The sequence below is a fragment of the Centroberyx gerrardi genome, chromosome 23 (assembly GCF_048128805.1).
Source record: "Centroberyx gerrardi isolate f3 chromosome 23, fCenGer3.hap1.cur.20231027, whole genome shotgun sequence".
NCBI lineage: Eukaryota > Metazoa > Chordata > Actinopteri > Beryciformes > Berycidae > Centroberyx > Centroberyx gerrardi.
This window is the reverse complement of record NC_136019.1, coordinates 17,546,564-17,822,953: the sequence shown is the minus strand read 5'-3', so window position 1 is coordinate 17,822,953 and position 276,390 is coordinate 17,546,564. Positions and strand designations below refer to the sequence as shown.

General features: G+C 41.5%; 34 protein-coding genes and 2 pseudogenes across 43 annotated transcripts in view; 5 read left to right on the top strand and 31 right to left on the bottom strand.

Moving 5' to 3' along the window:
* The window catches only part of dock11 (dedicator of cytokinesis 11), a 71,122-nt gene extending 60,108 nt beyond the window's left edge, over nt 1-11,014 (bottom strand). Inside the window, exons 1-5 of the mRNA XM_071899125.2 lie at nt 10,913-11,014; nt 4,861-4,977; nt 2,475-2,564; nt 1,322-1,404; nt 513-579 (exon numbers count right to left, since the gene is read on the bottom strand). Of these exons, the coding sequence (XP_071755226.2) occupies nt 513-579; nt 1,322-1,404; nt 2,475-2,564; nt 4,861-4,977; nt 10,913-11,014 (459 nt within the window). The remainder of the gene's footprint in view (nt 1-512; nt 580-1,321; nt 1,405-2,474; nt 2,565-4,860; nt 4,978-10,912) is intronic.
* An 11,481-nt stretch (nt 11,015-22,495) lies between these two features.
* haus4 (HAUS augmin-like complex, subunit 4) lies at nt 22,496-26,565 on the bottom strand. Of its 2 annotated transcripts, XR_013508008.1 has the most exons (10): nt 26,369-26,565; nt 25,809-25,948; nt 25,575-25,706; nt 25,329-25,469; nt 24,567-24,663; nt 24,302-24,447; nt 23,877-24,007; nt 23,144-23,216; nt 22,776-23,020; nt 22,496-22,722 (listed from the first exon to the last, which is right to left on the bottom strand). XR_013508008.1 is itself a non-coding variant. In XM_071899115.2 (9 exons), the coding sequence occupies exons 1-9, from the start codon at nt 26,433-26,435 to the stop codon at nt 22,838-22,840; spliced, it is 1,110 nt and encodes a 369-aa protein (XP_071755216.2). In that variant the 5' UTR covers nt 26,436-26,565; the 3' UTR covers nt 22,496-22,837. The 2 variants fall into 2 exon arrangements, 1 of the variants encoding a protein (XP_071755216.2); XM_071899115.2 differs by having other exon boundaries at nt 22,496-23,020.
* Nucleotides 26,566-27,081: 516 nt separating this feature from the next.
* On the bottom strand, nt 27,082-36,114 carry LOC139911573 (protein NLRC3-like). 3 transcript variants are annotated; one of them, XM_071899113.2, is made up of 10 exons: nt 36,001-36,108; nt 35,215-35,317; nt 34,997-35,116; nt 34,589-34,667; nt 34,174-34,393; nt 32,019-33,822; nt 31,739-31,912; nt 30,121-30,294; nt 29,911-29,957; nt 27,082-29,494 (listed from the first exon to the last, which is right to left on the bottom strand). In XM_071899113.2, exons 2-10 carry the CDS (start codon nt 35,301-35,303, stop codon nt 28,878-28,880), a joined length of 3,324 nt encoding a protein of 1,107 aa, XP_071755214.2. In that variant the 5' UTR covers nt 35,304-35,317; nt 36,001-36,108; the 3' UTR covers nt 27,082-28,877. The 3 variants fall into 3 exon arrangements, with proteins under 3 accessions (XP_071755214.2, XP_078137831.1, XP_078137832.1); XM_078281706.1 differs by lacking the exon at nt 29,911-29,957 and having other exon boundaries at nt 29,354-29,494; XM_078281705.1 differs by lacking the exons at nt 34,997-35,116; nt 35,215-35,317 and having other exon boundaries at nt 36,001-36,114.
* Nucleotides 36,115-38,090: 1,976 nt separating this feature from the next.
* fxr2 (FMR1 autosomal homolog 2) lies at nt 38,091-53,979 on the top strand. The gene is made up of 17 exons (XM_071899114.2): nt 38,091-38,752; nt 41,831-41,883; nt 42,909-43,002; nt 44,014-44,085; nt 45,302-45,450; nt 45,745-45,838; nt 46,638-46,754; nt 46,882-47,052; nt 47,191-47,269; nt 47,502-47,659; nt 48,137-48,223; nt 49,314-49,533; nt 49,657-49,836; nt 50,168-50,365; nt 50,837-50,944; nt 51,571-51,659; nt 51,760-53,979. The coding sequence occupies exons 1-17, from the start codon at nt 38,702-38,704 to the stop codon at nt 51,868-51,870; spliced, it is 2,031 nt and encodes a 676-aa protein (XP_071755215.1). The 5' UTR covers nt 38,091-38,701; the 3' UTR covers nt 51,871-53,979.
* Nucleotides 53,980-56,463: 2,484 nt separating this feature from the next.
* On the top strand, nt 56,464-61,761 carry LOC139911584 (cornifelin homolog A-like). The gene is made up of 4 exons (XM_071899126.2): nt 56,464-56,557; nt 58,048-58,176; nt 58,309-58,469; nt 59,638-61,761. The coding sequence occupies exons 2-4, from the start codon at nt 58,050-58,052 to the stop codon at nt 59,857-59,859; spliced, it is 510 nt and encodes a 169-aa protein (XP_071755227.1). The 5' UTR covers nt 56,464-56,557; nt 58,048-58,049; the 3' UTR covers nt 59,860-61,761.
* A 198-nt stretch (nt 61,762-61,959) lies between these two features.
* On the top strand, nt 61,960-66,349 carry LOC139911582 (RNA-binding protein 4.1-like). 6 transcript variants are annotated; one of them, XM_078291752.1, is made up of 6 exons: nt 61,960-62,018; nt 62,588-63,017; nt 63,150-63,785; nt 65,269-65,373; nt 65,512-65,641; nt 65,738-66,349. In XM_078291752.1, the coding sequence occupies exons 2-3, from the start codon at nt 62,609-62,611 to the stop codon at nt 63,761-63,763; spliced, it is 1,023 nt and encodes a 340-aa protein (XP_078147878.1). In that variant the 5' UTR covers nt 61,960-62,018; nt 62,588-62,608; the 3' UTR covers nt 63,764-63,785; nt 65,269-65,373; nt 65,512-65,641; nt 65,738-66,349. The 6 variants fall into 6 exon arrangements, with proteins under 6 accessions (XP_078147878.1, XP_078147876.1, XP_078147879.1 ...); XM_078291750.1 differs by having other exon boundaries at nt 64,120-65,373; XM_078291753.1 differs by lacking the exon at nt 65,269-65,373.
* A 5,496-nt stretch (nt 66,350-71,845) lies between these two features.
* Nucleotides 71,846-73,143, bottom strand: tifa (TRAF interacting protein with forkhead associated domain). Its single transcript, XM_071899127.2, has 2 exons — nt 72,980-73,143; nt 71,846-72,810 (listed from the first exon to the last, which is right to left on the bottom strand). Exon 2 carries the CDS (start codon nt 72,777-72,779, stop codon nt 72,186-72,188), a length of 594 nt encoding a protein of 197 aa, XP_071755228.1. The 5' UTR covers nt 72,780-72,810; nt 72,980-73,143; the 3' UTR covers nt 71,846-72,185.
* Nucleotides 73,144-74,810: 1,667 nt separating this feature from the next.
* Nucleotides 74,811-79,107, top strand: LOC139911576 (RNA-binding protein 4.1-like). The gene is made up of 4 exons (XM_071899116.2): nt 74,811-74,829; nt 75,438-75,856; nt 75,981-76,644; nt 77,058-79,107. The coding sequence occupies exons 2-3, from the start codon at nt 75,448-75,450 to the stop codon at nt 76,607-76,609; spliced, it is 1,038 nt and encodes a 345-aa protein (XP_071755217.1). The 5' UTR covers nt 74,811-74,829; nt 75,438-75,447; the 3' UTR covers nt 76,610-76,644; nt 77,058-79,107.
* Nucleotides 79,108-80,945: 1,838 nt separating this feature from the next.
* On the bottom strand, nt 80,946-82,561 carry LOC144543568 (uncharacterized). Its single transcript, XM_078291870.1, has 6 exons — nt 82,516-82,561; nt 82,023-82,367; nt 81,756-81,797; nt 81,475-81,594; nt 81,226-81,308; nt 80,946-81,111 (listed from the first exon to the last, which is right to left on the bottom strand). Exons 1-6 carry the CDS (start codon nt 82,559-82,561, stop codon nt 80,989-80,991), a joined length of 759 nt encoding a protein of 252 aa, XP_078147996.1. The 3' UTR covers nt 80,946-80,988.
* A 3,672-nt stretch (nt 82,562-86,233) lies between these two features.
* Nucleotides 86,234-87,914, bottom strand: LOC139911577 (uncharacterized). The gene is made up of 5 exons (XM_078291741.1): nt 87,869-87,914; nt 87,342-87,686; nt 86,767-86,877; nt 86,580-86,614; nt 86,234-86,438 (listed from the first exon to the last, which is right to left on the bottom strand). The coding sequence occupies exons 1-5, from the start codon at nt 87,912-87,914 to the stop codon at nt 86,316-86,318; spliced, it is 660 nt and encodes a 219-aa protein (XP_078147867.1). The 3' UTR covers nt 86,234-86,315.
* A 3,309-nt stretch (nt 87,915-91,223) lies between these two features.
* LOC139911579 (uncharacterized) lies at nt 91,224-92,813 on the bottom strand. The gene is made up of 5 exons (XM_071899118.2): nt 92,768-92,813; nt 92,275-92,619; nt 91,764-91,874; nt 91,559-91,593; nt 91,224-91,384 (listed from the first exon to the last, which is right to left on the bottom strand). The coding sequence occupies exons 1-5, from the start codon at nt 92,811-92,813 to the stop codon at nt 91,262-91,264; spliced, it is 660 nt and encodes a 219-aa protein (XP_071755219.2). The 3' UTR covers nt 91,224-91,261.
* A 5,168-nt stretch (nt 92,814-97,981) lies between these two features.
* Nucleotides 97,982-99,487, bottom strand: LOC139914323 (uncharacterized). The gene is made up of 5 exons (XM_071902611.2): nt 99,442-99,487; nt 98,954-99,298; nt 98,437-98,547; nt 98,236-98,270; nt 97,982-98,104 (listed from the first exon to the last, which is right to left on the bottom strand). The coding sequence occupies exons 1-5, from the start codon at nt 99,485-99,487 to the stop codon at nt 97,982-97,984; spliced, it is 660 nt and encodes a 219-aa protein (XP_071758712.2).
* A 1,568-nt stretch (nt 99,488-101,055) lies between these two features.
* On the bottom strand, nt 101,056-104,978 carry LOC144543545 (uncharacterized). The gene is made up of 6 exons (XM_078291726.1): nt 104,933-104,978; nt 104,578-104,784; nt 103,814-104,260; nt 102,733-102,843; nt 102,496-102,561; nt 101,056-101,682 (listed from the first exon to the last, which is right to left on the bottom strand). The coding sequence occupies exons 1-6, from the start codon at nt 104,976-104,978 to the stop codon at nt 101,573-101,575; spliced, it is 987 nt and encodes a 328-aa protein (XP_078147852.1). The 3' UTR covers nt 101,056-101,572.
* Nucleotides 104,979-108,224: 3,246 nt separating this feature from the next.
* LOC139914318 (uncharacterized) lies at nt 108,225-110,279 on the bottom strand. The gene is made up of 5 exons (XM_078291738.1): nt 110,234-110,279; nt 109,746-110,090; nt 109,239-109,349; nt 109,033-109,067; nt 108,225-108,901 (listed from the first exon to the last, which is right to left on the bottom strand). Exons 1-5 carry the CDS (start codon nt 110,277-110,279, stop codon nt 108,779-108,781), a joined length of 660 nt encoding a protein of 219 aa, XP_078147864.1. The 3' UTR covers nt 108,225-108,778.
* A 4,192-nt stretch (nt 110,280-114,471) lies between these two features.
* LOC139914319 (uncharacterized) lies at nt 114,472-116,287 on the bottom strand. Its single transcript, XM_071902604.2, has 5 exons — nt 116,242-116,287; nt 115,754-116,098; nt 115,237-115,347; nt 115,035-115,069; nt 114,472-114,687 (listed from the first exon to the last, which is right to left on the bottom strand). Exons 1-5 carry the CDS (start codon nt 116,285-116,287, stop codon nt 114,565-114,567), a joined length of 660 nt encoding a protein of 219 aa, XP_071758705.2. The 3' UTR covers nt 114,472-114,564.
* Nucleotides 116,288-122,900: 6,613 nt separating this feature from the next.
* LOC139914322 (uncharacterized) lies at nt 122,901-124,455 on the bottom strand. Its single transcript, XM_071902606.2, has 5 exons — nt 124,410-124,455; nt 123,926-124,261; nt 123,391-123,501; nt 123,179-123,213; nt 122,901-123,047 (listed from the first exon to the last, which is right to left on the bottom strand). The coding sequence occupies exons 1-5, from the start codon at nt 124,453-124,455 to the stop codon at nt 122,925-122,927; spliced, it is 651 nt and encodes a 216-aa protein (XP_071758707.2). The 3' UTR covers nt 122,901-122,924.
* A 1,270-nt stretch (nt 124,456-125,725) lies between these two features.
* LOC139914320 (uncharacterized) lies at nt 125,726-127,568 on the bottom strand. Its single transcript, XM_071902605.2, has 5 exons — nt 127,523-127,568; nt 127,040-127,384; nt 126,491-126,601; nt 126,002-126,036; nt 125,726-125,848 (listed from the first exon to the last, which is right to left on the bottom strand). The coding sequence occupies exons 1-5, from the start codon at nt 127,566-127,568 to the stop codon at nt 125,726-125,728; spliced, it is 660 nt and encodes a 219-aa protein (XP_071758706.2).
* Nucleotides 127,569-131,131: 3,563 nt separating this feature from the next.
* Nucleotides 131,132-133,016, bottom strand: LOC139928678 (uncharacterized). The gene is made up of 5 exons (XM_078291740.1): nt 132,971-133,016; nt 132,451-132,789; nt 131,899-132,009; nt 131,697-131,731; nt 131,132-131,350 (listed from the first exon to the last, which is right to left on the bottom strand). Exons 1-5 carry the CDS (start codon nt 133,014-133,016, stop codon nt 131,228-131,230), a joined length of 654 nt encoding a protein of 217 aa, XP_078147866.1. The 3' UTR covers nt 131,132-131,227.
* A 3,675-nt stretch (nt 133,017-136,691) lies between these two features.
* LOC139928680 (uncharacterized) lies at nt 136,692-138,196 on the bottom strand. Its single transcript, XM_078291725.1, has 6 exons — nt 138,151-138,196; nt 137,702-138,043; nt 137,433-137,474; nt 137,168-137,287; nt 136,968-137,002; nt 136,692-136,814 (listed from the first exon to the last, which is right to left on the bottom strand). Exons 1-6 carry the CDS (start codon nt 138,194-138,196, stop codon nt 136,692-136,694), a joined length of 708 nt encoding a protein of 235 aa, XP_078147851.1.
* A 5,761-nt stretch (nt 138,197-143,957) lies between these two features.
* Nucleotides 143,958-146,037, bottom strand: LOC139928676 (uncharacterized). Its single transcript, XM_078291856.1, has 6 exons — nt 145,992-146,037; nt 145,499-145,843; nt 145,252-145,293; nt 144,967-145,086; nt 144,767-144,801; nt 143,958-144,619 (listed from the first exon to the last, which is right to left on the bottom strand). Exons 1-6 carry the CDS (start codon nt 146,035-146,037, stop codon nt 144,497-144,499), a joined length of 711 nt encoding a protein of 236 aa, XP_078147982.1. The 3' UTR covers nt 143,958-144,496.
* A 3,133-nt stretch (nt 146,038-149,170) lies between these two features.
* On the bottom strand, nt 149,171-151,156 carry LOC139923186 (uncharacterized). The gene is made up of 6 exons (XM_078291866.1): nt 151,111-151,156; nt 150,618-150,962; nt 150,360-150,401; nt 150,070-150,189; nt 149,839-149,903; nt 149,171-149,721 (listed from the first exon to the last, which is right to left on the bottom strand). Exons 1-6 carry the CDS (start codon nt 151,154-151,156, stop codon nt 149,599-149,601), a joined length of 741 nt encoding a protein of 246 aa, XP_078147992.1. The 3' UTR covers nt 149,171-149,598.
* A 3,348-nt stretch (nt 151,157-154,504) lies between these two features.
* Nucleotides 154,505-156,522, bottom strand: LOC139928685 (uncharacterized; annotated as a pseudogene).
* A 2,950-nt stretch (nt 156,523-159,472) lies between these two features.
* Nucleotides 159,473-161,053, bottom strand: LOC139928677 (uncharacterized). Its single transcript, XM_071921300.2, has 5 exons — nt 161,008-161,053; nt 160,545-160,889; nt 160,000-160,110; nt 159,773-159,846; nt 159,473-159,658 (listed from the first exon to the last, which is right to left on the bottom strand). The coding sequence occupies exons 1-5, from the start codon at nt 161,051-161,053 to the stop codon at nt 159,536-159,538; spliced, it is 699 nt and encodes a 232-aa protein (XP_071777401.2). The 3' UTR covers nt 159,473-159,535.
* A 3,753-nt stretch (nt 161,054-164,806) lies between these two features.
* On the bottom strand, nt 164,807-166,513 carry LOC139928679 (uncharacterized; annotated as a pseudogene).
* A 13,352-nt stretch (nt 166,514-179,865) lies between these two features.
* Nucleotides 179,866-186,950, bottom strand: LOC139928675 (uncharacterized). The gene is made up of 7 exons (XM_078291739.1): nt 186,905-186,950; nt 180,926-181,267; nt 180,673-180,714; nt 180,393-180,512; nt 180,189-180,232; nt 180,075-180,093; nt 179,866-180,031 (listed from the first exon to the last, which is right to left on the bottom strand). Exons 1-7 carry the CDS (start codon nt 186,948-186,950, stop codon nt 179,922-179,924), a joined length of 723 nt encoding a protein of 240 aa, XP_078147865.1. The 3' UTR covers nt 179,866-179,921.
* Nucleotides 185,479-186,772, bottom strand: LOC144537882 (uncharacterized; the record flags this gene model as incomplete). The annotated part of the gene is made up of 5 exons (XM_078281766.1): nt 185,479-185,704; nt 185,854-185,888; nt 186,056-186,166; nt 186,338-186,376; nt 186,553-186,772. Coding segments are annotated over 5 exons (528 nt in total), but the record flags the coding sequence as incomplete, so codon positions are not given.
* A 7,389-nt stretch (nt 186,951-194,339) lies between the features above and the next one.
* On the top strand, nt 194,340-196,780 carry LOC139928686 (immunoglobulin kappa light chain-like). The gene is made up of 4 exons (XM_071921306.1): nt 194,340-194,343; nt 194,455-194,818; nt 195,464-195,833; nt 196,775-196,780. Exons 1-4 carry the CDS (start codon nt 194,340-194,342, stop codon nt 196,778-196,780), a joined length of 744 nt encoding a protein of 247 aa, XP_071777407.1.
* Nucleotides 196,781-196,785: 5 nt separating this feature from the next.
* LOC139928684 (signal-regulatory protein beta-2-like) lies at nt 196,786-198,872 on the bottom strand. The gene is made up of 6 exons (XM_071921304.2): nt 198,796-198,872; nt 198,412-198,699; nt 197,958-198,305; nt 197,297-197,431; nt 197,130-197,161; nt 196,786-196,914 (listed from the first exon to the last, which is right to left on the bottom strand). The coding sequence occupies exons 1-6, from the start codon at nt 198,860-198,862 to the stop codon at nt 196,786-196,788; spliced, it is 999 nt and encodes a 332-aa protein (XP_071777405.2). The 5' UTR covers nt 198,863-198,872.
* Nucleotides 198,873-205,011: 6,139 nt separating this feature from the next.
* Nucleotides 205,012-207,624, bottom strand: LOC139928681 (signal-regulatory protein beta-2-like). Its single transcript, XM_071921302.2, has 6 exons — nt 207,548-207,624; nt 207,104-207,457; nt 206,651-206,998; nt 205,985-206,119; nt 205,818-205,849; nt 205,012-205,602 (listed from the first exon to the last, which is right to left on the bottom strand). The coding sequence occupies exons 1-6, from the start codon at nt 207,612-207,614 to the stop codon at nt 205,474-205,476; spliced, it is 1,065 nt and encodes a 354-aa protein (XP_071777403.2). The 5' UTR covers nt 207,615-207,624; the 3' UTR covers nt 205,012-205,473.
* Nucleotides 207,625-215,525: 7,901 nt separating this feature from the next.
* LOC139928683 (signal-regulatory protein beta-2-like) lies at nt 215,526-217,621 on the bottom strand. Its single transcript, XM_071921303.2, has 6 exons — nt 217,559-217,621; nt 217,115-217,459; nt 216,663-217,010; nt 216,120-216,242; nt 215,992-216,023; nt 215,526-215,738 (listed from the first exon to the last, which is right to left on the bottom strand). The coding sequence occupies exons 1-6, from the start codon at nt 217,599-217,601 to the stop codon at nt 215,610-215,612; spliced, it is 1,020 nt and encodes a 339-aa protein (XP_071777404.2). The 5' UTR covers nt 217,602-217,621; the 3' UTR covers nt 215,526-215,609.
* A 5,042-nt stretch (nt 217,622-222,663) lies between these two features.
* Nucleotides 222,664-224,545, bottom strand: LOC139925014 (uncharacterized). The gene is made up of 5 exons (XM_071916249.2): nt 224,436-224,545; nt 223,559-224,266; nt 223,312-223,425; nt 223,181-223,221; nt 222,664-223,026 (listed from the first exon to the last, which is right to left on the bottom strand). Exons 1-5 carry the CDS (start codon nt 224,488-224,490, stop codon nt 222,910-222,912), a joined length of 1,035 nt encoding a protein of 344 aa, XP_071772350.2. The 5' UTR covers nt 224,491-224,545; the 3' UTR covers nt 222,664-222,909.
* Nucleotides 224,546-230,506: 5,961 nt separating this feature from the next.
* LOC144537860 (immunoglobulin lambda-1 light chain-like) lies at nt 230,507-232,490 on the bottom strand. The gene is made up of 6 exons (XM_078281716.1): nt 232,448-232,490; nt 232,031-232,348; nt 231,559-231,926; nt 230,950-231,055; nt 230,807-230,838; nt 230,507-230,635 (listed from the first exon to the last, which is right to left on the bottom strand). The coding sequence occupies exons 1-6, from the start codon at nt 232,488-232,490 to the stop codon at nt 230,507-230,509; spliced, it is 996 nt and encodes a 331-aa protein (XP_078137842.1).
* Nucleotides 232,491-238,221: 5,731 nt separating this feature from the next.
* Nucleotides 238,222-239,897, bottom strand: LOC139933127 (signal-regulatory protein beta-2-like). The gene is made up of 4 exons (XM_071927165.2): nt 239,817-239,897; nt 239,401-239,718; nt 238,948-239,295; nt 238,222-238,441 (listed from the first exon to the last, which is right to left on the bottom strand). Exons 1-4 carry the CDS (start codon nt 239,881-239,883, stop codon nt 238,293-238,295), a joined length of 882 nt encoding a protein of 293 aa, XP_071783266.2. The 5' UTR covers nt 239,884-239,897; the 3' UTR covers nt 238,222-238,292.
* On the bottom strand, nt 239,881-261,681 carry LOC139927805 (uncharacterized). Of its 2 annotated transcripts, XM_078281707.1 has the most exons (6): nt 261,590-261,681; nt 260,729-261,436; nt 260,475-260,600; nt 260,331-260,374; nt 260,086-260,176; nt 239,881-239,997 (listed from the first exon to the last, which is right to left on the bottom strand). In XM_078281707.1, exons 1-6 carry the CDS (start codon nt 261,645-261,647, stop codon nt 239,942-239,944), a joined length of 1,083 nt encoding a protein of 360 aa, XP_078137833.1. In that variant the 5' UTR covers nt 261,648-261,681; the 3' UTR covers nt 239,881-239,941. The 2 variants fall into 2 exon arrangements, with proteins under 2 accessions (XP_078137833.1, XP_071776188.1); XM_071920087.2 differs by lacking the exon at nt 239,881-239,997 and having other exon boundaries at nt 260,025-260,176.
* Nucleotides 261,682-265,586: 3,905 nt separating this feature from the next.
* Nucleotides 265,587-268,529, bottom strand: LOC139927808 (signal-regulatory protein beta-2-like). Its single transcript, XM_078281709.1, has 7 exons — nt 268,437-268,529; nt 267,977-268,315; nt 267,514-267,861; nt 267,027-267,161; nt 266,878-266,909; nt 265,905-266,689; nt 265,587-265,815 (listed from the first exon to the last, which is right to left on the bottom strand). The coding sequence occupies exons 1-6, from the start codon at nt 268,501-268,503 to the stop codon at nt 266,561-266,563; spliced, it is 1,050 nt and encodes a 349-aa protein (XP_078137835.1). The 5' UTR covers nt 268,504-268,529; the 3' UTR covers nt 265,587-265,815; nt 265,905-266,560.
* Nucleotides 268,530-272,495: 3,966 nt separating this feature from the next.
* On the bottom strand, nt 272,496-274,243 carry LOC139927802 (uncharacterized). The gene is made up of 5 exons (XM_071920084.2): nt 274,159-274,243; nt 273,279-273,986; nt 273,018-273,143; nt 272,880-272,923; nt 272,496-272,728 (listed from the first exon to the last, which is right to left on the bottom strand). Exons 1-5 carry the CDS (start codon nt 274,211-274,213, stop codon nt 272,612-272,614), a joined length of 1,050 nt encoding a protein of 349 aa, XP_071776185.2. The 5' UTR covers nt 274,214-274,243; the 3' UTR covers nt 272,496-272,611.
* Between the last annotated feature and the right edge of the window lie 2,147 nt (nt 274,244-276,390).

The following is a 276,390-nucleotide window of genomic DNA, read 5'->3' as shown; positions in this document are numbered from 1 at the left end:
CTGTGGGGCCACACTAGCGGATGCACTGAAGGACCCGTGGCATAGGAGTCGTAGTGACTCTTTAAACCACATTTCCCAGTTCAACAAGAAGCCAGCCAAGAAGCGGGCTCTAGCACTGAAACGCATGCAAACGATTGTTTTTTTTCAAAGGCATTTCCTCTTGCTTTCTTCAATAGTGAACAGTCTCTTGAGAGATGTGAGAGAGAAAGCGGGGGTGAAATGCGACATGATTTGCATCAAAAGGTTTCTCCTGATGCTCAATAGCACCCAAATTCCACGCTGATTGATTTGATGCGGTCTTCCTAATAAATCCAAATAGCGTCTTATCTCCATGATTCAAAAGATTAAAAGGATCATTTATTTCCAAGCATGCTTGACAGCACCTCACTTAGAGCCGTATATGCATGGTACAAACCGTCCATAAAGGACGCGGCGAGTCAATAGCAGACCACTCATCCTCCGTGCAATAATCAATGTCTCTGATCTAACAGCCTTAAGGCCCCTCCACTCACCTCGTCTTTGGCGTCTTCATCGATCTCGAACACGTGAGCCGGCAGCTTGTCTGTCTTCAGGCCCTTGCTGTGAAAATACAGTGGGAGAGGGTCGTTGTGTGTCAGCAGGTCTTCAATAAATCAGACCCCCCCCTACTGTACTTCCCCTCTGGCCAGTCCTGCTTTCTCTCTGTGATGTCTGGGATGTACAGTGTCTTTTCTTTTGGTAGAGCATGAGACAAATTACTCCCTGATCTATGTAATGCAAGTCTTGTACTGTCTCCTCTGCGCTATGTGAGAGAGTAACTGTATGAACTTGTATTGTGGGGCTCGTTAGTGCTGTGCCACCTTGTCAGTTGTTGCATTTTAAGTTTTTCCTCTGTAATTTTATGCTGGAGTGGTGCTTGGGGCCTATTTTTGTTCCACATCTGCCTCTGTTTCGGTCCCAGCTATGGTTCAAGTGCAGGTTGCAGTGCTAAAAACAATTTCCTTAGGATACTTTATCATCATCGAGATACGAGTTCGAAACATCTGGACTGCACCTGTTAGAGGGAAATTTGTCTATACTGATGTTTTAATTTGTATGTACTATTTCTTCTGCTGTGATGGAGCACCAGTGCTGAATGAATACAGAGAAAACTGATTTGTTACATGCTGTCACGCAACAGGCCCATGTGTCTAGAGCAAATCCCTTGTACATGTTACATAGTTGACAATAAAGTGATTCCGATGTTATTTTGCACACAGTTCAAATCCTAAACTCTAAATCTTCCACATATCCATTCTGCATTTCCATTTTATTTCCATCAAAGTCTTTCCGTCTTCCTTACCTTGGCAGCATGCGGAAATCGCTCGAGTAAGCCTCATATTTGTAGTTGATTACGTGCCAGTCGGTGTTGTACATCTTGATGCACTGCCAAACAGGTCAACACAGAGAGCTGGATTAGGAGCTACACACTCAGCAGACACACTCAAATATAACATGCACGCCATGCCAGGAAAGTGACCTAACCGTGCGAGCACACAGTTCTTTCCTTTTGCTGTGACTCATGGAGAAGGATGGTGTGCTTGGTTCCCTATTTTGGGTTGTGCTGTGAGAGCGGAGACACAAACGTCCAGATCCTCTTTGCCTATGCCATGACTTTTAGTTACTGTTATTTATGACGGTTTACTTTTTATTCAGTGTAAAACTGTGAGCAGAAATTCTCAATAAAGTCAAGTCGTGAATTGAATGCATCTTTGTTCAATAGATGCTGAGTAAGCCTGGATGTGTGTTTGTTTTATGAAAGCCCTATGACAGTTGTTTCCATGCCATATCATGGTCATGAGAGCTGGCTAAGGAACACAGGTTTAGAGCCTGGCTGTATGTGAGTACATTCACACCCTGCCAGAAAAGTCATTTCACAACTGTGATTTTCATTGCTATTTCAACATATCATCAGCACACAGTGTTTACTACCGGCTTGCATGCCCGTTGTTTCTTTATGAGCTTCAAGTGGATACTTTTAGGTGAATGTCATGATGCCTGACAAAAAATCATCTTTCCTGTCAGTGAGCACTTTCATTTGTGATTTTTATTCATCTTGTTCAAATAGAAGTGAATGAAATAAAAGTATTTGCTACATAAATGATGTGATTTCTTTGATGTTATCTACATTTTTACTATATGAGTATATAGGGTAACACGATATTTCAATACCTGTGCACTAACTATCATGGTTTACAGCACTTTTACTACAAAATCATGTCTGTTCTTTGTTGATCTTTGTTCTTTATTGATCAGTAACTAAATAATAAAACCAAGTAAGTGTTGCATTATTGTGAAAATGTAACTTTACCTGTGAATCTTCACACCTCCACACCCACAATTTCCTTTTTATATTCAGAAGAAAGAACTAAACGTCACTGCCACACATGTGCTGTGGGACGCCACGTCAAGAACCTGAGCCAAGCCATACAGATGTGACCGTTGGGTTATAGTACCTCTTTGGCAAACAGACTCCTGGCCTCCCGCTCAGCGTTCTGGGGCACAGAGGGAACCACGGTCCTCCTCTGCCGGGAGATCTGGGACTCCTGCGTGTATATATGCACACACACAGTAAGACACACACACACAGAAACAAATACAAACACACACTCATAAAGTGTGTCATCATACTGTGGCATTGCAACTAACCGCAAGCAATAAATGGGAGAAAGCTGAGAGTCAGGAGACAGGGAGAGAGAGTGAGAGAGAAAGCCTGGGAGAAAATTGGAGGCACAGATACAAAGAAACCGATGAATGGCAACAGATTCTCTCAGGATGGGAAAAAACTAGACATGGAGCGAGCCATGCCTCTAAACCAAACCACATGTGTTTGAAGCAGCACCAATAAATACAGAGCTGAGGTACGAGGCTGCTTTGTATCTGACTGGTTAGGCCACTCGGATTGACCCATAAATAATTTGGCCCGTGTAAATTGGTGTGCTGAAGCTGAATGGTGATTTATGATGGGAAACTTCCTATAGAAAGTGAAATCTTACAGCTCTTAGTACCCCTTCACCTCAGACAGTTTTACAAGAGAGAACCTGCTGATTTGGCTGTTTACTGCAAAGCACTGAGCACAGCTCTTCCTGATCTCTTAGGAATAAACTCTTGTATTGCACCTACACATCGCAGGCTGTGGCTGCATCCAATGATGCAAGAGAAACATGCCATTTCTTGCATAGTATAAGTAGAGGAGTGGGCATCCAATATTGACTCATAAGCTGAATAAACAGTGCTTCTGTTTTGCAAGGAACAGGAGTAGCCTTTATAATACCCGCAGGGGAATTTAGGGTTTGAAGGAGGTTTTAAAATTCCACATACAGTCAGATACTGCTGTAAATAAGGCCATGTTCATGTTTGGCCTTAAATATATTAGGTCAAGTGTTTCCTTTCTGTGCGTTTAGCTGGGGACGCCCTACAGAGCTGGAAAATTGTCCCCACAGGTAGAAAAATGCAAATACAGCGAAAATTCTGTCAAAAATCATCTGCCCTTATTGCTCAGCCAGCCAGAGAGGATAACAATTACAACTGCAAATATAGCCGCAGGCAGCAATGACGGGGTCCTAGCACCTGGTGACCTCTGGGTTAAATGTGAGATATAGACACCAAATATTGCACATTTCCTCAGAGTAGATATGTGCACAAGTGTACCAGATTCAGTGAAGATAGCACAAAGCAATCATGGGTTATGGCTCATTTTGTCAAATATGTGCTATGGCATGAAATTGATTGGCATATTGCGGCCAAACGATATGGAGTACCAAATATCTTTTAATATTTTTTAATCATGGGAGTCCAGAGATGATGCATACCAAATTTGGAGTAGATTGGTTCAACGGTGTAGGAGGAGTTCGCAAAAATAGGTTTTTGAGAACATTCAAAATGGTGGAAAGTCTAATATGGCGGCAATGAATATGAATATGATGTGGCTTCACCTAAGGAATACAGGAAAAAAAGAATTTTGTTTCTATGATTTATAGTTACTGAATTATGAGCATTTAAAATGTAAAATGTTGCTGTAGCGCCCCCTATGGGCAAAATGACAGGAAATTCTGGTTTGTATCTCAGAGTAGACATCTGCACAAGTGTACAAAATTTTCGTGAAGGTAGCACAATGCACTCTAACCCCGCCCACAACCTCTGACTAAACTTTGGAAGCTAATTATATCAGAACGGTATGGAATATCAAATATCTTTTAATGTTTTTTAATCATGGGAGTCCAGAGATGATGCATGGCAAATTTGGAGATGATTGCCTCAACGGTCTAGGAGGAGTTTGCAAAAATAGGTTTTTGAGAAAATTCAAAATGGCGGAAAATCTAGTAGACGGAAATGGGCGTGGCCTATATGGAAAGATGCGAATTTTGATTCTATGACTCACGGTTCAGAAGTTATGGACCAAAACGTGAAGTAGGCTGTTATAGCGCCACCATCAGGTAGATTGGTGTAATTTTTGTTTCCTGAGTAGTGGGTGAGATTTCCAACCTATGTGGAAAGTTTGGCTGCTGTGGGGCGTATGGTTTCTGAGATCCAGATACTTTTAGGGCACGGGAAGAATAATAATAATAATCTGAACAAAAACAATAGGGTTCCCAGCACTACATGCTAGGACCCCTAATTAAAGTTCAATACCTACTGGAACAAACCTGAGTCTCAGAACCAAAATTACCCCCATAGGAAATCAAGCAAGCTCTGGTTATGTCAGACTGCTGTGTACAGTGCATGACTCCCTGGCTTAAGGCTTTATGTTCAGGAGGGAAGCATCTTGGTTGAGAGCCGGTCCCAGAGGACTAAGCAGTGAGGGGGTGGGATGGGGGGGGTAAGGGGGTAGGGGGGGCTCACCGAGACATCGTCGACGGGGCAGAGCAGCAGGTCTCGGTGGGGGTCACTGTGGATCTGGGCCTTTCTCTGAAACACCACCGCCTCATAGTCCAACGGCTCAATGATCTTCGGCTGCTCCTGGAGGGGAAATGGAGAAAATATACAGTGATGAGCAGGGCAATTTAAACACAGAGCATTTTTCATCTGGGTCAGCCTGGGTCACGCTAAAAAAAAAGGCAGACAAGTGGGAAGTGTGTGAAAGCTGCATAGGCTAAACATATTTTGGCATTCATTGCTTCCCCTCATTATATTGTCAATAGATTGTCTCCATTTATTCTCTCACTCTCTCTCTGTCTGTCTCAGTTTAAGGATGTTGTACAAAGGCACAGTGTGTTGTGACTTTGCTCTAACCATCGGAGCGTTGGATCATTTCAGACACTGAGACTGAAAAACATAACCTTCTTCACTTAATCTGCTGTGCTTCAATAGAGCTTTGTAATGGTGGTAGGCCTGTTAAGCCTGAATAGGTTTCCAGTACACAGGCAAGCAGGGCTAGCCAGGCCTTAAGCACTAGCTAAGTCACTCAATTTCCCCCAAATATGGTTTCGTTGATTCTTATTCCATCTTATTGCTGACAGTGATGACGCATCAGCTGCCCAACGGTTTCAAACAAACAGTGCTGCTTTTTGATCCCATGTTATAATAATTCTGACTTTGCCCTGGCGAGCCCTGCTTGGCCGCTCAGGAGTAGTTTATAAGCGCTCACCCTCCACTAGGTTTCACCGCCCATGCCAAACAAAAGAGCCACAAGAGATCAGAGAGACAGCCGCAAAGTTCAGAGGACTGTCACAGCGCAGGGAAACAGTGGCTCAGAGGACGGTGGGAGGAAGGGAAAAAAAAAGCCAAGAGATGACTGAGGGGAAACAGCTGAGAACAGATCCAGAGACAGAAAGAGAGAGAGAGGGGAAGATGTGACAAAGCAGCAGCGAAATGGGTAAAACATGACGGTGGCTGATAGAAATATCAGTGTGGCTGAACAGCTGGGGGAAAACTCTGCAGCGAAGAGCACAACATAAACTCAGCGGTCTCCAGGGAGGCTCAGGGAGGTGGTTATATGTTGTATAGCCCAAGAAGAACATAAATGACTGGATATTGCAGGTTTTGAAAGTTCAAGTATTTCATCCACCTTTCACCTTCAGCTCGTTGGTCCTCATAGCTAGGTGCAGTCAAAGAAAGCACATCTGTTTGAATGAGGCACATGTAGATCATGGAACAAAACAAAAGATAGAAAAGATAACTGCTCCATGACGACTCTAGCTCAACATCACACTAACTTCCTGTTTTGAGTTTCATAGAGAAGTGGATGATTTGACATCTTATTATCTCTGAAACGGGCCCACAGGCTAACCTAGCCCTCCACAACTAGGTCAAGACGTGATCACAAGTATAAAGCTAAACCACTTGGAAAGGTTCAGAATTAATTCCCAGAAAGTGCAACTTTAAGCTCACGCTAAGCGGTGAAGATGGTGATGAATAGCTTAGCCAAATAAGCCTTGGCTAAGCTACACGAAGCTACTGGGCCTCAAGCTGAAGGAAATCAGACTGTATGGGAATTTGATCAGCTTCCGTGCCACAATACTGAGCCGCTGCCAATGTGTCTGTAGGCAACAGTTGTGGACCAGACTAACTACTAACTGCTGCTTAGTGAACAAGGACAGTGGGGAGAAGGACTCAAGGGAGAGAGAAAACCCTGATGAGGCCTCCAGCCCCCCGGCAGAGGTTCAACACACAGCTGTGAGTGTGTATGTGTGAGCAATGTTCCACCTGGTACTCATTCATAATTCCATTAAAAGAGTGCAGTGCGCAGCTGAGATGCAGGACTTTGTTCTCCTGCTGTACCAGTGACTGAGGGGGCAGAGGTGATAAGCACACAAATTCATTACTCAAGTAAAAGTGCAAATACTCATCTAAAAATATACTTTAGCAAAAGTTGAAGTACCATTTCAAATCCTTTACTCAAGTCAATGTATAAAAGTACATGGTCTTACATTTACTTAAAGTATAAAAGTAAATGTAGTCCTCTAAAAAAGGCATTTCTAATGTTGTAAACTGGTTCTCTGTTGAGTGTTCCTCTGAATCACAGATGAGAAAGAGTCTGCACCTCAAATCACTAACGTTAATTCTAGCACAGCTGAATTCACCAACGTTAATTCTCTGCTCTCATATTGGTTCTCTCTTCTTCATGTTGCTTCTCTCTCTGTCCCTTTCCCTCCTTTGTGGTGGCGTCACTTTGGTGTACAAGCAGCCAATCACATTTGGCACTTGATCAGCTGCTTCCGGGATGGAAGCCGTCTGATGCGAAAAAAAAGTCAGTTGATCATTTCCTGAGAGTCTGTTTTGACAATGTAGTGAGTAAAAAGTATAGTTTTTTTTTTTAAATGTAGTGAGTAAAAGTGACAGAAAAACTATGTAGAGATACTTGAAAATCGTATTCAAGTACAGTAATAAAGTATTCTTAATTTGTTACTTTCCATCTCTGCTGAGGGGGCAGAGAGAGAGAGAGAGAGAGAGAGAGACAGAGACAGAGAGAGAGAGGAGGTACTAAAAGTTGTAGTTCAGCTGTTGCCTGTTTCCTGCTGCTCGCTGCTCTCCCCTCCCATCTTCTGCCTTCCCTCCAAAACTATCACTGACTACGTCTACATGCGCACACACAGTATTCTGGATACTGGCTCATATCCCTCTTCAGGTCTTTTTCGGGATGAGCTGTTAAATGTGCACCTTTAATAACCCTCTCTCAAATATCCCTGTATCCAAGCACAAACAAATAAAGGGAATTTCTCTTTATGTGTTCTCCAGCCAATGACTTGGCTTGTGAAGTAAGCTAGTTACAAAAGGAACTTCAGAACTAACCACTAACCTAAATAACACCCTAATGATATTCTGACTGAGGTGATTGAAAGTGACACTGACTGTTTCACAGAGTCATGCAGCATCACTGTAAAGACCTAACTCGTATTGTATTACTTTCTTATTACTAACAATAGACGTACTGCTTTATGGACAACCAGCAGCAGCAGCAGTAGCACCAACACCCACACAACACAACAACAGGGTGAGGCTACAGGTCTGCTTAACGCATTACCCTTGGCTGAGGGTGGGCGCTGCACCCGGAGTAGCGGCTCTGCTTCCTGTCATGTGCAACAAGCTGAACCGCAGCGCCACAAGTCAGAGGCGACCGTTCCGTTCAGCAGCGCACAGAGGCTCCACTGCAAGCGCTGATCATGTTACAGAGAGAGAGAGGGGAGGGGGGAGAAAGTAAAAAGAGAGGGGAAGAGAGTTCTGCTTTTGAAACAGAAGCTGCAGAATCACAAGCAAGGCGGGCACACTGATTGAGAAAGAGAGAGAGAGAGAGAGAGAGAGAGAGAGAGATGCTTAAAAACTAAAAGGACATGGCCAAACTCTGGGGCGTAGCCATCTATTGCAAGCAAGGCTCCACTTTCTCATCTCGTTTATGTTATAATCTCCCATTGCGTTGCACGCTTTCTCCTCTCAGCTATCAACCTGGCTGGAGAACACTCAAACACCAATCGCTGAACATAAACTCCCAGCATGCCTTGAGGGAGGGGACTAGGACCATGATGATGTGCATTTCCAGATGTCTGTGTCCCATTACAGTTCAGCAGAGGTAAAGGACTCCAGACTCCAGCATAACCATATGGGCTTTATCATGCTGGCTAGGCGGCTTACACATTACGCACAATGGATGAATGAACACACACAACACACACACTGAAATATACATGCAAGTCACACATGCATGGCACACACACATGCACACACGCCAGCAGCTCCACTGTCCCAACCCTGAACCCACTAAGTGTTCCAGTCTGTGTATACTGGCAGAACAGACACTTACCGTCTCACTACCCGAAGTCTCTGCTCACTCCTATTAGCCTCCTATTATTCCCCATATATTCCCAAACTCATAATAACATATTAGCAGAGCTTCTTGTGTTGCATTTCCAAAGTTTTTCATACGGCTAACTAAGAGTATCTTTACTTATACCAGCCTGCAGCCACCACAGATAACCTGAGAACCGGTGGGAAACACATCTTGACTAAACTAAATCCTTTAGTATATTTATGAAAGCTATAACGCTAAAAGTGGTGCTACAATTAAAGGTCAAAACTTTTAACACAAATGTGATATCTCATATTTTGATGAAACTTGGGAGGGATGATGCATTTTCAGTCACTGATTGGCCTGATGGGGATGCTACAATTAAAAGTCAAAATTTCAAACTTTGAAAGGCCATAACTTCTACACCATCAGCACAATTTTGATGAAACTTGGAGGGGTGATGTATCTTGTTTCTGATTGGCCGAAGGGGGATTGGTGCACCAATGCACGTGAACTGAACCTAGAGAAAACGTCTGTGTTCTGCAATGCCAGCTGTTGCACTTCCGCAAAATTTGACTCAACTTTGTGCCTGGGAACACAGCGGCTCAAGGCAGGCAGACTACAGCAGAGCTTGCCTGTATCTCCATTGAACAGACTAACAAAGGACAAGCAGTGGGGAAGCAGAGAGAGAGCAGAGAGAGCAGGGGGGATGGAAAGACAGGACAACTGGACACACTGATATAGAAACCAGAAGACAAGACTGAACACACACATACACACACACAGGAAGCACGGTCACAGCATGCCTGAGGGAATCCCCATGTGAGAGGAACGCGGGCCATGCGACCTCCACAAAACAGCGCTTGTTCTCAGTTAGCAAGTCAACCATTACTCCAAGGATTAGTGGGCAAAAACCACTACTCAAAAACATACACCCAGGCACACACACACACTCCAACCTGTGTGTTGCATGAATCAGGACCTTATCACAAGATTGTTACGGTGGAGTCCTCTTTGCGTCACACTCTTGAAGATGATCATCATAAGACTATAAGGCCAGTACAGTCCATTGGGAACAAGAGTTTATCTCCAAACAAGTCAACCAGCTCCTCTGGAATTTGCTTTGGGTTTAAACTATGTCATTATCACATTATGAGGAAGTGGATGAGCGACCAGATGATCTTAGTTATAACAAAGAGAACTGCCAGTAGCAGATATCAGTAGGCAAGAGTCAATCTGCACTGACATCACTGGAAGTCAAGGATAGAGGCATGCCTTTCACACACATCAAAATGATTTCACACACACGCACACACACACACACAGAAATGCTTTATCAGCATGATCCTAAATGCTATTCATCTCAAGCCACTGAGCCTAATCCCCCATTATTACAGGCTGTTCCAGCCAATATCAGCCAAAAGCATGCCTATTCCTAACAAAAGAGAAAAAAAAGACTGAGACACAAAAATCTTCTGGTTTGCACACTCTTCATTATCAATACTCATCAATTTTGAAGACGCGCGTGAACTGACATCCATTGCACGTTATGGCCATTTCCAGCAAAAAAAAAAAAGAAAAAGAAAAAAGAAAAAGAGGCACACTGCTCCAACAAGGCAAGGACAGGGAAGCCATGCTGCAGCTGTCCAACTGGCACAGCTCCTCATTCTCCAGCACACAAAAGGAGCCGCAGAAGACTGGAAAACCATGTGTTCCTGTGGACAATGTCACACTATTTGTAATGCTGGCAATTTTGAAAACGAGGCCACCATAGGGAGTCGGTTTAGCGGCTTATAATCACTTCAGAATAAGCTGTCTTCTCGCAATACGCTGTATGAATTTGCCAAGGTAAAATTGATTCAGTGCAGTCAGCTGGAGACGTAGGAAGCTTGACAGTATAGTGGGACAAGCGCCCTCAATGAAAACTGGACACAATTTTGTTGTAGTAAACAGGCAGGTTTTGAAGAGCGCGGGGACATAAATCAAAGTGAACGTTAGCTATTTAGAAAATGGGGATACGGAAAAGCTCTCCACAAAGAGGGGGCGGGGTGCGGGGGTCTCCCCAATAAGCTCCCGTAGGTTAGCGGTAGTTAGCAGGCTAACCAGTTAGTGACACCATCAGGCTTCCGTTAGCTGGTACGACCGTTAGTCCACAATCAAAGCTCTGCTCACCACAACCACCGAGGTCCTCACAGCCTCCGAGACGCTTTGCCTGACCTCCGCGGCCGTCCCGGGTTTGCTCAGCCTCTTGGTGAATTTTCGCACCTCGGACATAATTCCCTTCTCGTTAAAATCCACTTCGTGCGTGCCGGTGTGAGTGTGGGCATGCCGCGGTACCGGAGCAGCAGTGCTAGTGACAGCCAGATGCGGGTTGGTTGTCGGAAGACCAGCCAGCGGTTTGCGTAGCGAGGCGGGGCAGAGCTGCTGCTGATGAGAGGCGAGCTGAGAGGATCCAGCAGGCGAGGCGAGACGTCTCACTCCTGCCTACTTCCGTCTTCGGCCTTTTAAAGAGACTACAGACTACACCGAAGATCGTCTAAATTGAGACGATAACCCAGTCATTAGAGAAAAAAAAAAACCTGGCCCACTTATAGGTGTGCCAACATTTGTGTCCCAGTTTAACACATTTGTTTCCCCTGTCAGTGTGTCTTCACCTCTATTTAATGCCAGGGAAGAACATAACAAAATCTTGGTGATTGTTTTGCTATCACTGGCTTTTCAGTAACACTGGGATATTGTTTTAGATGTTATACATGTTTTATATGTTAAAGGAATGCCAGAAAACAGCCACATAAGGAGTTTCAAGAAAAGAAATGCAGCTTCCACCTCTTTCCGGTCACGTGACATTGTCAACCATACATGCTGACCATACCATTTATGAAGAGGAGGCAAATCTTCCTCATAAAAGGTAATTTTCATATAACCATGATGTATACTTTAATCCTCCAGAATCACCCAAATAAAACAAATCTGACCTCATGTTAGTTTAGTTTTGTGTGCTTTATGAACTTTGTTGGTACACAAGGCAAAAACACTTGAATGTATGACTGTGCTTGTTAAGCATTTTGTTCCATCATTTTAAAACAAATATGTCTGTTTAAGACTACTTAAAAGCACATTAATTGTGTGTTGTTTTTTTTAAGAGTTTTTATATTGAACAGAATAAGGCAGGTCTTTTGGTGTCAGTGGATATCCTTGCCCTTTTTTCACACAATGATCTTGTTTCTGAATAAAAGCTATATTAATGAAAACTCCATTTGAATGAGACTACTGCTACAACTTACTTACTGTTAACTATAGTTGCAACAAATTCAGATAAGGGTTTCTAGTACACAGACAAAAACCTGGACAAAATAAATGCAGAACTTTTTTTATATGGGACATTTTTAACATGATATATGCAAGACTTTGAAAAATGTGGCCACATAATCACAGTTTCCTTTGCTTCCGTCCTCTTTAGGTCGTCTGCTGTCTCCCCCTTCTGGTGATGGATGGTAGCAGCATCAACAAAGAATAACTCACCAACCTCGGACACAAACTGTGTGTGTGTGTGTGTGTGTGTGTACGCATATACATGGGTTTCTGTGTGTGAACGTCAGGCTATCATTTAATCATTTAATACCTGGAATGATAGGTGGATGGATGGATGAATGGAGGAATTAATGGAATAAAGATACACACTGTCAGGATAAATGGTGATAACTAAATCAATAACTAAATCCATTTACATTCTTTTCTGGCAGCAAAGGTATTAAGATAGGTCTGGTAATTTCAATAACATTCCATAATGAGTTTTAATTTAATGTCATTCTGTTCAGAGCCAAACAGTTTGGTCAATAACAAAATGCTAACTCACTTGCAGCAAAATATGTATTAACCTGTTGCAATTTCAGACAGGAGGGACATTGACAAAGAAAACCAAAATCTTGGGAATGCAGATCGTATGTCCCAAGTAAACTGATCTATTGATTTGATCCTCTTGGACCATTTGTTGTTATTAATATCATATTGGCATGGTTGCTAAATGCTATATTTTTTGGTTTTGTTTACTTTGGCAATAAGCACTTTTGTGTTTCATGCCAATAAACTATCTTTCAATTGTTTTGAATGTTGGGGATATTATAGAGGATACAGATACTACTATAGTTACCTCATCAAAATTGGATTCAGTAACGTAATCCAAGGGATTACCCAGCCTCAGTAACATATTTATATTAAATTGCTTTCAGATTACAATTAAACTGTAAGACTTAAAGACTGACTTGATCACTGCATGATCAAGTCAGTCTTTGAAAAAAATTACAAAAATATTTCCACTACTTCCACCTCAAATTCATAATGTAATTGAAACTGTTAGGCACAGGCCTATATTTAATTGATGGAATTGAAGTCAGTTGACCCCATCCCTGATGTACAACTATAACAATGAGTCAATGGAGAGGTTCTTCAATCAATCAAACTTTATTTATATAGCGCATTTCATCCAACAAGTGAAGTTCAATGTGCTTTAGATAATAGAGGAACAAAGTGCAAGTGGGAAAAGTTAGAAAAAATAAGATAATAAAATATATAATAAAAGGCAAGACTAAAAAGGTGTGCTGTCTGAAAGTGACCGCTTGTGTCCACTTGCACTTGGCAGGCATTTTAGTGTCGACAGACTTTTCACCTCTTCAACTGAAAAACAAAAACAGAATTATGAGTACATGTTCAAGACAGTAAACTATCTGAATACACTGAAAACTGTCAGGCTATGATCGTTGTGAAGCACAGATAGAGGGGGTGCACATTGTCACTGAGTCAAGCTGTGTTGGTACAAATAGCAGCAAGACATTTTAGCAAACTGGCAAGCAGGCGTCACTAGCCGGTGTCTCTTTTATGGAGAGAGCATCACTCCAAATTCCAGTCAAAAAATTTACCATGTTAATGTTGCTCTTTTCATCAGAAAAAGTGCATACCTGGCAAAATATATTTTAAGACATTTTATGAATCATTAGTCTTCTGATAAATTCAGCAATATATATCATCTACAAAACAGCACTACATCAACACAATCACAACATTTATTTAGTTGAATTGTATTTAATGAAGTGCTGCTTAGTGTACTGAATATACATCGAATAGAAGAGTGGCTCCTCATAATTTCGAAAAGGTCTTCTACCAGGCCGGCTCTAAACTGCTAAGTTTAAAAATTTTGAGTTTAAAGCATTGTATTTTTGTTACCTGCAATACCAATTCTATGCTCTATGAAACTTATGATAGGACTGAATTAAGTTTCATTGACCGACCTGAGGACATGGAAACAAGAAACAGGAACATGAAGAGCAGCCTGTCCTCTTGGCTCAAGAACTGTGGACAGTTCCCTTGGCCAATACTGGAACTTTTTTTGTCATTGCATTTGATACCTCCCTTATTGTTGGCTACTGGCTACTTCCCAGTACTACCACATTCTTTTACCGTTTGCCCCTGAGAAGAACCCAGTACAACCACAGACATCAACTGTTGGCCACTGGGTGCATGCCAGTACAACCACAGTCTTATACTGGTGGATACTGGGTAATTAGAAAAAGTAGAATGGTGTGCACATCCAACCCAACTTGGGTACAGGTGCAGGACAAAAACAGCAACTTACAGAAAGACAAGGAAGGATGTCTGCCCTGAATATAAGCACCAGCATGGTCTTCACCGTGCTGGTCGAAAACGTCGCAAAAAAAATATTTAGGAGCTTATATTCAGTGTGCGGACATCCTTCCTTGTCTCTCTGTAGGATACTGGGTGATTCCCAGTAAAACCACTTGTCCTTTTCCTTCGTCTTCTTCTCATCCTCATCCTTGTCCTTGGTCTTCTTCTCCTCCTCTTCCTTGTGCTTGTCTGTCGTCTTCGCCTCGCCCTTGTTCTCGTCCTTCGTCTTCTTCTCCTCCTCGTCCTTGTCATTCGTCTTCTTCTCCTCCTCGTCCTTGTTCGTCTTCTCCTCCTCGTCCTTGTTCGTCTTCTTCTCCTCCCCGTCCTTGTTCGTCTTCTTCTCATCCTTGTCCTTCGTCTTCTTCTCCTCCTCTTCCTTGTGCTTGTCTGTCATCTTCGCCTCGCCCTTGTTCTCGTCCTTCGTCTTCTTCTCCTCCTCGTCCTTGTTATTTGTCTTCTTCTCCTCCTTGTCCTTGTTCGTCTTCTTCTCCTCCTCGTCCTTGTTCGTCTTCTTCTCCTCCCCGTCCTTGTTCGTCTTCTTCTCCTCCTTGTCCTTCGTCTTCTTCTCCTCCTCATCCTTCGTCTTCTTCTCCTCCTCGTCCTTGTGCTTGTCTGTCGTCTTCGCCTCGCCCTTGTTCTCGTCCTTCATCTTCTTCTCCTCCTCGTCCTTGTCACTCGTCTTCTTCTCCTCCTCGTCCTTGTTTGTCTTCTCCTCCTCGTCCTTGTTCGTCTTCTCCTCCTCCTCGTCCTTCGTCTTCTTCTCCTCCTTGTCCTTCGTCTTCTTCTCCTCCTCGTCCTTCTTCTTCTTCTCCTCCTCCTCTTCCTTGTGCTTGTCTGTCGTCTTCGCCTCGCCCTTGTTCTCGTCCTTCGTCTTCTTCTCCTCCTCGTCCTTGTTCGTCTTCTTCTCCTCCTTGTCCTTCGTCTTCTTCTCCTCCTCATCCTTCGTCTTCTTCTCCTCCTCGTCCTTGTGCTTGTCTGTCGTCTTCGCCTCGCCCTTGTTCTCGTCCTTCGTCTTCTTCTCCTCCTCGTCCTTGTGATTCGTCTTCTTCTCCTCCTCGTCCTTCGTCTTCTTCTCCTCCTCGTCCTTGTTCGTCTTCTTCTCCTCCTTGTCCTTCGTCTTCTTCTCCTCCTCATCCTTCGTCTTCTTCTCCTCCTCGTCCTTGTGCTTGTCTGTCGTCTTCGCCTCGCCCTTGTTCTCGTCCTTCATCTTCACCTCGCCCTTGTTCTCGTCCTTGGTCTTCTTCTCATCCTCGTCCTTGGTCTTCTTCTCCTCCTCTTCCTTGTGCTTGTCTGTCGTCTTCGCCTCGCCCTTGTTCTCGTCCTTCGTCTTCTCCTCCTCGTCCTTGTCATTCGTCTTCTTCTCCTCCTCGTCCTTGTCATTCGTCTTCTTCTCCTTCTCGTCCTTGTTCGTCTTCTTCTCCTCCTCGTCCTTGTTCATCTTCTTCTCCTCCTCGTCCTTCGTCTTCTTCTCCTCCTCGTCCTTCGTCTTCTTCTCCTCCTCTTCCTTGTGCTTGTCTGTCGTATTCGCCTCGCCCTTGTTCTTGTCCTTCGTCTTCTTCTCCTCCTCGTCCTTGTCATTCGTCTTCTTCTCCTCCTCGTCCTTCGTCTTCTTCTCCTCCCCGTCCTTGTTCGTCTTCTTCTCGTCCTTGTCATTCGTCTTCTTCTCCTCGTCCTTGTTCGTCTTCTCCTCGTCCTTGTTCGTCTTCTTCTCCTCCCCGTCCTTGTTCGTCTTCTTCTCCTCCCCGTCCTTGTTCGTCTTCTTCTCCTCCTTGTCCTTTGTCTTCTTCTCCTCCTCATCCTTCGTCTTCTTCTCCTCCTTGTCCTTGTCATTCGTCTTCTTCTCCTCCTCGTCCTTGTCATTCGTCTTCTTCTCCTTCTCGTCCTTGTTCGTCTTCTTCTCCTCCTTGTCCTTGTTCATCTTCTTCTCCTCCTTGTCCTTCGTCTTCTTCTCCTCCTTGTCCTTCGTCTTCTTCTCCTCCTCGTCCTTTGTCTTCTTCTCCTCCTCTTCCTTGTGCTTGTCTGTCGTATTCGCCTCGCCCTTGTTCTCGTCCTTCGTCTTCTTCTCCTCCTCGTCCTTGTCATTCGTCTTCTTCTCCTCCTCGTCCTTCGTCTTCTTCTCCTCCTCGTCCTTCGTCTTCTTCTCCTCCCCGTCCTTGTTTGTCTTCTTCTCGTCCTTGTCATTCGTCTTCTTCTCCTCGTCCTTGTTCATCTTCTCCTCCTCGTCATTCGTCTTCTTCTCCTCCTCGTCCTTGTCATTCGTCTTCTTCTCCTTCTCGTCCTTGTTCGTCTTCTTCTCCTCCTCGTCCTTGTTCATCTTCTTCTCCTCCTCGTCCTTCGTCTTCTTCTCCTCCTCTTCCTTGTGCTTGTCTGTCGTATTCGCCTCGCCCTTGTTCTCGTCCTTCGTCTTCTTCTCCTCCTCGTCCTTGTCATTCGTCTTCTTCTACTCCTCGTCCTTCGTCTTCTTCTCCTCCCCGTCCTTGTTCGTCTTCTTCTCGTCCTTGTCATTCGTCTTCTTCTCCTCGTCCTTGTTCGTCTTCTCCTCCTCGTCCTTGTTCGTCTTCTTCTCCTCCCCGTCCTTGTTCGTCTTCTTCTCCTCCTTGTCATTCGTCTTCTTCTCCTTCTCGTCCTTGTTCGTCTTCTTCTCCTCCTTGTCCTTGTTCATCTTCTTCTCCTCCTCGTCCTTCGTCTTCTTCTCCTCCTCGTCCTTCGTCTTCTTCTCCTCCTCTTCCTTGTGCTTGTCTGTCGTATTCGCCTCGCCCTTGTTCTCGTCCTTCGTCTTCTTCTCCTCCTCGTCCTTCGTCTTCTTCTCCTCCTTGTCCTTCGTCTTCTTCTCCTCCCCGTCCTTGTTCGTCTTCTTCTTGTCCTTGTCATTCGTCTTCTTCTCCTCGTCCTTGTTCGTCTTCTCCTCCTCGTCCTTGTTCGTCTTCTTCTCCTCCCCGTCCTTGTTCGTCTTCTTCTCCTCCTTGTCCTTTGTCTTCTTCTCCTCCTTGTCCTTTGTCTTCTTCTCCTCCTCATCCTTCGTCTTCTTCTCCTCCTCGTCCTTGTCATTCGTCTTCTTCTCCTCCTCGTCCTTGTTCATCTTCTTCTCCTCCTTGTCCTTCGTCTTCTTCTTCTCCTTGTCCTTCGTCTTCTTCTTCTCCTTGTCCTTCGTCTTCTTCTCCTCCTTTGTCTTCTTCTCCTCCTCTTCCTTGTGCTTGTCTGTCGTATTCGCCTCGCCCTTGTTCTCGTCCTTCGTCTTCTTCTCCTCCTCGTCCTTCGTCTTCTTCTCCTCCCCGTCCTTGTTCGTCTTCTTCTCGTCCTTGTCATTCGTCTTCTTCTCCTCGTCCTTGTTCATCTTCTCCTCCTCGTCCTAGTTCGTCTTCTTCTCCTCCCCGTCCTTGTTCGTCTTCTTCTCCTCCTTGTCCTTTGTCTTCTTCTCCTCCTCGTCCTTTGTCTTCTTCTCCTCCTCGTCCTTTGTCTTCTTCTCCTCCTCGTCCTTTGTCTTCTTCTCCTCCTCGTCCTTTGTCTTCTTCTCCTCCTCGTCCTTCGTCTTCTTCTCCTCCTCGTCCTTGTCATTCGTCTTCTTCTCTTCCTCGTCCTTCGTCTTCTTCTCCTCCTCGTCCTTCGTCTTCTTCTCCTCCTCATCCTTCGTCTTCTTCTCCTCGTCCTTGTGCTTGTCTGTCTTCGCCTCGCCCTTGTTCTCGTTCTTCGTCTTCTTCTCCTCCTCGTCCTTGTCATTTGTCTTCTTCTCTTCCTCGTCCTTCATCTTCTTCTCCTTGTCCTTCATCTTCTTCTCCTCCTCATCCTTCGTCTTCTTCTCCTCCTCGTCCTTGGTCTTCTTCTCCTCCTCTTCCTTGTGCTTGTCTGTCATCTTCGCCTCGCCCTTGTCCTCGTCCTTCGTCTTCTTCTCCTCCTCGTCCTTGTTCTTTGTCCAGAACTGCACCAGACATCTACCGGTTGCCATTGGGAATCCCCCAGTACATCCACAGTCTTCCACGATTTGCTACTGAGAAACAACCAGTACAACCAGTGTGTTCAACTGTTGGCTACTGGGAATCACAGAGTATAACCACAGTCCTCTACTGATGGTCACTGGGTGTTACCCAGTACAACCACAGTGTTCTACCACTGGCCACTGGGTGCATCCCAGTACATCCATAGTCTTATACTGTGGGCTACTGGGTGCTTCCCAGTACAACCACAGCTTTATATTGTTTGCTACTGCAAATTATCCAGTACAACAACAGTCATCTACTGTTAGCAATTGGGTCACTCCCAGTACAACCAAAGTCTTCCCTGTATGCTACTGGGATAACTAGCTGTCTAAGAATTCATATTCATCAAGAGTAAAATATAGTACAATGTGTATATACTAAAACTGCAAATGTACTTACCTCTATCAGATGACGTTCAGAAAATGTCACCGCCCACTATTTCAGATGCTTGTAAACTAGGTTCAAATTGAAAAATTGTTGTGAAAAACATCAACAGGCAGAATTAGTCATGCATCAGTATCACTGGATGAACACATTATTCCCATGTGTACAAACACTGGTCATACACAGAAATCTTCGTTGATCAAGGCATGATGTGTTTGATTTTGAGTAAGGTAAATGACAAATTGTAGTAAAATACTGGTGAAATGGTAAAGGTCCTTGTCATTTTACCTTCACTGACATGAATTTTAGCAAAGTTTCAAAAGGTTTTATAATCAATTACTCTCTCTGAAAACACAAAAGAATGTGAGGCCACAATACCTACTTCAGATTTAAGAGTAGTGGAAAATGTCTTCCAACTGAAAACTTATCATCTCTCACACCTTAGCTGCCTTCTAACCTCCTGCAGTTTGCTGCCTTCATGGTCTGTTGGCAGCTCATCTAGCAAAAGGCAGCACTGTTGGTCACACTGACAACGTTCCACCACATGATGTCACAAAAGCCTCCATGAAGACTCTTCTTGTCATGTTCACCCTTTCACACCTGAGAGCTGCCCAGCACAACCAGTCTTCTCCTAATGACTACTGGGTAGCTCCCAGTACAACCACAGTATTCCCATTTGGTTACAGGATAGCTACCAGTAAACTACAGTCTTCTACTGTATTCTACTGGGAGCAACAGAGCACAGCACCACACATCTACTGTTGGCTACTGGGAGCTGCCCAGTACAACCACAGTCAATTTTGCCACTTCTTTGAAACTTCTATGAAATGGCATGTAGGCCTATTTGGCACGTATGAAATCAAACTTTTAGTACTGAAAGTTTTGTATGTAGCCTATTTTCAAGTAAAATGATTGTTAATTTGTGGTTGATAACACTAACATAAAAAAAAACTGTTGTCTGCTAGAAATGTTAAGTTTGAGTTTGAGTGCACATGCATGCCATATCAGTGTGACATAAGAACAGTGAGGCACTGCAACCCCGTCAGAAAATGTCTAATGTTGATTTTCAATATTCTTATTTTGTTTGCATAAATTTGCATAAATTATTAGAGATGATTCCCACTGTAAATGAAAGAAAAGCAGGGAACCGCACTGTAATTTGTGGTCTTGTGTGCATATAAAAATATGAAAATTCAATTAATAAATCGATTTAGCCGTATTGCTGTTGGTAATACTTACTACATACTTGGTAATACAGGGATCAATAAAGTATCACACATTCATGACATTTGTGTAAAAAAAAAAATCTGTTCATAACATCATTTGCACAGACTGAATTTCTGCTATGAATTTATGCCACAGTGCAACAGGAAAATAAATGTGTTATTTACGATACGATACGATAGAACTTTATTGTCTTTTCTCTGAAATTTGTCATGCATCATCATCATGCATTATTTCTGGTCTTGCATAACACCTATCTTATCTGAAAGGATGGAGCTTGCATACATGTCTGGGCCTGTCTTGTATGCTACATTATTCCAAACACAGGACCACAGTGAGAGCAGATGTCAGCTCAGAGAAGTATTTTATATCAACATAGAGGGGCATTAGTGCTAATGACTTTCATTCTGACAGTAAAATGCACCATTCTATTCTTTCCCAGGTTTTACATGGCAATAAGCAAGGTGAGATAAGCAGGTTAGGTGAGATTAAAATATACTTTCATGAAACTTTCTTTCTTCTGACTGTGCTTCACTGCAGCTTCTGTCAATGTTAGAACAGAAGTAGTTCAGGTAGCATCACATCTCTAGATTTAAGATTTTACACTTAAACAACTTTACAAAAGCTGTATGGAGAAAAAACATCTGACTTTTTCTGTAACAATAGCTAGAAATCTTATTTTGTGAAGATAATATGAGTACTTGCTCAGTTTAAACAGCAGTACTGCATTGCTAGAATGACTGTAATAATTCTCAATGCTTAGTGTGTTCTACTGTTGGCCACTGAGTGCCTCCCAGTACAACCACAGTCTTCTACTGTATGCAACTGGGAGCAACCCAGCACTGCACCAGACATCTCCTGGTTGCCACTGGGAATCCCCCAGTACAACCACAGTCTGCTACTGTTGTACTGGGTGCTCTCCAGTACAACAACAATCTTATATTGTTGGCTACTGGGAATCACTCAGTATAACCACAATCTTCTACTGATGGTTACTGGGTGTTGCCCAGTACAACCAGTGTTATACTTTTGGCCACTGGGTGTCTCCCAGTAGAATCACTGTGGGCTACTGGATGCTTCCCAGTACAACCAGAGTCTTCTACTGTTGGCTACTGGGAATTATCCAGTACAACAAACGTGATCTACTATTAGCAATTGGGTCACTCCCAGTACAAAGTCTTCCCTGTATGCTACTGGGATAACTAGCTGTCTAAGAATTCATATTCATCAAGAGTAAAATATAGTACAGTGTGTTCTATACTAAAACTGAAAATTTACTTACTTTTATCAGATGACGTTCAGAAAATGTCACCGCCCACTATTTCAGATGCTTGTAAACTAGGTTCAAATTGAAAAATTGTTGTGAAAAACATCAACAGGCAGAATTAGTCATGCATCAGTATCACTGGATGAACACATTATTCCCATGTGTACAAACACTGGTCATACACAGAAATCTTCGTTGATCAAGGCGTGATGTGTTTGATTTGGAGTAGTAAATGACAAATTGTAGTAAGATACTGGTGAAATGGTAAAGGTCCTTGTCATTTTACCTTAACTGACATGAATTTTAGCAAAGTTTCAAAAGGTTTTACAATCAATTACTCTCTCTGAAAACACAAAAGAATGTGAGGCCACAATACCTACTTCAGATTTAAGCGTAGTGGAAAATGTCTTCCAACTGAAAACTTATCATCTCTCACACCTTAGCTGCCTTCTAACCTCCTGCAGTTTGCTGCCTTCATGGTCTGTTGGCAGCTCATCTAGCAAAAGGCAGCACTGTTGGTCACACTGACAACGTTCCACCACATGATGTCACAAAAGCCTCCATGAAGACTCTTCTTGTCATGTTCACCCTTTCACACCTGAGAGCTGCCCAGCACAACCAGTCTTCTCCTAATGACTACTGGGTAGCTCCCAGTACAACCACAGTATTCCCATTTGGTTACAGGATAGCTACCAGTAAACTATAGTCTTCTACTGTATCCTACTGGGAGCAACAGAGCACAGCACCACACATCTACTGTTGGCTACTGGGAGCTGCCCAGTACAACCACAGTCAATTTTGTCAATTTTACTTCTATTCATGAAACTTTCATTTCAGCTGAAGCTAGTCCAAGTCTTTGAACACAGATAAAGTTCAGCATCTGTCTAAACCTGGCTTGCTTCTGACTGTGCTTCACTGGAGCTTCTGTCAATGTTAGGACATAAGTTGTTAATGTAGCATCACATGTCTAGATTTAAGATTTTACACTTAACTTTACAAAATGTGTATGGAGAGAAAATGTCTGACTTTCCTGTAACAACAGCTAGAAATCTTATTTTGTAAGATATATGTTTATATCTATATGTATATATATATTTGCAATATGAGTGTAGTGTACTGCATTGTCAGAATGACTATTGTAATTCTCAATCCTTAGGTTAAAAAAGCTATCACAAGTGTGACTATATTGTTGCATGCAAGACGGGTAAGAAAGAAACTATATATTATCCAAAGAGCAATGGGTACTACACAGGACTTGAACTCTAAATGGGTTTCAAACTACTATTCTACATTGGGTTACTGGGGGGAACTGGTGGAAGGAGCAATGTCCATTACCATAGTGATGCACTAAACGGTTGTGACTTGTCCCCAAAAGCAAAATTTATTGAGAAGTGAATTAAATAACAGAACTAATGGGAGCTTTCAGCTATCCCTCTAAGTAGCTACATTGGAAAGTTACTGCAGGTCAAAAATCCACACAGTTCTCTAAGCAGCCAGTGTCCAAGATACATCATGTGTTTGTGTGAAAGAGAGCGGTTGGCTCTCTTGTCCCCGCATCAGCTTTGGCTGTCACTCGTCGGTGTGTTGGGTGAACTCCTTCAGAGCCCACTTCTTCATGTCAATCTCCCTCCGTAGCCTGCAGTATTCCTCGGCCAGGGCCTCAAACTCCTTGCCCAGGATCTCAAAGGAGGCCAGTTTGAACTCCACACACTGCTTCTCCGACCGACACGCCTTCAGCTCCGACTCCAGCTTCTCCCTGTGATGGAGGGGGCGACACAAGAGTGAAGCTACAGATAACGTTGAGAAGATACAAATATGTTTGCATGCAATTACTTGGCAACAATGAGTCAGAAAAGGACAACGTTCAGAGGCCACTTGCCTTATTTTTCTATGAGCAGATATTGTGTCGGCTGTATATGTGTCCAGCTGAATCTCCACCATCTCAGTCCTTCGAGAGAGAAAGAAGAAGAAGAGATGTGAGAACTAGAAATGTCTATATGGAAAGCATATTGCTTTACATTCAAACCTGCATAGCATTTGTTTTATCACTCAAAGGTTGGCAGCAGGGTTCCTATACAGTTTCAATTATAATAATCCATACTTTGTCCAGGCTTTAATTTCTTTTGATTTGATGTAACAAGTTTGGTTGGTGTTCACTATGATTTATACCAACTTCCATCTTCCCCCTACTATCTCTGCCATATCAACCTATAAATGATGATTCTTCACAGTAACCAATATGAGAATATATACGTTGACAGTGGTCTAAAACCACATAAAATGTGTTTCCTTATGGATATCTGGACATTACAACAATATTTTTCCCATACCCAAACAAACTTTTCGTGCAATTTCCAAACTTATCAAGACCTTGGAAATTACCAAATTGTTTTTCCATACATTTCCAAACCTGTGCATTAACCGTGTGGAAGGGAGCGCTCATTTACTGTGGTGTTATGTCATCTCTTGTAATTTTCCTGATGTAGGAATTTGAGTCTATTCCACTGTTGCACTCCTTGCAAGTCTCTCTGGATAAGAGTGTCAGCTAAATGCCTAAAATGTCAAATGTATTTACAAACATACGGGCGAACCATTGAGAAGTCCCTACCTGATCTTCTGCAAGACTAATTCGCATTTGCCTTCGAAGTAGTCTAACTTCTTCCTGTCCAAATCCGTCTGGATCCTCAGCCTGTGGTCCAAGACGAGAGACTGGAGAAGCTGGATGCACTTAGTCAGCTCCTGGACAGGGAACAGCAACCCGGTTGGAAAGAATAGCATAAAAAAGAACAGAATGTAAAATATTTTGAGAAACTAAACAGAACGCACTTATGCCTTGTACACACATTTTTAAGGCTTTAGGTTTGGAAACATTTTTGTGCAGTGGTTTTTGGACAGCCTTCCAGTAACTGAGCTCATTCACAAGGTACAAAAACCACAGAACGCTCATCATTGCATACATTATTGTGGTACAACACCAAAAACAGTTGTTGGGTTACCCTCAGATAACTACATACGACCATAAAGACCACTTACAGAGAGGTAGAGCTGGGTCTGTCTTTGCAGGAGAACGCTGTTTTCCCGGCAAATCTCCTTCAGACTCTCCGCTTTTTTCTTCTCTGTGTCCAGCTGGCCAGACAGATGAGACAGCTTGATGTTCTTCAGACCCTCGCTCTCACTCTCTAGCAGGGATTTTAAAGACATACTGGTCATGTCCATGCAGTATTATGTTCTGAAAGTAAACACCACAAAATATGGTAGGCTTTATCAGTGGCCACAGGTAAATCAAGTGTTTACCTACCCCAATCAGGTTGATAGTAGGACAGAAGGCTGAAACACTTTTTCTTGAGATGTTTCTCCAGCTCTCTTGGTAAACTCTGTTTCATTCTTTGCACATTCTGGTACAGATAAATACAGCATTAAAGTAATAACCCACAACACTTTTAATATAAATAAATATCTGTTTTGCTACTCTTTCTCCATCACTGATTGATATAAACCAGTAGTGATTCATTTACATTTCATTTGGTTGTCTAAACACCCAGTGATGTGCCAAATTTCTTTCCCCTAAAAAAATGTGTTTCCATTGGCACTGTGTCTTCACCTTGTTTTCATGCCAGGGAAGAAAATAACATAATTTCAAATTCTGTGGGCTGTTTTCCTCTCACTTGCTTTTCAAATGGTAAAACAATGTTTAAAATCATTTCAAGAGATTACAAATAATGTCAGTAGCCTACCTAGTTGCCTCATTATGAATGGCAATCACACTTGAGATGATTTTATTATCTCAAGCACCCATTAATTCTACAAGGACGTTGTCAGGCTATACATTAGCCTTCTTGTCATTTATTAAGCACATAATCATTTCCCACAATAATTTCCTTGTGCAGTGGCAAAAAAACATCACATACCAAGGACACACAGCCAGGGAAACACATTTTTTAGGGTGTACACATTTTGGCACATCTTATCACTTATCTTATGCCACAATAAAAATAAAAACAAGAATTCCCTGGTATTACTACTTAAAGTATGCAGGTGAATGTATTGTTCTATGACCCACCTTCTCTGAGGGCATGAGCTCTGTCACCTGTTGGGGGTTCAGGCCCAGTACAGAGGGCTGGTCTTGGCTGGTGTTGGCACTGGGATCCAGCTGTCTGACACACTGAGCCACCAGCAGGCACTGCTCCATCGTATCATAAAACTACACAGACACAACCACAAGCCAGTGATACGCTGTCAAATTATTCTTGTCATCTCTTTTGACGGTGTCAATACGGGTAAGGCTGAGGATGTATGTGAAGCGTACCATGTTCTGGTCGGGGGGGACGGTGGCTTGGTGCTTCCTGACGCAGTGATCCTGGATCATCTCCTGCAGCAGACTGTGGAGGCTCTCTGAGCGCAGCCAGCGAAGCCTCTGGTTCTGCAGCTGCTGCTCAGCCTGGGGAAAGCAGCCATACTGTTACCTTCGCTTATTCAAAGCTAATTGCATAGTTACACGTATGTGTGCCAGAGACATATGTAGGAAGAGAGGAGTTCTGACCTTCTCCAGCTGTGTTTTCAGAGGGACAGTGAGTCCGCTGTGGTCCACATGCTGCGACAGGGTAGCCAGCAGCTTACAGAATTGCGGGTTCTGGGTCAGGTCTTCCTCTGTCAGGTCACACAGGGGGAAGGAGGCCAGAACTGGGTGGGAGGACGGCAGAAAATGGCAAACTTGTTTTCAACGGCACAGAGAATACATTTTTAGGAGACTCAAAACAGCACTACTCCGACTTTAGCTCAGTAAATTCAGTTAGTTTCACTATTAACCTACGAAAAATTACGACAACAGACAAAAAATAGAGTTATAACTAGCTAGCTAGCTAGCCAAGCTAGCACGTTACAGCATCGAATTATAATGGCTTTGTATTGCGAGTATGCATAAGCAATTTTGAACAATGACAGATGCAACGTTAATTTCTGTTTACACGTTATATTGTAGACAGTCTGATAGTTGTATGAATCTTAACGTTAAGCCACCACGCCTACATTTTACAATAGTAAACAGCCAGCCAGCTAACTTAGTGTTAGTAAACTAAACTTTGTTCTGTCAACCTAACTTACCCTGTTGATGCAAGTTGTCTCCTTTCCCAAGCGATGATGCACTCCCACATTCAGGACCGACAGACATTTTCAGCTAAATTACGTTACTTTCTCACTCAGAAGATGTGGATTACTGCCGAACTTCTAAAAGTTGAAAGGGATAAAACAACCTTTTTCACGAGTACAGTCTGCAATCGTTTTCTGTACATTACTTCCTGAATCAAGTCGCGCGCCTGTGCAGCGAGAGTTCTTATTGGCTAACTGATTCATGTGACCAAAATGACAACAACGCTCTATGGAAAACTAACAAGATATTGCCAAGTGTTGGTTGGTTTATTTATTATAAAACATCCCAAATGCATTGTTGACACCCAGGCTCAGGTCTGTACCAGATATGTTGCTATTGTCAGGTCATGGTCTCTCTCTCTCTCTCTGTCTCTCTCTCTCTCTCTCTCTCTCTCTCTCTCTCTCTCTCACACACACACACACACACACACACGCACACACACACACACACACACACACACACACACACACACACACACACACACACAGTTTGTGTCTGAGGTTGGTGAGATATTCCTTGTTGATACTGCTACCATCGATCACCAGCAGGGGGAGTCAGCAGATGACTTTAAGAGAATGGAAGCAAATCAAACTGGCTTCATGCATATATCATAATGTTAAAAATGTATCATATGAACATATCATATGAAAAAATAGTATCATTCAAATGGAGGTTTCTTTAACATAGCTTTTATTCAGAAACAAGGTCACTGTATGAAAAAAATGGCAAGGATATCCACTGACACCAAAAGAGATGTCTCTGCCTTATTCTGTTCAATATAAAAACTCTTTAAAACCACTTATATTTGAATTCATGTGCTTTTTTAAGCAGTCCTGAACAGGCAATTTGTTTTAAAAATGTTGTTTAACAAGCACATTCATACATTCAAACAAGTTTTTTTTGCCTTTTACCATAATACAAAGTTCATCAAGAACTCGAAAAACAACTTATCTGAGGTCAGATTTGTTTTGTTTGGGTTATTCTAGAGACCTTAAGGATATTTCTCATTAAAGCATAAATCATGGTTATATGAACATTACCTTTTATGAGGAGGATTTGCCTCCTCTTCATAAATGGTATGGTCAACATGTATGGTTAACAGCGTCATGTGACCAGAAAGAGGTGGAAGCTGCATTTCTGTTCATGAAACTCTTTATGTGGCTGTTTTCTGGCATTCCTTAGCATATAAAACATGTATATATGTAAATATTTGCAGAATGAAAATGACAAATACTTTGGCACCTATTAACTGGTGGGCTTAAAGGAAAATGAAAATAATAATTATCTACTAATCCCCATATCGTTCAAAACTCCATTGAAAGATGACCACCAAACACACACACACACACACACACACACACACTGCACAGCTTTCTACTGCTGCCCACAGGAGCTTAATTTCTGAAACGGAATATAATACACATCTTTATATCATGTAAAAAAATATGACACACAGGATACATTAGCTTAAGATGGATTCATGAATTAATATAGTACAATGAGTGTTACATCACTATTAAAAAACATGATCAAATTCCTGTGCATGGACATGTGTGTGTGTGTGTGTGTGTGTGTGTGTGTGTGTGTGTGTGTTTGTGTGTGTGTGATGTACACACACACAAACACACACACACATTCAGAACATTCAACAACAGTCCTAACAGTCCATGTTTAGCAGCCTGTATTGGTTATGTTATGCATGAAAACGGAATCATCTACACAAAATGGACGAATTTTGAATTGACCGAAACATGGATTCTGCTTCTCACAAAGTGTGAATATTTCAATCAAAAAGGTAAGGTTAGGAATTTAATCAACTAGTTATGTTCATAAGATGTGTTAGAAGTAAAATAATCAGTTTTCAATCATTTAGTGTCAGTTGATTGAATTTCCATGTGACGCATGCCATGTGTCACATTGGGCCTTTATGTCATTGTTATGTCAACAGGTTATAACTGTTATATAAATGAAAAGTAACCATTTAATATGTTGTAGATGTGAATAAATGATCTATTTTCATTCAATAGTCTTTGATATACATTAATTTAGTATTGTATTTACGTATTATGCCTGCAAAGCCTTTATATAAAGGCGGTTTCTATTCTGCTGTGCCAATGCTAATAGCAATGTCAAGTTTAGTCAACTTCAAGTTCAACAGAAAACATATTTTTCTACATTCTACATGTAATTTGTATGAATTTGTTATCTTCAATGCAGTTATGAAATGTAGTTATTAAGCATTGTTACCTTTCAAATAAAATCTGGACAGAATTTATTCTTGTTGAGTTTTTAATACAAAAATCCATCATTGTAGCACATATTTCATAATGAGTGTTTTTATGTCATTAAGGCCCAATGTGATACATGCATCATGTTTGCGTATATCTTTAGGTTGGGGGGTAAAAAACAAAAATTCAAAAAATTTGTTATTTAGGCTGCCTTTGGTCAGTTAGGCTACTCCACTTAATTTCCCTGGAAGGAAAAGGAGTTGTGGCTTCTTAGGGGGTAAGTGTTCTTCCAGGACCAGGGAGGCGACTCTAACCCCTCCATCTGACACAATGATGCCGAGGAGCCAACCTGTTCCAACCCAAACCCAGGGTAGAGGGGTTTAGTGAATGTGGAGTGGAAGGTGTGGAGGTGGATCAGCGTGTCAGAGGAGACGCTGTAGAAGGACAGCGTGCCAGCAGGCCAGTCCAGATACACTCCAACTCTGCCAAAGTCAGAGAAATGGCGCATACCTATGATTGTTTGTACATTATCGTGCCAGGCACAGTAAATATTTTCAGAGCAGTCCAGGCTCCAGGACTCTGTATTCCCTCCGAGTCTGGAGTCAACACCCCTTCCGCTCCTTCTGATTCCTCTGTACGTCACTCCAATATGGACCCTTCCTTTCCTCTGTACCTCCCAGTAACAGCGGCCAGACAGTCCCTCTCTACACAACACCTGGAACCAGGAGTCAAACCTATCTGGGTGATCAGGACACAACTTCTCCTCTCTCACCATTGCTGCCTTTCTGCTGCCTTCAGACAGAGAGAGGTTTCTGTTTGCTGTGTTCGGGTCCAGAGTGAGTTCACAGGCATCTGATGAGGAGAGCAAGACACAATGCAGCAGGAGTTTTGTGAACATGTGACATGTCCTGTTTATTTTTTGTTGATTTATTAACAGCTTGACAGTTTTTATTTTAGTGCGTGCTGTGTACCATGGATTTTTGTAATTAGAAAAACGAAAGAATGTGTGAGAAACACTGAACTAATTACAAAAGTTACTGTACTGCTCACATATTACAGACTGAACATCAGAGTTTAAAAGATGAGGAGCTTCCCAAGTTTAAGTTCAAGTCCTCAGTGCACAAATCCAAGTCTAAGTCCGAGTCATCAATATTCAAGTCTGAGTTGAGTCATGAGTCATCAAAACTGGGACTCTGAGTACTACCACACCGCTACTGTGTATATAAGAGTCCCATTTAAATAGCTGATTGTGTGCAGTACACACTTACATTTCCTGCGGCCTGATTTCAACCTTCGCTTTCCACCATGGTCCACACTGGGAGTGGAATATACACAAAGTCAGGGCATCATATTCTCTTTCATAATGGAAACATGGGCTTTTAATAATGATGATTTTTCCATACAACATCAGTCATACCCACTGTTAAACATTAAACAATGTTACACAGCTTCTCACTATGATGAAAGTGTTCCCATACCTGAGAGTATCCAGTCTCCAGTGTGGATCCTGCAGTCCAGCAGAGAGCAGCTTCACTCCTGAGTCTCCTGGATGATTGTAGCTCAGATCCAGCTCTCTCAGATGGGACGGGTTGGAGCTCAGAGCTGAGGCCAAAGATGCACAGCCTTCTTCTGTGACCAGACAGCCTGACAGCCTGCACACAGACACACACACTATCATCTACTGCTTTGATGTTAGCTGTGATAATACCATCTAATGCTAGCAAAAACTGCACCTTGGGCATTCCAAAGTTTAGGAGCCCTGATGCCAAATGCCTGGTCACATTTAGATGCTAGCTGGGATGTAGGAACGGTCAGAAAGGCGCAGACTGAGGACCTCAGTCATACGTGATTAAAAGGGCAGTGAATTTCCCCAAGGGGATCAATAAATCTTATCTTATCTTATCTTATGTAGCTAGGAGCCAGACCATGAGGTGTCTTGAAAAGTATGAGCAAAATATTAAAATCAATTTTAAATCTAATAGGTAGCCAGTGAAGAGAAGCTAACATGGATGACCTTCTCAAGGTCAGCAAAGGACAAAAAGGACCTTATCTTAGATATGTTATTCAACTGTAGGAAGCAGAACTCTTTTTACTTCAATTCAAATATTACACCCAAGCTTCTGGAGAAAGGTTTAATGTTGACTGACCAGCTTTGAATCAGGTTGATTGAGTTTTGTGGGTCAAACAGAACAATTTCTGATTTGCTGTCATTGAGTTGGAGGAAATTTTGGGATATCCAGCATTTAATATCAGAAAGGCAATTATTAAGGTTATTGAGCCTGCTGGAATCGCAAGGTTTTAGGGGAATATATATCTGTGCATCATCTGGATAACAGTGAAAATGAATATTATATCTGCGCATGATATCGCCGAGAGGAAGCATATAGGTGGAGAAAAGTAACGGGCCTAGGATTGATCCTTATGGAACATCATATTTAAGACCAACTGAAGAAGACAAACGTTCTATTTGCAAGATAAGATTTGAAATTTTGCAGGCGTTTAAGTAAAGTAACGTCATCATCCGCATCAAAAGCTGCGCTAAGATCAAGGAGTATTAGGTTTGAGCAGAGACCTTTATCAGCAGCCAGCAGGAGATCATAAGTCACCCTTAGGAGAGCCGTCTCTGTGCTGTGGAGGGTTCTAAAGCCTGAATGACATTTTTTTTTAATGTTGTTGCTATTCATGAATGAAATCATCTGTGAGGATACAACTCAAGAACTTTGGCTAAAAACGCAATTTGGAGATAGGTCTGTAGTTGTTACTACAACTACCACCACTACTACTGCTGCTGCTGCTGCTGCTGCTGCTGCTGCTGCTGCTATTACCACCACTACTACTACTACTAATTACTGCTACCACAAATACTACTAGTACTACTACTGATACTTTCATTTGGTCCAACAGCAGAGATAGCAAGGAGGGAAAATAATGAAACTCATGGAAAGCAGTTCACGGAGGTGAAAACAGTGCCAAAGGTTGTTACCACAACCGGTTTGAAAATGATATTAGCAGAGAAAATCCTGCACAGGCTAGTAATCCAGTAACCTGCATGTAAACCAGGATTTATCCTGTTGGAACAGGTTCAAGTACACTGACCCGAGAGTCTCCAGTCTGCAGTGTGGACTCCCCAGTCCAGCTGAGAGCAGCTTCACCCCTGAATCCTGCAGGTCATTGTTACTCAGGTCCAGCTCTCTTAGATTAGAAGAGTTGGAGCTGAGAACTGAGGCCAGTGCTTCACAGCTTCTCTCTGACAGGTTACAGCCACTCAGCCTGAAGAGGCATTTGTGATAAAGACAAACAACAATGTTTCTATTTTCTCACATGTAAAAAGAGCATGTTTAATATATTGAATGTATTCGGTTATCTATGTACCTACAGAGCTACACTGGAGGCCTTGACCACTGACAGCAGCCTCAGAAGACCCTCGTCTGAAGCAGAGTATTTCTTCAGGTCAAACACGTCCAGCTCTTTTTCTGATGACAGTAGCATGAAGACCAGAGCCGACCACTGAGCAGGGGAGAGTTCGTCTGTGGAGAGACTTCCTGATCTCAGGTAGTGTTGGATCTCCTCCACTAGAGAATGGTCATTCAGCTCATTCAGACAGTGGAACAGATTGATGCTTCTCTCTGGAGAGACATTCTCCCTGATCTTTTCCTTGAGGTACCCAACGGTTTTCTGATTGGTCTGTGAGCTTCTTCTTGTCTGTTTCAGCAGGCCTCGTAGGAAAGTCTGATTGGTCTCCAGTGAGAGACCCAGGAGGAAGCGAAGGAACAAGTCCAGGTGTCCATTTGGACTCTGTAAGGCCTTGTTCACAGCACTCTGGTGGAGGTGTTTGATGTTAGATTTCATTCTTAATAGAATGGACGATGGGGAGGTTAACTGTTTCTCTATCAGTAGATTGACACCAGTGTTGATGAATGAGAGAAAGACATAAACAGCAGCCAGAAACTCCTGAATGCTCAGATGCACAAAGCAGAACACCTTGTCTTGGTACAGCCCACGCTCCTCTTTAAAGATCTGTGTGAACACTCCTGAGTACACTGAGGCTGCTCTGATATCAATGCCACACTGTGCCAGATCTGCTTCATAGAAGATCAGGTTGCCTTTCTCCAGTTGGTCGAAAGCCAGTTTTCCTAGAGATGTAATGATCTCCTTACTCTCTGTATTCCAGAATGGATCTGTCTCAGCTCTTCCATGATACTTGACATTCCTCTGTATGGACTGAAGCACCAGGAAGTGGATGTACATCTCAGTCAGGGTCTTGGGCAGGTCTCCTCTCTCATCTGTTCTCAACACATGCTCCAGAACTGTAGCAGTGATCCAACAGAAGACTGGGATGTGACACATGATGTGGAGGCTTCGTGACGTCTTGACGTGGGAGATGATTCTACTGGCCAGCTTCTCATCCATGAATCTCTTCCTGAAGTACTCCTCCTTTTGTGGGTCAGTGAAGCCTCTCACCTCTGTCACCATGTCAACGCACCCAGGAGGGATCTGATTGGCTGCGGCAGGGCGTGTGGTTATCCAGAGGAGAGCAGAGGGAAGCAGTTTCCCCTTGATGAGGTTTGTCAGCAGCACGTCCACTGAGGTTGGCTCCCTGATATCAGTCCAGATCTCGTTGTTCTGGAAGTCTAGAGGAAGTTGATACTCGTCAAGACCGTCAAAGATGAAGACAACCTGGAACTTGTCATAGCTGCAGATTCCTGCTTCTTTGGTTTCAATAAAGAAGTGTTGTAGAAGTTCCACCAAGCTGTACTTTTTTCCTTTCAGCAAATTCAGCTCTCGGAAAGTGAATGGAAATGTGAACTGTATATCGTGATTGGCTTTGTCTTCAGCCCAGTCCAGAGTGAACTTCTGTGTTAAGACTGTTTTCCCAATGCCAGCCACTCCCTTTGTCATCACTGTTCTGATTGGTTTATCTCTTCCAGGTAAGGCTTTAAAGATGTCTTGACATTTGATTGGGGTTTCTGATCTCGTCGGTCTCCTGGATGCTGTTTCAATCTGTCTAACCTCATGTTCATTATTGACCTCTCCGCTCCCTCCCTCTGTGATGTAGAGCTCTGTGTAGATCTGATTCAGAAGTGTTGGGTTTCCTGGTTTAGCAATCCCCTCAAACAAACACTGAAACTTCTCCTTCAGGTTAGATTTGAGTTCCCGCTGGCACATGGCAGCAAGAGTTTCTGAATTAACATACAACAGATAGCATCAATGAGTGGATGTCACAGTAAATATAGTAAATGTAAACATTTCCTTATAAATGTGTACATTTCACAACACCATGGTCATTGATGGGTGGAGGGCTTTGCAGTCCAATGTATAAGGCCACTATTGCACTATTGTTTTCAGCATTTCACATTAACCAATCAATAGTTTTACCAAATTTTCCGTGGCAGTTGTGCACATTTACCATCCAACTGGGAAATGCATAGCTCTCCTTTGAGAAATGACTGTTTACAGCAGAGTTTAGAAATGTATACGTCTCCTATTTTCCCACCATTCACTCTTGTTAAACCTGTTAAAAAACCTCTTACTGCTCAGCAGAGAGTCAGCCAGCTTGTCCTGCTTCATGCTCCTCAGGAAGTGCAGTGTGATCTTCAGAATTGCCTCTCTGCTGTTCCTCCTCTGCTCTTCCTCCTCACCATCCACCATCTCCTCATCCACTGTCTGCCTATCTGAGCAATCTGGACTCAGAACCCTCTGGAACCTTTTCAGCTCATTCTTCACAAAAGTCACAACGTTCTCCTCAAGCAACTGGAACAGAATAATACATGAAGTTAACTTTCATGCTAAACATCGAAACCATCTCTCATTGAAAGAAAGATTGAAAGCCCATTGACCTAAACATTGTTGCATGTGTAGACTATTATGACCAGATTTAATTTGTTTTCATCATTTTCATTTCATTTGTAGCTGAAGTAAAAAATCAATTGTTGTACATTTGCACACCATAAATATGGAGTCCAGGTCTGTTTGATGCTCCTGGGCAGAGTGACCACTGGGAACCTCTGACTTCTCCTGGTTGTCTCTGTGGTGAAAACATGACATATTAGATCTCCAGATATCAACACACACACACACACACACACACACACACACACACACACACACACACACACACACACACTCACATGTAGATAAAGCTGACTGTGCCTTGTCATAATGGATCAAGGTAGTCACATAGGGTGAACACCACTGTGCATACTGTTATCAGATGCGATGTTTGGAGAGAAGAAACTAACTCAACAGAGTAAGAAGAGCCAGACCAATTCTATACCTTGCAATGTCTTTCCTCTGCTCAGAAGAGTCTGATAGAAACCAATTGACCTGTTTTTACTATCCGTTATAAATTCTTACATTTGCTCAGTAGAGTGGTGTTCATCTTTGAAATCAGTGAGATGAAACATAGATCCTTCACTCTTCATGGACACACAGCTGGGTACAACAGAGTCTGGTCTCTGTGGCTGGACAGGGCTTCTACACAACAAAGACAGACCTTTTAATTTGGCTAATGGTGGACTAATGTGTCACTGTTGAGCTCTTGAGACAGAGTCAGTTATAGATCCTCATCTTACCTCTCAGCTTTGGTCTGGCTGCCACGTTCCCCAGACAGGGTGGTTTTAGAGGTCGGGACCCCCTCCTCTCTCTCCGCAGACAGATTCATAGCAGATCATAGACCTTCATAGAAAGACACCCCCCAACATGCTGTGATTCATTACAATAAGGGTTCCATCAGAGGATATCTTGATTCTAGGGTTGGACAGTTACATGTCATATACATTGAGAGTACAAAATACTAGGCCCACTTGCTCTTTCCATCAAACAGACTGACAAGAAAGAAGGATTTTTAAGCCCTAGAGACAAGTGAGACATGGACTGTGTGAAAGGGGGTTGTGTGAAATTGAGTGTATCTTAGTATTGGGGAAGTGGTGGTGTTTTTTGCACGCTCAGTGGATAAAATGTGTTAAAATGTATTTCAGTCAAACTTATCCAAGCTGTCAGACCAGTTCTGAGACTTTCCGCATATCTCACCAACGGAATGAGGTGACATAAGAATCAACCACCTTACCCGGTGTACCTGGAGTTTACTAGACTCCATCTAGCAACACTAAAACTGTGCATGTAAAACGTTTTACAGAATGTTCATTTTTACCCCTAAGCCCACACAAATGTTATGGCACAAAGAACTTTAATGAATATTTACATCTTCAAGCAACCAACAGATACTTTGAAAGACTTCGTCGCCATCATCACATGCAGTACAAGTATACTACAGTCCTACCATGCTGTTATAAAATACAATGCAATTCTACATAGTCTATTCATCAAACATTTATAATATTCCCTGGTAGGATCCTTACCTGGTAAACTCCCAACCAAATCAACTCAGAGAGACATTCTATACCTTCATCTGTATAGGAAACATTGACAGGCGCTGTTTATTCTCCTTCTTCAGTCCTGGGTGTCTGGGAACATTTGATCTGAGGGTGTTGTCACATCCTCATAACTTCAGTATCAAAGTCTAGAGCCATCAGAATGACATCAAACCTGTCTAACCTGTAGCCAAAAACCAAGTTTGTGGCAGAGAATTCATAGATCAAGTGGTGTTGTTTTTCAGGTGTCACCTAGATGGGATACAGCATCATCTACAGTAAACTAAAGAGTAGCCCTATACAGACAGATAATGCATGGAGTTGGGGTAATTTGATAACATGTCAATGTCACTAACAAAAACAAGTTAAGTATTGCTCATAATCCCTATATCCTCTTTATCTGTCTCTTTCTCTTCCTACTTCATCAGTAGCTGTTCTATCTTTAAGCCATATAAAAAAAATAGTGTTTGGCCAGCACTGGAGGTCTATGCTTCTGGTGTGAATGGTATCTGATGGTGGGAACTCACACTGGTTCTCTCATGCCACCCTGTGGTGATGGCGGTTACTGACACTGTCTCTCCCAGTTTGAAATAGGAGTCTTATATCAACCCCCTGTGGCTTTAGGTTGAAGTCTAGAGAAAGTTTTTTTTTTTAAACTTGTTCCACCTGGGACCCAAATTGAGTCAATTGAGTCTACGCTGGAATCCATCAAAAAATGTTCTTTCATCATGTCAGGACCCAGACAGGCCCAAGGCCCATTCTGGATCCTGATGTGTACTTTAAGAAGAGCTGTAGAACATTTACACCTACAACAACAACAAAAACACCAGCTGTATTGACCATCAGTGTTTCAACAGGAGCTGTACACTAGTGCAGAGAAATATCTGCTACCAACATATGGGCAAATCATAGACCATAAAATAGAACCAAATATTCAAAACAACTCTAATCAGCTCGCTTCACGTAGCAGATGTTTGAGAAAATCAATAATATCCATTATAAGTGTTTTTGTTTGAACAAAATGTTTGCCGACATCAAATTTCAGCAGTTGTGTCAGGATTGTTTATAAGACTGTTCACTGAGCATTACAGACAAAACAGTCCAGACCAGAGTAGAGCCTGATAAAATCTAAAATAATTAATTTATCAGGCTCTGTATCAGTCACATTGCTGTTTCCTGTCTATACTGAATCTGGGGTTCCTGTGGAAGATTCAGGTCTGAACATTATACAATCTGTAGTATATCTGTGCTGTGTGGTGGTCTCTCATGACCTCTGACCTATCATGTGTGCTCCTCACAGCTGTTTCCTCACAATGGTCCTTGCCCATATCTGGGCTTCTTGGTGCTTCATTACTGTTGCTTTTGTAAGCACTTGCTTACCAAACTTTGCCCATGCAGATCCTGATGTAACAGCTCACTCATTTATTCATTATTCCTCTGCTATATCCCGCAGCCAGCCAGGAATTGTGGGCAAAGACAAGATCACAAGATGTGACACTAAGCAAGAAAGAAAGCCCTATCCCAGACTGTTTTTTAGCCAATCTCTAGCTCGGTGCCCCAGCTCTCCCCACCCATGAATTCCAAACACATCAATATGACCGATCCAATGAAACAGGCGCCTGTCTAGTTTTATATTTTTTACACAACTACCAATATGTGATGTAACTTTTCTTTGGGCCTTAATGGAGTAACTTTCTCTGGACATGCCCATACTAGCCATAACAGCGTTGCTGAAGTGCAGTTTACACAATGGCTGGTGGTGTCATATTGGTCCTCACTCATCAATGAGTGGGCAAAATTGGACATGGGAGCCAGTTAATTTGAGTAACAATATAACTGACAGAGAATAAAACCAATGGATTGTGTTAGGATGCGATTCCTGTTATCCCATTGGGCACAGTTATGGACCATCCCTTATTTGCTAAACCAATCAAGAAGCGCTAGAGTTGATTGTCGAGGTCATAAACCAATAACAGGCCAGAATTCCCCATTGGGCGGGTCTTTTCCCGTTGAGGGGTGGGGTCTTCGAGATCATTCAGTCCCTCTCTGATTCACTCTATCGGCGTGCGTTTGAGGGGACGGGTGGATGGAGTAAGGAGTTGCCGGGCAGTAGTACACCACAAACGCTTTTTTGGAAAGAAGCTTCGCCGCAAATTGCACCACAGATAAAAGAAACGACCCCCGGTGACGACTTTCTTGAAATTAATCAACGCAGCGACTGCGCCCTCACGCACAGCCAACAAACGCAGCCAAGCTAGCCAGCTAGCATCCCTGCAAACTGACGGGATCAAGGTGTTGATAGCTAGCCTAGCTAATTATCCATCAGCTAGCATCCTCCTGCCGTAGCATCATTAGCTTGCTTTACCTCCTCGCGCACATCGAATCTTGACCGTTGACCGTTGTGGTGCCGTTCAGCTCTTGAGCACCACATCCTACATTCTAACAAAAAAACAGACACCGGAGCGTCCTAACTGGCTGCTGGAGACAGCGTCTGCGTCGCATTCGTTGATACCATCACACCCATCTCCCCAACCCCTTCACCTCTGCCCCTCTCCCTCCACCCGAAACACTGGAAATCCACAAGCGACCGGAGAGCGGCGACGGGCCAGCGAAGCTGGGGGTGGTACCGGATTCGCTGGGAGTCGTAGCGGCTTCAGACAAGCTCAGCCGTGGGGATCTACCGACAAGTATGGACGGGCTGGCCGTGGAAGTTCGCGGCTCGAATGGGGCCTTCTACAAGGTAACCTGGTTAAAGAAAACTGTGTTTTGCAGAAACATCGTAGTTTGCGACCCAGTTAAAAGTTTCGATTCAGACAAAACTGTCTGGTTTTGTTCCTCTAAGAGCCCAACGCTAGCTAGCCATCAACTTGGCTAATGTTAGCTTGGGGCCGGTCCTGACAAATAAGGATGGATTGCGTTCCAGTGTGGTTGGCCATTGTGGGGTGGGTTGCTAGCTCCAGCTAGCTATAAAGCTAGGTACACTTGTCATCACTATGCATGGCCTATATTTGGTCGTTTTTGGCAAATGTCAGTGTAATTATGGGCTATCCAATGGGTAACGGGTTTCCTTAGTATTGAAATGGTACACAATATTTAGCATACTTCTTGCTTTGTTTTTGGAGTGTGGGATGCAAGCTTTTAAAACAAAAGCTAGCCAGCTAATCAGACAGCTGTTGTCCAGTTCCTGTGTCCAAGTATGATAGGATGCCACATCTAAAGCTAACATACTTGAGTTTTGTCTTATCAGACCAACCCACCTTTTTGCTATACTTCACAGTATCTTGATTTGGCCCAGTTGAGTCTCAAATCTCATTTTCAGTGCTCCGAGAGGGAAGCACTAGCTTATTTGTTTCTCTTTCAGTTCTGTCTCATCTTCAAGGGAAAGTGGCTGATGTAGTTTCATATCGGGTCACATGACATCCAGCCATCATTGCTCCTGTGTCATAGCTTGTTTTCAAACATCACACAAAGATGGCAACTCTCTACACCCTCACATGAAATGATACACATTTATTGTCTTAAAAGGAAGATTGACATCATATGCTTTTTCATTAGCCTATCAAACCTACTGATTTTCAAACACTTCATCTTTGCAGTTGGGTATATAGCCTAAATGTCGATCTGTAGATTAATGGAAATAGTGATGTACCCAGCCTTTAGCAGAGACAGCAGTTCTGCTAAGGACAGATAAGTTATACTCCTCATCCTCTCCTTGCTTTATTTAGTCTTAACTTTTGTGCCATCTCTTCTTTTTACTTCAAACACATGCTCTCTATCTCTTCTCTGTCTTTGGGCTTGCATTAGGTCAACTGACTCCCCACTCTGGCCACATGGCGGTTTAGAGATGAGCCTATATTTACTCTCCTCATGCTGCCTCACCTGTCGTTCTGTTTTACTGGGTGACAGTTTGGCTCTGGCATGAACGAACACTTTCCACTCATCCCTATTACGTCCATTATCTCACGACTCCCTGTTTATGGATGAGATAGATACTTGACTGTGTTAATGACATTCTAAATGTCATGTTCCACAGGATCTGTTGTTCTTGATGGGAGGGGCGAGCTTTTTCCTGTTATGATTGCGTTATGGAGTAAAAGGACTTCACTTTGTTTTTAATGCAGCTCAGACATCTTTGCATCACAGAGTCACGTTTTTTCCATTTAACTATGAATCAAGTTGGTATTTATGAACCTGCCTGGGCAATACAACACCTGTCAGGAAAATGGCCCCTAGTCCTGTTTATAGGCTACCCCTTTTTGATGGAGCAAGCACCTACCAGGCAAGCTTATAAGAGGCCAAATGAGGATTCAAACAGTTTTGGTATCGCGCTAATTGTAAGTGATTGGCCACGTTTGCTTCGAATCCTTTTGCAGGATATCCCACATGGACAAAGACCTTCAGTTCCTGCCAGTTGCTTTAGAATTAGGCTATTTGAATACATTTAAACGTATTGTCTGCTTGTGTGATCAGGAGAACCGACACAGCTATCCTGCATAGTCCGTGTTTGTGAGCCAGGTAGGCTCATGAACCTGGCTGTGCTCGTCCCAGCGGTCCTGGTGATGATCTCCACATGGACCTGCATGTGGCTGCCGGCCCGAGGATTGAGTGACGTCATTACAAGGCTGTCAATGACCCCTCTCTGCCCCTGCCCCCCCACACCAGTCATGCCACGCCAAAAGGAGGGCTTGCCTGCCCTTTGACCCGATAGTACTTTGTGTAAGCGATACTTTCCCTGACATAACATGCACATGCAGCTGTCTCCTCATGTGAGCTCTAGAAACTGGAGGATGGGCCCATTTTCAGTCAAGCCTGCATACGCTGCAGGCTTCTTTTCCACTGTGGGAGGCTGGCCGGCTGGCTCATAGTGCCACTGGGATACTCCAGTGTGAGTGACAAAGACGGTGCCAATTTGCACCGGTACAGAGGCATGTTTTGACCATCCATTTGGGCCTCCACAGAATGACAGTTGTCGCTGATTGATAGTCAAAGTTGGAGTGAGACTGGACTGTAATACATAGAAATCCCAATGCAGTGATGTGTGAATGGAGCGTGCCCACACAGTGTCCCCGCTGCTGGCTGAAACTCTAGACAGCTCTTCCAGTGAAAAGGCAGCGCCTTTCCAGCAGGTGAAATACTCTCCCATAACACACTTGCTCTTGGGCCTGACTGCCTGACCTCTCCGTCCCATATAAGGCAGTGTCACACTGAGCGCCGCGCCACACCCCCCCACCTTCTTCTTTCCTCCTTCTCCATCCCCCATCGCTCATTGCCGGGGGTGTCGGTGGAAGTTTATGACACGCCGTGATAGATTTGTGGAGGGTCATGATGGACGAGGAACACATTTAGGCAATCTCTCTCTCGTAATAGTTGTCTCTGGGCTATCGCATGATCTGTCCATATAGGCCGGGCTGAGTGAGCTCTCACTTTCACACGTCCCAAGTGTAAAACTGTCCCAAGTAGTCTCCCAACTTGAGCAAGCTCATACATTTTTATTCTTTGTGTGTGTGTGAGTGAGAGAGAGAGGTTTCCAGACTGTCTGTGCTGTCAGGAGGAGTCAGAGCCTTCCTCGTCACTTTCTCCAGCACAGAATTCGCAGCCAGAGAAATGTGTCAGCGACGTGATGTCTTGGCTTCCAAAATGGCCTAGATGCTCTTTTTCAGCAACAGTCACAGTATTGGTCTAGCACGGCTTACGAGCCAGCTGTCTGCGTTGTTTAGATACACAATCAAAAGGCGTCCAACCCCGCCCCTCATCACTCTCACTCTTACTCGTGCATTCACGGGAATAACGCTGTTCCTTTTCTGTTTTTTTCTTTCAGGGTTACATCAAGGATGTCCACGAAGACTCACTCACAATAGTATTCGAAAACAAGTAAGTTTGTTGTCTGTTTCTCTCTCCAGTATGCGTACTATAAATAGTGTTTACTAGGGCACATGAAGATTAAGCCGTAGATATTGAGAGTTACGGTGAGTCCTCCAGCCCATTGGCCCGGTCCTGTCCCTACCATTCAACCCCCCCCCCCTCTTTCAGCACCTGTGCTTGGCGTGCAGCTGTCCATACAAGTCTTTAACAGTTTTTTTTACCTCCCTGTTCTGTCCCCCCCTGTCCTGTCCTACTAGCATGCTTTCCTATACTCCTACCCTCTCCCAGCTACCCCCTATCCCTCTTTATCTACTTGGCTCAGACTGTGGAGCAGGGTGTCCCTAAAAATAGTCCCCCGAGGTATGCAGGCTGGGGTGGGTGGGTGGGTGTGTGGGGGGGGGAGGAGGTGGCAGGACGGTGGCCCCTGTCATTCTTGGGATGGTTCCTACCTCTGTTTCATCTCCTCCCCTCTGCTCCTCCTACTTCCTCCGTGCCTGAGCACATGGAGGTGTGGGAGTAGCTGGTTGTGTAAGATACTGCGTGAATGGAACACCTTTTTTTGGTCTATGTTTATAATTCGTAGGCTCTTGAATAATATTTGTGTGACGTGTTCAAGTTTCAAACTGAGCTTGAGATGTTTCACAATAGATATCCACATTGAATCAACATAGCAATGAGCCAAATTTTATTTTATTTTACGGTGAACTGTTTTTAGATGAGTTCTCATTTTATGTAAAAGGACATTTGACCACAGCGATATAATCGCTCAGTGCTCAGACTCAGTCCTTTGAACTTCCTCATTAAACCTAATGAACCATTTTAATTTAATGAACGACTTTTCATGCCATGTGTTGATGTGCTGCGCATCATTGGGTGGGCAACACACCCACATCATTGCAACCCAAAATATGACACGAGCGAAAAAGAGCTTGATACAGACTGCACTGCATGTTGCAGGATTCAGTTTTGTTAGGCTTTGTTTGTTGATCAGCTGACAGTAGCTTGTGTTTCCTCTCTGTGCCGTCTCGTTAAAGCTGGCAGCCAGAGAGACAGCTGCCCTTCAGTGATGTGCGGCTGCCTCCTCCAGCCGACTACCACAAGGACATTGGTGAGGGAGAGGAGGTGGAGGTAAGGCCTACTGCTGTGAACTGCACTCAGCCACCTTAACTTAACATCCACTTCAGTTTCCACTGACCTCATGTCCCCAGGCCCTGAAGTCTGGACCCTTCCTTCTAAGATCAGATGGTTGTAACACACACAGGTTCACTCTTGCCCAGTGTTGACTTTTGACCTTTTTAAAAGATAAAGGATATTAAAATGTTTTTATCTTCATTTTGGTTTTCATATTTAAAAAATCCAGGTAGCATTAAAAGGGTCTTAAATTCTGGCTTTCTGAACCCTGCAGATACCCTGATTTTAGAAATTATGAGACCACCGTAGTATGATGATTCTAAATTCACCCGCATCCTCTCTCATACCCACTAGTCAGTCATACAGACACACCTCATAATCCCAACTGTTTCCAGAGGGACCTGCTACTCCATTCATAGCTGGAGATTACCCACGACCGCTGGCCGAGCCAGCCAGAGATTACCCAGAGTCCCATTCAGACTGCAGTGGACGGGGAGATTAACCGAGGTCCAGTTTAGGCCCGTGGTTAGATAGGATTCCATTCACGGCACGGCAGAGGTCTGCCACATGCTAGCTGAACATCCAACCTATGCCCAATTTCACTGTCACCCTATCTCACAGTTACCACTTTGCCCTGGACATTGTTTCTAACACCTGCAAGCGCTGGCTACAGACATGCTAGATACCCGGTTATTGGGAGCGATGGTTGCATTTTGTTTTTGCCTCAGCTGTAGTTGTCACAGTTTACTTTGACTAATAACCGTATGGTGAAAACATAATTTCATTTGATGAATAACAAACTTGGTTTTGGGCTGTTGCTGCAACTGAAAGCTAGCAAATAGTCCTGTTGTCTTATTGTAAGAAGAAAATTCCTAACCTAAAGCAGGCAATAAGTTCTATTCTCCTCGGACCCACAGCAGGTGTTAGGCTAATTCTTCCTGTGTAGCTGGAACAGCTGTAATGCTAGTCAACGCTGACCCCTCTTCCTTCCCTCTGTACTCCATGCAGGTCTACTCCAGGGCCAACGAGCAGGAGCCATGTGGCTGGTGGCTGGCCCGGGTCAGAATGATGAAGGGAGAGGTAAGTTGAGAGGCCAAGGGGCCACAGTGGGGCCGGCAGTTGAGGGTATGGGGCTCACATCCAGGGTAATGAAGTGTTAAGAAGATGATAAATGGTCTCACAATGCATCTCCCAGCTAGACCAAGTTATGTATGTCTCAATCTTTAATGATCAGTCATGGTGATTAAGAATTTGTCTTTCATGTTGCATCGTGTTATTGTCATATTCCAGTCAACACGTACACAGCGCTCATCCATCCAGTTTATCCCCAGTCCCAACCAGACAGCCAATAATGATGGTTAATTAAGCTTTTAGGACTTAAGTATGCTGTGTCGTGTCATGGCAGGCCCATAGCAAGATAACTCCTTCTGTGTAATGAGAGTGCCAGAACTACCGTTTAATGGTCTGACATTTTACCTGGTTCAAATTGTATTTGAAATACATTCTGTGCTTGTAGTTCTGCTCACTTGCTGTGTGAAATTGGATTTGCACCAAAATCTAACAAGCACAGTTGGAGTATTTTGAGGTGTTTTTCAGATTTCCTGAGTATTTGAACCAGGACTGCCTCTCTGTCAGGCTCCAGTGTGAGCCGCAGGTTGAATAGTGGGTCAATGGGATATGGGGAGGAAGCACAGCCTTGCAGTGCCACTATACCACAGGAGCTACTGCTGGTGTAGTGCTGTTATTTGGAGCAGTGTGATAAGGGCCTGCAGGAATGTCTAGCGTTGACTGATGGCTTTAATTCTGTCCTTTGAGCATGGAGTGTGCCGTGTTCATCTCACTGCCTCGCTCTCTCAGTCCCCCCTCTTGCTTTTTCTACATGTTTTTTCCATCTTTCTCTGCCTCTCTCTTCTTCCTCTTTCTCCTTACATTTTCTCGGAATCAGAGGAAACCGGGGAAATGAGTTTGCTTCATTAATCAAATGAATGAAGCTGTAGAATAAATGAATTTTTAAAGCAAAATATAATTTTGATCAACTTGAGGGAGGACACCGATGAATCTTTCATTTGACAGCTGAATAAGTGTTTTTTTTTTGGGGGGGGGGGGTATGGAATTAATGCAGCAGTTTATTCTGCTCTGTCGCCATCCTAACACAATAGCATTCCCTCAGTTAATTTCACATCAATTCTCTAAGCTGTCGAACTTTCACATTGCAGCTTTTGCATTGTTTTAACTTTTACATTGTCATTTCTGGCTACATCGGTGAGAACCTTTTTATCTCGTTAAACTTTTTCAGTTCTACGTGATCGAATACGCAGCCTGCGACGCCACATACAACGAGATCGTCACATCGGAGCGCATCCGGCCCCTCAACCCCAACAGCCCTTCCTCTCGAAACTCCTTCCACAAGGTCCCCATCGCCGTCCCAGAAGACCTGAGGGACATGTGAGTGTCATCGCACCGTTGCAGCTCTTGAATTTACCTGTAACACCAGCACTGCACTATGCTGACTACGTCGGCATTGGGCCGTGCCAGAGGATTTGCAAACAAAAAAAGGAAAAGGCATTATCAATTGAGGTGTTTTTTTAATGGATGATTCTACACATCTACACCGGTTCCCTTCAGTGTTTAGTTCTCACCTCACAAGTTGTCACAGTGAGCGGTGTTGTTATAAATGACCCGTAGCCGGCAAATGAATAACGAGACGGACTCTCCTGTGGGTTGTTTTTCTATCGACAGCTGCGCAAACGACAACATTCACAAAGACTTCAGGAAAGCCATCGGAGCCAACTGCATCTTCTACAGTGCCCAGTCACACGAACTCATCGTGCTGGTTAGTACTCTGAAAACTGTCACTTCATCTGAAAATCCACCCCAAAGTAAATTCATATCCATCATTCATATGAACTTAAGTTTAATCTAGGTTTCTCTGCACGAACACGTGAACAGTCTGATTCCAAAATGCTATATGTCCATAGTAGAGGAAATTTGTTCCCCAGTTCTTATTTATCAGTATTATAAAAGTACAAAGGAGTATACCCTCTAAAACATTAGTATTTGGTTGGCACATGTTTTAAATAAGATAGTAACATGAAGAATATCTTGTTTTAGATTGAAACTGTCTTTCCCAAGCTGACAACACTTTGTGGCTTCATAGGTAATTTGAAAACAACTTTATGGACACTAATTGTCAGGGTTTTGTTTTTTTTGTTTCATTTTGTGATTCAGAGCTGCAATTGTGTAAAGGTTGAAACGAATTGTGAGTCAGGGTTGTCCGTCTGTCCCAGTAGCCCAAGATACATACCACATATTGGTGATATAGTAGGTTTGAATCCAGCTCATGTTTCATATCACACTTCCCCTTCCTGTCTTTCTCCACTGTGTACTTTTTAGCAAAACAGAAATGCCATAACAAAGTCCACAATGTCAGCCTCTTCTCTGTCAATGTTGGTTGAAGAGTCTTGTTTCTCTGGATCAATGCTTTTGGGAAATAATTGCTCATATTCACAAACATTGATTGAACGCTCCATGGTTACAGGAACAACAATAATTCTATTTTGGGGTGAATTTATCTTTTTGAGAGTGTAACTTCAACTTGGTCTCCTGTTTATTTTCCTTTCTCATCCTTGCAGTCTACGAATGAAACCACAGTAAAGCGCGCCGCTCTTCTGAGCGACATGCACTTCCGCAGCATCCGTACCAAGCTCATGCTAATGTCCCGCAACGAAGAAGCCACCAAACATCTGGAGGTAAACACATTCTCTCGCACACCCTGTTAAACACGCATAACTTGCGTTCTCTCGGCTGGCAACCAATCAACCATTATGGACTAGTTTACATATTTCGCACACTTACTGACCACGTGTTTCCTCCCAGACAAGTAAGCAGTTGGCGTCGGCATACCAGGAGGAGGTGAGGGTGCGGGAGGACCTGATGGGCCTCGCCATCGGCTCCCACGGCGCCAACATCCAGCAGGCCAGGAAGGTGCCCGGCGTCACCGCCATCGAGCTGGAGGAGGAGAGCTGCACCTTCAGGATCTACGGAGAGGTACGCTGCCTGTAGCAGAGTATTGGTCTTATTTCACGTTTCTTTAGGTGGGGGAAACTTCATGGGAAAAGGATTTAGTTTATACGTCATTTGGGTAGTTCTAATGGAGTCCGAGTTGATGTTTGTGTTGCGTTACAGACCCCAGAGGCGGTGAAGCAGGCCAGAGTGTACCTCGAGTTCAAAGAAGACTACTTCCAGGTACCCAGGAACCTCGTAGGTGAGTAGGCAACATAACGCACCCGAGGGAACTAATTGTGTTAGTTACGACATCACACTTTATAACCGCCACATATATTCCTTTGTATCACTACACGTCTCATGGTTACATTAGTTATAACCGTGGCAGTTGTGTTTTTACTAGTATGGTTTTTGAATGTTTTTGACGTTCACCCACACTCCTCTCTCTCTTTTTATTTATTTATTTATTTATTTTTTAATCTGTCACACAGGCAAAGTCATCGGCAAGAACGGCAAAGTCATTCAGGAGATCGTGGACAAATCGGGCGTGGTCCGTGTCAGGATCGAGGGAGACAACGACAAAAAGCTTCCCCGGGAGGAGGTAGGCAGGCAGGGGGCTGGCAGGGACGACACTGCCGGCAGCAAAGAGGTGAATGGACCACTCAGCTGGTCTCCCAATCCCCCACAAACCCCCCTCCTTCCTAAAACCTACCTACCTACCTACTGCACAGGGTGTAGACTTCCTATGTTCTGTCTTTGTTCCATTCTGCTGCCTTGTCTGTCTCTCGTTTTGTCAGTAGAAGCTACCGATGTTTCCATTGCTTTCAATGCAGACACAACGTACAGTATATGTCAGTTATGTTGGGTTGGGGGGGGGGCACTGTGCTGTCCATTGTCTCTGAAGGGTTGATATGTTTTTGTTCCCGTAAGCATACCAGTCATTCTAGAAATGTCTGTATTTCACCACTTCAAATGTTCCTTTTGACTGTTTCCAAACCAATGATATCTCAGTCAGTGCCTCGATGATGTCCCCAACAAAGGGGCTTGGTATTTAAAGTGACCACCCTGTTTGCCTAAAACACACACTCACTCACTCATCTCTCTCTCTCTCTCGTTGTTTTATCAGGGCATGGTCCCCTTCGTGTTCGTGGGGACTAAAGAGAACATCAGCAACGCTCAGGCTCTGCTGGAGTACCATGTGGCCTATCTGCAGGTCAGTCTATCCTCCGCTGCTGCCAGTAGAGGGCAGCACCGCCCTTGCCTCTGCTCCTGCCACTCAGACAAGTCTCAGTTATAGCAGCACTTGCAGCTTCACAGCATTTTCTACGCAGCTATTTTCAATTTGAAGTACTTGGAATTGAATATTTGTTGTTGTAGAATATATTTGGACACTTAGTAGAGGAACACTTTTGCAGTTCTTTTGGGTGATAAGGCTAGCGACAGAGCCAGCCGTCTCCTAAGGGTGTTTTGGGTAGTGTGGGTGTATGTGCCAGATAATTTCAGATTGGTCACCTGTCTCCCTCCTTCTGCCCAGCGCCACGTGTGAAAAGGTGCTGAGAGCGCCTCATTTTGCCCTTACCCCATGTGCTTTTATAAATAGCTCCCCCCCTCTCTTTGGGTTGGCCGGGGGTGAAGGGGATGCTGGAGTTTAGATTACCAGCTATCTGGACCCTCAGCATCCAAAAATAACATCAGACCCCCACCCCCGCCTCTCCTCCTCCTCCTTCACACCCCTCTCTACCACCTCCCTCGAGGTTCAGCTGTTGTTGGTTGAGGCAGCTGTCACACTCTGAAGTGAGACCTTCCCCCCCTCCCTTCACCCCGGTCCCCACCTACCTCACCCACCACTGAACCAGCATAGGAACTGCTGTCGGTGCACTTTAGCCCGGCCCTTAGACGCCACTGCCGACCCCCCCCCCCCCCCCCCCCGTCCCACCTGACAAGCCATGTGGCTCCGCTGAAAAATAAGAGATCGTGGCATTCCTTAAAAGATCATTTTAGCTCGCAAACAAGCTCATCAAACATGACAAGTCGACGTCCTGTGACAGCAAAATGATGAATACTTTAATTTCATTATAATTCAATTCAGGGGAAATGATTCCAGATGGAGAATTATAAAAATGACTGCTTTAATCGTAGGTTTCACTCTCACCACTATTATCTCCCCATGACAACAACAAAAATCTGTGTCCATTTGGGGATCCGTGACATGACAAGGTTGAGAAGAAGACTCATCACATACCAGCTCATATGGTTTGCAGACTGTGAAGCAACTCATATTGTCTCCACTCCCCGTCCTGTAGGAAGTGGAGCAGCTCCGCCTCGAGCGTCTCCAGATTGACGAGCAGCTTCGTCAGATCGGGGTGGGGTACCGTGCCCCCCCTAGTCGGACTGGGGGCCCCGGCCCCGACCGGGAGAAAGGCTACCTGACGGATGAAAGCAGCAACTCGCTCCACACCTCTCGCACCTACGGGGGCCGCGGCAGAGGGCGCAGGGCCTCCAACAGCCAGTACTCCGGATATGGTGAGAAAGGGGGCAGCTGTGACTCCCATGACTCTTCGCTGTCGAAAATGGAAGATAGAGAAGTCATTTTGTGTCAATGAATGCTCAAGTTTCTTAGCGTTTTATGTCTATTGCCTGCTCCAGGCACAAACTCCGAGCTGTCCAATGCCTCAGAGTCTGATGATGTTACTGAGCGAGACCAGCGGCCCCGTGGTGTCGGCGGAGAGGAGAGGGGCTCCCGGCGGGGCGGCAGGGGCCGTGGCACCAATACGGGACGAGGCCGTGGAGGGCCAGGCTCCAGGCCCTCCAACTCCATTAGCTCAGGTAGTCAAAGCCCATGTTCAAGAAGATCCTGTTTCCACTCTTAGATTATTGTCCCTGTTCTCTGTTTGTATTGTTTTGGTCTTTTGGTCTGGTTTTTATCAGAGGTTCTCTAAAGTAATCTTGTGTCAGTGTAATATCTCCATAATGTTTGCAGGGGGTGGATATTTAAAATATCCCTAAAAGGTCAATTACTCAGCTATATGGCCACCCTGTTTTTTAATTTTCTATACAGGAAAAATCCATTAGCAATTACAGCCATTATTATGAGGTCTGGAAAAAACTATATGATGAGGTGTAGTCACTATACTAATATTTTTCGTGTCATCTCTAGTGCTGAGGGACCCAGACAGTAACCCATACTCCCTGCTGGAGGGCGAGGGCGAGCTGGCCGACACGGACTTGAGCGAGGGCATGGGAGGAGGAGACCGCCGGAGACGCTCCCGCCGCCGCCGCAACGACCAGGAGCCCAGCGTGATGGACGCCGCCGCGGAGTCTGATGGCCAGGCCGGCCCCAACGAGAACGGACTAGGTGAGGACAGCCACACAGAAGCCATTTTGTGTTCGAGTCTCATCTCTGACTTGTTAAAAAATATACATTGCAGCCATGGTTGATAGTTGGGATGCACCAAGACCGCTTTCTCCAGTGCTGACATTGATTCAGCGCAGTCTTCATAATGAAATTAACGACAGAAATGCTTGATAAACTTTTTTAATATTATCCAAGTTCATATTATCCGATTATGGGCATGTGTTTCCACTTAGAACAAATGAAAATGTTTGCTTATTGTTGGAAAAGTGTTGAGAACAAAATTGATATTCAATACTATTTTTGGAATAAGTGCATCCCTGGTTTATAGGTTAGATCTGAAGTGTATGACACTGTTGCCTTATAACTTCAAGGCTTCAAATAATGCAAAGCCAGAGGTGTTTTTGTGGAAATTAAACATGGTCATCTTATGGTCCCTTTCCTAACACCCATATTCTTTTATCTGACTGTCAGATGAGGAAGGCCGACCTCAGCGCCGCAACCGAAGCCGCCGCCGCCGTAACCGTGGCAACCGCCCAGAGGGAGGCTCGACCAGCCGTGACAGACAGCCTGCCGAGAGCGGTATGTCTCCATGTTTGACTAGTCAACCCTCTTCCCTGTCAAAATTATCATACACTGTATGAAGATAACCTTTCCTTTTAAAGCTATTATGTAGCAGGCAGCATGATTGTCTTTGGTTTTTTACTGCAAACGATTTGCTACAGTAGTGGAGGAAGGCTTCCATAAAGGGATACTGTGACATTTTGAATCAGTTATTCCTCACCAGATACCCGTCACATTGACAAATGGAGCTAACTGTGCCCCCTAGTTTCAATGAAGAATGCTATCATGCGGTTTTATGTGAACTGCACGATCAAAGTGGAAGCTTTATCACAAAATGATTTCGCCCATACAACACACACACAGCCGATGGTATACAACCCAAAACGTCCCCGACATCAGGCAAACAGAGGGTTTTAGGCATGGAACAAGTCAAAAAAAGTTGCGTATTGCAGCTTTAAAATGAGAGCAAAATGAGTTCTTCACCCCTATTGTTTAATTTGGTGTAATTGTCACTGCCAAAAATGTGTTTATTTTTGATATACTCCTCTAATTTTGTCTACAGAGTGTGTACACTGTAGCCCCCTAACAGTTTTCCTAGGTAACTGGTTCCCTAGCTAACAGTTTTCAATGGTGTATGTTTCCAGTGACCGTTGCCGACTACATATCCCGTGCCGAGTCCCAGAGCAGACAGAACCTGCCCCAGAAGGAAAACCACGCTGGCCCTGAGCCCAAGGTACACTCCAGGCCATACAAATAGACCTCAGCTTCGGTTTCAGTAACGTAAATCAAATTACTGGAACGGTTCTCACCTTTTCCCACCTTCTTCCCCCCAGGAGAACGGGACCAGCGCCAAGAAGGATGAGCGAACGCCTTCCAAGCGTTCCCCCAGCAACGGCATGGCCTCGGCCAGCGAGACGCTGACCCTGGTCAACGGGGTCTCGTAAAGAACCGGCCCCGCCCTTCGCGACCCCACGTCTAGAGCAAGACTTCATGGCAAACTCTGTCCCTGCTTGCATTAACTTAAAACCTTAAACAGATGAGTGAAAAATACCTGACAAAATACCTGAATTCATACTACGAGAGTGAAAAAGTACAAAAAAACGACAAACGCATCTACTTAAAAACACACGTTAACGGTGTATGCTATCCTATCTATCAGTACTTAGTGCTTATTTAAAAAAAAACAAAAAAAACAACTAGCTTGCCAAAAAAGAGCTGGTGGATATGACTTGATTTTTAAAGAAATACTGAAACACGAGAAACAGGACGAGACTTTTTTTTTTGTGTTTTTGTTTTTGAAACTGTTGTCTTTTATTTTTGTCTTTTATTTTTTTTTTCCGTTTTGTTGTGTTTAATTTTGTTCGTTGTTTATCACTGGTTTGGACTTGGCGGTCGCTCTCTCAACCGAAACAGACGCGTCTCTTAACAGTGTTAAAGTACAGACAAGGAGAGATGGTGACGTTAGCTGTAGGGAGGGACGCACGAGCGGGACAGTCCAATAGCTTCTGTGACGCGACGTTCGCGCCCTGAACCTGGGAGTGAAGGTAGACAGACAGACAGACAGACGGATTGGAATATTGATAGACATTGTGCCTTGAATTTGAAAAAATAAAAAAAAAACTTGAGTTTTTCCATTCAGTTTGTTTTTGTTTCACACAAGGAAGAAAAGAGGGAGAGGTCTTGTTTTTCCTTTTTTTTTTTTTGTTCCAAGGAGAGAACAGACCTGTGAGGGAGTGATGAGTAAACGAGTGTAGAGGGGGGGGATACAGGAACAGAGGGAGAGACTGGCCAGAAGACGCGAGGAAAATAGAAGTATGGTGCCAAACGAGAAATTCAAGGCGCTTGTCCTCAGTAAAAGGTAGAGTGGACAGCGTTGGGGGTCAGTGCGTGTGTATGTGTGTGTGCGCGCGAGTGCACGTATGTGTGTGTTTGTGTGTGCACAGTTGAGATATTTGGCAACCACAAAACTAAACTTGGGGAGGGTGAGGTAACAAAAAAAAAATGTAACGTAGCCCTGGGCGGGTCACGAGGCGAGGCGTCTCTATCGGTCGGACAGGCCCGAGAGGTGACGGGGTCATTCGTCACTTCCCGTTTCGGGTCTGTAGAGGGAGGTCCGGGGCCGGCAGACGGGACAGACAGACCGAGACCAGACAGATAGCGGACTTGAAACATGGATTTCGGACTTACACAGAGAACTATACCGTGCCTCTTTCCTCCGTGTCGGAGGAGGCGGCAGTGCTAGCTTCCAGCCACACTAGTGTCTTGATAACCGCTGCAGCGCGCGCGGCTTTCCGGAAACGCGCACGAGGGCGACCACCTTCCAGACGGGTGCGGGCGGCCGGGTGGGTGCGTGGGCAGGCGGTGCCAGGAGACTGCAGACTGTGGGGAAATCGGGCACACAGCTTCAGAATGAGATGAGAGCCATACACGCACACGACACACCCACACTTACAGGTACACACACACGCAAAGACGTAGACGGCGTGCGGAAAAAGGGCTGCAGGGGGCGGGGAGCGTGGTCGCCCGCGCGGCGCGAAGCGGCAAAACGAGAATTTAAAGCAAAGCAAGGTGGCTGTCTTGTACCTGGCAGTTTGGGTCGGCAAACAGGAGTTAAGAGAGGGACTCAAAAAAAACCTCAGTGGCTCTCGGCTCATGTTGTTACTGTTGTCTTGGTTACCGCTCTCAACTCTTTTTTTTTTTTTTTTTGTTGTTATTTCCACATCATAGAAAATATTAAATAAAAAATGGAAGTGAAATCAACCTCTCCTCTGGAAATGAACTTTTGATTTCTCTTGTCTTGTGGCGTTTGCAGTCTATTTTTCTAACCTGCATGGTATTCGTTAACGAGTAGTAGGTGGTGCCTGTCCCGTGCATGAGGAAGGGTGTTTATTAATCTGACTTACAAAGCCATTGTTTCATTCACTAGAACTGCTGCTAATGTACACATTGAATGTCCAACTTAGAAAAACTCTACTTTTGAGGAGAGGAAACTTTTATTTGTGACTTGACTCGGAAACATTTCCCCGCTCATGTGCCCCGGTTTTTTTTTTTACCAGTGGGTAAATATGAGTAACGAAGGGGGGGGGGGAGGGGGGTTCCATTCTTTTGCTCATCAGTATAGGAGTCACAAGTGTTAAATACAAGGGGGGCGGGGGGGCAACATTGGTGCATGACAAGCAAGTGTCCACATGACCAAAGGTTTTGCGAGACAGATGAGTGGGAGTGCGGTTGAATCGAGATGACCCAGATGCTGCTGTTCTCCATTTCTGCTCACGTGTCCGTTGTGTTTTTAGTCGGAAGAGTGTGAGCGAGCACTTGAGTATTTGTACCTCGGTTCAAGTTGTTGCATGTGCGTGAGAGGAAGACGGAGCCCTATCTCGTATGTTTGTGTTTACCTTTATACCTCACTGTGTATGTGTGAGTACTGTATTCCCTTATGTATCTGTATCCCTCACGTCCTGTTGAAAGACTGCTGGCCACTGTGTGTGTGTGTGTGTGTGCGTGTGTCTGTGTGTGTGTGTGTGTGTGTGTGTGTGTGTGTGCTAGTTGTACAGTCAACTCCTCACTCTGTCAGATTTTGTCTCTGGTTTTCTCACTCATGTTCTGATGGCAATAAAGGACTTTTCATTGTTTGGTATACACTTTTCTCTATAAAGTTTGTCCTTTTTGATAATGAGGATGCCCAAACTGTTGGGCCCACCGGCCTGAGAACCCAAAGTAGACAAAAAAATTTAAATGGAGAGATTATTTAAAATATCAAGTAAAAATAGCTTCTTTATATAATCACGGTGCTTATTAATATGTTTTAGTGAGGCAGATTTCTCCAAATAACTTCTTAGATGTTTAAGAAGATCAGATTTGAAACAAGCTTCAACATTTTCCACACACTCCTATTGTCATAATTCTAGATATGGACAAAATGCGTTCCTGTTTTGACTGAGAAAACTGACCAATAACAAACCAGCTTCCCTGATATTTGGGCCACCACTGCCCTAAATATTTTCTAATGTAACTTTATACTATACATATAAAACAAAAGGTTCTTTGACCCACACTTATCTATCTGTCTATCTATGAAACATGGGTTTCTGGTAACACTCCCTGTAGAGTGACTCAGCAGGGTATTTACAGGCCGCATTGTGCCCTGTCTCGAGCCTGGCCCACGGTTGCTGTGTGACTGTCTCTGAACTCGCACGCCCAGGAGATGCTGCGTCTCTCCCGGCCGTCTTCAGTGGAGACGGCAACCTACAAACGATGTTGATCCACCAGCATGTGCAAATACACACACAACAGGGCTTTCTGATTTCAGCTGTCTACACCAAGCACAGCACAAAATCACTGTCTCAGCCTGTCTGCAGGTCCTGAAGAAGTTTGAAAAAGTCTAAACTCAAGGCCCTGAAAGGTCTTGAATACAGTTAAATAAATCAATTTAAGTGTGGAATTCACATTTACAAGTCTTAGTGTGCTGTTTGTCTCATAAGAAATCATATTTCATTCTAATAGGTCTTAAATTTAACTTGATAAAACTTGCACACACCTTGCTTTCTTGTTTAATGGGTTATTCAAACATTAGAAACACGTGGCCCACTGCTCAAACATTAAGTCAAAATTATGATTCTGTACTTTGCAAAGATCATTCATAGATGATAGATGATCCTTATCTAAATGTGACAAGTGGACTGCTGATCGTGTTTGAACATCAAAGTCAAGGCCTTTCTGATAGGCTATAGAACTTCATGGCTGGGACACTTGTTCATATTCACTCTGATCCTGCAGTGAGTAGTGTGTGTGTGTGTGGCCATGGCCATAGTTTGTCTAATTTTTCTGGCAATCTCTTGGCACTAGAAGCTCAAAAATGTCAGTGTGTTGAATTACATAGAACTTAAGAAGGCACAGTTATAACCATAGAACTCGAAGGGCTTACAGAAAAGGTGCAGTAATTAAAATCTCTCATCCGCTCTGTCTAGTAGCCTTCATAGATCTCTACTGGAGTATAGCTTCTGTCATCCTGTGTCTCCCTCTGCTGGACTTTTACTGTTATAAGTCAAATCCACCTGACTTGTAGATGAAGTGCAAACAAGTATTTCCAATTTTATAAAAATGCCTTTAAAGTGTGTTTATTTCAGGACTTGTGCACATAGCACCACATCCACCATTTCCTTCACTTAACACTGAGGTAAATGGACACACTGTCTCCCTGCTTTCTTTTATGTCAACACACAACAAAAGAGCACAATTGGGTTTTTTTCCACTCGATTATTACTCGTCTCCTGCTCCTGACCTAGATCTGCAGTTATCACGTTTCAGTACAGTCAGCTTTATTTGTTTAGCCATACTCCCAAAAGCCAAACAGAAAACCTGTCACTCGTGCTTTTGGTTCAGCTTCAGCAACTTGTGTGAAAGTGTTACACGTAGTCAGTAGGAGTGACACCTCCAGCCCCCGGTTCCTCCCAGCATCCCGCCAGTCCCAGGTTGATTTCCAGACAACAAGAAGAGGTGGAGGTGGATGCACGTCTCTTTTTACTACTCAGATTATATCCATGTCAATCTGGTTTGCTGATTTCTTTCACATCTCTTGGCCCTAACCGCTCAGAAATCCAGAAATCACCTGATTATTCCTCCAACAAACAGGTATGTTGTTATTACTTATAGCAGAACTGTAAATTTTAGTCACTTAATAGAAGGCTGTGCTATTAATATAGCACAACCATGTCTTTTTTTAAAACTTGGCAATTGATATGGAAGAGAAAAGTTTGATAAGAGGTTTATGTTTTACTATAACAATATACTAATGTGCTGTTTATCTGCTGGGGTATTGTATTTTTGGTTTGGGCCAGCTTAGGTAACACCGCAAAAACTCACTTCATATGAGTCCGTTCTTAGAATATGATCTAATTTGAGCTATATTGACTGACAGTTCACAAAATTATTATACCAATAACACTGAAATGCCTTCCTTTGAAATTAAATCAATAACATTTTTTGGAGAGGCCAGCCCTAATGAGAAAACACTGTAATATTCCTATAACATTCCCATAAGGACCCATTAGTTCACAGTGAGTTTACTGTCTTAAATCTGCAGGGTATCACTATAATATTGCTATAATATTCATATAGGGACTTACAGTGTGTCTGTGCTGCTCAATAGTAAGTTAATAGTGACCTTATGGTATTATTATTTTTTAAATTCCCTATGGTATCACTATAATATCCTTAGCAATAACTAATATTCTTACAATATAGGAACTTGATATTTGTATAGCATCCTTCTAAAACCTATTATGGCATTAATACAGGTCATTTTGCAAGGGAGGATATATACAAAACATATCGCATGAGAAAACTCATACTAGAAACTCGAGTTTAATAGTTCATTATACAACACGGCTCAATTTCAAGAACATTGTGTATTGGTGCAGCTAACAGTGTTGTTCAGCTGGTTCAGTTTTCACCCCTATGGGAGTTAATCCCTTAGACAGGGGAGGAGCGTCTCTCTCAAAATCCCTGTTTCCCTCGAAAAGACAGCCGGGTCCCTGGGGCCGAACACAGGTTCCCCCCTGACAACCGGCCTGCTAGACTTGCACCGTGAACCTGCGACACCAGCAGCATTTAGTGTTCCAGTAACCCGCCACAATACATCCTGGAAAATGATATTTCGTCCTGTCCTATAGCTTCTGGCAGTCAGGAAAGGAGATACTGTCTGTCTCAAACTTCTTAACCGCAAGCAAGCATATTATGTAGAACATGTCATCTTTGCTGTTATTTTTAATTCTATAGAGAACACAGCTGAAAAGACCTGACATCTGGAGCATTACTAACAGTTGCATAATCTTTGTGTTTGCTTTCCAGTGTGAGTAATGTTAAATGAGTGGCTTAGGTGTTGCTATATCATTACTTTCCATTGTGTGGAACAGGGATAGGCAATCATATGCCATGGAGTGCCAAGCGGATGCAGGTTTTCATTCCTACGAAGGACTACAGCAGGTGATTTCACTGATGAGTGAAAACCTGCAGACTCGTGGCCCTCCATGGCACTTGCTCATCCCTCTACAAAACACCTCTGTATCACTCAGTTCATTGTATCACACGTTATCTCTCTCTTTCTCTCTCTGGGTCCACAGACATGGCGGTCCACCCTATGCCACCGGCCATAGTGACGGTTCAGCCCGGCATGTTCCGATCGCCGGCGGACCTGAAGACCGAGATGTGGACCAGCAGCCTCTTCAACTGCTGTGACGACATGGGCGTCTGTGAGCATCTGACCCATATCCGTCATCATCATCATCTGAGCGTGTAGGCGTTGGTGATACTCCTGGTTTGTGGTCTCACACGTATCATGTTTCTTCTGTGTGTGTGCGTGTGTGTGTGTGCGTGCCTGACAGGTTGCCTTGGTTTCTGGTGCCCGTGCTGCCTGGCCTGCCAGGTCAGTTCAGACTTCGGGGAGTGCCTGTGTTTGCCTCTGGTGGACGTGATATCTGGAGGCACCGTTCCTGCTGCGACTATGGCCATAAGGAGCACTATGAGGGAGAGATACCACATACAGGTACATATGAGACACTTACCTTGGATAGGTAAAGGACAGCACTGACTTTTTGGGAGTTTGGCCCATTGGTCATCTTACCCAATATGCGACAAGAGGATTGGCACCAAAATCATCTCTGTGTCTCAGGTAGATAGTTCTGTCCGGTGCGCATGCTAACGCTTTAGCATACAGCATGTTAAGTAATCGTAGGCGACTAGCATTATGCTAAAAGTGAGAAAATGAGAACTTGTAGCAGCTCTAAGGCCAGATGATTTTAATGACACACGTCTAAACCTGCCAGGCTTACTGTATGTGGGGCATTGGTAAAATAGACATAAAATTAACAAAAACAATACACTTTTTCTGCGAGACTTCGAATGTAACTTGTTTTGTTTACACTGGAAGTAAGTGAAGTGCAGAAGAGTTCATTCAAGATCCATGAAAATAGGCGTACGTGTCCATTCATGCCCATGTGGCTTACCATAAGATCATATCAACAACAGTCCCAACAAGACTGAACTATGTCATCGTCATCAGCTTATCAACATCATCATCACCATCATCACAGGAGTAGTAAACTCAGAGACATCATCAGACAACATTACTGTTGCCAGTATAACATACAGTACATCAACATTAACCATACAAGAGTATGGTTAGCATTTAGGGCTCGAGTGGCAACAGGAGACCTAATGTAAGGGACGAGCACTATCTGAAAGAACAGCATTAGCTTTCTTAAGCCTGCTTGTTGAATAAGTCATTTGAGACTTGCTTTCAAAAGTTATGAATCGACAGGTCATAGAATGAAAACCAATACCAACTTTGACCACTAAAAGATCTATCTTCATACTTTGGATGATGCTAGTTGCCTACGATTACTTAATATAGCATATTCTTGTATGCTAAAGTGTTAGCATGCGCACCAGAGATACGCAGGGATGATTTTGACACCAATTCTCGTCACATTAAGATGAGCAGTGGGCCAAACTCCCAAAAAGTCAGTGTAGCCCCATAAGGAAAAAGGTCAAGTTTAACCCACCTTTTTATTTACCACATTACTGGATTGCAATCATTCATATGTGACTGTATGTGACAGTCAACAACCACACATAGCGTCTCGCCTCAAACTGAAACCAATAATGATGCATGATGTATGATCTGTCTCCCGATCTCTCCTTCCAACCGATAGGGCTCCATGTTTGATGACTGCTGCATCGTCACTTTCTGCTCCGCTTGTGCCTGGTGTCAGATGGCCCGGGAGGTGAAGATCCGTAAACGCCCGCTCCTCCTCAACACCACCCACAGCAACGCCGCCGTGGAAGTCACCGTCAACCCACTGCCACACGCGCCCACTTACGTCCCCCAACCCCTGCACCCCCTGCATGCCAGACTCTATCCGCCTATGCCATAATAGCCACAGGGATCACAACTGTCACATAGCATGTGACAGTTGTGATCCCTGTGTGCTTCAACTCAGAGGGGTTCAGTAAAATGGGAGAGAACAACATACATAGGCTGTTGGCAGAAATATATATATAGCCATTAATAGGAGGTGGCCAATGAAACGAGACAGAGAGCGAGTCTGTGTGTGTGTGCATGTTTGTTTGCCTGATATACAGGTTTTGAGCAATATAATGAAATTATCTACATCAACATTCCTTTCCACAGTGGGTGCTCTATGGAGTAATGCCATGGGTTTGGTCCACTTGTCTCCAAAGGGACGAAGTCAAAGCCATTAAAGCTGCACTAGGCAAGATTCTTTATGTAGAAATACACCCGTCTTATCAGCCTAAATCACAAAGTGGGGCTTCACTAGAGAAGAGTGTCCCATCCCTACTAATTGAAACAGCATAGATTCGCCCTATTTGCACAAATGAAATGCTGGTGTCACGTATGGACACTTCTCCACCCACAGGAATTGATGAATCAAAACTTCAGAGTGAAATCCAGACAGTGAGCAGAGAAAGCCGGACTCACCAACGTTAGATCTTTCCCTCTCTCATCTCTTTGGTATCCTTTGGGTATAAAGCATCACAGACCGTCTGGGGTGGTAAACATGAGTGTGCTGTTTGCAGTTTACTGATGTCACCTTACAGGATTTTGGGGTTTTTAAGTCAAAATTCAAAAGTTACATCTCGTTGCCATTTGGCAGCATGCAAACTTGCCTAGTGCAGATTTAGGATCGGCCCTATGATCATCTGAACCCTCTATTTATTGTGGTAACAAAAGGCTTCCTTCCATTATTTCCCAGTAATGCTGAATTGAGATTTCACTGACAAGGCTTTATCTCACTAACATCATTGTTATGCTGTTTATTATTGAGCGGCCACGACCTGCGCTTTGAGAATAGGGCATGGAAAACACAGCCCCCAAGGGGAAGTGCAGAATGGGACAGTCCCTTCATTATGAAGGTGTTACAAAGCTTTTCACTGCTGCTCCTTCCCTCCCTTGCCTAAGGGGGACAAGGGAGGGAACACAGGAGCGTAGGGGAAATTGGGACAAGATGCCATATGATCATGACCTCAAGCCAAAAAAAAAAAAATCACCTTTAAAAGGAGCTTTTTAGTCATCATGTAAGATGTAAGTTGACATCAACTTTCAGCTGACTGAATCTGGAATCTTTTATATATTTTTTTATCAATGTATTTCATTGTAAAAGTTGTGTTTTTCTCCTAATTGATGGTCCAATCATGTCACATCTCAGATACATTGCAATTGACTGGGTTATGCTGGAAACATGTCAAACAACCATGCAATTTAATGCCTGGAGAGAACAGATCTGTGTATGATCCGTCGAGGGAGATTTCAGGAACCTTATTGTGCCTCTCTTTTTTGTCATATTCTACAGGGAGGTGTAACAGTAACCATATACTTCATAATATAAGCTATTTGGATTGGGATAATGTGAATTCAGATGTAACCTATCCACTTTGTGAGAAAATTCTTGCCTACATGAAGACAACGAATAACACATAAAGGATACAAGCCTGTAAGATGAGTGGATAAAAAGAGGAGGGATTTGAAACTGGATGGAGAAATTCTTGACCTAGCATTTTTTGTGTGTGTTTGTAGTAAACAATCTCAACAACAGGTCTAAAACAAGTTAACAAAAGCTACTAGATTTGAGTGGTGTTAAACTACAGCAAATTGTGATTGAACTACATGTAGGCTACTACACTTGTATGAATGTGTGTGTATGTGTTTATGTATGTGGTACACCTGTATTGAGGCGCATGCATGTATAGTTTATAAGTCTTTTTACTAAATCATAGCCTAAACATATTGTAAATAGCCAAATGATTTAATATTTCTGCTGAGGAATGTAAACTTTTATTAAAATCATCATACTACTCATGCAAGAGCAGATCTGTTTAATCAATGAATAGCCTTTTCCGGGTAAAAACTTTTGTCCATACTTTATCCAATCATAGGCCACAATTTTGGAGAGACAGCTCCATTGACCAATCAGGTTCATACGTCTGCGCTCTGGTACGTAAACGTCAGCCCGTATCCGATGTGTTTTATCTTTCGAGTTTCGACTTCGTAGTGGCGCGGCGGTGAGCTAGAGGGGTGAGTATTTTTGAGGTTTTCGGTATTACTTTCTTAGGTATTTGTTCCCATTTCCATTTTAACCGTCTTTTAACGCAACTGAATAAGAATTAATTATCTACATCGAGTTTTATTTCGTTCAACCACAGGAGACAAAATGGCTAACATCAGGCAGCTAACGTTAGCTTGCTAACACACCCATTCAAATGAAATGAGCCTGCTTGGCTAGCAAGTGGCCAGGAAGTGGAAACGCAGAAAGTACATTGATGTTAGCGTTATATTTGGCCATACGGCGGCTATTGCCAGAGTTCTCTACTTTACCGACTGTAGTCACGTAAGTGTGAGCTGTTGTGAGCCGAAGCGGCACATAACTGGCGACAGGTTTAATCGTCATTTTGCTCTGGTCTCCCATGAGCCCTCAGCCGCCTAGTTTACAAGCTTTCTATTTCCTGATGATGACGCTATACTAGATCCACCATTTGCTCGCTCACTGGTATGTTTGGATTATACGGCTAGTTACAGTCTCTACAGTTACTTGCTGTCACTCCACGGAGGCCTATGCTGACCCGTCCTGTTTTTTCTCTTTTTAGAATAGTAACACTGGAGCAACAATGGTGAAAATTTTCATTGGGAACCTCTCTCAGGAGGCTGAAAAGGATGAAATTGAAGCTCTCTTCACGCAGTATGGCACAGTGACCGAATGTGCCAAGTACAAAAACTACGCCTTCGTCCACATGGATGACCGCAAGTCAGCCACCAAAGCCATCCGGGAGCTTCATCTCTACAAGCTGCATGGCAGGCCCATCAACGTAGAGCCCAGCAGAGGGAAGAACCAGGGGCCTGTCAAGCTGCACATAGCCAACGTGGAAAAGGGCTTCGATGATGAGCTCCGCGCTCTGTTTGAAGAGTATGGCACAGTCTCAGAGTGTGCCATTGTCAAGAACTTTGCCTTTGTACACATGCCTAACTCTGACGAGGCCATGGATGCCATCAAGGGGCTGGACAACACTGAGTTCCATGGTAAATCAGTTTAATCTGAGCTGTGAATGGAGGAATTTAAAAGTTTCGGGCTTTCTGTATATGGCTGCTCTATAGTGCAAGCATTCAGCCTTTTTTAAAAAAAAATTCAGTAACAATTTTTCACTCTTTCAGGTAAGCGCATACACGTCCAGATATCAAAAAGCCGACCCAGAGGGGGACCCGAGGAGGAGGAGTATCCACCTCCACCCGGGAGAGGAGGCTATTACCCTCCCCGCTACCCAGGGCCAGGTGAGAGGCCCGAGCCCCCCTACAGAGGCCGCATGCCCGCTTACCCCGCCCCCCCTCCGCCGCCGCCTCCGCCGAGACGACCGGCGTACCCTGAGCGCGCCTACGCCGAGCAAGACAGCTACGGCGTGGTGGATTACTACGAGAAGTACAGAGCCCGTCCGTACAGCGCCCCGGGCTACGACGACAGACGGCCCGCCGCCATCCCGCCTCCTCCGCCTCCCCCCTCGGCGCTGTTAAGAGAGCGCCTTCCCGTGACGTCCCTCGACCCGTACGAGCGCCGGCCGCTCCCCCCTCCTCCGGCCTCCTACTACGCCCGGGACAGAAGCCCCATCAGACGAGTCCCTCCCCCGCCCGCTCCCGCAGCCGGCAATGGCTACTCCTACGAGCGTTCCCGGCTGTCTCCGCTGTCCAGGGCTCCGATGTACGGAGTTCCCCGCCCCAGGGACCCCTTTGCAGAACGAGTGCCTCCACCGCCACCCCGCTACGCTGGCTATTAAACACACTGGAGTGTGATCCAAGGTGAGAGAGAACGGAGAGTGTGGTTCATGGCTTCATAACTCATACGTTGATAAGAATCAGGCAGGTTTGAGAAAGCAGTAAAATAAAGGTTTGCCGAAATTTACATGAAAGCTGAATCCGTTAATTTGAGACAGAATCTCGCTTTAAACCATCATCACAAGCTAGAGCTCTTAATTCTTGCAGATCTTCTCCAGCCGAGAGATCAATGTAGAATCATTAGTTTGCTGGTAGAACGCTAAACATTGCTGCTTTAACTTAACTTAAAGATCAGTCTTGCGCGAATCTTGATGAGTAAAACGCGCTTCTTGACTTGTGTGGTTTGCTCTCTTTCCAGGTTTAGAATATGACAAGATCGTCGTTGTCTGCTGATGCACGTGGCGCTATACACCCCCCTCGTCTACGGCGGATTGCGTTGCGTTCGCCTGAGACTTACTGGAAGATACTGTATTGCGGACAGCCCCGTACTTAAAAACAAGCGATTCCATGTCTTCGGTTCACGTATTCTTCTGAGCTGTTTTTGCCTTTTCTGTTCTTCTGCTTGTTTTACTGTTTAAATCCTTAAACTGTTTTTGCAGAATAGGATGCTGGCTTAGGTGCTTAGTCTATTTCAGTTTGACGCAGTACTGTTAATGGCCAAAAACTACATACTCTGCTTTTCGACCTTGATATAAATGAATATGGCCTCTGGAAATCTGTGACATACTTTCATAAACAAGGGAATAGTCAGTTAAATGAGAATATATATGTAATCTTTGTAAACAAAATTATTCTAGAGACACTGAGGTTGTTGGTCTGGTCACGAGAAATGCTCCACAAAAAGACTTGTTAAATAAATTTCAGTGTAGTGGTGCTTTAATTTCATATCCTGTGTGGCAGGTTGTACAGTAATCACTTAAGCTTTGCGACGCATGTTAGCATGACAAATCAAATTTCCAGTGTGTTTAATTTTTTTGTTTCTTTTTAGACTTTGTGTTTAACTTTTCTTGCGAGTATAGGATCTCTATAGCAGCGTTATGTATGATTTTATTTTCTTTACAGATTGCTTTTTATTTCAAGGCTTTTTAAATAAACAAATGAAACCAAAAACGACGTTTTAACTGTCAAATTATTCCTCGTTGGGTAGGCTTTTCAGTCAAATGACTTGGCAGACAGGGAGAACCACTATGCACAGGATCACAACTATCTAGTGATATCCAGGCGTTTAACCTTGAACACGCTTCCAGTGTTACTTTTCACACCCTGGAGAGAGAGAGTAGTTGGCCATTAAGTAGAGCAGTCATTTATTATTGTCTGAACTTTGCGATGGCCCATGTGTCTTGCGACAACTGATCTGAGATCCTTATTTGCATTCTTCATCTCTGCCATTGATTTCACTCTACATATTAGTCAAACTTTCCATTATTGTTTGAACTCAACATACCCTTTCACTCGTACCACAGATTGCATGCAATATTGGTATTCTTAGTATTTGTGCTCTTTGTAGGTTGTTAGACCCATGTTTCTGCATAGGTGTTGTGGACACTATGCAGGAGGCACCACCTCATGGTAAGTGATCCTCGGCAGATGTGCAGCGTCCTGTAGATAATGGGTAGGTATTGTTTAAACTGTATTGGGAAACTTAATTACTCTTACTGATGCACTGATAAATTTTTTTTTCTATGATTTTTCTCCATCTCCTGTCTGCCTCTTGTATTCTTCTATTAACGCCTGGTTTCTTTGTCCATAGACTTCTGCTCTGGCAGCTGTTGTGGACCATGGTGGATCTGAGTGCCGTGAAGTGAATTCACAAGTGCGCTTGGTCTCTGAGCCTTACAAGCTGACAAGATGGGGCCAGATGGGGCTCCTGGAGTCGACAGGTAACGAAGTGTGATTTAACTTCATTTACCAAGATGAGAGGAGATTTATTTATATGTGAATGAATAATGATTTGAACTGTCCTGTTGCTTTTATAGGAAGTGGATTTGGTCCTTTGGCCCAGTCAGAGATGCTCGGCCCAGTGCTTGGAGAGCTGAAGTGACAGTCCAGTCGTCAGAAAAAAACACCTGGATACTACTTTATTGCTGTGCAGCTGATAACACCAAAATAGTAGAGTGATTACCTCAAATTAATCCTACGGGTCAAATTTTGGACAAAAATGAACCGAATCAAGCCTCATCATCCATAGACACCATGGGCAAAGTTGACCACACCTGTCCCACCCATCACTGTCCCTCAACCCCCCACCCACATAATTGGTAACTGTGGGGTGCTGGTGATGAGGCTGAGGTGGGACTAATCCATATAGTCTGTGTTAGTTGTAGTTGGACTAATACGCTCCATATGCCCAGGAACAACCTTATTGTGTAAGCCTGTGTATGGCCTGTTGTACACCACTGTTAAACCATGTTTTTACTCTTAATGCTTGGTACTTTATCTATGAACTACCTCTTTATGAATCTAAAAAAATACTGCATAAGTACCACACAAATGTCGGTAGCACTGTGGTTACTTGATCAGCTCCACTGAGCATTTGCATACAAGCTTTTGTATTCTATCTGTTAATAAATGATTAACCGATTTGTAAATGAAGAGTTGTCTTGAATTTGAATAAGCATACTGACTTTGACTTGATGGTATGAAAAGCTTTGTTGACCTGCTAATCCTTAGTTAAGCAGTTATGTATCTGTGTGATAGTTTGATATCTCAGCAGTAGAAACCAGTATTCAAACATTCAAACGAGTATTCAAACACAGCAATGAGGAATGGGCTTTTTAGGCTAAGTGGGTAGCAGATAACAGAAAGTTGATGCTAACCAACCTGTTCATATAATGCTACTGGTTGATTGTGAATTTAGTTAGGTCTGTGCTGCAGTCCTCAGCCTCAACTCTGCCACTGATCTGTCCTGGATCACACTCCAAACCCTCCAAGGCAACAATTTTATTTGTTATGTTTATTTGTTATGCTAGAATAATACGTGATTCAAAAGTCATATTTGACCTCCAGAGGATAACACAAAAAAGTGTTATTTAAAACATTTCCATTGTGGTCTTCAATGCAAGATGAAGCCAACTTGAAACAAAACGCAAAGCCAGACGTGGCAGTCGGGAGTAGTGTGAACCCTGTAAAACCCACAGCTTTTCACTCTGTGTTAAGGATGGAGCGCAGGTCAGCATAGCGCCAAGGGATGTACAGGGTATGCTGGTCCAGCCTTAGCTAGTCCTTAGTCAGACTCAACCACTAAGACTTCTACTTCTTGCCATCTGACTGAGGAACTAAATTCAGCTGCCATCTGTCTCACACTACATGCCCTCAAAGTCCCAGAAAACCTCTTCCACCATCAGCAGCTGGCCACACAGTTGACCTGCAGTCTCCTCTCTGAGACGGTGATGTAGCTCTAGTCCGCCATCAGGTGGATGTGCAGGATGCGGGCAGGGTGCCGATGTGTCACACACCACCTATGGGTCCTGTGGGAGCGAGAATGGGTGGGGAGATGAGGGTGTTGTAATCGCTCCGATGTCAATTTACCACTCCCTCATATAAATCCCTATCCATTTTTGGTGATAAAGAGGAGCAATGACTAACAATGCTATTTAAGTCAGTGTGATACATTGTTAGATTTAGATCACCAAACTATCAGCTTAGAGTGAATTTTGGTCCTGAATGCAGATCTGATATGAGTTTTTAGATATGGATTCCAAATACATTTTTGCTTGAACTTTGCTCTAAATCATAATAATAAAAACTTTCAGATCAAATTTGGATTCAGCTTAATGCCTGCGGGCGTACCTGGAGGGAGAAAGAAAACTGAGGTTATATAAAGCATTATCAGTAATGAAGTTGCAGCATACCGTAAAATGCTCAAAGCAACACTTTCATTTATATTTTCCGTATTTGGCAAAGACTGAGAAGTGCCACTTTCTCTCTTCCCCATTTTGAGGGTTTGCTTTGCTCATTGGGGTTATTTCAGCTCAAAGGAGGTTTCCTTTAAGCACACTCCTTCCTCGGGTGGTGGTTACACTCCCCAAGATGTCTGGATCAGTGGTTATGAAGGAAATATGTTGGCTGGACTGATCCAGTTCCCGCCTACACAAGGGCGGATATTTCATTTCACTGTTGGGGGGGACAATAAACAGAAAAATTTCTCAAGAGCAATTCCTGAAGGGGACACCAAAGGTGCCGCCAAAAGTACTGTTGTATTAAATGTATATAGAGGTCCATTATGAAACATTTCCATAAGCACTTCATTCCTTTCTTATGAAGATTTTATCAAATTGCCTTTGATATTACTGGGGTCTTTCTACTTGGCGTTTCGGTGCACTGAAAAATGATCGGATGTCTGTTTTTCTTTTCTCTGCCATTTTAACTGACTGGCTGACAAATAGACACACACACACACACACACACACACACACACACACACACACACACACACAGCATGCAGGTTATTTACAGTAGTAGGTGAGATGCAACACCCATTAACTGAACTAAAGCTAATATATGCCTAATTAGATTTAGTTTTCCCGAAAAAGCAGATCTCTAATGTTTTGCTGTCAGTGTGTAAAAGTCCAGAACGCTATGAAGCCTGCCAGAAACTTACTTATATTTTAACATAATGTTTGTTGTAATTATGTCTTTTTTATTAAGTCTCACAAATGAACAAAATTATGAACAAAATAACATAGTAGCAGCCATTTTACATGCAGTAAGAAAAAAATAATATACTTAGAACCTAATTACATAGGGTAAGTTAATCTTAAATATTATATTATAGAAATATTACTGTTACCATCTACAAAAGATAAAGTATTTTGGTATGAAATCCCGCATTTTAATTTAACCAACTATCCTGTATCATAAATACATGTCTGGCATTTGTAACAAACCAAACCGCTTGAAAATCGGTCGAAAATTCAGTGAGTTATGATGATTTTAATTGTGGACAGACCTCCTGCCTCCATACACACACATGCATTAGGAGACGCGGCTCCGTACCAACACGCTGACGCACGAGATTCAACCGCGAGGTAACGGAGCAAAATGTAGTCTGATTACAATTGTGAATGTGTTTTATTCTATTGAGTGGTAGAAGTAAAGAAAAATGTCTGACACATCCTTTGTTTTAAGTTAACCTTTGCAAAGTAGCTTCTTACTGGAGGTCTGCCACCACTGACACACTTCCAGAGATCCTCCACAGACACTCGTACCGAGGTCTAATGTGTGTGTGGGGGGGTTCGGGGAGGCAGGTAGGCAGTGGACCGAACCACTGTGAGGCATATGAGGGGGGGACTCAATCTTTCGAAACTTAAAAACGCATTGTTTTGCGTCTATAATTAAGTGCTTTCAATGCATATTATTATATTATTTAAAATTATATAGTTATGTTTACAATGATATATTGAGGGGGACAACTCTCTGTTAGTCCCAGGAAGGGGGGGTCCGGACCCCCCTGTCCCCCCCGTGATTTCCGCCCCTGGTTAGTCAGGCCCTCTATCACCATGATGTCATTCAGCCACTTTCCCAATAAGCCACAGAACAACAGCATCAGCCTAAACTTGTGTTTGAGTGCAATGTTTCTTTTTCAGTGTATTGAATTTACAGTTGGTACTGGCAATTCCCTCTAAAAATGACATTTATAGATATGTAACCGGTGAAATTCTGCGTTGTGTGGAAGGATTTAAGGTTTAAAATAAAACACAGTAAACATACCTGACATGAAATAAGAAAAACAAAACAAATCCTCCAATTTAATACAGCATTCCAGCTCCTGCACAAATGAAATTAAGGAAAAAGGGGGAATGTTAGCTTAACTCATATAGTTGTTAGCTAGCAGATTTCGTTGTTAAATATAACTTTATATAAGGGCCAATACATGACAATCTATAAACTAACAGGTGCATCCAGACTTTATGACGGAAGGGATAACAAAAATAGAAATATGAATGATAAGAAACAATAAGATGGATTGTGATATAATACGGGAGGGAAAATGACACCCACCTCTCCCATAGGGGAACACAGCAAAAGGGGAGAGGTGAAGGGGGACAGGAAGTTTATGGGGGCAAGGAGAAGGAGGGGTGCAGGAGGGGGTGGGGCTCTTACTGTACATACTGTAGCCTATATGACAGCAGAATTGTCAATGAAGGTAGAAGAAAACCGTCAGGTATACAAACTAAAATAACAGGTTTAGTGTAATTATACACGGTAACAACTCTGTTACAGATACATCCCAGCTTCATCCTTGGGTATCTGCATCTCCTCACATGAAGAAGAGCACATAGTGTCAATGGAGTTGTTGACAAGAAGTGCAGCAGTTGTAAAATGTTGGGAATGTGGTCGTCATCATCTACTGTAGGCGCAGGGGCGGAAATCACGGGGGGGACAGGGGGGTCCGGACCCCCCCTTCCTGGGACTAACAGAGAGTTGTCCCCCTCAATATATCATTGTAAACATAACTATATAATTTTAAATAATATAATAATATGCATTGAAAGCACTTGTGCTAATTATAGACGCAAAACAATGCGTTTTTAAGTTTCGAAAGATTGAGTCCCCCCCTCATATGCCTCACAGTGGTTCGGTCCACTGCCTACCTGCCTCCCCGAACCCCCACACACACACATTAGCCCTCGGTACGAGTGTGTGTGGAGGATCTCTGGAAGTGTGTCAGTGGTGGCAGACCTCCAGTAAGAAGCTACTTTGCAAAGGTTAACTTAAAACAAAGGATGTGTCAGACATTTTTCTTTACTTCTACCACTCAATAGAATAAAACACATTCACAATTGTAACCAGACTACATTTTGTTCCGTTACCTCGCGGTTGAATCTTGTGCGTCAGCGTGTTGGTACGGAGCCGCGTCTCCTAATGCATGTGTGTGTATGGAGGCAGGAGGTCTGTCCACAATTAAAATCATCATAACTCACTGAATTTTCGACCGATTTTCAAGCGGTTTGGTTTGTTACAAATGCCAGACATGTATTTATGATACAGGATAGTTGGTTAAATTAAAATGCGGGATTTCATACCAAAATACTTTATCTTTTGTAGATGGTAACAGTAATATTTCTATAATATAATATTTAAGATTAACTTACCCTATGTAATTAGGTTCTAAGTATATTATTTTTTTCTTACTGCATGTAAAATGGCTGCCACTATGTTATTTTGTTCATAATTTTGTTCATTTGTGAGACTTAATAAAAAAGACATAATTACAACAAACATTATGTTAAAATATAAGTAAGTTTCTGGCAGGCTTCATAGCGTTCTGGACTTTTACACATTGACAGCAAAACATTAGAGATCTGCTTTTTCGGGAAAACTAAATCTAATTAGGCATATATTAGCTTTAGTTCAGTTAATGGGTGTTGCATCTCACCTACTACTGTAAATAACCTGCATGCTGTGTGTGTGTGTGTGTGTGTGTGTGTGTGTCTATTTGTCAGCCAGTCAGTTAAAATGGCAGAGAAAAGAAAAACAGACATCCGATCATTTTTCAGTGCACCGAAACGCCAAGTAGAAAGACCCCAGTAATATCAAAGGCAATTTGATAAAATCTTCATAAGAAAGGAATGACGTGCTTATGGAAATGTTTCATAATGGACCTCTATATACATTTAATACAACAGTACTTTTGGCGGCACCTTTGGTGTCCCCTTCAGGAATTGCTCTTGAGAAATTTTTCTGTTTATTGTCCCCCCCAACAGTGAAATGAAATATCCGCCCTTGTGACTAACATTTCCTCGCAGCAGGTCCTTTAATAAGAAATGTAGTAACGCTGTGCGAAAGAGCTTCGGTTTCAATAAATTTGATGCCGAGAAAAGAGGCGTGTGTTTTGTGTCTGGGTTGGCAGTGTAACAGTAACCCGAGCCCAAGAAAAAATGCGGCCTATGTTGCCTCATCTCAAGGAATTCTGGAAAAACCTGCTCCCTATAAGGTTAGGAGCTGAGGCACTGTGCTGTTTGTTGAGAGGGTCAACAATATCCATGTGTTTAACAGATAGAGACACATAAACTACTACTGAATGGGAAATGAAGGCCTCAAAATAGCTTGTCAACTCTATAAATAAGATTTTTTTTTACTTGAGACAACATTCAGAAAAAATGACAAGATTACTAAATAGATGATTTAATGGGATTTGTGTATAAATGAATAGCCTTAGCACTTCACAATAGGCATACTAATACTAAGATCACAGCTTTCCAGTGTATAGAAATAGTCTATAAAAATATATATGCTTAGTGCAAAGTAAAAATACAGATTTCACATTGCAAAAAAGATTTATATACAAGCATGCTTAAACTATGATGTAACGACTACACAGCACTCATTTGTATTGCCTTCAAACGCAAGTCAGTCTTAAGACAGCTTGACATCTTTCACAGTAAGAGGGTTTACAGTGTCAGGCAGTGAGAGGTGATTCCATCAGGAGTGATACATGAGAGTCTCATCAGTCTCCAGAGGGCCGCGCACCCTCAGTTCAGCCGGGAAGCTGTTGGTCACGCAGTGGCACGAGCCCGTGTCCATGATGGCCGTCATGCTCGGCACGCCCGCGCCCGTCTCCCTGGACGGAGGCACTGGCAGCACCTCGAACTCCACCTCAAAGTTGCCCTTGGCCTCGCCCGACTCGCGGATCACCAGCATCTCGTACTCCCCGAACCGGATCAGGGCCTTGTCCGGGAGGTCGGCCCTCTCCAAGAAGCCCAGCGCCAAGCCGTTCACCGACATCCGCCCCCTCTGGCTCAGGTTCTGCACGGCGAAGAGCGTATCCGGGCTCATGGGCGTGCGGTAGGCGTGCAGGGCCAGCTGTTTGCGGGACACCCGGGGGTCGTCCAGGACGAAGGTGCAGGTCTGGCGGTCGCGGCCCAGCCTCAGGGGTTCGTCCACCGGGCGTTTGTTTCTGTTCCCCACGGGCAGCTGGTGGTAAAAGCCTCGGGAACTCTGCTGGGGGTGGTAGAGCTTGATGTGGAGGCAGGTCAGCAGGTCCTCTTCGGTCTCCATTGTCTGGGACGCATCCATCGTGGATGATGCAATCAACTGACCTCTTGATCTGTGTCAGTGATGAAAGGCTGTGGTGAGGGAGGGAATGCAAAGAGACACATGAACATTTGCATAGAGATGAGTGGGGGCTCACCGGTCAAACAGAAAGAAAGTAAAGTCATTCAACAAATAGATAACAAATACATTAATTCCTGTTGTCAGATGTGTCTGTGCCTTACCTGTATGTTGAATTTCTTTATGTGCTTTTCCTGAATACGCAGGCAAGGAGGGCCAAATGTTCACTGAGCGCTGGGCTTGACAGAGAACTAACGGTGTCAGATTATACTGTCCACATGAGAGTGAAAGCAGGAAGAGAACAGACTCCTCCTGCTCTTTGCAAGCTCTATCTCCCTACAGTGTCACAAGACCAAGTGGTAATGATGCTGCCTTCATGTGCAAAGTTGGAAATAGCATTGTTCTGAATTGGACGCACATGAACAACCCAACAGAGTGGTAAAGATGACAGGGAAACATTTTAATGAGGGGATATATTAATGGGATGGCATATGATAATGAATAAACAAATAAGACTGGGAATTTGGGGATTTTCTATGATAGCCGAGTTGCCAAGATGAAACATGTAGGAGCGGCAGAGTATGGAAGTTGTTTCAGCAACTGATTTCTAAAATAAAACAACAGCCATGTGAAAGCTACTTTTGTTACATAGTCCATGTATTGTGTTTTCTGATCAAAAGTTACTGGAATGCACCAATAAGTCGTAGGCTATTTACAACAGCCCAGACGTACGAGCTTAAGAGGAGCACCTGAATGCAGCATCACAGCTCTTGTAATTTCTCAGATGTCGCAACGTGAAACAGAAAGGACTTCAGCGCCGGTAGTTTGACGTGTTGTTGAGCACGGCAATACTTACAACCATGGCGGGAAACAATAAATCAGACAAGCGTCATTGTTACATGAAACAGTTTAAACATTAATCGGGAAACAGCTTATGGCGAGAAGTCCTATAATCAGCCTCTCCATTCCTTTATCTCCCTTTCTTTATAAATGCAATGCGAGTATGAATCAAGCAGTGAAAAACAAACTATGATGGGGAAAGAACTCTGTCACCCTTCCACACACTAAAAGGCCTATTTTTGATTCAGCACAATATTGGATGAAGTCATGGAGCCAAACCCCATGATGATGATGAATCATTTTACTGTCACCGGAATCACTTTATTTTATTTTTTTTACATTTCCTATAGGATTTACTGTGGTATAATTTTTTGTCCATTTTCAAGTTCTGGTGTTCTGCTTGTTTGTGTATCATTATGACTAATAGGATGACTATTTATTTTGTGTAAGGGCGATAAATACAATAAAAATACAGGGATTTGAATTGTCAGTTAACAAATAGTGCACTACTACATTCCAGTCTATCTTATAGCTCCATTCAGTTCAATATAATGGTATAATCGTACCATACAGCACTTGCATCATCATATCAGACACATCTTACATTGTGGTAAGTAGGATTTCATCATTGATGTAGTACAGCCATGTAAACAACCAATGAGACTCCCAGACGACGCGTCAGTGGGCGGGACTTTTGCCTCAGTGAAACTGAAAGAAAGCCGTTCGTTCGACCAAAGAGTTAATACTCTCAAGATGGTTTACATATCTATGACAGCCTGGTAACTTTAACTAGAGCCAAGAGTTTGCAAATCCAACTAAGATTTTCCCTAAAAGTGTACCATTCGGTGAAATCTGGTGTAATGAAAACCTGTTTACTCTTATTACTAACGTTATACATAAATGGCCAAAATACTTTTGTAAACTTGGTGATTTTATTATTTATTTTCGCTCATTTAAATATCTAGGTATCACAACGCTATACGTAGCTAAGACTTTAAACATTACACAGTTTTCCTAAATCAAATCGCAAAAAAAAGATACTGGACCGAATGAGAAACACTGTCATTTAAAAAGCGGTTCAGTCTGCCCGGCGTGAATTAAGCGAAGACGGAAGTAGGAAGCAGTGACATCTCTCGCTTCGCCTGTATTCTTTCCTGCGGCGACCGGTGGGAAGGTAACCAAAATTCTACTCACTGCTACTGGGCCGATTAACTACACGCTATTTTACAGATATCTGAAAAATACATCATTGTGCATCGATGTAATATCTAGTAAAAAAAGTAGAGGATTTGTTTATCAGCTAACCACTCAGCAGTGCTGACTGTGTGCAGTGAGGATTGGGGTGCTTTGTTGACTGCATGGCTCGACTAGCTAGCTTACCTTAGCTAACATTAGCTACGTTGCTAAACCAGGATTTGGTATTCCCTCGTCTTCTGTATTGGCTGGTTATATTTATATAATAATTCAGAATGTAGTATAACAAAAAGGGATTGGTATGTTTTGTAATTGTTCATTTAACTGGATAATGTGTTGAGAAACGCATGTAACAAATATGCCAGCTAAGCTAACGTAGTTTGCAAGGACAAAGGCCCTGTCCTTGCTGAATGCGTTGCTGTTTCCTGTCTGAGCAAAGGGTTTTAGGCGCACTGTTAGTTTTAATATGAAACTGGATAGCAAAGCAGTATGAATCAGGAAGACAATCAAAGGTGAAGATACTTGTTTTCCCTCCACATCCCTACACATCCTTACTAACGTTTTTCTCCAAAATGCTCCAAAAAACAGATTTATTACAATGGTGAAGATTTTTGTGGGGAATCTTCCTCGAGAGGCAGACCAGGAAGAAATCCAGGCACTCTTCACGCAGTATGGCACGGTCACAGAATGCGCCATCATCAAGAACTTCGCCTTCGTCCACATGGATGACCGCAAGGCTGCCACCAAAGCCATCAAGAGCCTGCACCTCTACAAGCTTCACGGCACACCAATCAACGTTGAGGCCAGCCACGGGAAGAACCAGGGCTCGGTCAAACTGCATGTGGCTAATGTAGAAAAAGGCTCTGATGACGAGCTCCGCGCTCTGTTTGAAGAGTATGGCACAGTCTCAGAGTGTGCCGTTGTCAAGAACTTTGCCTTTGTACACATGTCCAACTCTGACGAGGCCATGGATGCCATCAAGGGACTGGACAATGCCGAATTCCAAGGTAGGAAATGTCCAGTATGTTAAACCAGCCAATGTATAATGTGAAAAATTAGGATTATGCATACGTGTCGCATAATTCTAACACTGATTTTTCAACCTTTTATTTCTTTGTCTGCTTCTCATAGGCAAACGCATCCATGTCCAGATATCAAAGAGCCGCCCCAGACATGAGGAGCGGGAGGACTACCCGCCTCTTCCCCCAGACCGGGGTGGCTACTGGCCCCCGCGCTACCCAGGGGAGCGACACGAGCCTCCCCCGCCTAGCTACCTGAGAGGCCGCCTCAGCCACATACCCCCAGGTTACCCCGCCCCTCCCCTCCCACCCCCTCCCCCTAGACGAGCCGTTTACCCGGACCGCCCCTATGAGGGCGAGCGGGACGGCTACGGAGTGGTAGATTACTACGAGAAGTACCGAGCCCGTCCGTACGGCCTCGCCTCCTATGAGGACCGACGTGCCGGCGCCCCGCCTCCCCCTCCCCCCTCGGCCGTTGTCCGAGAACGTCTCATGACCTCGTCGCTCGACCCCTACGAGCGTCGGCCCCTCCCCCCTCCTCCGTCCTCGTACTACGCCCGAGACCGTAGCCCCCTCAGGAGAGCGCCGCCTCCGCCGATGGCCCCCGCCAGTAACGGCTACTCCTACGAGCGCTCCCGTCTCTCCCCGGTTTCCAGGGTCCCGGCATACGGAGTTCCTCGCGCCAGGGACCCCTACACGGAACGGTTGCCTCCGCCACCGCCTGCACGCTACGCTTATTAAGCAAGGCCCCCCCCCCTCCGCCGTGTGAACTCAAGGTGAGACTAGGTCTGAGAGAGACTGGTGTTCGTGTCTGTCTCTAAAGTTGCCCTGCGCCGCCGCAAAGGCAGAAGCAGCTTGTGCCCTGTCCCGCACGCTGTAGATCTTGTGGGGAAAGCGAGATCTGAAGAAGCATGCGTAAAATTAGCTATTCGACAAGTCCTAATTTCGTTGGCAGGCACATGCGTGCACTAACTTGAATTTCAAATAAACATCAGTTTGAAATAGATGTGGGATAAGCAGACCAGGACAAACTGGCAGGTTGTTCAGTCCGATCTCTCTGTGACTGAAGAACTAATCACAAGCTACAGAACTCGAGATAATAGTCGAAATGTAGACCGTTAAGATGGAACAACGTGCCTTGTATCTACAGTTGCAGACAGTTGACTTGTGTGATTTGCTCTTTTTTCAGGTTTTAACTATCCGACAGGATCGTCGTCCGACTGCGTCGCCGCACGCCGTCTCCTGATGTACGTGACACTATCCCCTCCCTGTCTGGCGGAGCGCGTTACGTTCCCCTGCAACGCTCACAGGAGGAACTGTATTGCCGACGTCCTCGTCTTTTTTTATTATTTTGGGACAGTTTTTACACTCGTATTGGTTTGCCCTAATTGTTTTACTTTGTCATTGTGCTGTAGTTATTTTAACACTCAACTCAAAGTCTGAGTTAGGCGTGTTTTTTGTTCCTTTTTAACTTTACGTTCTAATAATTAGTGTTCTGATATTGTGTGTGACATAGGAAGCTGAATCCTTACAGCACCAGTTTTAGGCGATATTTGTGACTGTAGATTTAATTCAACTGAATCATGTAATGTTTGGTATGAAATCAAACCTGCACGTTAGTTCCATCATCTTAAGCCTTCCCAATTATGGCCATGAAAACCTGCGTTTGGCGGTATTGTGAACATCTAAACTGCTACAACTTAGAAGCTTAACGTAATAAACTTGGAAAATAACTGTTAATAGGATAGTTACCGCAGTGCGTTCATATGTACCTGTTCATTGTCGGACCTATGTTTTCAATAAAGACCTGACTTGTGCAGTGATGCTAATGTTATTGATAGATGTGCTCAAAATCATGCCCACCGTTACCATTATGACTTCCTCTTGAAATCAGCCGAATACTCTGACACGATCCTTAGTCAAGCAACTTGCCTCTAGATTGAATGATAATTCGTTTATTCATCTTGAAATGGAGAATAATGCACTTGTTGCAATCGTTACGTTGATTCAAGAAACATCTCCTTTCCAATCTTGTCTGAAATGCCCCAACCTTTATCACTCACCAGCCCACATTTTAGCTGGTCCCCTTCACTGCCAAATTAAATATTCCCCATGCCACAGCTGAGGCGGGATGGGGTTAATATTTATTTAATTCCCTCCATACTCCACCAGGTGGGATTTCATAGAGTTGAGACTAGTTTACACTGAAAGCGCCTGTGGAGAGATGACACCAAAGGCTGCTGGAGGCCTTCGCAATCAACAGGTAAGTCCAGGGCATCAAGGACTGTTAAAGTAGCAACTGATGGTGACAGATGCATGTTCTCATTGTCATTTTTAATTTGTTGGCTGAAGATTACAAGATACAGGGTTCCTACACAGGTCGGGAAAGTATAAAAAATGATTTTTTATCATTTATTTTATAAGATGATCCATTTTATACAGTTCTAAACCTGCTGTCATTTATCATTTTGTATGAATTAATGAAAATTTAATATGTATAGGGGAATAACTATCCTCACCTACAGATGTGCCCTCGACAAGTCGACAGCCATACTGTCCAGCTAGTCAGTATACGTTATATTGAAAACCAACCATAATCCTCAAATCCAGTCAAGAAATTAAGGTTTGGGAAAAGGACAAGTGACAATGTGTAGGAACCCTGAAAATTGCAAATTTTGGTTGAGCTGGACACGAGGTAAGATCTCAGCAATCGTGGGCCAAAGGAACGGACTTGAGAAAAGCATCAGAAAATACACTGTCTTGATCCAGCAGAAGGCATTTTATTAAATCCTTGTACAGAGCATGACATGTAGATTTGCATTCTAAAATGGATATGTTATGTGTTTTTCTGAGAATTAATTTTAGTGTTGATGGCATGTGAGGAATAGATATATATATATACATTAGCTTGCTTATGATCACTCTTTGTATCCCGTAGATATTAATTCTGACCTGCATAAATAAAACATTTGAAACAATTATGGCCTCCCCATTGACTAAAGCAATATAATATCATATCTAGGCCTGTTTGTTTTCCAATAACATGGTTGAACTATACCAGCATTAACTGTAATTTCCTATTAGAATAAGTTTCCTCTCAGTCTTGAACCCACGAGTCCCACTTATTTGGATGTAGAGTGATATTTCTACCAGAGCAGCGAGTTGAACTGATTTCTCCAATTGTTTAAAAGGCAATATATCGTTTTACAATGCTGAATGTGACAATTGTTTGTCTTTCAATGTGCATATTGTTGGTTGTAATAAATATTTATGATTACAGTGCTGGCTGAAGTTTGGTGTGGTCAAATATTAACACATTTGCAGCTTCCCCAATAAGTCTCAAAATGTAGGCCAAACAGCCATGGAAGCAAACTTTCCTCTCGTAGTGGAGTGATGCAAATGCAGCTCGAAGATACTTGAATTTCAAGAAAGCAAATGTGAAAAGACCAGTTAACATTGGGTAAAACTTCATATAAAGGGATATTTATGTGGAATTGCAATTTTTTTCCACCTAGTGCTGCAGCATAATATTGGATAATCTTGATAACCATTTTCTCACCCTAAAATAGACAACATCTACCATGTAGATGCATATGGGGGCAGCAGCAGTCTGCAGACTGGCTGGAAAAAGATGGGACTTAAGCTCCATCATCTCATATAAAAAGTTGGACATTTTAATTAGATATAAGAACATCTACTTGTTATTCTACTAATATATCATTTTTGAGTGTTGCCCATTAAGTCTTAAAGGTGCCCTATTATAGGAATTAATTCTATGTCTTTAAGATGTACAGCCTGGAGCTGAACAGGAAACAACATTTTTCTTTTGTTTGGTGAAATCATAGTAGTGGAATTACATCTCAACCAGAAAATATACCCAAATCCCATGAAAATTGTGAAGTCATGAAGTCATTTTCTGTTGTGTATGACATCTCATTTTCACAAGGTAAACCTCTAATATCTTATATCTTATAGAAGTGTTGGGTTGCGTCAGACATCTTTTCTGCAAATTTGAAAGCGGAAGATGAGAGTGAAGTGAACCTGTGTGAAGTGTTTGGTTTGGTCTGAGATGAATGGAACAACATTGTTTGAAAAGAGATGGATACATAGTTGCCATGATTCTAACTGATTGCATCTCTACAAATACAACACAGAAATTATCTGCATGTCTTATTAGTAAAGAAATGAATTATATTTGTATCAAGTATCAAGTAATTGAATGAATTATATTTGTATCAAGTAATGTCATTGTTCTTCTGTGGAAACAGCGAGGCCTTTGTTGTGTGTGGTTGCCATGCAGAGAGCTGAAGGCCAGTCTTCCTGTGGTTGACACCTTGTTGGCTCAGTGCTGTTTGTCCTTGCAGTGGAAAATGACAGGGGGCATAAAGACTTGTTGCATGTCCACATGTGCATCCAAACACACCCAGGGTAGAAAACTGAAACGTTGCTGTATTGTTGGATTTTTCATTCACGCATTTGACTTACCAGTATAGACCAAGGACACATAAGGATATATCAGAAGTTAAAATATCCAATAAAATATAGAAATGCTAAAGAATACCATTTACACACAAACGTCTACACAAATGTAGAGGCCAATTATATTTTCTTTACATAACAGAAGCAAGTACGTCAGTATTCACTGCTTCCTTTGACCCGTTACAAAGCTTTGACATGACAGGCCTCATGGTTTTCACCTCAGTTGATCTCTTGCCACACTGTGCTGTCTCTTCCTGTCAAAGAAGTGATGTCTACCTAACTTGCTCCTCCCCTGCTGCAGACGCCCATCTAACTCTCTCTATAAGGGAATTTGGACAGCGATACTGGCCCCTCCTCTGTCACACATCAATCATATTCTTTTGCTATCTGATTGAGGTCTAACGTAGGCAATATAAGAGGAAGATTTGGTTTTGGCAAAGTGAGAGATAGAAAGATGAAGAAACGAAATGAAATGAAGAAAATCACTAGCAAGAGGATGTAAATCTTGCATGAACATTTGATCTTTATGACAAAATTTGACTGTTTATTCCAATGATAAAGAGAACACACAAGCAAAAATGTGACAACAATACAATAGCATCAGTTCCACACTGAGTTGCATTTCCAGTGTCTTCATGGTCCTATCTGGTGGCAGCATACACAACATTAGGTTCCACCTCTTTCTCTGATGCGGGCCTCCTGCTTCTCTTTGGTTTTGGATGGAAACTCAGCGCTGCGTACTTCAGCTCATCTGAGTCCAGATTCTGTAAATAAGAGTACACACAATCACACACATCTCACATAGCTGAGTTTGTCAGAGAAACAAACATCTTTAGCCGCATAATCATGACTTGAAATGATTCCAGCACCTTTTAAACCATAGAACATTTAAAAATAAATCTTAAAATTGGATTGACCTCACTTCTTTGCACTTTTTCTGGCTGTAGTTCATCTTTAGCAGCTAAATAACAGAGAGAATCAGTCCAGTCAGTTAATTATCATTGTCCATGAACATTGCTGTTGTCAATGCATTTGGTGCAGCAGGAACTTTTTGAATTGTCCATCATATTGGCAAAATTTACAAAAGAATATGCAACAAAATATAACAGATAGATTTTAGAAAGTACCTGTCTGAAGTTGCCTGATTTTGAGAACCAGACCGATGATGATCATAATGAGGAGAACAGTCACACCACCCAGGAAAACACAAGCCAGGCTTGTTATTCCATCAGGCTTTTCTACAAGAACTAAGGATTATTAAATTAGACACACTCAACTCTCCTCTAGTACTTTTAGACCTGAAAATGGACAAAATTAACTTTAGATAAGCTGTTTTAACTTCAAACAATTGACAAATATCAACCTGCACAATGAAATAAATCTTTATGACAGGGAGTGAGAATCTTACTTTTAGACTTGTCATCCCCTTCGTCATCAAATTCGCCATTATCTTTAAAAAAAGATGACGATAAAACTTCATCTTGATTTTATTTTGACTGTATTTCAGCATCATCCTATTTTGACAATGATTCAATATTCCACATTTAAGTTTCTTTTTTGTATATGTTGTTTTGAGGCTACTGTGAGAATAAATTTGAGATGTAAGTATTATGAGAAAGACATAACAGTCATGAAAGGGAGCTAAAAGACAGACAAGACTTAATGATGATCTTACCTTGAACCTTTAAATAAGTTGCATTGACAATGACTGTGTCTCCTTTTATGAAAAACCCACAGAAATAAAGTCCAGAGTCAGATAAATCCACTTGCTTGATTTTGAGAAAGACAGTGGAGACACTGGATCTCATTTCAAATTTGCCATTTTGAAAACCATCACAGTACGAAGCAGTTTCATCAGAGCCGTACAGAGAGGAGATGCAGCAGGGCTTGGATCTGGTGACCAGTCTGAACCAGACTGAGTAAATGGAATAATTTGAAATTTTGGTGCACATCAACGTGACTTCTTCACCAGGCTGGACCTCCACAGTCTGAGATTCAGAAACCGAGACAGGGATCCAGCCTGAAACAAACACCAGAGAGAACAAGTGATTTAATCCTAGGTTGATAAGTTATTAATTAGTTCTAAGCTTAAATTCTGGTGTGTTACTGTATTGATGAGAAGTTAGTGATGTAGTTAGTGTTGAGAATAATTGAATATCAGTACTTACTCACGTTGCAGAGAAGTAAAGCTGTTATCAATGCACAGCTCATCATTTTGCATATGACTGTATCGCTTCAATTGTACTTAATATAACTGAGCTCCAGTGAGGGGGCTTCAATGGAAAGAGGCGGGGCGTTTTATGTTGTTTATTTGTTTGCTCACAGTGGCCACATAAATGGCTTTGGAAAAAGAAGTGAGACTGCGAGATCATATCATATAGTACGAGACAAAGTCATTCTTAAGCCCATTTGAGAATCCTAGCTCATGTTTCAACAAATGTCTGGAAATGTACAGAAAATACATCAAAGCTGCTAAAAAGCCAACAGGAAAGACAGCCCTAACTTTTGTTGATCTGTTTTAAAAATGACCTCATTGGACAGTTCAGAACTGCTCATAACATTTATATCTGAGTCTGGTCTCTCTATGACTGAAGAACTAGACACAGGCTACAGAACTCAAGATAATTGTCAACATGTAGACGGTTAAGATGGAACAACATGCCTTGTATCTACAGTTGCAGACAGTTGACTTTTTTGATTTGCCTTTTCAGGTTTTAACTATCCGACGCATCGTCCGATTGCTCGCCTATAGGCTTTAGGAGGTGGTCTTTGGCACCCTAGGTTGCTTCCACAAGGGAGGACTGAGGGGAACCAATGGCAGAAAGGTGCCTGCAAAGGCCTGAAAACTGCTGTCTAGTGTGGTTTGCCTGAACGGTATGCTTGAGCACCGCCTGCTCAGTGGCCAGGCGGAACAACTTGACAGGGTCCACTGTGAGTCTGAACAAGAGCAGACATCACCTGTTCAAGCTCTCTTGACATGAGGCAAAAGCCTGCAATGAAGCATTGCTGACATCAGACTAGTGCAGGGAGGCTGAGGGAGCAAGCATGAGGTGAGAGAGGAAGTTGCTGATATGGCCCATGCCTGCCACTATGTCATAACCTTAGAAATGAGGTCATTAGTAACTCAACTTTGGGGTCGAGACCACCTGGCTTCCAACCTCAGGGCCTGGGGCCAGATTCACCAATGTGTTCTTAAGATAGATCTTAAGAAATGACATAAGAGGAAAATTTAGGAAGTTCTTAAGAAGGCTCTTAAGTGCAATTCCTCAATATTTTCTTAGTAACAGTCTCATTTCTTATGAATATCTTTAATTTTCCTACTTTAGAAATTCTCAAAATAGGTCCTGAATTAATTATGGTTAATACACTTTAGGCTTTCTACCATTGAGGCTAGGAGATGAGGCTAGAAGGCAACCCAAAGTGCTTCCATCGACAAAACAATTGGGTAAAAACCTATTTAGGGCAACTACAACTGATGAAGTATATGAAAAGATTTAAACATTGATTGCTGTTGGTAACTGTAAAATTTGCTAGCTTATTTTCAACAGACATGAGACAGAGGCCTACTTGAACCTACACCAAATAAAGCTTTACAATACATGTTAATCTTAATGTTAGGTGTAGGGGAACCTATGAAGACTTTGAACTATAACCTACTTGTCTAAAATTTGTTTAAATATATGACATTAGAGGCTTACCTTTTCACTGTAGGAATTTTAAGACAGGTGAAGGGCTGTCTTGGGGGGGGGGTATCACAGCATGACGCTTGCAAGGGGTAGGCTGAGATTAAGGACAAGGGGATGTCACCTCTGAGCAGGAGTTCCACTTTGGCTAGCCTAGTGGCCTTTAATGCTCGAGGCATGAGGCTGCAATTCATGCAAAGGTCCCTTCAAAGGCCTTCCCTCAGATGCTCAAGGCCAAAACAAGAGGGGCAAAGACCATAAAGCACTTAAAATGAACTTGAACTTTAACATGTGAGAAGATGAAAAGGAGCTATTTTTCCGGATGATGGTGGCAGTTATGCTCTCTGTCAGCATACGTCATCCTGGGTCACAAGTGACTTTGTTGGTATAAAGTCTCGACCTGCGTGTGCGGGAGACGGAAGATATTCAGTGTTGTGCACTGCCTCAGGAAGGATGAAATACCAGACTTGTTACAATCGTTACGTTGATTCAAGAAATATCTCCTTTCTAATCTGGTCTGAAATGCCCCAGCCTTTATCACTCACCAGCCTACATTTTAGCTTGTCCCCTAAAGAATCTCCATGTCACAGCTGAGGTGGAGAAGGGGGTTAATATTTAATGCATTGCCTCCATACTCCACCAGGTGGCATTTGAGTTGAGACTAGTTTACTCTGAGAGCATCTATGGAGAGATGACACCAAAGGCTGCTGGAGGCCTTTGAAATCAAAAGGCAAAAGTATGGAAACATTTTCAAACAAGCTCCAGTAAACGCATCACAACTGGACTTGGTTCTGATTGGCTCCCCTCAATAAAGAATTACTCCTTCCAATCAGGCCAGTTTGCACTGGAACGCCTCCACTCAGCAGGTTTACCTCATTTGAATTAGAGGAGCTGCTGCTATTGACCAATCATAATGATAATAATAATAATAATCAGGGTCCAGTATTGTGGTTTTGTGTGCCTGCGAGGACAAATTCATTCAGTAATACCTTTTGAACTAGACTATTTCTATTTTCAAATCATCATGAAGAACATACACAGTCATGGTAAGTGAATAATATTGGACCTTTACCGTTTTATTCTGCTGAATTGACAGTTCCCTGTGAAAGCCAACAGGGGGAACATGCTCAGCACAAGCTTGTTTCAAACTACCATGGATCTGCTGGCTTGACAAGAACAACACTGTGATCTGATGTTATGTCTTATACACCACAGGAGAGATGATTCAGCACTATACATGTTGTGGTACATGGTGCGTATACAGTACTGGTGTAGTGTTGTGTGGTTTACTGAAGATGTTATGTGGTTGAGAAACATGTCGTATGTAGATAAAGTAGCCAGGTTTCAGAAACAATAATTATTTTCAGGAGATAGAAACACATACACATCCTTCCTTCTCTCTTTAATTAATAACATGTGAGTTAGAAACATGCTGAGTAATAGTACTGAAAATAATTTCAAAGCTCAAGCGAATTGATATTGTAATTGTATCCAACATAAAAACAAGAATATTTAATTATTTTCTATCACTGAAATTGAAAGCTAATAATGACTTTGTGCCATCCAAGTAGCCATCAGACTGCTACTGCAAGACTGCCAGAAGAAAGACCATTGAGTGCTGGCATGTACAGCTTTAAGGGAATACCACTGAGTTTTTCATTCTCCCTGTGGTTGAGACCTTGCTGGCTCAGATAGTCAGATAGTGCTGTTTGTCACTTCACTGCAGTGGGAAATGACAGGGGGCATAAAGACTTGTTGCATGTCCACATGTGCATCCAAACACACCCAGGATAGAAAACTGAAATGCTGCTGTATCTTTGCATTTTTTATTCACACATTTGACTTACCAGTATAGACCAAGGACACATAGGCTATATCAGAAGTTAAAATATCCAATAAAATATAGAAATGCTATACAATAACATTTCTACATTGATGTCAGAACTTCTATCAGTTTTCACTGCTTCCTTTGACCGGTTACAAAGCTTTGACATGACAGGCCTCATGGTTTTCACCTCAGTTGTTCTCTTGCCACACTGTGCTGTCTCTTCCTGTCAAAGAAGTGATGTCTACCTAACTTGCTCCTCCCCTGCTGCAGACGCCCATCTAACTCTCTATAAGGGAATTTGGACAGTGATACTGGCCCCTCCTACTTCAAACATCAGTCATATTCTTTTGCATGAACATTGGATCTTTATTATATTTTTTCTTCCAGTGACAAAACAAGAATAGTACAACAAAGCATCAGTTCCACACTGAGTTGCATTTCCAGTGTCTTCATGGTCCTATCTGGTGGCAGCATACACAACATTAGGTTCCACCTCTTTCTCTGATGCGGGCCTCCTGCTTCTCTTTGGTTTTGGATGGAAACTCAGCGCTGCGTACTTCAGCTCATCTGAGTCCAGATTCTGTAAATAAGAGTACACACAATCACACACATCTCACATAGCTGGGTTTTGTCAGAGAAACAAACATATTTAGTCTTGAAATGATTCCAGCACCTTTTAAACCATAGAACATTTAAAAATAAATCTTAAAATTGGATTCACCTCGCTTCTTTGTGGCTGCAGTTCGTCTTTAGCAGCTAAATAACAGAAAGAATCAGTCTAGTCAGTTAATTATTGTCCAAAAACGTTACTGTTTTCAATGCATTTTGGTTTTGGATTTGTCCATCCGATTGACACAACTTAAAAGAGAATGTGCAACAAAATATGACATATAGCTCTCAGAAAGTACCTGTCTGAAGTTGCCTGATTTTGAGAACCAGACCGACGATGACCATAACGAGGAAAACAGTCACACCGCCCAGGATCACAGAAGCCAGACTTGTTATTCCATCAAGTTCTTCTGCAAGAACTAAGGGTTATTAAATTAGACTGATTAAAACTCTCCCTTTTGTCATTTTAGACCTGGCTAATGCTAAAATGGACAAAATGGACAAAACTGAGTGTAGATAAGCTGTTTTACCTTCGAACAATGAAACAATGTGCAATGAAAGAAATCTGTATGAGAAGGAGGGAGAATCTTACTTTTAGACTTGTCATCCCCTTTGTCATCAAAGTCACCATTGCCTTTAAAAAAGATGATGACATAATTTCATCTTGATTTATTTTGACTAACACATAATCCTATTTTGACAATGATGAAATAGACCACATATTACATATTACCACATGTTACACAGTTACATTTTGTCTATATATTGTTTTGCGGCTACTTTGAGGATACATTTGAGATATAAGTATCATGAGAAAGCCACAACAGTCATGAATGGGAGCCAAAAGACAGACAAGACTTAATGATGATCTTACCTTGAACTGTTAAATAAGTTGCATTGACAATGACTGTGGATCCAGCTATGCACAACCCACAGAAATAAAGTCCAGAGTCAGATAAATCCACTTGCTTGATTTTGAGAAAGAGAGTGGAGACATTGGATCTCATTTCAAATTTGCCATTTCGAAAACCATCACAGAACCAAGCGTTGACATCAGAGTCGTACATAGAGGAGATGCAGCAGGGCTCAGATCTGTTGACCACTCTGAACCACACTGAGTAAGTGGAATAGCTGGAAACGTTGATGCACAGCAACGTGACTTCTTCACCAGGCTGGACCTCCACAGTCTGAGACTCAGAAACCGAGACAGGGATCCAGCCTGAAAAAAAACACACCAGAGAGAACAAGTGATTTAATCCTAGATTGATAATGCAACAGGAACCTAAACAATGCCTTTAAATTTACATATTAATAAGTCAATAAATTTCAATTCTGCTGGGTTACTTTATTGATGAGAAGTGATGCAGTTAGTGTTGAGAATAATATAATATCAGTACTTACTCAGGTTCCAGAGAAGTAAAGCTGTTACCAAGGTATAGCTCATCATTGTGCATATGACTGTATCACTGCAATGGCTCTTAATATAACTGAGCTCCAGTGAAGGGGTTTCAATGGAAAGAGGCGGAGTGTTTTATGCTGTTTATTTGTTCGCTCACACTGGCCTCACAAATGTATTATTCTTCAGCCCATGTTATTTGATCATTCTTGCTCATCTTCCAACATATGCCCAAAAATATACACAAAATATATCAAAGCTTGTTTAAAAAAGTAAAATCGATTGTCAACACAACAGGGAAGAGCCCTAAGTTTTGCTAACCTCAGTTTTGAAAATGACGTCACTGAGCAGGTCAGAGCTGTTGTAGGAAATTCAACATTTAAATCTGAGTCTGGTCTCTCTATGACTGAAGAACTAAACACAAGCTGCAGAACTTGAGATAATAGTAAAGATGTAGACTGTTAAGATGGAACAACGTGCCTTGTATCTACAGTTGCAGACAGTTGACTTGTGTGATTTGCTCTTTTTTCAGGTTTTAACTATCCGACAGGATCGTCGTCCGACTGCGTCGCCGCACGCCGTCTCCTGATGTACGTGACACTATCCCCTCCCTGTCTGGCGGAGCACGTTACGTTCCCCTGCAACGCTCACAGGAGGAACTGTATTGCCTCGTTTTTTAAATTATTTTGGGACAGTTTTTACACTCGTATTGATTTTCCCCCGAATTGTTTTACTTTGTCATTATTGTTGTCACTATTATTATTATTATTACCTGTAGTTATTTTAACACAACTTTTTTTCAACTAATAATAATTAACTCTAATAATTCTAAGAGTTCTGATATTGTGTGTGACACAGGAAGCTGAATCCTATCAGCAACAGTTTTAGGCAATATTTTTCTTTCTTTTTTTCAAGGCAAAACAAAGAAACTCTTTGTAGTGAGGTGCAATAGGAACATGAAAATAGGCCTCCTTCAAGTCGATAGATGTGACCCAATCTTCTCGGGCAACTTCCTGAAAAATGTCTGCTGTGCTTAACATGTAGAACGACATAGTTTTTAAGAACACACTGAGCCCCTTTAAATTCAGGACTGGGTGAAAACCACCGTCTTTCTTTTTGACGAGAAAATAAGTGGAATAGATCACCCCAGGCTGTATCAGGGGGTCCACAGGTTCAATAGCTACTTTTACCAAGAGGATGGATAACTCCTGGTTTAGGGCCCGAGCTTTTTCCAGGTTGTTCACCATGGTCATTTTGATTCAAGTGAAGGCTTGAGGCTGGCATCAGAATTGCAGCTTGTAACCCAGGGTCTGAGGTGTGAGCTGCCCAGTAACTGAGCTGCTGCTGGGAAAAGTGACCAACGGCCGGACCTAGACCTTCAGTTCCTGGCATCACAGCCTTTATAGGCTTTAGGGGGCGGCGGTTAGTCTTTGGGACCCTAGGTTGCTTGAAGGACAAGTGAGTCTGAGTGCAATGGCAATGGTCCTGCCTCTCAGCATAGTGCTGATACTTGGGGTGGCCGATGGAGTGAAGAGGCAGTTGGAAGCGGAGAGGGGGACTGAGGGGAACCGATGGCAGCAAGGTCCCTGCGAAGGCCTGAAAAGTGCTGTCTAGTGTGGTTTGCCTGAACAGTATGCTTGAGCACCGCCTGCTCAGTGGCCAGGCGGAACAACTCGACTGTTTCCACAGTGAGGCCCTGAAGTGTTCTCCTATCATGGTTCCTGGCAAGGGCGACTCGCCAGCCAAACTTATCGGTGAGTCTGAACAAGAGAAGACATCAACTGTCCAAGCTCTCTTGACATGAGGCAAAAGCCTGCAATGAAGCATTGCTGACATCAGACTAGTGTAGGGAGGCTGAGAGAGCAAGCATGAGGTGAGAGAGGAAGTTGCTGATATGGCCCATGCCTGCCACTATGGCATAACCTTAGAGATGAGGTCATTAGTAACTCAACTTTGGGGTCGAGACCACCTGGCTTCCAACCTCAGGGCCTTTTTAGGAGAGACTGAGGGAGGCATTAGTAGGTTAGACAGTGGGCATGTGGTCAAGGCCGAAACTTTGCTGCATCTTGCACCACTGCCAGTGTGCGGCCAATACTCATATGATGGGATAGGGCTGTAGTGGCTCCAGTATGCATGCACTCAGGTACTCATTGAAGGGAAGGACAGTAAAGGTAGAGTGAGCTGGAGCACGTCCCTTACAGGGCCTGGATCTGGCTGCTTTGAGTCCAGTTGAAGGTGAGCCGGAGCCATGTGAATGATGGAATAGTGGAATCACATCTCAACCAGAAAATAGACCCATATCCCATGAAAATCTTGACTATTTTCATAGTCATTTTCTGTAGAGTTGTACATGTGTATGACAACTCCTTTTCATAAGGTAAACCTTTCATATCTGGCTATATTAGTGTTGGGTTGCATCAGGCATCTTTGCTGGAGAGAGTGAAATGAGGTTGTGTGATGTGTTTAGTGTGATGACACGATGCTAAGTGATTGCATGTGTTGTAAAAGCAAAGACATTGTTTTTGATCAAGTAATGTTTTTTTTGTTCTGTGGAAACAGCGAGGCCTTTGTTGTGTGTGGTTACGATGCAGAGAGCTGAGGGCCAGTCTTCCTCTGGTTGACACCTTGTTGGCTCAGTGCTGTTCATCACTGCAGTGGAAAATAACAGAGCATAAAGACTTGTTGCATGTCCACATGTGCATCCAAACACACACAGGAGAGAAAACTGAAATGCTGCTGTATCTTTGTATTTTTAATTCATGCATTTGACTTACCAGTATAGACCAAAGACGTTACCAGACGATACCAGAAGTTAAAATATCCAATAAAAAAATTAGAAATGCTATAGAATACCATTTCTACATTGATGTCAGAACTTCTATACAAGCTTAGAGGCAGATGATATTTTGTTAACATGACAGAAGCAAGTATGTCAGTATTCAGTGCTTCCTTTGACCCGTTACAAAGCTTTGACATGACAGGCCTCATGATTTTCACCTCAGTTGTTCTCTTGCCACACTGTGCTGTCTCTTCCTGTCAAAGAAGTGATGTCTACCTAACTTGCTCCTCCCCTGCTGCAGACGCCCATCTAACCCTTTCTATAAGGGAATTTGGACAGTGATACTGGCCCCTCCTCTGTCACACATCAATTATATTCTTTTGCTTTCAGATTGAGGTCTAAGGTAGGCAAAATTAGAGGAGGATTTGGTTTTGGCAAAGTGAGAGAGAGAAACATGAAGAAACAGGTGAGGATCAAACCTCAGCACTAGCAAGAGGATGTACATTTTGCATGAACATTGGATCTTTATTACGCTTTTTCTTCCAGTGACAATAAAACAAGAATAGTACAACAAAGCATCAGTTCCACCCTGAGTTGCATTTCCAGTGTCTTCATGGTCCTATCTGGTGGCAGCATACACAACATTAGGTTCCACCTCTTTCTCTGATGCGGGCCTCCTGCTTCTCTTTTGTTTTGGATGGAAACTCAGTGCTGCATACTTCAGCTCATCTGAATCCAGATTCTGTAAATAAGAGTACACACAATCACACACATCTCACATAGCTGAGTTTGTCAGAGAAACAAACATCTTTAGTAGTATAATCATGACTTGAAGTTATTCCAGCACCTTTTAAAAATAATTAATTAATAATAATTAAAATGTAAAATTAAAAATAAATCTTAAAATTGGATTCACCTCGCTTCTTTGCGGCTGCATTTCTTCTTTAGCAGCTAAATAAGAGAGAGAATCAGTCCAGTCAGTTAATTGATTGTCATTATCCAAAAACATCACTTTTGTCAATGCATGTTGGTGCAGCAGGAAGTTTTGGATTTGTCCATCATATTGACACAACTTAAAGAGAATGTGCAACAAAATATAACATATAGCTCTCAGAAAGTACCTGTCTGAAGTTGCCTGATTTTGAGAACCAGACCGACGATGACCATAACGAGGAAAACAGTCACACCACCCAGGATCACAGAAGCCAGGCATGTTATTCCATCAGACTCTTCTACAAGAACTAAGGATTATTAAATTAGACTCTCTGAACTCTCCTTTAGTGGTTTTAGACCCGACTAATGCTAAAATGGACAAAACTGAGTACAGATGAGCTGTTTTACACTCAAACAATTATCAAAGGGAGGAGAATCTTACTTTTACACAAGCCATCCACTTCATCAAAGTTGCCATTGCCTTTAAAAAAGATGACGAAAGAAACATCTTGATTTTATTTTGACTGTATAACACATAATCCTATTTTGTCAATGATTAAATAGGCCACATATCAGTTACATTTTGTCTATATATCATTTTGCGGCTACTGTGAGGATTTTAGATATAAGTATCATGAGAAAGACATAATAGTCATGAATGGGAATCAAAAGCAAGACAAGACTTAATGATGATCTTACCTTGAATCTTTAAATGAGTTGCATTGACAATGACTGTGTCTCCTTCTATGTAAAACCCACAGAAATAAAGTCCAGAGTCAGATAAATCCACTTGCTTGATTTTGAGAAAGAGAGTGGAGACATTGGATCTCATTTCAAATTTGCCATTTTGAAAACCATCACAGTACGAAGCAGTTTCATCAGAGTCGTACATAGAGGAGATGCAGCAGGGCTTGGATCTGTTGACCAGTCTGTACCAGACTGAGTAAATGGAATAACTGGAAATGTTGGTGCACATCAACGTGACTTCTTCACCAGGCTGGACCTCCACAGTCTGAGACTCAGAAACCGAGACAGGGATCCAGCCTGAAACAAACACCAGAGAGAACAACTGATTTATTCCTAGGTTGATAAGTTATTAATTAGTTATACGCTTCAATTCTGGTGTGTTACTGTATTGATGAGAAGTTAGTGATGCAGTTAGTGTTGGGAATAATTGAATATCAGTACTTACTCAGGTTGCAGAGAAGTAAAGCTGTTACCAAGGTATAGCTCATCATTGTGCACATGACCGTATCACTGCAATGGCTCTCAATGTAACTGAGCTCCAGTGAGGGGGTTTCAATGGAAAGAGGCGGGGAGTTTTATGCTGTTTATTTGTTCGCTTACACCAGCCACATCAATGCTTTTGGATAATTGGGTTGAATTATAAAGTTTATAGTACGAGGGAAAGATATTTTTCAGCCCATATTAATTGATAATTCTTGCTCATGTTTCAACATATGTCCAAAAATGGACATAAAATACATCAAAGCCTGTTTAAAAAAGTCAGATCGATTCTCAGCACAACAGGGAAGACAACCTAAACTTTTGTTGATCTCTGCTTTAAAAATGATCTCACAGGACAGTTCAGAGCTGCTAGGAAATATAACTTTAAATCTGAGTCTGGTCTTTCTATGACTGAAGAACTAGACAAGCTACAGAACTCAAGATAACTGTCAACATGTAGCTGGTTAAGATGGAACAATGTGACTTGTATCTGCAGTTGCAGACAATTGACTTGTGTGATATGCGTTGAGTTTCCCTCCAATGCTGACAGGAGAAACTCTATTGCTGACATCCTCGTCTTCTTTTTTATTTTGTTACAGTTGTTACACTTGTATTGTTTTACTTTGGCATTACTATAGTTATTCTATCAGTCAACTTTTGTCTTTTAATCATGTTATGTTGGTATGAAATAAATCACTGTCATGCTCACACATGTAAGAATAAAAAAGATATGTTTGGGAACACAAACGCAGTGTGCAGGTTTTCTCTTCTTTTTTCCCACGGTGCAGTCGAGGGCATCATGAGGCAATTTCAGCTCTGGCAGTCAGTCAGTCAGTGAGCACGTTTACATGGACTGCAATATTCCGATATTAACCTAATTAAGACAATACTCTGAAAAAGAAACTGCCATGTAAACAGCATTTTCTGATTACCTTAGCCCGAATAAGGTCATAGTCGGAGTAAGCAATAGTCGAATTAAGAATTAAGTGGAGTATTCCGATTTTAGTCGCATTATTGAAGTGCATAGTAGACATGTATACACCTTAATCGTACTATGACGTCCTATTGGAGTTTTCGCAGCATTTTGCGACACGTACGGCAATCCAACTGCTTGACGCATGCTTTAGCTTCCAGCGAGTGTTGCAAACTTGTTTACAGAAGAAAAGATGACTGCCACCGGTAAAAAGAAGTCCCTACCACAGTAGCAACATGACAGAAAGGGTTTCAGGTTAAATTCCGGAGGGGAACTCAGACGTAGGACGTAGGGACGTAATGTGGGCGTGCGTCTTCAGTCATTAATTGGACTATGCTCTGTATTATGTAAACGGGAATATGAATGGAATATTCTATAAGCAACTCATGTAAACACCTTAATCGAAATATTGTCTTATTTAGAATAAGGTCAATAGTCGGATTATTGCAGTCCATGTAAACGTCAGTCAGTGAGTCACTCAGTCACTCAGTTAGTCAGTCAGTCAGTCAGTCAGTCAGTCAGTCACTCACTCACTCACTCAGTTAGTCAGTCAGTCAGTCATTCAGTCACTCACTCACTCAGTTAGTCAGTCAGTCAGTCATTCAGTCACTCACTCACTCAGTTAGTCAGTCAGTCAGTCAGTCAGTCACTCACTCACTCAGTTAGTCAGTCAGTCAGTCAGTCAGTCAGTCAGTCAGTCAGTCAGTCACTCACTCACTCAGTTAGTCAGTCAGTCAGTCATTCAGTCACTCAGTCACTCAGTCAGTCAGTCAGTCAGTCACTCACTCACTCAGTTAGTCAGTCAGTCAGTCAGTCAGTCAGTCAGTCAGTCAGTCACTCACTCACTCACTCAGTTAGTCAGTCAGTCAGTCATTCAGTCACTCACTCACTCAGTTAGTCAGTCAGTCAGTCAGTCAGTCAGTCACTCACTCACTCAGTTAGTCAGTCAGTCAGTCAGTCAGTCAGTCAGTCACTCACTCACTCAGTTAGTCAGTCAGTCAGTCATTCAGTCACTCACTCACTCACTCAGTTAGTCAGTCAGTCAGTCAGTCACTCACTCACTCAGTTAGTCAGTCAGTCAGTCAGTCACTCACTCACTCACTCACTCAGTTAGTCAGTCAGTCAGTCATTCAGTCACTCACTCACTCACTCAGTTAGTCAGTCAGTCAGTCAGTCAGTCAGTCATTCAGTCACTCACTCACTCAGTTAGTCAGTCAGTCAGTCAGTCAGTCAGTCAGTCAGTCAGTCACTCACTCACTCAGTTAGTCAGTCAGTCATTCAGTCACTCACTCAGTTAGTCAGTCAGTCAGTCAGTCAGTCAGTCAGTCAGTCACTCACTCACTCACTCAGTTAGTCAGTCAGTCAGTCAGTCAGTCAGTCAGTCACTCACTCACTCACTCAGTTAGTCAGTCAGTCATTCAGTCACTCACTCAGTCAGTCAGTCAGTCAGTCAGTCAGTCAGTCACTCACTCACTCACTCACTCAGTTAGTCAGTCAGTCAGTCATTCAGTCACTCACTCACTCACTCACTCACTCACTCACTCACTCACTCACTCACTCACTCACTCACTCACTCAGTCACTCAGTCAGTCAGGTAATGCTTAGTGAGATGATATGCTTCATCAGATGGCCTCTAGAGGGTGTTTTTGACTGTGAGATGCAGTGTTTCCCATACAGAAGCACAAAATCAAAAGTTGGTCACTGTATAGAAATGGATGTAAATCGATCTCTAATGCGTCTGATGTGCGCATCACGTCATGTCTCTCTCTTGGAGATGTACAGACAGCAGACCAGCAGCACTGAACTCAATCCAAAGAGTCTCCTGCTGTGAAAACAAAAGTGAAATTTAGCATTCCACAGTCAGTAACGGGGATTTGCAGACCGTACCTCATCTTCGCTGCTTTACAAACTTTAACAGTAGGTGACTTTAACATTACCTTGTGGTATTTAAGTAATGTTAGTGGAATTAGGTAATTTAACCGTGTTGTAGTGCTTCAGTGGATAGAATTGAACATGCGCCATAGGTCTGTACAGGATCTGTGCTTGTTCTTCTTTCTTTTTTCCTTTAACTGAAAATGTCAGACTTAGAAGGCAAAATTAGGAAACTGTCTGTAGTGACATGCAATGGGAACATGAAAATAGGCATTCTTCAAACTGATAGACGTGAACTAATCTTCTCAACCAACCGGCAGAATGTCTGCTGCACTGAAAATGTGGATCAGAGAAAGAACACACTGAGCCCCTTTAAATTCAGAACTGGATGAAAACCACCGTCTTTCTATATGATGAGAAAATAAGTGGAAGACAACACCCCAGGCTGTATCAGGGGGTCCACAGGTTCAAAAGCCCCTTTTACCAAGAGGATGGATAACTCCTGGTTTAGGGCCTGAGCTTTTTCCAGGTCGTTCACCATAGTCACTTTTAAAATAATTTTGCCTACACACAATGTTGTTTTATTTTTCAAGAGCTCACTGTGAGCTTGTAGGCATTATGCTACTTAATGCCCATTTAGGCACTTTATTTTATTTACTTATTTATTTTTTGTTAACATTTGCTGCTAATCACAAGTTCTTAATTAGGAGTGAAGAGGTTGTTTTATCTCTTTAAATAAAGAGTTAAAAGACATTATTTTGTGCCTGTGTCCGATTTTCAGTACCCTACCACCGGTTGGACTTATCAGCATAATTGCCTTGAGTGAAAGTACTGAAGTAATATAACTAGTAATATAACTAGTTACCATATACAGAAAGTAATAAAGTAACTCATTCACACTACTTTTAATAAGGAGTAATAAGTAATAAATAATATATTACATTTTGAAAGTAACTTCCCCAACACTTCCAGTAACTGAGCTGCTGCTGGGAAAAGTGACCAACAGCTGACCTAGACCTTCAGTTCCTGGCATCACGACCTTTATAGGCTTCAGGGGGCAGCAGTTAGTCTTTGGGGCCCTAGGCTGCTTGAAGGACAAGTGAGTCTGAGTGCGATGGCAGTGGTCCTGCCTCTCAGCAGGGTGCTGATACTTGGCGTGGCCGATAGAGTGAGGTGACAGTTGGTGTCATGAAGTCATTTTCTGTTGAGTTGTACATGTGTATGACATCTCATTTTCACAATGTAACCCTTTCATATCTGCCTATAGAAGTGTTGGGTTGCATCAGGCATCTTTTTATTCAAATTTGAAAGCGACAGCTGATGCACCATGTTTAGACAAGAGAGTCAAGTGATAAAAGGAATAACATTTCCCCCGTTTGAATCTCTACAAATACAACACAAAAATAATCTGCACATCTTATAAGCAAAGAAATTGTCTTTGATAAAGTATCATTGTTGTTGTGTGGAAACAGTGAGGCCTTTGTTGTTGCGTGTGGTTACAATTCATAGAGCTGAAGGCCAGTCTTCCTGTGGTTGAGACCTTGCTGGCTCAGATAGACAGTGCTGTTCGTCTTTGTTGTGGAAAATGACAGAGGGCCATAAAGACTTGTTGCATGAACAAGTTCAACAATCAATCGTAGAACAGAATGATAAAAGACAAACATCAGGAAAAGCACAAGACACACAGAAGCAGGACCAAGGATAGAAAACTGAAATGCTGCTGTATCTTTGTATTTTTCATTCACACATTTGACTTACCAGTATAGACCAAAGACATATAAGGCTATATCAGAAGTTAAAATAACCAATAAAATATAGAAATGCTAAAGAATACCATTTCTACATTGATGTGAGAACTTCTATACAAGCTTAGAGGCAGATATTTTGTTTACATGACAGACAGCAAGTATATCAGTATTTGCTGCTTTCCTCTCATGCCACACTGTGCTGTCTCTTCCTGTCAAAGAAGTGATGTCTACCTAACTTGCTCCTCCCCTGCTGCAGACGCCCATCTAACTCTCTCTATAAGGGAATTTGGACAGCGATACTGGCCCCTCCTCTGTCACACATCAATCATATTCTTTTGCTTTCAGATTGAGGTAGGCAAAATAAGAGGAAGACTTTGTTTTGACAGAGTGAGAGAGAAAGATGAAGAAACAGGTGAAAATCAAACCTCAGCTCTAGCAAGAGAAAGTAAATCTTGAACATTGAGCCCTTATAACAAAATTCTATTGCTTTTTCCAGTGATAAAGAGAACACACACAAGCAAAAATGAGAATAGTATGACAAAGCATCAGTTCCACCCTGAGTTGCATTTCCAGTGTCTTCATGGTCCTATCTGGTGGCAGCATACACAACATTAGTTTCCACCTCTTTCTCTGATGCGGGCCTCCTTCTTCTCTTCATTTTTGGATGGAAACTCAGCGCTGCGTACTTCAGCTCATCTGAGTCCAGATTCTGTAAATAAGAGTACACACAATCACACACATCTCACATAGCTGAGTTTGTCAGAGACAAATGACTTGAAGTAATTCCAGCACCTTTTAAACCATAGAACATTTAAGAGTCAATCTTAAAATTGGATTCACCTCGCTTCTTTGTGGCTGCAGTTCTTCTTCAGCAGCTAAATAACAGGGAAAATCAGTCTAGTCAGTTAATTATCATCGTCCACAAACATTGCTGTTTTCAATGCATTTTGGTGCAGCAGGAAGTTTGGATTTGTCCATCATATTGACACAAATTAAAAGAGAATGTGCAATAAAATATAACATATAGCTCTCAGAAAGTACCTGTCTGAAGTTGCCTGATTTTGAGAACCAGACCGACGATGACCATAACGAGGAAAACAGTCACACCACCCAGGATCACAGAAGCCAGGCTTGTTATTCCATCAGGCTTTTCTACAAGAACTAAGGATGATTATATTAGACTCTCTGAACTCTCCTTTAGTGGTTTTAGACCTGGTTAATGCTAAAATGGACAAAACTGAGTACAGAGGAGCTGTTTTACATTCAAACAATTGACAAAGGGAGGAGAATCTTACTTTTACACAAGGTATCCACTTCGTCATCAAATTCACCACTGCCTTTAAAAAAGATGATGAAAAAAACTTCATCTTTATTTTATTTTGACTGTATAACACATAATCCTATTTTGACAATGATTAAATAGGCCACATATGAGTTACTTTTTGTCTATATATCATTTTGTGGCTACTGTGAGGATTTGAGATATAAGTATCATGAGAAAGACATAATAGTCATGAATGGGAACCAAAACACAGACAAGACTTAATGATGATCTTACCTTGAACCTTTAAATAAGTTGCATTGACAATGACTGTGTCTCCGTCTCGGTAAAACCCACAGAAATAAAGTCCAGAGTCAGATAAATCCACTTGCTTGATTTTGAGAAAGAGAGTGGAGATGTTGGATCTCATTTCAAATTTGCCATTTTGAAAACCATCACAGAACCAAGGGTTGTCATCTGACTTGTACATAGAGGAGATACAGCAGGGCTCAGATCTGTTGCCCACTCTGAACCACTCTGAGTAAATGGGAGAACTGGAAATGTTGGTGCACGTCAACGTGACTTCTTCACCAGGCTGGACCTCCACAGTCTGAGACTCAGAAACCGAGACAGGAATCCAGCCTGAAACAAACACCAGAGAGAAAAAGTGATTTAATCCTAGGTTGATAAGTTATTAATTAGTTATAAGTTTCAATTCTGGTGAGTTACTATATTGATGAGAAGTTAGCGGTGCAGTTAGTGAATAATTTAATATTAGTACTTACTCAGGTTGCAGAGAAGTAAAGCTGTTACCAAGGTATAGCTCATCATTGTGCGTATGACCGTATCACTGCAATGGCTCTTAATATAACTGAGCTCCAGTGAGGCGGTTTCAATGGAAAGAGGCGGGGCGTTTTATGCTGTTTATTTGTTCGTCTCACACTGATCACATGAATGTGTTTGGATAATTGGGTTAGAACAGAGGGCATTACAATAATCTAGCCTACTTGTTATAAAGGCATGTACGTTTTTCAGAGTCTGTGATGAAAAGCATCTTACTTTGGAAATGTTCTGTAAGTGGTAAAAAGTGGTTCTAGTGATGTTGTTTATGACACTGGAGGTTCAGATCTGCATTCATAATGACACCAAGATTTCTGACATGGTCACTGCACTTTAATAAGACAGAATCTAGATAAACAGATATGTCATGTCTCTGTGCTTTTGCACCAAACACAAGTATCTCTGTCTTGTCTTTGTTTAATTGAAGAACATCTTGGGACATCCAGTGTTTGATGTCCTCTATGCATTTGGTTAGTGAGGTGACAGGATCCAGATTACCGAGGCCAAAGAGATGTAATGTTGTGTATCATCTGTGTAATTGTGATAACATACAGTATATTATGATGTCGAATGACAGATTTGTTATGACCCCTGGTCATATGTGTGGTTTCCCTGTACTATTGTGTTGTGTTCCTCTGCTCTGTGTTGTGTTTCTCTCTCTCCCTCATCTGTGGGTGTGTCTGATGAGCAACAGGTGGTGTGCTGTGATTGGTTGCTGTGTGTGATTGTGTAGGTGTGTCCTGACTGGTGATTGGTTCCTGCTGAGTACTCCGGAGTATAAAACTGCTCCCACCTGTCCAGAGATGTCTCCCCATTCTTTGCCAGCTTCCAACCTGCCAGCACATTAGTTCTGTACCTTTGTTGTGTTTTCTTCTCTTTTTTCCTTGGTTAGGAGTTTTGGTAAGTCTCCTGTAATTTTGGTTGTAATTTTCAAACTGTAATAATAGGATACTTGTGTTAACTTTCTTTTATTTATTACTTTGGCCATGTACCCACCCTGAAGTCTTCCCCCATGAAAACTATGAACAGTTTGTGGCTGAAACCTTTTGTTTGCTGGTTGTGCTTGGGAGCAGGGAAGGAGGGAATCACTCTTTCGTGTTGCGCCAGGGTTTCCTCTAGGCCGGGGCGTAACAAGATTCAAGAGGGAGCATGTCCAGATTAGCCCATTTCACACATGAAACCTGGAAAATTGCCAGATTCTTTTTTCCAGTAAAGGTAGCAGTCTATGTTGTTCACACAAGACATGCTTTTCCGCATTTTTTACGTAGTGCTACCATTCACACAACACTGGCAATACCATTAAATTCAGGGATTAAAGTTCTCTGTCGCTACGACGGATTTCCATCAATTGGATTCCAGACAGACCATGTATGAGATCAGTGTAGATCCGAAGGGGGAAAAAAAGCGAGGGGAGGGGGGTGTTACGGGACTTAGGAATCGCGCTACCAAGTGATAAGTTAAGTAAGTTAAGTTAAAATATTCAATAACATATTCAAATGCTATAGAATACCTTTTACACACTGATGTCAGAACTTCAGCACAAATGTAGAGGCCAATCATGTTTTCTTTACATAACAGAAGCAAGTACGTCAGTATTCACTGCTTCCTTTGACCCGTTACAAAGCTTTGACATGACAGGCCTCATGGTTTTCACCTCAGTTGTTCTCTTGCCACACTGTGCTGTCTCTTCCTGTCAAAGAAGTGATGTCTACCTAACTTGCTCCTCCCCTGCTGCAGACGCCCATCTAACTCTCTCTATAAGGGAATTTGGACAGCGATACTGGCCCCTCCTCTGTCACACATCAATCATATTCTTCTGCTTTCAGATTGAGATCTAAGGTAGGCAATATAAGAGGAAGATGTTGCTTTGGCAGAGTGAGAGAGAAAGATGAAGAAACAGGTGAAAATCAAACCTCAGCTCTAGCAAGAGAAGGTAAATCTTGAACATTGAGCCCTTATAACAAAATTCTATTGCTTTTTCCAGTGATAAAGAGAACACACACAAGCAAAAATATGAGAATAGTACAACAAAGCATCAGTTCCACCCTGAGTTGCATTTCCAGTGTCTTCATGGTCCTATCTGGTGGCAGCATACACAACATTAGGTTCCACCTCTTTCTCTGATGCGGGCCTCCTGCTTCTCTTTGGTTTTGGATGGAAACTCAGCGCTGCGTACTTCAGCTCATCTGAGTCCAGATTCTGTAAATAAGAGTACACACAATCACACACATCTCACATAGCTGAGTTTGTCAGAGAAACAAACATCTTTAGTAGCATAATATGACCTGAAATGATTCCAGCACCTTTAAACCATTAGAACAATAACACTTTGCATTATGGTTCACTAGTTTATCTTTAATTATGTAGTCAATTATTGGTTAATCACTAATTGATATGTTAGTTAGCTACATACTACCTCTTAGTCACTACTACATAATATGCTAAGTGATTAAGCACTCATTAATGAATCAAGAACGACGTCATTAACTGACAGCTTAATTTATCATTATGTCACAGTTTATGTATTCATTACCTCTCTGGTAGCCACTGGTAATTATAATGCTAATAAGTTATGTAGTATGTATGCTCATATAAAGAAGGAGCAAATGCAGCCACACATGATTAGTGTAACTAGTGTAACTAACATATACTGTACCTGTATCATCTACCATTGGATTTTGTCTGCTCATGTTGTTTAACTGTATTGTATATGCTTTTTATCACAATGATGTTTTTTACTATTGTATGTTTTATTTTATTATTCTAGGATGCCTAACAACATCAGGCAAAAGGACTGCCGATGAAAACTAGCCTTTTGGCTAACTCGGGCACATTTACATTTGTTTGAATGTTGATTAATGTACATTGTCCCTTTTCAAATAAAAATAAATTGAAATTGAAATATAACTACTGGTATGTTCCCATGTTAATTTTGTCTATAAGCATACATACTACATAATTAATTCGCTTTTTAATCACTTATCAGCATATTACTTAACATATAAAAGTAAATCTTATAATTGGATTCACCTCGCTTCTTTGTGGCTGCAGTTCTTCTTCAGCAGCTAAATAAGAGAAAGAATCAGTATAGTCAGTTAATTGATTATCATTGACCAAAAACATTGCTGTTGTCAATGCATTTTGGTGCAGCAGGAAGTTTTGGATTTGTCCATCATATTGACACAACTCACAAGAGAATGTGCAATAAAATATAATATATATCTCTCAGAAAGTACCTGTCTGAAGTTGCCTGATTTTGAGAACCAGACTGACGATGACCGTAAGGAGGAAAACAGTCACACCACCCAGGATCACAGAAGCCAGACTTGTTATTCCATCAGGCTTTTCTACAAGAACTAAGGATTATTAAATTAGACTCTCTGAACTCTCCTTTAGTGGTTTTAGACCTGGCTAATGTTGAAATGGACAACACTGACTTTAGATAAGCTGTTTTACTTTCAAACAACTGACAAATATCAACCTGCGTATCATGAGAAAGACATAACAGTCATGAACTAGAACCAAAAGACAGACTTAATGATGATCTTACCTTGAACCTTTAAATAAGTTGCACTGACAATAGCCCATGGGCCAGACCAGATATCGGTACCATCTGAGTGGGCAAAACCTTGCCTATACTAAATTGTTTATAGGGTCAATATAAGTAAATTAATATATGATAACCTTTCCACAGGAGCAGCTTTTCATATTTATTGGACATTATTATTTTCCCCTATTAGCGCTTGTAGGAGATTTTGTTGTTTTCTTTCCCCCCAATATAAATTATTTCTAAATAAATTATGTAATTGAAAATATACAGTATATTTAATAGAAGCCGACTCCACTTTTGAAATAATTAACACATAAACACAACACTTTTTGAAGGTTTTGTTTATGTCCAGCGTGCGCAAACATAACCAGACTGTGTTTACCGCCTCAAGTGAATTAACTTATCCCCAGCCAGATCCATATTTAGAGGTAATGTTAGCTAGCTAGCTCATTTTCTTTACCAATTTTCTTTCCCGCCACTTTACGCTACAGTGGCTACACTCAGGTCCTCAACTATAGAATACACAGCGTCAGGACCTGAGCTCTGCTCCCAAAATTTCTTCAGCGATCAAGCAGTCAAGAAGAAGAAGAAGAAGATGAAGAAGTCGTCTCACCGCGCCAGAGGAGCTGTCCGCTTGTGTACCACCTGCTGGACCGGCTATATCCTGCCGTCGGACCTCCACCCCCGCTGCGAGGCTTGCCTGGGCGCCGTTCACGCCGGGTTAGCGTTGACTCCGCAGGCCTCCTGCCAATTCTGTGCTCGACTGCCTGTGGAGGAACTGCAGCGGTGGGCAGACGCCTTCATGGCGCTCCAGGTGGAGGGAAGCGGTGACGGTAGCTGGGCTGACCGCGGCGCCGTCTCTCCGGACGACGAGCTGGACAAAATCCTCTGCGGCAACAACTTCCCGAATATTCTGGAGGAAATCCTCGATGGCGGGCACGAGTCAGCCGGCTCGGCTCCCTCCATCTCGGGCTCTCCTCCCAATTCTCCCATCTCCCCGTCGGGAGACCTGGAGCCTGATCTTGAGGGCGGGGCCCCGCAATTGCGGCTTTCCCCTTCCCCACCGCGGCAAGGAGCTCCGCTGCTGCGGTCCTCTCCTTCTCCACTCCAATCTGCCAGCCACATGCCGGCCGCCAAAGGACTTCTCCTGGACTTGCCGGACATCATTAAGCAGGCGGCAGATTTGAGGGGCATAGCGATGCCGGCAGAGCAACCTGCACCTGCTCACAGCCTCTTAGGCGGGGATGTGTACGTGCCTTTTCATCCGTTTCTATCTGTGCGATGTGTCTGAGTCCTCCCTGACTCATTCAGTCTTAAACGTGCTAGACCGCAGATGACGCGTTGTCAGATCTGGCGTTTTTACGCACATGCCAAACGGTGCGCCCCCAATCTAATCATCATGGATTAGTGGGCTGCATGAGGGATCATTACAATACGTAATCAACGTCTCACATTCTGCAATGGCAGTGTTGTGTGGAGCGAGTGTTCTATCACTCGCCTTTTTTCCACACAAGGTTGACATGAGGTCAACCATTGCCATTTTGAAAACCATCACAGAACCGAGCGTTGTCATCTGACTTGTACATAGAGGAGATGCAGCAGGGCTTGGATCTTTTGCCCACTCTGAACCACTCTGAGTAAATGGAATAACTGGAAATGTTGGTGCACATCAACGTGACTTCTCCACCAGGCTGGACCTCCACAGTCTGAGACTCAGAAACTGAAACAGGGATCCAGCCTGAAACAAACACCAGAGAGAACAAGTGATTTAATCCTAGGTTGATAAGTTATTAATTACTTATAAGTTTCAGTTCTGGTGGGTTACTGTATTGATGAGAAGTTAGTGATGCAGTTAGTGTTGAGAATAATATAATATCAGTACTTACTCAGGTTGCAGAGAAGTAAAGCTGTTACCAAGGTATAGCTCATCATTGTGCATATGACCGTATCACTGCAATGGCTCTTAATATAACTGAGCTCCAGTGAGGCGGTTTCAATGGAAAGAGGCGGAGTGTTTTATGCTGTTTATTTGTTCGCTCACACTGGCCACATAAATGCGTTTGGATAATTGGGTTAATGCAAGTAAGTAAGTAAGTAAATAACATTGAACATTTAAACTTTTTTAGGAAGACAGGAGAAGAGGGCATTACAATAATCTAGCCTACGTGTTATAAAGGCATGTACGTATTTCGGAGTCTGACTGTGATGAAAAGCCTCTTAATTTGGAAATGTTCTGTAAGTGGTAAAAAGCGGTTCTAGTGATGTTGCTTATGACATAAGAAGTTCACATCTGCATCCATAATGACACCAAGATTTCTGACATGGTCACTGTACTTTAATGTGACGGAATCTAGTGACGGACCGAATCTGACAGATTCAAGAGGGAGCATGTCCAGATCAGCCCATTTCACACATGAAACCTGGAAAATTGCCAAATATGTTTTTCCAGTAAAGGTAGTTTATGTTGTTCACACAAGACATGTCTTTCTGCATTTTTTACGTAGTGCTACCATTCACACAACACTGACAATACCATTAAATTCCTCTGTTGTCATTTCCCAGAAACTATGGTTAAAGGGCAACTTGGCCGATTTTCAACCAACATTGTATCATTACAATATGGGTAGTATATGCAAATGAACAATGTTTAACTTCCCTCCATGTTGCCTGCACCCAGAGCTCCCTGCTCATTTATGGGCAAAAGTCCGCCGGGTGATGCAAAACGCGTCATCCGGCGGACTTTGGAGAACGGCCTTAGACTACAAACTACGTTTCCGCATTTTCTGTAGTGGTGCCTTCAAGGACGGTAAAATGTGGGTCTCCCAAAAAACTCGCGATAGGGAAAAGCAGACACTAAAATATCATACTACTAAATACTTTAAAATATCAGTATATTTGGAAGAAAACTAGTTTCATGATACGAGGCCGAATATCGCGCTGTTGAATCAGACACTGGAAGAGGAAGCGACCACTGAACCGGAGCGTCGTTTCAGCCGCAGCTAAGCTAAGCTGCTAAGTTTCTCCGTGATTCATCCAGAAGAGCTGAATCTAACACAAAAAAACAACTAGCTTTACAATATAATGTCGGAGCAGAGATGTGGCGCAACTATTACAACTTATGAGGCTGAATATAGTGCTGTGGAATCAGACAAAACAGAGTGTGGAGGAGAGGGCGACCACGGGAGCTGTAACAGCGTCAGCCGAGAGAGACGCGCCTGAGAGAGCCGGGGGAGGCTGAACACCTGTGAACGCCCGGTGATGATCGTCAGAGGGACAGACAGAAAACTCTGCACTGCAACAAACTTCACGGTGCTTTGGTGAACCTGACTTTGTTTTCTGACAGAATATTATATCAGTCTTTGCCAACTCTGAATACAGAACAACAGCGAACAGCGACTGTGTTAACTTTACCTGTAACTTGCGGCTACATCCAGCGGCACCGTTCAGCACTCGGTCAGTTGATCCACATAACGTAACTGACTCCAGCGCGCTGGTTTGTTTTATGATCCTTTGAAAACGGGTGCGATTTATCCAGACTCGATGAGGAAAAACGTTTTGTAAATGAAAATAAGCCTCAGTAAAGAGATATAATGCTACTTTGTCTCTGCTAACTTTGTCTTTGGTGCTACATTGGTCGTGAACACACCGTCAGAGTCAGTGACGCGCGCAATGCATTCTGGTTGTTGTAGGATTCCCCCTTAAGAGCGATATGGGGAATCTACAGCCGTTTACTCAGTTTTCTCTGGTCATAGGGCTCCAATTTCTAAAATAATTGCACATTTCTACTACATGGGTGACCTAGTTTTAATAAATCATCATATTCACAGCAGTAAAGTAGGCCTTTAACCTTTGTGCTGTAGTCACTGCAGTTTGAAAACATGGCAGGTGAAGCTGCAGGCTAATCTCTTCGTCCGCCCGGACGCTGAAGATCTTTCTTATTTCCAAGTCTGTCCAATTCAACATTTTTGCCAATACTTTGTCAAAAAAGCTACAGCCCATTGTATAGTGATTTGTATTTCCCTCCTACATGTCTTCACATGACACAGTCGGCACAGAATAAACTCATCACCTCCTTGAGAACTTGGTGATCGGCTCACACAGTTCAACAACAGAGCGTCCTACATCAGAGCGTCCTAACGTTGTGCGTGCTTGAGCTGGTAATGTTATGGCATTGTTCACACATGCGGTCAATATGGAACTTTACCAGAAATGTTACGTCTTAAGTAGTGAAATTGGCGGAACTGATAATCTGGCATTTGGACATCGGCTCCTATTCACACATGACCCCAGCGCCATTAAATTTACGGAACAGGCTGCATGTGTGAAAGGAGCTATTGAATAACAATAGTCCAAGAACTGACCCTTGTGGGACGCCACACACTATGTCTACACACTGTTTTCAGACTTAAAGTTTCAGAAGGAGACAGAGAAATTATGACCGCTCAGATAAGAGGCAAACCAATTTAGAACTGGGCCAGATAGGCCGACCCAGCTTTCCAGTCTTTGGATTAATATGTTGTGATCCACTGTATCAAAAGCTGCACTCAGGTCCAACAGTGTATGACATCTCTTTTTCACAAGGTAAGCCTTTCGTATCTGGTTGTAGAAGTGTTGGGGTGCGTCAGGGATGTTTGCTGCAAATCTGAAAGCAGAAGCTGATGCATAATGTTTAGACAAGAGAGTGAAGTGAGCCTGTGTGAAGTGTTTGGTTTGGTCTGAGATGAGATGAATGGAACAACGTTGTTTGAAAAGAGATGGATACATAGTTGACATGATGCTAACTGATTGCATCTCGACAAATACAACTAAAACATGATATGCACATTTTAAAAGCAAAGAAATTGTCTTTGATCAAGTAGTATCATTGTTGTTCTGTGGAAACAGAGAGGCCAATTGTGTGTGTTGACCAGTCTTCCTGTGGTTGAGACCTTGCTGGCTCAGATAGTCAGTGCTGTTTGTCACTGCAGTGGAAATGAGAGAGGGACATAAAGACTTGTTGCATGTCCACATGTGCATCCAAACACACTCAGATTACAAAACTGAAATGCTGCTGTATCTTTGTATTTTTTATTCACACATTTGACTTACCAATATAGACCAAAGACACATAAGGATATATCAGAAGTTAAAATATTCAGTAACATATTCAAATGCTATAGAATACCTTTCACACACTGATGTCAGAACTTCAACACAAATGTAGAGGCTGACCATATTTTGTTTACATTACAGAAGCAAGTACGTCAGTTTTCACTGCTTCCTTTGACCTGTTACAAAGCTTTGACATGACAGGCCTCATGGTTTTCACCTCAGTTGTTCTCTTGCCACACTGTGCTGTCTCTTCCTGTCAAAGAAGTGATGTCTACCTAACTTGCTCCTCCCCTGCTGCAGACGCCCATCTAACTCTCTCTATAAGGGAATTTGGACAGAGATACTGGCCCCTCCTCTGTCACACATCAATCATATTATTTTTCTGTCAGATTGAGATCTAAGGTAGGCAAAATAAGAGGAAGATTTGGTTTCGGCAGTGAGAGAGAGAAAAATGAAGAAACAGGTGAGGATCAAACCTCATCACTAACAAGAGGATGTAAATCTTGCATGAACATTGGATCTTTATAACAAAATTTGACTGTTTATTCCAATGATGAAGAGAACACACACAAGCAAAAATATGAGAACGATACAATAACATCAGTTCCACCCTGAGTTGCATTTCCAGTGTCTTCATGGTCCTATCTGGTGGCAGCATACACAACATTAGGTTCCACCTCTTTCTCTGATGCGGGCCTCCTGCTTCTCTTTGGTTTTGGATGGAAACTCAGCGCTGTGTACTTCAGCTCATCTGAGTCCAGATTCTGTAAATAAGAGTACACACAATCACACACATCTCACATAGCTGAGTTTGTCAGAGACAAATGACTTGAAGTAATTCCAGCACCTTTTAAAGCATAGAACATTTAAAAGTCAATCTTAAAATTGGATTCACCTCGCTTCTTTGCGGCTGCAGTTCTTCTTTAGCAGCTAAATAACAGACAGAATCAATATAGTCAGTTAATTGATTGTTATTGTCCAAAAACATCACTTTTGTCAATGCATTTTGGTGCAGCAGGAAGTTTTGGATTTGTCCATCACATTGACACAACTTATAAGAGAATGTGCAATAAAATATAACAGATAGCTCTCAGAAAGTACCTGTCTGAAGTTGGCTGATTTTGAGAACCAGACCGACGATGACCATAACGAGGAAAACAGTCACACCACCCAGGATCACAGAAGCCAGGCTTGTTATTCCATCGGGCTTTTCTACAAGAACTAAGGATGATTATATTAGACTCTCTGAACTCTCCTTTAGTGGTTTTAGACCTGGTTAATGCTAAAATGGACAAAACTGAGTACAGAGGAGCTGTTTTACATTCAAACAATTGACAAAGGGAGGAGAATCTTACTTTTACACAAGGTATCCACTTCGTCATCAAATTCACCACTGCCTTTAAAAAAGATGATGAAAAAAACTTCATCTTTATTTTATTTTGACTGTATAACACATAATCCTATTTTGACAATGATTAAATAGGCCACATATGAGTTACTTTACTAATCCTTACTTACTGTGAGGATTTGAGATATAAGTATCATGAGAAAGACATAATAGTCATGAATGGGAACCAAAACACAGACAAGACTTAATGATGATCTTACCTTGAACCTTTAAATAAGTTGCATTGACAATGACTGTGTCTCCGTCTCGGTAAAACCCACAGAAATAAAGTCCAGAGTCAGATAAATCCACTTGCTTGATTTTGAGAAAGAGAGTGGAGATGTTGGATCTCATTTCAAATTTGCCATTTTGAAAACCATCACAGAACCAAGGGTTGTCATCTGACTTGTACATAGAGGAGATACAGCAGGGCTCAGATCTGTTGACCACTCTGAACCACTCTGAGTAAATGGGAGAACTGGAAATGTTGGTGCACGTCAACGTGACTTCTTCACCAGGCTGGACCTCCACAGTCTGAGACTCAGAAACCGAGACAGGGATCCAGCCTGAAACAAACACCAAAAAGAAAAAGTGATTTAATCCTAGGTTGATAAGTTATTAATTAGTTATAAGTTTCAATTCTGGTGAGTTACTATATTGATGAGAAGTTAGCGGTGCAGTTAGTGAATAATTTAATATTAGTACTTACTCAGGTTGCAGAGAAGTAAAGCTGTTACCAAGGTATAGCTCATCATTGTGCATATGACCGTATCACTGCAATGGCACTTAATATAACTGAACTCCAGTGAGGGGGTTTCAATGGAAAGAGGCGGGGCGTTTTATGCTGTTTATTTGTTCGCTCACACTGGCCTCACACATTTATTATTCTTCAGCCCATGTTATTTGATCCTTCTTGCTCATCTTCCAACATATGCCCAAAAATATACACAAAATATATCAAAGCTTGTTTAAAAAACTTAAATCGATTGTCAACACAACAGGGAAGTTTTGGTAACCTCAGTTTTGAAAATGATGTCACTGAGCAGGTCAGAGCTGTTGTAGGAAATTCAACATTTAAATCTGAGTCTGGTCTCTCTATGACTGAAGAACTAAACACAAGCTGCAGAACTCGAGATAATAGTAAAGATGTAGACTGTTAAGATGGAACAACGTGCCTTGTATCTACAGTTGCAGACAGTTGACTTGTGTGATTTGCTCTTTTTTCAGGTTTTAACTATCCGACAGGATCGTCGTCCGACTGCGTCGCCGCACACTGTCTCCTGATGTACGTGACACTATCCCCTCCCTGTCTGGCGGAGCACGTTACGTTCCCCAGCAACGCTCACAGGAGGAACTGTATTGCCTCATTTTTTTTATTATTTTGGGACAGTTTTTACACTTGTATTGATTTTCCCCCGAATTGTTTTACTTGTCATTATTGTTGTCACTATTATTATTATTACCTGTAGTTATTTTAACACAACTTTTTTTCAACTAATCATAATTAACTAATAATTAGAGTTCTGATATTGTGTGTGACACAGGAAGCTGAATCCTATTGTAACCCACTCCTGGGTAAGTACACCTCGCTCTAGGTTTGGAACGAGCTAAGTTTGGAGTGCAATAACCATAGACACAACACAAGTAATTCAGTTAACTGCAACTTTAGTTTGCCTATGAACAGCAAAACAATGCAACTTGCATCACATTTACATGAATATGAAAAATAAAAAACTGGACCCTTTAAACCAAAGAAAATTGACCTTAGTTGTATCAATTGTCCTTATGTGGGATTTCTCCACAGTTTCAAGTAACTTCCAAGTCAGTGTCTGATGACCATAGAGGAAAATTGGTCAAAGTCAACTTTGTTTGAGTTCAGATCAGATGGAGGTCTGATCTGTCAGAGTCTGATGAGTCAGAGTGCACTCTTTAAGTATAACGTGCGTTCGAGTTGGTACCAATCCAGGTGACTGGCACGATCCTACCACAAGGCAGATACAGTGGCAATGTAAATCCGGGTTCCTGGAAATCAAGCTGGGAGGCTCGCCATCTACTGGAATTGTTGGATCTTCTTCACTGGATCTTCTCACTCAATAAAAGACCTGACCTGCATTTACAAACAGGCTTATAGTCTCTGTTCTGCTTTCCTTTATATCTCATCTTATGTTTCTCTTATGATGTGCAACATCATACCAGATCATAACAACATCAAAGTAAGCGCTGACTGAATGCAAATACTTTACATATTGAAAATTATTTGTTACTCTCTAGTTCAACTTTCAAATTCTCAAATGATATTAGAATTATTTTGTTCTAACAAAATGCTTAGCATATATTAACACAATACAAATATCAGACATGAAATTAGAATTAAACTGTTTCAACTTAGCCAATATTTGAGTAAGCAATAAACGCATATATCTTACACATTAAACATTGAACCTACAAACCTTACCCTTTCAGTGAAAGCAAAATTGTATTTTTCTGTAGAAACACAGTACCTATTTCACCAATTGAGTAAGCACAATCATTTTGACAAATTTTACTGTTATTTTACTGTTACTTAGCAGTAACAGTAAAACTAAATTTCGTAGTTCACTATTTCTTATCAAAAATACTGCTTGACAAATCACTTAATCATCTCTAGCAACATGAGGAGTAAATGATTAAGAACGCCACATTAGAAGAAATTCCCGTTTTTTCTCTTTTAGTAACATGGCGAATATTACTATGAAACTTACACTTTAAGCATCAAATACGTTTCCCTTTAGACACTTGATATTCACAAACCACAGTAAAATGCTAGAATGGGCTTTACATGGAAATAACTTCCTTGCTAACACACAACAAAACTAGCACAATGGAACTGAGAAGCTAGCTTACTGAGGCATGTGAAATGCAACTAATTAAGATGAAACTGGCACTTCTGGCGGTCTCGTGGCTTCTGCAGGGAAACCGTTTCACTATCATCTGATAACTGCTCTTCAATAACCGTTTTGCCTTAGTTCTTACTGTTTCTCAAGTTTTGTGAAGCTCAACATTGTTACACGGAGCAACTACTTTTAGCTCAACATGGCGACTTGAAGGAACTGTATCACGCGCTTTTTTCTGCTCGTAAAACTGCACTGCGCAACTTCCGGTTGATTTTAGTAAGGATTGGGAATGGGTGAAACAAAAGATTTGACTAAGTTATCACAACTGTAGTATCCAATAATGGAAATAAAAGCATTAACTTAAAACTTAAGTCAATAGTTCAATTGTTTATAACTTAATTCATTTCTATTTTAACCCGTTTGTTCAGCTGGGTTACACTATCAGCAACAGTTTTAGGCAATATTTTTCTTTCTTTTTTTCAAGGCAAAACAAAGAAACTCTTTGTAGTGAGGTGCAATAGGAACATGAAAATAGGCCTCCTTCAAGTCGATAGATGTGACCCAATCTTCTCGGGCAACTTCCTGAAAAATGTCTGCTGTGCTTAACATATAGAACGACATAGTTTTTAAGAACACACTGAGCCCCTTTAATTTCAGGACTGGGTGAAAACCACCATCTTTCTTTTTGACGAGAAAATAAGTGGAATAGATCACCCCAGGCTGTATCAGGGGGTCCACAGGTTCAATAGCTACTTTTACCAAGAGGATGGATAACTCCCGGTTTAGGGCCCGAGCTTTTTCCAGGTCGTTCACCATGGTCATTTTGATTCATGTGAAGGCTTGAGGCTGGCATCAGAATGGCATCACAGCCTTTATAGTCTTTAGGGGGCGGCGGTTAGTCTTTGGGACCCTAGGTTGCTTGAAGGACAAGTGAGTCTGAGTGCAATGGCAGTGGTCCTGCCTCTCAGCAGGGTGCTGATACTTGGGGTGGCCGATGGAGTGAGGTGACAGTTGGTGGCAGAAGATGTGGAGTCATGAAGTCATTTTCTGTTGAGTTGAACATGTGTATGACATCTCATTTTCACAATGTAACCCTTTCATATCTGCCTATAGAAGTGTTGGGTTGCATCAGGCATCTTTTTATTCAAATTTGAAAGCGACAGCTGATGCACCATGTTTAGACAAGAGAGTCAAGTGATAAAAGGAATAACATTTCCCCCGTTTGAATCTCTACAAATACAACACAAAAATAATCTGCACATCTTATAAGCAAAGAAATTGTCTTTGATCAAGTATCATTGTTGTTGTGTGGAAACAGTGAGGCCTTTGTTGTTGCGTGTGGTTACAATTCATAGAGCTGAAGGCCAGTCTTCCTGTGGTTGAGACCTTGCTGGCTCAGATAGACAGTGCTGTTCGTCTCTGTTGTGGAAAATGACAGAGGGCCATAAAGACTTGTTGCATGAACAAGTTCAACAATCAATCGTAGAACAGAATGATAAAAGACAAACATCAGGAAAAGCACAAGACACACAGAAGCAGGACCAAGGATAGAAAACTGAAATGCTGCTGTATCTTTGTATTTTTCATTCACACATTTGACTTACCAGTATAGACCAAAGACATATAAGGCTATATCAGAAGTTAAAATAACCAATAAAATATAGAAATGCTAAAGAATACCATTTCTACATTGATGTGAGAACTTCTATACAAGCTTAGAGGCAGGTATTTGTTTACATGACAGACAGCAAGTATGTCAGTATTTGCTGCTTTCCTCTCAGGCCACACTGTGCTGTCTCTTCCTGTCAAAGAAGTGATGTCTACCTAACTTGCTCCTCCCCTGCTGCAGACGCCCATCTAACTCTCTCTATAAGGGAATTTGGACAGTGATACTGGCCCCTCCTCTGTCACACATCAATCATATTCTACTGCTTTCAGATTGAGATCTAAGGTAGGCAAAATTAGAGGAAGATTTAGTTTTGACAAAGTGAGAGAGAGAAAGATGACAAAACAGGTGAAAATCAAACCTCAGCACTAGCAAGAGGATGTACATTTTGCATTAACATTGGATCTTTATTAAAAAAAATTCCCCAGTGACAATAAAACAAGAATAGTACAACAAAGCATCAGTTCCACCCTGAGTTGCATTTCCAGTGTCTTCATGGTCCTATCTGGTGGCAGCATACACAACATTAGTTTCCACCTCTTTCTCTGATGCGGGCCTCCTGCTTTTCTTTGGTTTTGGATGGAAACTCAGCGCTGCGTACTTCAGCTCATCTGAGTCCAGATTCTGTAAATAAGAGTACACACAATCACACACATCTCACATAGCTGAGTTTGTCAGAGAAACAAACATCTTTAGTAGCATAATCATGACTTATAATGATTCCAGCACCTTTTAAACCATAGAACATTTAATACAGAATTAAACCGCACACCCAAAAATGAAGGTGCTGGAAGATAAGGCATAACACTAGAAAGAGGAAAATGCTTCATCAAAGTAAGGCCCATTGACCGAAAATATACCTGAATAAATAGTACTTTTGCATCTGACAGAAGTGTGCGGATAGCATTTTTTTTCTTTTTCTAGTGTTAAACCATAGAACATATAAAAGTAAATCTTAAAATTGGATTCACCTCGCTTCTTTGTGGCTGCAGTTCTTCTTTAGCAGCTAAATAACAGGGAAAATCAGTCTAGTCAGTTAATTATCATCGTCCACAAACATTGCTGTTTTCAATGCATTTTGATGCAGCAGGAAGTTTTGGATTTGTCCATCATATTGACACAAATTAAAAGAGAATGTGCAATAAAATATGACACATATCTCTCAGAAAGTACCTGTCTGAAGTTGCCTGATTTTGAGAACCAGACCGACGATGACCATAACGAGGAAAACAGTCACACCACCCAGGATCACAGAAGCCAGACTTGTTATTCCATCAGACTCTTCTACAGGAACTAAGGATTATTATATTAGACTCTCTGAATTCTCCTTTAGTGGTTTTAGACCTGACTAATGCTAAAATGGACAAAACTGACCACAGAGGAGCTGTTTTACATTCAAACAATTGACAAAGGGAGGAGAATCTTACTTTTACACAAGGTATCCACTTTGTCATCAAATTCACCACTGCCTTTAAAAAAGATGATGAAGGAAACTTCATCTTTATTTTATTTTGACTGTATAACACATAATCCTATTTTGACAATGATTAAATAGGCCACATATCAGTTACTTTTTGTCTATATGTTGTTTTGCGGCTACTGTGAGGATTTGAGATATAAGTCTCCTGAGAAAGACATAATAGTCATGAATGGGAACCAAAAGACAGACAAGACTTAATGATGATCTTACCTTGAACCTTTAAATAAGTTGCATTGACAATGACTGTGTCTCCGTCTCGGTAAAACCCACAGAAATAAAGTCCAGAGTCAGATAAATCCACTTGCTTGATTTTGAGAAAGAGAGTGGAGATGTTGGATCTCATTTCAAATTTGCCATTTTGAAAACCATCACAGAACCAAGCGTTGACATCTGACTTGTACATAGAGGAGATACAGCAGGGCTCGGATCTGTTGCCCAGTCTGAACCACTCTGAGTAAATGGGAGAACTGGAAATGTTGGTGCACATCAACGTGACTTCTTCACCAGGCTGGACCTCCACAGTCTGAGACTCAGAAACCGAGACAGGGATCCAGCCTGAAACAAACACCAAAAAGAAAAAGTGATTTAATCCTAGGTTGATAAGTTATTAATTACTTATAAGTTTCAATTCTGGTGAATTACTATATTGATGAGAAGTTAGCGATGCAGTTAGTGAATAATTTAATATCAGTACTTACTCAGGTTGCAGAGAAGTAAAGCTGTTACCAAGGTATAGCTCATCATTGTGCGTATGACCGTATCACTGCAATGGCTCTTAATATAACTGAGCTCCAGTGAGGCGGTTTCAATGGAAAGAGGCGGGGCGTTTTATGCTGTTTATTTGTTCATCTCACACTGATCACATGAATGCGTTTGGATAATTGGGTTACAACAGAGGGCATTACAATAATCTAGCCTCCTTGTTATAAAGGCATGTACGTTTTTCAGAGTCTGTGATGAAAAGCATCTTACTTTGGAAATGTTCTGTAAGTGGTAAAAAGTGGTTCTAGTGATGTTGTTTATGACACTGGAGGTTCAGATCTGCATCCATAATGACACCAAGATTTCTGACATGGTCACTGCACTTTAATAAGACAGAATCTAGATAAACAGATATGTCATGTCTCTGTGCTTTTGCACCAAACACAAGTATCTCTGTCTTGTCTTTGTTTAATTGAAGAACATCTTGGGACATCCAGTGTTTGATGTCCTCTATGCATTTGGTTAGTGAGGTGACAGGATCCAGATTACCGAGGCCAAAGAGATGTAATGTTGTGTATCATCTGTGTAATTGTGATAACATACAGTATATTATGATGTCGAATGACAGATTTGTTATGACCCCTGGTCATATGTGTGGTTTCCCTGTACTATTGTGTTGTGTTCCTCTGCTCTGTGTTGTGTTTCTCTCTCTCCCTCATCTGTGGGTGTGTCTGATGAGCAACAGGTGGTGTGCTGTGATTGGTTGCTGTGTGTGATTGTGTAGGTGTGTCCTGACTGGTGATTGGTTCCTGCTGAGTACTCCGGAGTATAAAACTGCTCCCACCTGTCCAGAGATGTCTCCCCATTCTTTGCCAGCTTCCAACCTGCCAGCACATTAGTTCTGTACCTTTGTTGTGTTTTCTTCTGTTTTTTCCTTGGCTAGGAGTTTTGGTAAGTCTCCTGTAATTTTGGTTGTAATTTTCAAACGGTAATAATAGGATACTTGTGTTAACTTTCTTTTTTTTATTACTTTGGCCATGTACCCACCCCGAAGTCTTCCCCCATGAAAACTATGAACTGTTTGTGGCTGAAACCTTTTGTTTGCTGGTTGTGCTTGGGAGCAGGGAAGGAGGGAATCACTCTTTCGTGTTGCGCCAGGGTTTCCTCTAGGCCGGGGCGTAACAAGATTTAAGAGGGAGCATGTCCAGATTAGCCCATTTCACACATGAAACCTGGAAAATTGCCAGATTCTTTTTTCCAGTAAAGGTAGCAGTCTATGTTGTTCACACAAGACATGCTTTTCCGCATTTTTTACGTAGTGCTACCATTCACACAACACTGGCAATACCATTAAATTCAGGGATTAAAGTTCTCCGTCGCTACGACGGATTTCCGTCAATTGGATTCCAGACAGACCATGTATGAGATCAGTGTAGATCCGAAGGGGGAAAAAAAGCGAGGGGAGGGGGGTGTTACGGGACTTAGGAATCGCGCTACCAAGTGATAGGTAGCTGATTTGTATAGGCATACAATCTACTTGGATGTCGGTAATTATATGTATATAGCCTATAGCCTATATTTCTCGTTAGGCCATAATATTCTCAAATGCCTAATCCGTCTTTTGACTAGAATGCTGATAATGTAGGCTTGGCTCCCCATGTCTTTTTCAGATAGGCTATGGCTGTAGGCTATAATGTTATAATGTTATTTTATTTACATTAGCCTACTTGTGAATTTTGCCATATGATTGTCTACTATCAGTTCCTTATGTTGTAATGGAGACGGATCGGGTAATGGAGCCCTATAGGCTAGCCTACTGATGCTGCTGGAGGGCCTTCTTTTAGGCTACTAATTAAAGCCACAAACTGAAAATCATTCACTTCCTTTCTTGACAATATAACAATAATATGTATAATAACAAAACAATCGGAGACGATAATATAGCCCCACAGTGTATTGAAGTAGGCTAATCAATTAATCACATCTCGGCGGACGCGCGCACATTCAATTTTAGTCTACACACAAGCCGACGTTAGATTAACACCAAAATATACATTTATAAACGTGACAAAATACCCCAAAACCCCCAAATTACGAGAGTCTTAATGTCCAGCAAGCAATAGAAATAGTTCAAATACGAATAAAGTTAATCAAGATTGCAATCAAAGTCAAAGTTTGTGACGAAGAAGGAGCGAGAAGTCGCGGTTCAAAAAGGAGCAACCTGCAATCTCACCACTCCGACGAACGAGAAGAAAGCAATCCTTTTGCAACCACCCACATCTTCCGACCGAGAATAATCCACAAGGAAAGTTTATTCCAGCAGCTAAGAATCGTGACAGTTTGCAATTAGATGAGCCCGAACGCCGTGTTCACCTGCATGCGCGCACTAATTTCCCCTCATCCCTATAGTACTTGGCCTGTGAGGACGTCCTATCCGTCTTCATTATACAATATAATCAACTGATAGCACACACAATGCATAGCATAATTCAAGAGTAATGGAAAGAGAATAACACATTATTATTAAAAGAAAATAACATGCAGATAGACTTTTAATGGGTGGCCATTATAGTGGGACATAGGGGTTTTGAAGGGTTTTGTCACGTTGTTGTATGTAGGCTACATACAAACAATGGAGCCAGAGCCACTGCACCTGTACCTAGTCCCACAGAAATAACCCTGAAACGGGTATCAGGTGTAGCCAAGCTTCAGGCACATGGTTTCACTGCCAAAAAGCAGAAAAAGTGAAAAGCACTCTAGAGACTTTTGCACAAGAATTGCACTTATTGTTCTTTAATGCTGGTGCTGTTAGTTTTGTTTTTTTGTCTTTTTCTGTTAAGTGATAAGAGACTCACTTAACAGAAAACATTGTTTTGTTTGGTGTTATAATAAGATAAATAAAAACATATGCACTGAAAAGTTATGTAGATGGTTGATTATTTGTATGACTAAAAACTGAGTCAAGCCTTGCAAAAAGTATCAGTTTTATTTCATAGATTGAAAACAGCATTGAAATTACGTAAAAGCAAACTGGCAATAGAAAAGCTGTTCAAAAGCATCTTCTTCCCTTAAAACACTATTGGTCTCAAGTATTTAAATAAAGTGTAGGTTAAGGCCTTTTTACAACTTGATGGCTGCATTAGAGAACAGCAGCAATGGTTATGCGTGGGGTGGTGCTGAAATCTCATAATTTTACTTGTTTAGCAGGCGTCGAGGGCTAAGGGCGTGTACACACTATCTGCCTTTTTCTCAGCTGCCTCCGCCTTTTTTACATGAAAACCTATGGGAAGCGACCGCACGGTGGAAAAAAAGCGGCCACTCTAAAAAGGCGGTGCGGCACCCGCCTTTTCTAAAAAAAAAAAAAGCCGGACAGTGTGTACACGCCCTAATGTGGGGGCCTCCTCTGTAACTTGTTTTACAAATTGTAGATGGGGAATATGAAAAAAAAAAAAATTTCAGTCAGAAGATTTTTTTTTGCTTTAATCCCTGTAAATTCCTCTGTTGTCATTTCCCAGAAACTATGTTTAACCTTTGTGCTGGAGTCACTGCAGTTTGAAAACATGGCAGGTGAAGCTGCAGGCTAATCTCTTCGTCCACCCGGACGCTGAAGAGCTTTCTTATTTGCATATCTGTCCAAGTCGACATTTTTGCCAATACCATGTCAAAAAGCTACAGCTCATTGTATGGTGGTTTGTATTTCCCTCCTACACGTCTTAGCCAGCGCGGAATAAACTCTTCACCTCCTTGAGAACTTTGTGATCGGCTCACACAGTTCAACAACAGAGCGTCCTACATCAGAGCGTCCTAACGTTGTGTGTGCTTGAGCCAGTAATGTTATGGCATTGTTCACACATGCGGTCAATACGGAACTTTACCAGAAATGTTACAACGTCTTTAACAGTGAAATTGGTGGAACTGATTTGCTGGCATTTGGACATCGGCTCCTATTCACACATGGCCCCAGTGCCGTTAAATTTAACAGGCTGCATGTGTGAAAGGAGCTATTGAATAACAATGGTCCAAGAACTGACCCTTGTGGGACTCCACACACTATGTCTACACACTGTTTTCAGACTTAAAGTTTCAGAAGGAGACAGAGAAATTATTAGAACTGGGCCAGATAGGCCGACCCAGCTTTCCAGTCTTTGGATTAATATGTTGTGATCCACTGTATCAAAGGCTGCACTCAGGTCAAGGGCGTAGGTTTGATTTTGACATTGGTAGGGACACAAATGGGGGAGGTCCGGAGGGGATGTAACCCCCACTGGAAGCTGAGGCGTTTTGCATTTATGATAGACTTCTGACCGCCATTTCATGTCATCTAGATCAGTGATTCTCAACCTTTTTCATATCGAGGACCCCTAGTTTAGTCCACATTAGAGCCATGGACCCCCATTTGATGAGATTTTGTCTCTCAGCCCCAAATCTGAGAATACTTTTATTGTTAGATATGATTTTGATCCAGAATCCCATGACTGTCTGTATTGTAGGTAGAGAGATAACAGTGAAACTAAGATCAAAACAGTCATTCTTCTACATTCTGTAATTGTGTTAACTATTTGTAAATTAAATAATGCTGAAGTTTAACAATTCATCAATTTGCTGGGGACCCCCTGGAACCCCCTCAAGGACCGCTGGTGGTCCCCGGACCCCACGTTGAGAACCACTGATCTAGATAGTTATGGTAGCCAATACACTCATTAACAGACACACAGACACAGGGGTGTAGCACATTAATGAATCCTTTACTCAAATTTGCCAGCTGAATGGGACTTTGAAGAGCACATTTTGTTTTAAGGCAGGTACTGTAGTACTGTTGCCTATTCAAACCAACAATCTGTATTTACATTTAAAATAATAATAATAATAATAATAATAAGATATTGTAAACTATATCCAAACCTTACATACAAACAGCTGAGTGTCCACTGCCTTGCTCTTATTTGAAGGAGCCAAACACATGCCTACGCCTGTCATTAACAGAAATGAACTGTTGGCATATTTGTTTTACATCAGTGTTGTCCAGTGTGGCACACAGCAGCATTGTTCAATCTCACTTGTGACATGTAGGCTACTTACGGTCGTCACTCGACACAGACGCACGCGACACGGTACTTAAATAAACTAACTTTAATGGCTAAACACAACTGTTACTAATATAAAATAGGATGGAGTCTTCACTCGCATGCTCGCCGGTAGGCGGAGCTTTGGCTCTTCTTGCCCACAACATTTCATACGTTAGCAAGAAATGGCAAAGCCAATCAGCGATTTTTTTGGGGGGTTAGGGAGGCGGTGTCACGCCAATTTTTATCCGGGTGACGCAATAACATTCTAAAACAGCTGTTATACTAAAGTTCCGTTACAGCGTCCGTTGCTATGCCGACACGGGACACCAATGCACTACACCAATGCAGCGGGACTCGTAGTAGAGAACGCGATCTGTTAACATTGACTAGACACTGACGGACAAAACAACGTTTATTGTCAATCAAAATAATTGCTAGGGACATTTCAGAGTCGCTTGATATTGGTAGGGACACGTCCCTAACGTCCCTACCCAATTCTACGCCCTTGACTCAGGTCCAACAGTGTATGACATCTCTTTTTCACAAGGTAAGCCTTTCGTATCTGGTTGTAGAAGTGTTGGGGTGCGTCAGGGATGTTTGCTGCAAATCTGAAAGCAGAAGCTGATGCATAATGTTTAGACAAGAGAGTGAAGTGAGCCTGTGTGAAGTGTTTGGTTTGGTCTGAGATGAGATGAATGGAACAACGTTGTTTGAAAAGAGATGGATACATAGTTGACATGATGCTAACTGATTGCATCTCGACAAATACAACTAAAACATGATATGCACATTTTAAAGGCAAAGAAAATGTCTTTGATCAAGTAGTATCATTGTTGTTCTGTGGAAACAGAGAGGCCAATTGTGTGTGTTGACCAGTCTTCCTGTGGTTGAGACCTTGCTGGCTCAGATAGTCAGTGCTGTTTGTCACTGCAGTGGAAATGACAGAGGGCGTAAAGACTAGTTGCATGTCCACATGTGCATCCAAACACACCCAGGATAGAAAACTGAAATGCTGCTGTATCTTTGTATTTTTTATTCACACATTTGACTTACCAGTATAGACCAAGGACACATAAGGCTATATTAGAAGTGAAAATATCCAATAAAATATAGAAATGCCAAAGAATACCATTTCTACATTGATGTGAGAACTTCTATACAAGCTTAGAGGCAGATGATATTTTGTTTACATGACAGAAACAAGTATATCAGCATTTGCTGCTTTCCTCTCAGGCCACACTGTGCTGTCTCTTCCTGTCAAAGAAGTGATGTCTACCTAACTTGCTCCTCCCCTGCTGCAGACGCCCATCTAACTCTCTCTATAAGGGAATTTGGACAGAGATACTGGCCCCTCCTCTGTCACACATCAATCATATTCTTTTGCTTTCAGTTTGAGATCGAAGGTAGGCAAAATTAAAGGAAGATTTGCTTTTGACAGAGTGAGAGAAAAAGATAAAGGAACAAGTGAGAATCAAACCTCAACGCTAGCAAGAGGAAGTAGAAACTTGCATAGACATTGGATCTCTATTAAATTTTTTTCCAGTGACAAAACAAGAATAGTACAACAAAGCATCAGTTCCACACTGAGTTGCATTTCCAGTGTCTTCATGGTCCTATCTGGTGGCAGCATACACAACATTAGGTTCCACCTCTTTCTCTGATGCGGGCCTCCTGCTTCTCTTTGGTTTTGGATGGAAACTCAGCGCTGCGTACTTCAGCTCATCTGAATCCAGATTCTGTAAATAAGAGTACACACAATCACACACATCTCACATAGCTGAGTTTGTCAGAGACAAATGACTTGAAGTAATTCCAGCACATTTTAAAGCATAGAACATTTAAAATTCAATCTTAAAATTGGATTCACCTCGCTTCTTTGTGGCTGCAGTTCTTCTTCAGCAGCTAAATAACAGACAGAATCAATATAGTCAGTTAATTGATCAAATCATTGACCAAAAACATCACTGTTGTCATTGCATTTTGATGCAGCAGAAGTTTTGGATCTGTCCATCATATTGACACAAATTAAAAGAGAAATATATGTGTAATAAAATATGACATATAGCTCTCAGAAAGTACCTGTCTGAAGTTGCCTGATTTTGAGAACCAGACCGACGATGACCATAACGAGGAAAACAGTCACACCACCCAGGATCACAGAAGCCAGGCTTGTTATTCCATCAAGCTTTTCTACAAGAATTAAGGATTATTAAAATAGACTCTCTGAACTCTGCTTTAGTGGTTTTAGACCTGGCTAATGCTAAAATGGACAAAACTGACTTGAGATAAGCTGTTTTACATTCAAACAATTGACAAAATATCAACCTGCACAATGAAATAAATCTTTATGAGAGAGAGGGAGAATATTACTTTTAGACTTGTCATCCACTTTGTCCTCAAATTCGCTATTGCCTTTAAAAAACATGACGATAAAACTTCATCTTGATTTTAGTTTGACTGTATAACATATAATCCTATTTTGACAATGATTAAATAATGATGTTGTGGTGTGTTTGAGGTTACTGTGAGGATTTTGAGATAGAAGTATCATGACAAAGACATACCAGTCATGAATGGGAACCAAAGGACAGACAAGACTTTAGGATGATCTTACCTTTAATGTTTAAATAAGTTTCATTGACAATGACTGTGTGTCCGTCTATGTAAAACCCACAGAAATAAAATCCAGAGTCAGATAAATCCACTTGCTTGATTTTGAGAAAGAGAGTGGAGACGTTGGATCTCATTTCAAATTTGCCATTTTGGAAACCATCACAGAACCAAGCAGTTTCATCAGAGTCGTACATAGAGGAGATGCAGCAGGGTTTGGATCTGCTGACCAGTCTGAACCAAACTGAATAACTGGAAATGTTGGTGCACATCAACGTGACTTCTTCACCAGGCTGGACCTCCACAGTCTGAGACTCAGAAACCGAGACAGGGATCCAGCCTGAAACAAACACCAGAGAGAACAAGTGATTTAATCCTAGGTTGATAAGTTATTAATTATTTATAAGTTTCAGTTCCGGTGGTTTACTGTATTGATGAGAAGTTAGTGATGCAGTTAGTGTTGAGAGTAATTTAATATTAGTACTTACTCAGGTTGCAGAGAAGTAAAGCTGTTACCAAGGTATAGCTCATCATTGTGCATATGACCGTATCACTGCAATGGCTCTTAATATAACTGAGCTCCAGTGAGGCGGTTTCAATGGAAAGAGGCGGGGCGTTTTATGCTGTTTATTTGTTCGCTTACACTGGTCACATGAATGTGTTTGTATACTTGTGTTCATCATAGCCTGAAGGACTGAAGTATAAAGTTCATAGTACAAGACAAAGTTATTGTTGAGCCCATGTTATTTGATGTTTTGTTGATCTCTGCTTTAAAAATGAACTCACAGGACAGTTCAGAGCTGCTAGGAAATATAACTTTAAATCTGAGTCTGGTCTTTCTATGACTGAAGAACTAGACAAGCTACAGAACTCAAGATAACCGTCAACATCTGGGTGGTTAAGATGGAACAATGTGACTTGTATCTGCAGTAGCAGACAGCTGACTTGTGTGATTTGCTTTTTTTCCAGGTTTTAACTATCTGACAGGATCATTGTTGCCGCACGCTGTCTGTGGCTGAATGCGTTGAGTTTCCCTCCAATGCTTACAGGAGAAACTGTATTGCCGACGTCCTCATCTGTTTTTTTTTTAAATTTTGTTGCAGTTGTTACACTTGTATTGTTTTGCCCTAATTGTTTTACTTTGTCATTATTATTATTGTTATTACCTGTAGTTATTTTATCAGTCAACTTTTTTTTTTAATCATGTTATGTTGGTATGAAATCAATCACTGTCATGCTCACAGTATGTAAGAATACAAAAGAAATCATGTTTGGAACATAAATGCAGTGTGCGGATTTTCTTTTCTTTTTTTCTTTCTTTTTTCTTAAACTGAAAATGTCAGACTTGGAAGGCAAAACAAAGAAACTGTCTGTAGTGAGGTGCAATGGGAACATGAAAATAGGCATTCTTCAAGCTGATAGACGTGAACTAATGTTCTTGAGCAACCGCCTGAGGAACGTCTGCTGTGCTGAACATGTAGAACGTTACAGCTTTTAAGAACACAGTGAGCCCCTTTAAATTCAGAACTTAACATTTGATGTTTATTGCAACTTTTTTCCCAGTGACAATAGGCAAGGCAAGGCAAATTTATTTATATAGCACATTTCATACCCAAAGGCAACCCAAAGTGCTTTACAGAGTACACAGGCAAAAGCACAAGAAACAAATGATAAAAACAATAAAAGCAAGCAGGCAAAAGCACACAGAATAAAAAATAAAAAATAAAAAAAATAAAATAAAACAAGAATAGTACAACAAAGCATCAGTTCCACCCTGAGTTGCATTTCTAGTGTCTTCATGGTCCTATCTGGTGGCAGCACACACAACATTAGGTTCCACCTCTTTCTCTGATGCGGGCCTCCTGCTTCTCTTTGGTTTTGGATGGAAACTCAGCGCTGCGTACTTCAGCTCATCTGAATCCAGATTCTGTAAATAAGAGTACACACAATCACACACATCTCACATAGCTGAGTTTGTCAGAGAAACAAACATTTTTAGTAGCATAATCATGACTTGAAGTGATTCCAGCACCTTTTAAACCACAGAACATTTAAAAACAAATCTCAATATTGGATTCACCTCGCTTCTTTGTGGCTGCAGTTCTTCTTCAGCAGCTAAATAACAGGGAAAATCAGTCCAGTCAGTTAATTATCATTGTCCACAAACATTGCTGTTTTCAATGCATTTGGTGCAGCAGGAAGTTTTGGATTTGTCCATCATATTGACACAACTTAAAGAGAATGTGCAACAAAATATAAAAGATAGCTCTCAGAAGCCAGCATGGGGGAGGGGAAGGAATGGAAAGGTGGGACAGAGTAGTAGGTTAGGGTGGGGAGGGCAGGAGAGGGGAAAGATGGGGAATGTGGGTGGTAACGGTAAAATAATTTATCTTTTTGTTTTCTCTTGAACAGCACTGTCAGCAACAATGTGTTATGGAGATGTAATCTATGGACACATATGTATGTGATACATGTGGGTATGTGTATATGATTTATTATCGTTACACCCAGTAAAGAAATGAAATAAAAACTTGATCACAAAAAAAACAAGATATCTCTCAGAAAGTACCTGTCTGAAGTTGCCTGATTTTGAGAACCAGACCGACGATGACCATAATGAGGAAAACAGTCACACCACCCAGGATCACAGAAGCCAGACTTGTTATTCCATCAGGCTTTTCTACAAGAATTAAAGATTATTAAATTAGACTCTCTGAACTCTCCTCTAGTGGTTTTAGACCTGGCTAATGCTAAAATGGACAAAACTGAGTACAGATAAGCTGTTTTACATTCAAACAATTGACAAAATATCAATCTGCACAATGAAAGAAATCTTTATGAGAGAGAGGGAGAATCTTACTTTCAGACATGCCATCCACTTTGTCATCAAATTCGCCATTGCCTTTAAAAAACATGACGATACGACTTCATCTTGATTTTATTTAAACAGTATAACATATAATCCTATTTTGACAATATTTAAATAGACCACATATGTTTGTCTTTATGTTGTTTTGAGGTTACTGTGAGGATACATTTCAGATATAAGTATCATGAGAAAGACATTATAGTCACAAATGGGAACCAAAATACAGACAAGACTTTAAAATAATCTTACCTTGAACCTTTAAAAATGTTGCATTGACAATGACTGTGTGGCCATCTATGTAAAACCCACAGAAATAAAGTCCAAAGTCAGATAAACCCACTTGCTTGATTTTGAGAAAGAGAGTGGAGATGTTGGATCTCATTTCAAATTTGCCATTTTGAAAACCATCACAGAACCAAGGGTTGCCATCAGAGCCATACAGAGAGGAGATGCAGCAGGGCTTGGATCTGTTGACCAGTCTGAACCAGGCTGAGAAAGTGCGATAACTGGAAATGTTGGTGCACATCAACGTGACTTCTCCACCAGGCTGGACCTCCACAGTCTGAGACTCAGAAACCGAGACAGGGATCCAGCCTGAAACAAACACCAGAGAAAACAAGTGATTTAATCCTAGATTGATAAGTTATTAAGTTTCAGTTCTGGTGGGTTACTGTATTGATGAGAAGTTAGTGATGCAGTTAGTGTTGAGAATAATATAATACCAGTACTTACTCAGGTTGCAGAGAAGTAAAGCTGTTACCAAGGTATAGCTCATCATTGTGCATATGACTGTATCACTGCAATGGCTCTTAATATAACTGAGCTCCAGTGAGGCGGTTTCAATGGAAAGAGGCGGGGCGTTTTATTCTGTTTATTTGTTCGCTTACACCGGCCACATGAATGCTTTTGAATAATTGGGTTCATCATAGTCTCAAAGAGTGAATTATAAAGTTTATAGTACAAGACAAAGTTATGCATCAGCCCATGTTAATTGATAATTCTTGCTCATGTTCCAACATGTGACCAAAAATGGAACATCGAAGCCTGTCAAATCGATTCTCAGCACAACAGGGAAGACAACCTAAACTTTTGTTGATCTCTGCTTTAAAAATGAACTCACAGGACAGTTCAGAGCTGCTAGGAAATATAACTTTAAATCTGAGTCTGGTCTTTCTATGACTGAAGAACTAGACAAGCTACAGAACTCAAGATGACTTGTATCTGCAGTTGCAGACAGTTGACTTGTGTGATTTGCTTTTTTCAGGTTTTTACTTTCTGACAGGATCATCGTCCGATTGTGTCGCCGCACGCTGCCTGAGGCTGAATGCGTTGAGTTTCCCTCCAATGCTTACAGGAGAAACTGTATTGCCGACGTCCTCATCTTTTTGTTTGTTACAGTTGTATTGTTTTGTCCTAATTGATTTACGTTGTCATTATTATTATTGTTATTACCTGTAGTTATTTTATCAGTCAACTTCTTTTTTTTAATCATGTTATGTTGGTATGAAATCAATCACTATCACAGCATGTAAGAATAAAAAAAATATCTTGCTTGGGAACACAAACGCGGTGTGTGGGTCTTTTTTTTTTTTTTTTTTTTTTTTCTTAAACTGAAAATGTCAGACTTGGAAGGCAAAATGAAGAAACTGTGTGTAGTGATGTGCAATGGGAACATGAAAATAGGCATTCTTCAAGCTGATAGACATGAACTAATGTTCTTGGGCAACCGGCAGAAGAACGTCTGCTGTGCTGAAAATGTGCAACAGTGTAACTTTTAAGAACCCCTTTAAATTCAGAACTGGGTGAAAACAACCGTCTTTCGTTTTGATGAGAAAATAAGTGGAATACAACACCCCAGGTTGTATCAGGGGGTCCACAGGTTCAATAGCCACTTTTACCAAGAGGGTGGATAACTCCTGGTTTAGGGCCTGAGCTTTTTCCAGGTTGTTCACCATGGTCATTTTGACCCATGTGAAGACTGGGGGCTGGCATCAGAATTGAAACTTGTAACCCAGGGTCAGAGGTGTGAGTTGCCCAGTAACTGAGCTGCTGCTGGGAAAAGTGACCAACAGCCTAGAGCCCTGCATTCCGACAAACCGTTTCGGACCGGGCTTCGGGCCGATTTTCACATCACTAGCTCGGGCTCAGGTCGGGCCGGGCCTGTTTTTTTTTTTTTTCTTTGGCTTGGGACTTGAAATAAATAGGCAAATATCAATCAAAGAAAATATTAATTTAAGAAAATAAATAAAAATTAATTCTAAAACAAAAAACGTTTTAGCCTATCACATACACACACAGTCTGCCTGGTGCACACACACATGCCCTGTCGTCGCTTCCAAGCAAGCACATTACTGTTCTTGGAATGTTCTTGAGAAAATGGACTTTAGCCATGTTCTTTGGTGAAGCTTTTGATCATCGTACACAGCATGCGTTCCGTTTGCGTATCCAAGCTGCTACACCAGCTCCGTTACGGTCAGCCCGTTCTGTTGCGCTTATCTAGGTTTTTACCTAGGCTATGGGTAAGAGAACACAGTTATCTAGTTTTTCTTATTGTTCTATAAACAACTCACGTTGTACTGTGAGGAACATTAATGTACCATAGAGGAGTACTTACGTCACTTTTTTTGAGTGTAGGTGTACTGTTGCCAAATAGAAGCTTCTCAGCAGCTATCCGTGGATAACCTCATGTCCAACATTTATTTAAGTGACATTGGTTCATCTATCCTCTATTTTGTTAACTGACATGGTGATAAATGACTACAATAAGCAAACTATTGGCATTTATATACATTTATATGGCTAAAATACAGAACAGATGGATGTGTAGTAGTCCGTCAAAAATAGAAGTGTTGTGTATCTCCAGAGTTGCGGCTCTGATCCGGCTTTATGGTAGCCTACTTTGCGCTTGGCCAGAACTGACACATTTAATACTGGCAATGCTTTGGAAGTGTTTTGTATGGTGTTGATTTAATAGGCTATTCGAAATTGATCAAACATATTAGGTTTATATGTAAAAAACAAAACAAAAAATACATCGGGCTCGGGCCTATATTTGAGGCCCGTGCAGGGCTCTACAACAGCCGACCTAGACCTTCAGTTCCTGGCATCACGACCTTTATAGGCTTCAGGGGGCGGCAGTTAGTCTTTGGGGCCCTAGTCTGCTTGAAGGACAAGTGAGTCTGAGTGCGATAGCAGTGGTCCTGCCTCTCAGCAGGGTGCTGATACTTGGGGTGGCTGATAGAGTGAGGTGACAGTTGGTGGCAGAAAATTGTGGAGTCATGAAGTCATTTTCTGTTGAGTTGAACATGTGTATGACATCTCATTTTAACAGTGTAACCCTTTCATATCTGCCTATAGAAATGTTGGGTTGCATCAGGCATCTTTGCTGCAAATTTGAAAGCGGCAGCTGATGCACCATGTTTAGACAAGAGAGCGAAGTGAGGTGTGAAATGTTTGGTTTGGCCTGTGATAAAGGGAACAACATTTCCATCATTTGAATCTCAACAAATACAACACAAACATGATCTGCACATCTTATAAGCAAAGAAATTCTCTTTGATAAAGTAGTATCATTGTTGTTCTGTGGAAACAGTGAGGCTTTTGTTGTTGTGTGTGTGGTTACAATTCAGAGAGCTGAAAGCCAGTCTTCCTGTGGTTGAGACCTTGCTGGCTCAGATAGACAGTGCTGTTTGTCACTGCAGTGGAAAATGGCAGAGGGCCATAAAGACTTGTTGCATGTCCACATGTGCATCCAAACACACTCAGGATAGAAAACTGAAATGCTGCTGTATCTTTGTATTTTTCATTCACACATTTGACTTACCAGTATAGACCAAAGACATATAGGCTGTATCAGAAGTGAAAATATCCAATAACAGATACAAACGCTACAGAATACTATTTACACACTGATGTCAGAACTTCAACACAAATGTAGAGGCCGACCATATTTTCTTTACATGACAGAAGCAAGTACGTCAGTATTCAGTGCTTCCTTTGACCCGTTACAAAGCTTTGACATGACAGGCCTCATGGTTTTCACCTCAGTTGATCTCTTGCCACACTGTGCTGTCTCTTCCTGTCAAAGAAGTGATGTCTACCTAACTTGCTCCTCCCCTGCTGCAGACGCCCATCTAACTCTCTCAGTAAGGGAATTTGGACAGTGATACTGGCCCCTCCTCTGTCACACATCAATCACATTATTTTGCAGATTGAGATCTAAGGTAGGCAAAATAAGAGGAAGATTGGTTTCGGCAAAGTGATAGAGAGAAAAATTAAGAAACAGGTGAGGATCAAACCTCAGCACTAGCAAGAGGATGTAAATTTTGCATTAACATTGGATCTTTATTAAAAAAAATTCCCCAGTGACAATAAACAAGAATAGTGCAACAAAGCATCAGTTCCACACTGAGTTGCATTTCCAGTGTCTTCATGGTCCTATCTGGTGGCAGCATACACAACATTAGGTTCCACCTCTTTCTCTGATGCGGGCCTCCTGCTTCTCTTTGGCTTTGGATGGAAACTCAGCGCTGCGTACTTCAGCTCATCTGAGTCCAGATTCTGTAAATAAGAGTACACACAATCACACACATCTCACGTAGCTGAGTTTGTCAGAGTAACAAACATCTTTAGTAGCATAATCATGACTTGAATTTATTCCAGCACCTTTTAAACCATAGAACATTTAATACAGAATCAACTGCACACCCAAAAATGAAGGTGAGGGAAGATAAGGCATAACACTAGAAAGAGGAAAATGCTTCATCAAAGTAAGGCCCATTGACCGAAAACATACCTGAATAAATAGTACTTTTGCATCTGACAGAAGTGTGCGGATAGCATTTTTTTTCTTTTTCTAGTGTTAAACCAGAGAACATATAAAAGTAAATCTTAAAATTGGATTCACCTCGCTTCTTTGTGGCTGCAGTTCTTCTTTAGCAGCTAAATAACAGGGAAAATCAGTCTAGTCAGTTAATTATCATCGTCCACAAACATTGCTGTTTTCAATGCATTTTGGTGCAGCAGGAAGTTTTGGATTTGTCCATCATATTGACACAAATTAAAAGAGAATGTGCAACAAAATATAACACATATCTCTCAGAAGGTACCTGTCTGAAGTTGCCTGATTTTGAGAACCAGACCGACGATGACCATAACGAGGAAAACAGTCACACCACCCAGGATCACAGAAGCCAGACTTGTTATTCCATCAGACTCTTCTACAGGAACTAAGGATTATTATATTAGACTCTCTGAACTCTCCTTTAGTGGTTTTAGACCTGGCTCATGCTAAAATGGACAAAACTGACTGCAGATAATCTGTTTTACCTTCAAACAATTGACAAATATCAATCTGCACAATGTAAGAAATCTTTATGAGAGAGAGGGAGAATCTTACTTTTAGACTTGTCATCCACTTCGTCATCAAAGTCGCCATTGCCTTTAAAAAATATGACAATAAAACTTCATCTTGATTTTATTTTGACTGTGTAGCACATAATCCTATTTTGACACTAATTACATAGGCCACATATCTGTTACTTTTTGTCTATATGTTGTTTTGAGGCTACTGTGAGGATTTGAGACATAAGTATCACGAGAAAGACATAATAGTCATGAATGGGAACCAAAAGACAGACAAGAATTTATGATGATCTTACCTTGAACCTTTAAAAATGTTGCATTGACAATGACGGTCTGTGTGTCTCGATAAAACCCACAGAAATAAAGTCCAGAGTCAGATAAATCCACTTGCTTGATTTTGAGAAAGAGAGTGGAGACATTGGATCTCATTTCAAATTTGCCATTTTGAAAACCATCACAGAACGAAGCAGTTTCATCAGAGTCGTACATAGAGGAGATGCAGCAGGGCTTGGATCTGTTGACCAGTCTGAACCACTCTGAGTGAGTGGGAGAACTGGAAATGTTGGTGCACGTCAACGTGACTTCTTCACCAGGCTGGACCACCACAGTCTGAGACTCAGAAAATGAGATCCAGCCTGAAACAAACACCAGAGAGAACAAGTGATTTATTCCTAGGTTGATAACGCAATCGAAACCTAAACAATGCCTCTACATTAAGTTATTAATAAGTAACTATTAAGTTTCAATTCTGGAGGGTTACTGTATTGATGATTAGCTAGCAATGCAATTAGTGAATAATTGAATATCAGTACTTACTCAGGTTGCAGAGAAGTAAAGCTGTTACCAAGGTATAGCTCATCATTGTGCATGACTGTATCACTGCAATGGCTCTTAATATAACTGAACTCCAGTGAGGGAGTTTCAATGGAAAGAGGCGGGGCGTTTTATGCTGTTCATTTGTTCGCTGACACTGGCCACATAAATATGTTTGGATAATTGGGTGAGTTATCAAGTTTATAGTACAAGACAAAGTCATTCTTCAGCCCATATTATTAGATAATTCTTGCTCATGTTCCAACATGTGACCAAAAAAAAGTCAAATCGATTCTCAACACTACAAGGAAGAGTCCCAAGTTTTGCTATCCTCAGTTTTGAAAATTACCTCATTGGACAGAGGTGGTTTATGATTTTTTTTTTTTTAACATTATTTTTTGGGCATTTTCACCTTTATTCGAAAACAGAGACAGACACGAAAGATTGGGAGAGTGGGACATAACATACGACAAAGGGTTGGATTCTAACCCAGGATGTCGTGTTTACATGGTACATGCCTTAGACCAAATTGAACGTTTAAATCTGAGTCTGGTCTTTCTATGACTGAAGACCTAGACACAGGCTACAGAACTTGAGATAATAGTCAACATGTAGACAGTTAAGATGGAACAATGTGCCTTGTATCTACAGTTACAGACACTTGACTTATGTGAGTTGCTCTCAGCCACACGCTGTCTGTGGCTGAATGCATTGCATTCCCCTCCAATGCTGACAGGAGGAACTGTACTGCCAACGCCAAAAAGAAATCACGCTTTGGAACACAAAGACGGTGTGCGGGCATTTCTTTCTTTTTCTCTTTCTTTTTCCCACAGCGCAGCCGAGGGCATCACAAAGCAAAATCAGGTCAGGCAGTCAGTCAGCAGTCGCTTAGTGAGATGTCGCTTCGTCAGATGGCCTCTAGAGGGCGTCTTTGACTAAGAGATGCAGTGTTTCCCATACAGAGGCACAAAATAACAAGACTAGGTTGACCTAGTGCAATGTAACGCCTCCTCTTGGCTTTCGCACCCTAGTGTAATACGTGTTCTGTACTGCCCTCTGCATTGTAGTGATATACTATAAGTGGCACTTTGTACAATTTTAAGGGTTCCTGCCTGGGAAGTGGGTGTAAACAAACATTTTGATATTCAATTCAATTCAACTTTTTTGTCATTGTAAAGTGCACAGGTACACATACAATGAAAGGTAGTTGTGCACTCCCAGGTGCAGGTGTTATTACGTATACCCAGAGTTACTTGTACATGATTCATTCATGCTGTATTTTAGCAGAGGTGCATATGTATATTTAGCAGAGGTGCATATGTATATTTTGACTGGTAAAAATGTAGTGATAAAAGGAGAAATACAATCAGTCAATCCATTGTTAACATCAACGTTGTTTCAACGTTATTTCAATGCGTTGATTCAAAGTAAAATCGATGAGCACCTGGACGCTGAATCAATATCAGAGATCAACACTGAATCAGTACTTCATCTGATGTTAATTCAACATTGATTCAATGTTGTCTTGCTATCTGGGATGCGACTGTGCAGCCAAGACAAATCACTTCTCGTTTGTTCATAGATTTATCTGCAAACCACGATAGTGTGTGAAAGCAACAAAGAGAAAAAAGTTGAGTCAATATTTTTTTGTGTCGGGTTTGTATTTTTGAAGTTATTTTTTTCGTAGGAGACAATGAAGGCACGTCATAATATGAGCAAACACTAACAGTGCAAACAACGCAATATCACGTATATCACCATAACTGTGTCTTGACGCCACTTCTCTTTTCAACAATGGGTAGTCAGTCAGTCAGTTAGCTACTTTCACTGTTCTAGGCCGGTCCCATGGGCCCGGCAAAAAGTTGGTCAATGTAGAGAAATAATCTAAATCGATCTCTAATCCGCCTGATATCACATCTTGTCATGTTTGTCATTTGGAGATGCACAGACCAGCAGCATTGTACTCCAGTCTCCAGCTGTGAAAACAGAAGTGAAACTTAACGTTCTACAATTTGCTCCAAACTCGATTGTGTTAGTAACAGGATTTGTAAACCGTAACCTGATTACTTCTTCTGCTGCCCTACAAACTTTAACGGTAGGTAACGTTATTACCTTGTGGTATTTAAGTAATGTTAGAGGAATTATTTAACCGACAACCGTGTCGCAATGCTTCAGTGCATTTAATTGAACTGAACACATGCGCCGTGGGTCTGTACAGCATCTGTGCATGTTTTTCTTAACTGTTAAAACCCCACGATTCCACCAGCTGGACCATCATTACAAACGCATATTGTGCACCCAAGCTTTGTTCAAACCCACAGAACTTTATTTTAAATTCAAGCCAAGATCCCAAAGATACCAAATATGTCATGCTGAATTACAGGGAAACGTGTATAAAATGATGCACAAACATCTAGATTTTTTCCATTTGATGTAATGATGCAGCCATAAAAACATTGTATTTGAATATTTCACTCAATATAAGCAGCTTATATTGAGTGCAATACAAACAGTTAAACTGAAGATGTCAGACTTAGAAGGCAAAACGAAGAAATTAACTCTTTGTAGTAAGGTGCAATGAAAATAGGCTTTTGAGATATCCTGCTAACAAACTAACAGACAAAAAGATGGAATGGGGCGAAAACATAGCCCCATGAGCAACTTATACATTTACTACATTTTCAAAAGAGCAGCAGTTCTAGACATGCAGTTTCAGATAGTGCATGCACAAGGCAGCAGTTGTTGGCCAACCTTTCCACAAAGTGTCATGGTGTTGAGTGAATCCTTTTGGAAGTTACATGCCTTTTTATGAGACGCCACGCCCACTGCCACACCTCCCCTTTGGCCAATTGATGTGAAAAGTTAGGTTCTTACTTACCCCATGACCAAACTTTCCACAAAGTTTCATGCAAATCCGTTCATAACTTTTGGAGTTATCCTGCTAACAGACAAACAAACGAACGTAATGGGACGAAAACAACCGCTATCCAACTCCGTTGGCGGAGATAATGACAGGGGGCCATAAAGACTTGTTGCATACCCACATGTGCATCCAAACACACCCAGATTACAAAACTGAAATGCTGCTGTATCTTTGTAATTTTCATTCACACATTTGACTTAACAGTATAGACCAAAGACATATAGGCTATATCAGAAGTGAAAATATTCAAAACATATACAAATGCTATAGAATACCTTTTACATACTGATGTCAGAACGTCTACACAAATGTAGAGGCCGGCCATATTTTCTTTACATGACAGAAGCAAGTATGCCAGTTTTCACTGCTTCCTTTGACCCGTTACAAAGCTTTGACATGACAGGCCTCATGGTTTTCACCTCAGTTGTTCTCATGCCACACTGTGCTGTCTCTTCCTGTCAAAGAAGTGATGTCTACCTAACTTGCTCCTCCCCTGCTGCAGACGCCCATCTAACTCTCTCTATAGGGGAATTAAGACAGTGATCGATGTCGTTACTGGCCCCTCCTACTTCAGACATCATATTATTTTGCTTTCAGATTGAGATCTAAGTTAGGCAAAATTAGAGAAAGACTGATTTGACAAAGTGAGAATTTTGACAAGGTGAGAATCAAAACTGCATGTAAATTTTGCATGAACATTGGATCTTTATTACAGTTTTTTCTTCCAGTGACAATAAAACCAGAATAGTGCAACAAAGCATCAGTTCCACCCTGAGTTGCATTTCCAGTGTCTTCATGGTCCTATCTGGTGGCAGCATACACAACATTAGGTTCCACCTCTTTCTCTGATGCGGGCCTCCTGCTTCTCTTTGGCTTTGGATGGAAACTCAGCGCTGCGTACTTCAGCTCATCTGAGTCCAGATTCTGTAAATAAGAGTACACACAATCACACACATCTCACATAGCTGAGTTTGTCAGAGTAACAAACATCATTAGTATCATAATCATGACTTGAAATGATTCCAGCACCTTTTAAACCATAGAACATTTAAAAATAAATCTTAAAATTGGATTCACCTCAGTTCTTTGAGGCTGCATTTCTTCTTTAGCAGCTAAATAACAGGGAAAATCAGTCCAGTCAGTTAATTATCATTGTCCAAAAACATTGCTGTTGTCAATGCATTTTTGTGCAGCAGTGACTTGGATTTGTCCATTATATTTACACAAATTAAAAGAGAATGTGCAATAAAATATGACATATAGCTCTCAGAAAGTACCTGTCTGAAGTTGCCTGATTTTGAGAACCAGACCGACGATGACCATAACAAGGAAAACAGTCACACCACCCAGGATCACAGAAGCCAGACTTGTTATTCCATCAGACTCTTCTACAAGAACTAAGGATTATTAAATTAGACTCTGAACTCTCTTCTAGTGGTTTTAGACCTATATACCGATATAATCTGTTTTACCTTCAAACAACTGACAAATAGCAACCTGCAGAATGAAAGAAATCTTTATGAGAGGGAGTGAGAATCTTACTTTTAGACTTGTCATCCACTTCGTCAACAAATTCACCATTGCCTTCAAAAAAGATAACAATAAAACTTCATCTTGATTTTATTTAGACTGTATAACATATAATTCTATTTTGACAATGATGAAATAGGCCACATATTAGTTACCTTTTATCTATATATTGATGTTTGAGGCTAATGCGAGGATTTGAGATATACAGTAAGCATTATGAGAAAGGTATAATAGTCATGAATGGGAACCAAAAGACAGACAAGACTTAATGATGATCTTACCTTGAACCTTTAAATAAGTTGCATTGACAATGACTGTGTGTCCGCTTAGATAAAACCCACAGAAATAAAGTCCAGAGTCAGATAAATCCACTTGCTTGATTTTCAGAAAGAGAGTGGAGACATTGGATGTCATTTCAAATTTGCCATTTTGAAAACCATCACAGTACAAAGCATCATTTGAGCCGTAGATAGAGGAGATGCAGCAGGGTTTGGATCTGTTGACCAATCTGAACCACTCTGAGTGAGTGGAAGAACTGGAAATGTTGGTGCACATCAATGTGACTTCTTCACCAGGCTGGACCTCCACACTCTGAGACTCAGAAACCGAGACAGGGATCCAGCCTGAAACAAACACCAGAGAGAACAACTGATTTATTCATAGGCATACTTTATTGATGAGAAGTTAGCAATGCAGTTAGTGTTGGGAATAATTGAATATCAGTACTTACTCAGGTTGCAGAGAAGTAAAGCTGTTACCAAGGTATAGCTCATCATTGTGCATATGACCGTATCACTGCAATGGCTCTTAATGTAACTGAGCTCCAGTGAGGGGGTTTCAATGGAAAGAGGCGGGGCGTTTTATGCTGTTTATTTGTTCGCTTACACTGGTCACATGAATGCTTTTGGATAATTGGGTTCATCGTAGCCTCAAACAGTGAATTATAAAGTTTATAGTACGAGGGAAAGTTATTCTTCAGCCCATGTTATTTGATAATTCTTGCTCATGTTTCAACATATGTCCAAAAATGGATATAAAATACATCAAAGCCTGTTTAAAAAAGTCAAATCGATTCTCAGCACAACAGGGAAGACAACCGAAACTTTTGTTGATCTCTGCTTTAAAAATGAACTCACAGGACAGTTCAGAGCTGCTAGGAAATATAACTTTAAATCTGAGTCTGGTCTTTCTATAACTGTCAACATCTGGGTGGTTAAGATGGAACAACTTGTATGTGACTTGTATATTTGCAGTTGCAGACAGTTGACTTGTGTGATTCGCTTTTTATCAGGTTTTAACCAGTGCTTGAAGTGGAAAAAAATAAGCGCCGGTACTCCCCTTATTCGCATGTTGGCATGTGTATCGGCCGGTATCAGCAAATCATTAAATATTACATTTTGAATTTCTACAGTGAATTAAAGATACTAGGAGATATTGCTGATGTTCAAAACATAAATTTATTTCATCAAGGGGACAACCATTTCAATTATTAGAGTCAAAAACCAGTACTTGAGCACTGATTTTAACTTTCTGACAGGATCATCGTCCGATTGTGTCGCCACACGATGTCTGTGGCTGAATGCGTTGAGTTCCCCTCTAATGCTTACAGGAGAAACTGTATTGCCAAAGTCGTCGTCTTTTTTTATTTATTTTTTACACTTGTATTGTTTTGCCCTAATTGTTTTACTTTGTCATTTTTATTATTATTGTTATTACCTGTAGTTATTTTACACTTATCCGCTGGAAAACAGACAGAATTATTGAGGGATAGATTTCTGTCCATTGGGCTGTTTTGGAATGTCAACATGGTGGGAGAGGCAGAAATACAAGAAACAGACTATACAGTATAAATTAAATAAGAAACTGACCTGGAAAACCTCCAGTCATCCCAACGTCATAACAAGCTTTCTCCGTGTTATCTTTGTTTTGGCTGTACCATTGTGTCTGTGAGCGCCACAATTTTTTCCAAAACAAACGTAGGAATGCCTCTGATTTGATAACAGATGGTGACAAATCCATCCGTCCTTCAAAATGGATGGAAATCTGACAGAGAGGGACGCATCATCAGTGCTGTCTGTCTGTCTATTGAAAATGATGGAGACGGACAGACACAACGGATCAGTGTCGCTGCGGCTAACGTTACTTAAATACCACAGGTAATAACGTTACCTGCCGTTAAAGTACGTAGGGCAGCAGAAAACTTGAAAATGCTCAGATAGTGCGACACGTTCATCAGTTAAATTACCTATTCCACCAATGTCACTTAAATACCCAGACATCCCACCCTAGAAAAACTGATTTCAGGGAGGTGTGTGACTGACCTGACAATATGCGGCGAATGCAGGGTTAGTGGTTAGCGGCAGGCTTTTTTCTCTAGTCTGTGTAGTTCTTGCTCTTATCTCTATGCTCTGTACAGTCTGCTGCTCTTGTTATCACTGATAAATACTTTAGGTGCTTCAATTCTTCATTTTATTTAATTGCAATCAATAATAAATGTTTCATTAGGTTCATTTCTTTCTGCTTTTCTCATAAAGTAGCCTATGCCCTGTTCTTCCTATCTGTAAATGGTACAGGATTGTACTTCATTTTAATAATGAACCACTTAAACTTGATAGTCAACAAAGCTGAATAAGCTAGGATCATATAACTTGACACAATAATTTATTATTTTCTTTATCTCTTCAGGTATGTTAGGCCTTCTTTCATGTTAAAGCAATTTAATCTAACCTGGTTCCTTGTATCAAATGAGAGAAAATAGTTTTCAATTCAAACTCTCATTGTTTTTAACAGACTTCAGGCAGAGGTACGCCTTCATCTAATCAGATGAGAAGTCCAGCGCGTTTCATGGGTTAGTAAGCCCTTGTTAGGTCAGCTAACAAGACTGACATGAACAGGGACCAACCAGGGTGGGTGAAGCATATTGGGGAGAAAGATTGGGATTTTTTTTTTTGTCATCTGTGCGTTGGTTCGGGCATTTGAGGGAGATCTGTCATCACTAGCGGGTGTCAGGGAGCTAATGGTCATATACGGGAGACTCCCGGAGCTTCCGGGAGAGGTTGGATGTCTGAAATAACCACAGGTAATAACATTACCTACCATTAAGGTTTGCAGGACAGCAGAAGATGTGGATGTCTGTAAACTGACAGCGGAGAGTGTAAGTCAATGTGTGAGATCCAATATGGCATCAGTGTATGGGAATCAATGTGGCATTTAGCCCATAGGCGAGATGCCATCTCTTAGTCAAAGACGCCCTCTAGAGGCCATCTCACGAAGCGACATCTCACTAAGCGTTACCTGACTGACTGAATGATTGACTGACTGCCTGACCTGAACTTGCCTTGTGATGCCCTCGGCTGCGCCGTGGGAAAAATAAATCATGTTTGGGAACACAAAAGCGGTGTGCGGATTTTCTCTTCTTTTTTTCTTAAACTGAAAATGGCAGACTTGGAAGGAAAAACGAGTAAACTGTCTGTAGTGAGGTGCAATGGGAACATGAAAATAGGCATTCTTCAAGCTGATAATCTTCTCGGGCAACCGCCAGAAGAATGTCTGCTGTGCTTCACATGTAGAACGTTACAGCTTTTAAGAACACATTGAGCCACTTTTAATTCAGAACTGGGTGAAAACCACAGTCTTTCTCTTCGATGAGAAAATTAGTCAAATAGAACACCCCAGGGCGGATAACTCTAGGTTTAGGGCCTGAGCTTTTTCCAGGTTATTTACCATGGTCATTTTGACCCATGTGAAGACTGGGGGCTGGCATCAGAATTGCCGCTTGTAACCCAGGGTCAGAGGTGTGAGCTGCCCAGTAACTGAGCTGCTGCTGGGAAAAGTGACCAATGCAGTGATGTAAATAGGTGCGCGTCCTGTGTCTCTGACGCGTTAAAATCCGAAAGGACGCAGTAAACTCACTATCGACGCGTCCAGGGGACGCACCCTATTTTTTCCTAGAAAATAGTCTCAATCATCGCGGGAGAGACTTAATGCCCTTGCTGGGCCTGCATCCAATGCTACTTTCGCTGCACAGATTTCATTTCAACAAGGCTACAAACTTGGTAATTGGTAAATAAACTCACGTGGATGCTGTATTCACTCATGTCGATGATGACCCGATGATGCTTTACCGTCCAGGGGACGCGCCGTGTTGAAAAAAAAAAAAATCCACCGGCCGCGATTTTCTCACCGTCTGCGCATATATCTCGCGCATATCTCCCGTTTTGTTCAGTCTCAATGAGTGAAAGGAAAACGTTTTAAAATGCCACCAAAGAAAAAGATCAAACATATTGCTGGCCAACAAACTATTGCAGGTAGGGATGTACCCGAATCCGAATCCATTATTCGGGAAAGCACAGATAGGCTAATGCGATGGAAACAGATATTTCTTCTACCCGAAGTTGCTTGTTATTATTCGGGGAAAAAAAGCCATGATTGACATGTCTGTGCATCAGCCACTATGTTTCTTCAAATCGATTCATATCATTGTGGATGGCCACAAGATAAAAATGCCCATTCTGTTTGCAACATAGGACTTTGATTTCACTAACTAGTCGTTTCATTTACTACACATTAGAGGTCTGCAACCCGACACGAGCCCGACGGGACCCGAGACTGTAACGCGCTTGGTTGTGTCTTAGCTTACATTAGCTTTGTGCTTGTTAGCTTTAGGGAAGTAGGCTAACGTTACTCCTGGATAGCATGACAGAGCGAGACGACGTCAGTATTGGGTAGACTGGGAGTAGTTGGTAGTAGCCTACTCAACCTGTTGCTGTAACTCAGTCTCAGTAAAAAAGTGCAACCCAGTGACTTAATCTGTTACTGCAACCAAACAATGTTCCAAAAGCATAGTAGGCATATTTGCGACTGTTACAACTGTATGTCGAGCTCAGGTCGGGTCGGGCTTGGTTGTTTTTTTTTCATGCGTGGAAAAAAGCACAATGTTTTATGCTCCTCGCTTTCTCCTGAAGCTCTGTGTCACACAGGCTGCTGGGCACACACAGCCCCCCTGCGTCTCTCTCTCTCTCTCTCTCTCTCAATTCAAAGGGGCTTTATTGGCATGGGAAACATACGTTTACATTGCCAAAGCAAGTGTGAAATAAAAACAAAAAATGTATGTACAATTAAAGATATACTAGAGTAACATTGCAATCAAATATATAAGTAGGAGTAGGTAAAATTAAGTCAGCATACATGAATATAACCATAATTATAACCATATAACATCAAACACGAGTTTAACACTACAATTTGTCAAAAAACACAAATTTTATTGGGGACCCACTCAATTTCCCCGGGACCCACTCAAATTACCACCTGTGGGTCCCGGGGACTCACTACATTGAAAACCTATTTACATCACTGCCAATGGCCGACCTAGACCTTCAGTTCCTGGCATCACGACCTTTATAGGCTTCAGGGGGCAGCAGTTAGTCTTTGGGGCCCTAGTCTGCTTGAAGGACAAGTGAGTCTCAGTGCGATAGCAGTGGTCCTGCCTCTCAGCAGGTGCTGGCCGAGTGAGGTGGCAGTTGGTGTCATGAAGTCATTTTCTGTTGAGTTGTACATGTGTATGACATCTCATTTTCACAATGTAAATCTTTCATATCTGCCTATAGAAGTGTTGGGTTGCATCAGGCATCTTTGCTGCAAATTTGAAAGCAGCAGCTGATGCAGCATGTTTAGACAAGAGAGTGAAGTGAAGTGTTTGGTTTGGCCTGTGATAAAGGGAACAACGTTTCCATCGTATGAATCTCTACAAATACAACACAAAAATTAACTGCACATCTTATAAATAAAGAAATTGTCTTTGATCAAGTAGTATCATTGTTGTTCTGTGGAAACAGCGAGGCCTCTGCATTCAGGTCCAACAGTGTATGACATCTCTTTTTCACAAGGTAAGCCTTTCGTATCTGGTTGTAGAAGTGTTGGGGTGCGTCAGGGATGTTTGCTGCAAATTTGAAAGCAGAACCTGATGCATAATGTTTAGACAAGAGAGTGAAGTGAGCCTGTGTGAAGTGTTTGGTTTGGTCTGGGATGAATGGAACAACGTTGTTTGAAAAGAGAAGGATACATAGTTGCCATGATGCTAACTGATTGCACCTCTACAAATACAACTAAAACATGATCTGCACATTTTTACCAGTCTTCCTGTGGTTGACACCTTGCTGGCTGAGATAGACGATGCAGTTTGTCACTTCAGTGGAAAATGAGAGGGCCATAAAGACTTGTTGCATGTCCAAGTTCAAGTTTGTTTCTTTATATAGCCCTTTATCACATGCATGTTTCAAAGGACTTGACAGAGAATGAGCCTAACTAGATCTAACTGATCAACAATTAATCGTAGAACAGAATGATATAAGACAAACATCAGGAAAAGCACAAGACACACAGAAGCAGGACCAAGGATAGAAAACTGAAATGCTGCTGTATCTTTGTATTTTTCATTCACACATTTGACATACAAGTATAGACCACAGACACATAGGCTATATCAGCAGTAAAAATATCCAATACAAAATACAAATTCTACAGAATACCATTTCTACATTGATGTCAAAACTCTATCATATTTTGTTTACATAACAGAAGCAAGTATGTCAGTATTCACTGCTTCCTTTGACCCGTTACAAAGCTTTGACATGACAGGCCTCATGGTTTTCACCTCAGTTGTTCTCTTGCCACACTGTGCTGTCTCTTCCTGTCAAAGAAGTGATGTCTACCTAACTTGCTCCTCCCCTGCTGCAGACGCCCATCTAACTCTCTCAGTAAGGGAATTTGGACAGAGATACTGGCCCCTCCTCTGTCACACATCAATCATATTATTTTGCTGTCAGATTGAGGTCTAAGGTAGGCAAAATAAGAGGAAGATGTTGCTTTGGTAAAGTGAGAGAAAGAAAGATGAAGAAACAGGTGAGAATCAAACCTCAGCTCTAGCAAGAGGATATAAATCTTGCATGAACATTGGATCTTTATAACAAAATTTGACTGTTTATTCCAATGATGAAGAGAACACACAAGCAAAAATGTGACAATACAATAGCATCAGTTTCACACTGAGTTGCATTTCCAGTGTCTTCATGGTCCTATCTGGTGGCAGCATACACAACATTAGGTTCCACCTCTTTCTCTGATGCGGGCCTCCTGCTTCTCTTTGGTTTTGGATGGAAACTCAGCGCTGCGTACTTCAGCTCATCTGAGTCCAGATTCTGTAAATAAGAGTACACACAATCACACACATCTCACATAGCTGCGTTTGTTAGAGAAGGTTAGCGTTAGCATAATCATGACTTGAGATGATTCCAGCACCTTTTAAACCATAGAACATATAAAATAAATCTTAAACTTGGATTCACCTTGTTCCTTTGTGGCTGCAGTTCTTCTTTAGTAACTCAATAACAGAGAGAATCAGTCCAATAAGTTAATTATCATTGACCAAAAACATCACTTTTGTCAATGCATTTGGTGCAGCAGGAAGTTTTGGATTTGTCCATCATATTGACACAACTTAAAGAGAATGTGCAATAAAATATAACAGATAGCTCTCAGAAAGTACCTGTCTGAAGTTGCCTGATTTTGAGAACCAGACTGATGATGATCATAACGAGGAAAACAGTCACACCACCCAGGATCACAGAAGCCAGGCTTGTTATTCCATCAGGCTTTTCTACAAGAACTAAGGATTATTAAATTAGACTCTCTGAACTCTCCTGTAGTGGTTTTAGACCTGGCTAATGTTGGAAAAAACTGACTTTAGATAAACTGTTTTACTTTCAAACAACTGAGAAATATCAACCTGCGCAATGAATGAAATCTTTATGAGAGGGAGGGAGAATCTTACTTTTAGACTTGTCATCCCCTTCGTCATCAAAGTCCCCATTGCCTTTAAAAAAGATGACGATATAATTTCATCTTGATTTTCATTTTGACTATATAAGACACAATCCTATTTTGACAATATTTAAATTTTCTCTTTATGTTGTTTTGAGGTTACTATGAGGACACATTTCAGATATAAGTATCATGAGAAAGACATAACAGTCATGAAAGGGAGCTAAAAGATAGACAAGACTTAATGATGATCTTACCTTGAACCTTTAAATAAGTTGCATTGACAATGACTGTGTGTCCGTCTATGTACAACCCACAGAAATAAAGTCCAGAGTCAGATAAATCCACATGTTCGATTTTGAGAAAGACAGTGGAGACATTGGATATCATTTCAAATTTGCCATTTTGAAAACCATCACAGAACCAAGCCTTGTCATCTGACTTGTACATAGTGGAGATGCAGCAGGGCTTGGATCTGTTGCCCAGTCTGAACCACTCTGAGTAAGTGGGATAACTGGAAATGTTGGTGCACATCAACGTGACTTCTTCACCAGGCTGGACCTCCACAGTCTGGGATTCAGAAACCAAGACAGGGATCCAGCCTGAAACAAACACCAGAGAGAACAAGTGATTTAATCCTAGGTTGATAAGTTATTAATTATTTATAAGTATCAATTCTGGTGGGTTACTGTATTGATGAGAAGTTAGTGATGCAGTTAGTGTTGAGAATAATATAATATCAGTACTTACTCAGGTTGCAGAGAAGTAAAGCTGTTACCAAGGTATAGCTCATCATTGTGCATATGACCGTATCACTGCAATGGCTCTTAATATAACTGAGCTCCAGTGAGGGGGTTTCAATAGAAAGAGGCGGGGCGTTTTATTCTGTTTATTGCTTACACTGACCACATGAATGCTTTTGGATAATTGGGTTCATCATAGCCTCAAACAGTGAATTATAAAGTTTATAGTTTGAGGGAAAGTTATTCTTCAGCCCATGTTAATTGATAATTCTTGCTCATGTTCCAACATGTGACCAAAAATGGAACATCGAAGCCTGTCAAATCGATTCTCAGCACAACAGGGAAGACAACCTAAACTTTTGTTGATCTCTGCTTTAAAAATGAACTCACAGGACAGTTCAGAGCTGCTAGGAAATATAACTTTAAATCTGAGTCTGGTCTTTCTATGACTGAAGAACTAGACAAGCTACAGAACTCAAGATGACTTGTATCTGCAGTTGCAGACAGTTGACTTGTGTGATTTGCTTTTTTCAGGTTTTTACTTTCTGACAGGATCATCGTCCGATTGTGTCGCCGCACGCTGCCTGAGGCTGAATGCGTTGAGTTTCCCTCCAATGCTTACAGGAGAAACTGTATTGCTGACGTCCTCGTCTTTTTGTTTGTTACAGTTATATTGTTTTGTCCTAATTGTTTTACTTTGTCATTATTATTATTGTTATTACCTGTAGTTATTTTATCAGTCAACTTCTTTTTTTTAATCATGTTATGTTGGTATGAAATCAAACACTGTCATGTTCACAGTATGTAAGAATACAAAAAATATCATGCTTGGGAACACAAACGCGGTGTCCGGGTTTTCTCTTTTTTTGTCAGAAGAACGTCTGCCGTCCTTAACATGTGGAACGTTACAGCTTTTAAGAACATATTGAGCCCCTTTAAATTCAGAACTGGGTGAAAACAACCGTCTTTCGTTTTGATGAGAAAATAAGTGGAATACAACACCCCAGGTTGTATCAGGGGGTCCACAGGTTCAATAGCCACTTTTACCAAGAGGGTGGATAACTCCTGGTTTAGGGCCTGAGCTTTTTCCAGGTTGTTCACCATAGTCATTTTGACCCATGTGAAGACTGGGGGCTGGCATCAGAATTGAAACTTGTAACCCAGAGTCAGAGGTGTGAGTTGCCCAGTAACTGAGCTGCTGCTGGGAAAAGTGACCAACAGCCTAGAGCCCTGCATTCCAGCCCGAGCCCGACAGAGCCCGAAGCTATTGACAGACTCGGGCCGGGCTTCGGGCCGATTTTCACATCATTAGCTTGGGCTCAGGTCGGGCTCGGGCCTGTTTTTTCTTTTTTCTTTGGCTTGGAACTTGAAATCAATAGGCATATCAATCAAAGAAACTACTAATTTAAGAAAATAAATACAAATTGATTATAAAACAGTTAAGTTAGAAAAATGTTTTGCCTATCACATACACACACAGTCTGCCTGGCGCACACAGACACGCCCTGTCGTCGCTTCCAAGCAAGCACATTACTGTTCTTGGAATGTTCTTGAGAAAATGGACTTTAGCCATGTTCTTTGGTGAAGCTTTTGATCATCGTACACAGCATGCGTTCCGTTTGCGTATCCAAGCTGCTACACCAGCTCCGTTACGGTCAGCCCGTTCTGTTGCGCTTATCTAGGTTTTTACCTAGGCTATGGGTAAGAGAACACAGTTATCTAGTTTTTCTTATTGTTCTATAAACAACTCACGTTGTACTGTGAGGAACATTAATGTACCGTAGAGGAGTACGTATGTCACTTTTTTGAGTGTAGGTGTACTGTTGCCAAATAGAAGCTTCTCAGCAGCTATCCGTGGATAACCTCATGTCCAACATTTATTTAAGTGACATTGGTTCATGTATCCTCTATTTTGTTAACTGACATGGTGATAAATGACTACAATAAGCAAACTATTGGCATTTATATACATTTATATGGCTAAAATACAGAACAGACGGATGCGTAGTAGTGTTGCGTTGAAGTGTTGTGTATCTCCAGAGTTGCAGCTCTGATCCGGCTTTGTGGTAGCCTATGTGCTCGGCCAGAACTGACACATTTAATACTGGTAATGCTTTGGAAGTGTTTTGTATGGTGTTTTGTATGGTGTTGATTTAATAGGCTATTCGAAATTGATCAAACATATTAGGTTTATGTGTAAAAAAAACCCCAAAAATACATCGGGCTCGGGCCTAAATTTGAGGCCTGTGCAGGGCTCTACAACAGCCGACCTAGACCTTCAGTTCCTGGCATCACGACCTTTATAGGCTTCAGGGGGCAGCAGTTAGTCTTTGGGGCCCTAGTCTGCTTGAAGGACAAGTGAGTCTGAGTGCGATAGCAGTGGTCCTGCCTCTCAGCAGGGTGCTGATACTTGGGGTGGCCGATAGAGTAAGGTGACAGTTGGTGGCAGAAAATTGTGGAGTCATGAAGTCATTTTCTGTTGAATTGAACATGTGTATGAGATCTCATTTTAACAATGTAACCCTTTCATATCTGCCTATAGAAATGTTGGGTTGCATCAGGCATCTTTGCTTCAAACTTGAAAGCGGCAGCTGATGCACCATGTTTAGACGAGAGAGCAAAGTGAGGTGTGAAATGTTTGGTTTGGCCTGTGATAACGGGAACATTTCCATCATTTGAATCTCTATAAATACAACACAAACATGATCTGCACATCTTATAAGCAAAGAAATTGTCTTTGATAAAGTAGTATCATTGTTGTTCTGTGGAAACAGTGAGGCTTTTGTTGTGTGTGGTTACAATTCAGAGAGCTGAAGGCCAGTCTTCCTGTGGTTGACACCTTGCTGGCTGAGATAGACAGTGCTGTTTGTCACTGCAGTGGAAAATGGCAGAGGGCCATAAAGACTTGTTGCATGTCCACATGTGCATCCAAACACACTCAGGATAGAAAACTGAAATGCTGCTGTATCTTTGTATTTTTCATTCACACATTTGACTTACCAGTATAGACCAAAGGCATATAGGCTGTATCAGAAGTGAAAATATTCAATAACAGATACAAACGCTACAGAATACTATTTACACACTGATGTCAGAACTTCAACACAAATGTAGAGGCCGGCCATATTTTCTTTACATGACAGAAGCAAGTACGTCAGTATTCACTGCTTCCTTTGACCGGTTACAAAGCTTTGACATGACAGGCCTCATGGTTTTCACCTCAGTTGTTCTCTTGCCACACTGTGCTGTCTCTTCCTGTCAAAGAAGTGATGTCTACCTAACTTGCTCCTCCCCTGCTGCAGACGCCCATCTAACTCTCTATAAGGGAATTTGGACAGTGATACTGGCCCCTCCTCTGTCACACATCAATCATATTCTTTTGATTTCAGATTGAGGTCTAAGGTAGGTAATATAAGAGGAAGATTTGGTTTTGGCAAAGTGAGAGAGAGAAAGATGAAGAAACAGGTGAGAATCAAACCTCAGCACTAGCAAGAGGATGTAAATTTTGCATTAACATTGGATCTTTATTAAAAAAATTCCCCAGTGACAAAACAAGAATAGTACAACAAAGCATCAGTTCCACACTGAGTTGCATTTCCAGTGTCTTCATGGTCCTATCTGGTGGCAGCATACACAACATTAGGTTCCACCTCTTTCTCTGATGCAGGCCTCCTGCTTCTCTTTGGTTTTGGATGGAAACTCAGCGCTGCGTACTTCAGCTCATCTGAGTCCAGATTCTGTAAATAAGAGTACACACAATCACACACATCTCACATAGCTGGGTTTGTAAGAGAAGGTTAGCGTTAGCATAATCATGACTTGAAATGATTCCAGCACCTTTTAAAACATAGAACATATAAAATAAATCTTAAACTTGGATTCACCTCGTTCCTTTGTGGCTGCAGTTCTTCTTTAGTAACTAAATAACAGAGAGAATCAGTCCAATAAGTTAATTATCATTGACTAAAAACATTGCTGTTGTCAATGCATTTTGGTGCAGGAGGAAGTTTTGGATTTGTCCATCATATTGACACAACTTAAAGAGAATGTGCAATAAAATATAACAGATAGCTCTCAGAAAGTACCTGTCTGAAGTTGGCTGATTTTGAGAACCAGACCGACGATGACCATAACGAGGAAAACAGTCACACCACCCAGGAAAACAGAAGCCAGGCTTGTTATTCCATCAGGCTTTTCTACAAGAACTAAGGATTATTAAATTAGACTCTCTGAACTCTCCTGTAGTGGTTTTAGACCTGGCTAATGTTGAAATGGACAAAACTGACTTGAGATAAACTGTTTTACTTTCAAACAAGTGACAAATATCAACCTGTGCAATGAAAGAAATCTTTATGAGAGGGAGGGAGAATCTTACTTTTAGACTTGTCATCCTCTTCATCATCAAAGTCCCCATTGCCTTTAAAAAAGATGACGGTATAATTTAATCTTGATTTTATTTTGACTATATTAGACGTAATACTATTTTGACAATATTTAAATAGACCACATATGTTTGTCTTTATGTTGTTTTGAGGTTACTTTGAGGATACATTTCAGATATAAGTATCATGAGAAAGACATAACAGTCATGAACTAGAACCAAAAGATAGACAAGACTTAATGATGATCTTACCTTGAACCTTTAAATAAGTTGCATTGACAATGACTGTGTGTCCGTCTATGTACAACCCACAGAAATAAAGTCCAGAGTCAGATAAATCCACTTGCTTGATTTTGAGAAAGACAGTGGAGACATTGGATGTCATTTCAAATTTGCCATTTTGAAAACCATCACACAACCGAGCGTCGTCATCTGACTTGGACATAGAGAAGATGCAGCAGGGTTTGGCTCTGTTGACCAGTCTGAACCACTCTGAGTAAGTGGGAGAACTGGAAATGTTGGTGCACATCAACGTGACTTCTTCACCAGGCTGGACCTCCACAGTCTGGGATTCAGAAACCGAGACAGGGATCCAGCCTGAAACAAACACCAGAGAGAACAAGTGATTTAATCCTAGGTTGATAAGTTATTAATTATTTATAAGTATCAATTCTGGTGGGTTACTGTATTGATGAGAAGTTAGTGATGCAGTTAGTGTTGAGAATAATATAATATCAGTACTTACTCAGGTTGTAGAGAAGTAAAGCTGTTACCAAGGTATAGCTCATCATTGTGCATATGACTGTATCACTGCAATGGCTCTTAATATAACTGAGCTCCAGTGAGGGGGTTTCAATAGAAAGAGGCGGGGCGTTTTATTCTGTTTATTGCTTACACTGACCACATGAATGCTTTTGGATAATTGGGTTCATCATAGCCTCAAAAAGAGTGAATTATAAAGTTTATAGTTTGAGGAAAGTTATTCTTCAGCCCATGTTAATTAATAATTCTTGCTCATGTTCCAACATGTGACCAAAAATGGAACATCGAAGCCTGTCAAATCGATTCTCAGCACAACAGGGAAGACAACCTAAACTTTTGTTGATCTCTGCTTTAAAAATGAACTCACAGGACAGTTCAGAGCTGCTAGGAAATATAACTTTAAATCTGAGTCTGGTCTTTCTATGACTGAAGAACTAGACAAGCTACAGAACTCAAGATGACTTGTATCTGCAGTTGCAGACAGTTGACTTGTATGATTTGCTTTTTTCAGGTTTTTACTTTCTGACAGGATCATCGTCCGATTGTGTCGCCGCACGCTGCCTGAGGCTGAATGCGTTGAGTTTCCCTCCAATGCTTACAGGAGAAACTGTATTGCTGACGTCCTCGTCTTTTTGTTTGTTACAGTTGTATTGTTTTGTCCTAATTGATTTACGTTGTCATTATTATTATTGTTATTACCTGTAGTTATTTTATCAGTCAACTTCTTTTTTTTAATCATGTTATGTTGGTATGAAATCAAACACTGTCATGTTCACAGTATGTAAGAATACAAAAAATATCATGCTTGGGAACACAAACGCGGTGTCCGGGTTTTCTCTTTTTTTGTCAGAAGAACGTCTGCCGTCCTTAACATGTGGAACGTTACAGCTTTTAAGAACATATTGAGCCCCTTTAAATTCAGAACTGGGTGAAAACAACCGTCTTTCGTTTTGATGAGAAAATAAGTGGAATACAACACCCCAGGTTGTATCAGGGGGTCCACAGGTTCAATAGCCACTTTTACCAAGAGGGTGGATAACTCCTGGTTTAGGGCCTGAGCTTTTTCCAGGTTGTTCACCATGGTCATTTTGACCCATGTGAAGACTGGGGGCTGGCATCAGAATTGAAACTTGTAACCCAGAGTCAGAGGTGTGAGTTGCCCAGTAACTGAGCTGCTGCTGGGAAAAGTGACCAACAGCCTAGAGCCCTGCATTCCAGCCCGAGCCCGACAGAGCCCGAAGCTATTGACAGACGCGGGCCGGGCTTCGGGCCGATTTTCACATCACTAGATCGGGCTCTGGCTTTTTGGCTTGAAATCAATAGGCATATCAATCAAAGAAACTACTAATTTAAGAAAATAAATAAAAATTGATTATAAAACAAAGTTAAGTTAGAAAAATGTTTTGCCTATCACATACACACACAGTCTGCCTGGTGCACACACACATGCCCTGTCGTCGCTTCCAAGCAAGCACATTACTGTTCTTGGAATGTTCTTGAGAAAATGGACTTTAGCCATGTTCTTTGGTGAAGCTTTTGATCATCGTACACAGCATGCGTTCCGTTTGCGTATCCAAGCTGCTACACCAGCTCCGTTACGGTCAGCCCGTTCTGTTGCGCTTATCTAGGTTTTTTTTACCTAGGCTATGGGTAAGAGAACACAGTTATCTAGTTTTGCTTATTGTTCTATAAACAACTCACGTTGTACTGTGAGGAACATTAATGTACCATAGAGGAGTACTTATGTCACTTTTTTGAGTGTAGGTGTACTGTTGCCAAATAGAAGCTTCTCAGCAGCTATCCGTGGATAACCTCATGTCCAACATTTATTTAAGCGACATTGGTTCATGTATCCTCTATTTTGTTAACTGACGGCTCTGATCCGGCTTTATGGTAGCCTACTTTGCGCTCGGCCAAAACTGACACATTTAATACTGGTAATGCTTTGGAAGTGTTTTGTATGGTGTTGATTTAATAGGCTATTCGAAATTGATCAAACATATTAGGTTTATATGTAAAAAAAATAAAATAAAATACATCGGGCTCGTGTCGGGCTCTGGCTGAGAATTCTCATAAGCCTTAGGACTCGGGCCGGGCTCGGGCCTAAATTTGAGACCCGTGCAGGGCTCTACGACAGCCGACCTAGACCTTCAGTTCCTGGCATCACGACCTTTATAGGCTTCAGGGGGCAGCAGTTAGTCTTTGGGGCCCTAGTCTGCTTGAAGGACAAGTGAGTCTGAGTGCGATGGCAGTGGTCCTGCCTCTCAGCAGGGTGCTGATACTTGGGGTGGCTGATAGAGCGAGGTGACAGTTGTTGGCAGAAAATTGTGGAGTCATGAAGTCATTTTCTGTTGAGTTGAACATGTGTGTCGACCAGGACGCCGCTGTGCAGATCTCCTCCACACCTGTTCCACTGAACAGTGCCGTCGACGCAGCCACACTCCGTGTTGACTGCAGGAGGGTCCCTACCTGCCAGCACATATGTAACCAGGTGGTAAAATAATATCTATGGGAAATAAAATCCATGTGAATGAAGTTCTCCGTTGCTGCGATCTGGCTGGGGATGCTTACTTTGGACAGCAGGGGGTGTGGGTTCACCATTTCCTGGAGCGCTATGCCTGCTGGGTGGTCAGGGAATGCTGGGAAAATACAGGAAGTATAATGCGCTACTTTTCGTTGGCGATGGCCACTGGTTACAACGGATTGCAGATGGTTGTGGACTGAAAACCGCACACGTGCAGGCAGTTTGCTGGCGGTGAATTCAGTATGCAACAGTTTGTTGATTGTTTCTGTTTGCTGTTTTGTATTTTTGTTTGTTAACTGAAATGGCAGTGTGGTGAATATGTTTGTGTTTTTCCGTTTATAGAGGTGCCACTGCTGTATATTTTTGCTACATGTGTTTTTGTTTTGTTTATCATTTTTTGCTATACAGAAAAGGAAATAAAGTCCCCACAAAATAAATTTGAAGTTGTGTGTTCAATTTATCCTGGCTTCACATAAGCCTGTGATATTCCCTCACAGAGCCAGTTGGCGAGTCTCTGCTTTGACAGGGGCTTGCCAGCCACACTGTCCACACTGCATAGCACACAAAAAGCTGCTGTGTGCGCCTCACCATGGCTGTGCGTTCCACATAACATGCCAACGCACGCACGGGGCATAAACGTTGGAATGGAGGATAGAAAGCCTCTAGCTGAATCGTCCTAGACCGAAAAGAACTATTGATGTGCTTGGGTGCAAAAGATGGATTCTGTCTGAGTGTGGCGCCACTCAGGTCCCCACGTATCAGCAAACAGCTGGGATGGACCGAAAGAACGCACAAGTCACTCACTCTCTTAGCTGAGGTCAAGTCTGCCTAATCGGTTCAAGATCGGTTCTCCTTAGACAGAGCCGCCAAGACCAAAGGCAGTTCCCACTGGGGGGGCGGTGGAACGCACCACTGGGCGTTTTCTCCTAGCCCCCTGCACAAAACGCTTCATGAGGGGGTGGCCGAAAACCGACCTCTCTCCAAACCCCTCATGGCAGGAAGAGATTGCCGACGCATACACTTTAATAGTGGAGTGCGCCAGCCCGCTTTCCAGCAGGCACTGGAGGAAAAAGAGAACAGATCCAATTGAACAGTTCAAAGGATCGATGTTCCGCTCCCCGCACCATTTCTGAAAGCCCAACCATTTAGCCTTGTAGCTATCAATGGTGGATCGAGCCCTCGCGCCCTGGATGGTCTGCACCACATCCACAGCCAGTCCAGCGCGCATCAGTCTGTCCCTCTCAGGAACCAAACCATGAGAGGCTGTCCCAGGGTGGGCATCGTGCCTATCGCTCCATTCGCCTGAGACAATGCCCCCCAAAACTGGGGAACTGTCCAGGGCAGAGCCAGCAGCAGCTGTCTCATCTCCGCGTACCATGGTGCCGTTGTGCGGTCCGGGGCCACCAGAATGAGCGACAGTCTCTCCACTCTCACTCTCGCCAGCAGGGGAGGAATGAGACGAAGGGGAGGAAAAGCATACAGCAGCTTTCCTGGCCATGGCGCGTGTCCGAACGCGTCCACCCCCAATGGGGGAGCGTCTCGGGGAAACAGAGAGAACCACAGGGGACAGTGGGCGTTCTGCCGGGTGGCGAACAGGTCCACTTCCGCCCTCCCAAATCGGGACCAAATCTGGTCCACTATGTCGGGATGTAATCTCCATTCGTCCTCCAGGGGCCCGCCCCTCAATATGAGGTCAGCCCCCGTGTTCTCCAGGCCTGGAATATGCAGCGCCTTGAGAGAACGGAGGTGCTCTGTGGCCCAGCGCCACAGGTTCTCAGCAGCCTTCAACAACGGTGCGGATCGCACTCGGCCCTGTCTGTTGATGTAGGCCACCGTCGAACGGTTGTCGGTCCTCACTAGCACATCCTTCCCCTGTAACAGAGGCAGGAAGTGCTGTAGGACCAGCATGACTGCAGTCAACTCTAGTAGGTTGATGTGCTGGTTTGTCCCTGAAGGCCACACACCACCGACTGACTTCCCCAGGCAGGTTCCCCCCCAACCCGTCAGGGAGGCATCTGTGAACACCGACACGTAGGAGGTCACTCTCCCCGGCGGTGTTCCCTTCGCCAGTATTTGGGGGGTCCCCCAATATGCCAGGTCCTCCCTGGCTGTTGGGGGATGGTTACCATGTGATGTTTGTGACGTTGTGGATCCAAATGCAATCTGGCAAACCATCTCTGAAGGCGTGTCATATGGAGCAGCCCCAGTGGAACCACAGGGTGAGCCTCCGCCATGAGACCCAGGAGCTGCATGACGGTCAAAGCCGTCACTGTTCCGCCCTGTCTTGCCCGCCGTACCGCCTCCTACAACACGGCCGTCTGTCTGGGATCTGACAGACACGCCCATAGTGTGAGAGAGTCCAGCTGCACTCCCAAATACACCACCTGTTGGCTTGGTATGGGTGCGCTCTTTCTCCAATTGATGGCAAAACCTAACCTGGTTAAGTGCTGCACCAATTGTATTGTGTGGGAAATAGCCCATTGTTTCGAGTGGGCCCGTATTCCCTGGCGGCGCAGGGGTGCGTGCGGCGTGTCCACACACTTTGAAAAAGTGTGGGGGGCCAGGGAGTAGCCGAACGGTAGTCTGTTGTACTCGTAAGCTACCCCCTGAAAGGCAAAACGCAGGAATTTCCTGTGTCTTCGAAGCAGAGTAGGCGGCGGAGAGGGTAAACGGCGGAGAGGGAAAACAGCGTTGACAACGCTGTGTGAGAAAGACTGTTCTCACACACGTCCGCTTGCCTCTGAGGCAAGAATGGGGCTGCAGAATTTCACCGGTTACACGTACATACAGTCTGGTAATTTTATTCTCATTCACTCTCATTCATAAATGCGGTTGTCGGGGCGCCCCGGTGGCTCACCGAGTACAGCGCATACCATATAAGGCTCAGTCCTTCCCGCAGCGACCCGGGTTCGAGTCCAGCCCGCGGTCATTTGCTACATGTCCTCCCCTCTCTCTCTCTCCCATACCTTCCTGTCTCTCTCTCACACTATCTCTGTCAATAAAGCATAAAATGCCTAAAATAAATCTTTAAAAAAAAAAAAAATCCTAGTTTGCACTGAGCCCCGCTATCTTCCGTTAATTTACATACGTCCACGTCTTCCGTTGCCCTATAAACTTTAACGTAAGGTAACGTTATTACCTGTGGTATTTAAGTGATGTTAGTGGAATTATTTAACCGATAACCGTGTCGTAATGTTTCAGTGCACTGAATAGGCCCTTTTCACATTCTGGTGCATTACAACTTCCTGTTGCCAGCTATGGCCTTCACTAAATTGCTCCACAACCTGCCCAAAAATTTTAATTTGTTACATTATGTATCTAGTGCTAGTAACCATTACAATTTTGTTGTTTTTGTTGTCTTTGTTGAATTTGTTTGTCAATAAGTCGCAAAAAGAAACTTGCCACAGGAAGTTGTGATGCACCGGTTTCTCAGCATGGAAGCTGTTACCATGACGATGTGAAAAGGGCCTATTGAATTGAACTTACGCGCCGTGGGTCTGTACAGGATCTGTGCTTGTTTACTTTTGGGTGATGTCGTCCACAATGTTCATTAAACTAATGATAAATTTGTTTTTACAAGGTCATCACAGGATGTGACTGTAGGCCATGGCCTGGGGAAATGATGAGCAAACATGTCGGCTGCATTGGGAGGGAGAAAGTATCTCTTAACAGTTCTTATGCTATTGATCTATTCTGGAAACAAGATTGCATCAAAAAACAAACAGAAGTGATTGCAGCATCAAGAATGGCAGTTACTGTGAGGTCAAGGCCTTTAGAAATGACCAGGTCCAAAGTATGACTCTTTGTGAATAGACCCAGAAACATGCTGTGAGAGATCAAAGGACTCTAATTAACTGATGAACTGTTTTGTTTTGGAATTAGTAGAATTGTCAGTATGAATGTTGAAGTCACCAGAAATTATAATATAGTTGAACTCTGTAGAGATCTTAGACAGCAGCAAATTCATCTAAGAAACCACCTGTGTGGTTAGGTGGGTGATAAACAGTGAGAAGTAGAACATAAGATTAACATTTCAGAGGGGGAGGCGGGGGGCACGGTCCAGAGAGGGAGCTGCAGCCCGAGAGACAGTCCGTATGCCTGGCTGTGCAGGAGTGGTGCAAAATCATACTTATGCAAAATCATAGCCTCAAGGAGTGAGTTCTAAAGTTTATAGTACAAGACAAAACTGTTCTTCAGCCTCAGCTTTAAAAATGACCTTGAGCATTTAAGAACACATTTAGCTCCTTAAATTCATAACTGGGTGAAAACCACCGTCTTTCTTTTTGACAAGAAAATATGTTATGGTTACCCAGGTTACCCCCAGGTTATATAGCCCCCAGTGGTCCTTCCTTTCAGCAGGGCGCTGATACTTGGGGTGGCAGATGGAACAAGATGGCAGTTGGAAGCTGCCAGGAGGGAGACTGAGGGGGACCGGTGGCAGGAAGGTCCCTGCAAAGGCCTCAAAACTGCTGTCTGGTCTGGTTTGTCTGAATGGCAGGCTTTGAGTGCCTGCTGAGCGGTGATGCCGAAGAATTTGCCTGGTTCCAGTGTGAGGCTTTGTATTCATGTTAGTATTGTAGTAGTGGAATTACATCTCAAACAGAAAATATAACTATATCCCATGAAAATCTTGAGCATTTTCATCATCTTTTTTTCAAAGTCATTTTCTGTTGAATTGACATATCATTTTCACACCATGTTCAGACAAGAGAGTGAAGTGAGGTGTGAAGTGTTTGTTTTGGTCTGTGATGAAGGGAACAACATTGTTTGAAAAGAGATGGAGACATAGTTGCCATGATGCTAACTGATTGCATCTCTACAAATACAACACAAAAATTAGCTGCACATCTTATAAGCAAAGAAATGAATTGTATTTGATCAAGTAGAGTCATTCTTGTTCTGTCTAAACAGCGAGGCCTTTGTTGTGTGTGGTTACGATGCAGAGAGCTGAAGGCCAGTCTTCCTGTGGTTGAGACCTTGCTGGCTCAGATAGACAGTGCTGTTTGTACAGTGGAAAATGGCAGAGGGCCATGAAGACTTGTTGCATGTCCAAGTTTAAGTTTGTTTGTTTATATAACCCTGTATCACATGCATGTTTCAAAGGACTTTACAGAGAATTAACCTAACTAGATCTAACTGATCAACAATCAATCGTAGAACAGAATGATATAAGACAAACATCAGGAAAAGCACACAAGACACACAGAAGCAGGACCAAGGATAGAAAACTGAAATGCTGCTGTATCTTTGTATTTTTCATTCACACATTTGACTTACCAGTATAGACCAAAGACACATAACACAATATCAGAAGTGAATATAGAAATGCTATAGAATACCATTTACACACTGATGTCAGAACTTCTACACAAATGTAGAGGCCAATCATATTTTGCTTACATAACAGAAGCAAGTACGTCAGTATTCACTGCTTCCTTTGACCCGTTACAAAGCTTTGACATGACAGGCCTCATGGTTTTCACCTCAGTTGTTCTCTTGCCACACTGTGCTGTCTCTTCCTGTCAAAGAAGTGATGTCTACCTAACTTGCTCCTCCCCTGCTGCAGACGCCCATCTAACTCTCTCAGTAAGGGAATTTGGACAGAGATACTGGTCCCTCCTCTGTCACACATCAATCATATTCTTTTGCTTTCAGATTGAGATCTAAGGTAGGCAAAATAAGAGGAAGATTTGGTTTTGGCAAAGTGTGAGAGAGAAACATGAAGAAGCAGGTGAGAATCAAACCTCAGCACTAACAAAAGGATGTATATCTTGCATGTACGTTGGATCTTTATTACAAATTTTTGCCCAGTGACAATAAAACAAGAATAGTGCAACAAAGCATCAGTTCCACACTGAGTTACATTTCCAGTGTCTTCATGGTCCTATCTGGTGGCAGCATACACAACATTAGGTTCCACCTCTTTCTCTGATGCGGGCCTCCTGCTTCTCTTTGGTTTTGGATGGAAACTCAGCGCTGCGTACTTCAGCTCATCTGAGTCCAGATTCTGTAAATAAGAGTACACACAATCACACACATCTCGCATAGCTGAGTTTGTCAGAGAAACAAACATCATTAGTAGCATAATCATGACTTGAAATGATTCCAGCACCTTTTAAACCATAGACCATATAAAAGTAAATCTTAAACTTGGATTCACCTCGCTTCTTTGTGGCTGCAGTTCTTCTTTAGCAACTAAATAACAGAGAGAATCAGTCTAGTCAGTCAATTATCATCGTCCAAAAACTTTGCTGTTGTCAATACATTTTCGTTCTGGATTTGTCCATCCTATTGAAACAACTTAAAAGAGAATGTGCAATAAAATAACACATATCTCTCAGAAGGTACCTGTCTGAAGTTGCCTGATTTTGAGAACCAGACTGATGATGATCATAACAAGGAAAACAGTCACACCACCCAGGATCACAGAAGCCAGGCTTGTTATTCCATCAGGCTTTTCTACAAGAACTAAGGATAAATTAGACTCTCTGAACTCTCCTCTAGTAGTTTTAGACCTGGCTAATGCTAAAATGGACAAAACTGACTTGAGATAAGCTGTTTTACGTTCAAACAATTGACAAATATCAATCTGCGCAATGAAAGAAATCTTTATGGGAGGGAGGGAGAATCTTACTTTTACACAAGCCATCCAATTCGTCATCAAATCCGGCATTGCCTTTAAAAAAGGAAAACTTCATCTTTATTTTAGTTTGACTGTATAACAAATAATCCTATTTTGACAATGATTAAATAGGCCACATATCAGTTACTTTTTGTCTATATGTTGTTTTGAGGCTTCTGTGAGGATACATTTGACATCTAAGTATCATGAGAAAGACATAACAGTCATGAACTGGAACCAAAAGACAGACAAGGCTCAATGATGATCTTACCTTGAACCTTTAAGTAAGTTGCGTTGACAATGACTGTCTGTGTGTCCTTGTAAAACCCACAGAAATAAAGTCCAGAGTCAGATAAATCCACTTGCTTGATTTTCAGAAAGAGAGTGGAGATGTTGGATCTCATTTCAAATTTGCCATTTTGAAAACCATCATAGAACCAAGCGTTGTCATCTGACTTGTACATAGAGGAGATGCAGCAGGGCTTGGATCTGTTGACCAGTCTGTACCACTCTGAGTAAGTGGGAGAACTGGAAATGTTGGTGCACATCAACGTGACTTCTTCACCAGGCTGGACCTCCACAGTCTGAGACTCAGAAACTGAGACAGGGATCCAACCTGAAACAAATATCAGAGAAACTAAGCGATACTAATCAAAAAGTATCAATTCTGGTGGGTTACTGTAAGAAGTTAACAATGCAGTTAGTGTTGAGGATAATTTAATACCAGTACTTACTCAGGTTGCAGAGAAGTAAAGCTGTTACCAAGGTACGGGTCATCATTTACATATGACTGTATCACTGCAATGGCTCTTAATATAACTGAGCTCCAGTGAGGGGGTTTCAGTGGAAAGAGGCGGGGCATTTTATGTTTTATGTTATTTGTTCGCTCACACTGACCTGCGTTTGGATAATTGGGTTTATGCAAGTAAGTCAGTCAGTAAGTAAAAGTTAATTTGTATTGCACATTTCCTACACAGGAAAACTCAGTGTGCTACACATAAAAGCAAAACTTATAAGCATACAAAAACAGCACAAATTGTACAAATACACATATATATACAGTACATACCTTCACACAGTGGAATAAAACAAAAAACCCCACACACACATACAAAAACTACTCATAGGCTTTAGAAAAAATTAAAGTTTTGAGTCGCCTTTTAAAAATGTGTATGGTAGGGGCACATCTCAGGTCTTCTGGCAGTCTGCTCCAGAAACCGGGAGCACTGGAACTGTTTCGCCAGATTTTGAATTTGTCCTTGGAACAGCTAGGAGATTGGTGCTAGATGATCGACCTGAGAGGCCTAGATGGCTCATAACCACTAAGTAAGTCAGAAATATATTTTGGAGCAAGTCCATGGCATTTAATCCTTTATATACTAGAAGTAGAATATTAAATTCAACCCTGTAACACACAGGGAGCCAATGCAATGACCTAAGAATGGGTGTGATGTGTTCCATTTTCCTCGTCCTGGTCAAAACTCTAGCTGCAGCATTCTGAATAAGCTGCAGTTGCCCCACATTCTTTTTAGGATGACCGGAGAAGAGGGCATTACAATAATCTAGCCTACTTGTTATAAAGGCATGTACAAGTGTGACTGTGATTAAAAAACCTCTTAATTTGGAAATGTTATTTAAATGGTAAAAAGTGGTTCTAGTGATGTTGTTGATAAGGAAGGAAGTTCAGATCTGCATCCATAATTACATCAAGATTTCTGACATGGTCACTGAGAGAGAATCTAGATAAGCAGACATTTCCTGTCTCTGTGCTTCTGCACCCAACACAAGTATCTCTTTCTTATTTTTGTTTAATTTAAGAAAATTTTAGGACATCCAGTGTTTGATGTCCTCTATGCGTTTGATTAGTGAGGTGACAGGTCCCAGATTACAGGGGGACAAAGAGATGTAAAGTTGTGTATCATCTGCGTAATTGTGATAACATACTGTATATTATGGTGTCGAATGACAGATCCAAGAGGGAGCAAGTACAGATTGAATAACAGTGGTCCAAGAACTGACCCTTGTGGGACTCCACACACAATGTCTACTTTTATAGACTTTAAATTTCCAAGGGTGACAAAGAAATTACGACCGCTCAGATAAGAGGCAAACCAATTTAGAACTGGGCCAGATAGGCCGACCCAGCTTTCCAGTTTTTGGATTAATACGTTGTGATCCACCGTATCAAAGGCTGCACTCAGGTGCAACAGTACTAGAACTGAGAGCCTCTTAGCGTCTGCACTGACTAAAGTCTAAGCTGGCGTGCAATCTCTTCAAGATCTCTAGAGTTAATAATGGAGAAATGTGACATACAGCCTCAAGGGTACACTTTTGTGGTACGAAGAGAGGATCGACTTTTTTTTATCAGGGCGTGATTTAACTATATTATGCCTTATGTGTGCTATTTTGTTGTTAAAGAAGGTAGCAAATTTGTCACACGTTGCTGCTGAGAGAAGGTCATTTGGGATTGATAGTGGGGGGGGTTTACAGGTAGTCAGTTGCAGAGAAAGGAATATGTTATGCATTGTTTTTGTCATCTATAATTTTTGAGAAATAGGATTGTTTGGCAAGAGTCGTCTGTCCTTATATATGTCATAGTGAATTTGAAGATTGGTCTTTCGCCATTTGCGCTCAGCCCTCTGACACTCCTTTCTTAGCCTCCTCACCAGTTCTCCATGGGGATTTTGTTTTCCAGATACTACTTTTGGGTCCTTAATGTTCATTAAGGTAACGTTAAATTGTTGTACAAGGTCATCACAGGATGTGACTGTAGGCCACGGCCTGGGAAATGATGAGCAAACATGTCGGCTGCATTGGGATGGAGATAGTGTCTCTTAACAGTTCTTATGTTATTGATGTATTCTGGAAACAAGACTGCATCAAAAAACAAAGAGTGATTGCAGCATCAGGCAGGGGGGCGTGGTCCAGAGAGGGAGCTGCAGCCCGAGAGACAGTCTGTATGCCTGGCTGGGCTGGAGTGGTGCAAAATCATACCTATGCAAAATCATAGCCTCAAGGAGTGAGTTCTAAAGTTTATAGTACAAGACAAAATTGTTCTTCAGCCTCAGCTTTAAAAATGACCTTGAGCTTTTAAGAGCACAGTTAGCCCCTTAAAGTGATAGTACGGTATTTTGAACCCTGGGCCCAAATAACATGTTTTCCATCATGATCCCTATTAGTAGAAACCATAACTTCGCTAGCTGCCTGCTCCTTCTGTCTGGTAACACCGGGAAGCCCCCTCCCACTCTACTGCAGTAGAAACCTAGAGGCATACGCGACAGTCTTTGAAACTACGATAAACGTTGTTTTGCAAAACATGATGCTCACAGTATAATCATACCGGTGTCAGTATGTTATCTTGAAAAACTTTGTCAATAGTTGTGTGCTATTTGGATAGGAACTATTTTTTCTCAAAGATGCACTACCTTCTAAGCCGGTGTAAGCGTCCACGAGAGCCAGAAGAATGCCACTGTCTCCAAAAATAACTGCTGACAGAACGCTTGGTTTTTTACACTTTCCAAGATAACATACTGACACCAATATGATTATACTGTGAGCGTTGTGTTTTGTAAAACGTTTATCATAGTTTTCAAAGACTGTCGTGTATGCCCCTAGGTTTCTATTGCAGTAGAGAGGGAATGGGGCCGCCCGGTGTTACCGGAATACAAATACACCACAACACTTAGTAGTTATAAATAAAGAAATTGATTGTCTTTGAACAACTAGTATCATTGTTGTGTGTGGAAACAGCAAGGCCTTTGTTGTGTGTGGTTACGATGCAGAGAGCTGAAGGCAAGTCTTCCTGTGGTTGAGACCTTGTTGGCTCAGATAGTCAGTGCTGTTTGTCACTGCAGTGGAAAATGAGAGAGGGCATAAAGACTTGTTGCATGTCCACATGTGCATCCAAACACACCCAGGTTACAAAACTGAAATGCTGCTGTATCTTTGTATTTTTCATTCACACATTTGACTTAACAGTATAGACCAAGGACACATAAGGATATATCAGAAGTGAAATGCTATAGAATACCATTTCTACATTGATGTCAGAACTTCTATCATATTTTGTTTACATAACAGAAGCAAGTATGTCAGTATTCACTGCTTCCTTTGACCCGTTACAAAGCTTTGACATGACAGGCCTCATGGTTTTCACCTCAGTTGTTCTCATGCCACACTGTGCTGTCTCTTCCTGTCAAAGAAGTGATGTCTACCTAACTTGCTCCTCCCCTGTTGCAGACGCCCATCTAAATCTCTCTATAAGGGAATTTGGACAGAGATACTGGTCCCTCCTCTGTCACACATCAATCATATTCTTTTGCTTTCAGATTGAGGTCTAAGGTAGGCAATATAAGAGGAAGATTTGGTTTTGGCAAAGTGTGAAAGATGAAGAAACAGGTGAGAATCAAACCTCATCACTAGCAAAAGGATGTAAATCTTGCATGTACGTTGGATCTTTATTACAATTTTTTCCCCAGTGACAATAAAACAAGAATAGTACAACAAAGCATCAGTTGAGTTGCAATTCCAGTGTCTTCATGGTCCTATCTGGTGGCAGCATACACAACATTAGGTTCCACCTCTTTCTCTGATGCGGGCCTCCTGCTTCTCTTTGGTTTTGGATGGAAACTCAGCGCTGCGTACTTCAGCTCATCTGAGTCCAGATTCTGTAAATAACACATTTCACATTGCTGAGTTTGTCAGAGTAACAAACATCTTTAGTAGCATAATCATGACTTGAAGTGATTCCAGCACCTTTTAAACCATAGAACATTTAATACAGAATCAACCGCACACCCAAAAATGAAGGTGCTGGAAGATAAGGCATAACACTAGAAAGAGGAAAATGCTTCATCAAAGTAAGGCCCATTGACCGAAAATATAGCTGAATAAATAGTACTTTTGCATCTGACAGAAGTGTGCGAATAGCATTTTTTTTCTTACTAGTGTTAAACCATACAACATATAAAAGTAAATCTTAAAATTGGATTCACCTCACTTCTTTGTGGCTGCAGTTCTTCTTTAGCAGCTAAATAACAGGGAAAATCAGTCTAGTCAGTTAATTATCATCGTCCACAAACATTGCTGTTTTCAATGCATTTTGGTGCAGCAGGAAGTTTTGGATTTGTCCATCATATTGACACAAATTAAAAGAGAATGTGCAATAAAATATGACACATATCTCTCAGAAAGTACCTGTCTGAAGTTGCCTGATTTTGAGAACCAGACCGACGATGACCATAACGAGGAAAACAGTCACACCACCCAGGATCACAGAAGCCAGACTTCTTATTCCATCAGGCTTTTCTACAAGAACTAAGGATTATTAAATTAGACTCTCTGAACTCTCCTCTAGTGGTTTTAGACCTGGCTCATGCTAAAATGGACAAAACTGACTGCAGAGAATCTGTTTTACCTTCAAACAATTGACAAATACCAATCTGCACAATGTAAGAAATCTTTATGAGAGAGAGGGAGAATCTTGCTTTTAGACTTGTCATCCACTTCGTCATCAAAGTCGCCATTGCCTTTAAAAAATATGACAATAAAACTTCATCTTGATTTTATTTTGACTGTGTAGCACATAATCCTATTTTGACACTAATTACATAGGCCACATATCTGTTACTTTTTGTCTATATGTTGTTTTGAGGCTACTGTGAGTATTTGAGACATAAGTATCATGATAAAGACATAATAGTCATGAATGGGAGCCAAAAGACAGACAAGAATTTATGGTGATCTTACCTTGAACCTTTAAAAATGTTGCATTGACAATGACGGTCTGTGCATCTCGGTAAAACCCACAGAAATAAAGTCCAGAGTCAGATAAATCCACTTGCTTGATTTTGAGAGAGAGAGAGTGGAGATGTTGGATCTCATTTCAAATTTGCCATGTGAAAACCATCACAGAATGAAGCAGTTTCATCAGAGTAGTACATAGAGGAGATGCAGCAGGGCTTGGATCTGTTGACCAGTCTGAACCACTCTGAGTGAGTGGGAGAACTGGAAATGTTGGTGCACATCAACGTGACTTCTTCACCAGGCTGGACCACCACAGTCTGAGACTCAGAAAATGAGATCCAGCCTGAAACAAACACCAGAGAGAACAAATGATTAAGTTTCAATTGTGATTGGTCAGTGTACTGATGAGTAGTGATGCAGTTAGTGAATAATTGAATACCAGTACTTACTCAGGTTGCAGAGAAGTAAAGCTGTTACCAAGGTATAGCTCATCATTGTACATATGACTGTATCACTGCAATGGCTCTTAATATAACTGAACTCCAGTGAGGCGGTTTCGTTGGAAAGAGGCGGGGTGTTTATGCTGTTTATTTGTTCGCTCACACTGGCCACATGAATGCGTTTGGATAATTGAGTGAGTTATGAAGTTTATAGTACAAGACAAATTCATCCTTCAGTCCATGTTATTTGATCATTCTTGCTCCACCATGTGACCAAAAAAAGTCAAATTGATTCTCAACACAACAGGAAGAGCCCTAAGTTTTGCTAAGCTCAGTTTTGAAAAAGACCTCATCGGACAGTACAGAGCTGTTGTAGGATTTTTTTTTTTTTTTATGAGATTTTTTTTTGGCCATTTTCACCTTTATTTGAAAGTTTTAAGTAAAGATAGACAGGAAAGATTGGGAGAGAGAGGGGGATTTGAACCCAGGACGTCGCGTTTACGTCATACTCACCTTAGACCAAATTTAACGTTTAAATCTGAGTCTGGTCTTTCTGAAGAACTAGACACAGGCTGCAGAATTCGAGGTAATAACCAACATGTAGACAGTTACTGTTACATCTGCCCCTGCTTCTTCCCCGGACACGCCCTCCACTTCCCATTCTGTGGTTGCGGTCGAATAGTCTTTTTTGCTTAGGAAGGTTCCTAACTGAGTGAAATGACCCGGAAGTACCTAAGTGGCAGCCATGATAAGAGCTGTTCGAATTCTCTACATGCTAAGGAAAGGTGCTTCAATGCTTCCTTACTTAGCTCCTTTAGCATAGGATACACTGGACCATCCTTTACGAAAGGAAAGGAGATAATGCCGTCCCACAATTCTTTGCGGCAGCAACGACGCACCATTCGGCTGTTCACGAAACCAAACGATCATGACCGACAAGGGACGCAGATCATCATGCAAGTTACCGTTGCTTATTAAGCATGTTCCATCTTATGCCATAACTTGCTAATATGCTTATATGTTTTGAACTGTCACCAATATGTTAAACCCATAGAGGCGAACTATGAACGTTACGCTGCTGTTGTAAAATGATCAAAGTGAAGTTAACGTTGTAGTGTAACCTATGCTCAGTTTGCATTAGTTATTTCTTCATTCTGAGCGTTGTTGTATTGCCAGCCTTTAGGAATATCACTAATTAATTTTACTTCAGTCACAGATGCTGAAACCCTTGCCTTAATAGAGGCCTGTATCAGCCATAACAACTTCAAAGCACAATCAAGTCAACATTTCAAGGTGTTTACTGAGTTGTGTGGTGGTTCTTAAGCTATTATATGCATAGGCTTATAATCAGATCATAATCCGCATATTAACCATAACACAGAAGTCTGTCTTTCAAGAAAAAGGGATATGAGACGTCTTTAGCCAGATGATGTTTTTAATTCAACATGTTTGAAACTTAAGAATGATTATATGTACAGTAGTAGATTTGTAGGCCTAACAAGTTATGCCAATCTTGCATGAATTTAACAATACTTTTCATACAATCATACTAATTGGGATTCATGTCGATAAATATGAGTGGACAGGACGGTGAGCGTGAGCAACCATTCTCAATGTGACAACCCCTAACCCGTTTCACTTTTGTGACTGGTAGCCTATATTCCTTTTTTATTTCAATTCCAACCTTGGTGATGAAGCAATATTTTTCACTGGGTTGTCCACATTTATATAGCCTGCATGAAACAACACGGTGCGAACGGGGCGCGGGGCGAAGTATCTAAGATGCGCTTTTAGTAGTCCATCTCCGGAACATTGTAGTTTCACCACGGCAGACCCACGTCATTAACATCCGCCGTCGCATAATTACGTAGCCTAGTGTAAGTGCAGTCGGATTCTCTTAGCACCGCGGTTGTCTTTTCCTAAGTCCTTATGAATTCTCCTTCACATCTTTCCTTGACCTCATGACGTTTTCCAACGGGGTCAAGGAAAAGTGGTTAGGAATAGGAGTTAGGACGTATTTTTTTGACTATTCGACCGCAGCCTGTGTCTCCCTAACCTGTTGCCACTCCCCCAGTGGCTTTCTCCCTCTCTCTCCCTGTGTGTCTGTGAGTGTGTGATTGTCTGAGTGGAGACCGGTGTACTGGAGGCGGAGCAGAGCCCCACCAGCTGCATCTCGTCTCATAATCAAGACTCCTACAAATACTCAGCCCTGCCACATCCACGCTGCCAGATTGTAGCCTCTGCTCAGTCAGTCTATGCTTCTAGCCATTTTTGCCTATCATCATTTCTAGCCATTCTGCTAGCCTGTTTCCTTGACCTGACCCTGTCCTCTCTCCCTCGCAGTCCCGTCTGCCCTGTCTCCCGTCCCTCATCTCGTCTGCCCTGCTTCCCAGCTCCGCTACTCCTCAGCCCTGCTTCCCAGCCCTGGACCCCCGCTCTGCTCAGCCCCCAGCTCTCCCTCTGCTTCCCACTGCCAGCTGCCAGCCCGGCTCTCCACTCATCCAACCATTTTCCCCAGCTCCGCTCACTGCCTGGCTCTCCATCCCAGTTTCCCCCTACCCTGCAATAAATACATATCTAACTATAGTCCTGTCTCCTCGCCTCTGTGTCCTGCACTTGGGTTCACCAGCTCATCTTCCCGTAACAGTTACGATGGAACAATGTGCCTTGTATCTACAGTTGCAGACAGTTGACTTTTTTGATTTGCTTTCAGCCACACGCTGTCTGGGGCTGAATGCATTGCGTTCCCCTCCAATGCTTACAGGAGGAACTGTACTGCCTCCTGTAAGCATATGAGAGGAGAAGAGAGGAGGAGAGGAGGAGAGGAGAGGGCTCCGTCTTATCTCTTTAGAAACTAACGTTATATTATTTTGCGCTACGGACGCTTAATATCCAGATCAATTCTCACACCTGTGAGTAAAGCATATAAACGAGAAACTTTGCGCTTACCTGAGGGGTATTCCAGAAAGCAGGATTGGCAAGTTATCCAGATCTGTTAACTCAGAATTCACAGAAATCCAGGATTTTCTGTTCCAAAAACTGAGATCAAAGTAAATCTAGATCAGTTACTATGGCAATTTATGTTCTCAAGCTAACCTGCTCTGTGGCAGGTTAGCTTGTAGATAGAGATAGCATTGTAGATAGAGATAAGAGATAAATATTAATTATGAATGTGATAAACCTAGCCTTTATGTTGGCAAGTGTGTCCTGGGCGTAGTAGTTGGCTCTGATGTGCTCCTTCATGCCATCAGTTATCTACCACTGTTCAAAGATAGGGCCAGCTCCTACGAGTTTGAATTATGTTCTTATACTTTTTTTAAAAATTTGTTGCCAAGTGCATTTCATGCCGCCTGGATTAGGCTACACCTAAATTAAATGTAAAAAAAATAATTAAGAGTGTACAATTCAGGCAATAGCCTATGTTGCATCCTTCCTATTAATTAAACATTAGTTTACAGAGGTATGTTAAATGTTGAATGACTAAAACAAGCATTAAACTTGATAGTTAACTCACGCATTAACTCTATCTACAATTTTTTGCCATGCCAAGTCTCACAAGTGTTGCTGATGTGTATTTATTTTATTTTTTTGCTGAAATTCGCTACAAGCTGTCATTAATATTTCTTGTTCAGCTGGAGTGAAATATGACGCTCTGCTCTGCTTGTCGCCTCTGAATCCATGATTAATCCTATTTTCAGTCCTCGATTGAGGATGGCTTTATAAATTCACCGTGAACGCGCATAGTTCAGTCTCAACCTATCCGGAGTTGATCAAGCCCGATCACTGAAATCTGAATTAGTTGTTCTGGAACCGAAAATTCCCGCTATGCCGTGTCTAGCTCACTCAAGTCAGAATTCAGGATTTAGTTTAGGATTTCTTAAACCGTCTTTCTGGAATACCCCTCAGATGTCAGCACAACGATTATAACAACAAGCACCGGGTAGATGTCAACAATGAAGCAAGCAATGCTGATCACGGATTCAGGATTATCATTCGCCGAAGGGAAAACAGTCCTGCAACTTCACGTGAGTATCGCACAGTAACGTTACAGCAAACGCAATCGTTTGATAAGAATATGCAAGGAAACCCATATCTGTGAAATAAACAACATTTGGAAGATCCATCTTGATACAAAGATAGTAGGTATTCCACATGCAGTGATTGTTTTCTTCTTCCTGGAGGCGGTCCTGACTATGCGTGAGGGCCACCGTGACGCGCGAAAGCTGTCAATCTCAAAGACAACTGACAGATTCCCTCACAGAGATATTAACGTTACATATTATTTGGATAGGATTCCCTTAAAGAAACGTCATAAATGTAAGTTATTTTATCATTGAAAATGTCATTACATTTAAGTAAATTAACACTGTTTGATAATACAACAGTGTGGTGATGCAAGTTAATTCTGGAAAAAAGGACACTTAAGAACATAAGCGGAGCGACCGCGGGGGCAGAGGGGGCGACCGCCCCAGGGCCCACGCTCAGTAGGGGCCCCCCTACTGAGTGGCTTGATTCATACCTCTATGCAACCACATTCCTAAATGACAACGAAATTCTGCCATGTTCATTAGGGACACCCGTTGCATAAAATCAAGCGCGCCTAACAAGTGGCAACACTGTGTTACACCACGTGACGAAATGCGCACATGCAGAGCGGGCAGAAACCGGCAGGATGGAAAACAACTCCAGAGAGAGACATGACGGAGAACAGTAGACACACACAACACTTGTTCAAAGCTTGTGTTCTAAATAAGAGAAGAGAGATGTAAGTTGATTGTTTTTATGATAAGTGTTGGATTCATCAAGCATTTGAATTAAGCTATTTTGTCTGTTAAAAAACAAGCGCATATCTTTGACAGGCCGACAGCGCGTGTTTTGAACTCAATTCAATGCACTGTCATACGGTTATCAATTCAACTACCTAATTCCACTAACATTACTTAAATACCACAAGGTAATGATGCTACCTACCGTTAACGTTTGTAGGGCAGCAGATTACAAGTTATCTACTGTTAGTGATGCGCGGGTCAGGTTTTTTTCAACCTGCGACTGCCCGGTAAATTTCCAAAGACTCGTAACTAAGGCTATACTTAACGCTGCACTGTGCAGTCAGTGTGCGCAGAATGTAATGTATAGATGGCAGGATAAACCAGCTGGAGATTGGAGAAGTTTAATACCGTTAATTCAATTTAAATTTCATTGGAATTTAATCTATACATTGTGTGTGTACTCTGTGTGAAGCCCATTTGACCCGCAAAGTTGATATGACAGTCCCATTACAGTCATTATCATATCTTTTGTTGTTTCTGTCTGTATCAGGCATAAAGAGTGCAGTAGAAATGTATAATAAAAATGGTTTTGCTTAAGAATCGTGAGAGACAATCGTGATCTCAATTCTAAGCAAGAAAATCAAGATTGTCATTTTATCCAGAATCGTGCAGCCCTAGTATAGTGTTGTAGACCACTGTGTCTATTTTATGTTTATGTTATTCCCGTGTAAGAAAGACATGGTACTGAGACGCACCTGGCCTGTCGGCGTTCAGCACCACCGCCGATAGACAGCTGTCTGTGTGGTGGTGTCGCTGTGGTGCTGAACCGCCTCGGTGCTGAAACATTTGAACGCGACTGGCAACCTGTTTTTTTTTTTTGTTCTTCAGAACAAGCTTGTCTGACAAAGTGGCTCTGGCTTCACTGTATGTTTTCTTAGACATTGGCTTGCTTGGCTCAATAAGTGACAATTTGTGTTTATGGATAGGATATATCAGCTATTTTACACCTCCGCTGCTACAACTCCATTCTAGGAGAACACTGGAATGCGTTTTGAAAACAGTGTTAATGCGACATCATATCGTACGAGACAAAGTTATTCTTCAGCCCATGTGACTTGATAATTCAAGCACACAATCCCAAAAATACAAGCCTGTTGAAAAAAGTCAGATCTACTCTCAACAGAACAGAGAAGCTACTTCTAAGGTTTGCTAACCTCGGCTTTAAAAACTACCTCTTTCAGAGTTGTCGTAGGAAATTCAACATTTAAATCTGATGATGCCATCTTACTGTATGTCTGTATCAGATGCAATTTGAGACAAAACCTTAAGTTGCCACAAAGAACAGCAGACAGTATCTTCACTCATCCGCTTAACAGACCTGCAGTTCACCATTGTACAGTAGACGGGCATATGAAGACACCCCTAACTGTTGGCTGCCACAGTCTTTGTGACAGACGGAACAATTTGTTTTACAGTATGTGAGACAGAGGTGAAATATAGCCAGCCTCGCTCTTTTTCTCAGTCTAGCCCCCATTAAATGTAAGGCAAAGAAAGCATACTTTAGCCACTGGTAGTACCACATAACACCTCAAGAGAGACTTACTGACAGTGCTTCTGTCCACTGTATATCTAGAGCCTAATTGCAGACCAAAATTAATTTAAGTGTGTGTGTGTGTGTGTGTGGGGGGGGGGTTACTTAAAACAAACTACGATTTCTACTTGATTTATGTTTGTGTGCTCCCTTTCGTGGCTGTGCGGAGGAATTACAAAAATATAGGCCTCAGAATGTAAACAGAATGTTTGTCTTTAGCAAAACCTTAGGCTGGCTTTACACGGTGAAACTTTCACGCAACTTTAGTTGGTTGAAACTTAGGTGAAACTAAGTTGCAATTGAGTTGCATGGTGTAAAGCCCTCTGCAACGCACTTGAAATTTGTCTGAAACTCAGCCGCAACAGTTGCAAAACTCTCAACTTTGTGAAACTAGTTTCACGCAACAGCCAATCAAAACGCTGATAACGTGTCACATGACGACGTCAAACAGCTGAGCCATGTCAACAAACGAACGTGAGCTAGGCAAATTACCGTTGATGATTTCAACCGATTTCAACTGATTAATTTAAACGCGACAACGGCTTATCACCATGAACAAAATAATAAAACAGAATATGGTCTCTTGGACGCTTCAGAAGGAGATTATCCTCATAGACTTCATGCAAGGTTGGTAATGCTAAAGTTTTTCATTTTGTCAAACAGCTGAGCCATGTCAACAAACGTGAGCTAGATACATTTTGTTTAAATTGCAGTTAGCCGGTGGCTAACGTTACTGCTAGCTTAGTTAACGTTAACATGACGGTTGTTTGAACATTTTGCTAACGTTTGTTGTCTGTTTTGTTAGCTAATCTTCTGAAATCTGCTGCTGTTATCGCAATCTATATAGCGTTAGGTTATTAAATTCCTCCTCTCTTGACACCCGCTTAATTTTACACAGAGCGGAGATTCCTTTGGGACCCGAAGGATGAAACCTATTACAGAAGGGGAGACAGAGATGCGGTCCTGGATGAACTTGCTGCTCTACTTGGACAGGATGAGCGAGGCATCAGCTACAACCGTAAGTGGCTACTTAAAACATGAATTTACAAATGTTATGATGTGTGATAAAGTAATCAAAAAGGTAACCCACTAGCCTAGGTGAAATGATTAACATTGAGCTGAAACATGATGTGAAATATACAACTGTATTCCCTTGGGGCAATTTCGATTAGGGCTACAGTAATGTGCATCAGTAGGCTAAACAAAGGACAGATAAAAACTGGACAAACAGACAAGAACCACATTCATATAAATAAATATAGGCTAAATAAATAAATAAAATAATAGTACTTCACAGTAGGTAGTCATCTAGCTGGCCTTTTCTGGTTGTATCCAGCTAACGTTATCTAACTTTACTTAACAGGCACAGACGTTAAAGACAAGTTCCACAACATGAGGACCATCTTCAACCGTGAGGCCAAGAAAGTGGAAAGCTCACAGCGATCTGGTGCTGGGACTGATACTGTATATGTGCCATGCTGGGTCCACTTCAGTCAGATGCAGTTTCTGAGGGATGTGTTTAAAGTGGGGCCAAGCCAGGACAACATGGAGCACAAACCCGGTTCTGGAGACAAGCTTGGAGAGTAGGCATCTATGCAGATGGGAGACATTCCTGGCATCCCTCTAGAGAGATTTTGAAGACATATTTAAACACTGGTGTAAATAAGAAGTATTGTAGTAGTCTTTTTTCTCAAACTGCCAACAGCTCTAGTTTGGGGAGATAACATCTCAGATCCTTTTTAGGGGTGTTTACACCAGTATTTGAATGACTTTAAGCCCTTTCTGGACATAATCCTGACACAGCCACCACTGAACACTTCATTTTATATATTTTTATATATCATTTTATAGGAGGAAGAGGGTAAACAGGATCATGGGGACACCAGTGCCAACAGCGGTCCAAGTACCAGTGACTCCAGCTTGACAACCCCTGAAGCACCAACACCAAAAAAAAGCAAAAGAAGAGCAGATGATAATAAAGAGAATGATGCCACCAAGATGGAAATTTATAGTAGCATACTTAGTTGTCTGCAGCGGCCAACAGTAGTAGATCCCACTGATACCTTTGGCAAATATGTTGCTGAAACTCTGAAGGGCATGGGGTTTCGGAACAGGGAGCTCTGCAAAGCTGAGATTCAGCAGGTTATGTTGAAACACCTTTTTAATGACTTGGGTAATGAGTGAAATGTAAAGTTGACTGAGTAGAGCAGCAAGCTCGTCCAGGACCACATCTGTCTCCCCTTCTGTAACGTTAATAGGTTTCATCTTCTTTGTATGTTATTTGTTATTTATTTAACACTTTGTATTCTAATTTATTTATTAAATAATTATTTTTCCAAAATTCTGGATTATTTATTTATTTTTCCCCCAGAGTGAAACTGTTTAACAGTTTATCAGCATAGCAGCAATTGACATTAATACAGCAAGAATGAGGGAAATTACAAAACAAAAGTTTGTAGTCAATACTGTTTTTATTCATACTGATGATTAATATTTACATTATTTACAAAGGATTCAGGAATCTGATGTCTTCAGTGGTTCAGGTTTGCTTGCCAGCTGACAGCGCCCTCATTGTTGAAGAAGTTCTTTAACTCCTCCCTGACCTCCTTTGCTGCTGTGGTGTAGTTGTTGCAGGCTGATCTAACACGTAGCATAGAATGTGCAGGTGCATCCAGACGCCACTCCCCAGGGATCACTTCTCCACTGACAACATCCTCCCTGTCCATCAGCTCAGGTGGGGTGTAGACCTGACGGGTGCTCCTCTGGCTCCGGAGGTAGTTGTGCAGTGCCACAGCAGCAAGAACCAGATCCCTGACTTTCTCTGGCTCCAGGAGGATAACGGTGTGGAACACCCTCCACCGATTGGCCATGATGCCAAAGGCATTTTCCACACATCTCCTCGCTCTCGAAAGCCTGAACAAAACATAAAATCACGTAAAGCATCACAATTATCCTGGTCATCAGAGTAAAATTTCTAACACAAATACTACAATACAGTCAAGTTAATGTGAAAAACTGACCTGTAGTTGAAAACTCTGGTCTCTCTGTTGAGGTGTGCCCTGTTATAAGGCTTCATCACATTTGTCTTCAGGGCAAATGCTTCATCAGCTACCACCACATAAGGCACTGGTGTGGTCCTGGATGGCAGAGGTTTTGGGTCTGGTAGCCGGAGGGTCCCTCTCTGGAGAGCTGTCCCAAGGTTGCTCTTGTTCCATACACCACCATCACTGACTCTGCCGTTGGTGCCCACATCCACGTAGATGAATCTTAGGTCTGCATCCACAAGAGCCATGAGCACGACTGAGTTGGTGCCCTTGTAGTTGCGGAAATGAGACCCGCTATGTTTAGGCGACTGCATTACAATGTGCTTCCCATCCAGTGCACCCAAACAGTTGGGAAATTGCCACTGTTCCTCAAAGCCCTGGGCAATTGCTCTCCATTCAGGACCGCTGCTGGGCACTTTCAGATAGACTGGCCTCAGGACCTTGTGCACATAGATGGAAAGACAAATCGTTATAAGTCAGATATGCATCCCGGTATACAGTATAACCAACAATACCTCTGTTAGTTTTTTTTTTTCTTCTATTAACAATATTCCCATTCAATTTCTTGATTTAAGGGTTAATGTGTGCTTTGGCTCAAAATATTACACAAAATTAGTTGTTAAAAATTGTGGGGGAAAAAGACCTTGTAGATTGCGTTGCAGGTCTCAATCACAATGGCAGAGATGGCAGGACCACTTATTCTAAATGCAAACGACAGAGATGCATATGATTCCCCTGTTGCCACAAATCTGAGGGTGACAGCCAGTCTCTCTGCAGCGCTGACGGTCTCCCTCATCACTGTGTCTGTTTTTGTGATGTGAGGTGCCACCATACTTAGCAGAGCCTGGAATGTACTCTGATCCATGCGGAGCCAGGATCTACATGGGTTAAAAACAAAATAATATTAACATGTTGTGAAGTATAGTGGTCACATAACTGTTTAGAAACAAATGTTCACTAATGCTTTAATATAAAGTTTTGATGAGAATCAGAGCTGTTATCTACAATACAATCACGTCAAGCTACAATTTCATACTGATGTCACAAGGTGGCAACAAAGAGCTATTTATTTATTTATTTTCCTTGAATCAAAGGGAGAATGCACTCACCGGAGGCTCATTGGATCGAGCTCCTTGAATAGAGTGTGAAATGATCCATTGGTCTCTCTTTTGAGTAGCCAGTCCTTCACCCACAGACGTTTAGCCTTTTTAGGTCGTGTTTTTTCCTCCAGCATATCAATAAGCATTAATGCACCGATAGCTCTCTTCCTATTCTCCGGGACAGCCATTATGAAACAAAGTAGCCAGCCAGTGCCAGAAGAAAAAGCGATGCAACACGTCCGAATTGATATTATCCAGCGAGAAAACGATACGAAATAAGATACAAAGATGCAAATGTAGTTACAATGACACTTCCCGCTTGATATAATCTAGCGAGAAAACAATACAACTGATGAAAAATTACCTATCTAGCTAGCTAATTTTAGTGAAATAAACTATTAAATCGTGTTGCATGAGACTAGATTATTTTTGAATTGCTTCGTGTAACTGTCAAGTTGCATGGAAATTATGTTTCATGCAATTTGCAACCTGCAACTAGTTGCGTGAAAGTTTCACCGTGTAAAGCCAGCCTTACCTTGCTGGCTAGCTAGCATGCTAACACTGACTAGCATAGTAATGGTATCAAGAGTTTACTTACTAGTGTAGCAAGACTGTAGCTAGCTCCTCGTCACTGGAAAACCCTGTCTAGTGGTAGTGCTCTCCGTCTGAGGAATGCTGATGTAACGCCGTTAACTCTGTGTTGTGTTTTTTGTAAAAGATGCCAATCCAATCTAAAATAATAAGGACCCTGGCAGCCACACAGTACCAACAACCAAACACCACTGGACTAAAAAAAGAGAAACATTAAGGGGTCAGAGGGTCCCAGGGGAGTGAGAGTGACATTCAAAGCCATAGCAGTAATGACAAGTGGCATCATGTTATATTCTGCTGCACTGAGACAATTCAAAGCTGGAATGCTGATATCAATTTCCGTGCATTGTTTCTTGTAGGTAGTGCTGGGCGATCTTTTTGGGTATACTGGTATGGTTTCACGCAATGGTAATTTTTAAAATTTAAAATTGCCTTATAAAACCTATGACAGTATATAAATCTATTCCATCAACTGAAAATATAGATGTAAAAATGTGATTTTGATATAAATATACAATAAAAGAATTTTAAAAAATAGTTTTTTTTCCATAAATTGTCAAATAGGTGTATGGTATTAGAATTACCATTGTGCTACCTAAACACTGTGAAAGTATCAAAAGGACGGTAGCCAACTAAATCCACACAATCCATATTAGATAATCAAGCCTCTAAATGAGCCGTTTGGACTTCTGTAACTTTGTGGCATCACAAAGATTCGCTCATTATCATTTTTGTAAGAAATAATAGTTTAACAAAATGTTTTTTTCAAAGCGTTTGAGCGGGTGTCATTGTTTATTAACGGAGGGTTTTCCCTGCCTCTCGCTGTCTGCAGCTGCCGGCTCTGCGGTGTCTCATGTTTCACTCTTGAAACGGTTAGCCAATCAGAACAGAGGGCTTGTTAATATTAATGAGCCCTAAAGGCATAGCGACAGAAACAGCCTGTTCTTGGTAAGGCTCAGAAAGATGCTGGAAAATGAACGTGTAAAAATGGATTGAGGGTGTTTTTGGTACATGACACCACACACACAGCTTTGAATGGACCTCAAAACATAAAATAAAACACTGGAAAGTGTAGAATATGGGACCTTTATCGTATGATCATAGAAGTCACTCGCAGAAAACTCTCCAGTGTTAATTTAACTGAAAGTGTAAAAATTGACAGTATTCTAGTGTCCACACCCATCAGAGTTAATCGAACACTTAAGATAGTTGTCAACACCAGCCCCAGAGCCATATGATGATTGCATTGATGTGCTGCTGTCAGATTAAAACCTAGTGTCTCCATAAAGACAGGGATTTATATTTTAAAGAATGTCATTTTCAGATTGATGACCATTAATTTTGAATTGACTTCATAGGCATCAGTGCCATGTAACTGATTCAGCACATAAAAGACAGTCACGTTTCAATACAGATACATTTATTGGTATATTCGGATCAACATTAGCTATTACTCAAGGTAACAGAACAGCAGAAGAAGAATAGCTAAAATTAAATAAGATATTTATTTGCCCAATAAGATAAAAATATTAGAAAGGCCAAGCAGAGTTATATAAGGAATATTACAGTCACTGTTTTCATTTAGGTTCAACAGCTTCTTTGCTAATTTATTTCCTGTGGTTTCAGGAACAAACCTCATAGAGATTGTCCAGCAGCCAGTGTCTGAGTCCGTCCAGCCAGGAGCCTCTGTGACTCTGAACTGTACAGTACAAACTGGGACCTGTGATGGAGAACACAGTGTCTACTGGTTCAGACATGGATCTCGCCCAGAAATCCTTCACATCCATGGGGAAAATATTCAATAACAGATACAAACGCTATAGAATACCATTTATACACTGATGTCAGAACTTCAACACAAATGTAGAGACTGGCCATATTTTGTTTACATAACAGAAGCAAGTACGTCAGTATTCACTGCTTCCTTTGACCCGTTACAAAGCTTTGACATGACAGGCCTCATGGTTTTCACTTCAGTTGTTCTCAGGCCACACTGTGCTGTCTCTTCCTGTCAAAGAAGTGATGTCTACCTAACTTGCTCCTCCCCTGCTGCAGACGCCCATCTAACACTCTCTATAAGGGAATTTGGACAGCGATACTGGCCCCTCCTCTGTCACACATCAATCATATTCTTTTGCTATCTGATTGAGGTCTAAGCTAGGCAAAATTAGAGGAAGATTTAGTTTGAGTGAGAGAGAGAAAGATAAATAAACAGGTGAGAATCAAACCTCAGCACTAGCAAGAGGATGCAAATTTTGCATTAACATTGGATCTTTATTAAAAAAATTTCCCCAGTGACAATAAAACAAGAATAGTGCAACAAAGCATCAGTTCCACCCTGAGCTGCATTTCCAGTGTCTTCATGGTCCTATCTGGTGGCAGCATACACAACATTAGGTTCCACCTCTTTCTCTGATGCGGGCCTCCTGCTTCTCTTTGGTTTTGGATGGAAACTCAGTGCTGCGTACTTCAGCTCATCTGAGTCCAGATTCTGTAAATAAGAGTACACACAATCACACACATCTCACGTAGCTGAGTTTGTCAGAGTAACAAACATCTTTAGTAGCATAATCATGACTTGAAATGATTCCAGCACCTTTTAAACCATAGACCATTTAAAAATAAATCTTAAAATTGGATTCACCTTGCTTGTTTGTGCCTGCATTTCTTCTTCAGCAGCTAAATAACAGACAGAATCAGTCCAGTCAGTTAATTATCATTGTCCAAAAACATTGCTGTTGTCAATGCATTTTGGTGCAGCAGTGACTTTTGGATTTGTCCATTATATTTACACAAATTAAAAGAGAATAAAATATGACATATAGCTCTCAGAAAGTACCTGTGTGAAGTTGCCTGATTTTGAGAACCAGACCAACGATGACCATAACAAGGAAAACAGTCACACCACCCAGGATCACAGAAGCCAGGCTTGTTATTCCATCAGGCTCTTCTACAAGAACTAAGGATTATTAAATTAGACTCTGAACTCCCTTCTAGTGGTTTTAGACCTGGCTAATGCTAAAATGGACAAAACTGACTGCTCTTTTACCTTCAAACAATTGACAAATAGCAACCTGCACAATGAAAGAAATCTTTATGAGAGGGAGTGAGAATCTTACTTTTAGACTTGTCATCCACTTCGTCAACAAATTCAGCATTGCCTTCAAAAAAGATAACAATAAAACTTCATCTTGATTTTATTTAGACTGTATAACATATAATCCTATTTTGACAATGATGAAGTAGGCCACATATTAGTTACCTTTTATCTATATATTGATGTTTGAGGCTACTGCGAGTATTTGAGATATACAGTAAGCATTATGAGAAAGACAAAACCAAAAGACAGACAAGACTTAATGATGATCTTACCTTGAACCTTTAAATAAGTTGCATTGACAATGACTGTGTGTCCGCTTAGATAAAACCCACAGAAATAAAGTCCAGAGTCAGATAAATCCACTTGCTTGATTTTGAGAAAAACAGTGGAGACATTGGATGTCATTTCAAATTTGCCATTTTTAAAACCATCACAGAATGAAGTGTCTTTTGAGCCATACATAGTGGAGATGCAGCAGGGTTTGGATCTCTTGACCAATCTGAACCACTCTGAGTAAGTGGAAGAACTGGAAATTTTGGTGCACATCAACGTGACTTCTTCACCAGGCTGGACCTCCACAGTCTGAGACTCAGAAACCGAGACAGGGATCCAGCCTGAAACAAACACCAGAGAGAACAACTGATTTATTCATAGGTTGATGACGCAACAGGAACCTAAACAATTCCTCTAAATTAAGTTATTAATTGGTAATTAATAAGTTTTAATTCTGCTGGGCTACTTTATTGATGAGAAGTTAGCAATGCAGTTAGTGTTGAGAATAATTGAATATCAGTACTTACTCAGGTTCCAGAGAAGTAAAGCTGTTACCAAGGTATAGGTCATCATTGTGCATATGACTGTATCACTGCAATGACTCTTAATGTAACTGAGCTCCAGTGTGGGGGTTTGATTGGAAAGAGGCGGGGCGTGTTTTGCTGTTTATTTGTTCGCTTACACTGGTCACATGAATGCTTTTGGATAATTGAGTTGAATTATAAAGTTTATAGTACGAGGGAAAGTTATTCTTCAGCCCATGTTATTTGATAATTCTTGCTCATGTTTCAACATATGTCCAAAAATGGATATAAAATACATCAAAGCCTGTCGATTCTCAACACAACAGGGAAGACAACCTAAACTTTTGTTGATCTTTGCTTTAAAAATGAACTCACAGGACAGTTCAGAGCTGCTAACTTTAAATCAAGAATAAAAAAGTACAGACCCTGTACAGGCCCACGGAACGTGTGTTGAATTCCACTAGCTGTGGCCACATTATATCCATCGGAAAACGGACAGAATTATTGACGGATAGATTTCTGTCCACTGGGCTGTTTTGGAATGTCAGCATGGTGGGAGAGGCAGAAATACAGTAGCCTTGCTTTGCTCATAGCAGTGCTACTTCATAGAAAAAAGAAGAAACAAACTATAGACTATACAGTATAAATTAAATAAGAAACTGACCTGGAAAACCTCCAGTCATCCCAACGTTATAACAAGTTTTCTCCGTGTTATCTTTGTTTTGGCTGTACCGTTGTGTCTGTGAGCGCCACTATTTTTTCCAAAACAAATGTAGGAATGCCTCTGATTTGATAACAGATGGTGACGAATCCATCCGTCCTTCAAAATGGATGGAAATCTGACAGAGAGGGACGCATCATCAGTGCTGTCTGTCTGTCTATTGAAAATGATGGAGACGGACAGACACAACGGATCAGTGTCGTTGCGGCTAACGTTACTTAAATACCACAGGTAATAACGTTACCTGCCGTTAAAGTACGTAGGGCAGCAGAAAACTTGAAAATGCTCAGATAGTGCGACGCGTTCATCAGTTAAATTACCTATTCCACCAATGTCACTTAAATACCCAGACATCCCACCCTAGAAAAACTGATTTCAGGGAGGTGTGTGACTGACCTGACAATATGCGGCAAGTGCCAAATTGATTATTTTCTTTATCTCTTCAGGTATGTTAGGCCTTCTTTCATGTTAAAGCAATTTAATCTAACCTGGTTCCTTGTATCAAATGAGAGAAAACAGTTTTCAATTCAATTAAATTCTGTTGCCCATCACCGTGGGCATCAGAAAAATCACAAAGCTCTCATTGTTTTTAACAGGCTTCAGGCAGAGGTACGCCTTCATCTAATCAGATGAGAAGTGGATTTTATACTTCTACTTTATACTTACTTTTTTGGAGGCTTGGCATGTTTATATTTTGGAGTGCGCGAGCAGTTTGACAGACAGACTCGGGAAGTCCAGCGCGTTTCATGGGTTAGTAAGCCCTTGTTAGGTCAGCTAACAAGACTGACATGAACAGGGACCAATCAGGGTGGGTGAAGCATATTGGGGAGAAAAATTGGGATTTAATTTTTTTGTCATCTGTAGATTGGGTCGGGGATATGCGGGAGATTTGTCATCACTAGCGGGTGTCAGGGAGCTAATGGTCATATACGGGAGACTCCCGGAGCTTCCGGGAGAGGTGGGATGTCTGAAATACCACAGGTAATAACATTACCTACCATTAAGGTTTGCAGGACAGCAGAAGATGTGGACGTCTGTAAACTGACAGCGGAGAGTGTAAGTCAATGTGTGAGATCCAGTATGGCATCAGTGTATGGGAATCAATGTGGCATTTAGCCCATAGGCGAGATGCCATCTCTTAGTCAAAGACGCCCTCTAGAGACCATCTCACGAAGCGACATCTCACTAAGCGTTACCTGACAAAAAAAATAATAAATCATGCTTGGGAACACAAACGCGGTGTGCGGATTTTCTCTTCTTTTTTTCTTAAACTGAAAATGTCAGACTTGGAAGGCAAAACGAAGAAACTGTTTGTAGTGAGGTACAGCTACTTTTACCAAGAGGGCAGACAACTCTAGGTTTATGGCCTGAGCTTTTTCCAGGTTGTTCACCATGGTCATTTTGACCCAGCTGAAGACTAGGGGCTGGCATCAGAATTGCCGCTTGTAACCCAGGGTCAGAGGTGTGAGCTGCTCAGTAACTGAGCTGCTGCTGGGAAAAGTGACAGGCCGGACCTAGACCTTCAGTTCCTGGCATCACAACCTTTATAGGCTTCAGGGGGCAGCAGTTAGTCTTTGGGGCCCTAGGCTGCTTGAAGGACAAGTGAGTCTGAGTGCGATAGCAGTGGTCCTGCCTCTCAGCAGGGTGCTGATACTTGAGCCGATGGAGTGAGGTGGCAGTTGGTGGCAGAAAATTGTGAAGTCATGAAGTCATTTTCTGTTTAGTTGTACATGTGTATGACATCTCATTTTCACAGTGTAAATCTTTCATATCTGCCTATAGAAGTGTTGGGTTGCATCAGGCATCTTTGCTGCAGATTTGAAAGCGGCAGCTGATGCACCATGTTTAGACAAGAGAGTGAAGTGAAGTGTTTGGTTTGGCCTGTGATAAAGGGAACAACGTTTCCATTGTATGAATCTCTACAAATACAACACAAACATTAACTGCACATCTTATAAATAAAGAAATTGTCTTTGATCAAGTAGTATCATTGTTGTTCTGTGGAAACAGCGAGGCCACTGCATTCAGGTCCAACAGTGTATGACATCTCTTTTTCACACGGTAAGCCTTTCGTATCTGGTTGTAGAAGTGTTGGGGTGCGTCAGGGATGTTTGCTGCAAATCTGAAAGCAGAAGCTGATGCATAATGTTTAGACAAGAGAGTGAAGTGAGCCTGTGTGAAGTGTTTGGTTTGGTCTGGGATGAATGGAACAACGTTGTTTGAAAAGAAATGGATAATAATATTTAATAATCAATAATAATTGATTAAAAACATTGCTGTTGTTAATGCATTTTGGCGTAGCAGGAAGTTTTGGATTTGTCCATCATATTGACACAATTTACAAGATCTTGTTCTGGTTGAGACAGACATCCACATGGTTGATCTGGTTGTAGCAGTGTTGGTTGCCTCGGGGATCTTTGCTGCAAATTTGAAAGCGGAAGCTGATGTACAATGTTTAGACAGAAAGATAGTTAAGTGAGGTTGTGTGAAGTATTTGGTTTGGCCTGTAATAACACAACGCTAACTCTACAAATGCAACACAAAAATGATCTGCACATTTTAAAAGATAAGAAATTGTCTTTGATCAAGTAGTATCATTCTTGAGTGGAAACAGCGAGGCCTTTGTTGTGTGTGGTTACGATTCAGAGAGCTGAAGGCCAGTCTTCCTGTGGTTGAGACCTTGCTGGCTGAGATAGACAGCGCTGTTTGTCACCGCAGCGGAAATCTATAAAGATGGCACTCAGTAGAGTGCATACCTCCAACAACGCCAGCAGTTGTAAAGATATGCCATTTCCACATCGGATAGTTGACCAAATTAACTTTTGTTAATTCTTTATAGTCTGTATATTTGGCAAAGTAAGTACATTAAAGTTTAACTTTTAAATTTGCCACATTTTCAAACGAGCAGGAGTTTTAGACCAGCAGTTTCAGATGGTGCATGCACAAGGCAGCAGTTCATGGCCGTCCTTTCAGAAGTTATATGCCTTTTTATGAGAAGCCACACCCACTGCCACACTCCCCCTTTGGCCAATCGGTGCGAAAAGTTAATCAGTTCTTCCTTGAGTTCTCTCTTCTCTCTTCCTGTCAAAGAAATGATGTCTACCTAACTTGCTCCTCCCCTGTTGCAGACGCCCATCTAACTCTCTCTATAAGGGAATTACTGACCCCTCCTACTTCAAACATCAATCATATTCTTTTGCTTTCAGATTAAGATCTAAATTAGGCAAAATTAGAGGAAGGCTGATTTGACAAAGTGAGAATTTTGACAAGGTGAGAATCAAAACTGCACGTAAATTTTGCATGAACATTGGATCTTTATTACATTTTTTTCTTCCAGTGACAATAAAACAAGAATAGTGCAACAAAGCATCAGTTCCACCCTGAGTTGCATTTCCAGTGTCTTCATGGTCCTATCTGGTGGCAGCATACACAACATTAGGTTCCACCTCTTTCTCTGATGCGGGCCTCCTGCTTCTCTTTGGTTTTGGATGGAAACTCAGTGCTGCGTACTTCAGCTCATCTGAGTCCAGATTCTGTAAATAAGAGTACACACAATCACACACATCTCACATGAGTTTGTCAGAAAAACAAACATCTTTTATAGCATAATCATGACTTGAAAAGATTCCAGCACCTTTTAAACAATAGAACATTTAAAAATAAATCTTAAAATTGGATTCACCTCACTTGTTTGTGCCTGCATTTCTTCTTCAGCAGCTAAATAACAGGGAAAATCAGTCTAGTCAGTTAATTATCATTGTCCAAAAACATTGCTGTTGTCAATGCATTTTGGTGCAGCAGTGACTTTTGGATTTGTCCATTATATTTACACAAATTAAAAGAGAATGTGCAATAAAATATAACAGATAGCTCCTAAAATGTACCTATCTCAAGTTGTCTGATTTTGAGAACCAGACCGATGATGACCATAATGAGGAAAACAGTCACACCACCCAGGAAAGCACAAGCCAGGCTTGTTATTCCATCAGGGTCTTCTACAAGAAGGATTATTAAATTAGACTCTCTGAACTCTCCTCTAGTGGTTTAGAACTGGCTAATGCTAAAATGGACAAAACTGACTGTATATAATCTGTTTTACCTTCAAACAATTGACAAATATCACACACAATGGAAGAAATCTTTATGAGAGGGAGTGGGAATCTTACTTGTACACTTGTCCACTTCGTCATCACATTCGCCACTGCCTTTAAAAAAGATAACAATAAAACTTAATCTTGATTGTATTTAGTCTGTATAACACATAATCCTATTTTGACAATGATGAAATAGGCCACATATTAGTTACATTTTATCTGTATGTTAATGTTTGAGGCTACTGTAAGGATTTGAGATATAACGGCAAAGACATAACAGTCATGACAGTCATTGGCAATGACTGTGTGTCCATCTATGTAAAACCCACAGAAATACAGCCCAGAGTCAGATAAATCCACTTGCTTGATTTTGAGAAAGACAGTAGAGACACTGGATCTCATTTCAAATTTTTGAAAACCATCACAGAAAGAAGCGGTTTCATCAGAGCAGAACATACCGGAGATGCAGCAGGGCTCGGATCTGCTGACCAGTCTGAACCACTCTGAGTGAGTGGGAGAAATATAGAGAACTCTAAATTAAGTATTAATAAGTAATTAATAAGTTTCAATTCTGCTGGGTTACTCTATTGCTGAGAAGTTAGCGGTGCAGTTAGTGAATAATTGAATACCAGTACTTACTCAGGTTGCAGAGAAGTAAAGCTGTTACCAAGGTATAGCTCATCATTGTGCATATGACCGTATCACTGCAATGGCTCTTAATATAACTGAACTCCAGTGAGGTGGTTTCAATGGAAAGAGGCGGGGTATTTTATGCTGTTTATGTGTGCGATCACACAGGCCACATAAATGCGTTTTGAAAACAGTGTTAATGCGACATCATATCATATACGTACGAGACAAAGTTATTCTTCAGCCCATGTGACTTGATAATTCAAGCACACAATCCCAAAAATACAAGCCTGTTGAAAAAAGTCAAATCTACTCTCAACAGAACAGAGAAGCTACCGGCTTTAAAAACTACCTCTTTCAGAGCTGTCGTAGGAAATTCAACATTTAAATCTGATGATGCCATCTTACTCTGTATCAGATGCAATTTGAGACAAAACCTTAAGTTGCCACAAAGAACAGCAGACAGCATCTTCACTCATCAGCTTAACAGACCTGCAGTTCACCATTGTACAGTAGACGGGCATATGAAGACACCCCTAAGTGTTGGCAGTCTTTGTGCTCCCTTTCGTGGCTGTGTGGAGGAATTACAAAAATATAGGCCTCAGAATGTAAACAGAATGTTTGTCTTTAGCAAAACCTAACCTTGCTGGCTAGCTAGCATGCTAACACTGACTAGCATAGTAATGGTATCAAGAGTTTACTTACTAGTGTAGCAAGACTGTAGCTAGCTCCTCATCACTGGAAAACCCTGTCTAGTGGTAGTGCTCTCCGTCTGAGGAATGGTGATGTAGCGCCGTTAACTCTGTGTTGTGTTTTTTGTAAAAGATGCCCAAGTCAGACGTATTGGCCTGGTAATAACAGGGAAAATAATAAGGACCCTCGCAGCCACACAGTACCAACAGCCAAACACCACCGGACTAAAAAAAGAGAAAAATAAATCAGCCAGCCGCTAGCTATCAGCTAAGCTAAAGGGACCGCTAATAGGACTACTTCTAGCCACGAGACACCAAGCTAGTCGAAGTACATTACAGTGTAATATCATCCTAATATAAACTAATGTGGCGGACTCTATAGATATTATTCACCATAATCTGTGGTTTGGGTATGTTTAACACACACAGTTATATTATGTGCTTCTCAGGGTTAAGGAGACACGGTCCGTTTAAGAAAATCTGGTTTTCTGAGTCTGACGTCAGCTCGACGTATGTTGTGTTTTTGAGCGCGAAGTAAATTGTCTTCCTTTTTGGCTAAGAAATAAATGACACACAAGTTGGTGTAGTCAACGAGAGAAGTTGTCTGTCTCAACTTTCCTGCCACTTCTACACTAATATAAATTTATATAAAAAGATAAGAATATATATAAAAAATGTAGTGGTGCTTGGGAAAAATGTCAACCTACCACAGGGACATGAAACAGACTGGGAAGGATTATAGGGGGCTTACTCCCCAAGTCTGCAAGGGTCTGTTGGGGGGAGGGGGGGGGGGAGGGGGTCACATTGGGTCAGAGGGTCCCAGTGGAGTGAGAGTGACATTCACATCCATAGCAGTAATGACAAGCAGCATCACGTTATATTCTGCTGCACTGAGACAATTCAAAGCTGGAATGCTGATATCAATTTCCGTGCACCGTTTCTTAGGTGCACAGAAATTTGCACTACCTTCGTAGGTAGTGCTGGGCGGTAGGGATGGTAAGATTCACCGATTCGCATCGGTGCACCGGCATAAAAGTTCAAGATGCAATTGCCCCGATTAAAAAAGTGTGCACCGGATACAATTTGGGATGAACTCGCGATGCATCGTTTCTAACATCTTTGCATCGGTAAAATCTGCTTTATTTATATATAATTATTTGTAGAGGCCCTATACCTTTATTATTTAGAAATGTGACCAATAATTTGTGACCAGTAATTTGATATTTAGATTGATTCCTCCTCTCTAAACTGTTTCTCAAGCGTGCTCTCTCATCTCCACTGCTGTCCGACGTCAGAGGTCAGAGGCTACTATGGAGGCCGAGGCGTGTCACATTAGAGATCAACATGGAGGAGGAAGAGGTACACAATCCACCGAAGAATTCCTACAAATCAAATGTTTGGCAACACTTTTTCAAGAGAGACGGACAACTTGACAAGACGCATGCAATTTGCAAAATATGCCGCGCCGCTATAAAGTATACAGGCAGCACGACGAACTTAAATACTCACCTGAAGCGGCGACATGAGACGTCTGCCTCCCCCTCCCCCTCGGATTCAGCTCTAGCTAGCCCCAGCGGTACCATTAGCAAGGCTGGTGAGCAAAGTATTGCAACTTTTTTTCATGCCCCGCTGGCTAACAGCTCAACCCGTTCTAAGACAATAACCGACGCCATCGCCTTCTTTATTTGTAAAGATATCCAGCCTTACAGTGTTACAGAGAACAAGGGCTTCCAATACCTCCTCCACATCTTAGAGCCGAGGTACCACATACCAAATAGGAAGCTATTCACCGAAAAACAAATCCCTGTTCTGTATGACAAAGTGAGACGAGAGATAGCTGAGTCGCTGAGCAATGCCCAAAGAGTTGCAATAACAGTTGATGGCTGGACGTCTTGCGCCACTGACTCGTATGTCACGGTCACGGCACACTACATTGATGACGAGTGGGTTTTGCAAAACCACGTTCTACAGACCAGAGTGTTCAACGAGGCTCACACAGGGAATAATCTAGCAGTTTTACTGCAGGACGTTTGCCGTGAGTGGAACATCGAAGACAAGAACCCAGCGTTGTCTGCGAGTAGAAAGTTTGCACTAGTCTGTTTGTTGTACAGTCCAGTATTGAACGCCGTCAAGTAGGGCTGCACGATCGTATATAATAGATAATCGTATTAAAATCACGATCTCTATTCATACCTCTGTGCGATCTCATTCCTAAATGACAACGATTCTGCCGCATGTTCATTAGTGACATCCGTTGCATAAAATCAAGCGCTCCTAACAAGTGACAACACTGTCCTTATGTGGGACAGCGTGTTCACTTGAAAATTCCAAAAGCTCTTCTCGAAGCTCATAAAGACGGGACAGGACTTTCCCCCGTGACAGCCAACGTACCTCTGTGTGGAGGATAAGGCTTTGGTGGTCAGCTCCCATCTCAGCGCACAGTTGGGAGAAGAGGCGAGACTTTAGGGGCCTTGATTTGATGTAATTCACCACCTGCACAGCCTGACCCAGCACCTCAGCCAACTCCGGGGGCATGGTTTTGGCAACTAATGCCTCTCGATGCAAAATACAGTGGTTCGTCACAATATTTGGGTTTTGTGCTTTCACCTTGGCAATAAATCCTCTCACTCTCCCCGTCATGCATGCCGCACCATCCGTGCAAAGACTGACGCACATATCCCAGGTCAGACTTTTTTCTTTTCTTTTAAATAGTATATCAGTTACCCTGAATATTTCTTCTCCTGTTGTATGGCTTTCCATGATTGTATTGTCAGACGAAGGCACTTTTGATAGCGCATTTGCGGCATCTGGACCTAACATGACACCTGCTATTTGTTTGCAAGCGGGGAGGATGAGTGTCTCCTCTATTGTGTGAGGTTTCTTCTGCTTTGCAATAAGCTCCGCAAGCATATAACTTGCCTCCATCGCCTTATCAGATACTTTCACACAATCCAACAAACGGTCTTGCTGCCTCTGGTTCAGATCCCGCTCTTTTGAAGTAGGCCAAGTTTCTCTCAACGTGGAAGGGATGTTTGGTTTCCAAGTGCCTCTTCAGCTTGCTTGGCACCATGTTAGCATTAGCCAACTTCTCCCGACAGATGACGCACTCGGGCTGAGGGCTGTTGACATCCCCGGTCCAGCTGAAGCCATAAGACAGGTAGCTTTCGTGATACTGTCTACTGACAGTTTTTTTTCTCTTTTCTTTAGGTGGTGCTGGGTCATCTGCACTGGTGGTTAGTTGTGGTTTGCTCCGCACAAGAAAGCGATCCATTTCCCCCGTCATGTATTTCTCTGTTTTAATGTTGTTATCCTCCTTCACACTCCCGCCACAAGCGCACGAATGGCGAAAACTGGGGTTCGCTTTGACGGAAAGTTTTTAAAATAATTTTTTTAGGGTATAGAATTTACCTCTGTATTGGGAAATGAGTGCGTACAAAGTACTGATATAGTAAATTAAAAATTCACTCACAACTTTTTGTATAGTTGTATATTTGCAATAATAATGTATGGTTGTCACAAAATCCCACGGCACACCTGGACTTGCCTCACGGCACACCAGTGTGCCGCGGCACACCGTTTGGGAACCACTGCTGTACACCATGCGTACACAGACTTTTATGAGTCTGCTGAGCTGAGTGTGATATAGCAAGGTGGCAAAGAGAAAAAATTTGGGCACCATTTTATTTGAAGCCTTAATCTTTTCAGTGCAGCACAGTAGCCTGTTAGGTCTCAATAGAGTTGCATATCATAACATTTATAGATGTGTGCGTTTAACATCCTAAAGTAAATAGGTTTACACATTGTCACCCAAATTGTACAGTGATGTGGGAAATAGAATAATGCACATCCGATCATAGATTAAACCTACTCGTGTTATCTATCAATACACTATTACTCTCACAATATATAGCTGTGCATAATGATGCAAGGGCTGCTTTGGCGCTGTTAGAGAATGTTGCCTGATTTTCTGTCCGTTTATGTCCAAACCAGGTAAAACAGTGCTGTGTTGACATTTATTCATAACTAATGGTGGGAACAATGCGTTAACACCACGTAAGCATAATCTGAAGAAACTACTGCATATGCATATCCAATTCAGTTTTTGTTTTATGTGTCTGGACCCAGGCCTGAAACAGGTGTTTTATTTTATTTTGATTTAAGAGTAACTAAACCCCAAAACATTTTTCAGCTGACAACCGATATATTTGGGTATTTAGTAGTGTTATCGATGGATTCAGGTCCAAATCTTGACATTTTAGTGCAAAGTTGTTAGATTCGATTGTGTTATAAATATGCATTCTACTGGTTGAAATCTGGCTATTGCAATTTAATTTTGTTATTGGCTGATCGGTGCTGTCAGGTGATGTCGTTGTGCCAGCTTTCATCAGCACGCAAACGCCCCCTGTAAAAGCAAAGATCAGTTTAAGGTGTGTTTCCAAGTGCTCAAAGTGCTAGAGTCGACGTTCAGACTGGATGCTACAAATGTGAGACCAACTCATGTTCATCTCAGCAGCTCTCATGCAGGGGCGGAAATCACGGGGGGGACAGGGGGGTCCGGACCCCCCCTTCCTGGGACTAACAGAGAGTTGTCCCCCTCAATATATCATTGTAAACATAACTATATAATTTTAAATAATATAATAATATGCATTGAAAGCACTTGTGCTAATTATAGACGCAAAACAATGCGTTTTTAAGTTTCGAAAGATTGAGTCCCTCTCTCATACGCCTCACAGTGGTTTGGTCCACTGCCTACCTGCCTCCCCGAACCCCCACACACACACATTAGCCCTCGGTACGAGTGTGTGTGGAGGATCTCTGGAAGTGTGTCAGTGGTGGCAGACCTCCAGTAAGTAGCTGAGGTTAACTTAAAACAAAGGATGTGTCAGACATTTTTCTTTACTTCTACCACTCAATAGAATAAAACACATTCACAATTGTAACCAGACTACATTTTGTTCCGTTACCTCGCGGTTGAATCTTGTGCGTCAGCGTGTTGGTACGGAGCCGCGTCTCCTAATGCATGTGTGTGTGTGGAGGCAGGAGGTCTATCCACAATTAAAATCCTCATAACTCGCTGAATTTTCGACCGATTTTCAAGCGGTTTGGTTTGTTACAAATGCCAGACATGTATTTATGATACAGGATACTTGGTTAAATTAAAATGCGGGATTTCATACCAAAATACTTTATCTTTTGTAGATGGTAACAGTAATATTTCTATAATATAATATTTAAGATTAACTTACCCTATGTAATTAGGTTCTAAGTATATTATTTTTTTCTTACTGCATGTAAAATGGCTGCCACTATGTTATTTTGTTCATAATTTTGGAAATAAATGAAGACTTAATTAATAAAAAAGACATAATTACAACAAACATTATGTTCAATATAAGTAAGTTTCTGACAGGCTTCATAGCGTTCTGGACTTTTACACATTGACAGCAAAACATTAGAGATCTGCTTTTTCGGGAAAACAAAATCTAATTAGGCATATATTAGCGTTAGTTCAGTTAATGGGTGTTGCATCTCACCTACTACTGTAAATAACCTGCATGCTGTGTGTGTGTGTGTGTGTGTGTGTGTGTGTCTATTTGTCAGCCAGCCAGGTCAGTTAAAATGGCAGAGAAAAGAAAAACAGACATCCGATCACTTTTCAGTGCACCGAAACGCCAAGTAGAAAGACCCCAGTAATATCAAAGGCAATTTGATAAAATCTTCATAAGAAAGGAATGAAGTGCTTATGGAAATGTTTCATAATGGACCTCTATATACATTTAATACAACAGTACTTTTGGCGGCACCTTTGGTGTCCCCTTCAGGAATTGCTCTTGAGAAATTTTTCTGTTTATTGTCCCCCCCAACAGTGAAATGAAATATCCGCCCTTGCTCTCATGCAACACTGAGGTGGTTCTTCCTGTTAATCATGCCACAGGAAGTGATGTTTACACCCCCCCACCCCACCCTGTGTGGTCACTGTCATAGCAAAACATGACACATAGGAGAGAGACAGACAGACACACACACACACACACACACACACACACACACACACACACATACACACACACTCATATGTAGAACCTGCTTCTACTTGTAACTTGACTTAAGACCCCCATTTAAACTGCACATTCAACCCACTCAGTCCATGATATATGTAGCTTTTATGTGTATCCTGTGGCTTATAAATGTATGGTGCAAATCAAAATGAAACCACTTTTACAAAAATAAAGTAAAAAGAAAAATGCAACTTTTACATTAGTTTTGCAGTATAACTAACTTCAACTGATTCTGAAAACATTCAGGAACAAATTGTTTAAATAGGTTAAGATGTGAGTCTCAGACCTGTAGGATGTGTCAGTCCTGCTCTCAAAATCTGGGTTAGCTCAACTCGCCACAGGGCTATTTTGACATGCCTTTTGTTCTCGAAAACCAAAAGAGTGACAAATGTCTTTGCAGCTACATTTTTGTTACAAAATAGTGTAATTGTCTATATGACAATCTGTAGCACAAAAAACTTAGAATAACTTACATTTCACATGTGCCATATTTATTTATTAATTTCCTATCAAAGCCAAGACGGATGTTCAAAATGAAGTGTCAGCAATGCTCGGCCCTCTTACCAACCAATCACACATAACCCCATTTTTGAGGTGCTGTTTGTTTCTTTCATTCAAAACATAGCGGTTCCTGAGAAGGTTAACACCTTTGAGATGATGGACCTGTATATGATACTTATTCTCTGCGGAATGTGTAAGTTGAACCTTTAGCACTAGACAGGACACATTGAGCCCATTATGCTAATTTTAACGCTAAACCTTGAATATGAGCGTATTCTTATATCATTACATCTTTTTGATCTAGTTCATGTGTCAGCGGTGGCCCAGTCCTCAGCAGTGAAACAGGACAGCGGGGTTATATCAGTCAGTGTTGGGGACAATGTGACTTTACATTGCTTCTATCAAAGCGACGTGGCGATGCACTTCTCCTGGTACTGGCAGACCTTTGGAAGTACACCTCAGCTCCTGTCTACCGTGTATAAGTACGATCGGAAGGACACGTTCCACCCGTTGAAAAAGAAACCTCGCTTCGCTGTGGAAAGGGATGAAGGGATCAATCATTTGCACATCTCTGACGTCCAGTGCTCCGATGCAGCTACCTATTTCTGCGGTAGTTCACACTCCAACGTGGTGGAGTTTGGAGAGGGGGTCTTTCTCAACGTGAAAGGTACTGCACTGTTATTGTATGTTAGACTTTGGATGAAATGTTTGACTCCAGATGTTTCTGCTTTTACTTTTTGGAGAAGTTTGCATTCCATATGATCTTATGATCATAGAAGTCACTCGCAGCAAACTCTCCAGTGTTAATTTAACTGAAAGTGTAAAAATTGACAGTATTCTAGTGTCCACACCCATCAGAATTAATCAAACACTTAAGATAGTTGTCAACACCAGCCCCGGAGCCATATGATGATTGCATTGATGTGCTGCTGTCAGATTAAAACCTAGTGTCTCCATAAACACAGCCTACAGGGATTTATATTTTAAAGAATGTCATTTTCAGTTTGATGACCATTAATTTTGAATTGACTTCATAGGCATCAGTGCCATGTAACTGATTCAGCACATAAAAGACAGTCACGTTTCAATACAGATACATTTATTTGTTTATTCAGATCCACATTAGCTATTACTCAAGGTAAAAGAATGCTAGAAGAATAGAAGAATATCTAAAATAAGATATATTTATTTGCCCAATAAGATAAAATATGATAAAAAATCTTAGAAAGGCCAAACAGAGTTCTATTAGGAATATTACAGTCATTGCTTTCATTTACGTTAAACAGCTTCTCTGCTAATTTATTTCCTGTGGTTTCAGGAACAAACCTCATAGAGATTGTCCAGCAGCCGGTGTCTGAGTCCGTCCAGCCAGGAGCCTCTGTGACTCTGAACTGTACAGTACAAACTGGGACCTGTGATGGAGAACACAGTGTCTACTGGTTCAGACATGGATCTCGCCCAGGAGTCCTTCACATCCATGGGGATCGGTGTAAGGAGATCTCTAAACCAGGGTCTCCTTCACAGAGCTGTGTCTACCGTTTGCAAAAGACAAACCTGAGCTCCTCTGATGCTGGGACCTACTACTGTGCCGTGGCCTCGTGTGGGGAAATACTGTTTGGCAGCGGAAGCAAGCTGCATATTAAAAATGGTGTTGAAGGCTTAACAGCACAGATGAGAATCTTAGTCTGTCTGTCCATCACTAGGAGTGGGATTCTCTTGCTCTCTCTAACCATTTGTTTCTTGGCCTACTTCACTAAGAATTGGAAAACTCAGTGATGCAGAGTCTGGTTTGGAGTATGCAATGTCCAGGTTAAGGTGAATAAGTTCAACAGGTTCAGTTGTAGGTGCAGACTTGCACATTTAAACATTTTTTATTACAGCTGAAATAAAACATGAACAGCAATTACACAGAAGAGTAGGCTAATTACAATGTTATAATACAGACTTATAAAATTGTGTTTATTACATTGCACTCTTCTTTCATTGTGACTGACTCATAAAATTGATTTTTGATGAAGACATTGTCAATATTTGTGTCTATATAAACTGACATTATTCAATAAATATGAAACTTTGAGGAAAAAATGCAAAGAGTTTCTTTTAACATGGTTAACACATGCAATGAAGTTGCATGTGAATGTAGCATTTTAAGCATCTTCATTGACTTAATAATTTAAGAATACCACAATATAGAAAAGTCAGCTAGTTGCTTGCATTATCATTATTATGAAGCTTACAGTAAAGCTGCACTAGGCAAGATGATAATGTAAAAATACTCCAGTCTTAACAACATTAGAACTTCCCAAATGATCACAGACCGGCTGGGTTGGTAAACATGAGCGTGCCGTGGGCAGTTTACTGACATTGCATTATATCATTTCTGGGTTTTGAAGTCCTAAAAATTCAAACAGTTACCTCTCGCTGCCATTTGGAGACGCAAAGGTGCGAAGTTGCCTAGCACAGCTTTAATTACACTGAAGAAGTGCTAAGTGGCTGGCTTGCTCATGTTTCACAAAGTACTTAATAGCGAGGTCTTTGGTCATATTTTAACCTTCTTTATTTAAGAGAGTCAACAAGAGATATACATTTGATATTCATTCTCCCTCATATCTCCACCTGTCCAGGACTAAACCTCTCAGTCCTGTTGACGGTGCCTGACCTCAGAATACAATACAGCGTCTCTACTGTATTTCACTTTGGCTGGCCTGGAGGAGGAGCTTCTGGGAGCCAAATTCACTGCTGCATAGTGAACTGCATCACTAGTCTGAGGAAGACGGAAATGTAAATTAAGTATTACAGACTTGTTCTGACAGTTTGAGACAGAAACATGTAGCAGAAAAAAGACAGGCCATACAAAGTTTACATGTGGCAATGTGGGTGTTGAGCTTGTTACCGAGACACACTATATTACAGTACATAAGAGAACTTTTGGCATAAATGAACAATTTTAGGCAAAAAGAAAAACAAAAATTGCATTACCTGATTGCCTTCAGAAGATCCATCAGTTTCCTCTGAAGAGAGAGTCAAAGATAACTACTGTTAATGCCATTTCTTACAGAATATAAGAGAATGTCACTCTGCATCTGATACAGATGTACAGCTAATGTAGAGCTGATAATGTACTTATAATGCATTGTTTGTAATACCTGTGGGATCTTTGCTCCGACTCTTGCAAAGTGCCCATATAAGTAGAAGTGTTGCTATCCCAAGAACGATGTTTGATAAAGCCAGTGCAACAACAGTTGGACTCAAGTCAAGTGGTGTGGTCAAGGTGGAGTTTCCTTCACAGCAAAGAGAATAAACAAACCTTACTGTTTTTAACTTTTGAATAAAAAAAAACCTGCAAGTGCAATAGCAAAAAGAAAAGCCTGATGTACACTCTCCCAGCATGATTGCGAACATTAATATAAAAAAACTTGTGCGATACACAGAAAAATCGTTGGTGTTAATTAAAGTGAGTGTAAAAATCAACACTCTGCCTGTGTTTATATAAATCCACACCATCAGATTTAATTTAACACTTTTCAGACCGTTTTGACACCCACCCCAGAGCCATATCAGCTCTATGAGTGAAGAAATATATCTCCAGTTAACGCTCCAAATAACTGTCACTGAAAAATCAACATTATGAACACTGGAAAGTTTGCTGTGTACGTATCATTTGAGTTATTAGCTATCTTAAGACATTGGCTCAAAAAATGAGGATGGGGTCATCTGTATTTTTGCATTCCAGGTAATTTCATCCCATCAAAATCCCATATATAGCATCTTGAAATGAAACCCTTAACTTATCTACCTTTGCCTTACTTTTAATATAGAGCTCGGTCCCATTTCCAAACAGGATCTCCCCGCATGAAGCCACAACGCAGTAGTAGGTTCCAGCATCGGCAGAGCTGAGGTTCTTCTTGGGAAGGTTGTAGACACAGCTAGTTTGTTGAGAGCCAGTCTCAGTCTTCTCACATCTGTCATTCTTATTTCCAGAGTAGTAAATCATTTCTGGACCAGAATTGTGTGAGTTTTTCAGCCAAAAGACACTAGTGTATTCCCCTGCACAGTTGCCAGTGTGAACAGAACAGTTGAGAGTTACAGAGTCTCCTGGCTGGACTGACTTAGACACTGGCTGCTGAACAACAGAGTCACTGTTCATCTTTGGACCTTGGGAAAGAAACCAAATGAACTGTGATCACTGTTATGTTCACATTCATGTTAATTTACTTTTGGGATGTGAGTGTTTTAATGGTAAATTGAACAGATACAATACCTTCTAGCATCAAATAGGTTCCTGGTCCAAATTCGATGAAGTTTTGATATACCACTCCACAGTAGTATGTGCCGATGTCGCCCCATGTTGTAGTAGATATGCTCAAGTCATTTTTGTTGCCATGTGTGTCTATTGTTGCCACACGCTGTATTCTCCTCCCAGTAGTTAATTTGTACCATACTATACTTCTTCTAACATTGTTTATCTGACATTCAATCGTAACTGGGTCTCCCAGCTCCACAGTTTGGAAAGAAACAGGCTGAGAGATGTCACTGAACTGTGCCACACCTGAAACAAACAGAAAAGGAGGAAGCCTAAATCATATAATCACATTTGTATGTAGACTCTCATGAAAGATCCCTCAAGTGGAAATTTGTTACTTACGCAGATGACAGATCAGGAAAACATTTAGAAGATAGACCATCTTCTTCCCTGCTCCTTGCTCCATCATTTGTTCTGCTTCTTCTCCACAGCAGTTCTGACTTATTGAAGCGACAGCAGTCTGAATAGATTCATCAAGAGCAACATTGCCTACATCATGCCAGATCTGTCAGGTTTCTGATTGGTTCATCATATTCATCTTGCAGAATACCTGATTGGCTGCCGAGTGGATAAAATCAGTTGGTTAACAATGAAGTAAAAAACATTTTGTTTTCTATGATTAACAGTCCTGGCAGAGTTCAACTTTGTATTGGAAATGGAGCGCTGTTGTCACGTTGTCTCTAAGCCTTGCTTTCTGGATTGAGATGGGCTGAAAAGCATCATGTGTCTGAGAGGCATCTAAAGAAGGAGTGTCATAATTCAGTGTTATATTATTACATTTTGCATTCAATGTTTATCCTATAATTGTCATGTTAATAACATAGTGATAACATATAATGATATAGTATAGTATTACTAAATGGCATTGACTATAGACACTTAAACCACAATAAGAGCCGGTCGAATGGAAAAAGTAGTTAGTTGCATACTCTCCAGAGAAACAGGAAGACAATGATTTAGCTTTTCACAGGAATTAGATAGATATGAGTCTAGATATGAGGTATGAGGTAGACTTTTCAAAATTAAGGGGTTTATTGACCCACAATGATGGTAACAAATAGCTTAGAATATGGGTAACAAATTCAGGAAAAGGTAAAATGACAGAAAAGAACTGTTCTTGGGCCAACTAAAACTGATGCCTGATGATGTCACCAATTGTTGTACTCAATAGAACAGGGGTGCCCAAACTGTTTCGGCCCGCAAAGACGTTTGATTTGGCTCGCCAGAGGAGGGTCAGAAATATGAGATAATCTAGAATAGATAAAAACTTGTGTATAAACACAACACTATATTATTCCAATGGGAAAAATACGTGATTCATATATTTTGTTTCATTATAAATATGTAGCCTAATGATTATAACGTTGCACTGACTGTATTGATAGTTTTCCCACGGCTCAGCCGAGGGCATCGAGGGGCATATTCAGGTTAGGCAGGCAGGCAGTCAGCAGTTAGTAACGCTTCCTGAGATGGCCTCTAGAGGGCAGCTGTGGCTTAGAGATGAGCAACGGGAGACAGAGCCTCCTGTTGTCAAAACTAAAGTGAAACTTAACATTCCACAGTTAGCTCCAAACTCCTAACGCCTAACAGGATTTGTAAACAGTAACCTGATAATCGTCTTCTGCTGTCCTACAAACTTAGCGCTAGGTAACGTTATTACATTGTGGTATTTAAGTAACGTTAGTGGAATTATTGAATTGAATTGAATTGAATTTGAAGTGAACACGCGCCGTGGGCCTGTAGACATACAGGTCTTTAGTTTGTTTTTTCAAGCTCAGGCAGCTTTTATTAAGTTATTATTATTTAGTTTTTTGTTTGGTTTTTTACAGGGAATGTGTTTTTTTTTAACAAATGGAGTACAGTACATAGTCAGTTGTATATACATAATCAAATCACATATTTTTATATATATATATATATATATATATAAAATATATCATCATATAACATAATTTTTGCAACAGGATGCAGTGGGGTTTTTGGGAAATGTGGTCTTAATTTTGAAAAACACAAAAGTTCTGCGTTTTTACATGGCTTTTTCCCATGGCGCAGCCGAGGACCTCACAAGGGAAATGTCATGTCAGTCCGTCAGTCATCAATGCTTCATGAGATGACCTCTAGAGGGCGTCGTTCGCTGCGAGATGCAGTGTTTTCCATACATTGGCTCACCTGTGCACACCGCCACAAAATAAAAAGTTGGTCAATGTATAGAAATAAATCGATCTCTAATCCGTCTGATGTGCACAACACGTCATGTTTGTCATTTGGCGCTGCACAGACTAGTAGACCAGCAGCATTATACTCAATCTGACAGTCTCCTGTTGTGAAAGTGAAACTTAACATTCCATAATTTGTGGTTTGTAACAGTATTTGTAAACAGTAATTTGATAACACGTCTTCTGCTGCCCTCCAAACCTTCATGGTAGGTAACATTATTGCCTTGTGGTATTTAAGTATCGTTAGTGGAATAGAGAGCCTAAGTCCCTCCCCTTCCGCTGTCCCCCATGGGACCTTATTTCGGAAAAAATATGTATGGTAGTCAACGGCGAGAGACAAATAATTGTTTGATCCCGTTTGAATTGTGCCATGACTTACACATATGATGTTTTGTCAATTTAAAAGATAATTTTGCAAGTCAAGAAAGTCGCAGTTTGTTGTAAAACAGTAAAGTAACGTTTAGTTTTGTGTGAAACCGCTCAGTGAACTACATCTCTCGTCTCGCACAATATACGTCACCAACACCAACATGGAACGAAACATAGGAAACACACAGGCATCGAGTTAACGTTAGCGCCCACTGTACTAAAACTATCCTAAACCAGTTTAAATCCATTCTTACTGTCTACCTTCCAGGTTGTGTATAATACTCCTGCTATCTGAGAGGGACTTAGCTTCAGCGGCTCTGGGTAGCTTGTGGAGAGAGGAAGTTACGTCACTTGCGCGACTTTTGGGTGTGTAGTCTTTCTAATTACGTATTTTTACAGTCTTATAGTTCAACAGTTTTACCACAAACTGCGACTTTCTTGACTTGCAAAATTATCGTTTAAATTGACAAAACATCATATGTGTAATTCATGGCACAATTCAAACGGGATCAAACAATTATTTGTCTCTCGCCGTTGACTACCGTACATATTTTTTCCGAAATAAGGTCCCATGGTGGTCCACCGGAAGGGGAGGGACTTAGGCTCTCTATTAGATGATTTAACCGATAACCGTGTGGCAATGCTTCAATGCATTGAATTGAATTGAACTGAACACACGTGCTGTGGACCTGTACAGGATCTGTGCTTGTTTTTTAAACACAATATTTTTCATTTCGTTTTTCAAGTTACCCAGGACATCCAATACATTCAATAATTGGTACATTAAGTCATTTTCAGCCAACATGATCTCACACAAATCCGTGAAATGAACACGAACTCTGAAATGCCGATTTACATGCTGTGGACACGTATTATGGGAAAATAACATTTCTCCACCACAAACTGAATTACGTTCCAAACGTTGGCTAACGGTTAAGTTTAGGCAAGTAAAATAACTTTGGTTAAGGTTAGGGTTAAGGTTACGGTTAAGTTTAGGCAACTAAAACAACTTGGTTAAGGTTAGGGAAAGGGCTTGGTCATGGTTAAATAAGAATGAAAATGTGACTTACGGGTGTAAATGCTGGGAATTGAACTCCGTTCAGCGGCAACGACCAGGGGCCAGATGTATAAATGATGCCCACACACAAAAAGAATGCATATGCTGCTTTCCACACAAATTGTTATTTATAGGTGCCATGAGAATGAGTGTACCTCCATGGATGCTGTACACCATGCGTACACAGACTTTTATGAGTCTGCTAAGCTGGGTGTGATATAGCAAGGTGGCAAAGAGAAAGAATTTGGGTGACTCTTTTCAGCGCACCATAGTAGCCTGTTAGGTCTCAATAGAGTTGCATATCATAACATTTATAGATGTGTGCATTAACATCCTATGTTTTATAGCACAAGTAAATAGGTTTACACATTGTCACCCAAATTGTACAGTGATGTGGGAAAAAGAAACAACGCACATTGGATCATAAATTAAACCTATTCATGTTAAATATCAATACACTATTATGGCTCACAATATATAGCTGTGCATAATGATGCAACGGCTGCTTTGGCGCTGTTAGAGAACTTGCCTGACCCATGATGATGATTGGCGTTTATGTCCAAACCAGGTCAAACAGGGGTGTGTTGACATTTATTTATGATTAATGTTGGGAACAATGCGTAAACACCACGTAAGCATAATCTGAAGAAATTACTGCATATGCATATTCAATTCAGTTCAATTTTGTGCAGACAGATTTTACTATTAGTTGATCAGTGCTGCCAGGTGATGTCGTTGTGCCAGCTTTCGTCAGCACGCAAACGCTCCCTGTAAAAAGCAAAGATCAGTTTAAGGTGTGTTTCCAAGTGCTCAAAGTGCTAGAGTCGACGTTCAGACTGGATGCTACAAATGTGAGACCAACTCATGTTCATCTCAGCAGCTCTCATGCAACACTGAGGTGGTTCTTCCTGTTAATCATGCCACAGGAAGTGATATGTTTACACCCCCCCACCCCACCCTGTGTGGTCAATGTCATAGCAAAACATAACACATAGGAGACACACACACACACACACACACACACACACACACACACACACACACAAAGACTCATATGTAGAACCTGCTTCTACTTGTAAGTTGACTTAAGACCCCCATTGAAACTGCACATTCAACCCACTCAGTCCATGATATAGGTAGCTTTTATGTGTATCCTGTGGCTTATACAAAAATAAAGTAAAAGTAAAAATGCTACTTTTGTATTAGATTTGCAGTATAACTAACATCACCAACTGATTCTGAAAACATTCAGAAACAAATTGTTTAAATAGGTTAAGATGTGAGTCTCAGACCTGTAGGATGTGTCAGTCCTTCTGTGCTCAAAATCTGGGTTAGCTCAACTCACCACAGGGCTATTTTGACATGCCTTTTGTTCTCAACCCCCTCCCCCAAAAAGTGACAACAATGTCTTTGCAGCTACATTTTTGTTACAAAATAGTGTAATTGTCTATATGACAATCTGTAGCACAAAAAACTTGGAATAACTTACATTTCACATGTGCCATATTTATTTATTCATTTCCCACTCAGGCCAAGACGGATGTTCAAAATGAAGTGTCAGCAATGCTCGGCCCTCTTACCAACCAATCACACATAACCCCATTTTTGAGGTGCTATTTTTTTCTTTCATCGAAAACATAGCGGTTCCTGAGAAGATTATCACCTTTGAGATGATGGACCTGTATGATACTTATGCGGAATGTGTAAGTTGAACCTTTAGCAGTAGACAGGGCACATTGAGCCCATTATGCTAATTTTAAGGCTAAACCTTGAATATGAGCATATTGTTATAGCATTACATCTTTCTGATCTAGTCAGCACATAAAAGACAGTCACATTTCAATACAGATTCATTTATTTGTTTATTCTGATCCACATTAGCTCGTACTCAAGGTAAAAGAATACTAGAAGAATAGAAGAATAGCTAAAATTAGATCATATTTATTTGCCCAATATGATAGAATCTGATAAAAATCTTAGAAAGGCCAAACAGAGTTCTATTAGGAATATTACAGTCACTGCTTTCATTTACGTTAAACAGCTTCTCTGCTAATTTATTTCCTGTGGTTTCAGGAACAAACCTCATAGAGATTGTCCAGCAGCCGGTGTCTGAGTCCGTCCAGCCAGGAGCCTCTGTGACTCTGAACTGTACAGTACAAACTGGGACCTGTGATGGAGAACACAGTGTCTACTGGTTCAGACATGGATCTCGCCCAGGAGTCCTTCACATCCATGGGGATCGGTGTAAGGAGATCTCTAAACCAGGGTCTGCTTCACAGAGCTGTGTCTACCATTTGCAAAAGACAAACCTGAGCTCCTCTGATGCTGGGACCTACTACTGTGCCGTGGCCTCGTGTGGGGAAATACTGTTTGGCAGCAGAAGCAAGCTGCATATTAAAAATGGTGTTGAAGATCTAACAGCACACATGAGAATCTTAGTCTGTCTGTCCATCACTAGGAGTGGGATTCTCTTGCTCTCTCTAACCATTTGTTTCTTGGCCTACTTCACTAAGAATTGGAAAACTCAGTGATGCAGAGTCTGGTTTGGAGTATGCAATGTCCAGGTTAAGGTGAATAAGTTCAACAGGTTCAGTTGTAGGTGCAGACTTGCACATTTAAACATTTTTTATTACAGCTGAAATAAAACATGAACAGCAATTACACAGAAGAGTAGGCTAATTACAATGTTATAATACAGACTTATAAAATTGTGTTTATTACATTGCACTCTTCTTTCATTGTGACTGACTCATAAAATTTATTTTTGATGAAGACATTGTCAATATTTGTGTCTATATAAACTGACATTCAATAAATATATTTTGAGAAAAAATGCAGTTTCTTTTAACATGGTTAACACATGCAATGAAGTTGCATGTGAATGTAGCATTTTAAGCATCTTCATTAGCTTAAGGATTTAAGAATACCACAATATAGAAAAGTCAGCTAGTTGCTTGCATTATCATTGTTATGAAGCTTACAGTAAAGCTGCACTAGGCAAGATGATAATGTAAAAATACTCCAGTCTTAACAACATTAGAACTTCCCAAATGATCACAGACCGGCTGGGTTGGTAAACATGAGCGTGCCGTGGGCAGTTTACTGACATTGCATTATATCATTTCTGGGTTTTGAAGTCCTAAAAATTCAAACAGTTACCTCTCGCTGCCATTTGGAGACGCAAAGGTGGAAGTTGCCTAGCACAGCTTTAATTACACTGAAGAAGTGCTAAGTGGCTGGCTTGTTCATGTTTCACAAAGTACTTAATAGCGAGGTCTTTGGTCATATTTTAACCTTCTTTATGTATGAGAGTCAACAAGAGATATACATTTGATATTCATTCTCACTCATATCTCCACCTGTCCAGGACTAAACCTCTCAGTCCTGTTGACGGTGCCTGACCTCAGAATACAATACATCGTCTCTACTGTATTTCACTTTGGCTGGCCTGGAGGAGGAGCTTCTGGGAGCCAAATTCACTGCTGCATAGTGAACTGCATCACTAGTCTGAGGAAGACGGAAATGTAAATTAAGTATTACTGACTTGTTCTGACAGTTTGAGACAGAAACATGTAGCAGAAAAAAGACAGGCCATACAAAGTTTACATGTGGCAATGTGGGTGTTGAGCTTGTTACCGAGACACACTATATTACAGTACATAAGAGAACTTTAGGCATAAATGAACAATTTTAGGCAAAAAGAAAAGCAAAAATTGCATTACCTGATTGCCTTCAGAAGATCCATCAGTTTCCTCTGAAGAGAGAGTCAAAGATAACTACTGTTAATGCCATTTCTTACAGAATATAAGAGAATGTCACTCTGCATCTGATACAGATGTACAGCTAATGTAGAGCTGATAATGTACTTATAATGCATTGTTTGTAATACCTGTGGGATCTTTGCTCCGACTCTTGCAAAGTGCCCATACAAGTAGAAGCGTTGCCATCCCAAGAACGATGTTTGATAAAGCCAGTGCAACAACAATTGGATTCCAGTCAAGTGGTGTGGTCAAGGTGGAGTTTCCTTCACAGCAAAGAGAATAAACAAACCTTACTGTATTTAACTTTAGAATAAAAAAAAAAAACTGCAAGTGCAATACCTAGCAAAAAGAAAAGCCTGATGTACACTCTCCCAGAATGATTGCAAACATTAATATAAAAATACTTGTGTGATACACAGAACAATCGTTGGTGCTAATAAAACTGAATGTAAAAATCAACACTATGCCTGTGTTTATATAAATCCACACCATAATTTAACAGATTTTGACGGTGGTTTTGACACCCACCCCAGAGCCATATCAGCTGTATGAGTGAACAAATATCTCTCCAGTCAACACTCCAAATAACTGTCACTGAAAAATCAACATTATGAACACTGGAAAGTTTGCTGTGTATGTATCATATGAGTTATTAGCTATCTTAAGACATTGGCTCAAAAATTGAGGATGGGGTCATCTGTATTTTTGCAATCAGGGAATTTTATCACATCAAAATTCCAGATATAGCATCTTGAAATTAAACCCTTGTCTTATCTACCTTTGCCTACCTTCACTTTTAATATTGAGCTCGGTCCCATTTCCAAACAGGATCTCCCCACATGAAGCCACAACGCAGTAGTAGGTTCCAGCATCTGCAGAGCTGAGGTTCTTCTTGGGAAGGTTGTAGACACAGCTAGTTTGTTGAGAGCCAGTCTCAGTCTTCTCACAGTTGTCGCTCTTATTTCCAGAGTAGTAAATCATTACTCGGCCAGAATTTTGTGAGTTTTTCAGCCAAAAGACACTAGTGTATTCCTCTGCACAGTTGCCTGTGTGAACAGAACAGTTGAGAGTTACAGAGTCTCCTGGCTGGACTGACTTAGACACTGGCTGCTGAACAACAGAGTCACTGTTCATCTTTGGACCTTGGGAAAGAAACCAAATGAATGTTATCACTGACATGTTCATATTCATGTTAATTTACTTTTGGGATGTGAGTGTTTTAATGGTAAACTGAACAGATGAAATACCTTCTAGCATCAAATAGGTTCCTGGTCCAAATTCGATGAAGTTTTGATATACCACTCCACAGTAGTATGTGCCACTGTCGCCCCATGTTGTAGTAGATATTCTCAAGTCATTTTTGATGCCGTCAAGTTTCACTGAATAACGGTGATTAAATTGATTAAACTGATTGCCAAATTTAATCTGATTTCTTTGTGTGTCTATTGTTGCCACACACTGTATTCTCCTCCCAGTAGTTAATTTGTACCATACTCTACTTTTTATAACACTGTTTATCTGACATTCAATCGTAACTGGGTCTCCCAGCTCCACAGTTTGGAAAGAAACAGGCTGAGAGATGTCATTGAACTGTGCCACACCTGAAACAAACAGAAAAGCAGGAAATCATATAATCACATTTGTATGTAGACTCTCATGAAAGATCCCACAAGTGGAAATTTGTTACTTACACAGATGACAGATCAGAAAAACATTTAGAAGATAGACCATCTTCTTCCCTGCTCCTTGCTCCATCATTTGTTCTGCTTCTTCTCCACAGCAGTTCTGACTTATTGAAGCGACAGCAGTCTTAATAGATTCATCAAGAGCAACATTGCCTACATCATGCCAGATCTGTCAGGTTTCTGATTGGTTCCTCATATTCATCTTGCAGAATACCTGATTGGCTGCCGAGTGGATAAAATCTGTTGGTTAACAATGAAGTAAAAAACATTTCATTTTGGTTTTCTATGATTAACAGTCCTGGCAGAGTTCAACTTTGTATCGGAAATGGAGCGCTATTGTCACATTGTCTCTAAGCTTTGCTTTCTGGATTGAGATGGGCTGAAAACCATCTGAGAGAGGCAAGAAAGAGTGTCATAATTCAATGTTATATTATTACATTTTACATTCAATGTTTATCCTATCATTGTTATGTTAATAAAAATGATAACATATAATGATATAGTATAGTATTACTAAATGGCATTGACTATAGACACTTAAACCACAATAAGAGCCTGGTCGAATTGAAAAAGTTGTTTACTTGCATACTCTCCAGAGAAACAGGAAGTCAAAGGTTTAGCTTTTCACAGGAATTAGATAGATATGAGTCTAGATATGAGGTATGAGGTAGAATGCTCAAAATTAAGGGGTTTATTGACCCACAAGGATGGTAACAAATAACCTAGAATACGGGTAACAAATTCAGGAAAAGGTGAAATAAACAGAAAAGGTTTTTTACAAAAACAACTGTTCTTGGGCCAACTAAAACTGATGCCAGGTGATGTCACCACCTGTTGTACTTGATAGAAGGTGGCATCACCTGGCACCAAAGATCAGCCAATAGAAAATTGCAATTTCAGTATCCTGCTATTTACCATTAGATGTCAGGCTTTACCCAGATTTGAGTTTGGGGTTTAGTTGCCCTCCATCTCCACGAAGGCTGGCAGCCTCTACAGGCCTCTACACTGCATTTGACACTGGGTGCCACTATTCTATTCTAACTGCATAGTTTAAACTGTCAGCTTTTAGCTTACCTGGTCAGAATGCATTGGGTCTTATTTTTCTTCGTGATCTTCAAAACAAATGCTGGGGAGGTGAAGGGGGTGGGGGGTCAAGTAGCAACATCCTCTTTGCAACAGGATGCAGTGGGGTTTATGGGAAATGTGGTCTTCATTTTGAGAAACACAAAAGGTCTGTGTTTTTCCACAGCTTTTTCCCATGGCGTACCTGCGGGCATCGGGAGGCAAATTCAGGTCTGTCAGTCAGTCAGTTGTCAGCGCTTTGTGAAATGGCCTCTAGAGGGTTTCTTTTCCTGCGAGATACAGTGTTTCCCATACATAGGCTCATATGTGTACACCGCCACAAAATAAAAAGTTGGTCAAATTGATCTAAATCTATCTCTAATCCGCTTGATGTGCACAAAACGTCACGTTTGTCATTTGGCGACCCGCAGACCAGTAGACCAGCAGCATTGTACTCCATCTGACAGTCTCCTGTTACTGAAACTAAATATTCCACAATTTTTAGTAACGGTAGTTGTAAACAGTAATTTGATAACACGTCTTCTGCTACCATACCAAATTTTAAAGGTAGGTAACATTATTACCTTGTGGTATCGTTAGTGGATTTAGGTGATTTAACTGATAACCGTGTTGCAGTGCTTCAGTGCATTGAACTGAATTAAATACATGTTTTGGGCCTGTACAGGATATGCACTGGCTTTTTAAAATCAGTATTTTTTATTTAGTTTTCAAATTTAGCCAGTACATCCAATATATTAAATAATTGGTTGGTTGACATTCAGTCATTTTCAGCATACATAGCCAGAACTTCCTACCCACGCATCCCAATCCCAGCCCATCCTCCCTTCTGTCCGTTCTAGCTCAACCCAACCCCACCTCCAAGAAGGAAACGGATAAAGGCCAATGTCCACAGGCACATCCGAATTTATTGGAATGTACAGCACTGAATGCAAAGGCTCTGTGTTTGCTCCAACACGCATATCTAAATACCAGATCAAAAACGTATCTGGTGGACCATGAAAAATAAAGGAAAAGGGAGAGAGAGAAAAATAAAAAGGTACGAAACGAAGTACACGGGCCAGTCGCTTAGTTGATCATAAGTACGACAATTCAGTTTTCACTAGGGGGAGTCATCAGCAGAGCATTTGGTCAAGGTGCTTTAAAAGATTGCCACGTCACCCTGCTGGCATGCAGGTTATTTGAAAGCAGTTAACGGTATAAGTAGTAATAATAATAATAATAATAATAATAATAATAATAATAATAACTTTACTTATATAGCACTTATTAAAAACAAAGTTACAAAGTGCTTTACAAAAGCAGATTAACAACCAATAAAAACAACCCAAAGTAAAAAGGAAAGTAAAACAACATGAGACATGCAAATTTAAAACAAAAGAACATAAGAGCAATGAATCAAGTATTAAAAGCAAGTCTAAAAAAGTGAGTTTTGAGAAGGGATTTGAAGGAGGCTACTGAGTTTGCCCGCCTGATATCTGTCAGGCTGTTCCAAAGGGAAGGTGCCCTAATAGCAAACACACGATCACCTAGTCTTTAGCCTTGACCGAGGAACTGTCAGAAGGGCCTTGCCAGAGGATCTCAGGCTGTGCTCTGCATCGTATGGGGTTAAAAGGTCTGTGATGTAAGAGGGAGCTAGACCGAGCCGTGCTTTAAAAGTAATCAATAAAATCTTAAAATCAATTCTAAAACTAATGGGTAGCCAATGAAGGGAGGCTAAGATTGGGGTGATTTGTTCAAATCTTCTTGTACGAGTTAAAAGTCTGGCTGCTGCATTTTGGACTAATTGTAGACATGAAAAGTTTTTCTTATTGAGGGTGGAGTATAAAGAATTGCAGTAATCTAGGCGAGAGAAAATAAAAGCGTGGGTAACTTTTTCTAAATCAGCATAATTTTAAAATGATTTAATTTTAGAAATATTTCTAAGGTAAAAGCAAAACTGGTAAAACCGGTAAAAGCAGGACTGGACAACGTTTTTCACCTGTGTGTTGAAGCTAGTCATTATCATTATCATTATCAAAGAAAACTCCCAGGTTCCGGGCTGAGGACTTAACGTTAGCAGCTAAAAAACCAAGATGTTGTTGAATTGTGGTTGTGATGGAAGGTGGACCAAACAAGGTGATTTCAGATTTATTGTCATTTAACTGTAAGAAGTTTTGAGCCATCCAGCATTGTAAATCTCAGAGGCATTCCTTAAGAGATGAGAAGATGAAACTGTGTCACCTAAACTAACTGAAAACTGTCTGTTTGAGAAATAAGAGGAGAACCAGTTAAGAGCAGAGCCAGAAATGCCTATTAAATGATGAAGGCGGTCAATGAGAATCGAATGGTCAGCACTAAGGTCAAGGAGGATTAGAATGGAGCATTGTCCTGAGTCAGCTGCTAAAAGAAGGTCATTGGTAACCCGAAGAAGAGCCGTTTCTGTGCTGTGGCATGGGCAAAAGCCAGATTGAAATTTTTCAAAAAGGTTATTTGTAGTCAAATGCTCACACAGCTGGTTGTACACAACTTTCTCTAAAACTTTGGATAAAAGTTTGGAGATAGCTCTAAAATTACTAAGAACAGAGGAGTCAAGTGTAGGTTTTTTTTAAGAAGCGGTTGGGTAAGATCATGCTTAAAATAAGGAGGCACTGAGCCTGAAATGAGGGAACTATTAATAATAGCTAAAATACTAGGGCACACAGAGTCGATGACCTCTTTGAGCAGCCTTGTAGGAACAATATCTAGGGGGCAAGAAGATTTCATATGCATTATGATGTTCTTGAGGTTTTCTACAGATATAGGATCAAATGAGTCAAAACTGACCTCTTGGTTGAAGATGCCGGTATCAAGGAGAGCACATGCAGGAGTGAATATTTGATTCCGTATATCTTCTCTTGGTAAAAAAAATGAACAGAAATGTTCACAGACCTCAGGAGAATGGTTAAGAGCAGTACTAGAAGGAGCATTGACAACTGTGTTGATAGTGTGGAAGAAAATCTTTGGGTTATGAGAATTTTCTGAGATGAGCCTGGAGAAGGATAGAGCACAGGTTTCCCTAACCTTTACATTATATTCTTTCATGAGATCTTTCAAGTGAATATAGAAAACATTGAGTTTGCAGGATTTCCATTTTCTCTCCACCTTCCTCCGCTCCCTCTTTAGGAAACAGACCACTGGATCAGTCAACCAGGAGGAAAAAATGTTTTTGCTTAATTTTGAAGGGTACCAAAGTGTCTATGGTGGTCTGGCAAACGTCATTAAAATTATTCAACAAGTCAGCTGTCTGATGAGAGGGGGAGGAGTAGGTAAGAGAGGAGAGGAATACATGGGAGAATTCAACAGGTGTGAGGGGCCAATGGGGCGGAAACGAATGGGAGCAGATTTGATCCTAGAGGGGACATGACACAACAATTCAAAACTAATACTGGAGTGGTTAGAGATTCCTCTATCTAAAACCTCTAGATTCTCGAGACTCAGACCATGAGATATAATAAGATCTAGAATATGTCCCTGATCATGTGTTGGCCCAGAGACATGAACTGACAAGTTAAAAGATTCAAGTAATGTTAAGAAGTCCCGGTCAAAGGTATTGTCAGGGCAACAAATGTGAATATTAAAATCACCAAGAATAAGGATTCTGTCATGATTAGGCATTATTATGGAAAGCAGTTCAGCAAGGCGGTAGACTAGTACACAGGGCACAGGGTTACATGCTAGCTTGTTACTGTGAATAACAGCCACTCCCCCTCCCTGGCCAGAGGGTCTAGGATTGTGGAGGTAGGAGAAATTGGCGGGGGTGGGGGTGGGGGGGAGAGCTTCATTAAGGGCACCACAGTAGTCTTTTGGTTTAAGCCAGATTTCAGTCGGCATCAGGATGAAGTGATTAAATCATTGCAGATAAAAGATTTATTGTTCAGGGATCTAACATTCTGTAACATTAACTTGATAACAACAGTTTCTGATGCAACTGGAGTTATGTTTTGGAGGAGAATACTGATTAGAGTGGCTGGATTTCCAGACCTGAAACCTGGCCTTAACAAAGAGCTGGTGTCTAGGCCTGCTAGTGAGCACTGGGATATGAGCAGGATAGGATAGGGGTACAGGGTCAGCATCAATAGGGGGTGGGTAGCTATTGTCTCCTATCCTCCCAACATCTCAGTCAAGTTGCATTTTTGAAGTAAAATTCGTGGATAAAATCATGGTGCCGAAGTGGTTTGGGTGGAGCTTATCTTTTTTGTATAAATCCTTTCTGGTCCAGAAACTATTAAAATGGTTAACATAGTCATGGCCTGTTGCAACACAATAGTTAAGGAGCCAATTGTGCAGCCCGAAAATGCGGCTGAATTTTTAATTTTTTTTTCCGAGTTTACCAAGACTCTCAATGGTTTCCACTAAAATCTCAAAATCCTGTTTCAGCTTGACTGTCATTAATGCCAACATGCACGATTATGGTGTGAGCGGTTGAGTGGAGATCTGTGACAGCAGGAATAAGTTCAACCAGATCTAATATTTTGGCACCAGAAAGACAGTAGTTTAAACCACCAGGCAATTCCAGGAATCTAATGATGGAATCGCCCACAAGCAGAAATTGTGGCTTTTCATCTAAACAGTCACCACTGTAAACGGATAGTTTGGGGTAAAGGTCAATTGGTCCGGGGGCAGGATTTACTGTGACACCGGAATCGCTCACGCTGACCATGCTGCTATCCACCGCGGGCTTGAGCAACGTCTGCAATGGGAGAGAAGCCGCAAGGCTTTCATTGATAATAGTAATGTGTACAGAGAAATTAGTCTGATTCGTATCTGTATTCCGGTGGCGGTGGGGGTGGGGGTGGGTGGCGGGGCCACGCATTCAGACTGCATTTACTCAATGCAGGATCTAAATGGTTGCCATGGCATATCTAATGTTTTTTCCAGCTTCATAAACCGCATCATATCTCTAAACCATTGTATGGGTGTTGGGAGGACAACATGCCCCACTTCATAAGTATGGCACATTGAGCAATTAAGGTAGTAAACAATAGTTTCACGGCCAGAGTTATTCAAAATAACGTCTTGTGTAATTATACCAAATAAGGCAGGGAGAAAGTGGTTTGTTGGTGAGTGTTTCATATATCACCTGCCAATTGTTGGAGTTAGGGACAGGCCAAGAACATATGCACTAATGTGGCAGTGGCCTGCCACATGTCAGGTCTTGGTCAGGTTTAATTTGTGACAATTTAGCCTTAGGCCCAGAACATAATGTACTAATGTGGTCTTGGTCAGGTTTGCTTTGCAACAATTTAGCCTTAGCCTAACCAGTTAAGGTGATGAACTATCTATTATGTTTTTTTGCTTTCTTGTATAGTCACAGTGAAGAGAGACAGGAAAGACAGGGCAGAGAGAGGGGATGAAATGCAACAAAGGATCTGGATTGAAACCCGTACCGCTGCGATTAGGACTTATCCTAAATGGTACACGCTCAACCGGTTGAGCCACCAGGTCGCCCCGTGATGAACTTAAACTTTCTTCTTACAGTCTTAAACTGTTTGATGACGCGTTTCATAAAAATAGAGGTGATGTGTTTCCCCTCCAACAGCCCAAAGGGGGTTTGAAATCTCAACCCTTCCACCCTCTTTTTTTATTACAGCTGAAATAAAACATAAAATGCAATTACATAGAAGAGCTAAGTTAATTACAATGTTATAACAGACTTATATAATTATGTTTGGTTGTATCACTTTGCACTTTACTTTGGTTGTGACTTTGAATCATAAAAATGATTGACTTTGACAATGACTTTGTAATATTTGTGGTCATATACACTGACATTATTCAATAAATATTACTAAATATACTTAGTTGTGGAAAAAATACAAACATTTTGCTCTGATATAGTTAAAACATACAACTAAGTTGAATTTAGCAGTTTGAGCATCTTCATTGACATAAGGATTTAAGAATACCACAATGTAGAAAAGTGAGCTAGTTATGATCACTTCTACGTTGACAGGAAGTAATGAATTTAAACGGATAACGCTGGTGTTTTTTAATGCATTTCTTACCGTCAACAAATCCTATGAAAATAACAAAATCATCAATGATTTTGTTTTGCCAACAAGTCTCGTCCATGTAGCCGATGCCCAATGCAGCCATGTCCCAGCAGCCATAGAACTCCATTGTATTAAAAAAACGATTAAAAACACGTCAAAGAGCCATGCCGTTGCTCTGGGCAGCATATTTTATCATCATGATGCACCGGGCCAGCCAACTTTTTCCTCAAACAACTTAATAAGCTGGCTGTAAACACGTTTGCGATCTCAGGAAATTAGTTCCGTAGCACCGAAAATAGTCCCTGGCGTAATGAAGAATTTGTTCCCATTTGAATTTGATTTGGTAATAACTACAATAGCCTGACTTTTTGTGGTAACAGTTAGCGATTTTTAAAATTGAAACTATATCTTTGTGAGCTGTATTTAAAGGTTTTTAGCTTACAGTTGGAGCCAATGACTTCCGGGTTGAAGGCTAAAAACGGTACGTGGGAAGTCAGAAAGTAACGGGAGTAGAGCAAACGCATTGTTGATTTTGTTATTTTCATAGGATTTGTTGACAGTAAGAAATGCATTAAAAAACACCAGCCTTATCCTTTAAGACCAAAATACAAATTGTCTCAGTTTCAAAGCTGGACTCACCAACATTAGATCTTCCTAAGCGATCACAGACTGGCTGTTTTGGTCGACATGAGACATGTGGGCAGTTTACTGACATCATGTTATATAATTTGTGAGTACTGATGTCCTTTAAATTCAGACAGTTACCTTTCCCTGACAACTGGAGCTGCAAAGGTGCGAAGTTGCCTAGTGCAGCTTTAATTACAGTGAAGAAGTGGCTGGCTTGTTCATATTTCACAAAGAACATGACAGAGAGAACCTTCTTTATGTAACAGAGTCAACAAGAGATACATTTGATATTCATTAATTTGATATTCATTCTCCCTCATATCTCCGCCTGTGCAGGACTAAAGCTCTCAGTCCTGTTGACGGTACCTGACCTCAGAATACAATACAGCGTCTCTACTGTATTTCACTGTGGCTGGCCTGGAGGAGGAGCTTCTGGGAGCCAAATTCACTGCTGCATAGTGAACTGCATCACTAGTCTGAGGAAGACGGAAATGGAAATAAAGTATTACAGACTTGTTCTGACAGTTTGAGACAAGGTGTAGTGGAAAACAGACAAATAGGCCATGCAAAATTTACATGTGGCAATGTGGGTGTTGAGCTTGTGACCACAGTCACAAGCTGACAGTATCAGTATCTTTTGTATGAGACAAAACGTATGTTACGGTACATAAGTGAACTCTTGGCTTATATTAATAATCTTTGGTAATAAAAGGAAATAAATTGCATTACCTGATTGCCTTCACAAGATCCATCAGTTTCCTCTGCAGAGAGTCAAAGATAACTACTGTCAGTGCCATTTGCTACAGAATATAAGACAGTAAATTACTCCGCTTCTGATAATGCATAACTTGTAATACCTGTGGGACCTTTGCTCCGACTCTTGCAAAGTGCCCATACAAGTAGAAGTGTTGCTATCCCAAGAACGATGTTTGATAAAGCCAGTGCAACAACAGTTGGACTCAGGTCAAGTGGTGAGTTTCCTTCACAGCAAAGAGAAAGAACAAACAGTATTTTATTTAAAAAAAAAAAAAAAAAAAAATCTACTATTTGAAAAACAAAATCAGTGCTAGTGTATATATTAGTCCACACCATCAAAGTTAATTTAACACTTTTAGACCATATCAGCTCTATGAGTAGACCAACGTGTCTCCAGTAAACACTCCAAATAACTGTCAGTGAAATATCTAGACTTACTAACACTGGAAAATTTCCTATGTACGTATCATTTAAGTTATTAGCTATCTTAAGACCTTTGCTCAGAAAATGCTGACATTATTGAGGATGGGGTCATCTGTATTTTTAATTATGAAATGATGCATTGCAGGTCATTTTATCTTGTCAAAATCAATATATAGCATCTTGGAATGAAACCCTTCACATCTTTAGCTTTGATGTCTTACTTTTAATATAGAGCTCGGTCCCATTTCCAAACAGGATCTCCCCACATGAAGCCACAACGCAGTAGTAGGTTCCAGCATCGGCAGAGCTGAGGTTCTTCTTGGGAAGGTTGTAGACACAGCTAGTTTGTTGAGAGCCAGTCTCAGTCTTCTCACAGCTGTCATTCTTATTTCCAGAGTAGTAAATCATTTCTGGACCAGAATTTTGTGAGTTTTTCAGCCAAAAGACACTAGTGTATTCCCCTGCACAGTTGCCAGTGTGAACAGAACAGTTGAGAGTTACAGAGTCTCCTGGCTGGACTGACTTAGACACTGGCTGCTGAACAACAGAGTCACTGTTCATCTTTGGACCTTGGGGAAGAAACCAAATGAATGTTATCACTGACATGTTCACATTCATGTTAACTTACTTTGGGAGGCGAATGTTTTAATGGTAAACTGAACAGATAAAATACCTTTTATCATCAAATAGGTTCCTGGTCCAAATTTAATATCGTTTAAATCTAACACTCCACAGTAGTATGTGCCAATGTCCTCCCACGTTGTAGCAGATATGCTCAAGTCATTTTTGATGCCGTCAAATGTTACTGAATAACCATGATTAAATTGATCACCAAATATCCTCCGATTATAGAAACTCTCTGCCGTTGCCACATACTGTAGTCTTCTTCCAGTAGTTAATTTGTACCATACTCTTTTTCTAGTAGCACTGTTTAAGCGACATTCAATAGTAACTGGGTCTCCCAGCTCCGCAGTTTGGAACGACACAGGCTGAGAGACGTCACTGAACTGTGCCACACCTGAAACAAACAGAAAAACGGGAAGTGTAAATCATATAATCACCTCTGTGTGTGTAGACTCTCATGAAAAAATCCCACAAGTAGAAATTTGTTACTTACAAACATTACAGATCAGGAAAACATTTAGAAGATAGACCATCATCTTCCCTGCTCCTAGCTCCATCATTGATTCTGCTTCCTCTCCACAGGAACTCTGACTTATTGAAGCGGCAGCAGACTTAACAGATTCACCAAGAGCAACATCTTTTACATATCAGATCAGGCAAGCGTCTGATTGGTTCATCATATTCATCTTACAGAATACCTGATTGGCTGCTGAGTGGATCAGAGTAGTTGGCATCTTAAGAAAGAATGTCATAATTCAATGTTATATTAGTATTTTTTTTCAATGTTTATCTTATATTTGTTATCTTAGTCAATATCATAATTCTCTCAAAAATATTAAAACTTACTAAATGGCATCGACTGCTGACACTTAAACCACAATAAGAGGCTGGTAAAATGAAAAAAGTAGTCTACTTGCAAACTCTCCAGAGAAATAGGAAGATAAAGAATTTGTTGACTTTTCACAGGAATTACACAAATTTGAGGAGTCACAGGTAGAGTGGTCAAAATTAAGGGATTTATTGACTCACAAGGGTGGTAACAACGAAAATAGGGGTAACAAAATCAGGAAACAGATTAAATGGTTAAACAACAGGAAGAGGAAATAAGGTTGCTAAAAAAAATTGCTCTTAGCCACAATAAAACTGATGTCAACTAAAACAAACTCAAAATACGTGAACAAAGTAAATACTAAACAAAATGACAGCACAAGACAGACACACGGGGTCATTTATACAAGGTGGCCAAGCCAAGACAGACACAATGGGGAATAGACAAACATAATTTTGACATTTACATTTAACACTTACTACCGTACTATCTTTACAAGTTCAATTGTATCTGCCTTTCCTGAAACAACATCAAACTACCATAAAATGAAAGCACATTGCTTTCAACTAACCATACCAACATGACATTACTCTCCATGATGTGGCGTTGGTGTTGGCTGGGCATTGGTATCTTCCAGCCAACACATCCCAAGATGACCAGGTGGTTCACAGCTGCAGTGGTAACTTAAAGAATGGAAATGGAGCCTCTACAGGCCTCTACACTGAATTTGAAATAGGGTGCCACAAGAAATCTGCTAATTGCTTTATGGCACAAATATAAACCATTTTACTTTGCAAGTTATACAAAACTTTATTCCAGTTGCACTATTCTACTTATATAGTTTCAACTTCATATTAGCTTACCTGGTCAGAGTGCATATTCACTGTTATCAAGGGCTGCTATCAGCTCTTAGTTGTCTTCTAGCTCTTCAAAACAAATGCCAGGGAGGAGATGGGGGCAAGTACCAACATCCTCTTTGCATCAGGAATCAATGGGTTTATGCTAAATGTGGTCTTAATTTTGAGAAACGCATGTAGCCTTTAACCTTTAATTGAACAGCAAAGTAAATAGCAATATTGAACATTACAAGGTTAGACTAAAATGTGTGCACTCATATTAGCTAACATGTGTCCAAATGCCAGTAAAGGTGTGAATATTGCTCAAACAAAAGCTATGTGTTGTCATTGTGCTGTGGTTTGTGTGTGCATTATGGATGCAAATGTGTATAATGCCATAAAATAAAATAAAAAAACGGGGAGTTAAGGGAATAGAGGAGGTGTTGGTGACTGTGTGTGTGTGTGTGTGTGTATTACATGACAGCTGAGCACTGATGTGCAGCAGGTGGTATGAACATCACACACACCCATTTCCTGGAATCTCGCTAGGACAGTGGGGTAGGAATTCAGCAGTTGCATTGTCCTTGCCTGGGATGTGATGGACAGTGACCTTCAGTGGCTACATGGCCAGGTACCAGTGTGTTATCCTCTCGCTGGTGTCCCCCATCCTCTCTAGTCACTTAAGTGCTTTGTGGTTTGTGTCTAAGATTAACTCCCTGAGATACTTCAGGGAGTCAAGAGCCAAACTTCACCACCAGGCACTCCTTTTCCACTGTGGAATAGCGGACCTGTGGAAAGCCACAGGATGGCAGCTGTCAGGCAGCCCATGGAGGAGAACAGACTACACACTGAAGCATCAGGTCGTAAAGTGCCTCAAAATCTGGACTGTCAAGTACTGGGTTCCTACTCAGAGCCTGTTGCCCTTCCCTGAAAGTGAATTCTGCCTCCTTTGTTCACAGGAGCTGGGTGGGACCTGTTGGTCTGATCATATCTGTGAGAACAGGATTGCGGGTCCTTTGATAGATGGTCCAAGTCAAGGAGGGAGGAGGCTGGAGCAACCAAGTACAACAAGTACTTCTCATCAACTTCCTCTTCATCCCTTACACATCTGATCAATACCACACCAGCTTTCTTAATAGGTCTTGGGATCCAAAGCTCAGATTCGAAGCTCCTTTCTCAGGATGAATTGTTCCCAGCCTTTTAGCCTCTGCCATTTCTTTCTGAGCCAGAGCACTAATCTTCTCCAGCTTGTTTCTTATTTGCACAATAATTACATTATTCGGTTCCTCCCTCCCAGACCTCCCTGAGGTCTCCCTCCCTTAAAGGGGTCGCACACCGGACGTGTCAGTTGGACGTCATACAATGTCAAAAAATTCGAAACCCGTGTTTACAATGAAGGGGCACACACTGCCGCTGACTGGCAGTGTCTGCCGGCGCCCAGCCACAACTTCCAGCGCTGCTCAGAGTCTTGGAGCGCCACTCATGTTTTCCACTATTGCTATTAAACCCAGAACAAGACCCTAAAATCTATTAGATATGTGGCTTGAAATGTATCATTGTGAACAGAAGTAGCATGCTATCTAATATTTTAAAAACAATAACTCATTTTTATTTTGTCAGCTGCCATTTTTTTCCATCTAAAAAACATCGCCTATTAAATCAAATAAATGTAGGCTATCCAGTATATCCATTCATTCACTTTATGAATGGCCCGAAGGGGATCACGCCAGCTGTACGTTTTGACGTCAAGTCGCGCCGACAGGAAACTCCCTAAACCCCCCCCCCTCAAAAAAAACGAAAGATGGATGATGAACGGTTAATCAATGAATTAGGTAAATATCCGGAATTATAGGCTATGCCACCAATCGAAGATTCTTCAAGGATATTAACACATATTAACGTATATTAATGAGAAGCGGCGCGATGCGATGCTTCTCATCCTGTGTGTGACCGCCTTTACCTAATGACCATAGAGCAGTTCAAATGGAGAGAATATTATTTGTAAATTATTTACTCATTTCATACAACGTGTGGTGTTGTTTAAGCTGCTACCCGCAGAATTTGGAACTTCATGACTTTGGCGACCCCTTGAGTTATTTTTCCCATGGCACAAGACGTGTTCACCAGGAGCCAAATTCAAGTCAGTCAGTTGATAAATCAGACTGTGCTCTCTTGCCTCATATTGAATGATGGTTAGGTATAACTTTGCAACTGTGGTGGCTAATCTGTATGTAACAAAAAAATATATACTTTTGCCAGCGAATTGCCCAATGCCAACGAAACGGCACTCTCTCACCTCATATTGAGTGATGCTCACTTGCCTAGTGTTCATATCACAATGTGTGTGTGCAACTGTAGAGGTTTATCTATGCGTGACAAAAAATCTTTTCGTTGGTGAATATTTGAGTTACTAGACTGTGCTAGCATAGCAGTTTGCCTTACAGATGTGGAATTTAAGTTTGGGCAATGCTAACTAAACATTTTAGCTAACAGGCTATGATACTGAAAGACAGCTAACCTACCAGAGCGTAACAGTATAGTAGTAGTGTGGATCTATTCTTTTTTACAATACATTTAATTGGTGAATGATGTGGTTTTCCAGACTATTCCAAGAATATGTAGAAACTTACACTACAGCAACGGTTGATGTTGCACATTTAGGTGCCATGGGACTGGACAGCATCTGTACATGTCTGTGTATTTGTTTCCATAGGAACAAGTAGAGAAATTGTTTTGGTTGAAGCTCTATCTTTGTGCCGTTAGTCAATCCTACACATTTGCACCCAGGGACAAATAGATTAAACACACAGAGAGCAACTCATACAATTAACCAATTTGCACCATTTTTCTTATCACCCTATCAACTGATTAGAATGGTTTCATATTGCATCATGAAGAAAATAATACATACTTTCAGGTTCATTAGATAAAATCTGGTTTATCCTTACAAACACACACATGCACGCACGCACACACACACACACACACACTTTATGTCAAGGTCAAAGTGTCTCATGAGTTACTCTTTGTAGAGCAGTTATACATAGGGTTACAGTATATGGGTGCTGTGCAAGAAAATGAGGCAACACTGTGACTCCACACATCCTGCTTGAAACCACAAAAACAAAGAGAGCACAGGGTCCTAGATATTTAGGCTATATGACCAAACCATACCAAAGCATGTTTAGACTGCCGACCGCAAGGAAGCTATAAAAAGAGTCTTACATTTCTGGTTTTGTGTCATGCAATCAGTGTGTCTACAGCAAACAACCGAAGACTAACAGGTATTTACCAATACACTGCATTGCATGTAACTATTCCTTGTGTCATTAAACTAAGAGAGACTGATGAGTATGGTTTGTTTCTATGAGTGACTATGAAACTGGACCTTTGCCTTACACATGTACATAGTGCACTGTCAATGATGAAGGTTTGGCTTTGTGGAAAAGTGGCACATTTCATGCTTTTGGTCAGTGTAGAAGACAGATGCAGGGGAATTTTCAGGTCATCAAGTGTACATGGTACATGCTTATTTTATTTTTACTACTTATTTTTCCAATAGCAGAAACTCTATAGCAGAAACTCTCTACGGTAGTTAACCCCACCAGCACTACAGAGGTGTGAATGTAGTTCTTCTCTGCACATTGTAATCTACAGGTATAGCGACACATTAACATACATAGATACTTTGGGGAAAGCTGAAAATGGCAATACAAATTATTATTTTTTTCAGTCTTTTATATGACTTTATAAAAGTTCAATACTGTTAAACAGTGGAAGGTTAATCCTCTAATGGTAAAGGAAACCTGCTTTATAAAACAGTGGACTATTCAGCATCATTGACCACTTGTAATGGTTTCCTCAATTGATGTGTATCAGCTCCTCTGATAAAAAATATTACAAACTATATAACTGAAATACTCTTTGTTTGTGAATGATGAAAATAGCTGGAACATACAAGTGAGTCATGTCCCTGAGTCCTCTAAAAGCATATTTGGATTATTGGATTATTATTATTGCAAGGCAAGGCTTTACAGTCATCATATTTAGATGAAATCACCTTGACAAAACTATTCCTATTTCAGAAAAGTCTACATTACCCTTATAAAGAGACACTGATAAAATTATGCCGTGTTACAAAGCCTGATCAATCAAAGTACAGATGAAACATGCCCAGCTCTACTGCCTTATGCTGGAGTACACACATTCACTCTTGGTGTTGTCCCTCTTTCTTCTTGATCTGTTGGATTTGTTTTCACTTAAAGCAGCGTAATGGAGGTTGTCTGCATCTTGGCCCTGGTAACAAAAAGTATAATTGGTAAATAACCATAATGTAACATATTCCACATGACAGCAATATAACAGAAGCCCACAGAAACATGCCATTGTTGTGCTATAAAAATATCTTGGTACAGTAATACAACAGTTGATGTAAATAGAAAAGACTCACCTCTACATTTGAAATAGAGGCAGCTGACCTTGGTTGAGAATCTGTTTTTGAGAAAATATTATGAAAAGCCCTCTTACTGAAATGCCATGTACAGTGAATATATGCTATCAAATACAAAGAATATGAATTACCTGTGCATTGGCTCTTGTTCATCTTGTACACAGAGAAAGCCAGGACAAAAACCAGGATGGTGGTGAATGCCAATGCCGCAATCAAGAAATACACTAAGACAACAGAATCCCCATCTGCACAGATCCAGACATTAGGACACATTGCAAAATGTTCTGCTTTTTTCTGTTAATGTTAATCTGAAGTTTGGTGAGGGAGTAATCACAACTATTTGTGAAATGAGACAGCCTCTGCTAAAATGTGACTTACGTTCAATGTCCATCTCGGTCCCATTTCCAAACAGTATCTCCCCACATGAGACCACAGCACAGTAGTAGGTCCCAGCATCAGAAACATTCAGGCTCTTCATTGGGAAGTTGTAGACACAGGTCTGTGTTTGGGTCTTGGGTTTCCTCTCACACTGATCATTCCTGACTCCATGGGTGTAAATGATTGCTGGACGAGATTCTCCTGAGCTTCTGAACCAGTAAACACTGTGTTCTCCGTCACAGGTCCCAGTGTGTACTGTACAGTTCAGAGTCACAGAGCCTCCTGGCTGGATGGTCTCAGACGCTGGCTGATGGATGAAAGCTTGGATGTTGGAACCCGAACCCTTTACACTGAGAATAGCTCCCTCCGCAAATGCAAAGTCAAAGGAATAGCTGCTTGCACAGAAATAAGTCGCTGAGTCTGAAAGGCGCAAATCTAAGATCTTCAAGTGATTCTTACCATTTCCAGTGTCCAGTATGAAGCGTGGATTGTCCTTGAATTCATCATGAAAACTGCCATTTTTATCGTACTTGTAGAAGGTAGACATGAGCTTTGGTTTCTGTCCCAGTGTTAGCTTATACCAGTAAAACTTTGCTGCAACGTCACCTTCACAGAAGCATTGCAAAATCACGTTGTCGCCAACATTAACTGATGCAAGACCACTCTCTTGACGTACAGATGAGGACAGTTTTAGAGTTGTCATATGATCTGAAGTAAAAATAGCAAAAGCACAATTAATTTTATGTCATGACAGAGAGTAAATCGTAATGTACATACTGTATTGCAGAATACATTAAAAAATGTTAGAAGCAATCATATGAAGATTGACCTTACAGTTTAAAGGATTCAAACTGCAGTCTAAAAAGGTAAAACTTACCCATCCTCCCCAAGAATAGACATGTCAGATAAAAAGCAAACTTCGGAGGTGTCATTGTGTCAAAATTTCTGTGTTGAATGGAGAGAATCTCCGTACGTACTCTACTCTTCAGAGACAAGACTGTGTTTGATTGAACTGACTGAATGTCCTATTTAGGCAACATTGAACACTTGGTCACAGCCCCCTACAGTGCCAATGCTGGTCCTTGAAAAGAGACATGTGGGAAGAGGTGGGCTATCTGAACCACAAAATGACTCCACATCCTTACATCAGCTTTAAAATAAGTGAAACAGAAATTGTCTTCATACATAAACATTGGTTTAAGATACAGTGGAGTCCAGTTATGCTCCAATTTTTACTTTTTTTTTAATTAATACTTTAATTTAATTAATTAATTTTTAATTTTTGCTTTCACAGTTATGCAGACCAGATAACCGGCATGCAGGCATAATATTCTCTGACTTGAAAAGAAGATAGCATGTAGTCTGCATTTAATCAGAAAATACACACCAAATTCACATGCTGTTCATACGATTTTAGTAAGTTCAATCCATACTTGAGTACATGAATGACTCTCTAAAGTTAGAGTCCAGAGAACCAAGACACCAAGGCACATTTTGACAGTGAATGAAAGGCTCACAGAATTGAATCCTGACTTCTGATCTATATGGCAGATTGTTTCAAAGCTGCTTATTGTGTTTTTCTACTTAAAAAAAAAAAACATCCTTCAAAAGTCTTTTCTTTCATCTACTGAAAGTCTCTTTCATCTCTCCATCCTGTTCAGAATGCAGCATCTAGGATTTTGACTGGTATGCAGAGATGAAATCACATCTTTCCACCTCTGGCATCTCTTCGCTGTAACTCTTTTGATTTTAAGATTTTACTGACCACTTTTAAAACTCTGTTAGGTCGTGCTTCAATTTAGTTCACAGACCAAACCTTTTTTAAGTGATGTTGAACTTTGGTAGTACCTTGGGTTGTGCTTCCTGGCCACGATATAACCCAAAAATCGGTGATACTCTGTTATCTGTTGCTCCGGTAGAGATGATTGGAGAATAATTGTGAATAGGTGAAAAAAGGTGGGAGACAGGACTTTGAGAAGCAGATTCTGCCAATATATAAAAAACTAGTATCTCACTTTTCTTTGCCTAATTACAATTATTGGTAAACATATTCTTTTTTTCGTTCCAATGGCATAAGTTTCCTCCGACCGGATTTCAGTGTTACACTTGTTCAAACTGAAAGGTTTAATAAACATAAAGCGATTCACTGATATACAATTCAGCAGCATGACTAGTTTTTTTTATATATTGTCAGAATCTGCTTTGTTTGTGTCCGGTCACTGACTCTAACCCTAACCCTATGTGCTAGAAGTTTGATTTTGAGACCTGTGTCGCCATACAATGGCAGTGAATGGAGAGAGAAAAAACGCAATTCTCCAATCGCCTCTATCAGAGCACCAGAGCAACAGATAACAGAGAATTTACCATTTTGCCATTATATCATGGCCAGGAAGCTACACAACCCAAGGTCCTACCAAAGTTCAACATCACTTTAACCCCCTCTGAACCAGTAGCCAACCTCAGATTCTTGTGTCTAGTTTTAAGACTAAAGATGACTGCACTTTTGACTTGGAAATTACCTGGCCTTCGGCTAGTCGAGCCACTATCATCCTTCAAATCACTTCTTTAATTCTATTTCTATAGACTTGATTCAATAGAATGTCTTTTATTTATATAAATACATTTTACTATAATAGTTTTTAGCCTCTATTCTTATCTTTTTTTATGTTGTTTTTTCTTGTTTGAATTTATTTTAAGAGCATGACATTTGCTTTTATTTGATTTGTTAAAGCACTTTGTAAACGGATATATTTTAAACAGTGGTACACAATAATTTATTTCTATATTTTTCATTACATATTCATTATTACTACTATATGTGTGCTGCTTTGTATTTGCGAGTTTGAATGTATATACATGTGTATTTGTGGATGTGTATGTTTAGTTATTTGTATGTATATGTATGTATAAGTGTATATACTATATATATATATAATTCCCTTCTCACCCATATGGGTGTTATGTGTGTCTTCCTCAATCTTGGGTCCTCTACCAGAGGCCTGAGAGTTTGAGGGTTCTGCGCAGTATCTTAGCTGTTGCTAGGACTGCACTCTTCTGGACCGAGATCTCGGATGTTGTTCCTGGAATCTGTTGGAGCCACTCTCCCAACTTTGGGATCACAGCCCTGAGTGCTTCTGCCACCACTGGGACCACTTTTGCCTTCACTTTCCACCTCTCTAGTTCGTCTTTCAGCCCCTGGTAGTCCCTTTCAGCTTCTGTCTGGTCTAGTGAGTTGGCCAATACTTGTTTATCTGTCTGGATTTTAGCTCTGTCATTCTCATCCACCCTTTATGGTGTCTCCCATCTAGATTAGGGAGGCTCTAGCCCATACTCACCGCATATGTTCCTGTACACGATCCCCTGAAACTTGGTTGCGCCGCTAGTGTATGCTGTTCCCGCCTGCATTCTACTGCTTCTACTGACCTGGTGCTAAGTGCCTGCTCTTATGCTGCTATGATTTAGAGCCTTGGTGCTGTCCTTCAGTCCAGCCTTTTCCAGCCACTGGTAGGATTTCCCGATGTCAGCCACCTCTTCTATCTGCCAGCGGTACATCCCGTGTAGGGTCTTGGCTTGCCATGGCACCTCCTCTACTTGCTCTTCATCCGCACTCCCTATCTGCTGCTGTCTGAGATATTCTCTTAGCAGTTCATCCTTGCAGCCATTTTACTGATGTACTCATGGATGCTTAGTGTTTCATTCAGAACAGTGGCTTTTATGCTCACTAAGCCCTGGCCCCCCTCTTTCCGGCTGGTGTACAATGTCTGGGTGCAGGACAAGTGGAATCCTCTGTGCATTGTGAGGAGTTTCCCAGTCTTTATATCAGTAGCTTCCATGTCCTCTCTTGACCAGCTTAGTGTACCAACTGGGTATCTGAGGGCATGTGATTATCTTGGCTTTTAGTGTTATTCTCCCCAACCCCACTGAGTTCTTGATGAATGTTTTTAGTGTCTTGTTGACTTGGTAAAATGCCGGGCATTCAAGGATCTATGTGTGCAGCATTGATTTGTAAGCTTTCATGTAGTTAATTCAGGCTGTGCTCAGATTGCTCTGTCTGGTCTTAGATTCTTGGGTGACTGCTCTATCTACCAGTAGCTGGTGCTTTGAGCCGCTGATGTTGTTTCCAGTCCCCTTCTGAGTGCTGCTCATGTATTGACACATATTTCCATTCAGCTTCGTGGCTATGATCCCTGACAGGAATTTCCATGTTGTGGACAGGCAGGTTATTGGTCAGTAGTTGGATGGAGCTATTCCCTTTTTAGGGTCTTTTATGATCAATATTGTCCTGCCTTGTGTTAGCTAGTCAGGGTGGAAGCCTGCTGTTAGTAGCTAGTTCAACTGTGCTGCTAGGCCAAAGTCCCTTTAAGAGAGGTCGGTTCACTTGCGCACCATCTTTGTAACAAGACAAGACTCCTATCTTGTTGAAAGGGGATTTGTCAATGTCTAAAGTTCTGACATGGGTATTATCATTTGCATTTCATATTTAGGAACAAGGAATTGTATACAACACAGAGTGTTAAAATGTGTTCCAAAGGACACTGTTGACGTCTTTTTTGCCACTTACCGATGCTTGTACGCATGCGCTATGCACTGTTTGATGAAATAGTGAGATTACGACATTCAAAACAAGTCTGGTTTATGGCAGTGCCATACATTTGTCACTGCCATGGTATCAACTATAAACAGTCATATCATGCATGCAGTCCACAGTAGGGAGCTGACGTTAAAATCTGGGAATATCATGTTATTAAAATATGAAAATATTATTTCCAATTATTGTCAAAGTTGTACAGGTGCTGTTGCCCTCCACTTGCATCAGTTGTCGCAAACTAGAGACATCTGCAGGAGGGGAGGCCAGCTACAAAAAACATTTAGCAAAAATCTACACACATCCACACAAAAGGCATAGATTAAAATATCGACCTGGATTTTAAGAATCAATATTGGATTGTCCAAATGAAAATGGAAATTAATCGGAAAATCAATATTTTTACCTGGCCCTAGACATTGTGTTAGTTGTGTCTACAAATCTTAATGGTCACATCAAAAATAGCTTATTGCAATTCCCATAAAGGTGTGGCAAAAGGGAGAGACTACTGGCTTATTCATGTGCTGTCGGATCTATCTGAAAAATGAATTTCATACTTGGAAATTTCACATGAATGCCCTCCAAAGTTGGATGATTAAGTCTGAAATTTGGAGAAAAATTTTCTTCCAGAGTTTGTCAACATTCACACTTCACTTCACCTATGCACAACTGCATAACTGTAAGTAGCACTAGTACCAGTAGCAACCAGGTCATTCCCATCTCTTGTCCTCTTATAGTGAAATCCAGTGTATTGCTGCTATGCTATATATATACTATATATTACAAGTGACCTGATGAGTTAATTGTGGGTCCTTTAGGTTGATTAGATACCATATGTAACAAATGTGCTGGTTTTGGATGCTATAATGGTCTTTAGTGGCATGAGGAGCATGTATGTGTGAGCACAAACACCTCTACATCCTGCTGAAAACCACAAAGGCTGCTGCACTGAAAGAGGTGCAGAGCATATGGGCAAAGGTCAATAGGCCTCAGTGTAATGACTGCTTCATTTCATTTCAGTGGATAGCTCTTTGCTTGGTTGGATGTACAGTTTCTTATGTAATAAGACTAGGTACTTTAAATACTGGAAGAAGTGTTGAGTCTATCTTATGTTGATTGATGGATGTTATGTCCTGTTCACTGTGACTTGGTCCGCTTCTTGATCTCATATTGCAGCTCACAAACAGCTCTGATGATTGCTGAGGATTGAATGACAATAGCGATTGGACATGTTTTTTTTACATGTTACATGAAAAGGTTAACTAAAGGTTAAGTTTAGGAAAGTAGAATTTAAGGAACTGAAACTTTAATGTTAGGCAACAAAAACAATTGAATTAAGGTTAGGGTAAGTCTTTGGTCAAGATTAATTAATAAAAACTGAAAATGAAAACTTCACTCACACTAGAGTATTTCTTTACATGAGTAGGGAACTGAACCCAGGTCATTGAAGTTGAAGGTAAATGTATCTGCCCAGTCACCACCTCGACCTCCACACCCTTACTTTCACTATTTCAATGTCAAACTACTTCCTGTTTCTAGTCGTGTCTCCTCCACATAATCCGTTCTGGTGGGGAAACGCGTTTCTCTCACTTTTTGTGTGCAGAACATGTTGTTTCTATTTTAAGACATCATGCTCATTTCACAGAATTTTATGAGACCAGGCTGGTTGAACTGCAAGACGCTGTGGGCTTGAGGCTATAGGTCAGTCTTCCTGTGTAAAAGCTCTGCAAGGACTTAAGTTTCCAGCAATGGAAACTCACACACTACCTTTACTGCAGGAGAGACAACACAAGTTAAAGGCTGAGACTTGGCTAGTTTGAAAAGTGCAACCTGCGCTGACATTTCTGGTTAGAAGGTATTAATAAACCCTTGTCTTATTTTATGAGCATGCTTTGATAGACAATTGCAAACACATTGCACTCAAATGTTTTATTGAACCATTTATTAAGCATTATTTTGCACTGCACATTTGGTCTTGTGAATTGTTAGTTTGTGTTGTAGGTTCTGCCCTTTCTGTTTCATGGCCCATCATAATAATTTAACCACTAGTAGCTGGCGGTTGGTGTGTGGATATTGGTTTATATCATTATGTCTCAATGGAATCTCCACATAGCAAACATTTGTTTCAGGATTGGTTGTAAACTGTCATATTGCTTATTGCAGATTTATATAAATGTAAAAAATGTAATAATTGAAAAAGTAAGTAGTGCTATTCCTGTGGCTGGCTTGTTCATATTTCACAAGGAACATGACAGAGAGGTCTTTGGTCATATTTGAATATTCTTTATGTATGAGAGTCAACAAGAGATATTTATTTGATATTAATTCTCCCTCATATCTCCACCTGTCCAGGACTAAACCTCTCAGTCCTGTTGACGGTGCCTGACCTCAGAATACAATACAGCGTCTCTACTGTATTTCACTTTGACCGGCCTGGAGGAGGAGCTTCTGGGAGCCAAACTCACTGCTGCATAGTGAACTGCATCACTAGTCTGAGGAAGATGGAAATGGAAATAAAGTATTAGAGACTTGTTCGGACAGTTTGAGACAGAAAGGTCTAGTGGAAAACAGACAGGCTATACAAAGTTTACATGTTGGAACGTCGGTGTTGAATTTTGAGTATAAATCAATTGTTGGTAATAAAAGAAAATGAATTGCATTACCTGATTGCTTTCAGAAGATCCATCAGTTTCCTCTGAAGAGAGAGTCAAAGATAACTACTGTCAATGCTACAGAATTTAAGAGAATATGTCACTCTTCTGATACAGATGTACAGCTAACGATTATAATGTGGAATTTGCAATACCTGTGGGACCTTTGCTCCGACTCTTGCAAAGTGCCCATACAAGTAGAAGTGTTGCCATCCCAAGAACGATGTTTGACAAAACCAGTGCAACAACAGTTGGACTCAGGTCAAGTGCCGTTAAGTTTCCTTAACACCAAAGAGAATAAGCATAATAAAAAAAGCTGTAAGTGCAATAACTGCCATTTCAAAAAACAAAACAAAACGCACTGAATGGTTTCTGGTCTCTCACATTGGTTGCAGACATTAATATAAAATTTGAGATGCACAGCAAAATCGTCAGTGTTAATTTAATGTTGAGAGTGTAAAAATGAACACTGTGCTAGTTTTAATATAAGTCCACACCATCAAAGTTAATTCAACACTTTTAGACCAGAGCCATATCAGCTTTATATCTTTCCAGTTAACACTTGTCACCTCCAAATAATTGTCACTGAAAAAAACATCTACACTTGGATCTACACTGGAAAATTTGCTGTGTACGCATCATTTAAAATATTATAGAGGATGGGGTCACCTGTATTCTTTTAATTATCAACTTATGCATTTCAGGAATTCCCCCCCCCCCCCTCAAAATCAATATATAGCATCTTGGAATGAAATCCTTCACATCTTTAGCTTTGATGTCTTACTTTTAATATTGAGCTCGGTCCCATTTCCAAACAGGATCTCCCCACATGAAGCCACAACGCAGTAGTAGGTTCCAGCATCGGCAGAGCTGAGGTTCTTCTTGGGAAGGTTGTAGACACAGCTAGTTTGTTGAGAGCCAGTCTCAGTCTTCTCACAGCTGTCATTCTTATTTCCAGAGTAGTAAATCATTTCAGGACCAGAATTGTGTGAGTTTTTCAGCCAAAAGACACTAGTGTATTCCCCTGCACAGTTGCCAGTGTGAACAGAACAGTTGAGAGTTACAGAGTCTCCTGGCTGGACTGACTTAGACACTGGCTGCTGAACAACAGAGTCACTGTTCATCTTTGGACCTTGGGGAAGAAACCAAATTAATGTTATCACTGACATGAAGTTCACATTCATGTTAATTTAGTCTGGGATGCAAGTTTAATGGTAAATTGCACATATAAAATACCTTTTAGCATCAGAAAGGTTCCTGTTCCAAATTCAATGGAGTTCAAATATAACACTCCACAGTAGTATGTGCCAATGTCCTCCCACGTTGTAGCAGATATGCTCAAGTCATTTTTAATGCCATTAAAGTTTACTGAATAATGGTGACTATTGGAAGTATGTATTGATGCCACACACTCTAGTCTCCTTCCAGTAGTTAATTTGTACCATACTCTATTTTTTATGAGACTGTTTATCTGACATTCAATAGTAACTGGGTCTCCCAGCTCCGCAGTTTGGAAAGAAACAGGTTGATAGATGTCACTGAACTGTGCCACACCTGAAACAAACAGAAAAGCGGGAAGTGTAAATCATATAATCACCTCTGTGTATGTAGACTCTCATGAAAAAATCCCACAAGTAGAAATTTGTTACTTACACAGATTACAGAGCAGGAAAACATTGAGAATGTACACCATCATCTTCTCTGCTCCTAGCTCCATCATTCGTTCTGCTTCTTCTCCACAGCAATTCTGACTTATTGACGCAACAGCAGTCTTAACATCATGCCAGATCTGTCAAGTTTCTGATTGGTTCATCATTTTCATCCTGCAGAATACCTGATTGGTTGTTGAGTGGGTCATATCAGTAGGTTAACAATGGAGCAAAAAACATTTCATTATATTTTTGTATGATTTAAACTGCTGCCTGAGTTGAAATTTGTATTGGAAACTGTCACATTGTCTCTAAGCCTTGCTTTCTGGATTGAGATGGGCTGAAAAGCATCGTGTCTGAAAGATATGTCATTACATGTTTCAATGTTTATCTTACAATTTTTATGTTAATGTTATAGTGATATAATTGTCATTCACTGATATAAAATAATACTAAAGGGCAACGACTACAGACGCTTAAAACACAATAAGCCTTGTAAAATGGAAAAAGTAGTCTGCTTGTATATGTAACACTATCTAAGTGAACATAGAAAAAAAACAATAATATGCAGTCCAAATTGTATCCGATGGGGCCCGTAATCCAGAACAGTCTTACTTGCAACAGTACTGTTGGCGAGGTGACTGTCTTTTCATCCACCGAGGTCCACTGTGGATCATAACTGATTCACTCCACTAGAGGGCGACACTGTTACTCCCAGCCGGCTCCCTGCTCACAGCAGCATCTGCGCCTAGTCGCCATGGCGCAGCAGTCGGAAGTGGATTGGAAGCAGTGAAGCCCGCCAATGGGAATGGCAAGGCAATGCGAAACCGGTCTATATCTGGAGCACAGTCTATCGAAGAAATACAATATTCAGGCAATATGTTGCAGGTTGATCACACATGCTAATGGCAGCAAGTTAGTTTCTCTGCTCTGAATTTACACGAGCCACTTAACCCCTTACTGTGTAGCCAACTCCTCCAATTGAAGATAAAATAATGAATAAAATATTCCCCATCAAATATATTGCAAGAAGCAATGTAGTAATTGTGAAAAAAATAATCGTAACCTTCAATACTGCTTTGAGACAAAACATAACAGACATTCCAGCTTGTGGTAGACCTAACTTTAGCTAGTAAGGAACATTTCTATGAATTCTAACCCTACAGCAACAAAATCACTCAGGGATTCATTTAACCTTTTCCACAATGGCTTAAGGGCCTTATAACCTATTTATACATGCTTACCCCTGGAAGAAATACAATATTCAGGCAATATGTTGCAGGTTGATCACACATGCTAATGGCAGCAAGTTAGTTTCTCAGCTCTGAATTTACACAAGCCACTTAACCCCTTGTATCCTTGCGCCTGATACACTCTGGTGCGGACTGATATGCAAAAGACAGTGCCTTAGGGGGCGATCACACCGAGAAGCGTCGCTAGAAGCACGTTGCGACCAAAACCATTGTTTTCCTATGGTACGGAGCGCCTAGCATGCGCTCTTCTCTTGCAACGTGCGTCGCGTTTTTCTGGCGCGCATAAAAGTTCAAATATTTTCAACTTTTCCGCTCGTCAATGTCACATTTGGGCTAGGCAGACAATCAAATCAAGCAGAAGGCGGGTTTTCCTTCCTGTTTTGATGCCCTTTGATGTGGTGGGACAGAGGAAAACACAGATGAAAAGCTGATATTAGCGGTCTTTAACCCGGTCGCACACGCAGCCCTGCTCCACAGGCGCACCGAGCGGTTTTGAAGCGGCTGCGCCTGTAGCGACGTTTCTCGGTGTGATTGCCCCCCTTCGGCGAGCTATAATCAACATTCTATAATAACATGAATAAAGTACAAAGAAGAGAGAAAAAGACAAAAAAAAAAGTATACAAGTTTAAGTGTGTGTGTGTGTGTGGGGGGGGTTACACATACTCTACAGAGAAATAGTAAGACAATGATTTTGTTGACTTTTCCTAGGAATTAGACAGATGTGAGGAGTAGACTAGGTAGAGTGCTCAAAATTAAAGGATTTATTGATCCACAAGGATGGTAACAAAGAAAATATGGGTAGTAAAGTCAGAAAAAGGTAAAATGACAGAAAATAAGATTGTTACAAAAAAAGAACTGTTCTTGGGCACATTAAAACTGAAGTCAACTAACTAACTCACTCCGAACTCAAAATACGAGTTGATAAATACAAGTGAAGTAAACAAACTGACCACACAAGACTTACACACAGGGGGACATTTACAAGCTGGTCAAACCAAGACAGACGCATGGGGAATAGACCAAGCATTACAATTTAGACATTTAACACTCTGCTCATGTTTATAAATTCAATTGTATCAGTCTTTACTGAAAGTACAGCAAACTACCATAAAATGAAATATTCTTTAAATTAACCATACACAACATAACGTGCATGTTGTGTGGCATGCTGTGTTGTGTTGGCATTAGGCTGAGTGTTGGTGTCTTCCAGTCAAAACTTATTTCAGTCTTGCTGCTGCGGCAGACTTGTCTTGACAGTCCACATCCAGATGATTCCCAGCAGCATTGGTAACTTAAAGAATAGAAAAGTAAATAAGTACAGAAATAAATGCAACAAAATTTAAAAGGTGCTAGGTAAAGCATATCACCATATTCATTTTGAGACAATGTAATTACCGTAAACAAAAGACAAAACTCCATGGCCAAGAAGACTGGCAAGACTGTCCTTTACACTGCATTTGTCAGGAATCTAGGCTGAACCCAAATGCAGACCAGGACGAACAGGTAAGGTCAAAATTACTTGTCAAGTCTAATTATTAAGTCTTTGTTCTCTGCTCAACGGTGACGAAGAGAAGAAGACTGGCAGTTTGAGCTGGGGTCTTGGGGAGGGAAGTCCGTGGGGAAGGCAGCCAGGTGGAGGTGATTCCCAGGATGAGAGCTGGCTGGCGGGGCATGGCGAGCAGACGAGGCGGGCAGGCAAACAGGCGTTCCTGGAGACAGGGAGAACAGGCGTAAAGCTGCTGGCAACAGGCAGACTGGCAAACAAGCAGGCAAACAGACAACTAGAGAGCTGGAAGTGTGCACAACAACAAACCATGTATGGCACAACGATCCAGCAGTGACTGGCTCTCTCTGCAGCATCTTTATACTGGAGTGAAGAGGAGTGGCGATGGCTTGATCTGGGACAGGTGCACTGATTGTGGATGAAGACCAGGTGTGGAGAGAGAGCGGGCAAGGGAAACGAATAGCCAGACAGACAAAACCAAAACACACCCACAACCAGCAGACAGGTTCACGGAGGCTGGATCGTGACAGCATTTGACACTAGGTGCCACAGGAAATGTGCTCTATTGCTTTATGGCACAAAATAGAAACCGTTTTACTTTGCAAGTTCAGTCAGGAACACTAGTCACAAGATAAAACCATTCATAGCAACAAATGGTAACAGTTATGTTTGGTGTTCATGGGGCAGCTCTTTTTCTTCTACTCTCAAACACTAGGGAGGGGTAGGGGGAGGGGGGGCAAGATGTTGCCGTTGCTAGCCATTGTAAGCCTCTTGCAATCAGTCTTAAAGGATTAGGCTGGTGTTTTTAATGCATTTCTTACCGTCAACAAATCCTATGAAAATAACTAAATCAGCAATGATTTTGTTTTGCTAACAAGTCTCGTCCATGTAGCCGATGCCCAATGCAGCCATGTCCCAGCAGCCATAGAACTCCATTGTATTAAAAAACTATTTAAAAACACGTCAAAGAGCCATGCCGTTGCTCTGACAGCATATTTCATCATTGTGATGCTCTTATAGTGAAATCCAGTGCATTGCTGCTATGCTATATTTATTATTATTATTTTACATTACATTATTATAATTACAAGTGACCTGATGAGTTAATTGTGGGTCCTTTAGGTTGATTAGATACCATATGTAACAAATGTGCTGGTTTTGGATGCTATAATGGTCTTTAGTGGCATGAGGAGCATGTATGTGTGAGCACAAACACCTCTACATCCTGCTGAAAACCACAAAGGCTGCTGCACTGAAAGAGGTGCAGAGCATATGGGCAAAGGTCAATAGGCCTCAGTGTAATGACTGCTTCATTTCATTTCAGTGGATAGCTCTTTGCTTGGTTGGATGTACAGTTTCTTATGTAATAAGACTAGGTACTTTAAATACTGGAAGAAGTGTTGAGTCTATCTTATGTTGATTGATGGATGTTATGTCCTGTTCACTGTGACTTGGTCCGCTTCTTGATCTCATATTGCAGCTCACAAACAGCTCTGATGATTGCTGAGGATTGAATGACAATAGCGATTGGACATGTTTTTTTTACATGTTACATGAAAAGGTTAACTAAAGGTTAAGTTTAGGAAAGTAGAATTTAAGGAACTGAAACTTTAATGTTAGGCAACAAAAACAATTGAATTAAGGTTAGGGTAAGTCTTTGGTCAAGATTAATTAATAAAAACTGAAAATGAAAACTTCACTCACACTAGAGTACTTCTTTACATGAGTAGGGAACTGAACCCAGGTCATTGAAGTTGAAGGTAAATGTATCTGCCCAGTCACCACCTCGACCTCCACACCCTTACTTTCACTATTTCAATGTCAAACTACTTCCTGTTTCTAGTCGTGTCTCCTCCACATAATCCGTTCTGGTGGGGAAACGCGTTTCTCTCACTTTTTGTGTGCAGAACATGTTTCTATTTTAAGACATCATGCTCATTTCACAGAATTTTGTGAGACCTGGCTGGTTGAACTGCAAGACGCTGTGGGCTTGAGGCTATAGGTCAGTCTTCCTGTGTAAAAGCTCTGCAAGGACTTAATTTTCCAGAAATGGAAACTCACACACTACCTTTACTGCAGGAGAGACAACACAAGTTAAAGGCTGAGACTTGGCTAGTTTGAAAAGTGCAACCTGCGCTGACATTTCTGGTTAGAAGGTATTAATAAACCCTTGTCTTATTTTATGAGCATGCTTTGATAGACAACTGCAAACACATTGCACTCAAATGTTTTATTGAACCATTTATTAAGCATTATTTTGCACTGCACATTTGGTCTTGTGAATTGTTAGTTTGTGTTGTAGGTTCTGCCCTTTCTGTTTCATGGCCCATCATAATAATTTAACCACTAGTAGCTGGCGGTTGGTGTGTGGATATTGGTTTATATCATTATGTCTCAATGGAATCTCCACATAGCAAACATTTGTTTCAGGATTGGTTGTAAACTGTCATATTGCTTATTGCAGATTTATATAAATGTAAAAAATGTAATAATTGAAAAAGTAAGTAGTGCTATTCCTGTGGCTGGCTTGTTCATATTTCACAAAGAACATGACAGAGAGGTCTTTGGTCATATTTGAATATTCTTTATGTATGAGAGTCAACAAGAGATATTTATTTGATATTAATTCTCCCTCATATCTCCACCTGTCCAGGACTAAACCTCTCAGTCCTGTTGACGGTGCCTGACCTCAGAATACAATACAGCGTCTCTACTGTATTTCACTTTGACCGGCCTGGAGGAGGAGCTTCTGGGAGCCAAACTCACTGCTGCATAGTGAACTGCATCACTAGTCTGAGGAAGATGGAAATGGAAATAAAGTATTAGAGACTTGTTCTGACAGTTTGAGACAGAAAGGTATAATGGAAAACAGACAGACAAATATGCCATGCAAATGTACATGTGGCAATGTCAATGTTGAACTTTGAGTAAAATCAGTGGTTGGTAATTAAAAAAAAAAAGAATTGCATTACCTGATTGCTTTCAGAAGATCCATCAGTTTCCTCTGAAGAGAGAGTCAAAGATAACTACTGTCAATGCTACAGAATTTAAGAGAATATGTCACTCTTCTGATACAGATGTACAGCTAATGATTATAATGTGGAATTTGCAATACCTGTGGGACCTTTGCTCCGACTCTTGCAAAGTGCCCATACAAGTAGAAGTGTTGCCATCCCAAGAACGATGTTTGACAAAGCCAGTGCAACAACAGTTGGACTCAGGTCAAGTGCCGTTAAGTTTCCTTAACACCAAAGAGAATAAGCATAATAAAAAAAGCTGTAAGTGCAATAACTGCCATTTCAAAAAACAAAACAAAACACACTGAATGGTTTCTGGTCTCTCACATTGGTTGCAGACATTAATATAAAAATTGAGATGCACAGCAAAATCGTCAGTGTTAATTTAATGTTGAGAGTGTAAAAATGAACACTGCTAGTTTTAATATAAGTCCACACAATCAAAGTTAATTCAACACTTTTAGACCAGAGCCATATCAGCTTTATATCTTTCCAGTTAACACTTGTCACCTCCAAATAATTGTCACTGAAAAAAACATCTACATTTGGATCTACACTGGAAAATTTGCTGTGTACGCATCATTTAAAATATTATAGAGGATGGGGTCACCTGTATTCTTTTAATTATCAACTTATGCATTTCAGGAATCCCCCCCCCCCCCCCCCCCTCAAAATCAATATATAGCATCTTGGAATGAAATCCTTCACATCTTTAGCTTTGATGTCTTACTTTTAATATTGAGCTCGGTCCCATTTCCAAACAGGATCTCCCCGCATGAAGCCACAACGCAGTAGTAGGTTCCAGCATCGGCAGAGCTGAGGTTCTTCTTGGGAAGGTTGTAGACACAGCTAGTTTGTTGAGAGCCAGTCTCAGTCTTCTCACAGCTGTCATTCTTATTTCCAGAGTAGTAAATCATTTCAGGACCAGAATTTTGTGAGTTTTTCAGCCAAAAGACACTAGTGTCTTCCCCTGCACAGTTGCCAGTGTGAACAGAACAGTTGAGAGTTACAGAGTCTCCTGGCTGGACTGACTTAGACACTGGCTGCTGAACAACAGAGTCACTGTTCATCTTTGGACCTTGGGGAAGAAACCAAATGAATTGTGATCACTGACATGAAGTTCACATTCATGTTCATTTAGCCTGGGATGCAAGTTTAATGGTAAATTGCACATATAAAATACCTTTTAGCATCAGAAAGGTTCCTGTTCCAAATTCAATGGAGTTCAAATATAACACTCCACAGTAGTATGTTCCAATGTCCTCCCACGTTGTAGCAGATATGCTCAAGTCATTTTTGATGCCATTAAAGTTTACTGAATAATGGTGACTATTGGAAGTATGTATTGATGCCACACACTCTAGTCTCCTTCCAGTAGTTAATTTGTACCATACTCTACTTCTTATAACACTGTTTATCTGACATTCAATAGTAACTGGGTCTCCCAGCTCCGCAGTTTGGAAAGAAACAGGCTGAGAGATGTCATTGAACTGTGCCACACCTGAAACAAACAGAAAAGCGGGAAGTGTAAATCGTATAATCAATCTGTGTGTGTAGACTCTCATGAAAAGATCCCACAAGTGGAAATTTGTTACTTACACAGATTACAGAGCAGGAAAACATTGAGAATGTACACCATCATCTTCTCTGCTCCTAGCTCCATCATTCGTTCTGCTTCTTCTCCACAGCAATTCTGACTTATTGACGCAACAGCAGTCTTAACATCATGCCAGATCTGTCAAGTTTCTGATTGGTTCATCATTTTCATCCTGCAGAATACCTGATTGGTTGTTGAGTGGGTCATAACAGTAGGTTGATAGTGGATATGAGTATGCAAGATATATGAATATGCAAGATGTAATATATATAGTATATTCAGTATGGTGTATATACAGTATGAACAGTATTGACAGAATGACACTGTTGCCTGAGTTTAAATTTGTATTGAAAACTGTCACATTGTCTCTAAGCCTTGCTTTCTGGATTGAGATGGGCTGAAAAGCATCATGTGTCTGAAAGATATGTCATTACATGTTTCAATGTTTATCTTACAATTTTTATGTTAATGTTATAGTGATATAATTGTCATTCACTTATATAAAATAATACTAAAGGGCAACGACTACAGACACTTAAAATACAATAAGGCTTGTAAAATGGAAAAAGTAGTCTGCTTGTATATGTAACACTATCTAAGTGAACATAGAAAAAAAACAATAATATGCAGTCCAAATTGTATCCAATGGGGCCCGTAATCCAGAACAGTCTTACTTGCAACAGTACTGTTGGCGAGGTGACTGTCTTTTCATCCACCGAGGTCCACTGTGGATCATAACTGATTCACTCCACTAGAGGGCGACACTGTTACTCCCAGCCGGCTCCCTGCTCACAGCAGCATCTGCGCCTAGTCGCCATGGCGCAGCAGTCGGAAGTGGATTGGAAGCAGTGAAGCCCGCCAATGGGAATGGCAAGGCAATGCGAAACCGGTCTATATCTGGAGCACAGTCTATCGAAGAAATACAATATTCAGGCAATATGTTGCAGGTTGATCACACATGCTAATGACAGCAAGTTAGTTTCTCTGCTCTGAATTTACACGAGCCACTTAACCCCTTGTATCCTTGCGCCTGATACACTCTGGTGCGGACTGATATGCAAAAGACAGTGCCTTAGGCAAGCTATAATCAACATTCTATAATAACATGAATAAAGTACAAAGAAGAGAGAAAAAGACCAAAAAAAGTATACAAGTGTGTGTGTGTGTGTGTGTGTGTGTGTGTGTGTGTGTGTGTGGGGGGGGGTTACACATACTCTCCAGAGAAATAGTCTATTCCAAAAAGAACAACACAGTAAATTAAAAGGCATTTATTATTATAAATATTGTTATAAGGCCTGTAATGTACCATATTTCCTCTAATGTTGGCCCGGGCCTTTATTTACCTCAACTGCAGAGGGTACCAGGCCTTTATTGGAAGCAGGCTTATATTAGAGACAGGCCTTTATTTCTAATTCCCTCTGTTTGATAAGTATATTTGCTCATATTTTAGTATGAAGTTTGATTTTCTGATCTGCTTCTGTTGGGGTACGTTAGGTAGCCGTTTTTTTGTTACTGCAATGCATTATGATAATTACGGTAATCGACGACGGCATGCTCCAGAGACTTCCGCCGGCCGAGCCATCTTGTGGCACTTGTACGTTACTACAAACTACAGTTACATGTATAACAGGCGCCAGGAGTTTACCGGTATCCACTGTTGTTTGCATGTAAGCTGAAGCTAACTGAAGCTAACTGAAGCTAAAGTAGAATCTATACAATTATATCATATCAGCGTTTGTTTCGATGCACGAGCTCAGTCCACCTGACAGCCCTCTGTTCTGTCGGCGACATGGAGGTTTCGGCGCACCGAGGGCTTACTGCCGACGCTTCGAGTTACCCCGGGGGCACGGTTCCGGCCAGTGCCGATAGCTGGGCGCCGATTTGTTCCCGGTGATCCGGCCGAGATTTCGGCGGGGTCCCGACGCCGATGCGTCACCGGGTGTCCCCGATAGGTATGGGCCGTGGACGCGGTGGAGAGGACAGCGGCGGAGAGAGGAGACGGACACGGTTTTGACCTAGTCTTGTTTCCTTTGTTTTTTTCCCCGGCTTGTATTTGAGGCCGGCCTTTATTTGTTCATGTCGACCACGGCCCCGGCCATTATCGGAGACCCGGCTTTTAATTGACTACCGGCCACTATTAGAGGAAATACAGTAATAAACTAGTAATGACATAAAAAGTTATTACATTATGGGCAAAAAAGGTTTAAGATTTTATTACGTTATTGGATTTTTATTGTGTTATGGGCTTTACTAGATCTGATTTTATTTTAATATGGGCAGTTATTACATTATGGTCAATTATTATGTTTTGGGTCTTTCAGGATATGCTCTTCTCCATTTCTCCTACAGTATTGCTAAGAGCAGCCATTTCTGTCTTCACGGCTGCTTTATAATCACACAGTCCAGACCTGCTTATTAGCTGCCATTTCATTTTATAGCTGGTACTGTTCTCAGTTTTGAAAACTTCAATAAAGTCCTTATATAGAGACGATATCAGCTTTCTCTCTGAAGGCTGAGTTGATCGCCATTTGACATGCTGGAGCTTTTTTTTTTTTTTTTACATTTTATGGTGATTATATGGATCGCAACAGAAATCAGTCCTGAGTGGTTTCGAAATCCTGTGCACCAAAGATTTAAAAGATTAAACTTTTGATTAGATGCTCTGCAGAGCTCTGCCACGTCATCTACTCTACATCTACTTAAAGGCTACTACATGTAGCATTTAACCTTTAACTGTAAGCCAAAGTAAATAGCAATATTGCAAGGTTAAACTAAAATGTGTGCACTCAAATTAGCTAACATGTAGCATCAAAATGCCAATAAAGGTGTGGTTTGTGTAATTATTTTGGACTCACACCCAAAGTTTCACAAAAAAGGACCAATCTTCAAACGTTCAGACAAATCAGTCTCTGCTTACCAATCCATACAGCTCTGTCGTTTATGCATGCCATGATTTTCTGAAAGCCAAAGTGGAATTTGCAGGTCTTCCAGTGTACATGGTATTTTTTATTTTATTTTCACTACTTATTTTCCAATAGTAACAAACCCTCTACAGTTGCTAACCCCACCAGCACCACAAACATGTAGTTCTTCTCTGCACATTGTAACAGGCATAGTGATAGATTTAAGTACAATGTCTTTTATATACATTTATAAAAGTTCAACAGTTAAGTCATGTCCCTCAGTCCTCTGAAAGCATATTTGGATTATTGTACGGCAAGGCTTTACAGTCATCATATTTAGGTGAAATCACTTCGAAAAACTATTTCTATTTCAGGAAAATCTACATTACCCGTATGTATGTATGTATGTATGTATGTATGTATTTATGTATTTATTTATTTATTTATTTATGTCATCAGGGACAATGGACATCAATAAACATCAATATCACAAGGTAATATCAATGTAAATGTGCCAGGGTTAGCTGTAGGAGCTCATTTGCACCCTGAACAGGAGGACATTAAAAGGTACATTAAAAGTATTCATACAAAGCATATTATAGCAAATACATCAAACAAATAGCTCAATACAATAAATTACAATTAAAAAAGATTGTACAAATAGTATCCTTACATCAGAAAGATGCAACTGCATCATTAACACACAATCATACCAAATTGTCAAGAGTTTTTACCAATCAAAGTAAAACCACCTGGCAACATTATGTATGTGTACACATTTATTTCGATTTTTATTAATTCAATTTAAGTTTAAAAGTGTGGTAATATGTGCAGTTTCTGCTCCCTACTGGGAGTTTATTCCAGATGTTAGAAGCAGACTTTCCATGTTTACTCTGTTGTATGGGACGACACAGTCTACCCTGGTCACTGCCCTCATTAGCCTGGAGTTTTTATTCTTCTGTGTAATATAAACACTTAGAACTGGAGGAGCTGGTCCATTAAGAATATATAAGACATGCATCTGTGTACTGTTAAAAGCTGTCCATACTAAATAAATTATACTTGGAAATGATCTGACAATGATGGTCTGTTATGCTTTCTGTCCAAGACTTTCAGTGTTTGTTTGACCAGATTCAAGTGGTCTTAAGTGGTAGCTCCTGCTGTTTGGGACCAACAGGTCAGGCACTAACTCAGATGAGACAATATCATCCCATACATGTATAATTTGGCTGCCTGCATTGAAAGATAAGGTCTAATTAGCCTGAAATTAAATAGTCCAAATGTAATGGTTTTTGCATCTTTATTTACTTGTTTATTGAATGTTAAATGAGAATCCAGATTACAGTATACCAAGGTACTTATAATTATCCACAATTGTTATTTTTCCCCCATTTACAGTCACATCAGGGTGAGTATTACGGACCTTTTAGAGAAATACATACAGACTTTTCAGAAACACATTCAGAAACACTGTTCATAGCTTTTGTTAGTTTCTGGGCAACTTCTAATTTACTTTTCCCATAAATATAAAAAAACTGTGTCATCTGTATCCACTTGTGGACAGATAAATGGCAACTCATTAATGTAGACAGTGAACAAGAGAGAACCTAGTATTGATTGGGGAACTCCAGCATAATTATAAAGAAAGCCAGACTGACTGTCCCCCATACAAACCATTTGGCCTCTGTGAGTTGATAGGAATATCCTACTATAAAATGAGGAAAACTCTGTCCTTCTGTCTGTCTGTCTGCATCCATTTTGCTCCTCAATGGGTTGGCCAATCAATCTGAAACTGCACATGGGCATTGAGCATTGGCATAGGCAGGGACTGACAAAGCTGACTTTTCCATTTTCCCAAATTTACGCTGTTTATGCGCATTTTTGGCAAGTCTGCGTGGAGTTGTGGCACGCGCATCCCCGGAAGTCTGCACGTAGTTGTGGCGCGCGCATCCCCGGGTATGGACTAGTATCCAATTAATAGGGGTTATGCCCAACTTACTAACGCATTCTGTTAAAACCAGTTTCCAGTTCAGTTTCGCTTTACCGAAAGCTCATTGTTGTACCAGCTACGTGTGGATATGCCGTTGTTTTATTCACCGTGTCTTCAGGAGCTGCCAAATATGAGCATTTCCGATTGTACATTGTATATGCAGGTTGACCTCCAAGACTCCCACGACCAAACTGGATGAAGGGTTTAAGCTGTACGCTTCTTCATACAGTTGCGACTACGAGGGTATCTGTCTACTAGCTAGCGGCTAGCTATCTAGCTAGCTCACTACCTAACACTGTTGTTAAGAGAGTCTCACCCAGCAAGTTTTTGATTAATTATTGCTGTATATACCTACATAATCACGTTGTCGTTTTATTTTCACCAGTATCGAACAGAGGCAGGCTGACTGGCGAAATTGGTATCAGCCATGATCCCTGATTAGCCTACTCCTATTATTCTGGCCCCTGTAGTTAGGCTGAGTTTGTTTATGGGTGTTTAAGTTGTAATTATCATATTTCTGACGGTACTTGAAGGCACCTCGAGATCGCTAAACATCCAGAATGTGGTTTCAGTTGAAATATCCTACAAATGAAAGAAGTATCTTGTTGGCATGGAAACGGTGACAGTTATTCTGTAGAGTGGCGGACTTCTTCCCTCTTGCAGTTAGTTTGTAGAAGCATTGTCTGTAAGTAAAATAATTCATAACCTACTTACCCTTTGATTTAGATGATATTTATATGGACGATCGTTTACGGGGTATTTACGTGTTGTCATGACTACTGTATGTTTATCGGTTCTGTGTAACCGATCTTGCTATGAGGGATATGATTTGTATATGGTAGCATATTTCAGGGTTTGTAACAATATTATACCTCATGTAAATACATGTTGTTCAGCTAGTGAGAATTAAGCTTTGTGTTCAGCATATTTATACTTATAGCTTGTTTGTTTCTTTGTTTCAGTTTCACTCTGTTTCTAGTACTGTATAGACGAACTGGTGCTAATAAATCAACTGTCAACACTACAGCTGCTGGAAGGAGTTTACCTATCTGTTAAGCTTAAGAAGGGGACTCTTTTGCAAGGACAGAACAGTAAAAAGACACTCTCAACAGTGATTGCAATCTCCGGGGAACAAAATAGGCAAAATGTCAGCGTCAGAACATAACAGCATTGCAACTAGGTCGGAGTGCTCACGTTCATCTAAGTCATCAAGACGTTCCAGCAAATCGGCAGCAAGCTTGGCTGCATTAGAAGCTCGTGCCAAGGCTGAAGCGGCACTAGCAAGAGCATCATATGCCAAGAGAGAAATAGATGTGAAAGTGAAGAAGGCTCAGCTTAAAGTGGAGGAGACTCGCCTGGAAGCCACATTAGAGGCACTTCAGCAGGAGAAGGAGGCAGAGGCCGCATTAGCTGAGGCCAATGTCTTTGAGTCAGCGGTGGATGTAGCCGATATGACACAGCTGTGTGGGGTAAACAACAACAAACGAGACTCATCCTGCCATTCTCTCGAGAGGACTGAGAAGTATGTGCAAGATCAGCAAACCTATGCAGGCTACCATCAGCCATCAGCCAACATGGGAGTCTCACAGTCAGACACCAAGGTCGAATCGCTTTCCCCAGCTGATCATCTCCAGCCACACGACTCCTCTCCCTCTTACAACAAGCTGGTCCAGAGCTCACAACCACGACTACGCCCTCTCTCTCACAACCCCACTCATACTGACCGTCAGACACCAGTTGTAGAACGTCATGAATCTAGTAGGACCCAGTCTGATCATGCTGATGTTGCAGGGCTAGCGAAGTTCCTAGCACGCCGTGACCTCCTCACAGCTGGACTCACCAAGTTTAACGACAAGCCAGAGAACTACTGGGCTTGGAAGTCAACATTCTCCAACGCCATTGAAGGCCTCGACCTAAAGCCCAGTGAGGAACTTGACTTACTAATCAAGTGGCTTGGGCCAGAATCAGCCGAGCATGTGAGAAGAATGAGGTCTGTCCATGTCAATAATCCTGCTGCGGCCCTCAGCGTGGTCTGGCAGCGGCTAGAGGAATGCTATGAGTCTGCTGAAGCTATGGAGACAGCCCTCTTCAACAAGCTTGAACGCTTCCCAAAGATCTCCAATAAAGACCCCCAACGTTTGAGAGAGCTAGGTGACCTTCTCCTCGAGTTGGAGGCAGCCAAAGCTGAAGGTTACTTACCCGGTCTGTCCTACCTGGACACTGCAAGGGGCATCAACCCTATTCTGGAGAAGCTCCCTTTCAGCATGCAGGAAAAGTGGATGTCAAAGGGGACCAGGTACAAACAGGATCATGGTGTCAGCTTCCCACCCTTCTCGTTCTTCCAGTTTAATCCGTGCGGAGGCAAAAATGAAGAATGACCCAAGCTTCATCACTCCCACTTCCAGTGCAGCACCACCTAAAGGAGAGACATTCTCAGTGAGAACGACAAGAGCTCCTATCGCAGTGCACAAGACAGAAGTGGACAATGCCACCCAGAAAGATGACCCTAACAACCAATGCCCTATCCACAAAAAACCGCACCCCTTGCGAAAGTGTAGAAGCTTTAGGGAGAAACCCCTAGAAGAGAGAAAAACCTTCCTCAGAGAGAACTCTATATGTTTCAGATGCGTCTCCTCAACAGCACACCAGGCAAAAAACTGTCAAGCGGCCATCCAGTGCTCAGAGTGCGAAAGCCACAAGCACATTGCAGCTCTCCATGCCGGTCCTGCCCCTTGGTCTCACAGAAATGCTGTCAGCTCCTCCACACAGCATGGCGGGGAGGAAGACGAGTCTTCCTCCTCTTCAGTTGCCACATCCACCTGTACTGAGGTCTGTGGAGACAGGCCCCCAGGGAAGTCTTGCTCCAAGATCTGTCTCATTAACGTTTACCCAGAAGGGCATCCCGAGAAGAAGAGAAGAACATACGCCATTCTGGATGACCAAAGTAACAAGTCTTTGGCTAGGTCAGCCTTCTTCGAGATGTTCACTGTGGACAACGACGCCTCACCTTACACCCTCAAGATGTGCTCAGGTGTCTCAAAGACTGTAGGCTGACGAGCAAGAGGCTTCATTGTGGAATCAGCTGACGGAAAGACCTGTTTACCTATGCCCACGCTGATCGAGTGCAATGAGCTCCCAGACAATAGGGGCGAAATCCCTACACCAGATGTTACAAGGTACCACCCTCACCTCAAGTTCTTAGTCAACAAAATACCTCCCCTGAACCCCCAGGCTGAGATCCTTCTACTACTAGGAAGAGACATCATCCAGGTGCACAAGGCGTTAGAGCAGCGCAACGGACCCCCACACGCTCCTTTCGCACAACGTCTAGCCCTCGGCTGGGTGATAGTGGGAGATGTCTGTCTCGGAGGGGCACACAAGCCTTCACCAGTTAACGCCTTCAAGACAAATATTCTAGAGAACGGACGCCCCAGCTTCATGAGTCCTTGTCTCAGCAGCTTCCATGTGAAGGAGAACTTCAGCCACACCTGTCAGCCTCAAAGTTCCTGCACCCTGTCCCTGAAGCGGAGATATACACCGGCCGATGCGACAAGCCTCATGGGCGAATCTGTCTTCCGCTACACTAAGGACGACAACAAACCAGCTCCCTCAATGGACGATCTCACCTTCCTGAAGACGATGGAAAAAGAGTTCCATCAGGATGCATCAAACAGCTGGGTTGCTCCGCTCCCTTTCCGTAGCCCACGGCAACGTCTTCCTAACAACCGCGGACAGGCCAGCAATCGCCTCGCCTCACTCACACGCATGCTCAAGAAACGTCCAGAGATGAAAGACCACTTTATTGAGTTCATGTGCAAAATCTTCGAGAACGGGCACGCTGAAATCGCTCCACCTCTCCAAGCAGAAGAAGAGTGCTGGTATCTTCCGATCTTCGGGGTGTACCATCCACAAAAACCCGGACAAATAAGAGTAGTGTTCGACTCCAGCGCCCAGCACCATGGGGTATCTCTAAATGACATCCTGCTTACTGGTCCCAACATGAACAATAGCCTGCTTGGAGTACTGCTGCGGTTCAGAAAGGAACCAGTGGCTGTGACAGCAGATGTGCAGCAGATGTTCCATTGTTTCGTGGTTCGTGAAGACCATCGGAACTACCTGAGGTTCCTGTGGTACCGCAACAACGACCTGGACGATGAAGTTTTGGAGTACAGAATGCGGGTCCACGTTTTTGGTAATAGCCCGTCCCCAGCAGTGGCCATGTATGGCCTCAGAAGAGCCGCCTTAGGGGGCGAAGGGGATTATGGAGCAGATGCAAGGCATTTCGTCAAGAGGAACTTTTACGATGACGGTCTCATATCCCTCCCCACAGAGAAAGAAGCCATCACTCTTCTCCACAACACTCAGAAGATGTTGGCCCTCTCCAACTTACGCCTGCACAAGATCGCTTCTAACAAGGCAGAGGTAATGAGAGCATTTCCTCCAGATGACCTGGCTAAAGGGCTGAAAGACCTGGATCTGAGTGTCGACTTCCCTCCCATGCAAAGAAGTCTAGGGGTGAGCTGGGACGTCGCAGAGGATGTCTTCACATTTCAGGTGTCTTCAGCAGAGAAACCTTACACTAGACGTGGAGTCTTGTCGACGATCAATAGCCTGTTCCCCTGACCCTCTTGGATTTGCCGCCCCAGTAAGCATTCAAGGAAGGTCTCTACTCAGAGAGCTCGCCATGGAGGATCGCGACTGGGATGCCCCTCTCCCAGAAGAGAAGTTCCAAGAATGGAAGCTGTGGAGAGACTCACTGAAGGAGCTTGAGCAAGTCAAGATCTCTCGCACGTACACCTCCACTTCTCTCAGCCGAGCACATAAGAAAGAGATGTGTGTCTTCTGCGACGCATCCTTAAATGCCATAGCAGTCATAGCTTACCTGAAGACAACCGACGCCAGTGGGAACATAGATGTTGGCTTCATCTTCGGTAAGGCTAAGCTCGCGCCACGTCCTGAGATCACCGTCCCAAGACTCGAGCTGTGCGCCGCCGTTCTAGCTGTGGAAATAGCAGAGGCAATCGTCGATGAGATTGACATCCAACTTGACGTCACATTCTACTCGGATAGTAAAGTAGTTCTAGGTTACATTCACAACAACTCCAGACGTTTCTACATGTATGTGAACAACAGGGTACAACGTATCAGGAGATCTACCAGCCCAGAGCAGTGGAAGCATGTCCCTACTAACCAGAACCCTGCCGATCATGCCTCAAGATCAGTCCCAGCAGGCAGCCTGACTCATAGCACATGGTTGACAGGACCAGCTTTCTTGTTCAGGTCAGCAGAACCAGAAACCCTTCATGCACCTTTCGACTTGGTCTATCCCGGAACTGACTACGAGATCCGCCCCGAAGTTGCTTGCCACACCACAAACGTCTTAAGCAGCAAGTTAGACCGTAAGAGGTTTGAGAGGTTCTCGAGTTGGAAAGCACTGACACACGCAACAGCAAGACTTGTGCATGTAGCTCACTCCTTCAAGGCAGGCAGCAGCTGCAAGGGATGGCACATCTGCAACAAACCCTGCTCCGCCGAAGACCTGGATCAAGGCAAGAACATCATAATCTGCAGCGTGCAACACAAAGCCTTTCAAGAGGAATTGGAATGCATCAAAGAAGGTAAAGCCATTCCTAAACAGAGCCCACTCTTCAGTCTGTCCCCCTACATCGATGATTCAGGCCTACTAAGGATTGGAGGGCGGCTGTCCCAAGCAAGCCTAGGCAAAGATGAAATCAACCTTCTCATCCTCCTTGGACAGAGCCATATTGCGACTCTACTCATCCGTCACCACCATGAGCAGGTCCACCATCAAGGACGCCACTTCACTGAAGGTCTCTTGAGAGTAGCTGGTCTGTGGATCATTGGTGGAAAACAGCGTGTCAGCAGCATACTCCATCAATGTGTCATCTGCCGAAGACTACGTGGGAGGATAGAAACTCAGAAGATGTCGGACTTACCTGTGGACCGCCTCAGCACTGACCCTCCCTTCTCTTTCGTGGGGTTGGATGTATTTGGACCATGGATGGTTACAGCACGTCGCACCAGAGGTGGACTAGCAAGCAGTAAGCGCTGGGCTGTGCTCTTCACGTGTATGAGCACCAGGGCCATAGACATCGAAGTCATTGAGTCAATGGATTCCTCAAGCTTCATAAATGCCCTGCGACGGTTCTTCTCCATCAGGGGACCAGCTAAACGAATCAGGTCTGACTGTGGAACAGACTTTATCGGAGCCTGCAGAGAGCTGAAGATGGAGGTCGTTCAGAGTGACACAGAGGTCCAAAGGTACCTGAGCGACAAAGGGTGCACTTGGGACTTCAACCCACCGCACCCGTCTCATATGGGAGGCAGCTGGGAGAGAATGATTGGCATCACGAGGCGGATCCTGGATTCCATGCTGCTGAAGGTGAGTCAATCCAACCTTACTCACAAAGTCCTGACTACATTCATGGCAGAAGTCTCAGCCATTGTGAATGCTTGTCCATTGGTTCCTGTGTCTACGGACCCAGACTTCCCCCTCATCTTGACGCCAGCGACACTCCTCACCCAAAAGGTTGCTGTAGTTCCTCCTCCCCAAGGTGAATTCAACGATAAAGACCTCTTCAGACGGCAGTGGAGACAAGACCAAAGCCTTGCAAACACCTTCTGGCACCGCTGGAAGAGAGAGTATCTTCCGACCTTGCAGAGCCGTAGGAAGTGGCAGGAAGAGAAGCCCAACCTTCAGGAAGGAGACATTGTGATGATGGACTTCCGGCTTTCTCCCTAACCAGACGCTCTCTGCTTTGCTCCCTGCCGGCTTATCTATTTTCAGCAATATTTTCCTGTTTTTCCCTGTTTTTCCCCACTGACCAACTATTTTTAAGTATTTTTTCTGTTGCTGTTCTTTTTTATCTTTTATTTACTTAATTTGTATTGTTACTGTGGGAAAATGCCGATGGTTAAAGTCAGTGACTCTTCCTCCTGCTCTGACTGTGCTGGCTGCCTTCGGTTATCACAGCAAATTACTGAACTGGAAGGAAGGATTCTTACACTTTACCAAATCAGCCAGGATGAGCAGCTCATTGACACGCTGTTTGAGTCTTCTGCCCGCATTCCTCATGTAGAAACGTCTGGTAAAAGTACAGACTCCAACACTACGACCCATACTACGGACCTAGCTGACACTCTCCCCTGGCTTGACCCAACCGCAAATGGACCAGCCACTCGACACCCTCCGCCACTCGCTACAGACCCAACCGACACCATCTCCGAGCCGCAAGGTGGACTGGCCCCGGAGGCATCCCCACCGCTACTCGCCACAGATATGGGCTATTGGCACAGCAAGGGTGCTAGACCAAAAGTCTCTACTCCTGGTGAGCTGTGGTCGGACGTTGTCCGCCGTAGGGGCAGCGGAGGAAACAACAACAATAACAGGAGGAAACCCCAATACTCTCCCCAATACACTCCCCGGCCAGGACTACAACTGGAGAACAGGTACAAAATACTCAGTGAGCCGGATCCAGTGACTGCTAATGCTAATGACAGCACTTCCATGATGCAGCCCAGTACTAGCCGCAGAGCTAATGCTAATGCTAATGCTAATGCCAGCACTGGTCCCGGTGCTAATGCTAATGCTACCTCCAGGCACTCACCGCCGACTACCTCCAGGCGGAAAATGCGGCCTGCTAATCAACATACTAGGCCGAGGGCCAGAAGAAATATTGCAAATTCCACACTTGATAAGCCAAGGGCCAGAATAAATATTGCTAATTCCACACCTGATAAGCCAGACACTATTCTGATTGGGGACTCTATAACCAAGCATGTAAGAATGGCAAAGACTGAAAATCTAACTATGGATGACACATCTGTCAGGGAGCTAACAGGGCTGTTGCCAGTTATCCTCTCTACACATCCAGGTAACATGAGGATTATTATTCACGCTGGGTCTTTTGACATTCTGCAAGGGAAAACTGGCTCTGAGATCCTGAAAAAAGACTTTTGCCTGCTACTGGAGAAGCTGAGTGACTGTCAGTCGCAACATGTATTCATTTCAGGCCCCATTCCAACCTTGGGGAAAGGAATCAAATCTTTTAGCAGACTCCTTGCCCTGAATACATGGCTAACATCGACGTGCCTCACCCATGGGATAAAGTTTATTGACAATTTCAATATCTTTTGGAACTGTAAAGATCGCTTTAAGCCTGATGGGATTCATCCAAGCATCACTGGTTCCAGACTACTCGGTGCCAACCTACGTCATGCTCTTGGGATGCCATACCAAAACAAGAATGCACAGATAAGCGCGAAGGACAAGGACAGCACACACAGGCGGACAGCCTGTATCTCTCGCCCCTCACCTGACCCTCTGCTCCACATCACCCAAGGCATTCAGAGGATGTCTCTGTCCCAATCAGGGATCCAACGCCCCCCCTCCCCTCCTCCACCACACTCACCAATCAAGGAGTTAGTTAAAGCTGCCACGCTGAAGCTCAGTCAAATTGATGAACTATTAAACAGCAATAACCACAGACATCATCAATCAGGTGTCTATCAGAGATGAGACAGACCCCATGCCGCTTCCTTAAACATACCGGTGATCTTAAACAGCCGGTGGCATGGTCAAACACATCGTAGCAATCACAGACCATCTGGTACCTGTCTCGGTAATCTTAAATTTGTCAATGTTCAGCCACAACCAGTTTCCTTTCCTGTCACAGAATCCCCACAGCTGAAATTAGCTCTTTTTAATGTCAGATCATTGGCTAACAAATCCTTTTTGGTTAATGATCTGATAATTGAAAAGAATTTGCATTTAATGTTTTTAGTTGAGACCTGGCTAAACAGCACTACTGGTGTAGCAACACTGATAGAGGCTTGTCCTCCAAACTATAATTTTTATCAGTCAGTCAGACAGAACAGGAAAGGAGGAGGGATTGCAGCCATTTTTTCTACACAGTTTGTGTGTAATGACATTGACCTGGGTGAATTTACATCATTTGAATATCTTGCTCTTGAGCTCAAAGCAGAATTATCAGTGCTCATCATTACATTGTATCGGCCACCAAGATATTCAACACTGTTTCTGCAGGAATTCTCAGAGCTGATCTCACTTGGTATCACTAGATATGATAGATTAATCCTGAATGGAGACCTGAATATTCATATCAACAAAAAGAATGACTCCAAAACTATGGAGCTTGTGAATTTACTGGACAGCTTTGAACTTACCCAACATGTAAATGAAGCCACTCATCAGCATGGTAACATTCTAGACTTGGTAATAACAACAGGGTTAAACATTGACAATGTTTCAGTATTAGAATGACCTATTTCTGACCATCACTGTGTGTTTTTTGATGCCAGCCTAATCTTAACAAAGACTAAAAGGGATTTTTTGGTTCAAAAGAGATTCCTAGATAGCAAGGCTGAAGCAAAGTTCTCTAATGTTATGAAATCATTTGAGTCATACAGCATTGACTGCTCTTTAAATGACATGGTTGAAAATTTCAACAATACCTTGTCATCTGCTTTAAATACTGTTGGTCCACTAAAGGTTAAAAAGAGGTCGACTGACAGAATCTCCCCATGGTTAAACAATAACAGTGTTAATGAGATTAAGAGAATCTGTCGAGCAGCTGAAAGAAAATGGAGGAAAACCAGGCTCACAGTTCACTGTAATATATACAAAGAAGCCATGACTGTCTATAACAAAGCAATACGTCTAGCAAGAAAGGATTACTTTTCTAAGATTATTACAGAGAATGCTGGAAACTCTAGAATATTATTCTCCACTATTGACCAGCTACTCAACACTGCCCCCACCCGTCCGCAGTCCTCTGCATCAAATTGTGAAGAACTTGCATTGTTCTTCAATAACAAAATAACTTCAATTAGAACCAGCATTGCTGCTGATGTAAACACAGATGACCTCAGCAAACCCTGTAAAGAAGATGTAACCATGGGAAAATTCACTTTTATTACATTAACTGAGCTTTGCAAGACTGTCACCGAGTGTAACTCCTCCACCTCATGTATTGACCCTGTACCTACAGCATTTTTTAAGCGGGTGTTCGATAGTGTTTCAAGTCATGTCCTGAAGATTATAAATACATCCCTTCAAACAGGCATCTTCCCAGATGCATTCAAAACAGCTGTTGTAAAACCCTTACTAAAGAAACCCAACCTAGATGGTAATGCATTGACAAGCTATAGGCCGATATCCAACCTTCCATTCATTAGTAAGATACTTGAAAAGGTAGTTTCAGTGCAAATAAACTCCTTTCTTAAAGAAAATAATATCCTGGAGGAATTTCAATCAGGCTTTAGAACATACCACAGCACTGAAACTGCTCTTACTAAAATAATCAGCGACCTCAGACTAAACTCTGATGAAAATAAGGTCTCAATTCTTGTCCTCTTGGACCTAAGTGCAGCGTTTGATACGATTGACCATGATATCTTAATCAATCGTCTTGAAAAGTTGGTTGGTCTTACTGACTGTGTGTTAAACTGGTTCAAAACATACATCAAAGGGAGAAAGTTTTACATCAGTCTTGGAGATCATGTGTCTGAGAAACATGACTTCTGTTTTGGGGTTGCACAAGGGAGCTGCCTTGGTCCATTATTATTCTCACTATACATGCTGCCACTTGGTAACATCATTAGAGAGCACAATGTATGTTTCCATAGTTATGCGGATGACACGCAACTGTACATCTCTGCTGAACCAAATGATGCTGCAGCTATAAACTCCATTACTACCTGTCTTTTGGCAATAAATAAATGGATGAGCAAAATTTTTTTAAAGTTAAACGAGGACAAAACTGAAATCCTACTAGTCGGCCCTAAAACAAAAAGAGAAATGCTGTTTAATAATCTGGGAGCATTGACTCCCTGGATTAAATCTGAGGTTACAAGTCTTGGTGTTATCCTAGATTCAGATCTAAGATTCAAGTCCCACATTAACAAGGTGACGAAAACATCATTTTTCCACCTTAGAAACATAGCTAAAGTACGACCATTTATAAATCAAAAAGATGCTGAAAAACTGATTCATTTCAAGCCGACTCGATTACTGTAACGCACTTTTTACTGGTCTCCCGAAAAAAACCACCGAGAGACTTCAGCTCATTCAAAACTCTGCAGCTCGGCTATTAACCAGAACCAAGAGGAGAGAGCACATTAGTCCAGTTTTAGCTGCTCTACACTGGCTTCCTGTAACATTTAGAATTGATTTTAAGGTCCTCCTCCTTATATACAAAGCCCTTAATGGGCTAGGACCAAGCTACATTGCTAACTCCCTTGTTCACTACCTGCCTTCAAGAACACTGCGATCATCTGCTGCTGGTTTATTGGAGGTTCCCAGCAACAGCCGAAAGAAAATCGGGGATGCAGCCTTTGTCAATTACGCCCCAAAGCTATGGAACACACTACCTATAGATATCAGGGAAGCCAGCTCGCTAAATATTTTTAAAAGAAAGCTAAAAACTTATCTCTTCACTTTAGCCTTTAACTAGCTATGACTTTCCCGATACAGGCCTTGAACTCTTTTTTTTTTTTTCTCTCTCACTTTGCTTCGCACTTATGCACTGCTGCACTTCTTTTAAAATTTGTATTTTACTTGATTTTATGCATCCTATGTACTCTATTTTTTTAACTTTATTTTTATTATTATTTTACAGTGGATTTTATTTTCCATCTTATGTTATGCATTCCTCATATTTTTACTATTGTTATTCAGTGGGTTTTATTTTCCATCTTATGTTATGCTCATTCTATGTCTATTTTCATGTGAAGATGCATTTTATGTATTCTATTCTCCTCTTTATCTTATTCTCACTATCATTATCAAGTTTTATGTGAAGCACTTGGTGCATGTAATTTCTCTGTTCACTTTGAGCTGCATTTCTTGTATGAAAGGTGCTATACAAATAAAGTTTATTATTATTATTATTATTGTGGTGCTAAGAGACAGTCAAGTGAAAAGGAATGACTGGCCCATGGGCATCGTCGTGAAGACCTTTCCTGGCAGAGATGGTAAAGTCAGAAAGGTTGAAGTCAAGACAGCAAGAGAGGGGTTGTTCAAGACCTTTCTGCGACCAGTTTCAGAAACTGTCCTACTCCTCTCTCAAGAGACTGACAAGTAATTTTAAGTTTAGTGTTAATGATGGTATTCTTACAGATACCAGACGGGGAGTATTCTGGCCCCTGTAGTTAGGCTGAGTTTGTTTATGGGTGTTTAAGTTGTAATTATCATATTTCCGACGGTACTTGAAGGCACCTCGAGATCGCTAAACATCCAGAATGTGGTTTCGGTTGAAATATCCTACAAATGAAAGAAGTATCTTGTTGGCATGGAAACGGTGACAGTTATTCTGTAGAGCGGCGGACTTCTTCCCTCTTGCAGTTAGTTTGTAGAAGCATTGTCTGCAAGTAAAATAATTCATAACCTACTTATCCTTTTATTTAGATGATATTTATATGGACGATCGTTTACGGGGTATTGTCATGACTACTGTATGTTTATCGGTTCTGTGTAACCGATCTTGCTATGAGGGATATGATTTGTATATGGTAGCATATTTCAGGGTTTGTAACAATATTATACCTCACGTAAATACATGTTGTTCAGCTAGTGAGAATTAAGCTTTGTGTTCAGCATATTTATACTTATAGCTTGTTTGTTTCTTTGTTTCAGTTTTACTCTGTTTCTAGTACTGTATAGACGAACTGGTGCTAATAAATCAACTGTCAACACTACAGCTGCTGGAAGGAGTTTATCTATCTGTTAAGCTTAAGAAGGGGACTCTTTTGCGAGGACAGAACACCTATTCTGAGAGGCTTGATAAATATCATATTAGGATATATTTAAACTGGAATTGGAACTGAAATTGAAAGTGAACAGACTAGCAATCCCTACTCTCAAACTGTGTGGCTTCTTGTTTTTCCTCATAGACCTGTGCTGCTGATACCGATTTCGCTGATCCGGTCTGGTCTCAAAATTAACGGCAGAATGCGCTCACGGTCGTCAGCCTGTCTCTGTTTAATACTGGTGAAAATAAAATGACAACGTGATTATGTAGGCATATATAGCAATAATTAATCAGAAACTTGCTGGGTGAGACTCTCTTAACAACAGTGAGCTACCTAGATAGCTACCCAGCTACCCTCATAGTTGCAGATGTATGAAGAAGCGTACAGCTTAAACCCTTTATCCAGTTTTTTTGAGTCTTGGAGGTCAACCTGCATATACGATGTACATCGGAAATGCTTATATTTGGCAGCTCCCGAAGACACCTTGAATAAAACAATGGCATATCCACACGTAGCTGGTACAACAATGAGCTTTCGGTAAAGCGAAACTGAACCGGAAACTAGCAAGTCCGTTTTAACAGAATGCGAAAGTACGTTGGGCATAACCCCTATTGCTTCAGTAGAAACATGTGAAGACAACTTATTTAATGAGCACATTATGGTTTACAGTGTCAAAAGCTTTTTTCGATCCAGCCCTGACTACCCCATTTAAGTCCAATTGTGATTTAATACGCTCAAGGAAAATACAATTAGCTGTTTCGGTCAAGTGATTATTTCTGAATCCAAATTGTATCAGATGAAACATGTTGCCCTTATTAAAATGAGAGGTTAGGTGCTCAGCAACCTATTTTTCAGCAACTTTATGGCGGAATGATACTTATGGGCTGATAGTTGGTAATGTCTTTTGGATCTCCGGGTTTCAATACAGGAGTAACCATAGTGCTCTTCCAAGCAGTGGGAAATATATCACATTTAAATGATAAATTCACAAGGTAAGCAATTGGAATAATCAAAGATTATTTGTGTCTTCAGGAAAGTAGTGTTTAGACCATGCACATCTTTAGTTTTAGAGTTATTTAAAAAGGATAGTGAAATTTATGGAATTCTAAATATTGGTTTATTGCTATCTATTGGGATGAGAAATAGTTTTGTTCAGAAATTGTAAAGCCATTTCTTTAACAGATTCAACAAAAAAGTTATTCAATACTAGTCTTTACTCTTTGACTAAAGTCAATATTACCTGATTTCTGTACTGACCTTCCCATGAGTTTTTTTTCCAAATGATTTTACCATTACCTTTAGCATCTTTAATTACTCCAAGAAAGAAATCTGCCTTAGCCTTTCTAACATTCTAGCATTAGCATCTTATTTCAGAGATATTTAAACAAAATGTTATCTTCATTGTGACCATATACCAGAAACTTTTTCAAGGCATTATCTCTCTCTCGCATCAGCCTTCTGAGTTCCTCATTTATCCATGGTAAAGTTATTATACATCTAGGCCTACGCTGACTTTTTCTACTAGAAGAGTTTATCACACTGTTAATGGTTGATGTGCATGTTATATGACAAGACTCTATATCTTCACTGGGCAGCAGATCAGATCAATATTTCTCATAACATAATCAAGATTACGTTCTTCACTTTTTGGAATTCTTTGTTGATACTGTTTTACTTTCACATGATTACTCAGTCTCTTTCTAGTAATTTTTTGAATCATCAAAATAATATTACAATCAGAAAGACCTGTAAGCAGGTTAAAAGACTTTGTTATTCATTCAGGTCTATTAGTAAACACAAGGTCTAATTGTGTGTGGGATATCTGGGTTACTTTGTTTGATTCTTGTATTATCTGGGTCAGATTAAAACAATCCATTATCTCTTTAAAATCTTTCTTACATATTTTACTTTATCAATTTATGTTGAAATCACATTCATTAAGAATGCAGCATAAGTGCTCATAAAACATATCACATGATGGCGAACAATACAAACCAATAGACATATGCAGGAAAAGAAAGACATTCAAACCCAGACATTCCAGATTTATTTGGATTTCTCCACTGAATGGGATTACAATTAAGGTGGTCCTTCGTATAAATCATACCGCTACCTCTTCCCTCCTCTTTATCCTTCCAAAAAAGTCTGTATATTGGATATTCAGGTCAGAAGGAGGAATTCATGGTTTTAACCATGTCTCTTTAAAACATATGAAGTCCAGTTTAGAATCAGCCATTAAATGCTGTATTTGTTCTTTCTTGGGTATGATGCTTGAATATTTACATGCCCCCAAGTAATCCATTTGTCTTGGTATGATACTATTTTCTCCAGGACTAAATTCATTTTAGTATTACCACAACATCTGAGACCTTTGGCTAAGGTTTAAATGGCTTCCTTCTCTGTGCCAGCCCTCTTAATGACTGGGCTTCTGATTCTAGATTCTGATGTTGAAGTTGGAGTACCAGGGGAATTATCTTATAAAGAGGTACTAATAAAATTATGCACTGTTATATAGAAACAAAGCCTGATCAATCAAAGTACAGATGAAACATGCCCAGCTCTACTGCCTTATGCTGGAGTACACACATTCAGTCTTGGTGTTGTCCCTCTTTCTTCTTGATCTGTTGTCCTTGTTTGCGCTTAAAGCAGCGTAATGGAGGTTGTCTGCATCTTGGCCCTGGTAACAAGAAATAAAAACAGTAAATCACAATTATGTAACACGTTGCATATGAGAGAAATATGACAGAAGCCCACAGAAACACTTTATTGCTGTGCTATAAACATATCTTGGTACAGTAATACAACAGTTGATGTAATTAGAAAAGACTCACCTCTACATTTGGAATAGAGGCAGCTGACCTTGTTGGTTGAGAATCTGTTTTTGAAAAAAATAGACAGAATGAAAAGCCCTCTTACTGAAATGCCATGTACAGTGAATACTGTATATGCAATCAAATACAAAGAATATTAATTACCTGTGCATTGGCAACAGTTTCTCTTGTTCATCTTGTACACCGAGAAAGCCAGGATAACAGCAAGGATGGTGGTGAATGCCACTGCCACACTCAAGAGATACACTAAGACAAGAGAATCCACCCCATCTGCACAGATCCAGACATTAGGACACATTGTAAAGTGTTTTTTTCTGTTAATGTTAATCTGAAGTTTGGTGAGGGAGTAATCACAACTATTTGTGAAATGAGACAGCCTCTGCTAAAATGTGACTTACGTTCAATGTCCATCTCGGTCCCATTTCCAAACAGTATCTCCCCACATGAGACCACAGCACAGTAGTAGGTCCCAGCATCAGAAACATTCAGGCTCTTCATTGGGAAGTTGTAGACACAGGTCTGTGTTTGGGTCTTGGGTTTCCTCTCACACTGATCATTCCTGACTCCATGGGTGTAAATGATTGCTGGACGAGATTCTCCTGAGCTTCTGAACCAGTAAACACTGTGTTCTCCGTCACAGGTCCCAGTGTGTACTGTACAGTTCAGAGTCACAGAGTCTCCTGGCTGGATGGTCTCAGACGCTGGCTGATGGATGAAAGCTTGGATGTTGGAACCCGAACCCTTTACACTGAGAATAGCGCCCTCCGCAAATGTAAACTCATAGGAATAGCTACTTGCGCAGAAATAAGTTGCTGAGTCTGAAAGGCGCAAATCTGAGATCTTCAAGTGATTTTTACCATTTTCAGTTTCCAGTATGAAGCGTGGATCGTACTTGAATTCATCATGAAAACTGCCATTTTTATCGTATTTGTAGAAGGTAGACATGACCTTTGGTTTCTGTCCCAGTGTTAGCTTATACCAGTAAAACATCACTGCTACATCACCTTCAGAGAAGCATCGCAAAGTCACGTTGTCTCCAACATTAACTGATATAAGACCACTCTCCTGATGTACAGATGAGGATTGTTTCAGAGTTGTCATATGAGCTGAAATAGAGATAAAGGAAATGCACAATTCATAAAGCATCTTGAGAAAACTGTAATGTGCATACTGTATTGCAGAATAAATAAAAAAAATATTAGAAGCAATCATATGAAGATTGAGCACACAGTCTAAATGATACAAAATGCACAACTTACTCATTCTCCCCAAGAATAGACATGTCAGATAAAAAGCAAACTTCGGAGGTGTCATCATGTCAAAATTTCTGTGTAGAACTGAGAGAATCTCCATATGTGCTCCACTCTTCAGAGACAAGACTCTATTTGATTGGCCCACCAGAACTGACATTGAATTTCCTATTTAGGCAACATTGAAGACATGGTCACAGCCCCCTACAGTGTCAATTCTGGTCCTTGAAAAGACACATGGATAGAGGTATCTGAACCACAAAATGACTCCACATCTGAACATTAGTTTTAAAATCAGTGAAACAGAAAATACCTGCACACATGAACATTGGTTTAAGATACAGCAGAGTCCAGTCATGCTCTGATCACCAGGAAGGCAGCCCGATATGTACAGCTTTCAAAGTTATGCAGACCAGATAACTGGTATGCAAGCATAATATTATCTGTCCAACTAGTAGTAACTGGTTAGCTTTACTAGGGATAGGGAGCAATGGAAAAAGATTTTAGGCAGTTCACTCCATACTTGAGAACATGACTCCAAGCTTCCAAAGCTAGAATCCAAAGCTAGAATCCAGACTGTAACCTGTGATGTTGTGAAGAGACAAATTTTAACAATAAATGAGAGGCTGATCTGAAGGTCTCATAGAATTGATTCCTGACTTTTCAACTCAGCAGCTTGCTTCAAACCTGCTTATTGTGGTTGACATTTTTTCCACTTCAAAAGAAAATATTTCACAAGTGTTTTTTCTGTTATCTACTAAAACTCTCTAATGTCTCCAGCTTGTTCAAAACGCGCTATGTAGGATTTTAACTGCTTTAACTGCTAAAGGGGGTGGTAGTGGGCGTGGCCTCTCACAAAAATGCATATAACTTCCAAACGGATTCACATAACACAATAATGGAGGCATACCCTCCATTATTGGCCCAATTAAACAACATAGGGGCACTGGAGAGCTCATTACCAATTTAGACATAACCGCCCTGCCATTTTTTCCAAAACTTGGTCCAATGGTAGAAGGGCAGCCATAATGGCCACTGAACAGACAAAGAGCTGATTGGCCATGTCGTGTTGTGATTATCAGATAAAATGCTTAAAAATGGCTAGAATTTGAACAGCCATATCTCATATCCCATTTCAGGTCCAGTCATGAAAATGTAAAACAAGGTGGTAATGAGGCACGGAAGAAATGATTAACTTTTGTTGAAAACCTGACATGTGGAACTGGCATATGTTGACAACTGCATAGTGTTGGCGGAAGTATGCGCTCTACTGTGTGCTGTCCAGTTATCATTATTATTATCATTATTGTTAGTAGTAGTGTTGTAAGAGACCCTATAAGGACACTTTTCATTATGCTTTCTTTAGGTTGAGTCGATACCTTCTGTTATTCACAAAAATGCTGGTTTTGGATGCTGTAATTTTCTTTAGTAACAAGAGCAGTATGTTTGCAAGAGCAAAAACACCTCTTAATCCTGGTGAGAACCACAAAGGCTGCTACACACAAAGAGGTACAGAGCATATGGACAAAGGTCAATAGGCCAAAAGCCATACATTGTAATGTACATATTCATAAAGTTGTTAATTCGACTAATAATAAAGAAATGATATCAGATCAACCTCCTATCCACTTTCTCATTCCTGGCAAGATGTCTTTTATTGTACGTTCAAAACCACTGGGAACTGGAAAACTTCCTACTTCCGAATAGGAAAAATCCATATGAATGGCCTTCCGACTTGTAATTCCTAGTTGAGACTCTTCTCTGAGCTCAGGTTCTCACCAATATAATACTTCCATGGTTCCCACCTCAACCACTTGAGTGCTCTGAGGTGGGAAGTAGGACATTCCAAGTGGGAAGTTTTCCAGTTCCCAGTTTTCTGGAATGTATCATTAGGTTCTGCCTCCGCTCTCTTCTCGCAAAGTGCACTTTTGTAAACTCAAACCTTTCAGGAAGTTTTTAGCCAGCCATGTTGCCATCGGTATTTGTGATTGCTTTGTGAGGAAGACCAGTATGTTGTAGAGCCATATTTGTTCAAGCTGGAATATACTGAGCGGGTTTTTTCCCCTACTTTTGAGAGAAGCTGCTACTTGATCGCATTGACTTCCAGCAATTGAGCTAAGCTAACAGTTCCCATTCCAAACTGCACGTAGAGACATAAAAATGGCATCCACGAGTTTGTTGCACTCTGGGCAAGTAGGAAAAATAGCAAAATCCCCCCAAAACCTAACTATTCCTTTTAAGTTTAGTAAATAAAGTAAAACAACTTTAACTAAGGTTGGGGTTAAAGTTAGGTTTAGTGAACGACCTCCACCGACCTCCACACCCTTTCACTGTTTCAATGTCAAACTCCTTCCTGTTTCTAGTTGTGTCTCATCCACGTAATCCATTCCTGGTGTGGAAACATATTTCTCTCACTTTTTGTGTACAGACCATGTTTGTATTTTAAGATATTGCGCTCATTTCAGAAAATTTCATGAGACCAGGCTGGCTGAACTGCAAGACGCTGTGGGCTTGAGGCTACAGGCCAGTCTTCCTGTGTTCAAGCTCTGTAAGTACTTAAGTTTCCACCAATGGAAACTCGCTCACTGAAGTTCACACCACCTTCACCACAGGGGTGAGAACACATGTTAAAGGCTGAAACTTGACTTTGACATTGTAATGTTTGTGTTTATATACTGTACACTGGCATTATTCAACAAATATGGTACTTCATGGAGGAAAGAATGCACAGATTTTCAAACATACAAACATACAGTCAAGTTGAATGTAGCATTTTAAGCATCTTCATGGACTTCATAAAAAGATTTAAGAATATCACGATATAGAAATGTGAGCCAGTTACTTGTATTATCAGTATTATCAATTACGTTTTTCCTGCTATTATATACCTTACCACTAAACTACACAGCATGCTTACATTTGCATATCTAAACTTGTTGCGACCCAGTTGCAGCACGGCATTTTAAGCTGCTACACCAGTTCCGTTCTTGTTCCACCGCAGTCTCCTGGTTGTGTTGGGCCTATTTTAGCTATGAGTAAGTGAACAAAATTATCTAGTTTTGCTTATTTTTCGATAAACAACTCAAGTTGTTATATTTAGCTTCTGGTTGAGCTAAAACTAAAAATAAAAAAAGGCTTCTCAGCGACTATCCATAGATAACCTCATCTGAAACATTTATTTCAGTGACATTGGTTTATGTATCCTCTATTTTGTTTACTGATTTATTTGGCACAAATATGCAACAAACAGCTGCAAAAATAGAAGCCATGCGTATCTACAAAGTTGCGGCTCTGATCCGGCTCCATTTCAGATCTGGCATCATGCTGCATGTGTGGCCAATGGAGCAGGCTGCACTGAAGTAAATAGCTGCGTATCAGATCCAACCCTTCCGACACAAATGGATGGAACAGAAACTTGCTTGTGGTCACTTCAATGTTCACAGGAAGTGATGAATTTAAACTTAAATCACTGGGTGCCTTCCATGACATAACGATTTCTCCTCGCTGCACCTCGTGTCTCTTCCTCGACTCCTCGGTGAAAGGTCACAGGGAAGTGAGGAAAAGACAAGAGGAGGAGAGGAAGCGAGTGAATGGTGTCCTGTCAAATAGAATGTCCTTGCACGCGCTACATTGAAGTGACGTTTGAAGTGTGGCGTTTGAGGCTCCTTGTGCACAGTATTCCATTCCCCTCCACGGATGATGGCCGTCTAGTTTCATCCACATAGAAACGTTTCACAAAGTTAAGGTTAATGTGTAATTCACCTACAGTATGTCAACCTCTAATGAGCCTCGTCTACCTCATGGAGGTAGAATACCTAAAATACATTTCTTAAGCTGATGTGTGTCTGTGCTTTTGCAACTCGGGCTAGGCAATGATCATGTAGGTTATTTGACATCTCACTAGCAATGAACCAAAGTTTTACTCTTTATACACCTAAATTACCATAGATCTAGAACATACTGTGCAAAATAGACAATGAAAAGCTGTTAAGTTTAGTCAGAATTTATTATCCCCGAAGTAAAATTCCATAGCAACCCACACAAATACTATTCACAAGAAAGATTTGATAGATTTTATGTCTTTTTTTTTTACACATTTCTGATGGTATGGCCACGCCTCATTGGTGGACAGAAGTGAGGAGAGATGAAGGCTCCTTCATGTGTCTTTTAACCATTTGGAACATCCTTAAAGATGGCGGTTCATTTTTGGATGACGAGTCAGCAAGGAGTTGAGACTGCGAGGACAGAGGATACGAAATGAATGCAATGAAATGCACCCACTGTCTCCAGCAGTTTTGCTCCATCCAGAAAAAGCTGGACTCACCAACATTAGATCTTCCCAAGCGAAGAATAATACTCTGCCGGCACAGTGATTTGTGGTTTGCTCTGGACCTGTAGGGCTGTAGGCCCCCTCCATCCCTCTCTCACAAGTCTATTCATACTCACACTCAAACAAACATGTAGATACATAGGTACATATGTAAATACATATTTAACCCTCTCACATACACACATGAAGGTGCACATAACACAGTATCTTCATGCTCATCACAGTGTATATCTGGAGGCTGGCAACACCCCCAATCCATAACCTCTGCAGAACATGTTTGTATAGTATTTACATAGCTCTTCAAACTTACAACTCTTTAATTATACTCATAACCCCTAGTCCTTGTCATCATATGATGTTCTTCCACATGTGCTAATACTGTCTTGTTCTGGGTATTGAAGTCCTAAAAATTCCTTACCTCTTCTGTTACCTCTCGCTGCCATTTGGAGCTCAAAGGTTTGCAGTAGCCTAGTCCAACTTTAATTACAATCATGAAGTGCTAAGTGGCTGGCTTGTTCACATTTCACAAAAAAACATGACAGAGACGTCTTTGGTCATATTATAACCTTCTTTATGTACGAGAGTCAACAACAGATATGCATTTGATATTCATTCTCCCTCATATCTCCACCTGTCCAGGACTAAACCTCTCAGTCCTGTTGACGGTACCTGACCTCAGAATACAATACAGCGTCTCTACTGTATTTCACTGTGGCTGGCCTGGAGGAGGAGCTTCTGGGAGCCAAACTCACTGCTGCATAGTGAACTGCATCACTAGTCTGAGGAACATGGAAATGTAAATAAAGTATTAGAGACTTGTTCTGAAGGTATAATGGAAAACAGACAGGCCATGCAATGTTTACATCTGGCAATGTGGGTGCTGAGCTTTTCACCGAGACACACTTAATGTTACAGCACATAAGAGAACTTTTGGTTGATGATAATAACAAAAATTGGCTTGCATTACCTGATTGCCTTCAGAAGATCCATCAGTTTCTTCTGAAGAGAGAATCAAAGATAGCTACAATACAATTTGCTACAGAACATAAGAGAATGTGTCACTCTGCTTCTGATACAGATGTACAGCTAATGATTATAATGCATAATTTGTAATACCTGTGGGACCTTTGCTCCGACTCTTGCAAAGTGCCCATACAAGTAGAAGCGTTGCCATCCCAAGAACGATGTTTGACAAAGCCAGTGCAACAACAGTTGGACTCAGGTCAAGTGATGAGTTCAAGGTGGAATTTCCTTCCACAGCAAAGACAATGAACAAACAGTATTTTATTTAGCTTTTGAATAAAAAATGCTGTAAGTGCACTATCCACGATTTGAAAAAAAACAAAAAAAACAAACAATCCTGACTCTCCCAGAATGATTGCAGACATTAATATCCAATTTCTCCTAATATCTCCAATTTCTATTATTTAAGTTATTGCCTATTAAGACCTTTGTTAAGAAAATGCTAACATAATTTAGCATGGGGTCATATGTATTGATTTAAATTATCAAATCATGCATTCCAGGTAATTTATCTCCTCAAAATCGATATATGTAAACCCTTCACTTATCTTTAGCTTTAACTCTTAGCTTTAGCTCTTACTTTTAATATTGAGCTCAGTCCCATTTCCAAACAGGATCTCCCCACATGAAGCCACAACGCAGTAGTAGGTTCCAGCATCGGCAGAGCTGAGGTTCTTCTTGGGAAGGTTGTAGACACAGCTAGTTTGTTGAGAGCCAGTCTCAGTCTTCTCACAGCTGTCATTCTTATTTCCAGAGTAGTAAATCATTTCTGGACCAGAATTTTGTGAGTTTTTCAGCCAAAAGACACTAGTGTATTCCTCTGCACAGTTGCCAGTGTGAACAGAACAGTTGAGAGTTACAGAGTCTCCTGGCTGGACTGACTTAGACACTGGCTGCTGAACAACAGAGTCACTGTTCATCTTTGGACCTTGGGAAAGAAACCAAATGAACTGTGATCACTGACATCATGTTAACAGTCATGTTAATTTACCTTGGGATGTGAGTATAATTAGGTTTAATGGTAAACTGCACAGATAAAATACCTTTTATCATCAAAAAGGTTCCTTGTCCAAATTCAATGTTGTTAAACTGTAACACTCCACAGTAGTATGTACCAGTGTCCTCCCACGTTGTAGCAGATATGCTCAAGTCATTTTTGATGGTGTAACGATGATTAAATTGATTGTATTGATCGCCAAATTTAGTCTGATTATTGTAAGTATCTATTGTTACCACACGATGTAGTTCCCTCCCTGTAGTTAATTTGTACCATACTCTTTTTCTCATACTAATGTTTAAGTGACATTCAATAGTAACCGGGTCATTCACCTCCACAATTTTCAAAGAAACATTCTGAGAGATGTCCTTGAATTGTGCCACACCTGAAACAAACAGAAAATCACAAAGTTTAAATATATAATCACATCATATAATCACATATAATCACCTCTGTGTATGTAGACTCTCATGAAAAGATCACATAAGTTGAAATTTGTTACTTACAAACATTACAGAGCAGGAAAACATTTAGAAGATACACCATCATCTTCTCTGCTTCTAGCTCCATCATTTGTTCTGCTTCTTCTCCACAGCAATTCTGACTTATTGACGCGACAGCAGACTTAATAGATTCATCAAGAGCAGCATTTCCTACATCATGCCAGATCTGGCAAGCATCTGATTGGTTCATCATATTCATCTTACAAAGTACCTGATTGGCTGCTGATTGGATGAAGTAAGTTGGTTAACAATGAAGCAAAAACATTTCATTGTGGTTTCATATGAATAACAGTGCCAGAGTTTAAATTTGTAACAGAAATAGAACCTAACCCTAACCCGTGCTTTCTCGATTGAGATGGGCTAGCTTCCCCCAAAATGTCTAGGCCTACGGTTAAACAGCAACCTTATTCCCAAATGTGCCACATTTATAAAATTACCGCTCATTAATGGGCATTGATTATCATGAAAATTGTAACTTGTCAAAACAGACTGTATACATGGAATTCTCTCTCTCTCTGTCTCTCTCTCTCTCTCTCTCTCTCTCTCTCTCTCTCTCTCTGTGTGTGTGTGTGTGTGTGTGTGTGTGTGTGTGTGTGTGTGTAGCCTACTGTTGGCAATAATCAAACAGTATGCTTGGTGGCTAGAACTGAAAAGGAGTTCCTTTCATAAGCACCCTGTTATGATCTGGATTCCTGGACCTGATCTAGATATCCCCTCCAAATGTCCTGGTCCTTCTCAGAGCACCTAGCTGGTCGCAGCTTATCACAAATTACATGCTTGTTAAAGTAAAGATCCAATAAAATTATTTTTTCAATAATTGTTTGATTATGCTACCGCCTTGTGGGTTGGGGAGGATTCTAGCAATGCAGATAAATTTGAGAGAAGTGATCCATGGTTTTGCTCTTTATAGGTTATACTGGTTGTTCTCTTTATCTGTTGCATAATCCATGTTTCCATTTCTTATGGCTGCCTTATGCTCAGCAATTCAGAATTTCTGATTTTTTGGGTTTGGCCAATATATGTAAGCCCACAAGTGCACTTTAACATATAGATTACATGAGTGGACATACAGTTAATGAATTCTTTATATTTCTCAATGATTTTGTGGGTGGTTAAACATTATAGTATTATAAGTGTTCGAGCAGTGTGTACAATTACCACATCTATGATTTCCCATCACTTCTCGTAAGAGCCAGTTGGTATCCTTGGTAGGTTTAGTGTTCATGAAAGAAGTGACACGGTCCCCGTTTCGTTTTGTTTTTTTACCCCTTTTGTAACAGGAACAGGGTTTAGATGATTGTAATGTCCCATAGATTTTCATCACATTTTAAAATCCCCCAAACTTCCTTAAGAATGTGTCTTCTCTCTTTAGACACACTATTATACATGGAAACAAAAGAGCCTGTCCTCCCCCAAAAAACGACCCCGTAGGTCGTTTGTACAAGCAGCTTATTACGACCTATAGTTACGTTTTAAAGTTAAGCGACCTCTAGCGGTTGTGTAATAACGACAATGTGCTACGTTGGTCTGCGTCCACGTCACGTGACTGTCAAGTTTCTCTCTCAACATTGAAATAGCACGGTGGAAAGTAAGGGCGTTGTGGTCAGGGATGGCGGACGGGCGTATACGTTTGCCTTCAATGTCGGCGACCGGGGTTCGATTCCCAGCGTTTCCAAATTTAACCCTGACCAAATCATTTTCCTAACCATAACCAAGTTGTTTTAGTTGCCTAACCATAACCATAACCCAAGTTGCTTTCATTTCACGTATTTTTGTGAGATCACGTTGGAAACGCTCCTGTGGGTCGTTTTCCTTTCATGTATTTTTGTGAGATCATGTTGGAAACGCTCCTGTGGGTCGTATTAGAGGGTAGGAACAAACGACCTATGTGGTCGTATGGGTTGGAGGACTTGTTGAAACAAAAGTGCTTCTGTTATCAACAGGTTCCCGGGGGAGGGGGGTTGTAGTAACAGTTGTCTATCAACTCTATTTGGTTTATTTAGGGCCCGATGAACCACTACTGTCTCATAGCCCCTTTGGAGGGAGCCTTTACTTTGTAATCTTCCTTATTACTGAAAATCCGTTTCAACCGTAAAAAATAACCAAAGGCAATATTTTTAATTATTTGTCTAGGGTGGTATCTGAATCCACTGTTATCTACGACTGCTATCGGCACTTGTCCTTCCTGCTTGTTCTTCAAACCAAATGCCAGGGAGAGGAAAGGAGGCAAGTAGCAACATCCTCTTTGTGACAGGAAGCGCTAGGGTTTATGGGAAATGGGTCTTAATTTTAAGAAACACAGAATGTTAAACGTAGCCTTTAAATGTTAACTGAAGGGCAAAGTAAACTGTAATATTGACATTACAAGGTTAAACTAAAACGCGTGGACTCAAATTAGCTAAAATAAAGCATCAAAATGCCAATAAAGTTGTGAGTATGCTACATGAAACATGGGGCTCATTCATAAAACTCCACGGTAACAGAATAGCGGCGCGCAAACTCTGCGACCAACATGTTAATTAAGCTTTACATATGTAACACCTGTCCACCTGTGTGTCAGTGCAATGGGAAGCATAGATGTGTCACCCTCCTCCTCATGCACTCCTGCTGCTGTAATGTTGGCCATGATAAACCGAATGTTTATGATATTACTGACTGAAATTATTAATTGATCATAGGTGGTGATCATGACCTGATGAAGACCTATCACAGATAAATAAATATATTGGAGCATTGGCAGCAGTGTGCGGTTCTGTATCTTTAGCATTAGGTACACTCCAGCAGCTGCTAAAAATTGTATGGGATATGCGTATGGTCATCTTCTCTTTTTCATCATGATAAACCGAATCATAATAATAATAACTAATAATCTTCAATTTTATTTATGTAGCACACTTTAAAATACAATGACATCTCAAGGTGCTTCACAGGAGATATATCATATCAGATAGCTTTTATAACCACAATCAGAGTGGTAATTAATGATTGCAAAACCAGTGTGTGAATCATACTTATTTAACACTTTCATGTTTCCAATAATAATTAATGCTCTGGGACACAATGTAACTCATCTATTGTTTTTTTTGTTTTTTTCATTGTTAAAATTTGTTTTCATTAGTTAACATTAATTTCTACAATGTACCATCTAACTAGAGCGGATGGTATTTTTTGCGGCGCTGTGTGCTTTTATGAATCGCGCTCACAATATGTAAATGATCAAAAGGGGTGGAAGTACGAGGAAAAAGGTAACGCTAATAACGTCCCAATATTTCACGTTCATGAATGAGAAAACACCTACTGTGAGGTATCTGCCTGTAACGTCACGCTAAACCTGCCGGTAAGTTTTCTGAATGAGCCCCTATGTGTTGTTACTGTGCTCTGGTTTGTGCATGTGCGTTATGAGATAGGTCTAGTTCAGGGAGTCAAGAGCCAAACTTCACCACCAGACACCACTGTGGAATAGCAGACCTCTCTGGGGAACATTAGGGAAACTAATTCGTTGAACATCTTCAAATCCAAACTCAAAACCTGTCTAGTGTCACTGTCATTCAACCAACTGTAACCTGTCTAATTTGGGACTAACACAGTCTCTTCTTTTACTTTACTGTACTCTAGACAGCATTAACATAGGAACCAGCCATTGGAAACCTAGTCTAGGGATGTCTCTTGGTCATTCTGCATCATTTCACTGACTGTCTGCAGTGTGTATGAGTGTGTGCGTGGCTGAATATGTCTCCTTTGAGTCTGTGGGTCATGCTTAGTACAGCTGTGTGTGTGTGGCTGCCTTTCCCCACCTTCTGGCACCTGTACTGCTTTTACCTGGCAGTACCTGACAGTAGACGAGGGTGCTGGCTGTAGCCAGCCGTTTGGCTGGTTACTCACACCACAGAGGTGTGAATGTAGTTCTTCTCTGCACATTGTAACCTTCAGGTATAGTGATAGTGGAAATCATTGCACCTTTCACATCAGAAATCACTTCAAAGAAGCCCTCTGACATAAGCTTTCTCAGTTTATTGCAAGGCAAGGCTTTACAGTCATCATATTTAGATGAAATCACTTTGACAAAACTGTTCCTATTTCAGGAAAGTCTACATTACCTTTATAGAGAGGAACTAATACAATTAGTAAAACAGAAGCAAAGCCTGATCATTCAAAGTACAGATGAAACATGCCCAGCTCTACTGCCTTATGCTGGAGTACACACATTCAGTCTTGGTGTTGTCCCTCTGTCTTCTTGATCTTTTGGATTTGTTTTCACTTAAAGCAGCGTAATGGAGGTTGTCTGCATCTTGGGCCTGGTAAAAAATAAAACTGTTAGTTCTAATAATAATGTAACATCGTATATGAGAGAAATATGACAGAAGCCCACAGAAACACTTTATTGCAGTGCTATAAAAATATCTTGGTACATTAATACAACAGTTGATGTAAATAGAAAAGACTCACCTCTGCATTCGGAGTAGAGTCAACTGAATTTCTTGGTTGAGAATCTGGTTATGAAAAAGTAGACAGAATGAAAAGCCCTCTTACTGAAATGCCATGTACAGTGAATATATGCTATCAAAAACAAAGAATATTAATTACCTGTGCATTGGCAACAATTTATTTTGTTCATCTTGTACACCGAGAAAGCCAGGATAACAACAAGGATGGTGGTGAACGCCACTGCCACACTCAAGAAATACACTAAGACAAGAGAATCCACCCCATCTGCACAGATCCAGACATTAGGACACATTGCAAAGTTTTTAGCTTTCTTATCTGTTTATGTGACTCTGAAATTTGGTGAGGGAGTAATCACAACTATCTGTGAAATGAGACAGCCTCTGCTAAAATGTGACTTACGTTCAATGTCCATCTCGATCCCATTTCCAAACAGTATCTCCCCACATGAGACCACAGCACAGTAGTAAGTCCCAGCATCAGAAAGATTCAGGCTCTTCATTGGGAAGTTGTAGACACAGGTCTGTGTTTGGGTCTTGGGTTTCCTCTCACACTGATCATTCCTGACTCCATGGGTGTAAATGATTGCTGGACGAGATTCTCCTGAGCTTCTGAACCAGTAAACACTGTGTTCTCCGTCACAGGTCCCAGTGTGTACTGTACAGTTCAGAGTCACAGAGCCTCCTGGCTGGATGGTCTCAGACGCTGGCTGGTGGACGAAAGCTTGGATGTTGGAACCCGAACCCTTTACACTGAGAATAGCGCCCTCCGCAAATGTCAACTCATAGGAATCGCTACTTGCACAGAAATAAGTTGCTGAGTCTGAAAGGCGCAATTCTGAGATCTTCAAGTGATTTTTACCATTTTCAGTTTCCAGTATGAAGCGTGGATCGTACTTGAATTCATCATGAAAACTGCCATTTTTATCATGCTTATAGAAGGTAGACATGAGCTTTGGTTTCTGTCCCAGTGTTAGCTTATACCAGTAAAACATCACTGCTACATCACCTTCAGAGAAGCATCGCAAAGTCACGTTGTCTCCAACATTAACTGATATAAGACCACTCTCCTGATGTACAGATGAGGATTGTTTCAGAGTTGTCATATGAGCTGAAATAGAAATAGAGATAAAGCAAATGCACAATTAATGTTATAACATCATCTTCAGAAAATTGTAATGTACAATGTATGTATTGCAGAATACATAAAAAAATATTAGAAGCAATCATATGAAGATTGAGCACACAGTCTAAATGATACAAAATGCAGTGCAAAAACTTACTCATTCTCCCCAAGAATAAACATGTCAGATAAAAAGCAAACTTCGGAGGAGTCATTGTGTCAAAATTTCTGTGTAGAACTGAGAGAATCTCCATATGTGCTCCACTCTTCAGAGACAAGACTCTTTTTGATTGGCCCACCAGAACTGACATTGAATTTCCTATTTAGGCAACATTGAAGACATGGTCACAGCCCCCTACAGTGTCAATTCTGGTCCTTGAAAAGACACATGGATAGAGGTATCTGAACCACAAAATGACTCCACATCCCAACATTACTTTTAAAATCAGTGAAACAGAACATACCTGCACACATGAACATTGGTTTAAGATACAGCAGAGTCCAGTCATGCTCTGATCACCAGGAAGGCAGCCCGATATGTATAGCTGTACAAGTTATGCAGACCAGATAACTGGTATGCAAGCATAATATTATCTGTCCAACTAGTAGTAACTAGTTAGCTTTACTAGGGATACAGCAATGGAAAAGATTATTTGCAGTCATAGCATGTAGTCTGCATTTAATCAGAAAATACACACCAAATTCACACGCTGTTCATATGATTTTAGACAGTTCAATCCATACTTGAGAACATGACTCAAGGCTTCCAAAGCTAGAATCCAGAGAACCAATACTGTAACCTGTGATGTTGTAAAGAGACAAATTTTAACAATAAATGAGAGGCCGATCTGAAGGTCTCATAGAATTGAATCCTGACTTCTGAACTCAGCAGCTTGTTTCAAACCTGCTTATTGTGGTTTTCCACTTCAAAAGTAAATATTTCACAAGTGATTTTTCTGTCATCTACTAAAACTCTGCAGCTTGTTCAGCTTGTTCAAAATGCAGTATGTAGGATTTTAACTGCTTTAACTGCCAAAGGGGTGTGTGGCAGTGGGCGTGGCCTCTCACAAAAATGCATACAACTTCCAAACAGATTCACGTAACACCATCAAACTTTGTGTGTTTATCAGCAGACATAAGAAGAGGCAAACCCTCCATTATTGGCCCAATTAAACAACATAGGGGCACTGGAGAGCTCATTACCGGTTTAGACACAACCGCCCTGCCATTTTTTCCAAAATGTGCTCCAATGGTAGGGCAGCCATAATGGCCACTGAACAGATGTAGAGCTGATTGGCCACGTGGTGTTGTGATTATCAGATAAAATGCTTAAAAGTCGCTAGAATTTGAACAGCCATATCTCATATCCCATTTCAGATCCAGTCATGAAAATGTGAAACAAGTTGGTCATGAGGCACGGAAGAAATTATTACCTTTTGTTGAAAATCTGACATGTGGAACTGGCATATGTTGACAACTGCATAGTGTTGGCGGAGGTATGCGCTCAACTGTGTGCTATTTAGTTATCATTATCATTATTATTAGTAGTAGTAGTATTGTAAGAGACTCTCTAAGGACACTTTTCATTGTGGTTTCTTTACGTTGTGAAGATACCTTCTGTTATTCACAAAAGTGCTGGTTTTGGATGCTATAATCTTCTTTAGTGCCAAGAACAACCTCTTAATCCTGCTGAGAACCACAAAGGCTGCTACACAGAAAGAGGTACAGAGCATATGGGCAAAGGTCAATAGGTCAAAAGCTATACATTGTAATGTACATATTCATAAAGTCGTTAATTCGACTAATAATAAGGAAATGATATCGGATCAACTTCCTATCCACTTTCTCATTCCTGGCCAGAATCCTGGTTTGTTTCATCATTTCCAAAGACTGGAAATTTACTAAGCTTTCTCTAACGTTAGAGCTCCACTACCAGCGTTGTGTCAAGTTGCCATCAGCGTTGCGCAACGTGACGTTCTCCCTGCTCCACAGAGCGCGTTGACTTTTGAATGGATACACCAGAAAACAACTTTACAACTTCAACTTTATTTCAATGACGGAGAACGTGTGCGTCAGCCATCGAGAATTGAATCTCAGCTATGTTTTAGCTTGGATGCAGCCATCGGATGCAAAGGTCAGCTGGGGAACTTTGTAGTTGAATGGGACATGCTATTCTCAGCCATTCCTGAAGATGGCACCCCACTGATTGTCTTCAGGGACATGAATATCCATCTTGACAAACCCCAAGCGGTTGACTTCCTTTCACTTCTGTGCTCATTTGACCTTAAACAGGTCTCCACCCCTCCCACACACAAAGCTGGCAATACACTCGATCTGATTGTGACTCGGAACTGCTCCACAGCAAATCTGACTGTCACCCCCTTACATCCGT

What these genes read in the sequence shown, in the direction of transcription:
- LOC139928681 (XM_071921302.2), bottom strand. Translation starts at nt 207,614, where the DNA reads ATGATGGAGCAAGGAGCAGGGAAGAAGATGGTCTATCTTCTAAATGTT. An exon ending in TTTTCTGATCTGTCATCTGT is followed by an intron (nt 207,458 to 207,547) that starts GTAAGTAACAAA and finishes TGTTTGTTTCAG; the next exon opens with GTGTGGCACAGTTCAATGAC. An exon ending in TCGGAGCAAAGATCCCACAG is followed by an intron (nt 205,850 to 205,984) that starts GTATTACAAACA and finishes CTCTCTCTTCAG; the next exon opens with AGGAAACTGATGGATCTTCT.
- LOC144543545 (XM_078291726.1), bottom strand. Translation starts at nt 104,978, where the DNA reads ATGATGAGCTATACCTTGGTAACAGCTTTACTTCTCTGCAACCTGA. An exon ending in CCGCTGCAGTTCCTCCACAG is followed by an intron (nt 102,844 to 103,813) that starts GCAGTCGAGCAC and finishes TAGTTCTTGTAG; the next exon opens with AAAAGCCTGATGGAATAACA. An exon ending in TATAAGATTTACTTTTATAT is followed by an intron (nt 101,683 to 102,495) that starts GTTAAGTAATAT and finishes ATCTGGACTCAG; the next exon opens with ATGAGCTGAAGTACGCAGCG.
- LOC139914322 (XM_071902606.2), bottom strand. Translation starts at nt 124,455, where the DNA reads ATGATGAGCTATACCTTGGTAACAGCTTTACTTCTCTGCAACCTGA. An exon ending in TTTACTTCTCTGCAACCTGA is followed by an intron (nt 124,262 to 124,409) that starts GTAAGTACTAAT and finishes TGTTTGTTTCAG; the next exon opens with GCTGGATCCCTGTCTCGGTT. An exon ending in TGCAGCCACAAAGAAGCGAG is followed by an intron (nt 123,048 to 123,178) that starts GTGAATCCAATT and finishes TCTTATTTACAG; the next exon opens with AATCTGGATTCAGATGAGCT.
- LOC144543568 (XM_078291870.1), bottom strand. Translation starts at nt 82,561, where the DNA reads ATGATGAGCTGTGCATTGATAACAGCTTTACTTCTCTGCAACGTGA. An exon ending in TTTACTTCTCTGCAACGTGA is followed by an intron (nt 82,368 to 82,515) that starts GTAAGTACTGAT and finishes TGTTTGTTTCAG; the next exon opens with GCTGGATCCCTGTCTCGGTT. An exon ending in TTATTTTTAAATGTTCTATG is followed by an intron (nt 81,112 to 81,225) that starts GTTTAAAAGGTG and finishes TCTTATTTACAG; the next exon opens with AATCTGGACTCAGATGAGCT.
- LOC139928684 (XM_071921304.2), bottom strand. Translation starts at nt 198,862, where the DNA reads ATGATGGAGCAAGGAGCAGGGAAGAAGATGGTCTATCTTCTAAATGTT. An exon ending in TTTCCTGATCTGTCATCTGC is followed by an intron (nt 198,700 to 198,795) that starts GTAAGTAACAAA and finishes TGTTTGTTTCAG; the next exon opens with GTGTGGCACAGTTCAGTGAC. An exon ending in GATCTTCTGAAGGCAATCAG is followed by an intron (nt 196,915 to 197,129) that starts GTAATGCAATTT and finishes CGTCTTCCTCAG; the next exon opens with ACTAGTGATGCAGTTCACTA.
- LOC139911576 (XM_071899116.2), top strand. Translation starts at nt 75,448, where the DNA reads ATGGTGAAGATTTTTGTGGGGAATCTTCCTCGAGAGGCAGACCAGGAA. An exon ending in GGACAATGCCGAATTCCAAG is followed by an intron (nt 75,857 to 75,980) that starts GTAGGAAATGTC and finishes TGCTTCTCATAG; the next exon opens with GCAAACGCATCCATGTCCAG.
- LOC139927808 (XM_078281709.1), bottom strand. Translation starts at nt 268,503, where the DNA reads ATGATGGAGCTAGAAGCAGAGAAGATGATGGTGTATCTTCTAAATGTT. An exon ending in TTTCCTGCTCTGTAATGTTT is followed by an intron (nt 268,316 to 268,436) that starts GTAAGTAACAAA and finishes TGTTTGTTTCAG; the next exon opens with GTGTGGCACAATTCAAGGAC. An exon ending in GATCTTCTGAAGGCAATCAG is followed by an intron (nt 266,690 to 266,877) that starts GTAATGCAAGCC and finishes CATGTTCCTCAG; the next exon opens with ACTAGTGATGCAGTTCACTA.
- LOC139928683 (XM_071921303.2), bottom strand. Translation starts at nt 217,601, where the DNA reads ATGATGGTCTATCTTCTAAATGTTTTCCTGATCTGTAATGTTT. An exon ending in TTTCCTGATCTGTAATGTTT is followed by an intron (nt 217,460 to 217,558) that starts GTAAGTAACAAA and finishes TGTTTGTTTCAG; the next exon opens with GTGTGGCACAGTTCAGTGAC. An exon ending in GATCTTGTGAAGGCAATCAG is followed by an intron (nt 215,739 to 215,991) that starts GTAATGCAATTT and finishes CGTCTTCCTCAG; the next exon opens with ACTAGTGATGCAGTTCACTA.
- LOC139933127 (XM_071927165.2), bottom strand. Translation starts at nt 239,883, where the DNA reads ATGATGGAGCTAGGAGCAGAGAAGATGATGGTGTACATTCTCAATGTT. An exon ending in TTTCCTGCTCTGTAATCTGT is followed by an intron (nt 239,719 to 239,816) that starts GTAAGTAACAAA and finishes TGTTTGTTTCAG; the next exon opens with GTGTGGCACAGTTCAATGAC. An exon ending in GACCGAGCTCAATATTAAAA is followed by an intron (nt 238,442 to 238,947) that starts GTAAGACATCAA and finishes TTTGGTGTTAAG; the next exon opens with GAAACTTAACGGCACTTGAC.
- LOC139914318 (XM_078291738.1), bottom strand. Translation starts at nt 110,279, where the DNA reads ATGATGAGCTATACCTTGGTAACAGCTTTACTTCTCTGCAACCTGA. An exon ending in TTTACTTCTCTGCAACCTGA is followed by an intron (nt 110,091 to 110,233) that starts GTAAGTACTAAT and finishes TGTTTGTTTCAG; the next exon opens with GCTGGATCCCTGTCTCGGTT. An exon ending in TGCAGCCGCAAAGAAGCGAG is followed by an intron (nt 108,902 to 109,032) that starts GTGAATCCAATT and finishes TCTTATTTACAG; the next exon opens with AATCTGGACTCAGATGAGCT.
- LOC139927805 (XM_078281707.1), bottom strand. Translation starts at nt 261,647, where the DNA reads ATGATGACACCTCCGAAGTTTGCTTTTTATCTGACATGTCTATTCTTG. An exon ending in GACCGAGATGGACATTGAAC is followed by an intron (nt 260,601 to 260,728) that starts GTAAGTCACATT and finishes GGATCTGTGCAG; the next exon opens with ATGGGGTGGATTCTCTTGTC. An exon ending in CCTCTATTCCAAATGTAGAG is followed by an intron (nt 260,177 to 260,330) that starts GTGAGTCTTTTC and finishes TCTTGTTACCAG; the next exon opens with GGCCAAGATGCAGACAACCT.
- LOC139928677 (XM_071921300.2), bottom strand. Translation starts at nt 161,053, where the DNA reads ATGATGACCCGTACCTTGGTAACAGCTTTACTTCTCTGCAACCTGA. An exon ending in AATCAGGCAACTTCAGACAG is followed by an intron (nt 159,847 to 159,999) that starts GTACCTTCTGAG and finishes TCTGTTATTTAG; the next exon opens with TTGCTAAAGAAGAACTGCAG. An exon ending in TTACTTTTATATGGTCTATG is followed by an intron (nt 159,659 to 159,772) that starts GTTTAAAAGGTG and finishes TCTTATTTACAG; the next exon opens with AATCTGGACTCAGATGAGCT.
- LOC139911573 (XM_071899113.2), bottom strand. Translation starts at nt 35,303, where the DNA reads ATGAATCTGTCTGCGGAGAGAGAGGAGGGGGTCCCGACCTCTAAAACC. An exon ending in AGCCAGACCAAAGCTGAGAG is followed by an intron (nt 35,117 to 35,214) that starts GTAAGATGAGGA and finishes TTTGTTGTGTAG; the next exon opens with AAGCCCTGTCCAGCCACAGA. An exon ending in TGGAGACTGGATACTCTCAG is followed by an intron (nt 29,958 to 30,120) that starts GTATGGGAACAC and finishes TTCCACTCCCAG; the next exon opens with TGTGGACCATGGTGGAAAGC.
- LOC139928680 (XM_078291725.1), bottom strand. Translation starts at nt 138,196, where the DNA reads ATGATGAGCTATACCTTGGTAACAGCTTTACTTCTCTGCAACCTGA. An exon ending in TTTACTTCTCTGCAACCTGA is followed by an intron (nt 138,044 to 138,150) that starts GTAAGTACTGAT and finishes TGTTTGTTTCAG; the next exon opens with GCTGGATCCCTGTCTCGGTT. An exon ending in TGCAGCCTCAAAGAACTGAG is followed by an intron (nt 136,815 to 136,967) that starts GTGAATCCAATT and finishes TCTTATTTACAG; the next exon opens with AATCTGGACTCAGATGAGCT.
- haus4 (XM_071899115.2), bottom strand. Translation starts at nt 26,435, where the DNA reads ATGTCTGTCGGTCCTGAATGTGGGAGTGCATCATCGCTTGGGAAAGGA. An exon ending in CTACTATCAACCTGATTGGG is followed by an intron (nt 24,448 to 24,566) that starts GTAGGTAAACAC and finishes AATCCCTGCTAG; the next exon opens with AGAGTGAGAGCGAGGGTCTG. An exon ending in AGACCCAGCTCTACCTCTCT is followed by an intron (nt 24,008 to 24,301) that starts GTAAGTGGTCTT and finishes TTCCCTGTCCAG; the next exon opens with GAGCTGACTAAGTGCATCCA.
- LOC139927802 (XM_071920084.2), bottom strand. Translation starts at nt 274,213, where the DNA reads ATGACTCCTCCGAAGTTTGCTTTTTATCTGACATGTTTATTCTTGGGG. An exon ending in TTTATTCTTGGGGAGAATGA is followed by an intron (nt 273,987 to 274,158) that starts GTAAGTTTTTGC and finishes TTTCTATTTCAG; the next exon opens with CTCATATGACAACTCTGAAA. An exon ending in GATCGAGATGGACATTGAAC is followed by an intron (nt 273,144 to 273,278) that starts GTAAGTCACATT and finishes GGATCTGTGCAG; the next exon opens with ATGGGGTGGATTCTCTTGTC.
- LOC139925014 (XM_071916249.2), bottom strand. Translation starts at nt 224,490, where the DNA reads ATGACACCTCCGAAGTTTGCTTTTTATCTGACATGTCTATTCTTGGGG. An exon ending in TCTATTCTTGGGGAGGATGG is followed by an intron (nt 224,267 to 224,435) that starts GTAAGTTTTACC and finishes TTTTTACTTCAG; the next exon opens with ATCATATGACAACTCTAAAA. An exon ending in GAACAAGAGCCAATGCACAG is followed by an intron (nt 223,222 to 223,311) that starts GTAATTCATATT and finishes TCTCAAAAACAG; the next exon opens with ATTCTCAACCAAGGTCAGCT.
- LOC139928686 (XM_071921306.1), top strand. An exon ending in GTCTTTCTCAACGTGAAAGG is followed by an intron (nt 194,819 to 195,463) that starts TACTGCACTGTT and finishes ATTTCCTGTGGT; the next exon opens with TTCAGGAACAAACCTCATAG.
- tifa (XM_071899127.2), bottom strand. Translation starts at nt 72,779, where the DNA reads ATGGATGCGTCCCAGACAATGGAGACCGAAGAGGACCTGCTGACCTGC.
- LOC139911577 (XM_078291741.1), bottom strand. Translation starts at nt 87,914, where the DNA reads ATGATGAGCTATACCTTGGTAACAGCTTTACTTCTCTGGAACCTGA. An exon ending in AACTTATTTAACAGTTCAAG is followed by an intron (nt 86,878 to 87,341) that starts GTAAGATCATCA and finishes TAGTTCTTGCAG; the next exon opens with AAGAACTTGATGGAATAACA. An exon ending in TGCAGCCACAAAGAAGCGAG is followed by an intron (nt 86,439 to 86,579) that starts GTGAATCCAATT and finishes TCTTATTTACAG; the next exon opens with AATCTGGACTCAGATGAGCT.
- LOC139911584 (XM_071899126.2), top strand. Translation starts at nt 58,050, where the DNA reads ATGGCGGTCCACCCTATGCCACCGGCCATAGTGACGGTTCAGCCCGGC. An exon ending in CTGTGACGACATGGGCGTCT is followed by an intron (nt 58,177 to 58,308) that starts GTGAGCATCTGA and finishes CGTGCCTGACAG; the next exon opens with GTTGCCTTGGTTTCTGGTGC. An exon ending in GGGAGAGATACCACATACAG is followed by an intron (nt 58,470 to 59,637) that starts GTACATATGAGA and finishes TCCAACCGATAG; the next exon opens with GGCTCCATGTTTGATGACTG.
- LOC139911582 (XM_078291753.1), top strand. Translation starts at nt 62,609, where the DNA reads ATGGTGAAAATTTTCATTGGGAACCTCTCTCAGGAGGCTGAAAAGGAT. An exon ending in GGACAACACTGAGTTCCATG is followed by an intron (nt 63,018 to 63,149) that starts GTAAATCAGTTT and finishes TCACTCTTTCAG; the next exon opens with GTAAGCGCATACACGTCCAG.
- LOC139928676 (XM_078291856.1), bottom strand. Translation starts at nt 146,037, where the DNA reads ATGATGAGCTATACCTTGGTAACAGCTTTACTTCTCTGCAACCTGA. An exon ending in AATCAGGCAACTTCAGACAG is followed by an intron (nt 144,802 to 144,966) that starts GTACTTTCTGAG and finishes TCTGTTATTGAG; the next exon opens with TTACTAAAGAAGAACTGCAG. An exon ending in TGCAGCCACAAAGGAACAAG is followed by an intron (nt 144,620 to 144,766) that starts GTGAATCCAAGT and finishes TCTTATTTACAG; the next exon opens with AATCTGGACTCAGATGAGCT.
- LOC139928678 (XM_078291740.1), bottom strand. Translation starts at nt 133,016, where the DNA reads ATGATGAGCTATACCTTGGTAACAGCTTTACTTCTCTGCAACCTGA. An exon ending in TTTACTTCTCTGCAACCTGA is followed by an intron (nt 132,790 to 132,970) that starts GTAAGTACTGAT and finishes TGTTTGTTTCAG; the next exon opens with GCTGGATCTCATTTTCTGAG. An exon ending in TGCAGCCACAAAGAAGCGAG is followed by an intron (nt 131,351 to 131,696) that starts GTGAATCCAATT and finishes TCTTATTTACAG; the next exon opens with AATCTGGACTCAGATGAGCT.
- LOC139914320 (XM_071902605.2), bottom strand. Translation starts at nt 127,568, where the DNA reads ATGATGAGCTATACCTTGGTAACAGCTTTACTTCTCTGCAACCTGA. An exon ending in AACATTTTTAAAGGTTCAAG is followed by an intron (nt 126,602 to 127,039) that starts GTAAGATTATTT and finishes TAATTCTTGTAG; the next exon opens with AAAAGCCTGATGGAATAACA. An exon ending in AATCAGGCAACTTCAGACAG is followed by an intron (nt 126,037 to 126,490) that starts GTACTTTCTGAG and finishes CCTGTTATTTAG; the next exon opens with CTGCTGAAGAAGAACTGCAG.
- LOC139914323 (XM_071902611.2), bottom strand. Translation starts at nt 99,487, where the DNA reads ATGATGAGCTATACCTTGGTAACAGCTTTACTTCTCTGCAACCTGA. An exon ending in TTTACTTCTCTGCAACCTGA is followed by an intron (nt 99,299 to 99,441) that starts GTAAGTACTAAT and finishes TGTTTGTTTCAG; the next exon opens with GCTGGATTCCTGTCTCGGTT. An exon ending in TGCAGCCACAAAGAAGCGAG is followed by an intron (nt 98,105 to 98,235) that starts GTGAATCCAATT and finishes TCTTATTTACAG; the next exon opens with AATCTGGACTCAGATGAGCT.
- LOC139923186 (XM_078291866.1), bottom strand. Translation starts at nt 151,156, where the DNA reads ATGATGAGCTATACCTTGGTAACAGCTTTACTTCTCTACAACCTGA. An exon ending in AGAGGATGACAAGTCTAAAA is followed by an intron (nt 150,190 to 150,359) that starts GTAAGATTCTCC and finishes AATAATCCTTAG; the next exon opens with TTCTTGTAGAAAAGCCTGAT. An exon ending in GTTTAAGATTTATTTTATAT is followed by an intron (nt 149,722 to 149,838) that starts GTTCTATGTTTT and finishes TCTTATTTACAG; the next exon opens with AATCTGGACTCAGATGAGCT.
- LOC144537860 (XM_078281716.1), bottom strand. Translation starts at nt 232,490, where the DNA reads ATGATGGTGTACATTCTCAATGTTTTCCTGCTCTGTAATCTGT. An exon ending in AACCTTTCTGATGCTAAAAG is followed by an intron (nt 231,927 to 232,030) that starts GTATTTTATATG and finishes TTCTTCCCCAAG; the next exon opens with GTCCAAAGATGAACAGTGAC. An exon ending in GTAAGACATCAAAGCTAAAG is followed by an intron (nt 231,056 to 231,558) that starts ATGTGAAGGATT and finishes ACGGCACTTGAC; the next exon opens with CTGAGTCCAACTGTTGTTGC.
- LOC139911579 (XM_071899118.2), bottom strand. Translation starts at nt 92,813, where the DNA reads ATGATGAGCTATACCTTGGTAACAGCTTTACTTCTCTGCAACCTGA. An exon ending in TTTACTTCTCTGCAACCTGA is followed by an intron (nt 92,620 to 92,767) that starts GTAAGTACTGAT and finishes TGTTTGTTTCAG; the next exon opens with GCTGGATCCCTGTCTCGGTT. An exon ending in TGCAGCCGCAAAGAAGCGAG is followed by an intron (nt 91,385 to 91,558) that starts GTGAATCCAATT and finishes TCTTATTTACAG; the next exon opens with AATCTGGATTCAGATGAGCT.
- LOC139928675 (XM_078291739.1), bottom strand. Translation starts at nt 186,950, where the DNA reads ATGATGAGCTATACCTTGGTAACAGCTTTACTTCTCTGCAACCTGA. An exon ending in AACTTATTTAAAGGTTCAAG is followed by an intron (nt 180,715 to 180,925) that starts GTAAGATCATCA and finishes TCTTTTTTGAAG; the next exon opens with GCAATGCTGAATTTGTTGAC. An exon ending in AGTGGATGACAAGTCTAAAA is followed by an intron (nt 180,513 to 180,672) that starts GTAAGATTCTCA and finishes AATAATCCTTAG; the next exon opens with TTCTTGTAGAAGAGCCTGAT.
- LOC139914319 (XM_071902604.2), bottom strand. Translation starts at nt 116,287, where the DNA reads ATGATGAGCTATACCTTGGTAACAGCTTTACTTCTCTGCAACCTGA. An exon ending in AACTTATTTAAAGGTTCAAG is followed by an intron (nt 115,348 to 115,753) that starts GTAAGATCATCA and finishes TAGTTCCTGTAG; the next exon opens with AAGAGTCTGATGGAATAACA. An exon ending in TGCAGCCACAAAGAAGCGAG is followed by an intron (nt 114,688 to 115,034) that starts GTGAATCCAATT and finishes TCTTATTTACAG; the next exon opens with AATCTGGACTCAGATGAGCT.
- fxr2 (XM_071899114.2), top strand. Translation starts at nt 38,702, where the DNA reads ATGGACGGGCTGGCCGTGGAAGTTCGCGGCTCGAATGGGGCCTTCTAC. An exon ending in CGAATGGGGCCTTCTACAAG is followed by an intron (nt 38,753 to 41,830) that starts GTAACCTGGTTA and finishes TTTTTCTTTCAG; the next exon opens with GGTTACATCAAGGATGTCCA. An exon ending in ACAATAGTATTCGAAAACAA is followed by an intron (nt 41,884 to 42,908) that starts GTAAGTTTGTTG and finishes GTCTCGTTAAAG; the next exon opens with CTGGCAGCCAGAGAGACAGC.